The 229,787-nt window shown below is 41.5% G+C and overlaps 4 protein-coding genes and 1 pseudogene across 9 annotated transcripts in view; 2 read left to right on the forward strand and 3 right to left on the reverse strand.

Annotated features, from left to right (window-relative positions):
* Positions 1 to 9,473: 9,473 nt before the first annotated feature.
* Positions 9,474 to 43,309, reverse strand: CUNH12orf75 (chromosome unknown C12orf75 homolog). Its single transcript, XM_025882376.1, has 7 exons — positions 42,947 to 43,309; positions 30,525 to 30,549; positions 26,621 to 26,672; positions 15,249 to 15,284; positions 14,357 to 14,436; positions 13,508 to 13,542; positions 9,474 to 10,369 (listed from the first exon to the last, which is right to left on the reverse strand). The coding sequence occupies exons 1-6, from the start codon at positions 43,307 to 43,309 to the stop codon at positions 13,538 to 13,540; spliced, it is 561 nt and encodes a 186-aa protein (XP_025738161.1). The 3' UTR covers positions 9,474 to 10,369; positions 13,508 to 13,537.
* A 16,238-nt stretch (positions 43,310 to 59,547) lies between these two features.
* Positions 59,548 to 59,966, reverse strand: LOC112832043 (small ribosomal subunit protein uS15-like; annotated as a pseudogene).
* A 40,095-nt stretch (positions 59,967 to 100,061) lies between these two features.
* APPL2 (adaptor protein, phosphotyrosine interacting with PH domain and leucine zipper 2) lies at positions 100,062 to 150,916 on the forward strand. Of its 4 annotated transcripts, none has more exons than XM_073900359.1 (22): positions 100,062 to 100,262; positions 106,956 to 107,054; positions 118,659 to 118,718; positions 119,537 to 119,608; positions 122,324 to 122,411; positions 125,610 to 125,651; positions 125,768 to 125,826; positions 126,605 to 126,751; positions 130,508 to 130,590; positions 133,033 to 133,191; positions 134,574 to 134,762; positions 135,923 to 135,965; positions 136,049 to 136,105; positions 136,202 to 136,290; positions 137,063 to 137,197; positions 140,836 to 140,994; positions 141,160 to 141,212; positions 142,827 to 143,001; positions 147,401 to 147,437; positions 147,627 to 147,767; positions 148,558 to 148,605; positions 149,836 to 150,916. In XM_073900359.1, the coding sequence occupies exons 1-22, from the start codon at positions 100,209 to 100,211 to the stop codon at positions 149,968 to 149,970; spliced, it is 2,124 nt and encodes a 707-aa protein (XP_073756460.1). In that variant the 5' UTR covers positions 100,062 to 100,208; the 3' UTR covers positions 149,971 to 150,916. The 4 variants fall into 4 exon arrangements, with proteins under 4 accessions (XP_073756460.1, XP_073756461.1, XP_025738119.1 ...); XM_073900360.1 differs by having other exon boundaries at positions 150,050 to 150,916; XM_025882334.2 differs by lacking the exon at positions 137,063 to 137,197.
* On the reverse strand, positions 140,689 to 213,944 carry WASHC4 (WASH complex subunit 4). 3 transcript variants are annotated; one of them, XR_012380631.1, is made up of 35 exons: positions 213,820 to 213,944; positions 210,176 to 210,315; positions 208,638 to 208,691; positions 208,478 to 208,543; positions 207,328 to 207,373; positions 206,798 to 206,865; positions 203,829 to 203,911; positions 202,239 to 202,281; positions 201,670 to 201,773; positions 200,969 to 201,089; positions 199,083 to 199,206; positions 198,846 to 198,973; positions 197,897 to 198,057; positions 192,497 to 192,623; positions 188,149 to 188,274; positions 183,577 to 183,684; positions 182,666 to 182,812; positions 182,464 to 182,543; positions 181,182 to 181,287; positions 180,496 to 180,612; positions 178,604 to 178,772; positions 178,177 to 178,331; positions 176,595 to 176,669; positions 176,210 to 176,314; positions 173,660 to 173,794; positions 171,912 to 172,020; positions 167,530 to 167,596; positions 166,987 to 167,073; positions 162,784 to 162,931; positions 160,424 to 160,520; positions 159,722 to 159,918; positions 159,100 to 159,196; positions 156,847 to 156,922; positions 152,231 to 152,281; positions 140,689 to 146,197 (listed from the first exon to the last, which is right to left on the reverse strand). XR_012380631.1 is itself a non-coding variant. In XM_025882332.2 (34 exons), the coding sequence occupies exons 1-33, from the start codon at positions 213,878 to 213,880 to the stop codon at positions 156,855 to 156,857; spliced, it is 3,519 nt and encodes a 1,172-aa protein (XP_025738117.2). In that variant the 5' UTR covers positions 213,881 to 213,944; the 3' UTR covers positions 140,689 to 146,197; positions 156,847 to 156,854. The 3 variants fall into 3 exon arrangements, 2 of the variants coding, with proteins under 2 accessions (XP_025738117.2, XP_025738116.2); XM_025882332.2 differs by lacking the exon at positions 152,231 to 152,281; XM_025882331.2 differs by lacking the exons at positions 140,689 to 146,197; positions 152,231 to 152,281 and having other exon boundaries at positions 155,314 to 156,922.
* Positions 213,945 to 223,561: 9,617 nt separating this feature from the next.
* The window catches only part of ALDH1L2 (aldehyde dehydrogenase 1 family member L2), a 74,252-nt gene continuing 68,026 nt past the window's right edge, over positions 223,562 to 229,787 (forward strand). The window contains exon 1 of the mRNA XM_025882553.2: positions 223,562 to 223,714. Within this exon, the coding sequence (XP_025738338.1) occupies positions 223,667 to 223,714 (48 nt within the window). The 5' untranslated portion in view covers positions 223,562 to 223,666. The remainder of the gene's footprint in view (positions 223,715 to 229,787) is intronic.

Genomic DNA, 229,787 nt, shown 5'->3' on the forward strand with positions numbered 1-229,787 from the left:
CAGAAGCTTTTTATCTTGATGAAGTCCCAAAAGTTCATTTTTGCTTTTGTTTCACTAGCCTTTGGAGATGTGTCTTGAAAGAAGTTGCTGTGGCCGATGTCAAAGAGGTTACTACCTATGTTCTCCTCTAGGATTTTGATGGATTCCTGTCTCACATTGAGGTCTTTCATCCATTTTGAGTTTATCTTTGTGTATGGTGTTAGAGAATGGTCGAGTTTCATTCTTCTGCATGTGGCTGTCCAGTTTTCCCAGCACCATTTATTGAAGAGACTGTCTTTTCTCCATTGCATATTTTTTCCTGCTTTGTTGAAGATTATTTGACCATAGAGTTGAGGGTCCATATCTGGGCTCTCTATTCTGTTCCATTGGTCTATATGTCTGTTTTTGTGCCAGTACCATGCTGTCTTGGTGATCACTGTTTTGTAATAGAGCTTGAAATCGGGCAACATGATGCCCCCAGCTTTGTTTTTCTTTTTCAACATTTCCTTGGCTCTTCGGGGTCTTTTCTGATTCCATACAAATTTCACGATTGTTTGTTCCAGCACTTTGAAAAATGTCATTGGAATTCTGATCGGGATGGCATTGAAGGTATAGACTGCTCTGAGTAGCATAGACATTATAACAATGTTTATTCTTCCAATCCATGAGCATAGAATGTTTTTCCATCTTTTTGTGTCTTCTTTCATGAGTGTTCTGTAGTTTCTAGAGTATAGATTCTTTACCTCCTTGGTTAGGTTTATTCCAAGGTATCTTATGGTTTTTGTGCTATTGTAAATGGAATTGTTTCTCTAATTTCCATTTCTACAGTGGCATTGTTAGTGTATAAGAAAGCAACTGATTTCTGTGCATTGATTTTGTATCCTGCCACATTACTAAATTGCTGTATGAGTTCAGTAATTTGGGGGTGGAGCCTTTTGGGTTTTCTACATAAAGTATCATGTCATCTGCAAAAAGAGAGAGTTTGACTTCTTCTTTGCCAGTTTGAATACGTTTTATTTCTTTTTGTTGTCGATTGCTGTTGCTAGGACTTCTAGTACTATGTTGAACAATAGTGGCGAGAGTGGGCATCCTTGATGTGTTCCTGATCTTAAGGGAAAGGCTCTCAGCTTTTCCCCATTGAGGATGATATTCACTGTGGGTTTTTCATAGATGGATTTTATGAACTTGAGGAATGTTTCCTGTATCCCTATACTCTGAAGAGTTTTAATCAGGAAAGGATGCTGTATTTTGTCAAATGCTTTTTCTGCATCAATTGAGAGGACCATATGGTTCTTCTCTCTCCTCTTATTAATGTGTTCTATCACATTGATTGGTTTGCGAATGTTGAACCACTCTTGCATCCCAGGGATAAATCCCACTTGGTCGTGGTGGATGATCCTTTTAATGTATTGTTGGATCCTATTAGCTAGGATTTTGTTGAGGATTTTGGAATCCATATTCATCAGGGATATCAGTCTGAAATTCTTCTTGATGGGATCTTCGCCTGGTTTGGGGATTAAGGTAATGCTGCCTCATAGAATGAGTCTGGAAGCTTTCCTTCTGTTTCTATTTTTTGAAACAGCTTCAGTAGAAAAGGTATTATTTCTTCTTTGAATGTTTGGTAGAATTCCCCAGGGAATCCATCAGGCCCTGGACTCTTGTTTTTTGGGAGGTTTTTGATCACTGCTTCAATCTCGTTACTTGTTATTGGCCTATTCAGGTTGTCAATTTCTTCCTGTTTCAGTCTTGGCAGCTTATCGGTTTCCAAGAAGGCATCCATTTCATCCAGATTGCTCAGTTTGTTGGCATACAGTTGTTGATAATAATTCCTAATAATTGTTTCTATTTCCTTGGTGTTAGTCCTAATCTCTCCCCTTTTATTCATAATTTTATTAATTTGGGTCCTTTCTCTTTCCTTTTGGATAAGTCTGGCCAGTGGTTTATCGATCTTATTAATTCTTTCAAAGAACCAGCTTCCAGTTTTGTTGATCTGATCTACTGTGTTTCTGGTTTCTAATTCATTGATCTCTGCTCTAATCTTAATTATTTCTCTTCTAGTGTGTGGCTTAGGCATCGTTTGTTGCTTTTTCTCTAGTTCTTTAAGGTGTAGAGTTAGTTGGTGAATTCAGGATTTTTCTATTTTTTTGAGTGAGGCTTGGATGGCTATGTATTTCCCCCTTAGGACTGCCTTTGCAGTATCCCATAGGTTTTGGACCGATGTGTTTTCGTTCTCATTGGTTTCCATGAATTGTTTAATTCTTCTTTGATTTCCTGGTTGACCTAAACATTTTTGAGCAGCGTGGTCTTTAGCTTCCAAGTGTATGAATTTCTGCCAAATTTTTTCTTGTGATTGAGTTCAGTTTTAAAGCATTGTGGTCTAAGAATATGCAGGGAATAATCTCAATCTTTTGGTACCGGTTGAGACCTGATTTGTGACCCAGTGTGTGGTCTCTTCTGGAGAAAGTTCCATGTGCACTCAAGAAGAATGAGTATTCTGTTGTTTTAGGGTGGCATGTTCTGTATATATCTATGAGGCCCATCTGGTCCAGTGTGTCATTCAAAGCTCTTGTTTCTTTGTTGATTTTCTGCTTAGATGATCTGTCCGTTGCTGAGAGTGGAGTATTGAGGTCTCCTACAATTAATGTATTGTTATCAATATGACTCTTTATTTTGGTTAACAGTTGGCTTATGTAGATGTCTGCTCCCATGCTGGGGGCATAGATATTTACAACTGTTAGATCTTCTTGTTGGATAGACCCTTTAAGAATGATATAGTGTCCCTCCGTGTCTCTAACTACAGTCTTTAGCTTAAAATCTAATTTGTCTGATATAAGAATTGCTACCCCAGCTTTCTTTTGAGGTCCGCTGGTATGGAAGATGGATCTCCATCCCTTCACTTTCAGTCTGGGTGTACCTTTAGGTTCAAAATGAGTCTCTTGCAGACAGCATATGGATGGGTCCTGTCTTTTTATCCAATCTGCAACCCTGTGCCGTGTTATGGGAGCATTTAGGCCGTTCACATTGAGAGTGATTATTGAAAGATATGAATTTATTGTCATCATGTTGCCTGTGAAGACGTTGTTTTTATAGATTGTCCCTGTAAATTTCTGTTGTATATCACTCTTGGGGTCTTTCTCCTTTTGTAGAACCCCCCTTAATATTTCTTGCAGGGCCAGCTTAGTGGTCACATATTCTTTCAGTTTCTGCCAGTCTTGGAAGCTCTGCATCTCTCCATCCATTCTAAATGACAGCCTTGCCGGATAAAGTATTCTTGGCTGCATGTTCTTCTCGTTTAGTATCCTGAATATGTCTTGCCAGGTCTTTCTGGCTTGCCAGGTCTCTGTGGACAGGTCTGACGTTATTCTGATGTTCCTCCCTCTGTACATAAGGAATCTCTTCCCCCTAATTGCCCTTAAGATGGTTTCCTTGGTTCTAAGATTTGTGAGTTTTACTATTATGTGCCGGGGTGTTGGCCTGTTTCCCTTGATCTTGGGAGGGGTCCTCTCTGCCTCTAGGACACGAATGTTTGTTTCATTCCCCAGATTAGGGAAGTTCTCAGCTACAATTTGCTCAAATATATCTTCTAGTTCTTGCTCTCTCTCCACCCCCTCCGGGATTTCAATAATTCTGACATTGGAATCCTTCATGGTGTCACTTATTTCTCTGATTCTATTTTCATAGATTCTGAGTTGTTTTTCCCTGGCCTCCTCTTTTCCCGTTTTATCTATTAAATTGTCTTCCAGGTCACTAATTCATTCTTCTGCCTCACTTAACCTAGCAGTTAGATTATCTAGATCAGATTGGATCTCATTGATAACATTTTTAAGTTCTGCCAATTCAGCTTTCATTTCTGCCCTTAGAGACTCTATGTTGCCATTAATTGATTTTTCCATTCTAGCCATTGTCTTCACAATTGCTAGCCTGAATCCCATCTCCGACATCTTGGTTATGTCTGCATCCATTTGTAAATCTGTGGCATAAGTCATAATCTCTGAGTCTTTCCTATTTTGGGGGTTCCTCCTCCTAGTCATTCTGTTGATGGGTGGTTAAGGGAATGTATAGAGTCCAAATTATTGACCACAACCCAAGCAAGGTGCATCTGTTTTCTTGGGACCTTAGGGTTGCTGGCCTCTTGTTCTCCCAGCCTGTCTTCTGGGGGAGGGGCCTGCTGCACTGTTACTCAGGCAACCCTGTTTGGGCAGAGTTGCCCTGCCCCCCCGTGGTGGGGGATGGGCTCAGTGAAAACCGGGTTTTGAGGGCTTTTATTCATTGGCGGCTTTGCCTGGTGGTTTTCTGCGTCTCTTCCGAGAGTCAGAGCAGAAGAGACTGTTTCCAACCCTCTGCCTCAGAGCAGAGAGACTGCAGTCTGTTCTTCAGTGAGCTCTCCAGACCACACCATCTCCGTTTCTGTCTGTGCTGCTACAAACTGCAGCGTCCTGGGTTGTGCACCCCTCCGCAGCACTCCCAGTCCTGCCTCCAGGTCGGGGCACGTCTCCGCACTTTGTGCTTCTACAACCGCCAGCCACCCCCAGGTCGCACGTGCGACCCCGCTGCTCCAGGTTTCCATCCCGTGGGCTGCCCTAAAGTCCTTTCCCCGCCGCTACCGGTCTGTGAGTCTGTGCCCCGTCCCCAGCACGCGAGGCTATTGCTCACCAGCGGTGTAGGATCCCCACGGCCAGGCACCCTCCTGCTGCTGTTTATCCTCCGATATCTGCCCGTGGAATCACGGCTCCCTGCTTCGTATCTCAAAACCAACCGCCTGCGATATTCTGTTTGTAGAGATCCAGATCTTCTTACAACTCAGGCTGGTTTCGTGGGTGCTCAGAGTGGTCTGGTAGATATCCAGCTCAATTCTGGGGACCGGCTGGAATAGGGTCCCCTACTCCTCGGCCATCCTTTCCTCTCCTACTCTCCTTTGAAAGATCCTAATGTTAATAGTTCTCCTTCTTTAAGTCTTTCATTCAAGATTCTTGAAGTACTAAATAAAGTTTATAATCATTAGCCTTAAGACAGAGGTAAGTGGGTGGTAAGTATTATTAGCATGTAAGAATCACAAGGTTCTAAATTTAAATAATGTCTAGTTGAAGGAAAATGTTAAGACTTGTCATAATATGGAAAACACTATTCATTTATAATAAAATTTGATGAAGTTTTAGGAATATGTTTTAACTTTTGAATTGGATTTTTAATTTATAGGCCAGCTTGCTATTAAAAGTCAACCTAAGGTGGGGGTTTGGGGGGAAGCTTGGATCATGTCAAGAACCAACTTAAACAAATGACTGATGGTCAAAGCTCAAACAGTTGGAGCAACGAAATAGTGACAGTACTGGATTATAACATAAAGAACAAAATAAATATCCATGAGTCAATGCTGATATAAATAAGGGATTGAATAAATAAGTAAATTAGAGGAGAATGGATAAATCTTCCTTAGAGTAGAATTCTGAGTAATACATGTGAAGAAATGAGGGAAGCAGAAAATCACCACTGGAAAACCACAGTAATCAATGCTGCAGGCAACTCCCCAGGGTGAATGCTAAAATTTGTGGGCAAACCTTTAAGGAGAAACCGGACATTGTCAGAGTCTCCAAGTATCTCCCTCAAAATACTTGACTGTAGTGCTTTTAACAAATGTCTAAAACTTCCTTGATGTTCCTCCCTCCAGGAGGTGGAGATTTATTCTCCTTTCCTTTGAATATGTTATAAACTTAGTGACTCACTTAGGGACGCCTGGGTGGCTCAGTTGGTTAAGCGTCTGCCTTTGGCTCAGGTCATGATCCCAGGGGCCTGGGATCAACTCCTGCATCTGGCTCCCTGCTTCAGCGGGGAGTCTGCTTCTCCCTCTACTTGTGTTCCCTCTCTCGCTGTGTCTCTCTCTCAAATAAATAAAATCTTAAAAAAAAAAAAACCCTAGTGACTCACTTATAAAGGGCAGTTTGGAAAAGAAAAACTAGAAATCTTGTAGTGGAGAAACCTGACAGATGTCCCCCCTAACCTATGGGGTGATCGTGGTTAATATCACCAGCAACAAGTTATGGTGAAACTGCGAGGTAGGATATGTGATGAAGGAGTACATCGCCTCTGTGGTATCCTTCCCACAAATCTAAACCCCAGTCTAATCATAAGAAAACATTAGACAAATCCAAATTGAGGGAAATACTACAAAATATGTATCAGGAGGCTTCAGAAGTGTCAGGGTTAGGAAAAACAAGGCGAGACTGAGGGACTCTCAGGATGGGAAAAGTAAAGAGACGGGATGACCAAATACAATAGAATGCGATGAAATCTCAGATTGGGTCCTGGAACAGAAAAAGGACATTTATGGAAAAACTAAAGGAATCCAATGAAAAGCTGTAGTTTAGTTTACACTAATATTTAATTTCTTAGTTTTGACAAGTTTATGTAGGATGTTCACAGTGGGAGAAGCTGGGTGAAGGGCATACAGGAACAGTCTGTGCTAACTTTACACTCTTCTGTAAATCTAAAATTATTTCAAAATTGTAAGTTTTCGAAAAGTAATCTGCTATCCTTAATGGGAGAAACTGCCAATGTTCTACCTACATGCCATTATGGGACAGGAGTATGCGTATCATGATCATGTCTTACTGATTCTTACTTAAATATAAATTTTTTTCATGTTAAAGTTCCACAGGCTTTTATAAAATTCTAGGTTTGTGAGAGTGGAGACCAGGGTGGTGCGCAGCGTAAAAGGAAGGGTGAAACTATGTCTTGGTAGCCAGGGACAGAAACCAACATAAGCTAAAGCGAAGGCGGGAATTTATTACAGTAGCACCATGAATTTCTTTCACATAAGCCAAGTCACTCCACCTGGGCAGACTGGTGCCAGGGCTGTTGAGTCATCGGGAACTAAGGTAGCTCTCCCTCTGCACTTGCTGTGGAGTCTCGTGGCCTCTCATTAGTGCTTCTTTCCATACAACAGCTTATCCTCATGTGCAAATGTTAACATGATGTACCATATTGATTGATGTGTGGACATTGACCATCCTTGCATCTCTGAGATCAATCAACCTTGATCACGGTGTATGATCCTTTTAATGTACTGTTGAATCTGGATTGCTAGTATTTTTTTAAGATTTTATTTATTTATTTGAGAGAGAGAGAGAGCACAGAGGGAGAGAGAGAAGCAGACCCCCCAATGAGCAGGGAGCCCAACACAGGGCTCAATCCCAGGACCCTGAGATCATGACTTGAGCTGAAGGCAGATGCTTAACCGACTGAGCCACAGAGGCATCCCTGGTTTGCCAGTATTTTGTTGAGGACTTTTTACATCTATGTTCACCAGGGTTATTGGTCCGGCCTTTAATTTTCTTCTCGGCGGCGTCCTTGTCTGAAGATAGGTATTTCATCTTCTTTGAATACTCGGTTGAATTCACTAGTGAAGCCATCTGGTCCTGGACTTCTGTTTGCTGGAAGGTTTTTGATTACCAATTCAATCTCCTGGCTAGCAATTGGTTTATTCAGATTTTCTATTTCCTCAAGATTCAGTCTTAGAAGATTGTGTGTTTCTAGGAACTTACCATTTCTTCCAGATTGTCCAGTTTTTTGGCCTATAATTGCTTATAGTGAGTGGTCTGGTATGATGCTTTGTATTTCCATAGTATCAGTTGTAACTTCTCTTTCATTTTTTATTTTATTTATTTGAGCCCTGTCTTTTTTAATTGGTGGGCTGTCTTAAGGTTCATCAGTTTTATCTTTTCAAAGAACCAACTCTTCATTTCATTGATCTTTTCTGTTATCTTTTTAGTCCCTATTTCATTTATTTCCACTCTGATCTTTATTATGTCCTTCCTTCTACTAACTTTGGGCTTCATTTGTTCTTCTTCTAGTTATTTTAGGTATGGAGTAAGCCAGATCCACATGCAGCAGCTTTCAAGGTACATTAATAGAGACAGTCTCGTGGGTCTACAATCCTAAACTCTGCTGACTTCCAAACCAAGAAATCTGGAAGTGTCCCCAGGGCGACAACTGCAAAGCTCGTGGCTTAGAAGTATATAAGCTCCTTTCGGGGAGGTATCAGTGAGCTGCTTTGTGGCCAAGGGAGAGCACTAATGTGGTTATCTCCCTGCCCATCTTCCTTCGGGGTGCCTCTGTGGCCTAGGATATATGACCAACCCGAAGTCTGTCCCACAGGCTGAAGCTCCAGGACAAGAAAATATGCCTCTTTCACATGAATGCTGAGGGTGTGTTTCAGTCTGCTGTTTGTGCAGCGGCCTGGGGGTGGTAACCTGTCAAGGACTGTCTGTTTCAGGCTCAGGGGGTCCAGAAGCACAGTCCTCCTTGGCCACCAGAGCCAGGGGCTCAAGGGGTGCCCCTGGTGTGGGTGGCACATACCCTGTGGCTGGCAGGGCGGGCCGTGGGGGAAGGTACTCACCCAGGGAAGGTACTCACCCTTGGCTGTGGTGCACGGGGGCAGGAGACTTCCACCGGAGCTAGCAGGCTGTGGCGGGGAGGGCCGGGTGTACAAAAATAGTGACCACTCCCCAGTGCTAGTCCCAACAAGGCAGAAGGAGAATGCAAAAATCATGTCTGGCCAGCACCTCTGTCCCCAAGAGTCCCAACAGGTTCCTGTCTCTTTGGCAGATGCTCTAAGATTAACAAACGAGTCTCCTAAGCATATGGTCTGGGTACCTTTCAAACTTACTTTTGTGCTGGGTCCTGGGATAAGTAGGTCCATACATGAGCTCTTTAAGAGTGGATTTTCCATTCCCTAAAGCCCTATGGTTCCCCTGGCCATAAGCCCTGTGGTTTTCAAGGCCAGGTGCTTTGGGGGCTCATCCCTCTGATGCACTTCCCAAGGGCTGGGGTGTCTGATGTGGAGCAAAAACCTCTCATTCCTCAGGGACAAGCTCTGTATTAATGAGATCCCTCCCAATTGCTGGTCTCTGTGCCGAGGCTGGGGTTTCTTGCAAGACCACGCCTCTGCCCCTCCTGCCCATCTCAATATGGCCCTTTTATCCTTTGTTGTGGAGCTGCGGTTCAGCTAGCCTGCAGGTCCTTTTCAGAGGGAACTATTTCATATGCAGCTGTAGATTTTGTGTCTGTGGGAGGAGAGGAGACTAGAAGCCTTTTCTGTTGCTATCTTGAACCTCTTCCTGATAAACTGTCTTAATAAAATATTGACAACAGCTAGTAGGACCAAGCAGATCTCCTAGGTTTGCTTTACTTGCTCCTTAGAGCTGGTCCCATGCCTTGTCACACCCCAGGTACAGCCAGCAACCTCTCCAAGCAAGATCCAAGGCTCAGCTCTCACCACCTGCTCAGAAAATCACCTTTGATATTTTACCAATTTGATATCCCGCTGGCTGTCATATGGACCAGATTTATAAGATAATCTTTTCCTTCTTATGAAAAATTTTGGTTTTTCATGGTAACCTATTTATTCATTAGCTATATATACTGATATAGTAACTATATACCACAATGCCATGTGTGACTTCTTTGAAAGTGACCTTTTAAAAACCAAGAAATCCAGGTAAAGAGGGATAAAAATGTTTTAATTGTTGAAATATATTGGTAAATTGAGTAATCTACATTGCAGTACTAAATGGCTACACGTGGTCATCCTCAAATTAAGAGCTTTCCAAATACCCTTAACCATCAGTCACTAGTCCTTGAAAATAGTATAGGATTAACATGATGGGATGCTGGGATCCCACAAAGGAGAATGAGAGAATCAATGACTGCAAAGGATTTGTGGTGACATCAGCCTTCGACCAAAGAAAATGGAAAGTTAATCAAAACGTGCGTAGGGCATGCAAATTTGGGGGGCTTATTTTTCAACATTGAAAGGTCATACATTGTTCCTAAGAGAAGACATTCTCTGACACTTACAGAAAGCTGAAAACCAAAAAGTAAAAAAGGGAAACAGAGAACAGTAAGAATCAATTTAACCATTTTACAGCTAAAAATTAATGTAACGTAGAAATAGTGAAAAGTAACCCACAAATATATTACTTTAGGGAGTTCATTTATAGTGCTTTCTTAGCTGAAGTTATAAATAGAATACAGATTTCATTATATAAAAACTATCAAAAAAGTATCAGTGAAAAGACATGATTTTCATGAGCTGTGTTGAATGGCCAGGGAGAAAATGCCGCCAGATACAGCAGGCTGGCTCCAGACACTAGCGGTTTGTCCACTTGTCTTTCTCAGCAGGACCCCAGAAAGTTCCATATACCCGTGTATTGTCTACCTGATTCCTTTCTAGTACCACAACATTCAACATGTACCCATGGTTTCAACTACAGACTTGAGAATTTGGGTGGGGAGGGGAGGCGGAGCGGGCGACTAGTTAGAATTTCCTTAGAAATTTCTGTGCACGTCATGACGGCCCATGGAGTGCAATTCCTTCCAAATCTTAATGAGCAAGCTGTGAAGACAACAACAGCAAGAGGGAAAAGAGTTAGCAAGCTTAACGAGGACAACTTAGAAAAAAAAAAATGAGCTTTCAGCCTACGAATTATTTACCAATTTTCTTTTCAGTAAAACACACATTCAAGGTTCACTCAATACTTAAGCCTGAATAAGTGGCCAACACAGAGCTAAGAACTGATGACTCTTTATATAAAGAGATGAAGAGCCGTGGGGAAAGAGACTGATAAACTTAAAATTAAAATATGACGTGATAGGGACACCTGGGTGGCTCAGTCGTTTAAGCATCTGCCTTCGGCTCAAGTCATGATCCCAGGTTCCTGGGAACGAGTCCCGCATCAGACTCCTTGCTCAGCGGGGAGCCTGCTTCTCCCTCTGCCTGCCGCTTCCCCTGCTTGTACTCTCTCCCTCTCTCTGACAGATAAATAAATTTTTTAAAAAATCTTTAAAAAAATGAAAAAATAAAATAAAATATGATATGATAATGCCCAGACCAAGCTGCACGTCAACATCACCCAAATTAAAGATAGACTGCTCGGCCGTGATGTCATCCCTCCCCTACTGGGTCAGCCCCTGCTGGGAGAGGGGTAGCCATCCACCCTCTCTCCAGCTCTCCCAGGGGAACCTGCTCCGGCCAGTCCCTCCACGGGCATCTGAGAGCACCACTTCAGCTCCTCCCTGCCCAGGGATGCTCCACACATCTAGGTGGGCATAACGCTCACCCGAGAGTCATCTGTAGAAGAAATTACACATTTGTACCATGATATAAGTATTGTAAGAGATTCTGAAATCATTCCTCAATTTGTTTCAAAAAGTCACTAAAATAACTTTGAACTCCAGTCACTGAGCGAGTTCAGTGGCATTAATTCAAGAGATTTGGCACGTTAGGTCAAAAAAAGTGTCTCCAATCCTTTCCATAAAATAGCTTCCTCTGCAAAGGACAGTCTTCTCCTCGGGGTTTCTGCCCAATAACTTTTTTAAAAGATTTTATTTATCTATTTATTTGAGACAGAGAGAGCACAAGCAGGGGGAACAGCAGAGGGAGAGGGAGAAGCAGGCTCCCCGCTGAGCAGAGAGCCAGATGTGGGACTTGATCCCAGGACCCTGAGATCATGACCTGAGCCAAAGGCAGTCGCTTAACTGACTGAGCCACCCAGGCGCCTCTCTGTCCAATAACTTAAGCCCAGAGAGCCATGAGCTCAGACATGTCAAGTACCACAGTGGATACTTAGCAACTCTGGAAGAAGAACAGCGTTTCAACTTAGAACACTTTTCAGGCAATTCAAAGGGACAGGGATAGCAATAAAATAGGCTTATACTCATGAGCAATAAAGAGATATTTTAGCTGGCAGTCTCAAGTTGCAGGCTGATTTACCAGCAGGATTGCTAAATTGTTATCAGGGAATTTGAGATCCACACACAAAGTGGAACAACCATCTTGTCCAACTGTCCCATGAGAAAACCGAATTTGAGAAAGCCTGAGAGAATGTTAGGGATTCCTCTGAGGTCCTGTGTTAGTGACGGAGTTACCACACCTCCTGATACCTATCTACGTGGCACCTCTTTCCACTCTATTCTCATGCTTTTTGAAATGCAACCTATTTTCAGGAGGGTAACGTATGCTTGTTTTCAACTAGATTATCTTTCCTATTTGATGGAAATAACAAAAGTACTTCTGCACAGTGGAAAACTGGCAGGGAACCTAGAGGGTTAGAACTCTTAAAAATACTAGAAATAGAAAATCTCCAGCAAATTCCCAAAGAGAAACTCAACACTCTATAATGTGGTCATGGGCCCTAGGGAATAAAGCTCCACAATGCTTTCACCTTGAGGAGACAGTCTTCAAACAACGGCTACCCAAGATTGTGGTATCTCTTGTCAGGAAGACACTGCTTACAGTCTCTGTGTCCCTCTCCCCCAGCGGGAAAACTTATTTGTCTCCACCTGTAAGCTTATTCTGTGACCCCCTCCCCATCCCAAATGCCCAAATCCAGTAACTGGCCTTGAGCGAGAAGTGGGTATCAAGTCAGTATCAAGTCAGTTTTGCTTTGGGTCTGCCAAAGGCTGAATTCTCGATACAAAACAGAATAGTATGATGATGAAAACAGCAATCATTGGAACTGCCCTTTATTTCATATTGAACCCTAACAACACCCTTCAAGCTAAGCACTGATGCCATTTTACAGATTATAAAATGGAGGCTACAAGGGGGAAGTAACTTGCCCCACTGGTAAGTGAAAGAGCCTGAATTCAAATCCAAGGTTGTCTGACTCCCAGAAGAGAACGGGCTATCTCAGGAGATAGGGCATTCCTGATCACAGGACGTTCAAAAGAGGCCAGATGTCAGTCAGCAAGACCGAGATGCAGTGGGGATCCAAGCATCATGTGCATCCTTGGACCAGATGAACTGAGACTTTCTGCCTCTATGGAAATGCTGCACGGGATCTTTTAGAAACTGGCACACAGGGGGTTAATAAAGGAAAGCTTGTTTTCTCCTGTCCTTGTTCTTGTCTTAGGATAATTCTACCGCCAAGCTCTTCACCAGGACACCAGGTCCACGGTGCGTCATCTTTCAGACAATGGTTTCTTCTGTGCACATTGAACATGTTTTATAATACCCAACCGACTTTGGTCTATGGCTTTACTATTCCTTCCTGCATAACTACATTTCTGTACAAGGATGACTGCCCATCTCTACTGGCATTATTTGGTACAGATACATCTCCTCTCTGTATATTAACTCACCCCTGGCTATTGCCAACACTTAATATTGATCCTAATTTAATTCCCAGTCCCAGCCTCTCTGGTCTCTCCCTGTCTGTCATTTCCAAAGTCTTAGCACCTCAGTTTTTGGCAATGAAGAGTAAAACCTTCATATTTTAGGCAAACACTTAGCTTGTTCTTATTAAATGAATTAGGTTGCATTTGAAACAAAATGAAATGAAAAATAAAAATAACTGCAAAGAAAGTTGACCCCTTTACAATATAACATGCTCCATTTCATAGATTTAACCACAAGATGAGACCCCTCTTAATCTTGGAGTCCAAGATTTCTTAGAAACAGCTAGCAACAATATCTATAGTTCATTCATCATCGAGGCTAAATACATACAATTATTTAGAAAAAATACAGTACCTCTTGATTATGGAGTCACGATATTTTCTTTTAATCTTAAAGAGAAAATTAAGAAAAGTTAAATATTTGGATTATAAAGAACATATTCTAGTTTCCTATAAAATGACAAGTAGTAGTGATTTATATGTATTTGCTAGTCCAGATCAGAATGCAGAGAAACAGCAATGAGGAACAAACAGCTACAGTATGTTACAAATAAGGTAGTAGAGCCTGTGTGTAAATGAAACATATTAACAGTCCTTTAAAACTGTGCATCAGACAACTGCACAGTGGTTGGTAAACCAGCATTCTTACCACGAGCCATACATTTAAGCAAGAAGCTAGCTCTGAGGCTGTCGTTGTCCCTGTCTATTATCAAAACGACATTAGCCCCACAATTACTACTTATTGAAACAAAAAAGGGGCCTCACTTCATTTAATTATACAATACACAGTTGATTTTCCTCTAATCCTCAGACTGTTATCAGTATATTACAGGAATATGTTATAAGAATTCACCTTTATTTCTACAAAAACTCCATAAACTTACTGAAACATTTGCTTTCATTGTCATACCAATCATCACTGAAATTAACAATAAATTTAAATTATCCATGGAGAAAAATTTTTTTCATCCATGGAACATAGCCACAAATAGAAGCTAAATTTTGCTCTGGAACTACTCTCATCATGTAGGTGGCAATTTCAACAGATGATTACAGTGAACAGATAATGGTTTTTCTACATGGTTAACTGCAACTGAGTAATATGTAGGTTGAGTCAGGCAAGCTGAAATATAAATCTTATATTTTTTTTCAAAAAACAAAAAGACAAATATTTAGAGAAAGTAAATCTCATGATTTTACTTACTTTTTCGTACAGTCTTTGTTTGACTGGATACCATACTGACAGCTTCAGATGGTAGACCTACATATACCCCTCCATAGTTTCTTAATGAAAAGAAGCAGAGAGAGAGAAATCAGACCGGTATCCATGATACTCTGTATGTGCAGAAAGTGACAGAAGCAAGGAGTACTGCCAACAATTATAGAACTATTAAAGTAACTCATGACTTTTCAAAAGTAGAATTTGGAACATTCCTGCCCTTGGAAATATAATTTTTTCTATGTTAAAGAAGTTCTATATGAAAAAAGAAAGCTAAGTTGAGTGAGTAGAATTTTTAGATATTTAACTTGGAGTGAGAAAGAGGAAAACAAATTGGGATTTTTTTATAATTTAGTACAATAATAAATATCCATAGAGCAACATGTTACAGTTAGTCGGTCACTATTCATCAAGAATTCATAGCGGTCAGCGTGGTAATAGGTGCTATGGACACACAGAACACTTCCCTGGAGGTAGATACAAACATAAAAGGAGGGGAGAGAGAGCAATGAGTAATGAGAGCAGGGCGCGGTCCACCCGAGAAGGAGACGGAGGCTGAAGTGGGCGGGGAGAAGGAACAAAGTCATCCATTAGGGAGAACAGCACATCCAAAGGCCACAGGATAGAAACCAGCACAGGCCATGAGCACAGGACAAAACCCAAGCTTGCTTGAAGGCAAAGATTATGAACCCTGAGCAAGTCCTTTTTCAGATCACACGCTCCTACCCGTATTCTCTGTGCCAGAAGTTGTCCGGGTGTAATCTATGTTATTGGCAATGTACTACATACAGTGTGAAATTACATCCATTCATTAAATTAATCCATGGAAGATGGCCAAAACTATTCAAATTAAAGCCAGCTTCAATGTCAAACATACCTCCTCTTGTCATCTTCCGTTATAGATTCTTCTGTTCTAAAAGGTCAAAAATATTTGCTATAAGCCATTTGGTCACATAGTCAGACACTTCATTTTTTATTATGAGTAAAAGAGGGCTATTAACTGACAATCAATTTTGTTCATTCAAGTTCTACCATCAAATATTTTGTAACACACTATTGTTTCTATCTCAATCATTCATGCATTTACAAATTAGTCATTTTCTACTTAACAAAATGTACAAATTCAGCAAATGCCAAAAAGTCCAAGTGCTAAACAAAAGGACATATGGAGGGCAACCGAGATTGCAAAAGGCACATTAACTTGGCATCAGGAAGCCTGGGTTCTTGTCATGGGCGTGCCATCAGCACAGAGAGGCTGTGGGCAAACTGCTTGCCTGCATCTCATCTGTAAAATAAGGTGGTCAACCAGATGATTCCCAAGGTCCCCTCCGGTCCTAGGGGACTATGATTCTGTGATCCTCATGCCACTCAGTGGCACCACTCGAGGTATGAAAGATTTCTTTAGTGCAGAAGAGTTCATATCCATTTGACTTCCTCCTATCTAAAAAAAAAAAAGCCATTTTATACATGATCTGCACAGAGGAGGAAATGTTTAAAAGGAAATTTTTAGAGGGAATCACTATTTTAAAATGCACAGCCTCTGTCCTTGCATGAGAGGAATTCATATTCCACTGATATTCCTTGGCATATTTCTAAAAGGATCAGGAAACTTTCCTTCAAGCACTAGTTAGCATACATAAGTTATTTTCTTAAAGAAAAAAACCCCAAGATTCAAATGTATCTGGCTGAACCCAACATGTAATTCTAAAGGGCTTCAGCCAAGAAGAAAGAAAGAAAAAAAAAAAAACATCTAAACAGCTTCACTGAATCTTCTAATTTTAGGGATTGTCGAGTCATGGTTTCACCCATTTAAAAGCTGTGAATGTTTCCAATGTATATGTACCGGAGATTTTACTTCATTGCATCTGCCAGGAAGTCTCCAGCCTATAAAGAAGGGAGGTGTAGATTTGGAAATCATCCATTGAACACTGGCCATGCCCACAGCTAATACTCTGATAGAGTGCAAAATCCACCTTGAGATCTAATTTATACAAATTGAGCACACAACCTAAATTCACCAGATAATTGTCAACTCCCTTCATCTCCTGCTAAAGTTGGATCGTTTTTTAATTCAAAGGTGTCAAAGCCATAATGTATTAGAAATGGGGTTATGCTTATTGAAGTGGTATCACAAAGTGTTGTTCACTACTTTTAATTAAAATGGATTTATAACCCGTTAGTATAGATAACAGGAAAATGATGGTGACTAACTCGTTGGAGTATATTAGAACTGTCTACCTCAGTCCCAAATGGCTAATGCCATCATGACATTGTTTCTGAAGCTGCATGTAACTGGTAGTTTTGGACATATACAATGTCTCATTTTCTGGCACAGCTGTTCTTTTCATATCCAACTCTGTTTATTTTAATTCTTTCTCCCCTTGCCTAATTCTGCTTAATGATATACTAAAGGTTTTTAAATATATTTTAACTCCCCCAAATGTAAGAAAACAGTAAACTATTTTTACTCTACTATCTCTTATAAAGTATTCAATACCCTGAAACCCACTCTGTGTTCTCCATTATAAAATTCATCAACAACCTTGTACATCTAACTTGCAGGAAATTATAATATAGCCGCCATATGTATTGGATAATAAATTAAGCTTCGGACATATTACTAAATCATTAACAATACCATTTATGAAGACTTATTGGATGTCTATCCTTTTAAGCCTTCAAATAAGTTACAACGCTTGCCTTTGGATATATGCCCCCCACATATGAGACTGCTGCTTTACCCATTCCTTCCAAAAACAATCATTCTACAATACAAAGACCACATGGGTAAAAATAGCAGCATCACTGAGTCTCTCCTGCATGTCAGATATAGGGCAGGACACTTCATGGGCATCACTGCAATGTCTCACAACAGCTCTGAGAGTTTAGACCTGGGAAAATAGGTCCACAGAGCCATGTAATTAATAAATATGCAAGACCAATAAGTAAGACTGACATTTAGACCTCATCTGACACCAAAAACCATGCTCTACACTCCAATTCGTCACTTGCCTCTCAAATAGGAAGATGGAAAAGTAAAAACACTGCCGGTGACAAACCAGCCTGGTGGCTGCTCCTGACCTGGGGACTGCCTCCACACCGCTCCCGCAAAAGCTCTGAGCATCACCTCATCCTCACAGCCTCCTAGGGAACTGGAGAGGCAGCACACGCTAGTGCTGTTATACGGTTTCCTTCAATCCTCATCACAATCCTGCCCGGTGGGGATGAGCCACATTTTTAAGAACTTTATTTATTTGAGAGAGAGAGCTCACGTGAGCAGGGGGAGGGGCAGAAGACAATAGGGAGAGAGAGTTCCAAGCAGACTCCGCACTGAGCCTGGAGCCCGATGTGGGGCTTGATCCCAGGACCAGGAGATCATGACCTGAGCCGAAATCAAGAGTCGGACACTTAACCGACTGAGCCACGCAGGCGCCCCAGCCACATTTTAAAGATGAAAAGCTGAGGCTCCGAAAGGTTGAGTAGCATGGCCAAGGTGACATAGCTAGGTGACCAGTTTGTGTGATTCCAACTCCCGCTTCATAAACTGTGAGCCCACATTCAGGCATATCAGAGAAACACCCCATCTCCCAAGCTGGATCTCTCCAATTTTTATCACCCCACTTACGAGGGAAGCAAGACAGTAGGAAGACGGCTCTTTACAGCTTTGCTTGCTACCCTAGTCTGCATCACCGCAGCCGCTGGTTCATTTCCAGAACAAGCTGTGGATGACAAAATTCAGACGTGACAGCCCCGACCTGGCAGTGCGCTTCAGAAGTCTGGGTCCCTTCTCCTTCTCCTCCAACTCCTAGATGTTGATACCCCCATCCTCTCTCCTTTGTCACTCCAGCCTGAGGCGTGGTAGCCGCTTCCTGCTTTTACCACCCCTGATCTCTTAGTCTCCCTTCCGTACATCCACAATCCTCCCAGACCCACTTAACCAATTCCTCACAGCGAATTCTCTCTGTTAAAGTAGTTAATGTGTTTTTCTCTTCTCTGTCTGGACACTAACTGATACAGTACTTGTTAGCAAGAATGGGGTTTATCTCCCACCTCCTGGATTGAAGATGTCTCACTGAAGCATCTAAAGTACTTGTCCCTTGCTGTTTATCAGGTCAAGGTACTGGACCAGCCCACCGTGCTGAGGGATATCAGTAAGATCAGGATATTGCAGAACAAAGGATGAGAGGGAGCAGGGGGATCTATGGAACAGAGGTAAGACAGGGATGTAAACTGTCGGCCACACCAGGTAAAAGCAACCTGCTTCTGTAATCCTTGCAAAGTGGTTCAGAAAGAAAGTACCTGCCAGACCAGAGGTTGCCTAACAGGAGCTGGAGGCTATGTTGATTATTTTCAATAAAGACACACCTTGAATAGCAGCTAAAATCACCCCTTCATGAAGTTTACAATAATCAAAGTCACTCTCTGAAATAAACCTGCCTTCTGCATGGGCCACCCAGGCAAGTTAAATGGGGATGTGGGAAGTTTCTCCGTGCTTTCATTTTTTCAAGTCTTTGGTGCCGGCACTAATTTCTCCAACTCTCCCCTAGAGATGCTATATCCCTTTTTATTTATTATTCTGGTAGGGAAGAAATTCCACGGGCTTCTACTTGGCCCTTCCTACCACGACAGCCATTACTTCACAGGTCAAGGGACCAAAGGGTGGCTTCTGCCAATTGCCAAATACATCTCCTCCAATTATGAATTCAAGAACTGAGGGAATAACCAAGCATGGGTCTCCAGACTACTGGGCAGAGTATAATTTGAACAGTAGCCAAATGTCCTGCCTATCATAAGCCCACCCATGGATTGGTGGGCCACAGGAATTTTGGGTCCTTAGATATTAACATCAATTCAGAGCTAGTGTCTAGAAAGCGCTAAAAGGTTCGGGTCCTTCCTTTTGCTCTGGACACAACTGCTCTAGGAAATGGACACAAGTCCCTTTGAGGAAGATGTGGAGAAATATCTATAGTACCTACGGGAGGCAGTGTTGAAAGTTCCCTCAAGGCAACATGGCCTCAATCACTGGGAGTCTGACTTGGGTCTGGAAACTGGGTTAAGTGGCTATGCCTTTCCACTGTGGCGACTTGAGTTAGGTTTCTGGTTACGGACCGGAAGTTTTCCTCTTATAAAAATACAGAGAGGGAGAAAATGAACCTTTAGAAGGCTGTCCTTCAGGGGTGCCCGGGTGGCTCAGTGGGTTAAGCGTCTGCCTTCGGCTCAGGTCATGGTCCCAGGGTCCTGGGATGGGGCCCCACATCGGGCTCCCTGCTCAGCGGGGAACCTACTTCTCCTTCTGCTCGTGCTCACTGTCTCTCTAATAAGTAAATAAAATCTTAAAAAAAAAAAAATAGAAGGCTGTCCTTCTAATTTATCCCTAGGGAGACCGTAATCAACCAGCCATCATCAAAGTTTCTTCCAGGATGATCTGTTGTGCCCCTTCATCCCAACTCTGTCCCTGACAGCAAGCGTGCCCACTTTGTCTCAGATGGTTAGGTTCTGGGGCTCGGTAGAAATGTGATCCTGTCCTGCCCAGTGAGATAAAGAGCCCATCTCAGGCAGTGGCTCCTCTGTCACAGCCCCCTTACAGAGGACCACCTTAGAGTTTATTAAACTTCTCAAAGCCTTAGTGGAGGGGGTATTCTCTGCGGTGGGGAGCAGGTCATACTTGAGAAATTCACACCAACATCCTCTTCTCCTTAAGCCTTTGGACTCCTTCCTCTCCGACATCCCACAAAAGTTCTAGCCTACTCCGCCCCTGGTTAGAGTGTAAGCTCACTGCGTGTGAGGGTCACCAACCAGGATAATTAACCTGTTAGAGTCCCCTCCATGCACCTAAAGCACTAAATCCAGAACACTATCAATACATTCAATCTAACTCAGTATATATACTTCTTCCTATTTGGTCTCCCACCCTTAGAACCCCATTTCCACACGCATGCCTTCGGTTTCTGGTAATACAAACTACAAAATCCTGCAATTACTTTGCAGTACAGGCTCACTCCTTTCAGGTCAGACTGTATGTGTCTGTCCCACGGGAGCAAATGGAGCTCTGACTCTATCTGTGTATCTAGAGGCAGGAAGCGGTGGCTGGAGTAGGTCTGGAGCATAAGGGTCACCTACCAAAGCCACCTCCCAGGTGAGGGGACCCAACTCCACGCCTCCCCACCCAGCTGGCCCACCCCTCTCCCAAAGGCACTCCTGGGAAAACTGGAAGTTTCCGGCTGGCAAAGATGGGGAAAGTAAGTTAGCTTTGTTTCATCTCAATTCTAATTTAGGCCAGTCTTGTGCCCTCACGTGAGGAATGAGAACCAGAAGAAGCTAGAACAGCCATCTCTAGCCAAGCCAGGGACTAAAAACCTACAAAGCGCTCCCTACAGTGTGGAACAGAATCTAAAACAACTAACAGAAAAAGTTCTTCCATTTGACACAGTTTCAATGCCCCAACGCAACAAGACAAGAAAGTCACAGCCCCCCTCATTTGCTGTTTCCCCAACTCAGTAAAGAGTAATGCGAGGAAAGGAAAAATGTGAAGGGGCAGGTAGACTCTTTTTATGCAGCGGTGTAAGCAAACACTTATTTGAATAAGTTTAAGGGTCTGGAAAGGCCAAGATTTAAATACAGTTTCATTTACTGGCTCGTTATAATTTCAAGTTCTCGATTATCAGTCACATGGGCCCCAGTCTCAGTGATGGGGGAGACACAAGAGAGAGAATGGAAGGGGACCGGAGGGAAGGGGCTGGAAGTAGGAGCTGGGGTTCAGATATAAACAGGGCTCATTTCGCAGTTGTGCCCAGGACCAGTCTTAGAAGGAAGACTTACTTCTGTAGTGCCAAGAGCAAAGGAGCAAAGTAGTGCTAACAGACTCAAATTAATTTTAACAAGTATGCACTCCACCTTCTGGTTACATGTAAGCCACACTACAGAGCACAGTTACAGGATGCACTTGTTTTCTCCAGAGGGAGCAAGGCTGAAAGCCTGCTGCTAAGTGACTTTCTCTGGTATCGAGACAGTGTTTTATTTATGATCATACACAGCATATGAAAATGTGTGGAAAGTGATGTAATCTTTGAAAAAAAATATTAACAATGAAATCGTCTTAATCATAAGCTCACATCCCATCTTATGAGGAAAACCTTTTAAGCCACAAGAACCTTTCTAACCAACATGTGGCATATGTATGAACAATTTTGGATCAGGTTTAAGAAACACAGTGGGCATTTCATTAAAATTGGGTCTCCTTCTGTTGGCAAAGATTTAGCTTCTTTTATCAAAGACTAGATATTCACAGGGAAAGCATGTGTCGAGGGTAAAGCCACCCCTTGAGACTCATGATGATTTCACAGAGTAAGAGGACATGCTCACAGACTCTGACTCAGGTTCTTGGCCATGGCATCAACAACAACGTTTGCAGAGACAAGTGTTACTGAGGGTGGACCACAAGTCAACATATTTCCCCCACTCTGGAGATGGTTGAAAAGATAAATCCTCCGCTGATAGTTTAAAATGACACACCCTTGCAGAGTAGTAGACTATTTGGTGATACCTATCTCACCAAAATTGACCCGACCCATGGCCCTCTCACAGGCATGTCAGAAAAAAGAAGAAGAAAAAAAACAAAAAACCAACCGACCAACGGCAACCACCACAACTAAGCTTAACCTCAGGTTTCACAACTGCTTTCTTCTATCTCAGCATTTCCATCAAATACTGCTAGCCTACTTCCTGCGAGTTTGCTAGCACTGGCACGGCGCACTTCCAACCCTTCTCAGATGGAATGTCTACACTGATCCAGAGTCTCTAGGTAACTGCACATCCATCTGCTTCACACCAGCTATGTAGACCTTTCCTAAATGAACCAGAAAGACTGAATTTCTCTCTAAACATAAATAAGCTCTGACTTCTTTAAAGTCAAGATTCCAGAAACTGAGCTGCCTCCAAACCAGCTATGTGTCTGTGATTGCTCTTTGGGGCAGGCTGGCTCCCTTCTGCCTCTCCTTTTTGCATGAATATAGTTGTGAATGCCTGTTTAAAACCAAATACCCAAATAGAACACTTCAACCTTTTAGGTTATTCTACTGTGATTTTCATCTTATCAGTAACTATCACTTTATTGAAGAGAAACCTTATTTAGAGTTACTCTATAAAATATAAGCCACTGCTTTTTCTTCCTCAGTAATACCCAGTAGTCAAAATATTTTTGTCACTGTATTTGCTTGGTAAAATAATGGAACCATAGCACTGATACTTTATGTGCACTTTCAAGAACAAATACAGATGATAAATATTAGCCAGCCTCCGGCCACTCCAATTAGCATCTCCTGTTTCAGCCTGGCTACAGCTTGCCTTAAAATTCACAAAGTTCTCATTTCCCTGGTCTTTCAGAATGAACACGGTTATGTGGCAAAGAAATGATTTATTTTTTACTTATTTATCAAGAAAAACATTCTGAATATAGAGCTAGCCTTATTAGCGATAATCTAAGAAGTAGAAAAGCAGCATGCAGTCTTTTCTTTTTCCATATTTGCAGTATCACTAAAGAGGCCAAACTTATTCTGATTTGTAAACAATAAAACTTAATATGGAAACCTCTGGAGACCATGTGTGTAGCTCTAATTATTTTTAGCTGCCATTCACAATAATATTTTGGAATAGGCTTATTAATTCATAATGTTTATTTCCTGGACACTACAGCTCCCCGGATAAAGTATAATCATTTAATTTTCTTTATAATATGTTCTTATGATGGTTTCTGCTTTTTTAGGGTGATTTCAAACAATTCTACCACTTAATTACATCGGATTTTGGACAGGATTAATATTTTATCATTGACTATTTTGGACTCTATGTAATCTCATTCATTTCTTCAAAATTCCAAAATTCCTTTGGACAGCTGTCTTTAAATCTCTCTTCTTGTATGAGCCCCTTGGCCAGTATGGGTCCCTTTCTTTCTTCCAGAAGGTATTACTGGAAAATATGAACAACATTAACTCTTTGTCTGGAGGCAATGGATCAAGAGCCAATTTGCAATTTCCCTACCCTCCTTCTGCTCTCCTAAGAAGCACACAGTGCTCAGGATTATTTTGGCATTGGCTGTAGAAGCATCATTTTGCTAAAGACAGGAATGTTCTCTCCACCTCCTTACCTTAAGACAATTTGCTTTTCCTTCATGGTATCACTTTGTTCAAAATATCCCAGTGTCTCCAAACAGAAGATGAAGCCCGCAGGCTCCCAACCTCCCCACAAAGCTCTTTCAAATGGGACCGATTGCACCTTCACTCAAACCCTCTCCTCTGGGTATTGGAACCCTGCGACAGCAGCCCCAAACACCCTAAAGATTTTTGGCCCTGACCCAAAGGTTTTCTTCTGAACCATCATTATCTTGGATCATTTTAAATTCCGTGAAAATCACCCAATTAACATTTGCTTCACATTTTGCTGACTTACTCTCTTCCAATAACTTGTACCGCTACGCTAATAACTCACTCCCATGACTGCTCTGAGGAGCTTAGTTCCTGGAACTACTTCACCTCTGACATTTTACAGTAGACAATCTCACTCCCTAGAAGGGGGGAAAAAAATCATCCTTCCACTCTTCCCCTCCCCCGATCCATCCTAAGAAGCCTCCAGTCCAGCCTCCCTCCCGCTCTCTCCATTCCTCAGCCTTGTAGGGCTCCCCTTCTCTAGCTCGTGCCTTGCAGCCAAGCATTTTGGCAACACTTGCTGGTCACCACCCATCTCTCACTGTCCCGGAATGAATGCACCCATCTGTTTTCTCTCTTCCTGTTCCTACTGCACTGGCCCTACCTAAAGAGAATCTGACCATGTACTGATAGACCAACAATGGGACTGTGTGTTTCTTAACTTCAGCTATGCAGTGGTTCTTCTCCTGTCCTATTCATGACAGAGCCTCTGCCAAGTCTTTTCAACGACATTTAAAACATCTAATAATCCTAGCTACTATTTATGGGCAGCAGGAAAGCATAATGCTAAGTATTACCCCGGGATACTAAATATACTGTACTAATAATTACCACAACCCTTGGGCAGTTACTTAACCTCTCTGTGCCCCATATCCTCGTTTGCAAAATGAAACAGCATTACTATCTCCATCAGATTGTCGCGGGTACAGAATGAGATAATGCATAATCACTATATGGCATGCGGTCCTCAAAAAAGGGCAGCTCTAGTAACAGAATGATGATGATAAGGATGAAGATGGTTGCCCTGTACACTTATTATTATCCCAACTTTATGGCCAAGATTACTGAGGACACAATACCACACAGCTGGTAAGTGGTGGTAGGAAGTTCAAATGCAGGTCTCCCTGCTTCCAAAACACATGCTTTTTCAATGCCATTTCCGCACCATCCTCCTCAACCTCCTGCTCCTTCAGGAGGAGGAGTAAGCCCATCAGATACCCTCAGGTTTTTAAGGAGAACTAAAGAGGGCTCAGCTGACAGATGCATGGGCATGAGAAATCCATAAAGGATTCCAAAGACACTCAAGATGAAAGACTCATAATTTCATTTTATGTAAAAGGTGGTGCTTCGATGTGCTGTGTTCATTCATTCTGAGATATTCTTCTCTATAGTCACTACCTTCCATAACGACAGAATTGCTTTGTCAAGAAAGGAATCTTCATGAAATGTCACCATACGAGTTTTAAGTGAAAGACGTATTTGATTTACCTTGTTTAAACTGAGTGGCTATAATCTTTCATTTTCAACAGCAAACGTTAAATTCGTGTCAACTTATTTCATACTGTTCTTACTAAAACATGTTTGTAATAGTCCCATAAATATTGCTTAAAATTTAAATAAAGAAATTCTTTTAATAACATGAAAATCGACCTACTGCAGAACATACTTTGTTGCTGCCTGCCCAGTTTTAAGTGCCTTCCATTTGGGTAACAGCATCCAGATTTGTCTTTAGCCACTCTCCCAGACTTTGACCACCTGGTCAGGTGGAGCTAACGGTGCTGGTTGGCTCCAGTGGTGGGCATGTGACCCAGGCCTAGCCAATGAGAAACCCATGTTCCCCTGGCTCATTGGTTGATTCAGAGGGAGGCACATGACCTCATGCTGTGGCAGGGAGAGCCCTAGCCCCAGGACTTTTGATCACACTCCTGGGAAAGAAAAGCTCTTTTTCCACAGGAGTTATTAAGCTGCTAAGAGATGACCATCTCCATTACCACTTGGGGAAAGCTTCCTAAAAATGGAGCCCAAAACAATAAAGCAGAAATGAGTTTCTTCCTGTCATTTGATCACCTGGATCCAGCTGTGACTGGGGCCAAACCCCTGGAGCTTTTCCATTTCACATGCCAAGAAATTCCTTTTTGTTTGTTTGTTTAGGCCAGTTTAAGCTGGACTTCTGCCATTTCCAACCAAAAATATCCCAATGCAACTTATTTGTGCCAAATAGCTAAGATAATTCACTGAAATAAAATGGTTGATTTTTCCAGGTTTGTGAAAGCAGCCAAATGTCGTCACATTGAATTCATGTCTATTTTGTTTTGCATGTTACAGCACTGTGATTTAATTTTGAAGAGACAGAGGAAGAGAGAATAAGAAAGACTCACTTGCTGATATGCATGAGTCTGTGTTGCAGTGATTCAATTTCTATACAAGCATACCTCAGAGATAATGCAGGCTAGGTTCCAGACCACAGCCATAAAAGGAATATCACAATAAAGCGAGTCACATGAATTTTTTGGTTTCTCGGTGCATATAAAAATTATGTTTTTATAACTACACTATACTATAGTTTATTAAGTGTACAATAACATTATGTCTACAAAAACAATGTATATACCTTAATTAAAAAATACATTATTGCTAAAAAATGCAAACAATCATCTGAACTTTCAGCAAGTCATAATCACTGATCACAGATCACCATAACAAACCTAACAATGGAAAACTCTGAAATATTGTGAGAATTACCCAAACATGACAGACAGGAAGTGAGCAAAAGCTGTTGGAAAAATGGCTCCAATAGACTTGCCTGATGCAGGGTGGACAGAGAACTTCAATCTGTAAAAAATGCATTATCCACAGAGTGCAATAAAACGGGGGGTGTGCCTGTGAATCTTCACCCCTACTTCCCTCATCTCAAGTTTCTAAGGTTAACCTCATAAGTTGTTGAGCCTTCCCACCTGTTCTGGGATTCACTTCCATCACAGATCCCCCTCCTCACAGATGACCCCGTCCCCAAGCCACCCCCAACACGTCTCACTCCACTGATTCCTACCCTGGAGTCCACGGGTATGTGTGTAAGACTGATGAATCAGAGACCTCTACCCCTGAAACAAATAATACATTATATGTTAATAAAAAATAATAAATAAATAAATAAATAAATAAACAAACAGAAAAAGCGAAACAAACTTCCATACACAAGATCATCCATGCACCCAACGGGGCAGAAACAGAAGAAATGAAGAAACAGAAGAAAAGCGTGTAAAATGTTAATGGTGGCTGTCTCTGGTGGTAGATAAGAGCCGATGTTTTCTTTCTTCAAAAAAATATTTTTCAAATTTTCTAGGTATTCCTTTTCTAACAGAAATATATTTTTTAAAATGCTTCCTTTTTTAATTTTTTAAAAAGTTTTTACGTAAATTCCAGTTAGTTAACATACAGTGTAATATGAGTTTCAGGTGCACAATACAGTGATTCAGCACTTCTGTCCATCACCATCTTTAACCTGCTAACATCCTTCCCGCCCTTACTGGCAAACCCTGTAAGAAGAGAGGCGATGTACCACCTCCCCACTCCTCGCCCACTTCCACTTTCACTCAATTACTACTCACACCCCTCGATGTAAACTATAGTCCCCCAGGTGCCTAGTGGTTTTTCTTCCCCCAGTAGCCCGGCTGACCTCTTTGGATTATCGGCCATCCCTTCCCTGGGCTCAGATTTGAAATCGCAGCGTGATCCGCAGATTTTCCTCTCCTTTCCTTCCCCGTTCTGTCATTCAACAAATCTTTATCATATTCCAAGCATACTTTGAACACATCGGCTCTTCTCTCTCCCATTGCTACTGTTGGAAGTCTGCCCCCCTGGTGGCCTCACGGCCTTCCCTCCCTGTGACTCCACCCTTCCCCCACCTCACATACCGCACTGCTTTGGGACTTAGCACCCTAAAGCGCAAATATAATCATTGCCTTCCCCCCACCTTAAAATTCCTAATGGTTCTTGAATGCATACAATATCGAGTGGAATTACTGGTCTGGCACCAAAGGCCCTTCACAAGCCAGTTCCAGCCCCTTGGCCTCATCCTTCATCTCTGCAGAACACGCCCCATGGGCTCCAGAACAAATTGACAGGCTCCTTGCAGGAGAGTTGAGGTTTTCTTACACCCATGAGCCTCTTGTCATGCTCTTTCCTCTGCTCTGGGCTGCCATTCTTCCCTTCTCTGCACGAACTCTTATTCACCCCTCAAGACCCAAACCGGCATTAAGTTCTGACCGTGTCAATAATTGGCACTTGTCACACTGTACTTTGGTCCCCAGTAGACACTAACCTACTTAAGGGCAGAAGTGTCATTTTATCTGTTATTGTATCCTGGCTTCCTGCCTGTAGAAAATCGGCAAATAAACAGGAAAGAGGAGACAGTAAAAATCACAAACCTTCCCTAGAGAATGGATTTTTTTTTATATTAAGAGAGTAACTATAGTATTTCTCTCGCCTAAAAATAACCATAATTCCCACTCCCCACAAAAGACTTATGTTGCCTGTATAATGTGGTGGCTGCCCTATTTAAAATTCTGGACTTCTTAGCACCCATTATGTGATTTTGGCCACTTCTTTTGGTTTGGGATCAGTCTCTCTAGATTAGAAATGAAATTTTTAGATCTTCATAATAAAAAGTTTAAATTGTCTTAATTTCTTAGCTCCTTGTTCACTCATAATCAAGATTTATAAGTCTATACCTTCTACTTAAAAAAGGAACATATTTGAATATACTTTTGTGCAAGGAAAAATAATACACTAATATTCTTTTAACTTTTCTAGTTTACTACCTTTATTTCTAAAAGGGTCAATTATTAAATAAAATTATATCTTCCTAGGACATACAATGAGGTATATATAGTCACAGAAAATTTAAATCCAGAGAATTCAGGATTTCAAAAAGTAATTAAGTGGCATCTCCCATCGTGGAATAGTTAATTTTGTTGACAATGGCATCACTAAATTTTATTAGAAATGTCCATGCCTCTAAAAGAAAGAAGTCAAGACATCAATCTCTCCTTGAATAGAAATGATGGGATTCCTCAGCAACTGTTCATTAAACACCACGTTCAAAACACGATACTATAACTATGGGAGACATTCAGATGAGTAAGACATTTCACTTCCCTCACTGCCCAAGAGGGACAAGAAGATAAATAACTGCAATATAAGCCCCATATGATGTGTCATAAGAAAGGTCCAAAATGCTCTAAAAGTTCAGAAGAAAAAGACATTCTATCCAATTGAGAGATCCAAAAAGTTCTTCTTGCAAAGAACAAGACAGAAGCCCTGAAGAATAGCTAAGATTTTTTTACAAACAGAATTGAGAAAAAGGCCATTCCAGGCAGAGGGAATAGCAGAAACTGAGGCAGAACATGGGAGGTCAGTTTGGGCCCTGCAAGAGGTCTCAGTGCAGCAGGTCAGCTCACTTCTCATCCTCGGCCTTGCTCACTCCCACTGCAGTGCTTCCTTCCACCTCATGCAGAGTCCGTCAGAGAAAAGCTAAAAACATAAATGGCCTTCCTGTTCCCAAAGGATTCTGGGCTCAGTCCAGCGGTCAATGGAGAATAATTACAAGTTTTTGAGCAGAGGTCCTACAAGGGTAGGGGAGTGCTTGAGGAAATGAATCTGGCCATAATGTATAGAAATGGAAAGGAGAGACCAGATACTGCAATGAAAGAAACAGGGTAAGGATGCTAAACTGGTTGTTGCTACATGTTTTGGTAATAAACTCAAACAGTGCAACCAGGAGTTTGAAACAATGTATCTTGCTTCTTTGACATCCTAAAGTCCCATAGAAAATACATATTTAACTCCTGAAAAACCTTACAATCCCATTCTCATCTTCTCTGAATTCCTCTTTATAATAATAATAATAATAATAAATCTGACTCTATTTCTGATGTTTCACCACTGACAGCTTTCAAGTCCAACCACTCCCCCTTCTGCCTCACATCAGTGCAAGCTGATTAGAAAGCCAGGGAATGCCTTCCTTTGTGCTGGTGGGGAGGATAAAACCATGCAAACCTCGCCCATGCACAGAAGCCCTCGACCGGCCCCACTCCCAACGGCAATAAAAACCAAAGCCACTCTCCCCTCCCCTTCCTTCACTCAAGATGAATGGGCCAGTTGGGTGCCTACCCTGCTCCCCGAGAAAGCCTCATTTTATGTGAGTAAGAAATCTTCGTGCCCTCCTTGGTGTGTGTGTGACCATCAGTCTTAACATCCAAACCAACTGTGGGTGGGTGGGGCAGGGTCCATCCACTCTCCACGGAGTAACCACAAACACTTTTAAATAGTGAACTACTGCAATGTCCATACTGTTCTAGATGAGGTGTGGAAAGATGCAGAGAAGGAGCATGACGGAAATACTAGAAGGGCTCCTGAGCTCCAGGAACATCTCCTCGGGAGATACCTGCCCCTTGATTAAATGTCCTGTGGTTTGACTAGGTTGAACGGTCATATACATTCACTCAAATATCTAATCATCAACTTTAAAACAATTCAATGTGTGTTTGGTACATGCTTGCCCCAGCCTCTCCCCACTGACTCACTCTAACACATAGTCACAGGAGCTATGTGCTTAATTAATTCTGCCATACCTACTTGCTTTCAATTAGAAAAAAATCTCAGCACAAGTTGGGAAGGAAGCACAATTAAACATTTCCCTCTCTTAAAGTTCTGAGTTACAGTGCTAGGGCAACTGAAAGGCAGAATAAATAATAACAGAATAAGTAATAACACAATGATATTCTTCAAATAGCAGTTTAGTTATAAACTAGATGCTAATCTTGATTTTTGCATAATATAGCATGTATTCCCATATCTTTTCAGGCATACCTACATCTATCGAAAGGTCACGATCATGAAAAACAGCGTCTTCCTCAAAAAGAGTTTAGAAAATCATAATATTAACTACTTACACATCTTTAGCTGCTCCTGCAGGGCCTAGGGGGGAGAAAAGGTTTTGCATTATTGTGATAGAATTAAGACAAAAATGTGAAGCCCAATACCCATCTAAAATAAAGTTCTAGAAAAGACAAGTTGAAAATATGCCTTTTAAAAAGATCATTTCAAAAGAAAGAAAGAAAAAAGAGTAGGAAAACCATTACATTCAAATCTTACGTTTTGAATTTATTCTGCCATTTTTAACAATTTCTGTAAATTATAAGGTGTCGGTTCTGGAAGGGATTTTACAGATCACCTAATCCAGTCCCTTCATTTTACAGATAAACTGACAGAGCCGGGAAGTATTTTCATTTCGAAGTCACACACCTTCTAAGCTGGTGTCCACATGGCCTTGTTCTAAGTCACACAATACACTAGTCACAAAGCAAAGTGAAGTTACAAGACAGAGGGAGGTGATATCCTCAATTAGAAGTCTCAAGGATACCAGCCTAGCTCCAAAGGGAGTTACATGCATTTCTAACTCTGCTCCTATTTGCTACTGAGCCCCTCCCCTTGTCTCTGCTTCCCACCCACATGCCAAGAAACAACCTGTCTCTTTCAGACCCCATTCCTATCATTCATCACAGATTCTCTGCCACACATGTTCGATCCCATTTCCACACTTCCTCCTCCCACTATCCTCATCTGAGCGACAAAGACCTTGGTTCCATCTTTAGTAGGTACATAGCATTAATTGTCTTTTAACCTCTTAAAACCTCATTTCCCTCCCCTGTGTCAAATGAGGATAATAAGAGTATCTTTCTCAAAAGTCAATGTGCAACGAAACGAATAAATGAAATGACCGCTGCTAAGAGAGTTATTGAAAATGGAGCTGGGAGGACACTGATGAGGTGGGGCTCAGGCACATCTTCTGTCCCAAATTCTCAGAATTTCTTTTGCTGAACTCAGCTAAAAGCCAAGTCATCTATTTATGTCATAACAGACACAAACAGACTTTCTCTCTAACATGAGTGCTAGCAACCAATCACACGTAGCTTAATGTAATTGTACTTAAACCAGGACCAAACACCTTTTCTTCAAAACAATTTATGTAAGCCTTCTCTTTCTTCTTTAAAAACTCTATCCTCCTTTGTCTCTCCAGAGCATGTTTTCAACTTCGGTCGAATCCCCTGTCTCCTGGATTGCAATCCCTAAGACAGCAAATAAACACACATATGTAATTCTGCAGCTTGCAGTTGTGTCTTTTGTTATTTGACATTACTGTGAAGATTTGTTTTTTTAAAGATGCATGTCAACACTCAGCACAAAGTCCGGTACACAAAAATAGCTCACTAAGTTATTATTAGCAATCAATTTAATTAGAAATTAATATCTCAATTTCCGTATCTATGAAATGGGAATTAAAATAACCTCTGCCCAAGTCACAGAGATGTGAAAATAAGGGAAGATGTGCTACACAGTAAGCAAATAAGCCTGCAGGAAAGGTTACCGCCAAAACTGCAAGAACTGTACTCTGGTGATATTAATTTAAGATCTGTTCATCTGCAAAGTCAAAGCAGAGGATAAAGATAATCAACACTATGCCTCAAACAAATTCTTGTAAGGCTCTGGCCAAACCTTAACTTTGTAACAAACCTCATTCCTTTCTTTAGGGAAGATTAACATTCCTATGTCACAACTATTATTAAAATTGTATAAATAAAAACTGCTTTGGGGCGCCTACGTGGCACAACCAGTTGAGTGTCCAACTCTTGGTTTCAGCTCAGGTAGTGATCTTGGGGTCCTGGGATCCAGCCCCACATCAGGCTCTGCGCTCAGCATAGAGTCTGCTTGAGATTCTCTCCCTCTCCCTCTGCCTCTCCTGCTCATGCTCTCTCTCTCTCTCAAATAAATAAATAAATGCTTTGGAATCTGAGATCATAAAACAAAACAAAACAAAAATCCTAAAATTGAAAAGAAAAACCTTAACATAAGAACAAAGGAGCACTTTGATAGGAAAAGATAAGCAAAGGATTAGTGACACAAAAAACCCATGCAGATGCGTATTTTATTTCAGAGTCAAAACAAGCATGAGAATCTGCAAGAAAGTCTAGAAAGAAAGTAATATCCTGATTTTTGTATTTTCATGTTCATGGGGAAAATATGGAGAACATTTCGGGCTTTTGTCGTAGACAGGGGATGGGAGAGCCAGAGGGATCAGAAACTCTGATTCTGTAAAGTCTTACAGAGAGAAGAAAGCAGAGATCGTAATGAGGACAGTGAGTCCTCAGCAGAGAGATGAAGGGCCATCGAATACAATCCACAGAGAGAGCGGAGGGGACAGAAGCCATCCCACTCCAACTCAGGCGGGGCCCAGGGTGGCAGGGAAAGAACAGCAAGGAACAGGAAGGCAAAGACCCACATAGAGTCCTTGCTCAGATCATTCATCCAAAGGTCATGAAATCACTGCTTCAGTTTCTAATACTGGGCAGGTAAAGGCAGCTGAGAAGACAAAGCACAAAAACGTGTGTGGAACTAGTTTCAAAATAGCAACATGTTGTCTAATGAATACTGATTTTAATCAGCCACCAGGAACTCTCCATCCACTTCACCTGATTGCTCCGGGCTCCAGGCACCCTGAAAGCTGCTTCCCTGCTGGGATCACCACCTAGCAACCCAGTGGGCCGCGGGCAGATGCCTGGTGTTACCTTCCAAAAGGCAATCAGCACACCGTTTCTTCTGTTCTCAAATGTCCCTCCTTTAAAGGGTACCATCTATTTAATATGCACAATGGGGGTGGGCAAAGACGTCAGAAACTGCATCCAGTATACACGTGACTGTCATATGGGCTCCGTTTTTGTTTTGTTTTGTTTTTAAGGGAAGAAAATGTGCATCTTAGAAGCAAGGGAGCATGATATTAATGATAAGCTTATAACCAGGACGGTAGAACATGACTCCCGAACATAAAACTTCTCAGAGTGGGGAAAAACAAACAAACAAACAAACAAAAAAAAAACGTGTAATTGTTAGAAACCCTTGGCAAAACTATCAGAATACGTAGGTATATAAAAGGCAGAATATCTCTTTGTTCTGCAAAAGTATAAAATCATAAAATTAATAAACAGAAGAAAAATCATTATTACCCTCTCTACAGACTTGTAATCACACTTCACCTATATATGGATTGTAATTAACCAGATGGAGATCTCTACTCTAGAGAATTTATGCAAAAAAAAAAAAAACACTTTATCTAGAACAATTCAGATAGTGGCAAAATCCCATTTGCTTTAAGTTGTGTTTATGGTTGTGTGACCTACCCTTTGCTAAACAAATATTTATAATGGTATCTAATTCTTTCCAGGCCCCTGGGATAGAGCATTGATTCCTGTTAGCACCACTCCATTTCCTGCCAGAATGACTCTTTACTGTTTAAACATAGCCTTGATGTATTAATATAATGGCTTAGAAGAAGCAGAGATGGGAGAAAGGTAACAAGACTTCTTGTAGACTGAAAGCACCACAAAGTACGTAAGACTAAAGATTTGATGATTATTTTCCAAAACTGTATAAAGAATGATAATTTTAAGTATCTTCCTAAAAAAGGGGGGGGGAAGGTTTGCTCTCAGAAAAGTATTATATGCAGTTTCAGTGACACAAAAAGTAATTATAAATGGTTTGAGGTCTGTAAGGAAGAACATTTCCTTCTGAGAAGTAGGAAACAGTTAAACATTGTCGGTTACTCAAAACATCACTTCACCAAGACCGTGTATCTTTTATCTTTACGCACTTCAAAAGATTTTAATATTTTGTTCGAGTCTCAAAGTCAAAATACATAGCAAACCCAATTTATCCAAACATTCAGAAAACGTAATCTGATATTGTGGGGTTATAGAAAGATATTTGGGTTTTGTCCCCTCTTTCTGGCACAAACCTCCTAAAACCTTTGGAATTTCCTGAGTGATAAAGGTAATGGGAGCCTCTTCCATTCTAATGAAGGGACTCTGAACAGGACCCAGGATAGCTTCAGGATGGGGACGGGTCACCAGAAAAACCAAGCCTGGTTAGAAGCTTGGAACTGTTGGCCCCATCCCTGTCCCCAGGGAAGGGAGAGGAGCTGGAGATTGAGTTAATCACCAAGAGCCAATGATTCCATCAATCACACCTATGTAATGAAACTTCCATAAAAACCCCTAAACAATGAGGTTCTGAGAGCTTCTGAGTTGGTGACCACATCCCTGTGGCAGGAGGGTGGCACACCCCAACTACATGGGGACAGAGATTCCTATGCTCGGGACCCTTCCAGACATCACTCTATGTCCATTTGGCTGTTCATTTGTGTCCTTTATAAATAAACTGGTAAATTTAAATCCATAAGTAAAGTGCCTTCCTGAATTCTGAGCCATTCTAGAAAATTATCAAATCTGAGAAAGGGAGCTGTGGGACTCCAACAAATTTGTTGCCAAGTTGGACAGAAGTGGGAGTAACCTGGGGACCCAATACTTGCGACAGGTGTCAGAAGTGAGGACATCTTGTGCAACCTTGCCCTTAAACCTGTGGCAACTGACAGACTCCAGGTAGTTCGTGTCGGAAGTGAAGTGCATTGCATGACTCCCAGGGGGTGTCAGGGAATTGGAAAGTTGGATTGTATCAAGAGGGGGATAAAACCTCTCAGATAGTCTCCATGTTTTCTAACATGTTTTATAAAAATGCCGTGTCCTAAGAAGTAACTGAGGCTCTAAACAACCTCGGGGTGCTCTCTGAATCACACACCAAGACTGAATTGTATAGCACTTGCTTCAGCAAATAATGATTTGCCCTTCAGGTGTAGTTTGTAAGCTGTATTTCCTAAGTTTCTAATTACCTCCCACTCCCCAGTAACTCTAGGAAAACCTGTATTAGTTTCCTATGGGCTGCTCTAACACTTTCCCGAAGACCAGGCAGCTTAAAACAACAGAAATTAATGCTCTTGTTGTCCTGGAGGCCAGAGGCCTGAAGTCACGGTGTCAGCAGATCCAAACTGCCACGCCCCTCTTAGCATCTGGTGGCGGCGAGCGTTCATTCCTTGGCATTCTTTGGCCTGTGGCCGCCTTGTGCACGCTCTCTGCTCCACCCATGTCCCCCGTGTCACCTTCTGTTATAAGGACACTTATCAGTGGACTTAGGGCCCACCCAGACTATCTCAAAATCCTTAACTACATCTGCAAAGACCCTTTTTCCAAGTAAGAGAAGATTCACACATTCCAAGGGTTAGGACTATCTCAAAATCCTTAACTACATCTGCAAAGACCCTTTTTCCAAGTAAGAGAAGATTCACACATTCCAAGGGTTAGGACAGGGACACCTCTTTGGGGGCCACCATCCAACCCACTATACCTTCTTATCCCTGCCCTCTCCCAATCCCTCCAAAACCAGAAATTCTCTTTTGGAAAAGAAATACAGAGCAAAGTTAATATTGGAGGGAGGGATTAAATTTAATGTAACATATCTTACATCCCACAAACACAGGCAAAATTGTATTCCTAGAGCATGATAAAGCCAGTCAGCTGCAAAACCACTCCGTGGGTTCAGTAGTTTTAGGTAGATGGGTAGAACATCTTGGTTCCTACAGACAGATGTTCCTTTATAATCCAATCATTCTCACAAATTAAGAAGAGTAAACTGTAGTGCCCAGCATGTCTTCAACATTGTTCAGATTGCTACATTTACCATTTCGAGTTTCCTTCCACGTGCCAAATCCTAATATAAAGAAAAGATCTATCTCTTAAAAGAAAGGTCACATACGTTTCTACATTCGAAAAACTGGCCTACCGGCGCCTTTTTTCAGCATGGTCCTATTGCACTGTATAGAATTTACGTAATAGACCGGAAATAGTCACAGGTAAATGAATTGCTAAGTTACGTACTAAGTCATATTTCTATCTTCCAACTGAGTGGTGATAATTTAAACGCACGCACCAAAAAATAACACGATGTACGCGAGGAATTTCTAAAAAGCACTAAAGATTTTCAAATCACTCTTCTCTCAGCATAAATCATCAGAAACATAAAGGACTATGGCTCTTGTGAGAAATAATAAAAATACGCAGCAATGTCTTACTCTTTATTTGTTTTGTAAAAGAAAAGAAAACGCCCCCTGAGAACTATATAAACATAACTGCAGAAAAATAAACAAAATTCTCTTTAATTTTGACAGCTCGTGATGTCTCTTCTGACCCATAATAGTTCCAAAACTACATCATAGTCTCAGTTTGGCCAAAAGAAGTGGAACAACAGCTCTTAGTTCATCCAAAGCAATGTTATTTTTCAAGAAGCCAATAAAAGAACTAGATTCCTAAGTCATTTTTTTCAATAAAGGAGAAAAAAAAATCAGGTCAATGTGTCCTAGAAATATAAAATTCTGTTCATGAATATGGAAGCTCTTGCAGAAAATCTCTTCATTCGCAGGTTGTCCTTGTTGAGCATCTACAGTTTAGGGAGCTAAAAATTAATAAAGGCAGCCACATAAGGACAGACATAAGGTAAGGCAGTGACATCTGGCTACTATATTATAATTTAAGCCATGTCCATACTGAGCGGTAAGTGGCTTGTGGCCGAACTGACTACCTCACTGAGGTCACCTTCATGACCCCTGCACGTGGCCATGAGGTCAGTCCCAGGGAGCTGGGACGCATGAACGTCCTGATTCCATCGCACGGGTGGTAAGTGCCTGGACAGAGGTATTTCCGTCTCCCGTCATTCACCGTCACTTCCAACGTGGAACCTCCAAGAGTGTACTGATCACCTACATCTTCCTGCCTTCCCTTTAGAGGCAGCAGAACCTTCTGGTTACCCAGGCATTAGCTGGGGTTCATGTTTACTTCTCCCTCCCATTCAGCCCATCCTCAGCCTGGCTGGCCCAGGGGTCTCTGGCATCAACGCCTCCAGACCCTTCTCACTGCCCTGACCCCAGACAGCCACTGCTGTATGCCCACTCTTTCCTTCTACACCAGTTACAAAAGTCTGTCCCTATATTCATAATAAAGAGCATAGTGAGTACTCACAATGTACGAGGCACTGTTCTAAGCACTTTACTAACATTAACTCATTTCATGTTGCAGTTGGTTCTACTCTTACTCCCCCATTTTACAGTTGAGAAAACCAAGGTACAGTTTAAGCAAGTTAGCCCAAGGTCATGCAGCTGATATATGACAAAAGCTGGATTCGAACTTGGGCCTTTTGACACCAGAGCCCACCCTCAACTCCGAGGCTTGGCTTTCCTGCCTGTCTATCCTCCTCACCCTCCATTCTACCCACTCTTCCTCCCCAACACCCTATAACACACGTGAACTCCTAAAGCCAGTCAGGCCAGACTTACTGGCCCTGAAATGCATGGAGCCCATTTCCGTCCCTATGATTTCATGCAGCGCTAAGAATGCCCTCCCTTCCATTATCTGCTTATCCCAAAAATGACCTATTCTTCAGAACCAAATCAAGTGCCACTTCTTCCAAGCACGCTGCCCTGACTGCGTGAGGTTTTATTTTATTCTCTCAACTGCTGTATCGAGCACACAATTTAGGACGTCATTTTGCATCTTCTTTGTTTCCCCAATATGTTCGTTCATTCAACAACAACAACAAAATTTCTTTGTGAGCCAAAAATTCCGTTGAAAGTTTGGATCCTCGTCTAGAGGCTGAGGGTACAGCTGGGAACAAGATGCAGGAGTCTCTCGTGAGGCCTACACTTGGAGGTAGGGAACAGAAGAGGCGATATATAAATAAACAAAACAACAGCTCTCCAGCAAAGAGAGTTTCAAACAGAGAGAAAACAACAAGGGTCAGCTCAGCATGTTCAGGGAACTGAAAGAAGGATGGCGGGGCTGGGGGCTGGGGGTGGCGGCAGGGAAACAGCAGGACACATAAGTGACTTCTTGGATGCTATCAACAAAATTTTATATTATGTCCCCGATACGGCTTGGGCTCACGCTACGCACAGTGGCAACATCTCAGTCCTACCAAACCATTTATAGATGTAAATTAAGGCTGGACCACAGAGCTACATCAAGAGAAGAGAATGCAATTATCTAGCTAATTGAGGATGAAGAGAAAACTAATCTAAATAATTGGACCCAAAAGGATTGTATTAACTCCCTGGGTACACTGACAAAATAGGATAAATATTAAACTCCTCCTCTTCAGACTATTGTTATATAAATAGCAGAAGAACCATTACAGAAACTGACAATAAATTCTGACAATAAACTGCCACGGAGTTATGATCTGACAGCTGCCAGTTACAAATCTCTGACAGAAAAACTACAACTAAAAAATTCAGTCAGCTATCATGAGCAGAATACTTCTGAAATAAGTCCTCTGCAGCAAAGAATTTCTACAGCCTTAGCCTGTGCTGACACAGGCTATTGTAGATATTTGGAACCATCCAAACATTTAAGGGATTTTCTAGTTTACCTGAAAAGAGATTGCCTGGCTTACATTACAGACTTGCTCACCCATCTATATGTGTAAGTGTATAAGAGGGAATGGCTGACCTGTTCAGATCATTAGCTCAACTGCAGGGCTGCTCATTTCTCTGCCTAGTTAAAAACCATGCTCAAGGAAAAACAAGGGGACAGAGAATCTGCTGAGAGGGAGGTGGGGCTGGAGAGCATAGAGAAACAGATCAAGAGCTTCCTGCCTTATAGAAAATGTAACACTTTTAAAATGGATTATTTAATCCAGATGTTTCTCTATAGTTTAGGGGATAGACTCTATGCAGGACAAATATAGTAAATCTTCACTGGATGGAAAAGAGAAGAAGTCCTCCTAATACAGTTCTAGGTTGGGGAAATCAAATTCCTACGTTGAGAGAGTGACCTTACTAAAACATGAAAATGGAGAAAGCTCTTATGCAAATGAAATGGTTCTCAAGACCCCATCTGGACTGACAGCTCAACTCCTCCCCGAAGCCTCCTGTGATTAAACTATATTATTCAACATCTCCTGGGCACTTGGATGTTCCACGTGTATTCTATCATACTTTGCTTTGCTATTGTTCTCCAACAGTTAATCTTCCTACCTAGACTATCAGCTTCTCAAGAGCATGAAAGTTTGATTTCGTTCAACCACCCACTGCTGGATGCCCAAGCCTTGCCTTACAAGTTCCTAGTAAAGTGCAGTCCTCTGCATGGAGAGGTGGACTGGGTGTAAGCTTACAGTTAGAAATCTTTAGGAGAAATCTAACTTGTAATTATCTAGAGCCTGAGTGATCTAGAGGCTGATTTCTATGGCTGTTTGATCATTTTACTGCACATCAGTTTTTCCACCTTTTGGACATACAGAATCAAATTTACTCAAGCACACTACTAAATATCAGTTTGTCTTATTAACCAATTTCTCTAGACAAAAGCCAAGAAAGGCAGTTGTTCAGATAGCTCAGGGAGAGGGCAAACAATTATCTCGTTTTACCTGCATTACTTACAGAGTAAAACAGGGCTTATAATGGAGATTTCAGATTTAAAGGTATTATTATAATGTGCTAATGCACCCTTTGGAAGTAGATTTGCCATGTTCTTGTAGAAAAATGATCAGGGAAAGCCATTTCACCTTCGACATGGTAATATTCCACTACTCTATAATAATTACAGTTTACACAGTGTTTTTACTCTGTAACTCAGAAATGTGAAATGAAATGCCCATAGCAATGCAACCAGCATAGAGCCGAAGTCAAGCTTGAGCCTCACCCTCCAGGCTCCAAGTTCAGCACCCTTCCCACCTTCTCTCTGTACTTTGTTATTTATGTGTCTATGGCTGGCTGGATGGGTGGACTGATTGATTGCTGAAAAGCTTAAGTATACCTATTGAATTGTATGATCCTGGGACATTTCAGGAGTTGGGCATTGTAAAGTACCTCGAGGACAGAAACAACATCTGTTTTTTTTTTTAAGATTTTGTATTTATTTATGGTGGGGGGGGAGTAAGGGGAGGAGCAGAGGGAGAGGGACAAGCAGTCCCTCCACTCCACACTGAGCATGGAGCCCGATGCGGGGCTCAATCCCAGGACCCTGAGATCATGACCTGAGCCGAAACCAAAAGTCACTCGGTGATGAACTGAGTCATCCGGGGGGGGCCACCCGGGACATCTATTTAATGCATTTATTTCATGCCACTTGGGTTCGGGACCACAAGTTCGCAACTTGGTCAATAGCATATTTGATGCTGATGTCAAAGTTCACAACCAAAACATATTCAAATACCTTTGCCCTGTGGTTTATTTTTCTTCATCTAACATATTTCCTTTCTGAAACTAAAGTCCTACCACCAGCTGACAGAAAAATTTCAAAACAACAATGACCAAATCCCAAAGCTAGCCAGCTGGACTCTAGCAAGGACATGTTTGGGGAATGACTTCGCAAAGACCAGGGCAGATCCATCAAAGAGGTGATTCGGTAAGTCCCTACTCATCATGTTCCCTCCTTAATGTTTTACAGTCTGCACTCTATCTGGTGCTTCCCTGAACAAAAAGCAATTTTTAGCAAAGTGCAAGCTAGAGGAGACAACAACATGCTCTTCCGTGAACTGTCCTTCATAAACAAAACAGGCTGCTCAACAAGAAGGCATGCACTTGGAGTGGTTTTTTCAATGTACCTATACCTCCTTTTACGTAACAAGGGATGTGCACCTCGGCGGGGGGGGGGGGGGGAGAAAAGGTCAACCAAATATCTGTAAGGAGAATCAGATTTTCCCATTTTCTGACATTACCATTTCCAAATTACCTTATCATCACTCTGTTTTAGCAACGGTGCCCCTCCCTCCTATCCCTAAATCTGACAGGCACTTCATTAATAAATAAAAATGTTAATGAACTAACCTAGCTCCACTTGGAAGGAAAAGTTACAAATCCTTCCTATGATTTTTTTTTTATGTGGATAACTGTTCTTAGCCTTTTTAAAGAGAGGGTGCCCATGCAGTGGATTGCATAGGACCCCAGTGCCTATTAGATTGAGAGACACAGTGCCTGGTGCAGGATGTGGCCTGGATACTGTTCCAGGTTTCCATGCAGAGCTTTCTGGCCATTCTCAGAATCTCGTTTGCCCTTGTTGGCATAAGATGCCAACCGGATAACTAACCTGTCTCACGGTTATATGAACGGAAAAGATTTGTTCTCTGGTGGCTCCCTGCATATCCCAAGGAGGGGAATTTCATTTAAGATGGTAAAGATTATCTTTCAGAGATCAACTTTACAGTGAATCATTACCTGGGTTCATTCACGGCTCTAGGACTAGAATACCACATATTTTAGTGTCTTCTCAGGGAAAATAGAATATTCCATGTGTGGTTACAGACAAAGAGGAAACACAAACTTGGCCAATTCAGAGCAGATTTCTACATCTGATCCCACGAAGTAAACGTCAAAATAAACTTTAAAATAAATAAACGAAAAAGGCTTGAATCTTAAGCTCCATCTTCCACAGATGTCTTGGTTAAGAGAAGTGACAGGCCCAAGGTCACGAAGTTATTGAGAGGGCATGCACCCCAGTCTGCTAGGAAATACTGCAGCATCAGACAGCTGTTTCCATTTGCAGGTGGGGATGGGAGTTCTTTATCCAAAAGGATCCTAAAAGAGGCCAGCAGATACTACTCAAAACAGATCCAGATTCTTAAATCGGGAGACACGAGCTGGTTTAAAAGGGAAAATTGAGTTTTGTAATAAGTCACTTGACACAAAGCCTGGCTGACTGGGGGAATCTAGGAGATCTCGTCTGCCAATCAACAAAATGAAGTGATATAAAATAAGTTTTAATATATTTTTCTAATGAAAAATATATGAACAGATCACTGCTAATATTAAAGCTCTGTCACACTTAATCTAAAGCATCCTTAATACTGCAGGTTCTCAGAGAAATCCTACGAGCAACCCACCCGCTCTCAGGCATCAGGACAGACTCAGATGAATTTTCAGAGCCCGGCTCGCAGTTCTTCCCAACCCCACTCGCACCACCACCACCACCACCAAAAAAGTCCTCAATTGCTCTGCCGCACTTTCCCGTTGCAGCGTCAGGGTTCCGAGGGGCTAGCGGCGAGGTCTGCGGGGCGAGCGTGGGAGGGAAGGGAGCGGATGCGGGCCACCGCCAGGAATCCTCACCCCCCGGAGGGCACCGGGCTACCCGCTGCAGGGGAGCCCCGCCGCGTGTCCTCCGCGCGCACCCTCCGCAGGATCGCCCTGCAGGCTCCCCTCGTCCAGGCGTGACCGCCCCTGCTCGGGGGAAATGCCCCACTTCGGGTCCCTCCAAAAAGTGGGCGGTCTGGCCCACCCGCCCCCGCCCCGTCCCGAAAACGGGGACGAGGAGAGGGGGTTGCACGCCCTCCCTCCCCCGGGTCCCAGCCGCGCTCCGCCGCCTCTCCCCTGGCCTCTCCCGCAGCGGCCGCCCGCCCGGCAGACCTCCCCGCCGCCCCCGAGTCCCCGGCCCGCGCCTCCGCTCACCTCGGCCGGCGCCCGCGCTGGTGGCGGTGGAGTTCCCGCAGCCCATCGCGCCGCTGGCCGGGGAAGCAGCGCTCGGGAAGCTGGCGGCCGCCGGTCCTGGGGGCGGAGACGGAGGCGGAGGGCGGTGCGCCCCGAACCGGAGGCCGGCGGGGGGCGCGCGGGACCGGGGGACGCGCGGGGCCTCCCCTTCCCGCCGCCGAGGGGTGCGGGCCAGGGCGCGGCGGGCGGGCGCGGGCGGGGCGGGAAGCCGCCCGGCACCCCTTGCCCTAGCCGCGGTCGGGGTCCCCGCCGGACCCGCCCGTCACCTTGGCAACCACGGCGACGCCCAATCCCCGGCTTCCTTCGGGCTCTCCGGCCGGGCATTGGTCGTCATGAAGAGGGGGCGGGAGTTTAAAGTGGGTTTGGGAGCGAGGGCGAGGCTGGGGGCGTGGCCGGCGCGGGCAGCCGGGCGAGGCGGCAGGGCCGAGGATGCTCACCTACTCACTTCCACGCCCTATTTGCCTTTTCTTCCCCACTTCCCTTCCCTGGTTCAGGATGTGGGCAGGAGGGGAAGCGGCAGAAACACCTATTTTGCATACAGTGGGCGCCCAATAAATGTTATTGAATGATGTTATTCAGGTCTGAAGTCAACACTGAAATCCCATTTCTTCTTTAACAGAAAGCTAGTGGAGCTCTGTTCCCCAATATACTTGGACTAGGAAAGAGCATGAAGTCTTCCCTAGGCCGGTCATATCAGCCTACTTCACTTTAATTGCATTTGCTGCAATTTTGATAGCCTGCAGGACCTTCACTCACTTAATGACAGAATTGTGAATGCACTTGGCACCTTTCAACCTAACATTTGGGCAAGGGTTACTGGAGTCAGAATGAGTCACAATCCCTGCTCTGCCCCTTAATAGTTGTGTGACCTCAGCAAAGTTACTTAACCCGTTAGTGTATCAGTTGTTTTACCTGTGAGATGGCAGGAATAACTGAGGCACATGTAAACACCTAACACAGTGCCTGATCCCAAATAAATGCCAGCTATTCTTGTTCTTAAGCCCTATTAGAATTGAATAATAATTCCCTGAAGGTAAGGACTGATTTATCATAGCATCCTCCTGGCTCATAGTACAGACTCAATAAGTGTTTTGTGAGATGAATTCAAGCCAGGAATTAAATCTCCATTTTAAATCCATTTAATATTTATAGAGAGCCTAGCCTGTGCCAAGTCCTTTGTTAAAATTAAGTTCCAGTGATACAAACATGTAAGGAGCCAGTCTAACCAGGCAGACAGCTTATAAACAAATTAATTACAATATAGCAGGGATGTTAACAAAGGAATACAGGGTACCACAGGAGCCCAGAGGATGCTGGGATCCTGGTTAAAAGACTTTAGTAAAACAAAACAATCGTATTTAGAGAAAACCTTGAGCTAGAACCGAGGCCCTGGTGGACTGTTGAACATGACCTTTGAGGCGATGGAGAGCATGGGGTAATCTTCTCATTCAGGATACGCCATCTCTCCTTCAAAACTTAGATATACCTGGGCGTGCTGTGAGATGGGAATTAATTCTTGGGCAAATAAGGGTCTTTCTGAGTTGTCTGACTTCTAGAAGCCCTGCTTCTCTACCTTGGCCTGCACCATCTTGGTTCAGTGGCTCCCTCCTTACAAATCCAGAATTATGCAGGGGAGAGCAAAAGGGGAGGACTATCAAGTAACCAAAGCAAATACTCTTGCTTACTTCTGTGCTGACGCTGGACTCCAGTCGTAGGACACTTGGATGAAAGAGAAAAACAAAGCCTGACATCCAGTCAGTGGCCTGACACCGCGAGGCCTTTGGGTTCTTCTGTTAAACACAGTTACACAGAACACCAATCTCAGGGCCACTCTCTAACTCTGAGGAAGTGAGATCAAAAATAAAACCACCCAGTAATCTTATCTGAGTATGACAAAAACAGGGTCACCGGCAAACCACAAACACAGCATCACTCAATCCTGGCTAACATGAATAATCTGCTACTTTTTTACCAGTTACAGTTTTGGCCCCATCCCAGACTTCCTGCCTCATAGATGAAATTTATTAAGAATATCCCACCATAGAACTGTCCCTCCTTCCTGACAATCCCCAATCCAGAAAAAAAGAAGTCCTGCTTTCTTAAACCCCAACCATAACCACCTAACTTGAACCCAAATCCTATAGAATCTTTTCTAACGCCCCATTACTGAGATACCTCATGGTTCCTTGTGGTGTGCATTCTCTTTCATTGCAAAAGCAATAAGCCCAACTTGCCCAGCTACCAGCATGTTCCTGGTGGTCTTTGGTGGGAGGACTCTGACCCTTGTAAATGATATGTATTCTGCCTTATAAGGTTATAGAGTGTGTTATCTATTCACTCTTTCAACAAACACCATTGAGTGTTTGCTTTGTGCTAACCACTTTTCTAAATGCTTGAGATGGGGCAGTGAGCAAGGCACAGAGGAAAAATCTAGTGAGAAGACAGATCAAAATCAAACAAAAGATCCTTTTAGATACTATAAGTGTGCTGGGAACAAAATAAAGCGGGGCACTGAAATAGGGGTAGAGGGAGAGGTGCTGTTCTAGGTAGGATCATCAAGGAAGACCTCTCTAAAGAATGGATATTTTAGCTGAGGTGTGATTGATGAGAAGAAATCAAACATGTGAAGGTCAAGCAAAGAGCATCCCAGGCAGAGGAAAGGGCAAGTGCAAGGGCCCTGAGGCAGGAACATCCTGAGCATGTGTCATAAACAGAAAAAAAGGCCAGGATGGCAGGACTAGAGCAAAAATGGAGGAGGGTAGTTGGGGAGATAAGCCAGATCGCACTGGGTACGATGGGCTTTGTGAGAAGTTAAAATTTTACTCAAAGGGCAATGCAAAGTCATTTGATGAGACAATGTATGCGAAGCTCCTAATAAACTTCCTAGTAAGTGCCCTATAAATATCAGTCCTCTCCCTGATGTGAAGTGAATGAAGAAGTCTAGCATCTCCTTTTTCCCTTTTAGGAATTTATTTTATTTTTATAAACAACAGTTAATTGCATTTGGGTGTTTTCAAAAACAATGAGTCAAAAGAAAATCATTAATGCATGTTTCATTTCCTGACTGGTCAGTTTTGGCTTCTTTCTCTGTGCTAGTTAAATCACACCACTGAGCTGTTGTTTTCATTCTTCAAACAAGAACTGATGTGGTGGTGTGAGGGAGAGAGAAGATATGCATGACTGCAGTTGATCTGGCAAGGAAAAGAAAGCAAGACACAGGAGAACATGGAGCTAAATAAGTCTCAGCTTTCATGGTTTTTCTTCCATAAAGGGTTCCCCACAAAAGGTTTGGCAGCCCGAGTTTTATTTTTGTTTTTCTCCTTTTCCCTGTTGACATGCTGCAAGATGGCTGCCTCAGTTCTGGGTAGCTCATCCACACAAAACAGAACTCAGCAACAAAAGGGGGATGTTTTCTTCCCCCACTTCGGGTCCCTTTTTTAAAGCTGAGAGACACTGGGAACACTTCCTCTCCCAGTTCTTTGGCCAGGATTTGGATCATACGACTTTTCCTGATCCAACCACTGGGAAGGTAAATAGGATAGCTGTAATTGGCTCTGGTAAGTTACAATTTATCCCTGAGTCATGACAGGGAGTGCAGAATAGACACCCGAACAAAACTGGGGCTCTGCCCCGGGAGGAAAGGGGTGGTCATTAGTAGCTGCTTAAGCAGATAGTCATAGTCATAGCGCATACATGCCCCTTCGTACTCTCTCTTCTGGATGCGTTCTCTTTGGCATTAGGCTTCGTACCCCCTTGGAGATGGGCACAGACCTATGACTGGCTTTGACCTGTGAAATGTGAACAAAAGTGAAATATGACTCAGAGGCTCTGTGAGTTCCCATCTGCTGGGAGTTAGGAGATAGGTGTACAAGAGATTTGTTGTGGGTACTGCCTGCAGGATCCAGGGGAGCGGGATCGGGAGTAGGCAGGGAAAGCCTTCAGGCTGCCTTGCAGGTCTGACACCCATGGGAGAAGTAAGAAGAGGGATATATAAAGAGGACTGGGTAGGAAGAAGCTCGGACTATAATACCGCTCTGAAAAAGTCTTGGCCAAGGCCAAAGAGAACCTCAAATGCGGATTGCTTGTGGGGTAGCCCCTTGTTGGGCAGAGATGGCCAGGCCCTGGTAGCATGGCTGGGCTGTGAGCTGCCCAGAGAGAGCTTGGCCTCCCCTGGAACACAGCAGCAGACCCAAAGTGCCCACAGCTCGGGGCTGTCAGCCAACTCCACTCCTCAGAGCAGGCTCTCCTGGAGATCTGAGGCGTGCATCACCAAGCCCTCCGCACAAGAAGCAGCTCTTGACTGAAAGTTCCAGATTCTCCAGTTGCCAGGACCCTGGAAGCACATGTGGAAGAGTTGCATCTTCCATCAGCCTGGATCCCTAAGTCGCACCAGACCTAAAGCATGGGGAGAAAAGAAACCTTTGTTGGGTTAAGCCACTGAGATGTTGTTGTGTTTAAGCCACTGAGATGTGTCATCATAACATACGATAACATATAAAAGCAGAGCACAGCGTTTCATAATGGATCATAACACAGAGCTACCTGTGTCAGCAGTGACAGACATTTTTAGTGTTAATTTAATTTCAAATGCCATAAAATTGACCACAGTATTTACTCGTGGTGATTTTTATCTCTTTTTAATCTGTGGTTGTGACCTTTCTGCCTTCCTATAGTGTTTATTTGCACGTGTTCTTTCTTGATTAGCTCTGCTATAGAGTTGTCCATTTTATTGGAGTTTTGGAATCCACTTTTAATTTTTTTGACCATCTCTTTTTGTTTTGTGTTCTATTTGTTTATTTTCAGCCCTTATCTTTATGATTTTCTTCAATTTCTTTGCGATTACTCTCTTACTTGTATACTTTCTTAAGCACCAAACTCATTTAAGTCTTTTTTCTTCCTTCCTTCCTTCCTTTCTTTTCTTCTCAATACAGTTTAGGTTGCATCCAAAATTTTGATATTTCATTAATTTCACTGTTGCTCAGATATAAATTCTTTGTAACTTCTGTTACTTATTAATCCATGAATCATTGAGAACTTTTTTGTTACAAATGAATTTCTTTTTTAAAGGTATCCATATTTTTACTATTGATGTTGATTGCTCTTGGAGAGTTACCCTGAAATGCTCTGCGATGTATTGGGACTTCCCCTGCCATTCTCCATGTTTAACATTTGAACATGTTTCAACACCTTTTTTTCTGGCACGTGCTATTATTCAACCTGCAAATGACGTTTTTTAACAGACACCGTTGAATATGTGTAAGTCGTATGTCTCTGATTAAACTGTTAGCTCCTTGAGGACAGGGATGGTGTCCTACACTCTGCTTTCTTACTGCACTAGGAGAGCAAGTAAATGTCTTTGTGCGAGTATAAACAGAGAAAAGTAAGAGACAGAATCATAAAAACATTTTTTAGCTCAACAACCATTATTAATCCCAGGGCTGGTTTTTCAAGACAATTTGCATCATCTTTCTGAAAACAATAATAATGAATGTTTTGAGCTCTTCCCATGAGTCAGGCACAATGCTGACTCCTTTGATGAATTATCTCATTTAATCCTCATAAAACCTCCAGGGCGTCACTCCCTTCAGCTGAGAGAGAAGTGGGGAGCTCTGCTTCCCATCATGACTAAAACAGCAGGAGATCTCCCCAAAACTTGAGGGAGGGTTCACTTCCTGAGTTCTTTAAAGGCAGTTATCCACCGTAACATGTTTAACATTTGATTTAAGGACACCAAAACCAATGCTTTCATCCAAGAGTGAGGAAACAGAGCAGAGACCTAGCTCCCCATTCCATTATTTGTTATTAGAGTTAGAACTTAAACCCAGAGCTTTTCATTTCCTGTTCCACTCTCTCAATGATACCGTTCTGCCTCTTTCATCCTGAAAGACAGACTGAGCCAATGGCATCTCCCTGACTCTTGTCTTCCCTTGCAGGCACTCCTCCTCCTTTGGGAGAAGGAAAGATTGAGGAAGGCCAACCTTTGGGTCTCAAATAACCATCCGATTTGGGAGGTGGCTTTGGCTCTGAAAACCTAGAGAGTTGGCTGAGAAGCCCAGAGTTGCTGGCTGGGGAGGCAGTGCTGGAAGGTACTTAGCAGGGTGCTCCCATCCTGGGTGGCAGAGAAGGATGATCACATCTCTCCCTGGGCATGGCCACAGACACATCTCCCTGGAGATGAAGCTTCGCCTCAGTGGCTGCCACACCCCTCCTTTTCCATCCCGCAGCTTCCAGGGCTTTCTGACCTTTCTGGTTCCCTGGCTCCCTCCCTTTCCCCTTTACATCAGCCAGAGTAGCCCCAAGCTTCCAACAGGAACTTTACTAAGAACCTTAAAGACAAAAGTACCCTTTCCAGCACAGAGAAGGGTAAATTTACACAAACTCTCCTAACTAGATTGGAATTTCAGATAGCCAAAAATGACATCTTCCCAGGCAATGGGGCCATTTCTCTCCCGCTTCCCCTCGGATGCCACCTGTGCTTGGCAGGAGTAGTCGAATCAGGAGTTCCTGTTCTCTTGCACAGTCCTAAACCCTCAGAGGGGCATGCGCACATGGAGACTGCCGCAGATGGGCATGCGCACACGGAGACTGCTTCCATGCTCCCCTAATTGCCCGTCAGCCCTCTCAGTCTTTGGGCGTACGGTGGCAAATGCAAACCAGAAACATTGGCTCATGCAATCGAAAGTACATAAGCAAGGACAACTTCAGCCGTGCTTCGACAAGATACCGAAAGCCAGCAGGACTCAGCTTCGCACCATCCCTCAGCGTGACCTCCTTCTCAGGTCCCATTTGGCGGCCCTGGTAGCATCAGACTCTTCACATCACGGTGGCAAGACAGCTGTAGCAGCTCTTCCTGTGTGCTTGGGTTCAAGGCCAAAGAGAAAGCCCGTCGTAATCCCTGCTAAATGCCCCGTAGTCATGCTGACTGAGCCAGCTTTCCATCCCCTGTTCCTCCATGAGCCAGTCATTGAGGACAAAAGGGTTAGACAGTTTGATTGGGCAAGCCTACACCACCCCCATCTCTCTGTCCAGACTGCCGGTCTAAGAGTGAGGAAAGGGGAACCAGACCGCAGCCAGGCACCAAGGCCGGCTTCTCTTCCCTCTCCATTCCTTGCACTAGAGTCCTTTTCAGAATGTAATTCTGATCAAGCCAACCCTTCCCATCTTCCTTCGAATCTTCGAGAGTTTCCCACTACTCTCACAATAAACACAAAAAATCCTAAAGCTGGCCTACAGGGTCTCGCCTGCTCTGACCTCTCTCCACTTCTGCTTGTGTTCTCCATCCATTGTTTGTTTTCTTGTTCTCCTCCTGTACCTGCCACCACTGGGTCTTTGCACTAGCTCCTCTCACTGCCTGGAATGGTCTCTATCCTCTTTGCCTAATTAATTCTTCTTGGCTTTCAAGCTTTTCTCAAGTATTACTTCGTCAGAGAAGCCGGCCTCGCCTCCCTGACAGGGTTAAATGTCCCTATTACAGAGCCTCTAGGTCCTCCCAACAGTTGTGACAGTTGCAGCCTTAGGTTTCCATGTGATTCTTGGCTTAACATCTGTCTCTCACTAGAATTTGTTCATTAGCACAGAGACCAGGCCTGGTTTGGCTTCACTGTTGCTTCTCCAGCACCTCACTCAGTGTTTGGACCAAAGCAGGGCCCCAGGAATGTGTGTGAGCATCCATCCATACCACTGTGGAGCTGACCTTCAAGAGAAGGAGACAGACCTTAAAAAAAAAAAATCCCCAAATCAAAAAGATGCCCCCAAATCATCATTGGGGGTAAATGAAGATATTCATCCACACAACAGATCAAGATTAAAAACACAAGTAGAGAAGATGCCTAGGTGGTCATGGTGATATTTAAGGTGACACTGAGGGAAGGAAGGAACTGGACTCTTAAGCTTCCTGGCTTTGTGATTCACTCACACATGGCCATCTCAGGGCACCAAGACTTGGGGCTTGAAACCCAGGAACCTGCCGAGCCCTCAAGAGTGAAGGTGTGCTCAGCAAATTTCCTAGGATTTCAGAACAAGAATGGACCCCAGGAAATGTGGTCTGGTGCCCTACTGGTGGGACCCCATGGTAGGGCTCACACAATGTACCCACTTCCTTTTGTCTAGACTGACATCTAATTAGTTTGCTGTTTTTAAAGGAAGATGGTGGGACAGAAGCCAAAAGTAGGCGTGTGATTTCAATTTCCTTGTAAAGCACCCCTTTCCCTCACCACTCATCACTGCCTGCTCTCACAACTTGATGGCATTACATTTTTTTTAAATTATGTAAAATTCACATTGCACAAATAAACCATTTTAAACGGTTCAGTTCAGTGGCATTTAGCCTTTCCATCCCCACGATCTTGTTCCAAGCCGTTCTCCTCACCCCAAAAGGAAATCTTGCACTGGTGAGCAGTCCCTCCCTGTTCCCTACCCTCATGCCCAGCCCTGGCAACCACTAATCTGCTTCCTGTCTCTATGCACTTGCCTATTCTGGATATTTCATACAAATGGAGAGGTTACTGCATTTTAAATTTGGGCTTATTCCAGAGTATTCTTACATTATCAAAGCTTGTACATTGTTTTGTGCTCCCATGAACTTAGAGACTAACTGGTTCTAACTTGAGGTCTAGGATAAAATGCTTTATTCAGAAGTCAGTGGTTATTTACAATAATGAGGAGGAACCAGGGAAAGATTTACAGCAGGCAAGTGACAAACCTCTTGCTTGGTACCTAATCAGCACCATGATGAAAGTCTAATGTGCATGTAAAAGAAAGAATGTCATGTCCTTTTCTCCGAAGCAAACTATTGAAATATCCTCATTTCCTTGGGGCAACTGAGAGCATTTCCCTTGGATATCTGAACATTCAGAATGTGAAAGACATCTGTTGGCCTGTGTGGAGTGGATGATGAATTGATGAGAGCTCAATTGGGATTTTAAACCCTGAGCAGGAAATGATTTGCCTGAAATTGTCTTTGTTTGTGTATTTTTAAACAAGATTTTATTTATTTATTTGCAAGAGAGAACAGGAGCAGGGGGAGTGGCAGGCAGAGGGAGAAGCAGACTCCCCTCTGAGCAGGGAGCCCAACGTGGGGCTCTTTCCCAGGACCCTGAGATCATGACCTGAGCCAAAGGCAGATGTTTAACTGACTGAGCCACCCAGGAGCCCCTTTGTATTTTTTTAACTTATTATTTTTGAAGATTTGAAACATGGCCAAATAATCTTTGATGGCTTGAAAGACTCTTTCGATGTTATATATTCATTTACAAATTTAATGTTAAACTTGTAAATGCTCTTTCACTTGAATTACACTTAAGATCACATATTTTAAATTAGGAAATACAATCAAGTCTTAGGGAAAACCGGGAGTGATGGTTTAGATGTGTGTATGTGAAGTCTTCATTGCAACAGACTGTCATTTTATAAATTCAATTTTAAAAATGGGATGTTAACAATTACATATTTGTTTCTCGAAACAGGAAAATAAAAGGAAGCTTGATATTGAAATTCTGAAACCTACATCTTTCTTGAAAAGTCCTTTTCTTCAAAAGGAATTCCTCTCCCCTCTGGATTATTTTTTTCATAAGCTGCTTTCACTGAAACCAGATGAGCTACATTTTCATCCCTGTGATTGCCTTATACATATATCTGAAAGTCAAAATGCTGTATTCTCACACATCAGGGAAACTTCTTTGGTTACCACACCATCATTTCCAAGTGCATTGTCAATTCATGAAGATCAGTCAAACCCTTATTCTAGGATCTCAAAACTGTGGCCAACACAGCTGGACTGTCAATATCATGTCTAAATTTAGTTGCTAATTGGTCAGTCAAATGGCCTCATTGCCATGACTAACTAAACAATATACATGAATGGTTAAGATTAAATTGCTTGGAAAAGAGGGAGAGAACTGGAAGGTGAAAAGGAGGTATTTAATCATTAGCTAAAGCACATGAATTTGGACTCCTGTGTCTGGACTTAAAGGGATTTCTAAAGGAAGTGATTTCCAAGTTCAAGCTCTTTTAGTAGAGAAAATCTGCCAGGATTCAGAGAGATAATGAGGACATCACTTTCTGATCTTAAATGCTTCAACAGATGACCAGAAAAAGTTTGTATTAAACTAATATAAAACTAATATACTGGTTCCTAGCTTGAAGATCTTACACAGTGATTTCAGATACAGTGCCTCATGCTGGAAATTTCCTAGATCAAAATTGCATTCCCAATTTCTTACCGACTCTCCATCCACCCACCTTGAGTTTGTCCAGCCACCCCCACAACTGGTTGCTTCTAATCCCACCATGAATCAGACTTCTCCCTATGATGCTTTAATTCTGCAGACATTTAGTTTTCTGGATGTCTTAGTAATAACCCCGGTGAACACTCATATTATGTTTGCAGTGGAACAGGGCAGGGAATTGAAGCCTTAGGACTCTGGAGCCAGACAGATATGGGCTCAATTCCTGACATTTATCACTGAATAGCCTGAAGCCCCCTAACCTCTTCAAACATCTGCTATGCATGCAATCTAATCAACAGACACCACCCAGATTCTAAAGCCGGACTGCCTGGGTCCAAATCTAATTCATCCCTTACTAGCCAGTGACTTACTCACTCTCTGTCTCAGTTTCCTTATTTGTAAAAAAAAATAAAGAATAATGGTACCTGCATCAGAAGGTTGCTATGAGAATCAAATGAGTTAATATATGTAAATCAGAGCAGTATTTGGTACATGGTAAGAGCCATATGTGATTTCAGTAGTAGGAGTTGCTGTTGTTGTAGTGGTGATAGGATTAGTAGTAACAGAAATGTTATTGCCACTGTTATTGAAAAATTGTATGGGAATTGAAGGAGATCACAAAGTGCCTCACAAAGAGTAAGCATTCAATCAATGGTACCTACTAGCTATCACAGCTTCAGCAATTACAAAGGCAGGGATGCTCATTCTCCTTCATTTGACAATAAACATTTCTAGCGAGCAACTGGGAAAGGCTGGGGACTGCCGGGTGCTGACCACACAGAGAAGCAGAGGAGGGAGGCCACTTCCCAACAACGCTCAGGCAAGCAGGGAAACGAATGTGCGATTCGGTGCCCCGAGTGCTGTGATCCATGTTCCCTCCAGAGCAGGGAGATCAGGGAGGGCTTCCTACAGGAAAGGACACTGGAGCTGAATCTTTAAATATGAACAGTGCCAACCAGATGGAGACGTCCAGGGGCTTTCCAGGGGAGGAAGCAGCCACACGCACGCTGCCACCACAGGGTCCTTCTGTTCCCAACACACCTGATCACATCACTCCCTCCTTTGCATCCCATCTTGGCCCCTCACTGCCAAGAGACCAAGGCTAAGCTCTCTAGTGGGCATTCAAACAAAGCCTTTTTATCATCTAACCCTACCTGCTTTATAAACCCATCTGCAGCCACTCTTCCTGAGCACTGTGTTCTGAGCTCTCCATTCCAGCTTTCAACAGCTCACCTTGGCTCACACATCTGCCCCTGGATGGCACTCCTTCCTCTCTCTCCTCCATCCCCCATCTGCACCTTCACACCCCACCTTCAAGACCCATTAAATGTCACCTCCTTGGCAAAGCTGCTCCTGTCTTCCCGGTAAGAAATAATTTTTCCTCCCTTTATACCTTAGGCCCACTCTTCACCACATTGTATCATTATGTCTTGTTTATTCCCCCTCTCCCCATACCCCCACTAAAATAGAAATTCTGCAAGGTCAAGGTTTTATCTGACTTTACATTCCCAGAGCTTAGCCAAACACATGGTGAGCTCTTGAGAAACTTGAGCTGTTATTTCTCCAATGGATGCTGAGCAAATACTCAACTAAGTCACAGCGTTAGTATACGCAGCACTTGTTGATAAAGGAGTTAGCCTACCAGATCAGAGATTGTTCACAGCAATTTTGTGCAGGGAAGATCAAGCACCATTGCCTGACCTTCTCTCTCCTTAGTCTCCCTAGTGCTTGCTTTTGAAATATACACCCAAGAAGAAAAACGGAATTGGAAGAAATTACCCCTTGGGAGTCCCATGTCCCCATGAAATGTGCAGTACTGGTATTTGAGCCTCTCTTGCCATCCAGTGAGCTCTCATCAGCTGTTAGAGATCATGGCCTAGATTTCCCTGCACAATAAATTGGAAGTGATTTCTACCTATTCATATCCTCCATAGATTGCCAGGAACATACATGAGATCAATTCAGACTCTGCAATTAGAAGCAGGGACCTGGGGGCACCTGGGTGGATACCTTTGGCTCAGGTCATGATCCCAGGATTCTGGGATCAAGGCCCACATTGGGCTCCCTGCTCAGGAGAGCCTGCTTCTCCCTCTGCCTGCAGCTCCCCCTGCTTGTGCTCGCTCTCTCCCTCTCCTTCTCCCTCTCTCTCTCTCTCTGTGTGTCAAGTGAATAAAATCTGAAAGAAAGAAAGAAAGAAAGAAAGAAAGAAAGAAAGAAAGAAAGAAAGAAAGAGAAAGAAAGAAAGAAGGAAAGAAGGAAAGAAGGAAAGAAGGAAGGAAGGAAGGAAGGAAGGAAGGAAAGAAAGAAAGAAAGAAAGAAAGAAAGAAAGAAAGAAAGAAAGAAAGAAAGAAAGAAAGAAAGAAAGAAAGAAAGAAAGAAAGAAAGAAAGAAGCAGGGACCTGGCCCTCAGATCACACACTGCATGGTGCTGAGAGGTGCTTCACCAATGTCACCGCGAGTGAACAGCACCTAACAGAACACCACTGGTAGCAAAGTAGAATGAGGGCACTTAAAATCAGCAACGTTTTTTTCTCTCTTATTTGCCACACCACCAGGATTGGGCAGCTGGGGTGGCCACATAATGTGGCTATGCCCATGAAAAATTGAAATGGGCATTGTCAGCCCTATTATACCACTTTTTTCTGCAAGTGGGTACCCCACCACCTGGGCCTTAGACTCTACCCCACGTTGCCAGAAAAAGACATCTCACTTTTATTCCTCTCATCTCTCCCGCAAGGAACATCAGTTCTTTTCTCTTCTCTAGCTTTGAGAATGTGAAGATCTCTCCCAATTATAGAAATAAATTCTACTTTTTGATTCTCTCCCTACTGCTCCTTCTAGCTGCTCTCACTTCCCTGGTTTATGGCCTGCTTCCTGTCTTTCCACAATCTCCCTGTCCATTTCCCATGAGTATTTGTTGAGTATGTGTTGAGGATTTTCTGGGACCACCAACCTCTAGACTTCTTAGAAGGTGGTGAGACACATTATACTTGTCTCAGTCCTGCTCTACCGGTCATGACACTTAGGTCTTGCTACTTGCCACTGAACTCATCCTAACCAATACACCAGGTGACAGTGGTGAGCTATTTTGGTTTTTGTTTGCTTAGCATTTCTTCCCTCTTCTTCTTGTCATAAGAATCTGACTTTCCTTTGGGTAACTCTCTATTTCCTATTTAATGTGGTCCTGATGGGACTGTGAGCCATGAGAGCTCATCAAGCAGGAGGATTGGTTGAGGAGTGGACTGTGGTCCACGGTGGGCCAATCTAACGCTCTCTCAGAACTCTGACTCTTGAGCAGAGTGACACAAGGGTGGAAAGCAGTTGGATCTGTCACCCTAATGGCAATGCCCAAAAGAGCCTGTTCATGGAATCTCCAAAGCTCTACTGGTTACTCTTTTCCTAAGGCTTGCTATTAACTAAAATATTAACTGCTGTTAGAGCAATTCACGAGGACCCAAGTTCAAAGTGAAGATGATTTTGAAAGAAGGGAATACGTTTAGCCTTAAAAAAAAAGTTTAATTTTAATTACTCTGCCATTATTTATCTATTCATATGACAAATTCCTCCTTTGATTTTATAAAACTATACCATTTCCCTTCAATATATCCCATTTTTCTTAGGTTAACCTGACTTGGTTTGTAACTGTAACCAAAGGAATGTAACTGACATAGTGACTAATAAAAATATTAATTAATGAATGCTCAACTTAGAAGTACAAGCTCAAAGTTATAATATGCATTCAAATGCAGTTTGATTTCTTAAGGTGACAATTTCCAAAATGGGATAGTCCCATAGCTGATAAAATCCAAATTGGAATCTCTGACTTTGAAAGTGTTTAGCTTCGGGGCGCCTGGGTGGCTCAGTTGGTTGAGCATCTGACTCTCTATTTCAACTCAGGTCATGATCTCATAGTCTTGAGATCGAGCCCTGTGTCCAGGTCTGCATTCAACATGAGCCTGCGTGAGATTCTCTCCTTCTCCCTCTGCCCCTCCCCACTCACACACACTCTCTCTCTCTAAAATAAATAAATCTTTAAGAAAAAGAAAAAAAAGAAAGCATTCAACTTCTATTCTAGTTGTTCCTACATATGTGACAAATATATATATATATATATATATATATATGCTTAAAAGATCTTATGAGTTTTGTTTGATTATATTTTTCATTTGGAAAATATAATGTGGTTAAAATAAAGTTTAATCTTCATGCCTGGGGATCTCATCGTTTCTGCTACATGTCACAAGCTAGGGAGATGTTCAGGTTGGAGGGGTATGTCCTTCCTCTAAGCTAAGAAATTTAATGGACCCATAGTGTCAAGTACTCCCCCCCCACACACACACACCATTTGTAATCTTTCCTAAGGATAAAATAGACTCTAACTTATATTACTTTAATTAGTGTTCTTGGCAAGTCTTCATTTGACTGGCCAAGATTCATCCTACAGAAAAACACAGTTTACTGTTGGGGGATGATAAGCTGCTAATGCTGAGAAGCCCTAGAGAAGCTCCTTGGCAGGTTGATTGACTTGTCATTGTTTCCTAGAAGACTACTCAAAACCTCCCCCCATGGTTTTGGATAGCATTTTTCAAAAATGAAGAAAATGAAAATGAAAAACACGATGGTTAAGACAATTCACCAGGACACAAGTTCAAGGTAAAGATGATTATTTTTTATTTTTTACTGTTATGTGAATCACCATACATTACTGTGGAAGAGCCAAGATGTCCATCGACAGATGAATGGATAAAGAAGATGTGGTGTATATATACAATGGAATATTATGCAGCCGTCAAAAGGAATGAGATCTTGCCATTTGCAACGACGTGGATGGAACTGGGGGGTGTTAGGCTGAGTGAAATAAGTCAAGGTAAAGATGATTTTGACAGAAGATAAATACTTATAGCTTTAAAGGAGGGGGAGGGATATTTAATTTTAACAATGTTGCCATTATTCATCTCTTTATCTATATACATCAGGTGTTTATTCTGGGCTCTGCATGCAGACCTGTAAGTACCATGTTTAGGTGACTTCTTTCTGACACTCTCCCAGTAGAAATGTTGCCTTATTCTTATGATAAATTTCACCTCTTATCTACCATACTTGCCACCAGTTGCCAAGGAAACTTTCCTGCCTTGTGCATATAGGAGAATTTTATCATCTTAAAAAAAAAATCTTTGTGGGCAATTGTTCATTTCTTATTCTTATCAGGCAGTGGGAAGGAAAACACAGTTTCTAATCCTAATGAAGAAAAGTCTCAGCCAAACATGGAAATGTTTGCCACAAAACCATGTTTTGCCACATGAGCTAAGATAGTGGTTTCTAAATGCGAGTTCAGGGACTAGCTTACATCAGAAATAATGGAGGAGCTTCTTTAAAAAGCACAAATCTCTGGGCTTCACCTGATCCAATGAATCAGTCATTTTAATGGAAAACAGGTCCATTTGAAGGACCGAAGTATAGTTGCACTTGCTACATACAAAGGTGTCCAAGAGACTGCAGCCAGGAAAAGCAAGGGATGGAGCAGTAGGTACAAAAACGATCACATTTGAGAAAAATAGATATAAACATTCATATGATTGTACTATGTACAAAGGGATTTGGAAGACAATACACAAAATATGCGAACGGTGGGGTTATTCTAGGAAGTGCAAAGTGGAAGAGGGGATTTACTTTCCACTTTTACCCTTCAGCACACTTTTTCCAATTATTATCACACTAACCAATAGCATGAACAACTATTAAATTTGAAATTAATTAATCAACAGTGAAAATATATTAAAAGCTTTCCAGAGCATTCTGATCATCAACAGTTTCAGGGACCATTGCACCAGGCAAATGAGATAAAAGTCCATTAGTTTAATTTCTCATTAAAGGAAATGGGCGTTCCCTCAAGATGCAAGTTCTTCCAATTATCCCGTAAATACCAGACCTCCAAGCAATGTTGACACCTGCTAGCATTTAGCTACCCAGAAAGTAATAATGGAGAATAAATGATGAGGGAATAAACAACTCACATTGAAATTGGAGTGGAAACATTATAGCTCCACAAGAAAAACGTCTTATGACTGCTTTTACAGGGAAGACAGACTGAGAAACTAAATTCTTACTCACCGTCTTATATGGCCTGTGCACAGAATACTTCATCTCACTTCTTTCAGGGAAAAGATCTGTAAGTCAAGCTAAACTTTTTACTGCTTTGGTTCCCTCCTGGGAAAGTTTGATTGTCAGTGGCCAACATATTGAGTGTTATGGTTAAGAATTGTAATCACTTCAATATAGGTCTTTTTTTTTTCTAGTTAGACTTAATGACTTTATTGCTTGAGGACATAGACAAATTTATGCAACCAGGGCAGAGGCTGTGGATGACTTGTATTTCCAGTTGGAGGGGAGGACTCTTTGGTCTTATAATACCAAGTCAACGGCTAATACAGCTCTCGATCAGCATCAGTCAGATTTAGCATCCTTTCTGTTCCTCTCGAGATGCTTTCAAACAGCAACAACTTTCTTAATCCAATGGTAGAGATCCTCAGGAAGAGAGGGAGCAAGTCTTTTGGACTTAAGAATCCTCAAGATTTGATTGCCTGTCACAGAACATACTTGTGCCACACCATGTGAGTCGCTCAGAATCACATCCGTTTGTGAGGGAGTCAGGCCCTTCTTGGCCAGTTTGTAGATCTGCTTCTTCATGTCATCAGATGGTGGTAAGGTAGAGCCCCCGGCGGCAGGCCCTCCCCGGGTGCGTGCAGGCGACCCATGAAGGCACCGGTCAGGGGGCTAAAAACCATTCTGATTCAGGTCGTAATGAAATAAGCTGCATCAGCCCCAAATGTAACATTCTTCAGCATTCCTCGGTACTAATATTCCACTGCCACTAGCCCAAAAGCAAGAATCTCCTACTGCTTAGATTATCACTTTGGGATACTAGCTCTCACACATTTTTCCTCTTTCTCATCCTCCTCCATGACATTGTCTTGGCCCAACACCCTGCCATTAGCCATTTATAGATGAAAGCAACTCAACAGGCATGTAGACCAAATCTCAGGACAGAAAGTCCTGCAGGTTGGAATTCAGGGAGACACACGTGATTCTCAGCTTGGGTCCTCCATCAGAGCAGCATGCAAGGCCAGGTCAGCATGCAGCTTGCCAGGGTCGAATCTGGAAATATGGACTCAGAAAGTTAGGTACTGGGCCCAGGAATCTCAATTTTAGCCAGTGCCCCAAGTGATTTTGCTGCTCCCCATAGGAGACCCAGTACAGAGAAGATAATTTTGAACAAAGTACTTAGATTCTATAGGCTGAGGTCTGGTGCTGTCTGGGTTATTTTGAGGAAGTCACACCACCTTAATCTGCTTTCATTTTCTCCCTGTTGAACAAAGGATTACATTACAATGATCTCTGAGGTCTCTTCTCTGAATTTTTGTGATACTATAAATTAACACAGGGATCAGGCCTTTATGGAAACTCTCCATGTTACTTCCTAGCTATCCAGTTGCTTCTGTCATTTAATGCAAGAACATTTTTTTTAAAGATTTTATTCATTTATTTGACAGAGAGAGACATAGAGAGGGAACACAAGCAGGGGGAGTGGGAGAGGGAGAAGCAGGCCTCCCGCTGAGCGGGGAGCCCGAGGCGGGGCTCGAACCCAGGACCCCGGGATCATGACCTGAGCCTAAGGCAGACGCTTAACGACTGAGCTACTCAGGCGCCCAGTGCAGGAACATTCTTTATAGGCTTTCCCGGGAAGCAAAGAATCAAGGTCCTTTGCTTTGGGTATCTCCAAGTGTTATTTTCAGGGCCAGGCCAGGCTAGACCACAGCCTTGCCCCAGAGGGCTGATCAGTAATTCTCAGTGGGCCTCCCAGCCATGGATGTCTCCCTGAACTAACACCTCTCCTCAGGCCTCAGCTGGTCAGTTGGGTACGTTCCAGTTATCAACTTCTCCAACCAGGTTACTCTAACCATCTAATCACGCTTTGACAGATGGAAGTTGTTTCACAGACATTGACCCCCACCCTGGTCCTCACTAGAGGAAGCCCAATTTTATTCAGGGCAGCTGAGAATATTTGAGTTCCCAGTTTACTTTGCAGCTGGGATGGTCATATGACACGGTTCTGTCCAATGAGATACAGGCAAAAGTCCCCAGGGGCACCGTCCCTTCCTCAATAAAAAGGCAAATGCCTTTGCCTCTTTCTTCTTCATTGCCCATGCCCTACCCTTCCCTTTTTTGGCTTAGAATTTGGATGTGGGGCCTTGAGATGCAGCAATCATATTGCAACCCCAAGATGAGAGGTATGAAGATAAAGGCTTATGTGGAAGGAAAATAGGATGATGGGAAATGCTGGGCCCCTGATGGTGTTTCTGAGCCACTGCCCCAGTCCTGCACTCGTTCCCCCTGCACACGAGACAAATCAACTTCTGGGCTTAAGCTACCCAATGGAGTTTCCTGTTGCTTGTAGAAAGCACTAAAATGCACGTGTTAGCAGGCCAATGCAGTCCCTCACCTTCATTGAAGTGCCATGGCTGTTAGTCACCCGTTTCCCTAAAAAGCTTCTTTTTCTTTTTTTCCACCCTTTTTCCCAAAGACTCTTCACAACTTCACATTTTTAACTTGGGAGACCATGCCTCCCCTAGTCCAAGAAGTCTGTCCTGCCTCTTCCTGTCATTAATAGTTTCAAGATGTAAAGATGGCTAAATCCAAGATGCCTACTTAAAGACTACTTTATTATAAAACAAATTATAATTTAATTCACAGTAAATTGAAAAAGTTGACAGATAACCTCAAGACTGTCACTCTCCTAGCAGTCATTAATTCATTTATTTATTCATTCACTTGGCAAATGCTTGTTGCATATATACTATCTGCAGGCTGATATACTAAGCACTGAAGGATATTCAAAGAGAATAAAATCTACCTTCTCCCCTGGAGCTGGGGAATAAAAGATGTACAAGCCTGAAACAGCTATGTAATAATGCAAAGAAAGCTGGTGACCAAGTGGTAAAAGAGAGGTTTTGCTGAAAATTTATTATCATTTTAGAGAGGATGGAAATTGGTTGGAACAATTTTCTAGACGATTTTTTTTCTAAATAAAATGCTTGCTTCAGCGAATCAAACTGTTTTGACAATTTTTTCCCAAGGGAAAATAGTCTATTTTGGATCAAGGGGGATTATTTATAAAAAAAGAGAAAGAGTCAGAAAGTATTTCTAGAAGAAAGCAAATGTTTCCAAGTCCAGCCCTTAGTTCCAAATATCTCCTTTTAATTTTTCCCGAGAGACCCATTAAACCGTCAAGGAAATATGAAATATAAAAATGATTCCAGATCATTCCTGTGAACTAGAATTCCACAAGGGTGATGCAGATGATTTTCTTAAGCTCCCTGTTTGTGTACGGACGACAAACCCGCACCTCAGAGTCCATAATCACACCATGTGCAGACTGGTGTTTCCTCTACCGGATCCCCCTGGTGTGAGTTTGGTGCCTCCTCAAACCTGGAGTGGCAGAAAATCTTTTGATTTAAATTATGAAGAGATCATGTATGTGAAGTCATGTTAAAAGCAGAGAAATTAACATATTTGTGTAAGAGGGTAATGCAAGCTGGTGCAGCCACTCTGGAAAACAGCATGGAGGTTCCTCAGGAACTTAAAAATAGAGCTACCCTCTGACCCAGCAATTGCACTCCTGGATATTTACCCCAAAGATACAGATGTAGTGAAACAAAGGGGCACCTGCACCCCAACGTTTGTAGCAGCAATGTCCACAATAGCCAAACTGTGGAAGGAACCGAGATGCCCTTCAATAGATGAATGGATAAAGAAGATGTGGTTCATATATGTGATGGAATACTATTCAGCCATCAAAAAGGATGAATACCAGAGACGATGGACTCTGAAAAACAAACTGAGGGTTCTAGAGGGGAGGGGGGTGGGGGGATGGGTTAGCCTGGTGATGGGTATTAAAGAGGGCACATTCTGCGTGGAACACTGGGTGTTATGCACAAACAATGAATCATGGAACACTACATCAAAAACTAATGATGTAATGTATGATGATTAAATAACAATAAAAAAATTTTTAAAAAAAGGATGAATACCTACCATTTACATTGACATGGATGGAACTGGAGGGTATTATGCTAAGTGAAATAAGTCAATCAGAGAAAGACAATTATCATTGTGTATTTTTCTCACTGAATAAGAAGTCCAAAGTTCAGAGATGAGACAGGGGCTCCACAACACAACTAAATGACTGAGCCCTTTCTGTTTCCTTCCTAAGATGGCATGCTGACTTTCCTTTTCAAGCCATAAGAGAGTCGCTACACCTCTAGGATTATGTCAGCCATACAGGCGGGAAGAATGAGGAAGAGTTTCTCCTTTCAAGGATTCGTCTCCTATTTCGGATGGATTCTCCCCCTACCTCCCCCATCAGCCAATTTGCCCTGACATCTCTCTATCCATAACAAGCCTACCTTTAGACCAACTCCTGGCCAGAGGGGCAGAGATTTCTATGACGATTTTGACCAATTATTATTCATATCCTGTGACTAGAATAAGATACAGATAGGGCCACCTGAGGTCAGGAGAGATATTGACAATATCTAAACAGATCCATGTTGCATTAGCAGGGAGGAAGGAAAGGATGGCTATTGACAGGCAGTAAAATTAGTGGAACTGTAGCACAGAGAGGTTAAGTGATGAGACAAGATTCCAATCCAGGCAGCCCAGCCTGGAAGCCTGTTCTCCTAACCAAATAAACAGGAACAGCAGGCCCAGTGGCCAATAAGCCAAACTGAGTTAATGATTGCGTAGGCCTTGTTATTTTAGAAGACTGATAGAAATGGGAACATAAAGAGGTAGACATATCAGAATCTCCTGAAGGGCTTTTTCTAAACAATAGCTCTCCCCATCCATCCTGCTGTGACCTCCAAGGACATGTGGCCCACGGCCAACCCCCATTGGACTCCGTGTGTTTGTGAGCCTCTGTTCCCAATGGCTATGTAGAATTAGGGGGAAAGGTTGAAAACCACTGTGATAAGGCATATCCAAACTGTACATATGTTCAGTTTTATGCCTTTTAATTGATTTTGAGGGACTTGGCTTTTGTTTTTTTTTCGTTTTGTATTCCAATATTTCTTTTACAAAATTCTGAATCCTTCTTGAATTAAGTGAGAACAGGGAATCTGTTTAAATTTAAAGAAGCAAATTCTGAATATTAATCACTTGAAGTTATTTTTTGGAAAAAAGATAAAGAAGAAAAAAAATAAATCTGTTTCTGCACTAAAGATTAAGTTGTGATTTAGTCCGTGTAATTCATTTCCACAAATATTTACCGTGTGCCACACTGTACTATGTACAAAAAGTTGTGATTTAGTCCGTGTAATTCATTTCCACAAATATTTACTGTGTGCCACACTGTACTATGTACAAAAATGAGTAGTTCAGCAAAAAAAAAAAAAAAAAACCTTCAGGGAAGTCTGAAAACCCCTAAAATTTATTGCAAAACTTCAAGATACTTACTTAAATGATACGTACATTTAGAAACAGGTCTTTTAAACCTTCAGTGGATTCTCAAGTATATCAGCAGGTGTTTACAAGACAAAAAGTTGATTCTCCGATCAGAGTGGCCCATGCCCATAGGAGGGGCAGGGGTGGCCACAGTGGTTTTTAGGTGGCAAAGAGATGCATCTCAAGGTGGTGGCATTATTTTGTTTCTAGGAGGAATTTTACCAGGGAGGAAGGGAAATACCAGCCAGTGGACAGGAAAGAGAAGATGGTTCAGCCCCCCGGGAAAAGCTTGGCAGGAGTTCTAGTCACAGGAGTCATGAGTTAGCTCTGCCTATTAGACCAGACACACCGTGTGAGTGAAAAAGGAAGGCTGGAGGCAGTCGCTCCTGTGGTACCAGGTTCAAGAAATACCCATCCTGGGGAGCAACAGAAATTCCAATTCCTGCTTGTCGTGCAAATGGGGGCGTTTTATGTGCTTGACTAGCATTGACTCAGAATCCGAGTCTATAGGTTGGAAATCTAGGTCAAGTGTACCCTTGGCATTCATGGTTTTTTGGCGGTGATTAGCTTGCAGTGTGGAGAGATACACAGAAAATCAAATTATTCTATTACAAATAATGGCTGTATTTCCCTGGTAAGAGAAGAGATCAGATAGGCATGCAGAGAAATTTGGGGTGGAAGGCATAGGTATTGATGAACTTGGCTTTGTCAGTGAAGACTTCTTGCAGGCACTGAACCCAGCAGGTTTATGAAACTATTCAATCATCAGAGACAGCAGTGAAGCAAAGACAAGACTGTCAGCAGAGGGCAGTAGTTAAGGCAACCCAAGTATGGTAATCCCCAGCAGGTACCCGAGCAAGACCGCCTAGGTTCAAATCCTTACTCTGCCACCTACTGGCAGTTTGACCTTAGGCAAGTTATTTAACTACTCTGAACCTCAGCTCCTTGCTTGTAAAATGAGCTAAGGACGATAATAGTCCTTATAGTCCTTAGCTCATAGAATTGTTGTGATGGTTAAATGGGTTAATCATTGGACAGAGCTGAGCACCATGTCCAATGCAGAGTAAAAGTTGAAAACCATCACGGAGTCAGGGCTGAGAGCCACCAGAAGGCCAAGGAGGTCAGTGGATTTAGGGATCTGGTGAATTAATTAATGGGTCATATGGCCCAAAGTAGAAAGGGAAGAAAATAAAAATGAGGCCTTGGGTGGGGGGGGAGACAGGCTTGAAGGATAAGGGGGAATAAAGAGGGAAAGATAAAGGGAGCCTAAGGAAGGGGTAGACCGATATGATGCTTTGGTAAGAGGGAAATTTCAGAACTTTAATTTCCAGAGATGGCACATTGGGAGAAACGGCAGTGCAAAGGAAAGGGGGCAAGTAGAGGTGGCCAAATGGATTGAATAGAAATATTATTGGAGCATAATTGCTGGGGGTCCGGATCTGGGAGGACAGGGATGGTAGATGACTAATCTAAGGGTTGTCGAAGGTCCCAGAGACAGTAAAGGCAGGAAAACCAAAAGTCAGATGCCGAGGTTCTGTGGTCCAGCTTGCTTTTCCCACACACACACACACACACACACACGCCCTCTGTCCTTCCCCCATTTCTCAGGCACCCAAGCATCACACATATGGTACGCTCATAGCGTGTGGGCTTTGGAGTCAGGCTCCATCAGTCCCGACTCTGCCTGCCATTTACTTGCTGCTAACACTAATTTCTTCACATCCCTTTTTTCTCGCTTGTGAAATGGGATTCAGAAAATCTGCCTCATAGAATTCAAGGAATTAAATGAAATAATTTGTGGGAAGCACTTAGCACACAGTTAGGGCTGAGAAAGCAGGCTTTAGCATCCAGGCACTGGTCTGATGCCCTTAGCCAGTGATTCTCCTAATGAACACTCACAAACTCACAGTGCACTGACATAGACAAGGTAACTCTGAGACCATGATAATATCAAGTGAGACAAAACAAGGTTTTCTGTGCAGCCCACAAAATTCCAGACATCCCCCTCTCTCTGCAAAAGTGAATGACCACTACTTTAACATTACAGCCTTTCCTGACTCAGGTCTGTCCTCCCTAGAGGTAAGATTTATTGAGATGCCCAGTCTTGAGATTGCCCTTGCTTTCTGACGGCACCCAGTCTAGATGGACCCTTGCTTCATTAGAGCCTCCCCCAAATTACCCAACGAATGCCCAAATTCTGTAAGTTTTTTCGAACACCCTCTTACTGAGATGCTGCATGGTTCCCCATGGTGTGTGCGCTCCATAGCTGCAATGAGCAATAAACCCAGCCTGTTCAACCTTGGATGTGTTCCAGAGGTCTGAACAAGTTCCTCAGGATGAAGGACATTGACAGTGCTCAATGATGGTTATTATTTGGGGAGTTAAATTCTTCTCCTCTGTGGAGGTTGGAACATGCTCACAAAATATAAACATTGTATTTTTCCTTCCTGTTAAGGTGGAAAATCTGAGATATTCCTAGCTGTGTGGTTCTGAAAGTCTGTGATTTTAAATTTGACACTCCCCAAATGAACGGGACTGATTCACTTATTCTACATTATTTCATTTACAATTATGTAAAAAAGCAAACATCTCATTCCTATGCCCATGTGCAGCACTTTAGATTTTTCTGTAATAATACATTTCAGAAGAATGACCAAAGCCACGGGTTCTCCATTAAACTGATGACATTGTGGGTTTGTTTCATGAAAACAAGTTTTGGTGGTATTTTTAATCTCTTCTGGGATCGCTGAGTGCTAACTAAAAAGGAATCTCGAGGTATTACAGAATACTTTTCTCTTTATCTAAGATTCCTACACAGCAACTGCCAGGTTATTATTTGGCTCATAATCACTCGGCTTTTGTTAGTTTAGTACGTCCCAGATCTGAAATGATACAAAGTTTTAGCCTTGTTTATGTAAAGGCCCATTCTTGATCTAAGTACAGTAAGGCCCCACAGGAGTGTGGGGACATATTGGTCCCTTGGAACAGCGAGGAAGCCAGTGACCTTGGCATTATAAAGGGACATCAGAATGGACTGGTGATCTACTGCTACCACTCCCACTTTATTTTTCCTCTCATCATATCCGCTAGAAGATGGTTATGGTTCCTTTTAATTATAAAATTCCAGACCCTTGCTCTCTAACTGGCTGCCATTTTGTTTTTCTTCACCCTAAATATGAAGTAAATTCAGCAAACATTTTCTGAGCACCTACTATATGCAAGGCACAATTTTAGGCACTGTGAAGACTATAAAGATGAAAAAGACATGTCTTCAGTCTAAAAGAGCCAGAAAGTAGGCGGTAGGGTTGGGTGATATGAGGATACAACCGAACAGGTTCACACAGAATGTGAAAAATGAGTCTGTGAACTTCTTCTACACGGAGGTGCCTGGTTAGAAGGAACTTGAGGGAGAGAAGCTGCCCTTTAAGAATTGCCAGATCCTTTTAAAAATGGAAACAGCAAATCATCTTGGTGCAGAGTTTCTCTGTTCTGGGAAGAATTATGTAGGTGGCTTCTCTTGATACTGTAAATGGGATGAAGGTTGGTACCTATTGTCCTGGGGGAGGTCATAACAGGACTGTGATCTGACAAAGGCTATTTGTAGGAGGATCAAAAATATTAAAAGAATATTTAAAGAATATCTGTTAAAGAATACTTTTTAGAAGAAGGTATAATCATGACTCAAATGTAAAACGGACATTTGTCAAAAATTTTATTCAACTCATTAATTAATGAGGGAGCCAGAAGAGGTTGCAATCTGTTCAGAAGAATATTCAAAGTACCACACTTGCGGGGCGCCTGGGTGTCTCAGCCAGTTAAGCTGCCTTCGGCTCAGGTCGTGATCCCGGGGTCCTGGGATCAAGCCCCGTGTTGGGCTCCCTGCTCAGCGGCGAGCTTGCTTCTCCCTCTCCCTCTACAGCTCCCCCAGCTCATGCTCTCTCTCTCTCTCTCTCTCAAGTAAATAAATAAAATCTTAAAAAAAAAAAAAAAACACCAAAGTACCACAGTTGCATAGATCAGTCATGAATGCTTAAGTGAATTTAGAAATAAATGCAACACTGGCTTCTCCTGGTGAAGAGAGGGGAACAATTGTCCTTACAACAGAGAGAATTTGCATACATTGCTATCAGTTGTTGATAAGTTACAGCATTATAAAATCCCTCAAAACAATGAAAGGCACAGAGCTCCCCTAGAATCCGATAATCCTGGGGGGGAAAAAAACGAGCTAGATAACACTGTTTTTCATTAAAGACACTCAGTAGTAATCTTTTGCTTCATTTTTAAGTCTCTGACACTGGGACACTTGGGTGGCTCAGTTGGTTAAGCATCTGCCTTTGGCTCAGGTCCTGGGATCAAAGTCCCACATCGGGTTCTTTGCTCAGCAAGGAGCCTGCTTCTCTCTCTGCCTGCAGCTCCCCCTGTTTGTGCTTGCTCTCTCTCTCTCTCTCTCTGGCAAATAAATAAATAAAATATTTTTTTAAAAAGTCTGTGACAATTTTTCCTACAAACCTCTCCAGGACACTGAGATTGTTCTAATCGATTCTAACTGACAGAGCAAGGCAGCAAGGCGGCTTGGAGGAATCCTCCAGAGGGAAGCGAAAACACAGGCTCAAGAGCAGGGGCTTGGGGGCTCATCCTGGCATGTGGCCGAGGCAGTCCCTCTGCTTCAGACCCCCAAAGCACAGCTCAGATGCTGCAGGAGCTATGACAGAGGACGTGAGTGTAAGTCCTGGACTGGGAATATTGGAGGCCACGAAAGAGGCCCGTGGGGGTACTTGAGCCAGCAAGGGCATCCTCCAGAAGAGGACAAGGACCCAGTGACTGTACCAGGTGGGTTGTCAGTGGACGCACTAGTACTACTGAAAAGTGGACCCCTAGACTTCTAGTCCTTTCAGCTCCGTGAGACATTTGGAAGTAGTCCCCTGCAGTCTGAATGTTTCAGAGGAGGCAGAATTCTGAGAAGCCTCAATGTTTAAAGAGCAAATAGAGAATTGAGGTTGGCAATTTCTTAGATACAAGTTTCAGGGGAGTGACGGGTATGGATGCCGGATTGTAAATGGCTGAGAGGTAAATGGGATATTAAAAAGTAATGGTAATGAGTATAGATAATGTAAGTATAGGAAGCATAGGAAGGTTATAATAATCAGCAGATGCCATTTCTTACCTATTAAAGCAATTGAGACTGGTTATTGTGTAGTAAATTTTTAAAAACTAGATAGAGCATGGATTCATAAAAAATTCATGAATACTTTAGGCATTATTTGAATTTAAAATTTAAAACATATAATTGTATATACAGTCACCAATCAACTGATGCACTATAGCCAGACTTTTACTTGAGTAACAAAGAGGACATTGAAGCACAAAGAGGTTCAGTCATTTGTCCAAGGACTCACCAAGTCAGTAAGTGGCGGTAACAGAATTTCAACACAGAATGTCTTATTCCAAAGCTGGTGCTTTTGACGGCTTCTTTACAATATTCTCTCTTTTGAGAATTTTTGGAGTGAACCAAAGGAGAAAGGAGAGGGTAGCCTCAGAGGTATAACATATATCAATTGTTTTCCCCCTTGAGAATAGCATCTTGATTTTCCTTTGGGATAATACCCCTTCTTTGCGCTCAAGTTCACGTACATCAAACAGGATTCACTTCCTCACCCTCCAAGAGTGAGCATGTGACCCAGAAATGTCTAATGAGAGTACTTTGTCCTGCTAACCACAGTGACTGGCTGAAAGATGGGCACATGACTCGAGTATCGCTAATGAGAGTCAAGCCTAGAATGGTTCCTAGTAATATCAGGAGAATATTTTTCCACCCCTTAATCCTCTACCCCTAGGATCACTAGCTAAGGACCATGAAAGCAACAGACACCACTGCTGCTGGGAAAATCCTGCCTGAACATGAAGCCAAAGGAAAGCAGAACCTAGAGATGAAAAAAAAGAGACCAGTAACTAATTGGTGTTTGAGCTTCTGGATTCAGCCATACCTGAATTCTGCCAGACCAGCTTCTAATGATGTTCAGAGCCCAGTTCCTACCCTCAAGGAGCTAGCTGGTGGTTGAACTCAGATCTCATGGATATGTTAAACTTACATCAACAAAAAGATGTTTAAAATTGTACTCCCTTGCAGTTTTAAACATCTGTGCCTTGACTGTCTCTCTGTCTTTATTTCCCTCACTTTTTTCCTTATGCTTCTCATCATTCCTCCATTACATTTCTGAACCACTACAACTGGCTAATTCGCACTTTTTTTCCTGTTTGTAAATATATATCATGTGTAAGCCTAAGGAAAGACATGCATGTATAAAGATGCAAACATCTTAGCTGTGGAACTTCTTTGCAAATGAAATCTTACCTGCAATTCCAGGATGTAAAATTGTAGCTATTCAGGTTGAAGGTGGCCCAGGGGCCTGAGGAGACTGACTGACAAGTCCTGCTGTGACAATGCTTTTATCTGACAAGTCCTTAGATTTGTAGTATATGATGGTAGGTCTTGACAAAGTACAGGATGGAATTTTGACAAACCTAATGGTTTTTGAAAATTTTGTCAAATCTTGTCATATGTGATGAGGATCCATTAAAATGACAATCTGCACACTCTGCCAGCATCATCATTTCTTTGAAATGAAAAAAGCAGAAAACTCATTACATTAAATGAAAAAAGAAAATGTAGAAAGATATTGTCTGACATCATGTCTCTTTCCCTTTCTCTCTGTTTTAACAATTATGTGCCTTATAAAGTAGAAGATAGATAATGGAACCAACACTGTAATTTCACTGAGCAAGAGTTTCAACAAGACTATTAGAAAATAGAGAAGGGAATATCTATGGAGAGCTCAGGTCATATTTTAAGCCCCTGTGGCTACAGTAGCAGCAGCAACTTGAAAAACAAAATGAACAGCTGTGGTATTTAAGGGCAGACAATTCTAAGCAGTAAATTGGCAAAATCACCACCATCATCACCATAACCACCACCATCATCATCATCATCATCATCACCACCATCACCGTTAACACCATCATCATCATCACTGCCGTCATCACTATCATCATCACCACCATCACTATCATCACCATCACCATTATCATCACCATCACCATCATCACCATTAATACCATCATCATCATCACTACCATCATCACCACCATCACCATCATCATCATCACTACCATCATCATTATCATCATCACGACCATCACGATCATCACCATCATCACCATTACCATTATCACCACCATCACTATCACCACCATCATCACCATTACCATTTTCATCACCATCACCATCATCACCATTAATACCATCATCATCATCACCATCATCATCACCACCATCACCACCATTACCATCATCACCATCATCACCATCATCATAGCCACCATCAATCACCATCATCACCATCACCATTAATACCATCATCATCATCACTACCATCATCACCATCATCATTATCACCATCATCACCACCATCACCACCATCACCAACAGCACCATCATCATCTCACTACCATCATCACCATCATCATCACCATCATCATCACCACCATCAATCACTATCACCATTAATATCACCATCATCATCATCATCACTATTATCATCATCACCATCATCATCACCACCATCACCACCATTACCATCACCATTATCATTACCACCATCACCACCAGCACCAGCACCATCATCACTATCATTAATCACCATGCCACCATCATCATCATCATCACCACCATCATCATCATCTCTAATGTTTTGAGCACTGAGCCTGTGCTAAGTGTGCTGTGTACAATATCTCATTTCATCCTCACCGTGGCCATCTGAGGGAAATACTGCTCTTGTCCACGAGCAATTAAGTGACTTGCTCAAGGTCACATAGCTAGAAAGTGGCAGAGCTGGGATCAGATCTTGAATCAATTTGTATCCAAAGTTTCTCGATGCAACTGAAGCTTGTGAGTAAGCATGGAAATGTGAGGAACCCAATCGTTCCAGTGCAAACCCGCAGCCAATGCTGTAGCACCCTCTCTCATTTGTCCTCTTGCCCTCTTACTTGCTGAAGAAGAATGAGTATATATGTAAAGGTGCACAAGTCTGAGGTTCATGACACCTTACGTGTGGCATTGTTTTGTTCAAAGACTTTGAGCAAAGATTCCCACTTTATTTTCTCATTAGTCCTGTGATTTAAAGCGAGGCACGTTTTTGAACTTGTAGAAATAGCAGTATGGTGGTTGCCAGGGGCTGGGGTGGGGCAAATAGGAAGAGGTTGGTGAAAGGCTACAAACTTTCAATTATAAGACAAATAAGTTCTGGGGATCTAATGCGCAGCATGGTGACTATATTAACAACACTGTATTTTATACTTGAAAGTTACTAAGAGTAGATCTTAAATGTTATTACCCTTTAAAATTGGTAATTATGTGAGGTGATGGAGGTGTTAACTAACCTTATTGTGATAATCATTTCTCCATATATCCGTATATCAAGTCATTACAATATATATCTCAAACTTATACAATGTTACATGTCAATTATAGCTCAATAAAGCTGGAGGGGAAAAAAAAAAGAGAGAGAAGGTTTTATTATACTTACACCTATCCTAAGAAAGAAAAAACGGAGGCACAAAAGATTACAAAGTTTTCCAGGGTCATACAAGGAATCCTTCCTAGTGCAATCTCTCTGTTATAAACTACTGGGTATCGGGCTAGAAAGGACTTTTGGCCTGAGCCCTGATCTTTCTAGTTCCATCTTGTGTAGTCCAGGGTCTAACGGTGACCTTAGGAACGTGATCATAATAGCTAGGATTTGTTGAGCTTTTACTAGGTGCTTTACATACATTATATCATTCATACTTCCTAGCAGCCCTCTAGAGTGGGTAACTCGTATTTCCCCCACTTTAGAAAAGAGGAAATAGAGGTTCAGAGTTGTTAAGAAACTTGCTTAAAATGGCATAGCTAGCTGGAAGTAGAATCAGGATTTGAATTCGGTCCATCTTACTTCTAATCCATTCTCTTAACCTGGTAAAATCAGCCACATCCAATGTACAAAAGGATTATGTTCTAATTTGGTTTTTTTGTTTTGGTTTGGTTTGGTTTTTAGAATTAGAACATGTTTTCTCATAAAAACAATTTCTAAGGGGTAGGGCTCCCGGATCAGCCCACAGAGGCCTATTTATGACTGATTTTGCTTAAATTCTAGCTATTTGTGGGAAAAATTGTAGGAACAAGATGTTTCAATGATGATGATGAAAGTAAATATAAGAGCAAATACAATGAAATAAGGAATGTTTGCTTTTTAACCTTAAATATCCGTGCTGGTGAACTCAAAAATGACTAGAAAAGGTAAAGGAAATACATTTTAAAAAATTAAGATTATGAAAATACTTCCTAACCAATTTCAAGCACTTTAGAGGTGGTTACTGTTGGCTGTTTGTTATGAATTTCCTATTTCTTGGTCCCGATGTATCAGCGTTACTAAACACATGCTTATCAAAAAAGATAAAGATCTTTTTTTCCTTTTTCTTCCTCCCTTCCTTTCTTTCCTTTTATCTTCTTTTCTTTTTTTCAGCTTTGCACTCAACTAGGGAGGCGTGTGATATAAAAGAAAATGCATGAACTCTGAGACCAAATGGATAGGGATTTAAAAAAATCAAAGCAGGGTGCCTGGGTGGCTCAGTTGGTTGAGCGACTGCCTTCGGCTCAGGTCATGATCCTGGAGTCCCAGAATCGAGTCCCGCATCGGGCTCCCTGCTCGGCGGGGAGTCTGCTTCTCCCTCTGACCCTCCCTCCTCTCATGTGCTCTCTCTCGCTCTCTCATTCTCTCTCAAATAAATAAATAAAATCTTAAAAAAAAAAAAAGAACAACTTTCCCTTTAAAAAAAAAAAATCAAAGCAAAGCAGGTAAGAAATCTCAGTCCCAGCTTGGGATTTAAATGAGTTTGTAAGTGAAAAGCATTATACTTTGGGTTTGCTGACCATTTCTCTGAACAGAAAAGAGTGTAAAACCTTGAGTATCATATGTAATAGATAGTTCAAGTAATCGGGTGACTAAGTAAAAAGGCTGAAATTAAGAAAAGTTAAAATTTATCAGGAGACACAGTACATGAAGCCTAAGTAAGGAGAAATTAGCATGTAAACAAAACAAAACAAAATCAACAACTCTCTTACAAGGCTTGAAAGAATCAGTCTATGAACAAAATGATAATACTGAAGAATGATGAAAGGAGACCCATCAAGCCAGTAACTTTCCAAGATGTTCTTTGCTGCAGTCAGGCAGGCTAGGAAGACACTGTGGAAAGCCAACCCGCGACGTTTGCTGCTTGTGGCTCAAACTGCTCTTACCTCAAACCAGAAAGCAAATCTTGGCCCATTGCCTGAAAACATCCAAAAGAGGGGAGCCTGTGTGGCTCTATTAGTTAAGTGACCAACTCTTGATTTTGGCTCAGGTCATGATCTCAGGGTTGTGAGCTTGAGACCCACATTGGGTTCTGAGCTCAGCCAGGAGTCTGCTTGAGATACTGTAAAGCCTTTCTTGACAACAATTGCTAGAAAGTGACATTCTTTTAAAAACTCAATAATTTTCTATTTTTATTGAATAGTTTGTTTCTTTTAGCTTGTGCTCTTGCAAAGTGAGTTTTGTCAGTTGAGACACTGACTGGCTTTAAATGCAAATCAAATTCCCATCCTGGTAGTCTTGAGCCTTCCAAATGCAGGGACTCCCTTTTTTTAATATAAAAATATTTTAACTGCAGCAGGACTTTTCTCAGCATGTCAATAATATAGTAAAAAAAAAAAAAAAAAAACAAGATAAACCCGTAAAATGTCATTATCTTTTGTATGATGGGCAATTTTTAAAAAGATACTTCTTTTTCCATTTGAAAAATAAGCACACAAGTAAATCAACAATTTATATCTGCTTCCTTTCAGAGGTTTTGCAAACAATGAAGATTTTCTCTTTGACAGCATTCTTCTTTCCATAAAAGAACTATTGTCTGGGCAGATTTCATTGTTTAGGAGCAGAATGACCCATGACCAAAAATTGAGAAGAGAACACAGTGGTCTTTCAGGTATCCTGAGAGAAACGGTTCCCTTGGAAACCTGCAACACTCCTCCAGTTTCCTTATGTCTTCTGCTTAGGGGAGGAGGGTCACGCGCCCAGTGGCTGAAAGGCTTGAACTGGGGCTTGCTTCTGGGACTTAACCACAGACTGAGGGCAGAGAGAGCCATGAAGCCATCTGCCAGTCCACGAAAGTTCTCTCGTGGTACTTTTTCAAAAGTTGCTGAAAGCCCTGGGAATAACAATCTAGATCCTGTTTGTATTGTATGGGCTCAATAATGGGGCGACGACCTGGGGCACCTGGGTGGCCTAGTCAGTTAAGCGTTTGACTCTTGAATTTCAGCTCAGGTCGTGATCTTATGGGTCATGAGATGGAACCCCACATCAGGCTCCACGGTCAGCGGGGAATCTGCTGGAGATCGTCTCTCTTCCTCTCCCTCTGCCCCTCCCCCAACTCTCTCTCAGATAAATAAATAAATAAATCTTAAAAAAAAAAAAAATGGAGAGGCACCTGGGTGGCTCAGTTGTTGAGTGACTGGCTCTTGATTTCTGCTCGGGTCATGATTTCAGGGTCCTGAGATCAGGCCCCACGACAGGCCCCGCACTCAGCAGGGAGTCTCTCGGGATTCTCTCTCCTTCTCCGCCTGCCCACACGCACACTCTCGCGCATGTGTGCTCTCTCTCTCTCTCTCTCTCTCTCTCTCTCAAATAAATAAATCTTAAAAGAATAATGGGGGGACGATCTGACATACAAATGGGTCTTTCCTAGCCCAGCGTGGTCGGTAATATGTGGCACCCCCTGACCAAAGTAAGCCTTGTTAAAGCTACACTTCAATAAGAGGGCGGTCTGCCCAGTCTTGCTACCCCCAGAACTTCATAGATATATAAAATGTATTGAGCACCTGCTATGTGCCAGAGTTTACTTGATATGCATTTTCTTAATGCTTCCAGCAACCTCATAAGGGTGGTGTTAATTTTTAGGATTAAATACCAAGGCTTAAGAAAAGTGAACATTTTGCACAGATCTTACAGTTAATAATGCGAGGGCTGGGAGATAAACCAAATTAGCCTGCTTTGACAGCATGGATTGCAATGGTTAATAGAGCAGCTGCTACTGAAGTGGGGAACAAAGGCAGAAGGAAATGAAGATAAAATTAAATTTCCTTATAACCCACAGCCCATTGACAAATACTTGAGGCAGGCAGAGTATAACATTTCTCCAGGAAATTCCCAGCTGTCTTAATGTTAATGCTTTGCTAGAGGGAAAAACCACCTTAGCTTGATAATAGCTAGGACTCCAGAATCCTGTGAGTCTTCTTTAGCATATGAAAGTCCTTTTGGAAACTTCTCCTTGTCTTTACCACCCCCAACTCCATAGTATATAATCAGTTGCTCCTCACAATCTGGAGTAGCCGCTCTTTTGGCCCACAGGTCCTGTCCCTGTGCCTTAAGAAAACCACCTTCTTGCACCAAAGACATCTCAAGAACTCTCATGGCCATTGGCTCTGACTCTCCAAACCCCAACACTCCAAACCACATCAGACCAGTGTCCCGCCTACCGCCCTCACCCAGCTCTGTAGTCAGGCTGATGGAGCTCCCAGCAAGAGCATCTAGGGACCTGAAGGCTCTTTCTGGAACTGTTGAAGGCATCTTAACTGACATGTACTTGCAGCAGACCAGAAACACCAGGAAATTATTACAGCCATGTACCCAACTCCCTTGTCCCTCGTGAGCTGTTTGGTAGATTACACCAGTGAAGTCATCCTGTCCTGGGGCTTTTCTTTGTTGTGAGGTTTTTGGGGTTTTTTTTTTTTAAGTAATCTCTATGCCCAATGTGGGGCTTGAACTCACAATCCCAAGATCAAGAGTCACATGCTCTACCAACTGAGACAGCCAGATGCCCCTGTGGTGGTGTTTTTGTTTTCTGTTTCGATTTCCTTACTAGTTCCAAGTCTCTTCAGATTTTATATTTCTTCATGAGTTGGTCTTGGTAAGTTGTATGTTCCTAGGAATTTGTCCATTTCACTTAGGTTATCAAATTTTTTACTGTACAATTATTCATAGTACTCTTTTATAATCCGCTTTCTGTAAGATCTGTAGTAATGTCTGCTTTATCTGATTTTGGTTGTTTGCGCCTTCTCTTTTCTTTCTTAGTCAATCTAGCTAAAGATTTGTCTATTTTGTAGATCTTTTTGAAGAACCCACTCTTGGTTTTGTTGATTTTCCCTGACCTTTTTCTATTCTCTATTTTTTTAATCCCTGCACTAACCTTTATTATTTTCTTCCTTCCACTGGCTTCGGGTGTATGGGCTATTTATTCTTGATGTCTACCGTGCTCTTCCAGCTGAGCCCCACAACCATTTATTTTTTATTACTGAGCAAATGGCTTCTCTTTCTGTTTACTTGAGGACACACCTTTGGCATTTCCCCTTGGAGGAGAAGGAATCCAATTCCATTATGTTTGGTGGACCGTGTAACTTCTTGAATGGGATTCAGAAAAGATTCCTCTTTGGGGCCTGCTTTCATGACACTTGCAGATAATATCATCCAGTACAGCCTGGGACCATAGGAGCTATGGCTCAGGGATTTCTTCTCATTTCATTTTCAATCCCTTCCTTGCTCAATACGCCATGAAGCCAGTGGCTCTCAATCTCTTTTGTCTTTGTCAATGATTTATATTTTTGTAAAAGTTTTTCTAATCATTTACATTTTTGTTTCTAATTTTGAAAAAATTCAAGCCATCCTTCTACTAACTACATTTTCACTTGTCTTCCACAGTGTTTTCTTTTGTAAGTGAGAAAGGAATGGAATGAAAGTTAAACCCAAGACACCTAGAAATTTCTTTAGCTCAGGGAGTGTCATAGGGAGAGTTTGAGAACTGGGGCAGGCTCCAGTCTTCCTAGGCAATGCCTGGCTTTTTGGGAAGCAGACTGTGAGGTGGGAGCAGGAGGTGGGCATGGAAACAGAGGCTTGAAGTTTACCAAACATCTGCTCAGTAATAATAACTTATTATGGGTCAGTCACTATCCTAACAGCGTTGTCTGCATGATCTCACTCACAGCAACAGGTAATCTTACCATCATGCCCATTTTTTGAGAGTCTAGAGAACTTACCAGAGATCACACAGTAGCAGAGGTGGGAACTGAACTTGGCAAGTCTGACTCCTGATTCTGTGGACCTCACTACTACACCGCATCACTTTGATGTTGAGACTATTCTCAGAGTTTCTTAGTATAAATCCCTCATTCCCAAAACCACCTCTTCTGTTAATGGCATGAAATTAGAATGGAGAGAAGACAGGTTTCTGTACCTCTATCCTTATGTATTTGTTCATTTATTCATTCATTTAATTGCTAACTTTTTTTTAAAGATTTTATTTATTTGTTTGAGAGAGAGAGAGAATGAGAGATAGAGCGCACGAGAGGGAAGAGGGTCAGAGGGAGAAGCAGACCCCCCGCTGAGCAGGGAGCCCGATGTGGGACTCGATCCCGGGACTCCAGGATCATGACCTGAGCCAAAGGCAGTCACTTAACCAACTGAGCCACCCAGGCGCCCGAATTGCTAACTTTTTTATTGAGCACCAACTATGGGCCAGGTATTCTGCTCAAACTTGAGAATACAGCAGGGAACAAGACAGACAAGATCCCTTCCAGTATGTAAAGAAATAAGGAAACTGTGACAGTGATACGTACCAGGAGTAGAATAGATTTAATCAATAAAGAGAGAATGGGAGCTCCCTTAGATTCAGAGGGCAGTGGTCCTGGGCTGAGCCCTGAATAGCAAGAAGAGGCTCACGAGAAGATCTGGAGTAAGGGAACTCCAAGCAGAAGGGACAGACACCAGCTTCATGTGCTTGAAACCACACAGTAGGGCCACATTATTGGAATGAAGGGAGTGTGGGGCAGGGGTGTAGGGAAGTAGGGGCAAGATAAGGTAGAACCTTGCAGGCTATGGGAAAGACTTTGAATTTTACAGTGTGTGTGATGAGGAAACATCAGAGTTTGAACAGGTGAATAAGAAGACCTATTTCACATTTTAAAAAGATTTTCATTTCCTGATTTCTCTGCCTATAGCAGGAGTCCCCAAGTGGTTGATAGAGACCTTTCCACCAGTGTTGGTGTTTTATCCAGTTGACCCTCAAACAGGTAGATGCCACTATGTTCTTTTCCCAGCTGATTCCTGGAATTCCCAATTAGAGGGAATCTTGGTGGTACAACTCCCCAATCTGTGACTTGCCTTTAGGGGCCCAGAGATCCCACAAATGGGCCATACAACTGTCAGCCAGCCCCTGAGGTCATACCCAAACTCTGGCCTGTGAGTACATCAGTGTGTGGAGAGACCCCTCAGCATCCACCAGTTTCCCAAAAAGACCCCTAAACCATGGGAACACTAAATTCATTGCTCCTCTGTGTGAGGAAATGTGGTGTGGAACAACCTAACAAAACGCTCCACTTGAAAAACTAGTAATTGGAATGATACTAGGCACATGTAAAAGGCTTGAAGCAATCACACAGATTTTGGAGATGACTATTAAGTACTCAACAAATATTTGTTAACTGAATAATGAAAAATTAGCCAGTTCCCCATCCCCTGTGCATCCCCTGTTGAGAAAACAGAGACCCAGGAGGGCTATGTTTTGGCCAATGTCACACATTCACAAAGTGGCAATGCTGAGCTTCAAACTGAGATCTTTTGACTTCAGTGACTGGATCTTCCCCTGCAATAGACCTATAATAAAGAAAATGTTAAAGAAGCATCTTCAAGAAACACTAATATCTTGTTGGGATTTTAGAACACAAAAATAATAATAGCTAACATTTCTTTTTTAAAAAGATTTATCTATTTATTTTAGGGGGGGAGAGAGAGAGAGTGAGAGTCTGGGGGGAGGGCCAGAGGGAGAGGGAGACAGAGAATCTCAAGCAGATTTCCCTGCTGAGCATGGAGACGATCGCAGGGCTGATCCCATGACCCATGAGATCATGACCTGAGCCGAAATCATGAGTTGGACACTTAACTGACTGATCCACCCAGGCGCCCCATAGCTAACATTTCTTTAAGTACTCACTATGTGCTGGTGCTATAGATATGATACCTGTGCCAAAACTGAGCCATGTATGCTAAGCCCTACATTGCCAAACTGAAACTTAATTATAGTTTCAGCTCTCCAGGAAATGGAACGTTAAACCAGTCAATCAGGAATCACCTGACCAGCATTAGCTTGGTGATCTGCCTGATAAGACCTCTGCCATCCTCTATAAAGAAGGTAACCTTGCAATAATCAATCTGCTTTATTGTCTCGACAACTTCCTTGTTCCGGCTCCCTTCTGCCTATAACATTTCTTGCCTTGTACAGCTCTTCAGAGAGCTCCTTTCTACCTGCTAGATTGGATGCTGCCCAATTCATGAATCACTGAATAAAGCCAATAAGGTCTTTAAAATGTATTCAGTCGAATTCTGTTTTCTGTAACGGTGGGTACTCATTTAATCCTCTCAGCAACTTTGTGAGGTAGGTACTCTTACCACTCCCATTTTACAATGAGGCAACTAAGACACAGAGAGGTTATGTAAGCTGTCCAAAGTCACACAGGAGCAGTATTCAAACCAGAGACCTGCATGCTTAATATCACACAGCCTCTCTAGCTGTTTGCTACGTTGCCGACAACCTAGTCCTAATGCAGGTAGAGGAAGACCCTGGTCAGGAAGTTGATGGGTTCTTGGGAACCAAAAACAGAAGTTCCCAGAACATGAATATCCAAAAAAGTGAGAGCAAAACTCCATCGTACTCATGACAACCTTTCTCTCAAAAAATACAAAAACGGAAGAGAATCAGAAGTTTAAAAGTGGAGAAAAAGAATTAAACTCCCTAGAATACAAAGCCGCTAGGCAACAAGGAATTTTACAAGTTGAAGATGACAGGTAGTTATTGTCTGTGAAACTTTTATTGCATTTCCTGGATAATTATGTCGTGAAATTACTTCAAAATGGGCCATTCAATTTGATTAAAACTTGCTTAAAATGGGACAGAACAGCTTAAAGTTATTGCTTGCCTAAAATGGGACGGAACAGCTTAAAGTGATTGCCATTGCTTTGCCCTTATTTGTCCTGCTGAGAGTGGCATATTTTGCTCAAAGACTTCTGTCTTTCCCTTGGTTGTCCTTGGATTTCTCAAACACTCCGAACGTGACCCCAGGAAGGTCTACATCATGCCCAGGGGTGCTTGGGATGGTTAGATGTGCTTCCCCTTCTTCTAGATTCTGATGAACTCGAGTTTCTCTGTGTTCTTTTAAAAAGAAGAATCTTCACATTATTTTGAATCCACCACCATGTGGTGGCCTCTACATTTTTAATGGTGGCTTTGAAACCTCAATATCTACGCTGTTCAATTTGTTCTCTACGTGCGTGATGAAAGCCTTACCAAGACGTTTTTCATAGTCAACTGTAAATTTTTGCAGGTTGTACCTATGAGCTTGTATTAGAATGTGTCATGCTGGAGCAAAATAGAAAGCAAACTATAATTTGAAATGTTACGTGTATGCGGTGTAGAAAATAACTCGATGTCCACAAAGAGGCTTTAGTAACAGGGGATCCAAACATCACCAAGAACAAGAAAATCTGAGTTCCTCCCACAATAATGCCCCATGATTTGGGAAAGCTATTTAATAGTACCACTCCATTTCTCCACTTTCAATAATAAATTAGGTGAGATTGCTTTTACTGGAATGCTTAAAGCTTTTTTCCCAGACCTCTGATCACTCTCTCAATGAGATTATTTTCTATTATTTTAGCAGAAATTTTATATCATGCATACATACATCAGCTAATTCTATAGATGATACTTTTTTTTAAGATTTTATTCGTTTATTTGACAGAGAGAGACACAGCAAGAGAGGGAACACAAGCAGGGGGAATGGGAGAGGGAGAAGCAGGCTTCCAGCATAGCAGGGAGCCCAATACGGGGCTCGATCCCAGGACCCTGGGATCATGACCTGAGCCAAAGGCAGATGCTTAATGACTGAGACACCCAGGTGCCCCTATAACATGATACTCTTAATCTGTCTCTTAAAAGGGACTCTCTGCCCCATGCACATTATACTATATTTGTTCTTCAGCATGAAAAGTATTCAATATTTCAGGGGAAAAAACTTGGACTAAGTAATAAGTGGTCTAGCCAAGTTTCATCATTGAAAGTAAAAAATAATCATTGTATTTTATTCTTTCCTCTGGTCCCTTAGGGTGCACAGGAAGGGGAGTGAGAAAGTTCCCCATCTCTCCCTAACTCTTTGCTTGAATCCACTTATTTGAGCCAAGAATCTCTTGCCTACAGCTGAGAATGCTCCCAGCAGTTGATTTTTGGCTTGTATCTGCTCGTTTCTAGAAAGGTTCTCTTTATTTGCCAACATCCCAAACAAAAGCTCTTCTCTGTGAGGCATCCTCAGACCATCCCCTATGACCTTCTCCAGAAGCTTTAATCATTTCTTCCTCCATGTCTAGTAACACTTTGTAACAACCACAGGTATGGCCCGTGAAACATTGTACTAATTTCATGGTGGGGGTGGACTTTTTCTCATTTATCTTTGTATCCCCAGGGCCTAGATTTATGGCCTGTGTATTGGTGCCAAGTATAATGGCCTATTTATTGAATGTATTAAAAAGAATACAGGGAAGTTTTAGGGAGTTTGCTCAAAGTCCCTAAGTATATGAGGAGAAATAGAGTGCAGTTTTGTAGCAAAGACTGTTTTCAGTATTTACCTTCCCTTTTCCTCCTTTACAATAGAGCCCCTGACTTTGGGTGGGGCACATGACAATGCAGAATAAAGATTGGATTTCTCAGCCTCCTTTGCAGCTAAGTAAGTCCACATGATTCAATTCTGGCTGGAAGGATATAAGTAGAAATGTCATGTGGCAGCTTTCAGGAGTCTTCCTTAAAAGAGAACTGGCATGTACCACTTACTTTTTCTTCTTTGCCCCTCTTTACTTGCTACTGCCTGGAATTTAGATATGATGACCAGAGCCCAGCAGCCTTCTATACATCACATAAAAATGAAAGAAATCCTGCCATTTGTGATAACTTGGATGAAACTGGAGGACATTATGCTAAATGAAATAAGCCAGACAAAGACAAATACGGTATATTCCACTCATTTGTGGAATCTTTAAAAAAAAAAAAAAATCAAACTCATAGCCGAAAGAGAATAGAATGGTGTTTGCCAAGGCCTGGGAGGTGGGGGAAATGGGGAGATGTTAGTCCAACAGTACAAACCTATAAGACGAAGAAGTTCTGAGGATCTAATGTAGGACACAGTGAGTATAGTTAATAATAATGTATTATAAGGGCGCCTGGGTGGCTCGGTCATTAAGTGTCTGCCTTCTGCTCAGGTCATGATCCCAGGGTCCTGTGACCGAGCCCTGCAGTGGGCTCCCTGCTCAGCGGAGAGCCTACTTCTCCCTCTCCCACTCCCCCTGCTTGTGTTCCCTCTCTCGCTGTGTCTCTCTCTGTCAAATAAATAAATAAAATATTTTAAAAAATAAATAAATAAAAATAAAAAATAATGTATTATATACTTGAGATTTACTAAGAAAGTAGATCTCAAGTGTTCTTACCAAAAAAAAAAAAAAAGTAACTGTAAGATGATGGATGCATTAATTAACTTGATTGTGGTTTTTCACAATGTATCAATCATCAAGTTGAATACTTTAAATATATGAAATTTTATTTGTCAATTTTGCCTCATTAAAGCTAAGGAGAAAAAAAAATTACACACAGCCTGGCTCTCTGAGCACCTCATAGAGTAGAGCCTCCATACTAGCCCTAGCCTGCTGATTCTAGATTTTTATGGGAAAGACAAACATCTATGTTGTTTGAACTGTTCTTCCTTGAAGTTGCTATTACTCCCAGCTGAACCTAATCCTGATCTTGTGTTGCTTTTCCTTGTTTCTTGGTTGGCGTGTTTTGTAATAGCTCATATTAAAAAAAAAAAAAAAAAAAAAAAAACCTTGCCTGAGAGCTTTAGATGAGTCATATCTGGAATCTCTAGACCGGAAAATTAAATTTATTAATATCGTCAGTTATGCACACACACACGCACACATTTTGGGCATCAACTAGTAGCTTTTGTTATTGAGTGCTTTCTGTATGTCAGGAAGGAGGAACTATGCTATACTTTATATGCATTATTTTACTGATCCTCATAAAAACCTTATGGTGTAGGGACTTTTATTATCTTCACTTTATCAGTGAGGTAGATGCAGATCAGAGAAGCTAAGTAAATGACCAGTAGCCAGGGTGGCCCAAAAGCAGGGCAGTCTTCCCTCCAAGCCCATGTGTCAATCACTGCTGAAGACTTGTTGTAGGAGGCCTTCATCTGCCCACCAGTGAGCTTCACTTTGCAAATCTAGTGAGTGCCAGTGCTGTAAATGTCAAGTTATCCACGAGTGGAATTCTGTCATCAGCAAGGTGACCATTGGATACGCCCCAGGAAGAGTGTTCTCTGAACACTGAAAAATAAGGAACTCCTGAGCTGACTTCCCTATAGAGAGCCAGGGGCCAGAGAAACTTGCCTCTTCACGAGTCAGTTGGTGGGGGGGGGGGGGGGGTGTGAATATGGGAGTATGGAATTGAATGGGGTCTCACAGCACAGGTAGAGCTGTGAAACTGAAGTCTGAAGTCACACATCATGACACAGACACGTGGAAATCATCAAATCTGATTCATATATAAAGACCAGAGGGTCAAACTTCAGTAATTCGTATCTAGCAAGAAAAGGGTTCAGAAAAAAAAAAAAAAAGTAGTAACTTATACATTTTGCTACTCGGATCTCAATGATAACACCCCAGACATACTGAAAGGGTAATTCATTTCCTTTCATCATCCAAGGCATGCATGCTCATTTATTCAAGAAACATGCATTGAGGGACTGCTACGTGTAGGGGTTGTGTTCCTCAGGGACTGGGGCACACGGTGGAACAGGGCCCTCCAGGATGGCACAGTCAGGTGGGAAGATGCACCTGTAGACAGATCTTTACAGCACAGGGTGCCATGTGCTTTAGTCGAGGTAGGTACGCGGCTATGCGGACTTTAAACGAGAAGGATCCCACCCAAGGGAAGGTTTCCCAGGGTTTGAAGGAATTACGAGGATATAACCAAGAGAATGGGGGTGAAGCGGGGAGAGCATGTTTCTAAGAAAGGGAGGAGCAAGTGCAGAGACTCAAGAGAACCTGTCACCTTCCAGGAAGTATGTAAGGCTGGAGCCCGGAGATAAGGAAGGACGAGCGAGAAGAGAGTGGTTCTTAAAGTGGTCAGTTACATGACAAGCTATAGCAAATTGATATTTATATAAATAAACAGCCAGCATTCACAGTCCTTCTCTTGGCTTTCATGGGAGTTGAAAAAGGTAATGGTTTTAAACTCTACTCCTCCAAAGGGCGATGCGGTGAACCGTTGTCGGCTACTAGCATCCCCCTTCCCTCCTGACAGAACTCAGTTCCTAGTTCTTCACACATGTCCGCTCCCACCCCACCTGGCTCTGGAGACGCTGATTCATCTCCACAGTTGGGGGTAGATCCTTGTTAGTCCAAGTCAGAGGTCAGCCCATGGCCCTATTACCTGTTCCCGTAAATAATGTTTATTTGAAAACAACCACACCCATTATTTTCTCTGGCTGCTCTCGTGATAGGACAGCGAAGTTGAGAAGTGTGGCAAAGACTGTACGGCTCCCAAAATTTAAACCTTTCCTGCCTGGTCCTCTTTGGAGAACACTTGCTGACTTTTGATCTAGGCCCATCAGAGCAGTGAATTCCCCTGACGGATGTTAGAGGTCCAGAGGTGCGCTTGTTGCTTCAGCTGACCAATCAGATCGAAGAGAAGAACTTACCTTTCATGCCACTTACTTTTCATTACCATCATGTAGCAATGATTCTTTCCCTTTCCATTCTTTCCACATGATGCCTCCGTTGCTGCTTGCTGCTAACAGCCACCTTATAACTGTGAGCCTTCTAGAAGTGGCAGACCTAAGAGATAGAAAGATCTGGGTCTCTGATAACACTGTGCAGTCATTAAATCAAGCAACCCTGAAGCCTGCCCTATCTGGACTGAGTGTCCTATGAGATAATACATTTCTTTATTGTATTTAAGCCAGTTTGGGTAAGGCTGTCTCTTCCTTGGAAGTAAAAGCATCTATTATTGCTATATAAGTAATGACATCTTGTCCAAAGGCTGGACTCACAGCCAGCTGAAGCACCTAAAACATAGTCACAAATCCAGAATAAAACAAGGGAGGTAGTGGTAAGAATAGGCCCCATCGTAAGCCTACACGCATTGCCTGCAAGGAGATTCTAGAGGCAGCCATGCAGCCTTACCCACAGTAACTGAAGTTCTTTGAAAAATAAAGTGCCTAATTCAATAAACTCAAGAAGGCTTTCACAGAAGAGCAGATTAGATATGGTAAAATGGGAACTGGGGAGGTGCAGAGGTACGACCAGAAGAAATCCCTTTGTCATCAGAGAAAGTGACAGCTGACCGCCTAAGAGGAGGGATAAAGTCAGAAGAAACAGAAACAAAACAGAGAAAAGAAAAGAAATCTGTGCCCGTTAACACAGAGCCAAAAGCACCCCATAAGTAGCCTGCTGCAGGGATTACACTATTTGTTTTAGCCGATTGCAACTGGTGCTTATGAAAAGTGGCCTTGACACACCAAGAAGAGAATTAGTTACACCCACTCCACTCGCTTTCATGAGGAAAAGAAGAAGGAAAGTTCTTTTTTCCCAAGATTTTCTGACCTCTCCTCAAAAAAGTTTTCTCTCAATAACATACTGACAAATCAAGGTAGGAAACACCCCTGGTTCCTAAGATGCTGGATTAAAGGAATCTGCAAGAGGAGTCCCACTTCACGATGCATTTTCCTTATTCCCTGGACCAGCAGGATTGTACTTTTCTAATGTCAATTGTTAATTGTGTAGTATCCCAGAAAGCAGGACGCAGGTGTAGAAACACATTTGGGATGCAGGGAGCGGTGCAGTGTGGTGAGCAAAGCATATGTAACGGAGTCACATCCAAATCTCAATCCCACCTCGAAGCTAGCTTTGTAGGCCTCTGTTTCCTAACACATAAGACAGAAATAACAACACATATCTTGCATGGTTGTTGATATGTATATATAATCTAGCACAACATCTGGCATGTATTAGACCTCCATTTGTGTAAGATATCACTATTATAGTTATTGCTATTATTATAATCATTCTGTCCCAAGCAAAATATTGCATTTGCTAGGCCAAGTTTGCTATAGAACAATTTCAAGCTAGAAATGGACTATCCAATCCGCCTTGTTTAAATCTTCAGTGACCCTCTGTTGTTCTGCAAACTGGCCCCCATCCATGGAGGGCAGAGAGAGATGGAAGAAAGAGGCAGACCACCCCAGAGTGGTAGGGGGCAGTTTTCATAAGCAAGAGAATTTACTTATGAGGCTTGCTGGGGCAGCCTTGAGATAGCAAATCCCTGTATCTGCCCACTAGCATCTTAGCGTTTACATATAGGCCTTAACTGGGTCCAGCCACTTATACCATCCTGTGGTCTTGACAACCCCTTACTCTCTCAAGGCTACGTCCCTGGAACAGCTCCCACCTCCTCCAACACCTTCTGCAGAGTGAACCAAAATGCTGTGACTCAGAGCTAAGTTCTCCACGACAATGCTTTCTCTAGGAGCAAGAACTATGAAAACCTATTCATGTATTGGGAATGATTTCAAGCAGCCATTGCATCTAGCAACCCATTGTCACTTCCAATGTGTCAGAGCTCAGCCGGGGTCATCATTTAAATCAATGATGTGCAGTGAGTGGCTGCAGAAGTCGATGCGGTCAATCTAGCCCCTGACATGCCCTGGAGGGACTCAAACTATTCAACAGTGACTGGCACTGAACAGAGGTGTATGGAAATTATTTATGACCTCTGGAGGCTGGGAAGTCCAAGATCAAAGTGCTGGCTGATTCCGTTCCTGGTCAGAGCCTTCCTGCTTGCTTGCGGATGGACACCTTCACTGTGTCCTCACAAAGGAGAGAGATGCTCTAAGCCACTAATTCTATCTTGAGAGACCCACCCTGGAGACCCCCCTGACCCTAATTACCTCCCAAAGAACCCATCTCCAGATACCCTCACATTGCAGTTAGGGTTTCAGTGTATGAATTTGGGACAGGGGGGATGCAATTCGGTCCATAGTATGACACTTCTGCCACTTCTTCACCTGAAACATTTCCACAACTGAATTCTCTAAGTCATAAACAGTTTCTGAGATAAGTTTGCTCAGACTTTCCAAGACATTTCTTCTTTTAGCCATGATTAAGAATGAAAAATTCCATCTCAGCTGGGAGAACACGGGAACATAAGCTCTGTATGAGTAAGGGTACTTTTATGAAGAAGGCTCTCTCATAACATTCTTCTCCACAGAACAACACTCAGAAATTACAGGAGGGTAGAAGGTCGAGGGAAGGTCAGGGAGAAGGGGAGGGAGGAGGGAAAAAAGCCTATGTCAGCAAGAACTCAAGCATCCAGGCGACAGTCCTGTTCTCTCTCTCTCTAGGGTTAGCCTGAGCTGAGCTCTGGAGCCAACTGCATTCCAAATGAGACACATACTGCTTTCATGACCAGATATGGTCTGTGTTGCAAGGACATACACCTCAAATTTTCGAGAAAAACACTTAAGTGAGAGGAAGAGATTGAAGTCAGCAGTTAGGGACTTTGTTGAGCCTCAGGGGAATAACCTCTGGAATAATTTGGTGAGATGACCCCAGCTGGTGCAGGGGCTACAGGGCTGGTTTCCTGTTCATTCTACGGCAACCTCTACAGGGGTTGAAAACAAAAAACAAAACCAAACAAACTCTGGCATGATCAAGTATCCATCTCTTGGTACCCGAGAATGGCGCAGAGAAAGGGAATCCCAAGCAGAAGGTGGAAACAGAGAAAGTCTTAAAATATGTATGACTGATTTAGTTACCTCTTGGGAGGTGGAGCGGAAGGGGGAGGAGGTGAAATGGCATTTGCTGAGAGCCAAGGAGAGTGTAAGTTCTTAGAAGGAAGAAGCCCTGCCTGTCGTGCTCACCACGTGTCCCCAGCTCCTAACGTTGGCCCTGACATGCGGTAGACACTCACTATTTGTTGAAGAGAAGACAGGGCACAGAGCCCATTATATCATGGGCACTCAGTAGATATTTTTGAAAGAATCATTTTGTGAATGAATGACCACTGTACACGGGGCATTGTTTTATTCTTTCATTCCATTTGTAAGTATTCTGTTGTGTGAGCTCCTATCATTGGCCAGACACCCTGCTGGACACGGAGACCTCAAAACAGAAAAGAGACAGCTCCTGCCCCGGAAGAGCTTCTGGTCTTGACATTGGCGATGCCATCGATCATGACCACAGTCTGTATCCGAGCGCAGGGAGATGCCCGAGAAGGGCTCTGTCTTCCTGGAAGAGTCGAGGCAGTCTTTACAGAGAAGAGGGCCTTTGAACGGAGCCTTAAGATGAGCAGAGGATCTAAGACACTTCAGGCAATGAGGATGGTGGGAGAGAAAATACTAAGCCGTTCATTCTTGCAGGAGAAAACATTCTGTGGGGCAGAGAATGTAGGTGTCAGGATAAAGGAAGGAGATGAGGCTCAGGCCTAATCATAAAAGGGCTGGCATTTCCTCTGAAACAGTTGTAACCTACCCTATGGAAAATAGGAAGCAGGACCGCTTCGTGGGTGTGTGACCTTGTACAGCCCGGCAGGACTCCCTGCTCAGACGCTCCGCGCTTGGTCTAAGCCTCTGCTGGAGGCCATCTTGAAATTCGTAATGATGTTTTCTTTCTGCTAGCGCTTTGTAAGTGAAGTCCAGTGGGACAAAGGCGCAGGCACGTGAGCGGAGGAGATAGATGCGGCAGGCATGTCGGCATTGTCTTACTGCTTCGTTCACATGTAGTGTTCACGATGCTCCAAGAGCACAGAATTCCAGAGGACCTACTCTGTGTGGGAGTTTAGCCACTCAAAGCAAAGGCAAGGTAAGCGTGTTTCGGAAGCCACCACCTTCCACTGAGCACTGATAGAATGTGTCCATATTAAGAAGTGAGATTAAAAAACAGTTGGGTTAGGGGCGCCTGGGTGGCTCAGTGGGTTAAGCTTCTGACTCTTGATGTCGGCTCAGGTCGTGATCTCAGGGCTCTGGGATCAAGTCCCCTGTGGGGCTCTGCATTCATCGGGGAGTCTGCTTCAGGATTCTCCCTCTCCCTCTGCCCCTCCCCCCTCAAATAAATAAATAAATCTTAAAAAAAAAAGAAACAGTTCGGTTGGTTTTGTGCACTGGGCCACAAAATATGAATTGTATCACTTCAGTGATTCCACATATGAGTTAAAGGCTCTTATATTTGTCTTTAAAACTGGCATTGTGCAATATAAACACGAATAGTAAAGGTCATGCTAAGAATTTATAATATGAATATTTCTTCATTTAGAACAGCATTGAATGGCAAATAAAAACATGACAAATTGAGACAGAGACTACCAAAAAAAAAAAAACAAAACAAAAAAGAAAGAAAAGAAAAAGGAAAAATCTTCATATTTTAGTACATTCAGTGGCATTTTCCCCTTGTTTTCTGAACATTTTGCACCTGGCACCAGAAATTATGTAGCTGGCCTTAATGGAGAGCCATTAAAAAAAAAATTGAGCAGGGAAGACACACAGCAAGTGTCTCTTTATCACTTGCATAGTTTTGGAAAAATAACTGTCACCAGAGAGTGGAAATTAGAATGGAGGGAGGTACAACAAGGGGAAAGAAGACCCATTATCACTGCAGCACAAAGGTTGATGAATTCTACGCCAGAGCTGGGGCAGGGGGTGGAGAGAAACGGATAGAAGCTTGAGGAGTTCATGGGCACAGCATGAGGGTTGGGTGACTCATTCCAACGGGGAGGGAAGCCAGGGGGAGGAATACAGCCTGACTTCCAGATTTCCAGTTCCGGCCCCTGGGTGATACCATCCGTTGGGATGTGGAGTAGGCGGAAGAGCGAGTGTGATGGGTGAGAGACGTGGGATGGGTCGAAGGTGAAGCTGGATCTGGGACATGGGTAGACTTCTCATGCCGGCACCTGTGCCGTACGTCCCCCTCTCCCTTCTTGCAGTCACTGACTCCGCCTCCTCTGGCCTCAGGGGCTTGGCCCTGACCTAGGCGGGGGCCCACCCTTGTACGCGGTAGTATGTGCACCTCTGCATGCACGGCCACAGATAGTGGTCCGAGGAGTAGGCAGGTCGGTGTCTGTCCTCAGCCAGGATAATCAGAGTCCTTAGCTAGGATTTTTCAGACCAAAGCTGGGAATCATCCCTTTCCTTTCTAGTGCCAGATGGGAGTCTGCAAGTGCCAGCAGACATGGTTCTAGCACCCTGGAAACTCAGATCTGAGAGAATGAAGCCAACAGAGAGAGGATGAGTGGTGGAGAGAAAGCCCCAAGGGCTTTGAGGTCCCAGCTGGGGAGGTTCCAGCTCACTTTTGCCCTTCCTGGTGACACAGTCCAAGAAATCCAGCCTTCCCTCAAACTCCTCACCAATAGCTCCAGCTTTTCATGTCTTCCTTAAGCTAATTGGACTTAAGTTCCTGTCATTTGGGACTGAGAATCCTCATGAATACAGGACACATGGCGAAGTGCCCACAGAAACAGCTTGCAATAAATGTCATTCCCATATCACAGAGAGGCAAACTGAGGTTCAGAATGAATAGATAGAACATCACAGTTGGTAAACCACAATGCCAGCAGTCAGATGCAGGACCAGCTTCAAGGTCAGGGATCTTTCTATGATGTCATGATTTCCTTCAAATCTGTTCATTATTCTTAGCATTCTTTTTTTTTAAGACTTTATTTATTTGAGAGAGAGAGAGAGAGCATGAGTGGGGGGGAGGGGCAGAGGGAGAAGGAGAAGCAGACTCCCCACTGAGCAGGACCCCGATGCCAGGCTCGATCCCAGGACCCCGAGATCATGATCTGGGCTGAAGGCAGACGCTTAACCGATTGAGCCACCCAGGCGCCCCTCTTAGCATTCTTTTCTATACATTTCTATAAATTGGAAGCAGAGCTTCAAATGACAGAGTCAGTGACATTCATGCTACTGAACTTCCAAGTTTCTTGATTAATGACCAAAAGCCTCATAGGCCAGTGATTTCTCTGGAGCCATTCCCAGGCTCTGACTATTCCCACTTTAAAAGTTACTGGTAGCAGAGGGCCTAGTTGCTAATTTTGCAGGAGTCAATGAGTGAAACATTTTTTCTAAACTTCATCTTGTTTTATGAGTTCAAATGGAAAGTCAAGTCTTAATTCCCAGTGAGAGTCATAAGGAGGTGACAACAAACTGAGCCCAAGGCTTTGGAACTTGAGAACATTTCTCTGCAACCATTTCTCAAGCCTGTTTCTCTGTTTATTGTCCCATCGTCTTTTTTTTTTTTTATTTTTTTAAAAGATTTTATTTATTTATTTGACAGAGAGAGAGAGCACAAGTAGGCAGAGTGGCAGGCAGATGGAGAGGGAGAAACAGGCTCTCCGCTGAGCAGGGAGCCTGATGTGGGACTCGATCCCAGGACCTCGGGATCATGACCTGAGCCGAAGGCAGCCGCTTAACGGACTGAGCCACCCAGGCGCCCCCCATCGTCTTCTTTATAGAGCCTTCGTTTTCTACTATTCCATTAACCCAAAGGTAGTCTAAAGAGAATCTCATCTGATTAACTCCTTCTAGGGAACTGTGGCAGAGACCGTTGTCCCCAAATTGTTATTCTCCCTCTTTTCTTTCAATAATAGAATCCCTGTTTTAAAAATTATTTATTATTTTTAATTGAGATATAATTCACATATCATAGAACTCACCATTTTAAAGTGTACAATTCAATGTTGTTTTTTTTTAGCTCACTCACAAGGTTGTATGATCATCATTACTAAGTCCCGGTCATTTCATTGTCCCAAAATAAACCCCATACTCATTACCAGTTGCTCCCCATTCCCTCCTCCCTGCTGCCTCTCTGGCTACCATTCATCTACTTTCGATCTCTGTGGATTTTTCTCTTCTGGACATTTCATGTATTTGGAGTCATATAATATGTGGCCTTTTGCGTCTGGCTTCTTTTATTTAGTATAGTGTTTTCAAGATTCAACCACACTGTAGCATGTATAAGTACTTTATTCTTTTTATTGCCAAATTATAATGATAATGTTCCATTGTGGGACGCCTGGGTGGCTCAGTTGGTTAGGCGTCTGCCTTCAGCTCAGCTCATGATCCCAGGGCCCTGCGGGGAGCCTGCTTCTCCCTTGCCCTCAGCTCCCCTGACCCTGCTCTCTCGCTTGCTATCCCTCTATCTCAAATAAATAAATAAAATCTTTAAACCATATTTTGTTTATCCATCTATAGCTGATGGACGTTCAGGTTGTTTTCCATTTTTTGGCTGTTATGAATAACGCTACTATGAACATCCATGTACAAGTTTTGGTGTGGACAGATGTTTTCAATCTCTTGGGTGGACACTAGGAAGGCTTGCTGGGTCATAGGATAACTTTGTTTCCCATTTTGAAGACCTGCCTAACTATTTTCTGCAGATACATTCCCATCAGCAGACTATGAGGAGAATCCTAGTTTTTAGCTGTGCATACTGAGCCTGGGAAAAGCCGGGCTTTCCAGCTTCCCTTGTAGCTATGTTTGGCCATACTATGACCAAGTCCTGGCTTATGGGACAGGATGTAAGCAGACGTGGTATGTGCAGTTTCTGGTGGAAACACATCTGCTCCTGCTTTCTCCAGGCTGCTAGTTGGAAAGCTGATTTAGTGACGGGAGGACCAGAAGCCGTCCTGGGCCTTGGAATGACTTTGGGAAGGGAAGCCAGAACAAAGATAGGAGAAATCTGTGACTGACACTCTGGAGGCCCGTGCTAGGCCTGGACTGTCCACCTTTGGGCTCCTTACGTATGGAAGAGAAAGAAATTTCCATTGTCTTTAACACACTATTATTTTTTTCTAATTAGTTACAGGCAAATCGAACCCTAACTGAATTCCTTCACTGACTGAACACATTCTCACTGAAAGCTAATTGAAAACCAGGTTCTGAGCTTGGAGCTAAAGAAATAAAGATGCATGAAATGAACTTTGCAGCTCAGGGTCTCACACTTGAGTCACATAAATAAATAAGATGTTGGCACAAGTGCTAATATAGGTGCGTGCCAAGTCTTGTAGGCGGATGGAGGAAAGACAGGGAGAACTGGCCTAAAGAGACTCAGAGAAGGTCTCAGTTTGGCCAGCAGGCCCCCTCTCATGTTCCCAAATTCCAGAAATCAGAATCCCTGGGAAATCTCAGAGATTCCTGATATCATAAGCTAGTCTTAAAATTCTCCCAAGATTATGTACTCTTTATCCATTTTATGGCTATCTAAAATTATTTAACAAATATGAAAAATGAAGTTTTGGCATTTATAAAGAACCATCACCTCTAGTCAATATTCAAACACTGGAAACTACCAGTGAATGTTATTGGCTGATACTTGAATAATTAACATTGACCCCTTCTAACATGGCTAACGGCACTACACTGCATCTTTTTTTTTTAAGATTTACTTATTTGAGAGAATGAGAGAGAGAGAGAGAAAGAGAGAGAGAACTTGAACAGAGGGAGGGGCAGAGGGGAAGGGACAGAAACAGACTCCCTGCTCAGTGTTCAACAGGGACTCTGCTTGAGATTCTCTCTCTCTCTCTCCCCCCCACCCCCATGCTCTCTCTCTCTCTCTCTCTCTCTCTCTCATAAATAAGAAATCTTTAAAAAAATAAAAAGAATGCTCATCTCTTTACTTACCTGCCGTCATTAGACTGACGCTCTCTTGAAGGCAGGAAGTCTATGTCTTTTACATTATAGAACTTCAAATACCTTGCTTGGGGTTCAGAACCAAGTACATGCTTAATTAATATGCAGTGAATTGAATTTCATGGAAGAGAGAACTGACGTTTAAGCTGAGCTTTGGTAGGTGCATTTGTTAAGTGGTTTATGGAGGGAAGGGTTTTTGGGGCTGAGGGAAACAATCTCTGCAAAGACACAAGCATGCCAAACAGTGTATTTTCAAGGACTACAATGACCTTCCTTTGGCAGGTGTGCAAAGTAGGAGATGAACGCAGCACAGTAACCAGAGACTAGGTCATGCAGGGGCCTGGGTCCCTGTTAAGGACTACAGATGTGACCCTGTAGGCAGTGGGAGCCAGCCGTTGAAGGAGGACTCCAGAGACTTAGGCTGGAGACAGACGGCTAGAGTTTGAATCCCACCTCTGAACTTACCTACCTTCGGGCAGGTTCTTTAAACTTCCTAGACCTCAGTTTCTTCATCTTTAAAATGGAGATTATAACAGCAAATACTCAAGGAGGTTTTGGCTAAAAGGCCCCAGGAGATAATGCAGGTAAAATAGTTAACATAGTACCTGGCCCATAGTAATAGCTCAATAAAGTGACTTTTGCTATTATTATTATTGCTCTTACTATCACCAAAAGGTTTTAAATAGCAGAGTGACATGATCTGATTTGTATCTTGAGCTAAAGTCCAAGGCCAATCCCCACCATGAGATAAATACTCAGAACTGATGAGGGTCTTTCCTCTTCTTCCCCCCCTTTTTTTAGAAAAAAAAAAAGATGTATTTATTTATTTGAGAGAGAGAGAACACGAGCAGGAGGGACAGAGGGAGAGGGAGAGAGAATCTCAAGCAGACTCAGTGCTGAGTATGGAGACCGACATGGGGCTCGATCTTATGACCCTGAGATCACGACCTGAGCCGAAACCAAGATCGGTTGCTCAACCAATTGAGCCACCAGGTGCCCCTCTTTTCCCTTTTTTTTAAGTTGTTTTCCATGGTAGTCTGGTAGTCTCTCAGACCTAAAGGATCCCAATCTTCTTTGGGGTTCTTCAGTTTCCTCTCCTAGCTTCAACAGACTAGTTGTTGGAAGGCAAAGCAAATGAAAGGATGAGTGAAATACAGCCTGAGGTCATGGGAGTCTTAGGTGGAGAAAACAGGAATAGTCATTCATTCAACAACCATTTGAAAAGCATCAGGACTCTATGTAGGGACCTGGGAGGGAAGGGAAGAGGGATCCTGGGGTCAACTAGCCTTGGGCTTCCTGCCGAGCAGGCTTCCTTCTTTTTGGGGTATAGTGGGCACAGTCCTGGCCTTTAGAACCTCAGCTCCATCATGTCATTTGTTTGAGCCTCAGTTGTAGCATCTGTAAAATGGGGATACTGATACTTATGCCTCATCTTCCCATGCCCCAAGATAACTTTATCATACACTTGCTTCTCTCCTCAAACTTCCAACACCCTCCCACCATCACTGTTTTGAGCTGATGGACTTGCTTCTTATTCTACTGAGAAAATAAACGCAATCAGAACAGAGCTCCTTCACCCTCCTCCATCTAATCTACCAACCTACTGTCACATGTATCAATCTGAACACTGTCCCTCTTTCTATCCCTATCACGTGTGATTCAGATCTCACTCTTTTTTGTCTACTCAAGGACCATGATTCTACAATTGTCATATCACTTTTCATATTTTCAGTTTTCCCCCACTCTTCCAGGGCATTCTCCTCAGCAAACAAATAACCGAAGCAATATAGCCTCCTTACTTCTCAGTCTCTCCCAGACTTTTATGTTTTTGCTAAGCTAATTGGAGTTAGATTTTTGTCATTTCCAAAGGAAAAAGCCCTGATTAATACAGGAGACATAGATAGGTGCCTATGGAAACAACTTGTGTCATTTCCCCCCATTGATCTTCAATGGGTAAAAGGTTCCAGCTCCACAGAGTTCATTTTTGTTCTCCCCGGAGGACATGGAAACGCTAAATTATCCGTCTTTGTACTTCCTGTCACCAACCTCACAGCTCTCCAGGGATTTCAGACATAGTTGGGTGGATGTTTGAAATCCACCCTCACAATAGTGTAATAGGGACAGATCATTTTACATGAAACATTTAAAATTTTTCTGATGTTTGCATAAAAATTCCTCTTGCATAGTTTTTCACAGATAATCTGTTGAAGAGGAGGAAAGTTGGCTTCAGAATTTAAATGAGAGACATAATAAAGGCAGTAAAATACATGGGAGACACAGTGCTTAATATTGAGCAGTCTATATTTAATTAAATGATTAGATGAACTAATGAATGAAATGAATTAGCAATTTGCAAATGTGTTGTATTCCCAGAGTTGGTTTTGTAGCTCAGTTGTTTTGAATTTGGGATGCATTCACGCATAGAAACAATGTTATAAATGATACTTAAGTGCCAAGAAATCCCACTGAAGCCATTTACCCATAATGTAGCAATAAAATCTAGAAAACGGGGTGCCTGGGTGGCTCAGTTGGTTAAGCAACTCTCTTTGGCTCAGTTCATGATCCCAGGGTCCTGGGATTGAGCCCTACATTGGGCTCCCTGCTCAGCGGGAAGCCTGCTTCTCCCTCTCCCCTTGCTTGTGTTCCCTCTCTCGCTATCTCTCTGTCAAATAAATAAAATCTTAAAAAAAATAAAATGTAGAAAAGTAACGGCATCATGTAAGAACACTTAAACAATTTTGAATACAAGTGCTTGAGGAAAAGTGACTTTAATTAGAAGATGAGGTGGCACATGAAAAATGTGGCGATTTCCAAGGGGACCTGTGAGTACTTTCAAAGATCATGGAGGGCATTATGTCTTTTTTAACATCTATTTTCATATTAAAATGTATGCATTTTTCCCTTGGTACAATCTTAGACTATCAGCAGGATCTTTATTGTTTGTCTGGCAGGCAATTAATAACTGTTTGTTCCCAATTGGCTAGAAGATGGGAACAAAGCAAGATGGAGAGTTGGGGGGAAATTTCTCTTAAGTAATTGAAAAAAAAAGTTGTAAGAGAAGACTGTCATAAACAGAAAACAAGTATGTGTTATCACACGTCTCAGTATTCAGATAAAAGGAAAATGATGTGCTATGCTCTTGAGAGGCATTTACACAGGGAGTAAGATCAACACAAAGAAAAAGCACTACCTGGTAAGACACCTTGGATGTCAATCAAAGAGATAGCTGTTTGGAGTGGATGGTGATCTTTGGGGCCAGGGAGCAGGAAGAAGAGTTTGAGTCTGGCCTTTGGAAGAGGGTTTCAGTAAGGAGAGAGTTGGGAGAGTATATGAGGTGAAATTAACTGAATGGTACTCATGATAGAAATGACAGAAAACACAGGAAAAGGAAGAAATATGGTGTGAGCATGATTCTACCCAAGAAGAAAGAATATGGCAGGGGAAAATGATGCTGGGTGATTTCCCTATGGAGGCCATACAACGGCTTGGGAAAGGTTGGTGCTGGCTACAGCCAACTGGGAGTAATGGCCATGGAATCTCCAAGTGACCAGGCAGTCTGCCATCAGAATTTCAGGTGTTTGTAACTCAGATCGTACCTTAATATACCTCAGTGCTTCTATAGCGTTCGTGTAATTTTATCATATCCTATCTATTGATTTTGGTAACATGTTCTGTTGGACAAATCTTACTGATTCCTAAAGAAGGAACTTCTGAGACCCTTGCCTTTGGTATAAGAAGACGTCATGTTCCATTTTCAGGTACTTCCCATTGCTCCCCCCTCCCTCCTTCTCTTCTTCCTCCACCTTTCCTTGTCTGACCCTGACCAAGTCACTGACTCTCTGGGGCCCGTTTTCTAACCTCTAAACGAGAACAACTTTACTAGATTATATATTCCTTCCAATTCTAAAACCTAGATTGTGAAATTTTCCAAAATGACAAAACACAACAAACCACGAGGACGAGGTTTGATTCTACTGCTCAAATCCTATCGCTCTGGTTTCCACAATGGCTTCTGAATAACACAGATAATTCAGTTATCCATTGTTTTTAGAATTAGGTGACCTCTGCGCTCAGAGCTGTCACGGGGGCACTGGGATTTATCTAGAAAAAGGCTCTTCCCTCCTTAAAAAAGTGGCGAAGGTCACAGGGGCAAAATCTGTTCCCTCCTATCTCCTTCGATTCAAAAGTCTTCTGGGTAGGCGCAAGTAGATAAAAGCTTATCGTTCCTGGTTTGGGGCCTTGACCAGCGTAAGTATCCGGCCCTATAACCGCAGACCTCGACACTTCCGGCGAGCATCGAGCCACTGAGCCGGTTGAGGCTCTGCGGCTTCCCGCAAGGCGCGGCGTGGCGGAAGCGGGGTCGCCACACTTCCGGTGGCCCGGCCGCGCGCTCGCCACACTTCCTGTTGATCCGGCTCCGCGGAGGGCGGGCCTGGGAGGAGGGCCGGCGGGCGGGCGGCTACGGGGGAGGCGGCCACTGGCCTGGCGTGGGCGCGCGCGGGGCCGCGGCGGGCACGGAGAGTCAGCCGCGTCGCTTCAGCCCGGAGCACCCTCAGCGGCCGCGCCTCCTGCCCTCTGTCCTTCTGCCCGGCCCCGCGCCACCATGCCCGCCGTGGACAAGCTCCTGCTGGAGGAGGCGTTGCAGGACAGCCCCCAGGTACCTCCCGCCGCTCCGGTCCCCTCGCCCGGGGACGGGAGGCCCCTGGAGTCCCAGGGTGGAGGCCGGGAGCACGCAGGGGCTGGGAGGGGGCACCCCGCAGGCGGGGCTGGACAACCCGAGGAAGCCCCCCCCCCCCCCCCGCCCGCGGCCGGGGTCTTTGTGTCGTGACCCCTTTTCCAGAGTCAGCCGAAACTGACGCTGCCCGGCCTAAACTCGGGCTCCGTCGCTTTGCTGAGTGCCGCAGTTTTGACATCTGTAACCCAGGGATAATTGTCCCCGCCTCATAGAATTGTCAGAATTAAATAAGGGAATGCCTGTAAAGTTGTTAGCGGGCAAAGTCTGGTAGGGAAGAAGTAGTCAATCTTAGTTACTACTGCTACTGCTACTTACTGATGCGATGGGTCCTGGTGGATTTAGGGCCAAGATGGGAGGCAAAGAGCCTAGCTCTCTTTCCCAGCGGTACCCTTCGGCACGGTTTTCCCATTTTGTCAAGAGAAAATTACAACACCTGCCCCATTTGTCGCACAGGGAGACTTCATTAGCACGCTGGAGATGAAAGTTAAGTCCTTGGAGCTCTGCAGATGAAAGCCAATGTGTAAATAGAGCAGATGAGTGCAGAATGACAGGAGTTCATAATTCAGTGCCCTTTTTCTTCAGGGAACTTTTTTGCTCCGCATTAGCATTGCCTGGCTTCATATCTACTCTCCTGGTTCGGCATCCCTGGGTTTATTTAAATCAGTCTTTTTATCCCCAGGTGTCTCAACTCTTGAAAAATTCGAATGAGATTAACTGTTTTCCTTCTCTTTTCGGTTCCCTTCCTTATTCTTAGAAAATTGCACTCCCGGGATGATCTTTTGATGGTCTGACTTACTTACTTTTTACCTACCCACTCTGCGTCTTGCCAGTTCAGAATCAGCAGTCAAAGGGCTGTGTGCTTAGTTGCCTGTGTCCATTTCTTTGTGATCTTCCTTAGGGTAGGTGAGTAAGAAACTTGAGCAAGCTGTGGCTTTTTTTTTTTTTTTTTTTTTTTTAGTTGGCATCCGCTGGTCTGATTGACTTTTCAAAGACCCCTTTGAAGTCTCTAGACTTGTGGCATTTTAATGGGACCAAAGCCCTTTGGAGAAGTCATTTTGTCTGTCCTCACACATAATGTGAGATATGAAGAGAATAATGTAGAATTTCTAAGGATACCATTTTGAACAGGGATTTCTGTTTGTTTTGTATTCCAGAAGTGCAAAGATATATTGCTTTCCTAACTGATCATGGTGATGGCTGAGCCACGTCAGAGAGGTTGCACTAATCGATTCTCCTGTGTTGCCCTCATTGCGGAGTCACATTCTGCATTTCTGACTCTCACATAAGTGAATATGCACCATTTCTGAGTGGTTTACAGGGTTTGCTCAGCTGGGAGGAAGCAGAGAGAGGACTGGCAAACAAGACAGGAAAACTGGATCCTAATTCTTGCTCTACCACTAACATATCATGTGATTGGGGCAAGTCACTTATCCTCACCCTGTGGTTGACTCAGTCTTCTCATCTGCAGAATGAGGGATGCAGAGCAGTTGATCTTTAAGGGGCTTTAGAAGCTTAAAATTATATTGCATGGTTTATAATTTTGAGCTCGTATGTGGAAGAGGAGGTTTAGTGGCATTTGCATTCCTATATAATGTTCTTCTTCATGTAGGGAATTTGTTACTACTTTTGGGACTTGGGTGTCACCTTACCAGGATTCTTCATGAAGTTGTTCAGTGGAAGCTAACTTTCAAGAAGGGCTTTGATAATCATCGGAATATGTTTATTTAGCAGTCTTATATGGAGCGTGTGCCTAAAGTGGCCTTATTCCCAAGGAAACCCATAGATTTGGAACTGGAGAAAAGCTAATCTAATTCCTTTTATGTGTAAAGAGTAAAAACAATAGCAAACACCTATATCACACATGCATTTTAGGCGCCAGGCGTTATTCTAAATGCTTTACCTGTATTAATTCACTTAATATTCCCAACAGTCTTTTGAAGTAGGTCTCCTGTGAAAGTTACCGAGGAGTAGAGAAGTTAAATAACTTGCCCAAGATTATACACTATACAGTGGCAGAGCCAGGATTGGAACCCAGGCAGTCTAGCCTATATTGTTCAAGTTGGCCCAGCTACCTGGCACCTGGCCTTTCTATCATCGGTAACCTAAAATGTTTCACTGAAAGGAAAAGATCCTAAGAAACCATCTATTGTTTGTTTCTTCTAGTTTTATGAAGAGTAGTTATGAGGGTTGCTGCAGCAACCTGCACATGATTCATTAAGTGAACACAAAAGCTTTTGTAATTGAACTCAGTGACCCAAGAAGAGCTGAATAGCAGTTGACCGCCCTTAGACACATCTATTCATTTCGTCCTTTTTAGTGCAGCACGGTGTGTTGAAGACTAGTCTGTGCGTACATATATCATTTCTGGTTACATCTGATATGTGAGAGGCAGAATGTTTTGGGGGTGAAGCTACTTGTCTCTGTTGCCGTCCGGGAGCCTCTGCTCCTTGCCAGGCGCCACTAGATGCTGGGAATATAGTGACAAGGTAGGAGTGCCTGCCCTCCACGGGGCACAGTCTGTCCCCGGAGACAGATAAGGAAAGCAGGGCCGGGGCCATGTGCATGGGCTGCGGTAGGAACACAAACGCAGCTTTGAGCTGCTGCCGTGCAGACTTCTGCAGGGGCTTATTGGCTTTTGTGTAAGTAGTCCGTTTTTGAGATAAGGTGAAGACAAAAGCAGTATTACTTGCTGTTTTCGTGATTTTTTTGTGTATTTGTTTCCTTTGCAGTTGGCAAAACTGAAGCCCAGAGAAGTTAAAGACTTAGCTCTGAGATTATGCAGGGACTGGTCCAACTGGGAACAGCCCTCCTTGACCAAACTAGGCTTTCTTTACTCAAGCAAGAGGGCCCAAAACAACCTGGTGGTTATGTGTTCATTGTGGAGAATAATATGTATATTTTATAATCAGAGTTACTAAAATTGTGCCATTATATGATCAGATGCTATTCTGGAGAATAAAAAATGTCTAGGACTATTTTATTAGGTAACACTCAGCTTCTTTAAGATGGAGGGATGATGTGGATGCTGAGGCTGTATTCTTAGGGTGTTTGGTTTTTCTGGCTAGGCATACTCTTAAAAATGTAGGGTAGTAGAAAAAAGATGGAATTGAAATCCTGATTCGGCCATTGTTACCTTAGGCAAGTTACTCGACCTCTCTGAGCTTGTGTTTCAACATGTGTAAAATTAGAATAAAAATATTTACTTAATAGGATTCTTATGTAGATGAATAATGTGTGTAATGTGTCTTCATGCCTACATGTCATAGTAACTCCATAAACGATTGCTGTTATTATCTTTATAAGTGATAAGCATCAGGGTCTTTCTGACTTGTGAGTAGTCTTTGATGTCTGGTGTACCTTCGACTGGTCCTTGGTCTCATTCCTTACGTTTCAGATATAGGACATTCCTGTTCCAGATACGGAACTGATAATGTGGGTATCAAAACAGTGTCTAAGATGGCTGGGCAGGTTTTTCTCAGTAGTGATCATGGCCTAGTTAGAAAGACTGGATTTTTCTTGCCAGTGCTGATGGGGGTGGTCATGGTAAACCTGTCCAGAGTGTAAGGAAACAAAACACTTGTGATATATAGATTTGGCAGTTATTATAGGGGAGTGCGTGACAGGATGACCGAAGGGAAGCCAGCTACAGGCAGGACTTGGGCTGTGGACCACAGCGCATGCCCACTGATAAAGCTCGGCCAGCTGGGTGACAGGTGCAGCCTCCTGCAGGGGAGGAAGTGGGCCGTTGGTGCAGGTTGGACCTGGATTGACATCCCAGCCCTGCTGCCTCCCAGCCATGGGAGGTTGAGCAAATTTCTTGACCTTGAAGAGCCTCAGTTTTATCATCTGTAAAATAGGGTTAAGTATCCCTGGTATCTACCTCATAAAGTTGTTGGAAGGATTAAATGAAGTAACAGATATTAAGTGCTCAGCACAGTGTCTCACACGCAGGAGGTACAGAGTAAACGGGAGGGTTCGTTTTCTTTCTCTTCTCTTTGTGGAGGACATTTATATAAGCCTTTTCATCTTCTCATTTTCCATTCTGTTTCATTCCTGAGAGTTTTATTTATTTATTAAAGATTTTATTTATTTATTTGACAGAGAGAGACAAAGCGAGACAAGGAACACAAGCAGGGGGAGTGGGAGAGGGAGAAGCAGGCTTCCCGCGGAGCAGGGAGCCCGATGCAGGGGCTCGATCCCAGGACCCCGGGACCATGACCTGAGCTGAAGGCAGAGCTAAAGACTGAGCCACCCAGGCGCCCCTCAATTCCTGAGAGTTTTAAAAACAATAAGTAGGCCTCGACTAAATGGATATCAGTAGTAGTTAGAAAAATGAAGTATCCTCCATCCAGTTGTACCATTCTTTCCTTCTCATTTTCCTAGACATGTTAGTTAGTTATAGCAAAGAAAAATACCAGAATCATAATAAACGTGAGTGAGCACCTCCAGCACTGACGGCATTAATACAAAGAGACAAAAGGCCCTTTACTGTTAGATAACATTTATAATAACTGTATAGATAAGTATCGCTGTGGTGTTAAGATGAAATCATACAGAGACTCGTGCTCCTTTCCTTTCTGAGTCTCCCAGACGCTCCATCCGTATCTGCTCTCTGTCTTCAGTAAACTCTGCTCTCCCTTAGAAAAAAATGAAATCGTACATGTAAAACCCTTAGTGTGCAGCATATAATAAGCAATCAAAGTTCATTATTTTCATAATCAGTATCAGCTGCTAGCACCATACATCACACACTGGTAGGCACTTTATGTATATTCATAATCCCAGTAACCCTGCAAATTAGTGTTAGAGCCTGAATTTGGACCCAGGACTGACATGGTCCCAAGGGGATCCCAGGTGCTGTGAGAGGCAGAGCAGGCTCTAAGCTCCTGGAGCACATAGGGTCGGTTCTCATCACCTCTGAATCCCAGTTCCTAGCACGATGTTTCGGCAGATACTGGATGAAGGCAGAGAAGCATGCCTCAGTGAATGAATACAATCTCTTTTTTTTTTTTTTTCCAAAATAGAAAGTATATTTTAAAAAGATAAAATGAAGAGTTTGGAACCAGTGTTTTTCACCTATTGGTTGACATCCATGCATTGAGTACCAGAGCCAGTGGGTCACAGTCATGATTTCTGTTTACAAATGAAGGGGAACGGAATAGAGCAGAAAAAAATCGGAGTGTATATGCATACTAATGATAAACATTGTTTGGTCACATGTGTTTCATTACCACTGTTTTTAATTTTAGAAGGTTTGAAGAACTCTCCTCTGGCACACGAATTTATATGCTGTATGAACTGATATTTTGCTGTCATTTAGAGCTTTTTAAAAACCTGTCTTACATTTTCCATATTCATTTCATCTGGCCCCTCTGTTGATAAGGAGTACTGAAGAGAGTACCTTTGTTTCGGAGAAGGTATTTTTAGCCTTGAAGGCTTCAGGCAAAGCCAGGACAATTGTGTCCGGCCTGAAGTACACTGGAGTTTGGGGGACAAAATCAAGGGGAGACTGAATGATCCAAACACCCAGGTGATTGAGGGTGCTTTGAAGTCAGTCACTGCTCTCTTACCTGAGGTTAGAAAAAGAAAGAAGGAATTGAAATTTGAATGCAGGGAGATAATGAGTCTTAATAGATTGTTCTTTGTAAAGTGCTTTGATATCTTATTAAAAGCATTTCTGTAATTTTCTGTCCATCCTGTGCCTAATGGGTTATTTTTAGAGACCCCATTATCACTGACATAATATTTTAAATTCCCACTGTGCTGGACACTGAAAGTCCCTTGAGTAGATATGGTCACTTATGTGACACCTCAGTACTTATTTAGACACCATCTCCTATGTAAATATTTCTTCAGTGTTCAATATGTCAGGCTTTGTGCACAAGAACAATAGAAAATACCTTCCATCTAATGACGTTACTCAGCTGCTCTGGGGCACTGAGTAGTTAGCCTTCCTGAAGGAATGGAGCTAGCATTCTTGTTAGGTTGAGATTTCAGTTTTGTGCCCAGATCTACTGCTGGTGGACCCAGGGTATACGAAATTTCCTGGCTACGAGTTTAAAATTAGTTGAATAAAAGGTGGCGAAAGACATGGAAATTGACTGTAGTATCTTAAGGGGAAAGAATGACGCACCCACGCAAGATGTCCAAGTTTGCAGAAAACCAGACAGATGGTTAGCTGTTGGGGTGATGCACTGCTGGGCGTCCACACCACAGGTAAACACACAGGCCTGGCGTTGTGTGCAGTTTATGGGCTGGAAAGGAGAGGCTGCCTTTTTAACTTTTTTTTTTGGACTCTCCTTGTGCTTAGATAGAGACTAAGTTAAAACAGATAATAGCCCTCAAGTCTTACTCTTTAAAAAAATTCGCTTTCCTTCTTTGGCCCCAGATTGTCTTCAGTTTGCCCCTGCGTTGTAGTCTGAAGGATTAGGAAAGTAGTTCTAAATTAAAGCTCCAGAAATCAACTCTTCCTAGTATTACCGGTAAAAGAATAAAGCCGGAGAACTGGCACCTTCCTTCTCCATTTCAGAGAGGGGAGTGTGTGTGTGTTTTCTACCTCCTTTGTAACTTTTCCACTCAGAAATAAAGTCAACTTCTTTTCTTCTTTTCTCGTAGACTCGCTCTTTACTGAGTGTATTTGAGGAAGATGCTGGTACCCTCACGGATTATACCAACCAGCTGCTCCAGGCGATGCAGCGGGTCTACGGAGCCCAGGTATCCTGCTGTGCCTTCACCTGAGGAGGAGGAGAGTAGGAAGCCCCCTGCCCTCATCTGGGACTTCTCTCAAGGGGCTGAGAAATTTGAGTCAGAACAATACCATTGAAAATTTGGAAGTAGAATCAGAATTGTCTTCCTCACTTCAGTTCACCTTAAAACACTGAGGACAGTCTGTTTTCTCTGCTTAAGAAAGTGCGTAATTTTCCTGTAACTATTAAAGCCAGTAGAGAAGGACCATGTCACTGGTTTTAATTTTTTTAAAAACTCAGCCCCAGAGGGGAACATCTGAATCTCCTCTTCCTATTTGTGAATGAGCAGGGTCAGTATCCTGAGACATGCTCTTTGTCTTTCTCATAAATGGGAGTCTTAGACGTCCAGGCAGGGCGGTAGGGAGAGTTTTCCATGTGCTTCCTCTGAGAAGGCTTGAGTCACACTTCTGAAACTGTCGGGTGGCTTCTTTGTTTTGAGGAACAAATATCTCTGACTTGCAGAACAATGGAAAATAAATTGCTGAGTAGCAAAAGTGAATTTTTTTTAAGATTGAGAAGTGCCTGTTTATGTTACATTCTAAGGGAAGACTTACAAATTACTTAAAATTCATCATGTTGCACGTCAAAATATTAATGGCTTGCTGATGCATTTCATTATTGATTCCTTGCTGACTTAAATCTGTATATGTCAGTTTCTTTTTCTCATCGATGATCTCTAAAGAGTTACCACATTCAGTATATAATATATACTAATAATTGTATGTAGTCATTTCTTATATAGCTCTTGATATTCATATATGATCATTTATTATTATTGTTTTATTAGTCATTTATTCATATCGTATATGGGAAGATGACTCAGTCCTTGCCATTAGAGAGTTTATGTTTGGGGAGGGAGACAGAGAAAACATTTATCTAAGAGTGTTAGCACCACTAGGAGAGGAGGTCACCTAACCCAGAGGAATTGTGCTCAGCACCCAAACGGAGGAGGATTGTAACAGTCGAGATAATTGAATATTTTGTAGCTTCTGGGCATGATTTCAGGACTTTTACAGCAACTCTGTGAGGTGGGCATTGTTGGCATTATCCTCATTTTATAGGTTAGAAGAGATGGAGGGGGTGTGTGTGTGTGTGTGTGTGTGTGTGTGTGTGTGTGTGTGTGTGGAATGGCAGGGATACCAATCATAATTCTTTCTTGAAAGGCTGATTTTGAGGTGTCCATGGGACATCAAAGTGGAGAAAGAGCTTGTTGAAAGTTCCGATCTAGAGTTCAGGCTGGAGATAAAGATTTGCAAACTCTACTGTATTATACAAGTGTAACTTAATTGGGACTGATTTAAAACCCAAACAAATCATGTGCTCATTGTGAATCTACTTGTTGTTTTGGTAAGACATTCAGAAACTGGAGACATATTATGTTGATTTTTTAAAACCCTATTTATATTGTATGTTTTTATATCCCCTGCATATTCAAAATTTAAGAAAATAGAAATTTTTTTCCCTGGACTTGGACCTGAACTCACTTGCTGTTCAGTAATTTGAATATTGTCGTTAAATGACTTGTCTCCTGTTTAAGGTTTAGGACTTAAGGGACAGTGTCTGTGTCACTCCCAAGAGTCTCTGTTCTGCCTCTCCATGTCTGTCAGAATCATTTACTTGGAGATGTCCAGAGGCTTTCTTATGCGTTTTTTCTTTTGAGCCAGAAAACTACATTTTGCCAAAATTAAGTGGGTCGTGCATTCCAAGAGTCTGTAAACCGGCTTTTAATTCACACCACATGATCATCACATGGGTTCTCTACTGGCCAGAAACCCTTCCTCCTGCCTTGGCATTTCCTGCAGCAGAGGCCCACGGGAAGGGCTGGTTAGTGCTGCCAGACTCAGCAACAGATCCAAGCAGTGGCAAGCGGCATCCAGATCAGCTGGGTCAGGGTCAGTTGGTTTTCAGGTTTATATGAAGGCTTAAGTGTCTTCTTCTGTTTCTTTGTAATTAAAAAAAAGAAAACTTCTTTGATTCCTCTTTGTTGAATTTGTTTATATACATGTATGTATCGGTGTGTGTATATGTGTGTGTAGTAATACTTATCAGTGTTTTCACTCAACTTTTTCCCCCTAAGTTATGTTTTCTTGGTTTATTTAACATCATTCCTTAAATATTTTACTCCTAGACCTGTTGCATTAAATTAATAGGGTTTTATAATCTCATTTTTTAAAACACAGGCACTTAGCAAGATGTTTTTGCATTATTGTATTTTAAAAACCAGGTTTATGCTGCTGATAAATGATCAATGATTGACTTTGAATCAGACCACATGGTAAATTTCTGTATTCTGATAGGGCGACAGCCACTGGACCTCAGTTTTAGAAAGAGGAAGAGTGAGGAAAACTAGCGGAAAGTTCTGTGAGCAGTTTTGCTGATTGTAGCTGATTTGGGGGAAATTTTAAAATTTATTTGACTTACGTGCTAGAAGGAAGCTATGGTCCATGAGCTGTTTTCAGCATTTTACAGCGGTCCCTGAAGTCACGTCTGGTCTTTTGACTGTCAGATGTGCCTTTGTAGGCCATGGGAACTGAGTACCTTATTAGAGGTCATTTGAACGAAGGAAGCAGTACACGTTTCTCATGCACTAAGAGCAGAAATGGGTTACATAAAAAGATCTGTCTTGAAGATGACTGGCTAGGTAAGTTTAAAATCTCCCTCGTGTCTGAATAGACGCATCTGTGTCCATATTCAGTTAAATCTCAAATTTTGTGTTTCATACATTTGATACACAGAATCACATAAATAATCAAAATATCTGCCATAATTTTGTTTCTTTCTTAGAGAGGTTAAAAATTTTTAAATCTTGGGGCACCTGGTTGGCTCAGTCATCAAGCGTCTGCCTTCAGCTCAGGTCAGGATTCCAGGGTCCTGGGATCGAGCCCCTCATTGAGCTCCCTGCTCAGCAGGAAGCCTGCTTCTCCCTCTGTCCCTCCCCCTGCTCGTGTTCTTTCTCTCTCTGTGTCTCTCTCTGTCACATAAATAAAATCTTAAAAACAATTTTTTATCTTTTAAGAATAGATTTATTAGGGTCTTACAGTGAAGTTTACTTAGGTAATCTCCTTGCGAATATTGTTGTGAGAAAACGGACCAGTGAAGTGTCCCCAGCAGTATTAGCAAAACCCAGCAATTCTTGGAACCTGTCTCCTCCAACAGATAATGGACCTCTGTAGTTAGTGCCTTCAGTCTGGATAGAATTTTTTTTTCTTTAAATAAATTTTGGATGGATTTTTTTGAAGTGAGAACCATGGTTAAGGCTCTTTCATTTTCCTTCAGCGAAACTGGCTTACATTGTTCAATGTAAGCAGGAAACATTGTTCAATCTCTACAACTGTTCTTCAACCTTCTTGAATACAGAACGACAGATCCTAAAAACTAAAAGCCCAAATTGGAGATGGGAATAGTATCTTTTCAAATTGGGGTAATAGGTAGCAGTAGGAGGTGATAGGAGTAAAATATTTTGAAGAGAAGATACACAGAAATTTGGTATTACAAAGAAAAAAATTCTTCTTTAGAAATGATGGTATACAGTTGACACTTGAACAACATGAGTTTGAACGGTACAGGTCCATTTATACGTGGATTTTTTTGATAAATACAGTGCTGTAAATGTACTTTCTCTTTTTTTGGTAAAGATTTAGAGCGTGAGAGAGTGCACACATGCGCACAAGTTGGGGGAGGGGCAGAGGGAGAGGATGCCAAGCAGACTCCCTGCTCAGTGCGGAGCCCAAAGAGGCCCTGAGATCATGACCTGAACCAAAACCAAGAGTTAGATGCTTAGCCAACTGAGCCACCCAGGGGCCCCTCACTTAAGATTTTCTTAATAACATTTTATGTTCTCTGGCTTACTTTATTGTAAGAATATAGTATATAATACATATAACATACAAAATTTGTGTTGACTGTTGATGTTATCAGTGGGGCTTCTGGTCACTAGTAGGCTATTAAGTTTGGGGGCAGCTAAAAGTTATATGCAGATTTTTGGCTGCGCAAGGCAGGGCCGGCCCCTCTAACCCCTGCATTGTTCAAGGGGCCCATGTATAGAGATCTCAAGCTCAGCAAGCTAATGCACCTGTTGGGAAACAAAATGAGAGGAGTGGGCTTCTAGGAGTATGAGCTTATAGTAGGGCTGGGGAAGGATTTGGAAGGCAGATAGGGTCAGAACTGCGTATTTTAATAAGAGAAATAATGGTCTCCGTTTATTGGGCGCAGAAACATACTACAAGCTATGCTCGGCATCTCCTTTGTAGAATCTCCCTTAGCTTTCATAAGAAAGGAGAGGTATTACTACAGCATGTGTTCGCAGATCAGTAAACTAAGACTCAGGTTTTGTATTTTGCCTAATATCACAGTGACAGAACTAGAATTTGCTCTCAGGTCTTTGACTCCCAAGACCTGCACTCTCACCCTGAACCACTATGTTCTACTCTTTTGACATACTGGCCTCCAGAAGTGGCAGCAGAGGCTAAGGAAGTGGGAGCCTTCCAAGCTTGTTCTTGTCACTATAGAACGACCCCCACTATAGGATGGCCCAGCAGCAGTGTACACAGTGGTTCCCCCTTTAGCTACAGGTTCACTTTCTGCCGTTCCCGTTACCCATAGTCAACTGTGGTCTGGAAGCAGGCGCTCCTCCTTCCGACATACTGTCAGAAGGTCAATAGTAGCCTAGTGCTACATCATTCACCTCACTCCACCTCACCACATAGGCATCTTCTTGTCTCATATCATCACAAGAAGGAGGGTGAGTATAGCACAATGAGATACTTGAGAGAGAGACCACATTCATATTAGCTTTTGTTACAGTATACAGTTGGCCCTTGAACAATGCAGGGGTTGGGGTGCTGACCCCCATACAGCTGAAAATCCCCCAAAGCTTAGCTAGTAATGGCCTCCTGTTGACCAGAAGCCTTCCAATAACATAGAGTTGATTAACACATACTATGTATGTTGTATATACCATGTACTGTGCTCTTAGAATAAAGTAAGCTAGAGAAGAGGTGTTATTAAGAAAATCACGAGGAGGAGAAAAGACATTTACGGCGCTGTATGTATTTATTGAAAAAGTTTTTGAGTAAGTTGACCTGCACAGTTCAAATTCATGTCATTCAAGGGTCATCTGTATTGTTACAATTTTTCCATTTTGTTGTTACTGTGAACCTCTCACTGTGCCTAATTTATGAATTAAACTTTATCATAGGTATGTATGTGGAGGGAAAAACAGTATATATAGAGTTCAGCAGTAGCCACAATTTCAGGCATCCACTAGGGCTCTGGGAATGTGTCCCCCATGGAATCAGGGGCCCACTGTATGTGAGAGGTGGAAGCCAATTCCTTTTTGTGACTAAAGTGACTTCCCTCGTTGAATGAGTTTTTATGCATGATTGTTTTAGTGCATTTTAATAGCCCTGAAAACCAGTCAAATTGAGGTTGATATGACAGGGACTGAGGAGAAATATGTATGTAGCTTCAGTGAAGGAGCAGAGAGCCTGAGTGGTTTCTAGAAACCGCTTTGGAGACCGGGATTCCTGCACTTGTTTTGCGTGCAGGACCTACAGCTTTTCCTCAGGATGGCTTTACGGCGTTCAGATTAATATGAAAGATGATTCTGGACGAGGCTCATTCACTTAGGTACAAGGGTTAAGGGGTGGCCTTGAACTCATCAGATCTGAGTTCCAGTGCTGGCTTGGCCACTTGCTGTGTGATGTTGGGAGGGTCACTTGTTTGCCTGAATTTCCTTATCAGGTAACAGAGACCGTAATCGTGGCCACCTCATTGATTATTGTGAAGGTTAATAGAGTTTACCCTTGAAGGACTACGATCAGTTCCCGGCACGAAGGGCTCTGGGTGTTAATCATCTTCTAAGTCTTAAAATAACAGTAGTTAAGATAGCACGTTATACTGGGGCTGTCATTTGGGTTAAATAGAAGCTTGGTCCTCTGATCCTGACTTTGTTGACAGAGCAGTCTATACTTGCTCTCTTCACTTCCTCACTGGATGGTTGATGCCCGCTCCTCGGTCTGGCCTCCCTCCTCCCCTTGCTGCGGGGGCAGCCTACTGCCTAAATTGCAGCCTCTCCAGCTTTGGGCCCTGGGCAAAGACCTGATCCTTTAATGACACCCCCCCCCTTGAAGTGGTCTTGCTTTGGTTCCTGTGACAAGGTCCCTTCCGGTCTCCTCCTAGTTCTCTGCCCGTCCTTCTAGGTCTTTCCCCTTTCTTGGCATCCTGTTGCTGCCTGCCCCTTAAGTTCTGCAGAATCGCACTGGAATCCTCCTCTGCTTCGTCTCTATTTGCTTCCAGAGCTAGGATCCCTTCGGCAAGCCTGGCCATTTCAAAGTCTGTTTCTAATCCTTGTCTCTGGGTCTTTATTCAAGACATTGGCCTATTGGTGCTGTGGGGAGTGAGTGCTCCTCTCTTACCCGATGCAGCACTCTGATCCATTTTCCTGCCTTCCGGAGATGTCTTCCCCTTTCAGTCCCTCCTCCATCCAAACCTCCCTCCCTCCCTGTCTTCACGTGCTTCCCTGGCTCCCAGTGCAGTTGAGTTCGAACTCCTCAGCAAGGTGCGCAAAGCTCTTCATGAACTGAGTATCAGCCTACTCCTCTAGCCCCGTGGTTGGCTGTTCCGGAATGTGCCAGGCCCTCCACATGTCTTGAGAGTTTGCTCTGCCATTCCTGCTGCCAACAATCCCCATCAACCCCTTGCCCTGACAAACGGCCTTCCCGGCTTGAAGACATCACCTCCGAGGTGTCTGGCACCTTTCCTTCCTTCCTGCTCTCCCTCCTCAGCCGAAGCGTGCCCACGTGCCCAGATGCCCCGTGCACTCGTTGGTGCGAGCTCTTCCGGTGCAGTGAATGCGGTCTCCCAGCCCCTCTGGACTGTGAGATCCCAGAGAGCCGACTCTCTGGCTCCAGTGCCCGCACCGGGCCTGGCCCCTCGGAGTGTTGGAGCCGGTGGTGCTGCGGGTGTGGAGGAAAGGACTGAGCTGTGGACACCTGCAGCTGAGCGCCAGCACAGCTCGGCTGCGGGGCCTCCCCGCAGTCCTCCCACTGGAGGCTGGCTTTCTTTGATTTCTCCTCCTCCCTCATGCACTGCACGCTGTTGTTTTTGCCTCAGAACAATCTCCCAGGTCTCCACCACCTTCTCCACTTTCTGGAGACTGTTCTCATCCCTCGCTCGACCTCTTCGGGTGGTCTCCCGAGCCTCCTGCCATGACCCCTTCAGTGCTCCTCGACACCACAGCCACTCTTGAGTTTTCCTCTGCTCAAGTCGGATCTTGTCACTCTCCTGTGCACGTGGCTCGGGGCTTCCCTATTGACTCCAGGGTAACGTCCCCGTCCCCAGTGGGCACCCCTCATGGCCTGCCCCCCAGCACAGCGTCCTGCCTTGGTTCCTCATGCTCCTCACTACTCCTGTGCGCGGCCCAGCTCGAGGACTCCTCGACCCCGGCTTGGTGGTAAGCACGTGGTGACCGAGACTTTCCACGCCTGGGCTTAAGGCAACGTGGCTGGGATGGAAGCAAAGGCCTACATGGTGACTTTGACCCCAGGGGACTTCCTCTGCCCCTGCTCCCAACCTCACCATTGCCATCCACCATGGATGTGCCACCAGCAGGGGCCTCCGGGTGGTTTCGGGTGACAGTGACAGTTGCCGGAGCGCTCTGTGCCACCCCAAGATAAACAGTCCTTTGCTAAAAGCTTGGTTTTTCTTTCAGGTTTGCTGACCACTGGTATTTCTGCCTTGACAGGAGCCGTGGAGGTTCGATGTCATGTAGGAGATGCTGTCAGTAAACACGTCACTGGGTTATCTTTTTTAAGGATTCTTAGCAGGCATTAGATAGCATAGTGAATAGCCAAAGAGTGGTTCCAGAATGTCACAGAAATCTGACTCGTGTAACTCTATTTAGAGTCTAAATTTTAGGCCACTTCTGTTGCTGAACCACAGCTAGAAAAAAGTGTGGGATTTATGTTCCTACCCATGGGCCTAGCGAGACATGCCCACTGAGTACCAGCCAGATAACAGGTTTGCACTTTAGATTGGAAATAGCATAGTGTTAAAAACGTGGCATTTAGATTTCAAGTCCAGCAGATCTGCATTGGGTCTTTGCCTTGCCGGATATTAGTTGTGATTTTAGAAAGTTATTATCCTTTCTGAGCCTTTGTCTCCTCATTTGGTAATAGACGGTACCTGATAGGTGCACTGTAAGGATTAAATGTGGTAAAATATGAAAAGCACTTAACAGCACTGTCGGTACTTAGAAAAGACTCACTGAATGTTAGCAGCTGTCTGTGTTATTGCTATTGCTAATATTTACTCTGCACCCAAGCTCCAGTTTTGCAAGCCTTGTTGCAGAGATAATTGTGTGGGCTGACCTCACAGGGTGTGGATTAATTGGCTGATGTGGGCAAAGCATTTCGTAAAACCTCTGTGTACAGTAGATTAAGTGTAAGATTAAAGTTGGTCTAGTTCAAAAGATTGTTCATGGCATGTGCTCTGCACAGAAGTTCACTTTTCAGGGCCGTTGACAGGCTGTTTTGGACCTGTCATTTGTTCCCAGTGAGATCATACTGGCCGAGCAGAATCTTGCAGCCTGGAATCACACACATCTGAAAATACACAGCATTTTCACAAGGTGTTTCGGGGCGAGACCTGGCAGAGTCCAGTTGTACACAGTAGTTGTGGAAAGCAGCAGTTGAATGTTGTGCCCCCTTCTTGGCTTTGTGCAGGCAGCCCGGGAGCACCCCCCACACACACACACCGGTAGGTAGCCTGGGTGCAGTCTGATGCCGGCGGTGCTCTGGCAGGTTTTCCATTATTCCCTTTGGAGTGTTTGCCACTCAGTGGTAAAGAAGAATCCAAGTAGCCCGTGCTTCTTGCTTAGTTTGAAGGCAGGGAGGGTAGCTATCATATCTTTTGACCAGTCTCTAAAGGATACAGATATGGGGCATTAATATTTTAGATTTAGCTAAAATAAAGAATGACTTAAAAGAGTAGAAAATGGGGGCACCTGGGTGGCGCAGTTGGTTAAGCGTCTGCCTTTGGCTTAGGTCCTGATCCCAGGGTCCTGGGATCGAGACCCACATCAGGCTCCTTGCTCAGCAGGAGCCTGCCTCTCCCTCTGCCTCTGCCTGAGGCTCCCCCTCCTTGTGCTCTGTCTCTCTCTCTCAAATAGATAAAATCTTTTAAAAAAAAAATGGAAAATGTTCCTTGAATTTGAAATATTGTGGCCTAATGGAGAGCTTCCTGAGGGTGGGTCTCTAGAGACGTTTAATATCTAAAGCAGGATCAACAATTTACACCCTTGGGCTGGCTTCCTATTTTTGTAAATAATGTTTAAATGAAGGAAGCCACAGTCATTCCTTTCTGTCTTGTTTATGGCTGCTTTCGTGTTCCAACAGCAGAGTATGTAGTTGTGACAGAGACCATCTCCACAAGTAATGTCTATCTGGCCCCTTAGAGGAAAAGTTTGTCAACTTTAGGCTAAGGCATAGGCCGCCTCAGCTCTTAGCAGGACTTGGGATCTTGGAGAGTAGTGTTTAAGTGTGTGGATCTTAGAATGGGACAGAGGTGGGCTCACATCCCAACCCTGCTGCTAAGTAGTTGTGTGACCTTGGGCAAGTGTCTCAACCTTTCTGTGCTACCGTTTCTTCATCTGTAAAATTGAGTTAATAATCAGAACCTACCTTACAGGGTTGTCAGAATTAAATGAGGTAACACATGGAATACACTTGGTGTGGCCATCTGCCATGGACTAAATGCTCTCCGTGCTAGCTGCTGTGGTTAGGATGATTCTGTAGGTCTGCAAATCCCAGTCCACATGGTGCTGCCCCCGGGCAGATGCTAAAGTAGCTTTAAGCAAATCCACCCTAAACCCTCCGTTACTAACTCAGAGAAGAGGAGCGAGGGATTTTCTGATACAACAGGCTGTCAGCCCAGTGAGTGGGTCAAGACCCTTTCCCGTGCACTTTGACCTTCCAAACAGCTCTGCTGGAGATGATCGGCAGGCCGATTTCTTGGCTGATTGTTTCATGCTGTCCATTCTTGGTATTTTATCATGCCACCCCCTCATTGTGATGTCACCTTGTAGAGTTAGGAAGTATTTTCCCCTGACCTCTGATTCCAAGTATTGTCTTAAACCGGGAATCTAGAGGAGTCTTCTAACCTCGTTTGTGCATTCACTCATCACACATTTGTCGAGAGGCTGCTGTGTGCTGGGAGCTGTTGCACCCCCTCCCTCAGTGCGGGGCCTAGTGCTTGTGCATTTGTTCACCCGCCTTCCTCTTGGCTCCATGGTCGCCAGCTCTGTTTTGTTTTGAAAGGAGTGGCACCCTGGTAGGATGCCAAAGCCAGGAACTTAGATGTGCTCGTTTCAGGGTCAGTTGATGCCTGTTCCTTGGGGCTGATGAAGGAAGTCAGGGAACAGGTTGGCTAGTTGTCAGCAAAGAGGGTTGAAGAAAGTAGGATTGGGATTCTGATGGGTCTTGCAGAAGAAGACCACGAGAAAGAAAACAAGCCCCTGCAGAGCTCAGGCCTTGCCCCTGAAGGGACAGCGGGCCCGAGAGAATTAGAAAGTAAGCGAAGGCCAAGGCCGGCCGGCGCCCTCCCCTCCTTCTCCCCAGTCAGACCCTGTGGCCCTGCCCCTCTGTTGGGAGTGAGTCCTGAATCTGAAGAGAAGTTTTCACTGAGCTTTAGAAACGGAAGACACGTGTTCTCGGCAGAGGGCATCGATTGTGGGAGGCTTGTGGTGGAAAACTGCCCCACAGCCAGAGATGAGAGGGATAAACCAGAGAAGAGGAAGATGAACGATGTGGGCCAGTGAAAGTGGCCTGAAACAGGCCTCCCAGGGCAGTGCGGCCGTGCTTCTGTGTCCCCATCCAGCAGGACCGACCTAGCCCTCTTGGGTTTGCTGGATCTGATGATGTCACAGTGCCGCAGGAAGTCCTGTTGCCCTTAGTCGAGATGTGGACCGTGGAGGCTTGCGTGCCCTCACTGTGCCCGCACGGCCAGCCTCGTCTCACCTGCACACCTGCACCCCTTGCTCTGGCTATGCTCGTCGCTCTTCAGACAGTTGGGGCTGCTTTCCACATGCTGGTCCCTCCTTCCGGAAAGCTGGTTCCCGTGGCTGACTCCTAGTCTGTCTGCAGGGGTCCGCTTAGAACCACTCTTCCTTGGAGACCATCTGCGTCCTCCTTTTAGAGCCTCCTAACACATCCATGCTTTCCTTTGCGGTTCTCATCATGCTTGTAACTGTTTTTTGCTGTCTGCTTCCCAGTAAATTGTGTGAGGACAGGGGCGGCGTCTCTGTTGGATGTTGGGTACAGCATCATCGCTCACTACATTTTTGTACTGACTGACTAGAAGGAGCAGTAATTTGTAAATGATGGGCAGAGAAAAGCAAGCTTTAACCTTTTTAATGTGTTTTGGTCTTGTTTTCCAAATAATTCCTGAGCGAACTATTATTTTACAGACACAACACATACATTTTTTTAAGGGATTCTCTGAGGTGGCTTTTTTTTTTTTTGGTGACTTTACATGTGTTGGACACACCTTACCTGCTTTTCTCTTCTCCCTGCAGAATGAAATGTGCCTGGCCACTCAGCAGCTTTCTAAGCAGCTGCTAGCATATGAAAAACAGGTAACTGGGTATTTATGTGGCATGTGGATGCTATGCTCAGGACTCTCGTAAATGGAGTTCTTTTAAGGAATTCTCCAAGGGGGGGCGCCTGGGTGGCTCAGTCGTTAAGCATCTGCCTTCGGCTCAGGTCATGGTCCCAGGGTCCTGGGATCGAGTCCCGCATCGGGCTCCCTGCTCCGTGGGAAGCCTGCTTCTCCCTCTCCCACTCCCCCTGCTTGTGTTCCCTCTCTCACTGTCTCTCTCTCTCTGTCAAATAAATAAATAAAAATCTTTAAAAAACAAACAAAAAAAGGAATTCTCCAAGGGCATCCTTGAGAGACTTTGATTTCCTTCTTTTTGTTCATGGTCCACTCCTGTTTTTGTTTTTTGGTGTTTTTTTTGTTTTGTTTTTGTTTTTGTTTTGTCTTGCCTTTTCCTTTCCCCTGATAAATTCTAACTGGTGATTATCCCAAAGTCTTTATGATGTATTCTAATTAGCCTACAGAAGTCACCCACTGCCTTGAGGGTTCATGGTCCGAGGGGCTACAAATGAATCAAATTCCAGGAAATAACCCAGTTCCAGGAAATAAACTCAAAGATGCCGTTATGTCCAGACAGAAGAAGGGTGATGGCCAACAAAGGAATAGCCTGGGGGGGTGGCGACTGAGTGCATTGCTGGGGAGGAAGTGGCGAGTGCACTCGTTTTCTGCAGATAGACACCGTGACGCGATGTGCGCTCGGGAGCAGAGTGGGAGCTGGTTGGAGGGTGCTGGGATGGGGGTAAGGCAGCACTGACTCTCCAGGCCTTAACACCTGGGTCTTCTATTCTCTGGTCTTAGAATTTTGCTCTTGGCAAAGGCGATGAAGAAGTAATTTCTACACTCCACTATTTTTCCAAAGTGGTAGATGAGGTAAGATCGAAACACGGCAAAATTTTATTTGATTCTTTCTTGAACTTTCTTTCATCTTTGTGTTGGCCCACTTTCCATTGTATGTATCTACTCAAATATTTAAGAAGATATCTCAACTTGTTGCTCTTCCGAGGCTCATTTCACAAGACAGGTTGTATGCGATTATATTTGTTTCTGGTTTGAGGCGAAAGGCTTTGTTATACATGAATAATGGACCAAGAGAAAGATTTCTGAGAATTCATTTTCCCAAGAAGGGTGTATTGGTTTCTCCAGCTGCTTGTAACAAATTACAAGTAGGTGGCTTAAAACGATAGACACTTATTTGTTCCCAGTTCTGGAGGCCAGAAGTATGAAATCAAGTTGTTGGCAAGGCCAGGCTCCCTCCAGAGGCCTGAGGGGGAAGCCTTCTTGGCCTCTGCCGGCTTCTGGTGGCCCTGGGCGTCCCTTGGCATGTGGCTGCCTCCCTCCAGTCTCTGCCTGTGCCTTCCCATGGCCTCCTCCCCACCCCACTTCACCCCTTCCATCTGTGTCTTCTCTTCTTATAGGGACACTTATCTTTGGATTAGGGCCTACCTGGGTAACTCAGGATGATCTCATTCCGAGGTCCTTCATTACATCTGTAGAGACCTTGTTTCTAAATTCCCAGATGTTCTGGATGTACATTTCTTTGGGGGAGGAAGAGGCTGGGCATGACTCCCCCACCACAGAGGGTTTCATACAACTGTTCTTGTAGCTGTCTTGTATAACACATTTGGACCATTTGTGAAAAACAGCTATTGTTATAAGAGAGGTACATAAATCCTATTTGTAATAAACACCCCAGCTCAGAGGCTACTGGTGCTGAGCAGAACCCTCTGCAGAATTGGGTCGGTATGAAATGAGTATTTCACCTGTCAAGGAGCTTGCAGTACTTACAGTAGAAAATTATGATAAAGAAGAAGCGAAAAACAACACGCAGGTGCCATTTAACTGTTCAGTCACTGATGTAAAGGAGATACTGTCTTCAGTTTATAAAATGAGAAACTAACATTCATATAAAATTGTACTGATTGCATTGTCATTCATTCAACAAAGCAACCCAGCAAGTTGATATTCATTCAGCAAACACATTGGCCACCCACTGTGTGGTAGGTGCTGTTCTAGGCACTGGGGATATAACAGAGAACTCGTCATCCAGTTCTTTTTGAGCTTCATCCTTTCTTCCACGACTCTCTCTTCAAAATGAACGTTTAAAATGGGTGGATATCTTTTCCAGATAGGAAGATCATGAATGGAAAAAAGTAGGAGCAAAAAGTAATTTTTTTGGAAGTGAGGAGATGAATGTTTCCTAATTCACCATGAATAAGGAGCCCAGGGGGGGAAGCAGCGGGCTGCACCCGCTGAACTCAGGTCTTTTCTTGACCAGAGCCAGTTGCTAAGGAAATGTGGTTAGTCCTCAAACCCCCAGAACCTGTATCTCCAGTTTAAGATACTTACTTAACAACCCTACTTTCATGGGCAGGAATGATGATTCTTTGGTGGGGAGTGAATCATTCCCAAAGGCTGGAAGGCTGGGAATGTGATTTTATAGGTGGTATCATGGCCTCCCGGAAGCTTGGCCCCATCAGGGGTTCTCAAACAAGCCTCTTGGTGTGGAGGCCTACGCGCGTGAAAGCGAAACTTTGCCGAATGCACACTGCAAAACAGATTGGTGGGTGGTTTCCCTTTGTTCACCAACCAGGAATCCCAGAACATCTTCAGTAATATCTGTGTTTGTTGCTGATGTCTAGACCACCAAACATTTGAAGTTTGGGCAACTTTGTGAGCATAAAAGACTCTATATCCAGCACGGTGTAATAGGAAAAGCCTGGAGTTCAGATTCTAGTAGCCCAGGATGAAAAGCCGTTCTACCTCTTTGCTGTTCTGGATTTGGAGAGTTGTTTGCCTACCTGTTACGTGGGTATAATAAGTAAGACCTGACCCTCAGAGTGGGTGAGAACCAAGTGATATAAAGCATGTAACTCTGGCATGCAAAAAGGACTCAAAAATGGTAGTGCTGAGGGGCGATGACTTATTTTTTTTGCACCATTTACAACAGGATTTAGAAAGGCCTTGACAAGGTGGAAGGAGAGAAAGAATCAAAATAAAATTACTTGGTGAGGAGGATCACATTTGAATACAGTCAGCTTGCTCTTTGAAAGAACAGAGGCCTGGGATCTGAGGTTTCAGTGGGGAGCCTTCTTTCTCCAGAGTAATTCCCAGGCCCACAGCTGCTATGGTTGTCAGGTTAATGGGCTCCCAGCAGGCCAGTCTTTCAAGTGACTTTGGCCGTTCTGAGAGGGAGAGGACTTACGGTGGCCTGGTAAAGTGTGACCCGAGGTGAGTCCTCCCAGTGAGCTGTGTTCGTTGCATGCACATGAACGTGACGTTCCCTCCTCCAGCTGGTGTGGCTCAACCTGAGAACACAACCAGGGTTTGCACCGTACATAGACCGTAACCATGGGTTTAGAGACTCCTTTAGCAAACCTAACTGAGGCCAGCTCAGAACCGCGCATTTAGTTTTAAAACCTCTAGGCCTATATCATTTGCAGCTTCATGAAGGGTTGTTTATTTGCTAAGGAAGTGTAACAGAACTCTTAAACCACACAGAAGTGTTCACTGTGATCCTGTGTAGAAGTCAGTGTCCGTTATAGTGGGTATAATTTTTTTTCAGTAAGATTTCTCTCTTTTTTTCAGCTTAATGTTCTCCATACAGAGCTGGCTAAACAGTTGGCAGACACAATGGTTCTACCTATTATACAATTTCGAGAAAAGGATCTCACAGGTAAAGTTACTGAGTTCAGTGCCAATTACCTTGAAAATATCAATTCATTTCATAATTGTTCTGACTGTACTAATTTCTTTAAATATGTGCATCATTGAGAAATGCCCTTCTTTTTCTGAGCACTTCAGTTTAGCTAACTTCCATTGAATCTCCACTGTGTTCTTGGCTCGCCTAAAGGAGGTTACAGGCTAATGAGAAAACTGGCTTGAAAACAGACAGTCATAACATCATGTGTTAAGGGCAACAAGACAGAGAGGTACAAGACAGCACGCAGAAAGGTGTGATTACCTTTTTGACGTTAGGGTACCAGGGAGGGCTTCCTGGAGAAGGTGATCTTTGTGCTGGGTTTTGAGAGATGAGTAAGTGTTTACCAAGGAGACAAAGATGGCAAGGTTTATATTACTGGTTCTGAGCATTTGTAAAGGCATGCTGTTTTGGCGGAGCCATGAATGCTTTGGAATGTAAAGTAGGTGCCTTAGAGAGGGACGGAGGGGCGGGGACCATGCTTTACCTGTACTAGACCCTGGGCTGCAGCCATGAACAAGGCAGATGAGCTCCCTGGTCTCCAGGAGCTCACATTTTAGTGGGTGGGCATATCTGGGACTGGTTCAGAGAGCCTGGTTGCCCTTTTGGACTAATTTTGGTTCTTCAGCCAAAAACCAAAGCAAAATTTTAGAGTAATTTTATATCTCTTGGAAATCAAGGTAGTCAAAAAATGAATAAAAAAGAACCAAAATCTTGAAAAAAACATAGTTGATATTATAAAAGGGAACCCAAACTTTCTAGTCTTTTTGTTCTCTATGTCATCGAAAATATTCATTGCTTAGAGATTAAAGAATTGTATTTTCTGGAACACTGATGTAAAAAATAGCTGGCTAAAAAAGTCTAAACTGAGTACTAAGAGATCTGTTCAGGATACTACTTCCTCTTCAGGGGTACCTGGGTGGCTCAGTAAGTGCCTGCCTTCGGCTCAGGTCATGATCCCAGGGTCCTGGGATCAAGCCCCTCCTCCAGGCTCCCTGCTCAGCAGGGAGTCAGCTTCTCCCTCTGCCTCTTCCCCCACCCCCACCCCCCTCATGCTTGCTCTCTCACTCTCAAATAAATAAAATCTTAAAAAAAAATGTGTGTATGTGTGTGTGTGTGTATGTATATATATGTGTATATATATATATATATATATATATATATATATATATATATAAAACACCTTAAAATGTAAAATTTATTCAGGCAGAAAAGATGCAGTACATCTTAAAGATCATGTTCTTTCCCCTCCTCACTTGGAGATTCCCGGTGATCGTGTTGCCTGAGGCTTTAGGGAGCGGGGTAGACCTGGCATCAACATTTGCCAAGGGCGGTTGAACGGCACTGAAACCTGACAAAGAACAATAAATGAAATGTCAGCTTGTGTAAGGAGAAACCTCGCTTGAGCAGGGTTTTTAGTGGCTTTGAGTGTTGCTCATCTATCATTGCATGTACATCCTAAAGCTACATGAAGTCCTGCACTGATTATCCAATACGAACTGAGAGTCTGGGTGCATTTTTTCATAAAGACTTTCTCTAAATAAAATCATAGAAATGTGTGGAGATATTATTTTAAAAATAAACTCCAAGTCTTTTAGACAGAAAATAATCACCCCTCCCCCACAAGACCTACATTGTCGGATTTGTGTCTTTCAGCTTTGTGATGGGAGGCAGCCCGGGGCAGAGGGTGCGGGCAGTGGTAACGACCGGGCCTTCGTCAATCCTGAAGGGCTCAAGTGTGGATTAGTAGTATTTGCCCAGGATGGTGATTTTTTTTTTTTTAAGAGAATAAAACTATGTGGTAGTAGTAAAAAGAAAAGCCTCTTAGGTATCTATGGAAACAGTGCATCAAAGTAACCTCCTCTGACCACACCAACATGCAAGTTTGAAGGGTTTGGCCTGGGTCATACTTGAGTCAGCCTGAGAACCAGGTTAGAATCTGGCCTCCCCTCTGCTGTGATGGTTTTTATCTGACATTTCGCTGCCTTTTTCATTTATGCACCAATATAAGTACATATCTGAATGAAGAGAACACGAAAGCTGGTAGGGAAGTTATTTGACCAGGGAAGTGTAAAACCCTGAAAGTGCTCCAACAGGAAGTAAAAGGGAGAGGGGAAGAAAGGGAAAGGCAGGCCCACAGAGGCAGAAAGCCACCGACACCAAAAAGAGTAAGAATAACGGGAAGAGAGATTGAAAAGCTGGAGGCAGTTTTGAGGCAAACTGAAAAAGACATAAAAGGTATGAAATGCTTTCCTTTCTTTGATGAAGCAAAACTGGATTGTGGTAGAGTAGTAGAAAGTATCGCTTTCTTTTAAAAAAGATTTTATTTATTTATTTGACAGAGACACAGTGAGGGAGGGAACACAAGCAGGGGGAGTGGGAGAGGGAGAAGCAGGCTCCCCACTGAGCAGGGAGCCCGATCCGGGGCTCGATCCAGGACCCTGGGATCATGACCTGAGCTGAAGGCAGATGCTTAACAACTGAGCCACCCAGGCGCCCCTGTTTTTAAGTCTTTAACCTTGGACAGCTATCACCCTTGTTGACCTTGTTGTTTTTTTGGTCTTGGACTTTGTTACTCCTCATGGTGCGTGAGGGGTGCGGCATCCACAGGGGGTAATAGTGGTGTTTGTTGGCTTGTCGCAGGTACCATATGCTAGACGGCTTCAGACTTTTTCATTAAAACAAGGATCAATTATTCCTTTGTTAGTGGTGGCTTTGCCAGATGTTAAAATGGCCAGCAACAAGGCACTCTAGGTTCTAGGTGTGGTCCGGGTATGGTGAGGAAAGAGGTATTAAAACACTCTTGGGGGCCAATCTCCAGGTCTCCAGTGTACACTCCAGGGCTCCATGAAGAGTACCTGGCCACCACACATTCCAGCCCACGTCCACCCGAGTGCCCTCTGCTTCATGGACCCCCAAATGCTGTCTATAAGGAGTGGCCTGAAGGGCAGTCAGGGTCCCAAGTTTGGGATGCAGCTGAAGCCATAAACTCCAGTCAGACCAGGATTCCCAACCAGGAGGCCAGAGCCGTGTGAGGGCAGAGGCCCTGAGGAGGTGCTCACAGAGCCTTCCTCCTTCCACACATAGACTTTTCTTTTCTTGGGGAAGCACAGAGCTCTGGGTTGGCGTATTTTATTTTTCTTTGCTCTAAGATGTTTGTTTTCTCTTGTTCAGAGGTTAGCACTTTAAAGGACCTTTTTGGACTCGCCAGTAATGGTAGGTATTCTCTCCATTCTTGGCGCATGGGTTTAGTGTGCATGTGGCTGGAGATGCTGAATGAATGTCCTTGCCTTTCAACCCATCTGGGAGCTAAAATGCCTCTTTATTTTTAGAGCATGACCTCTCAATGGCAAAATATAGCAGGCTTCCTAAAAAAAAGGAGAATGAGAAGGTAGGAATACTCCCTGACATGCTGTTTTCCACCTCGTTTACTTAAGCTCCTTCTGTGCTCCCTGACATGCCGTTTTCCACCTCGTTTACTTAAGCTCCTTCTGTGCTCCTGCTGTGGATTCGTGGCATGAGGGTACCTTGATGAATTCTTTTTCTTCTTTCATATACGTAGATTTTTAATTACTTATTCTGAATCTCATAAGTAGGCTTCTACCTCCCTATTCTAGCTTTTCAAACTGGTTTATTAAACACCAGCTTGGAACCATTGTATAATTACATTTGCACAATGATTTCAACTCAGGCTTGGTACCTCGTGCTTGTCTGCCTCATACGTATTCAGGTCACTTGAATTTCTTGCCCTGGGTGTTGACTCTGCTTCTTTCACTCATGCTTTTTTGCTGCTGTAGATGATATTGACCATTTTAATGCATCTAAATTCCTACTTCTGTTGCATGATTTCCTTGAGCTAAATTATTTCCTTGGAATACAATCTTATGAGTGAACTAAAATCTGGCTTTCAGTGCATGCTACCATATTGTTCTCCTAAGGGATCTGAGAGTAATTGGCTTCACCCCAGGGCAGCCCCACAAGCACAGAGATGCTAATACTTTGGTATTTTTAATTGGGAGTTTTTAAAACATAAGGAGGAACCTTATCTGAATTTTATTGGTTGCAGAAATGGGTCTCGTGAGTAAACGCACACTGTTGAAGCTTCATGCTCTTACAGAATTGCCACATCCATCAGACAGCCTGACGTTTTCCTTCCGCCTCTCACCCAGGTGAAGACAGATGTCGTGAAAGAGGTGGCGGCCACACGGCGGAAACAGCACCTCTCTTCTCTTCAGTATTACTGCGCCCTCAACGCGCTGCAGTACAGGAAGCGTGTAGCCATGATGGAGCCCATGATAGGCTTTGCCCACGGACAGGTACGCCATGCCCTTCCCCTAAGGGCTAAGACCTGAGCCAGCTGGGGAGAACAGCTTGGCATTCCTGCTGAGCTAGCCTTTAAGAGAAACCAAAGCATCATCAGAGAAAGAAACACGAATGCACCACCTCCCTGGAACCTTCCTTAGATTCAGCACATGGAGAGCTTCCTGGTGGGCTGGCTGATCGTTAGCTGGTCTTGTCAGGTTGTACGTGCAGACAGTGATGGCCTCGGTCCCAAGCCTCCCATGGGGAGGGGCTGGTGCGGCCCTTTGCCTCTGAGCGAAGTGAGAGCCAGGCCTGATCTGATGTTCTGAGAAGCAGCTGACTGCTCAGGTTGGTGGAGCTGGGCCTACAGCTCAGGACCCCTTGCACGGTCCCATGCTGCTCTGGGTGGTGAGGGTCACCCTCAGCTGGGCTGTTCTCCTTGCTGAGGTCATGGCTGGCACCTTGGCATCCAGGGCATGGCAAAACACTGCCATGGTTTGCTCAAGTCTCTGTCCAGGATGTATGTGACTTCTTCCCCCAGTTAATGGTCTCCTGAACATCCATCTGTCAGGATGCTCCAGTGGCAGGGCAGGGCCCTGGCCCAGCAGCACCCAGCCTGGCAGGGACAGGCGTGAGTGTCCCCCCCATCCCTGCTGTGCTCTAGCCCCACTTACACGGACTCTAGCACCTCACCCCGCACTCAGGAAACACACCCAGGAATCTTCTCTCAGCTGACGACAACCTGGGAACAGAAAGGGATGTCAGGAAGCAGAATGTTGAGAAGAAAAGAAGTCAGCAACTTTTTAAAACTCCACATGTGTGAGCATCTATTCTTTTTTAACACATGTTAAAAAATACATATATTTCAAAAAACACAGCGTCAGTAGCATTCAGGGGAAAGGGGAACAAGGGAGGATCTTTAGGCATTCAAGCTCAGTGATCCGTCTTCTTAATGTGGTTATGACGTTGAATGACGAGGTAACTCGAGTCACCTGATGCCTTCAGGGGTGATATTTAAGTAGAGCGCTAGAATCTGTCTGTGTCATCTGCATAAAGCTGGGTTGAACCCACAGCTAGCCCTGTCCAGCTGCGGGCTCCGGTCCGTAGCAGACCCCTGGCAGCGTCCAGCTTCCTCATGGTGGGCACTGATACCCGCCTCTCTCCTCCCTTAGTTACTGCACCTCTGCCTGGCGGAGGGCCTGGCCATGCTGGAGATCGTCGGTCCTGCCTTTGCTCTCGTTATAATAACGCTTCCTGTCCCGTCTGCCCTCCCTGGACTGACAGTCCGGGCCTGTGGAGCAGGACTCCCCACTCTTTAGAGGCCCGGGGTCAGAGGGGGGCCTGGACTGAGCCTCAGAAAGATGAGCAGCTGTAGGCTGAGCAGTTAGTGGTTGGGGCACCCGGTTAGTTAGGGAGGGGCCTCACAGGTCTAACGGATGGACTTGTTCCTGGCTGCTTCCACTCTGTTCCACCTGAAGTACCACACTGGCTTCTCTTGGCCTGCGCTTTCTAAGTGGAGGCCGCCCCAGGGAGAGGGGGCCCAGCTGCAGGAGCACCCCCCGCACTCCCGGGCCTGGCGACACGGAGAAGAGCCGCACACTGTCACGTCATCGTTGGGTGGCCGAAGCAGCATTTTCGAGGACTGAGGATGGCATGTTTTACTTTTCATGTGGAAAGTACCCAGATTTTAAGACACAAGACCAAATAGTCCCTCCCCCTGTAGACTTCAAATCCTGCCAAGAACTATAGCTCCTTCACTTACACCAGTTGTCTAAACCCATGAATCTTTTGGATGATTCCAAAGCATTCGCTCTCCGTCTGCCTCATCAGCCCTTTGAAATCAGTGTTGACTAAGCGTCTACCTTTGTTAGCCGATGGCCGTCTGACCACTGTACTTCTGCGGCTCACGAAGGCGTGAGAATCTGGGTCTTTGGATGATGTGGCCCTGAATCAGGCTTCTCGGCACCACCCACTTAAGTGCAAGCTGCTTGACTTCATTTCTGCCTCCCCTGGCCGTTGCTAAACAGGCCCTCGCACTGAAATCACGATTCCGTCGTCATGCCTGAAACAGAGATTTTGCAAGCTGTGTACAGGTTTATGAGATCACAGAAATCAAGTCCAGGGTAGTAGTCACAGGGTAGATCTGATGAAAGGTGGCTGGAGAAGACAGGGTCTCATCCCTCCCTTCCATTCCTTCAGGTCAGTGAGGGATTGCAGGAGCCCCCCCCCCCCCCCCCAGGAACTTGCAGAATAGCAGGGGAGCTAAGACGTGGAATTCGGAGTATAAATTCCAAGGAGTTCAGGGAGGGGAAGGAGAGGAAGGCCACTGGGAGGCTGTGTCCTTAGAAATGCAGAAGGCTCCTTGAACAGACTTTGATATTTGAGGTTTCAGAGATTCAGAATGGCATTTACTGTTTTGAGCTCTGTATGATTAAAAGATCACGGGGCCAGAGCAGCTCCCTGCATGATTACCTTGCATTAGGAGAATCGTGATCATCCTGTTTTTATCCTGTGGAAACTAAGGGCATGGGAGTGCATACTTCCCCAGGATGTGAGCATGACAACACGTGCCAGCCTCATTGGGGTGCGCCGTCGAGTTCTGTGCCCACTGCACAGGGCAGGGGCCGCTTCCAGATCAGACACATGAGCTGGCTTAGAGTGTGAGAAAATACCCACGTCCAAAGCGGAGCATTTTCCCTTTTCTCATGGCTAGGGTTTGCAACTCTTATTAGTTCTCTGTGATCAGGCATGTAAGATGGAGCAGTTCACACCCAGTATTCAGATTTTTTAAAGCCTTGGCCATGGAAAGAAATGGAGACTTGAGCTTTGGGGCCAGATGGTTACAGATGTCAGTAATACACAGAGGTGGCCACTCTTCCCCTTACCCCTGCCCTTCAGGGTTTGTGAGGCAACCCAGACTTCCTGGGAAGTGAATACCCCAGAGTCACAGGAAGTAAGGACTTCCTTCTATCCCTTCCCCAAAAGCCAGCAATTGAAGTTTTATTTTCAAAGGAGACAGAGCCCTCTTAGGGCCACCCTCCCCTGGGCGGAGGGAGCCCACATCCCAGAACGTTGGAGGCTGGAAGGGAGCTCACCAGTCTGAGCACCTTTTCAGGCCCAGAGCTCTGCTGCCTCCACACCCACATTCCCCTCTGGGTTGACGTCAGGGTTGGAAGAGCCCCGTAAGGGACTTTAGCCCAGTTTCCACTGGGTAGTGTTCCAGCCGTATCCTCTGTCCGGCTCGTGTTCCGAGCCACGCACGGCTGGCTGACGGGGGTCACCGCGGCCTTTGGGTTTGCACCTCCTCCTCGTCTGGTTCTGGCCGGCGTTGTGCAGGTCAGGTGTCACACACCGATGGAGCCCCTGTAGACACAAAGGTGGAGACCTACTCCTTGCCCCTCAGAAGCTTTCTATCTAGAATTCACAGAGGAAAAGAGCTGATGACGAGACTATCAGAGATAATTGTCAGTAACTACCGACGCACCTGGTCTGGTATGTGCCAAGCAGTGAACTCACATTATCCCTGATGTTTCCATCCGGCCTGTCAGTAGGAGAGCTCCGTCCCAGCGCCCCCATTCTGCAGCACACTGGGGGCTCTGGGAGGAACTCGCTGGTGTGGGGGGCTCCGCAGGGGCCCACGGAGCGCTGTGAGCACGCGGTGGGGCCGGCCAGCCAGGGTCGCCACTCCCGCACTGTCAGTCCTGCGCTGGATGTGCTCACTGATGACCTTTCCAAGATGACCTTCAGAACATCACCATTCTGTCTTTCAGATTAACTTTTTTAAGAAGGGAGCAGAGATGTTTTCCCAAAATATGAACAGCTTTTTATCCTCAGTTGCGGACATGGTCCAAAGGTAAGGCTGCACTCCACTCTGGGTCCTGGGGGCCTTTGCCTTTCCTGCTGAATCCACCCCTCTGTGGGGGGGGGCGGCCACAGAGCCCCACCACCATGGGAACTCTGGACAGTGGGCCCCTTCTTAGCTGCCGGTATTCAGGAATACTGAAGCTGGAAAGTAATGTCTTCTGGCAACCCCCCTCCCCCAGCCCAGAGGCATGCCCACCACATGAACGGATTACATAGCTTAAAGAAAATATAAAGTGTCTGCAGGGGAACTGTCCCATCAAGTCACAGTTGCTGTGCTGAGGGAGGGCCTCCCTCAGCACTTCTGTGTGCTGACAGCCGGCCTTCACATGCTCTAGCCTGTGAGCCCGGCGTAGGCTCGCTGTGGATTTAGAAGTGGCCTCGCTTCCCCTTTGGAGCCAAGGGGTTCGCAGCCAGAAGTGGTGTGAGTCTTTAGGAAATTGGCTGTCACATCCATTTACGATAGATAACGAGGCTTTATGCCTTTTTTGAATTAAATTAACAAATCGCACTTCAGCCTTGAAAATGCTTATTTTTTAAAAAAATACACCATCCGTTCTTCAGGCTGTCCTGCCATGTTTAGTTGATGCTCGGACACCCTTTGCCTCCACTGCCAGTGTCCATGACAGTGAGCCCAAGGAGGCTTGTTTCATTCACACCACAGATGTGGCTCTGGGAGTACTCCGTGGTTTCTGGAGTGTTGGAGAGAGTAGTTGAGAAGCAGATATACAAAATGGAAGTAGGAGTGTAGGATTTTATTTTGTGTGGAAAAACGGAGGAAGGTTGTTCCTTTGAGAATGTTGCATTTCAAAATACCTTTTTAAAAAAAAGGATTTATGATTTATTTATTTATTTATTTATTTATTTATTTATTTATTTATTCATTCATTCTAGAGTGAGCGAGTAATGCAGGGAGGGGGCAGAGGGAGAGAGTAACGTGAGCAGGCTCCGCACAGAGCACAGAGCCTGACACGGGGCTCAATCTCACAACCCTGAGATCGTGGCCTAAGCCGAAACAAAGAGTCGGACACTTAACTGACTGCACTACCCAGGCGCCCATGCATTTCAAAATACCTGGAGGCCAATAGTGGACTCTGTTGAGGCAGAAGTGTACCTCAGATGCTGAAAATAAAAAATGAATCCCAAGAAAATCCAGAGCTGAGCATTCGTAGGAGCGCGCGGGAGGGCTATGGTTCTGAAGGCATCTGCGCCTTCCTGGAAGTCACAGCTGCTCGTGCCCGGCCGCAGCCGCCGCCGCCCTGGTGGGGCTGGTCTAGGAGGAGGCCGGAGAGCACTCTGAAATCCCATTGCAGTGTCCTGCCATTTCATCTGGTTGTTAGCCACTGGGGGTGTTAGAAGAAAGGAAGGCAAGGCGCCCACTGTCACTTTTCACCTCTCACCGCCTCTGTCTTACCCTGCGTTAGCTCCCAGAATCCCCTGGCTTTCTGTGTTCTGGGAGAATCTTCTGTGCGTCAGAGGTTTTTCCTGCACTAGATTTTGTTATGAACGGATGGTGGGACATTTGCGCTCGTGTTTGAGATGCTGTATCTCTCTGCAGATCTCAGAGCCTCTGTCTACAGCTCAAGCTTCCAGGTGTTCCGCACCTCAGCACACACGCACGCACGTGAGCCAGAGCCTGGCATCGGCCCTCTTACCCTTGGTGCGCAGTGTGGGCAGCCCGTGGCCGGTGGGCCCCTGCGGTCTCGGGCAGTGGTAGGGCTGCCACGAATGGAAGAGCACGGCCTTTGTCTTGTCACCGCACCTTGGTCCCACCTCCTGGTCACTTTCCTGTCTCCAGTGTCCCTTCCCACCTTAGGGGAGCTGGGGCAGGGGCAGGGAGGTGGCAGGAATGACTGCTGTCTCCTTCCTTTCTAGCTCTTCCTCAGGCAGCCTGCCCTGCAGCCCTGAGGATAGGCTCCTCAAAGCTTTTTTCCTAAGATTTGCATCAACATGGGCCGCCTGGTGGCTCAGTCAGTTAAGACTCAACTCTTGACTCTGGCCCCGGTGGTGATTTCAGGGTGGTGCAGCCAAGCCCCACATGGGCTCCACCCACCCCCCCTTTGCATGCACGGTCGCTCGCCCTCCCTCCCTCCCTCCCTCCCTCCCCCCCTCTCTAAAATGGATGAATGAGTCTTTTCAGAAAAATTGCCTCAACAGTTCTAAGCCTGGATCCCACTTTGTTGGCAGAGAATTTGGAGAAATTGTTCTGCTGGGTTCCGGCATTGTCCAGTGGTGTTCCTGCTGTTTTAAAGGAGCACTCCTATGAACGCTTTTAGCAGCGCAGACTTGAGCCCCACGACCCCCAGCTTCTGGGCCCTGAGCTCCCCCTCGTGTGGCAGGAAGCCGTGGGGACAGCTCCGGCATCTGCTGCTCAGCGGTGCTGGGTCGGCCGGCGGCGGGGGGGAGCCGCTGACCCAACACCTTCTGTCTTAAGCATTCAGGTGGAACTAGAAGCTGAAGCCGAGAAGATGCAGGTGTCCCAGCAAGAACTGGTCTCTGTTGATGAGTCTGTTTACACCCCGGACTCTGACGTGGCTGCACCACAGATCAACAGGAACCTCATCCAGAAGGCTGGTTACCTTAATCTTAGAAGGTGAGAATGCTGTTGCTTGCCTCTCTTTATGAAATCTGTTTTCCCTCAGGTGGTTACAGCGCATCCGTTCCGGGGAGGTTGGGGAAGAATTCCCACCATGGGAGCCTCCCGCCGGCCATATGGGAAGCCTCCGGGGCTCAGGGCCCAAGTCACTGAGGGTTGGGCTCGAACCAGTCTTTAAGAACCCAGTACTTGGACTCCAAGGGGTGGACCACCCCTGTCCCTCGTTACCGTGGCCATACGCAAATAGCCTGCTCTTAACCGTCGTCATCCTGGAGTGTAGGGAGTTTCTGTCCCATCCCGCCCTTGGCCCAGGCCCCTGACAGGTGCCTGAGGCCTGCCACTGAGGCCCGGGTCTGAGGGCCAGCAAGCCTCAGGGTCATCCAGGTTCTCACACACACCGAATCACAATGTAACACTCGGGGCTATTTGACTTGAAGGGAGGACAATCCGGCTTCCTTGTGTCCGAGAGCAGATGGAGGCTGTTCGGTGGGGTGAAGACTCTGACTTGGGTCCAGGCACACCTCCTGGCGGGGTTTCATGCATGAGGCTGAGCTGATAATCACACCGACTAAATAAAGTTGTTACAAGGACTGAAGGAGGTCATTTCAGATATTAGCTATTCCCAGTTTGGGGAAATAACTGTAATTATTGAGGCAGGAAGCCTAGTGCCCTGCACATAGTTGCTACTCGATAAACACTGAATCAAGTAAATGTACCTGATAGTTCACAAATGGAGGATCTACAGGGAGGACTCACCAGCTGTTTTCTTACCAAGGTGGAGCTCCTCGAAGCTCAGCTCGTTGAGATCACAAGTTAAATATCTCCCGTCAGTTTGTATGGATGGAAATCCCTACAGGGTTGGTGTTATTTGCCAGTTACTGGATATTCCTCTTGTAAGCAGCCCACAAAACATCCAGTTGGAGCAAAACTCAATGTTGTAAATGCCCGCAGGATTTTGGGTGCTGTGAGCCGAGGGGACCCTGGTGACTTTCCCTGGACTCAGAGCAGTTCAGCTCCACGTCTTAGGGGAATGACCATCTAGGTTTTCAGTTCCTAATGGGGATGGACTAATTCCGTTTCCAGATCCTGGGAGAAGCCAGTGTCTAGCTGCCGTGGAGGACGGGGAGGTGGGGGGGGACATGCTGCCTGCACACCGGAGCTGGCCCTGGGCTGCCACCTTCTAACTTCCAGGTCACTCCAGCTATATTGTGCCTCTTCTGATCCTCTGCATTTGGATTCCTTCTAAAGTAGCTTTGCTTTAATGTAAAGAAACACTATTTCTAAAATGCCACCAATACTGGTCAAGAGGCAGCCAGACCTTGAGGTGCTGCGTGGGCTTCCTCATACTGGTAGGCGTTCTAAAACCACAATTCTTACAGTAAAACAGGGCTGGTCACCACCACCTGGGAGAGGCTTTACTTCTTCACGCAAGGCGGGAACCTCATGTGTCAGCCGCGGGGCGCCGTGGCCGGAGGCCTGATCCAGGACCTGGACAACTGCTCGGTGATGGCGGTGGATTGTGAAGACCGACGATACTGCTTCCAGATCACCACGCCCAACGGGAAATCGTAGGCCACACGGGGTTTATTTGGGAGGAGAGCAAGTCTAGTGACTCCACCCCTGCCAAGGGCCTCCTAGCTCAGCCCTCTGCACTGGCCTCTGTGGGAGAGGCCCCGCTCCAGGTCCTGCTGACCTTTGGGGAGGACGTTTTTATGTACTCTTTAAGCACTCACACAGGACCCTTGTGGGATCCACTCTGCCTTATTTAAGGAGCCTCAGTCCTGGTTTGTCTGCGGTTTTAGAGGGGACATGGCCTTCATGTGCGAGGCAGCCATAGGAGGAGCTGTTTGTCAGGAGAAGGCGGTGGCTGTTCCTGCCTGCTCTGCAGAAGCCTTGTGTTTGTACGGGGGCGGGGCGGGGGGAGAGCCCCCAGACCTGCCTGTGCAGAGCTCTCTGCTCCAGCTGAAACCCGAGATGGACAGTGTACTCGGCCCTGTGCTGTCCCCGAAGACCCCCATGTGCTTCAGGGGCCCAGAAGAGGTCACTTAGGGTCATTCACAGGGATCACTCGCCCTTCAGTTGTGGCTGCTTGCATTTACTTCTGTGTGGGGTTCTGAGCTGAGCTCCTGTGTCGACAGGAGCGTGTTTGGGCAAGTTAGTACAGTGTGGACTGTCTGCTTGGTTGGCAGAGCAGTTTCAGACCTCATCCTTCCTCCTGGGTGACAGGAGCGGACTGGGATCCCAGCCCTGGTTATGTAACTCCTTGGTCTTCCGAGATGTAAAACAGGAGAAGAGCCATGCTCCCCCCTCCCGCCGCTGTGGGGTCCCTGGAAAGGGTGAAGCCCTCCCCAGAGGTAGGGCAGTGTTATTTGCATCTGATTCCCCCTCTCCCCTCCGTGGGAAGGTGTGCGGGGTCTGCTGACTCCTCTGGGCTGGACTCCTGGTGGCCCCAGTCACCCGAGAGGCCAACAGGATGTCCTCAGCCTCAAGCTAGTAGATCTGAGCCCAGCTGCTCACTTTACAGATGAGAAAGCGCAGGCCCAGGGGAAGGAAGTATCTGTCCAGGATCACACAGTGAATGAGCAGTGAGCCGGAATCCCATTTTCTTTCCTTCCTGTCATCCTGCCTTCCTGGCCCTTCCCTTTGGGACCCAGCTGAGTTCAGTGCATGTGGAGTAAACCTCAGTCAGAGGTATGGGAAGCACTGACTTGGATACACTTTATTTCAGGGGAATAATCCTCCAGGCAGAAAGCAGAAAGGAAAATGAAGAGGTAAAGGTTTTGTTCTTTCACTTTTGTCCTAGTCTAGCGGGTGACTGGGAGCCAGCAGATTTGTTAATGTCCTCTCTCCACAGTGGATAAGTGCCATAAACAACATCTCCAGACAGATCTACCTGACTGACAACCCAGAGGTAACTCACCCTGCCTTCCCGGCGTCCCCCACCCTTGCTCAGTCTGAAGGGTGAGCTCCCTCCTGGGACTGAGCCTGTCCTCCCGTGCATTTGTAGGCGGTCGCCATCAAGTTGAATCAGACGGCTCTCCAAGCAGTGACTCCTATTACAAGTTTTGGAAAAAAGCAAGAAAGCTCATGCCCCAGGTAACTAAAAGACAGTGGAAAAGTGGCTTTGTGTGTGCTTAGAGGAGTTAGGAATTTGACGGAAGTTATTTCGTCCTCACACACCACCTCGGGGTGGAGTTCAGACTGTCAGGAGAGGTGGGGTATTCGCCCACAGTCACCCCACCTGTGAGGGGCAGAGCCGGGAGCCACGGCTGCGTGACCCTGGTGCCGTCCTTCCCTTTCCTGCTGGACCACACGCCCTCAGCCCGAGCAGACAGGCCTGGCGTCAAGGGTCTCCTGGTCGGGGCCTCTCACATTTTCTGTCAGCATGAACAAAATTTTGGAGCCAAAACAACTTTTTTCAAATAAGAAACAAAATCACCTTTTCTGCATCTGTGTTACTGCCCAGGCCTTACCTGCATGGGTACAGATACTTTGGCGTGTGTGTTAATTTTTCCTTTTTCACATATATTTTTCATATTTTAACATTTCTCATATTTGTTCCTTTTAGTAACTATACATACTCTTCTGTGACTTATTATTAGCTGTTGAACATTTAGGTGGCCTCCCTTTCCTTTGTTCGCTATTATCACATATAGTGAACATTTTCACGCATTTAGCTTCGCTCTCGTTTTGAACACAGCTTTAGAGTCTATTCCGAGAATCTCACCTTCTGTCTTAGTGGGAGTTTCCATTTGGTTAACTAATAGAGCGCTGTATTATTGGCCACGCCAGAGTTAGTTATGACTGTGTGTGGTATCCATGTTTCAGTGGCATGGTAGAAAAACCCCATTAAATAAATGTTTCACAGATACTATCTCGTGAGTCCAGACAGATGTCATCAGAAAGCTAAGAGTTCAGTTCCCGGGGTCTTGATGCTGTGCGGCGGGGCGCCAGCCCTGGGTGTGCGGGAAGGAGCAGTAGAAGAGAAGGTCAGAAAGTGGCCGTGAGTCCAATGTGAATGGATTGGGGGCCCTGCTTAGGTGCTCTGGGCCGTGGAGCAGAACTGCAGGCTGAGGGGGGTGGCCTGCCACAGCCGGTGTGGAAAGGACACACACACTGGGATCTGGGGCGTGGTGGGGCGGTGGACAGGGCAGGGACGCCCGACAGGCTGCTGCTGGAGTAGCTAAGAACAGGAGAAGCTGAGCTCAGGTAATAAAAATGGGCAAGAGGCAACAGGTGACTCTTGAGTGGTGGGTTTCACAGTTTACACGGGCAGCATGTTCATGAAGGGCAGCGCTATGGAGGGCGCTTCGAGTGGAAGTGGGAATACAGATCAGGCCAGTGGGCTAGGCCGCGAGCCTCGTTGGTGAAGGCGCCGGCCTCCTCTCCGTACAGCTGCGAGCTGGGCACACTGGAGAACGCTGGCCTTAGAATTCCGAGACCTTCCAATGGCTCTGCCTTCAACACAGCCAGCTGGCCTGGCGTGGCTCATCTCTCTAGGCCTCTGTCTCCTTGACTTTGTGACACAAGAAGATGCAAAACTAGGTGACCTCCCCGGTCCCTTTGCAGTTCTAACACTGTCTAGGGTGCCCATGTGTCATGTAACTAGTGTTAGTAATTAAAGGTATGGCTGGTTTTCTAAAAAAAACAATTTGTAGCTCAGATTTAATTACTCAGTTACTGATTTTTCTCCCTGTTATAGAATAAGTAAGTCACACAGAAGAATCCTGAAACAAGAAAGACCTCTAGCCAGGCAGGTGAATCAACACAGAGACTGGAAGGGTGAAGGATGTGGCTACCAGACGGCCCAGAGCTGTGGAGCCTGGGTGGGTGGAGGGGGTGCTCCTGTCTCTCTCAGGGTCAGCTCATTAAGAATAAAGAAATGTTTTGATGACAGAGGAAAGAAGCAGAGAAACTGTTCGTGGGAACAAACTGCCACTCACTTCTAAGCAAATCTCACGGGTGGCCCTCCCCCTGCAGGTAGTGTACCTCCAGTGCTCATTCACTGGTCCAGCTGTTCAGGTATCTGTGTGTGTGTGGAGTATCTGCTCTGTGCCCCAGGCACTGGGCGAGGTGGTAAAGCTAAGTCTTGTCGGTAAATACCAGCAGGAGGTAAATAAATACTCAGTTAAAATGGAGAAAAGCACTCTGGTGTTAAAGACAAAGGCGCTGCCATGGAGAGGCCTGCCCATGGAGATAATACTTAGACTGAGAAGTGAACGATGAGAAGCAGGCACTCATGCAAAAAGCCAGATTCATGCACTCCTGGTAGCAGTTCCGGAGACTAGAAGGCAGGCGAGAGCTTAGTGTGTTTGAAGAACTGAAAGGGGGCCAGTTAACTACCGTGTGGGCCCAGGGGGGTCACGGAGCAGGGTGAGGTTGGGGAGGGAGGGAGGCAGAACAGATTATGAAGGAAGTTATGGTCAGGGACCTGGGGAGTTGTCGAAGGGTGCAGGGAGCTAGATGTGTGCATGTTGGAGAGAGATGATCCACTTTACATGATCGAAGGGCAGCTCTGGCTACAGTGGAGGACACAGAACACAGAGCTGGGCAGTAGATACCGAGTCGGGGGCCTGCGGCAGCAGTCCAGGTGACAATGAGGGAGTCTTAAACCAGGATCGCAGCAGAGACGGAACGTAGATGGCTCAGGGACTTGTTTTGGAGGCAGAATCTGTTGGACTTATGGTGTAGTGAGATGTGAGTGGAAGGAAAGGGACAAATCAAATGACGAGCACAGTCTGGGTTGAGCACCTGGGCAGATGGTGGCACATTCAGAGATGAAAAGGAGTTGGTAGTGGGTATCAAGAGTTGGTTCACATCTGGACAGAAGATTGAGGGGCCCGTGACACATCCCAGGAAGTGTCAAGTGATCAACGGATGATACCCGTCTGGAGCACAGAGGAAATCCCAGGGCTGAGTATATGAATCGGGAGCTCATGGGCACAGGCACGGCAGTGGCAGAGGTCATCGAGGGAGTGAGTGTAGAAGGAGAAGACAGGAGCCTCAGACAAAATCCTGAAGAACTCCAACATTTGTCATAGAAGGGAAGGAACCTACAAAAGCCACCAAGAAACATCAAGGAAAGTGGTGTCAGTAGGAACCAAGAAAGAAGAGTTTTAAGGAGGAGGGCTCAACTCCGTGAGCTGGTTTGACGTGCAGGTGTTTGAAGTAGGACAACGCTCACAAAGCGTGTGTCCATCAGAGTTGGTGACGTGGAGGTCACAGGTGATGCTCCATCATGTCACTCCTGTGTTAGGAGTCTTCTGTGGCTCCCGATGCTGTAGCCTCAAGTGCAGACCTCACCTGATGGGGTCACTGCCCTCCACCCGTGGCCGCCTCCTGTTGTCACTGTGTTCTCTCCCCGTAGACTCTCTGGGGAGCCAGAATCGAGGACGCCCTTTTCTCCCTTTAAGCTTCTGCTCCTACCTTCCTCCAGTGCTCACCACGTACAGGCTCCTGGCCCTCCCTCAGAGACTGGATGGGCGAGCAGATGGGACTCTGCCCTCCTGGACTGAGGCAGTGTGAGGTCGGCAAGAGCCCTGAGCTGGCAGCGAGGAGACCGCCGCCGGCAGCCTGGCTCGCGCACCTGGTCGCCGAGAGCCCTCGGGATTACTCCGCTTCCCTAGAGACCGCACTTTCCTTTTCCGGTAACGATGGAGGTGAAACAGTGGTGTCTCCTTGCAGTGTCTACACGCCCATGTTGTACCTCTAGCCACTTCCGGTTCAGTGTGCTCACCTGTCAGCAAGTCGTTTCATACAGAAGATTCAGTTATTGACAGACTCGAGAAAAATGAACAGAGATATCGAAAGCCTTCCCCAAATAGTGTAAGAAATCAAAATACTGTGACATTCTTTGTCCCTCAAAGGAGCTTACCCTGGAGCTGGGGAGAAAAGATCATAAAGACGTGAAAAGTTAAACGACAACAGCCTGACACTGAGAGAGAGGAAACATGGTGGCACGTGACTAATCGCCGTGCTGACGGTCCGTTTCTGCCCTGCCGGCCGCGTGCGCCGCGTGCACGCGCACAGAGCAGAGCTCAGGGGCACACAGACGTGCAAGACTGTCCCAGAGACTCACGGGGGCGCGGGGCTGGCTTGAAAGGCTTGGTGGAGGAACAGGAATTTGAGCTGCTGTTGGAAGTGGGGGGGGATTGGGATGGAGAAGGAAACAAGGGAAAGCATGGGGTGTGAGGGGCTAGCTCCAAGGGAGGGTGCATTACGGGAGGCGGGGAGGGAGGCTCTCAGGAGAAAGTAAAGCCAGGTTGTGAATGCTAGGCCAAGATGTATTCCCTCGTTCAGTTAACATTTTTGAGTGCCTTCTGTGTACCAAGTAATCAATAGGATTTAGCTATAGCCCCTGCTCTCAAAACCCGCCTCACGGGAAGACCTAGATCAGCAGATAACGTGCTACGTAATAGAACATAATGCAGAATGCTGTGCAGCAGAGCTAACGGGGGGAGGGGGGCCCTGAAGGAGTTTAACCAAGGACATGAATGACGTTCTGTGAAAGTTTATTTGTAGAACGAGTCGAAGGACTGACATCTTTGCCCTTGTCCATCAGCGTTCAACACGTGTTCATTTGATGGTAAAGGCCCAAGGTTAAAGGGGATTTGATTTTCCTCTCCCTTTTTTATACTCCAGCCAGAACCTGAGGAATTTAGAGCTGGAGAATGACAAGATTGTCCCCACAGCAGCGGCCCGTGTCCCTGACGCCGATGAGCTCATCGCGCCCGGAACACCTATCCAGTTCGATATCGTCCTTCCTGCCACAGAATTCCTGGACCAGAACAGAGGGAGCAGGTGCGGGCTAAGGGAGGCTGTCTCTGGGAGAAATGAAAGTAAACCTGGGGTCTCTTGTGTCGGCGCCCACCTGCCAAGACTGTTGCTGTTCTGACTTCTAGTTCAAGAGTTAGTGTCCCTTTAGCCAAAAAGGTCTTGACTGTTGGACTCTGGCCATTCCCCTAGGCGCATCAACCCTTTTGGTGAGACTGAGGATGAGACCTTTCCAGAAGCAGAAGGTGAGTGGCTGGTTTGGTGCGCTTACTCTTTCCCCTCACAGAATGACGAGAGATCATTGAAATGAGACGTGAAGTCACGGTCCAGAGAGCCAGGACTTGGGATTGTGAAGCAAAAATTATGACGCACAGGTTGGCTGTTCTCTGGGAACTCACTAGGGCATGTGCAGTTAAGGCAGGTCTTGGCTAAACACTGACGGGAAGGAGACTTTCTCCAAGCACTGCACGGTTGGCCTCGTCCACACCCTTTAGTAGCTCCTGCGCAGAAAGCTGCCGAGCCTAAGTCAGGTATCAGATTACTCCAGATCAGATGTAAGGAGGATGAAATGGCCACAACAAAATGCAGTCGGGGGGGGAGTCATAAATAGGCTATTTCATTTGAGCCAAAGACACACATCACAACTCACTCTTCAATTTGAAGAGGACAAGGGTAAATGGGATTTAATTTGGTGAAGTTCAGGTACTTGCTGCGTGGCGTGCATGCTTACAGTGGAGCTGACGTGACCTGGTGCCCCAGACAGCAGCACCTGCGCTCCCAGCCGAGGCCGTTTAGGAGCTAGAAGTGCTGGCGAGGCCTCGTGTACACCGCTTCATGACTGGAGCCGGAGATTAGCAGTAGAATAAATCGCCACTTCCGTAAATGTAAAAGTAGGACTTGAGAGTCAGTACTCCTTGCAGAATTAGGCAGAAGGGGGTGGGGGGGGAGAGAGGATGGAAGGAAGGAGGAAGGAAGCTAACAGGCTCTGCCTCAGACCTGCCCACTTGTCTCTGGCTGACCTTCTGTATAATCCACACCGGAAAGTCTGTAAAGTATAAAAACTATCTTCATGCGGGAGTAATTACTTACAATTTTACATCAGTTATATTTTCCTAATCTTTTGTTACTTACATTTAGGGGCAAAGACACTAATAGGGCAAGTGAGGAAAGAGTAGTCATCTTCGTTTAAAATGGTGGATAAGTATTTGTTCTTAAAGAGAAAACAAACCTTTAAAGCTTCGTGATTTTCCAGTTATGGTTGCCATTGGTCAGTTTTGTCAGGTTACAGGCCGTGCCATTAGCAGGAAGCCAGTCCTGGTTGTTCACTAGAATCAGATGAAGTCGTCTGGGGTGTGCATTAGCTCACGGGATGTCCTCGCAGCCCTTCAGTGACACGTGATGCGTGTGAACGTTATGAGTCCCAACATCAGGTCTTCTGTTCAGATAGGCTTTCTTCTTTAAAAGGACTTTATCAGTGGGCCAAAGTACTGAATTTTCCGTTGTCTAAGTGGAGAAGCTCCTATTGTCAAAGAGAAGATGTGTGTAGTGCCACCTACGTCAGTCACCTAGAGTTTTCGCGCTAGAAGGACGTTCATCTGGTACTGCTGTCTCATTGTGTAGATGCACAGAAAGAGGTGCTTTTCTGGTCTAGTGAAGTAGTTCCAATGAGGCAAAACATGGACAGAAGGAGACTCGGGGCTTTGGCATTGTGCGTTTGTTCAAGCACAGTGTTGAGCACTTGGGTGGAAAGCACCCTAGGAGAAGGTCTTCAGCCGGTTCTCCGACCCGCCCCGAGTGCTGGGCGGACCAGCAGCAGCAGGAAGCGAGTGTGATCCTGAGCAGCAAATGCTGTCTTGCAGATTCCCTTTTGCAACAGATGTTTATAGTTCGGTTTCTGGGATCGATGGCAGTTAAAACAGACAACACTACCAAAGTGATTTATGAAGCAATGAGACAAGTGTTGGCCGCTCGGGCTATTCACAACATCTTCCGCACGACGGAATCCCACCTGCTGGTCACCAGCCAGACTCTGAGGTATGTTGTTTCATTTCAGACTTTCTTACAGTTTATCAGATTGCCCATGAAAGGCACATTTACTCATCTAGAATGTTCATACTAGAATATTTGTTTGATCGGAGTAAGAGGAGATGCTCCTGTCGTTTCTGCCCTATTCCTTTTTACATTTTGATTTTATAAGACACGTTGGGTAGAAGGTGCCCCCCTCAGTAACTGATACCTTTAGAAATTTAGTGGTGAGTGAATCCTACTGCTCATAAAGATGCCATCACTCAGGAGTTGCTTTGTATATCTCAGAGCTTGAAAAAGAAAGGGTTTTCTCATTTCTGAATGTACTATTTATAAGATAGTGAAAACAGAACATGAACCTACCCGAGATGACGAGACCACCACTAGTAAAATCTGATTTAATATTTGTTGGGGTGAAACTAAAGACACCAAGTGATGTTACCGACACGACCTGGGGTTTCAGGCAGTAAGATGGATGGGAGAGACGGCAGAGGGTCCGCACCGGCTTCCGTGAGGGCCGTGCCGTCCAGGACCGCGCCCTCGGGCAGCACTTGAAACAGAACTGAAGTCTGAACTGAAATGTTTTAAATGTAAAAAACAACAAATCTCTAAGGTCTCATACTAACCCCCCAAAAAGAATGCAAACTATCTCACAAACTTTTATGTTAATTACATGTCTAGCTGGTAATATTTTAGATCTTATAGATTAAATAAAGTATGTTATTTCACCGGTTTCACTTTGATGTGGCTGCTAGAAAATTTTAAATTATGTATGAAGCTTACATTTTATTCCTCAGAGCTGACAGCACTGCTTTAGAGCCAGAATGTCCAGGTTTATTGCTGGCTTTGGCGTTTGTGAGTTGTATGACCTGGGCAAGTTTGAACTTCCGCGCATCGGTTTCTTCAGCTATAAGCTGAAAGTAACCATATCCATACCTCATAGTGTTGTCATGAGGAATAAATGAGTTAATACACAAAATATTTACGACCACAACTGACATTATAGAAAGTGCTCAGTAAATGTTAGCTTCAAAAAAATGGGACTTTGTTAAAAATCAGCATAGAGTTTCTTCCATTCATTAAAATCAGTCCTTTTCATTTATTATAAACCTTGTACTGAGACTAAGTTTCTTACAAATAAAACCTTGTATTTATTTAAAGCTTTTCTACAAGTATGTCCTGCACCTTTTATGGGCATTGGCTCACTGTTCTTAAGATCTCCACCAAAAAGATCAGAGTAAATGTAAAAGCATTGTGAAAAAAGATAGTACATCAAAGAACACTGTCAGAGCATTTGCAAATCATATCTTTAATAGAGGTATATGTTCAGAACATAAAGAACTTTTTTTTTTAAAGATTTTATTTATTAGAGAGTGCGCGAGAGAGGGAACACAAGCAGAGGGAGTGGGAGAGGGAGAGGGAGAAGCAGGCTTCCTGCTGAGCAGGGAGCCTGATGTGGGGCTTGATCCCAGGACCCCGGGATCATGACCTGAGCCAAAGGCAGATGCTTAACGACTGAGCCACCCAGGTGCCCCATAAAGAACTCTTATTAACAATCAACAAAAAGACCAAAAAACAAAAAATGGAGAAAGGACCTGAGTAGACATTTCTCCAGAGGAGATCTACAAATGGCCAACAAGCACATAAAAAGATGCTCAATGTCATTAGTTATTAGGGACCTGCAAATCAGGTCCACAGTGAAATACCACTTCATACTCACTAGGATGGCTGTAATTTTTTTAAAAAAGTAAAGTAACGGGTGTTAGTAAGGATGTGAAAAAATTGGGATCCGTTGGTAGGAATCATTAAAACAGTTCGGCCACTGTGGGAAATAGTCTGGCAATTCCTCCACAAGTTAAACCTAGAATTCCACTCCTGGTAGATACCCAAAAGAATTGAGAACAGGTGTTCAGATAAAAATGTATACACACGTTCATAATTCACAATAGCCAAAAAGTGGAAACAGTCCAGATGTCTGTCAACAAACTGATACACAAAATGTGGTATTTTACATATAGTGAGTGGAATATGATTCAGCCTTGAAGAGGAATGAAGTCCTGACACGTAGCACAACCTCATTGAACCCTGAAAACATTCTGCTAAGTGAAAGAAGCCAGACACGAGTGTCAGCCGTTTTGTATGAGCATTTACATGAAAGGTCCAGGGTAGGCAAATCCACAAAGAGAGAGCGAGCAGGTTAGTGGTTGCCGAAGCTCAGAAAAGGACTGGAGAGGGACTGCTTAATGGGTGTGGAGCTTCCTTGTGAGGCGATGAAGATGGTTTAGGAACGGGAGAGCGGTAATGGTTGTATGATGTGGTGCGTGTACGAAATGTCGACAGTGCTCAGTTTTATGTCAGGTATATTTTACCACGGTGTACACACACATATTCCTGAACTGGAATTCACGTTTTGAGACAATTTAGAAGTCCCACAGAAAATCAGGTATTAAGAGGCAAATCCATGTTACCTGATTTAGGTAGCAATCTCTTAAGTTACTCAAAATATGTTTTAAGTTTCTATTTATGAAAAAATTTTACAAAATACTTAAGGGAACTTAACCCAACTTGAGGGAAATTATGATGTTTTTTTTTAATTTTTTTATTTTCAATTAGCCAGCATATAGTACATCATTAGTTTTTGATGTAGTGTTCAATGATTCATTTGTTGCATGTAACACCCAGTGCTCATCACCGCACGTGCCCTCCTTAATGCCCATCACCCAGTCACCCCATCCCCCACCCCCTCCCTTCTGTGACCCTCAGTTTGTTTCCCGGAGTCCAGAGTCTCTCATGGTTTGTCTCCCTCTCTGATTTCTGCCCCTTTGGATTTCCCTCCCTTCCCCTGTGGTCTTCTGCACTATTCCTTATGTTCCACATGTGAGTGAAACCATGTAATTGTCTTTCTCTGACTGACTTATTTCACTTAGCATAAATCCCCTCCAGTTCCATCTACGTCGATGCAAATGGTGGGTATTCATCCCTTCTGATGGCTAATACATTGTATATATGAACACCTTCTTTATATGATGTATATTTTTTAAATCTTTAAATTCATATTAATAGGGACATAAAAAGTAACATTTATTTAGCTTTATAGATTACTAAAAATTCCATATACATTTTCTCCTTGTCTTTACCACCTCTTTCAAGTGGGGGTTCTTACCCCCATTTTACAGATGAAGCAGCTGAGAGAAGTCAGGGTGACCTGCACAAGATCACAGTTGAACAGCCAGGTTACAGCCCTCTGATTATAAACCCCATGTTTTCATAAGTAGAACTGTATGTATTTCAGACTGTAACCAATGGGGGAGATAACCGCTTTACTGAGCTATAACTTACCTACCATACAATTCACCCAAAGTGTTTTTTTAGTATATTTAGAATTGTGCAGCCATCACCACATCGAACATCATCATAATCCCCAAAGAAAACCCATACCCATTAGCACTCATTCCTTTTACCTTGAAACCCCCAGCCTTAGGCAGCCATTAGCCACTAATCTTCTATGTCTATAGATTTGCCTGTTTGGAACATTTCATATAAATGGAATAACCTTTTTTTTTTTAACACACAGAATACATTTTTTTGCTTTTACGCACAGAATTTATAGCATATCATCAATAAATACGTTTAGAAAATAGAAATTTCTATGTATATATGATAGCAATAGATTCTGTAATGCAGTGTTTTTTTCCCAAATACATCAACCTGATTATTAGAGGCTCCAAGTGCCATTCAAGATACATTCTAGAACACCTCCATAAATAGTACTCCCCCACACCCAAACTGACAGAATAGTTTTGTTAAAATCTGTTCACTATTCTCTCACCCCACCCCATATTTTAAAAAAAGGGAGGGGGATGTATATGAAACACTTCAAATGAAAACCTGTAGTCAGTAAATGTTGAGAAGCAGGCTGTACAGACTATGATCCATGCATATTCTATGTCAGCACCGTGGGGAATTATAATGCTGCCTTTCTGGATAAGCACTGAAATGTGGAATTCTTGGGACGCCTGGGTGGCTCAGTCATTACACATCTGCCTTCAGCTCAGGTCACGATCCCAGGGTGCTGGGATCGAGCCCTGCATCAGGCTCCCTGCTCCGCGGGAGTCTGCTTCTCCCTCTCCCACTCCCGGTGCTTGTGCTCGTGCTCTCTCTGATAATTAAACTTTTTAAAAATGTGAAGTCCTTCCATGAAGATACCCACTGAGCTTGAACTACACAGGTTCGACAGAGGCAGGAACCGTGGCACGCCCCCCCCTTTGGATAGTCCCACGGAGTCGTCACCTCGCCCTCACAGCCACACCTTCTGTTTTGTGTGATTTCATTCTGAACTTCTAGAGATGCTCCTAAGAATATAAGTTTATCCAGTATGTGTGATATAATGAATCTCTTAAAATTTCAGGTTGATAGATCCTCAGACTCAAGTAACAAGGGCAAATGTAAGTACCTACATGCACACTGACTTTAGTAGTTATTCCTTAATTCAAAGTAGACACTTTACCAATTTTGCCAAATTTAATGCCTGTCTTCTAATAGTGCAATTTTCCCATGATGTTTTCCACGGAGAATGACTTGTCTGATTTTGAATAACAGTTGTGTGATACTCAGTCTGTTCCTGTTATTTCCAGTTTGAACTCACCAGCATCACCCAGTTTGCTGCTCATCAGGAGAACAAGAGACTGGTTGGCTTCGTGGTCCGCACATCGGAATCCACGGGTGGAGAGGCTCTGAGCACATACGTTTTTGAAAGCAACTCAGAAGGCGAAAAGGTCTTACTTTTTCATCTTAACATTCCATAACCTCTGTCCAAACAGATACTTAAAGGGGTTTTTGCACCATCCCCTGGATATTTAGTTGACTATTCTTTGTTTCCCCATTGAGGAGTTTAGAGAATACCTCTAGGAAGGCCCCACTGAAAGAAAACCAACTGGAATAGTTTCTCTGTGGAAAATGCATGTCATCCTAAACAGAGTGATGAATAATGTTAATGGTGGGATACAGTTGTTTAGAAGAGGTATCAGGAAATGTTAAAAAAAAAAAAAAAAAGCAATTGCCTTCAAGTTTGTTCTTTTTTAAAAAAGTAAAGCAAAAGTTACAATGGAGAAAGTCTAGTCTCAGAGCAAACCAAGGAAGCAGACATCAGGAAACTCTTCTCATTTAGTATGAAAAATTTTGTGACTGTATTTGCTACCTAGTATTAATCAATTAACTCTTCTTTCAGCAAACACCTGTTTGCCACTGTGTGCATGAACATGTGGTAGCTGAGTGTGATTTAGAGAGAAAGGCATAAAGTATTCCGTTAAGAATTTTAAGGACTGGAATAACTTCAGTTGCTACTGAACCTGGACACTTTTTGTTATGCACAAATTGGCAACAGGAGACCAAGACAGGTGGGCGCTAATGTTCAGAGCCCCATGTGATGAATCTCCTACAGCCAGGTCCCCTGTCCCCACACTGACGTGGGCAGTGACCTCCCTGTACTTCCATAGTCACATTTTCCCCCCTAAAGTTTTTTATCCTTTTCTACCTTTGCCAAACACTACTTTCCTTGTCTTGCAGATATGTTATGCTATTAATTTGGGGAAAGAAATCATTGAAGTTCAGAAGGTAAGGTGCATTTTAGTGCTGGTTTTAACAACTCCAAATCTCTGTATATACTAAGATTTCTCTCAAAAAGAGCAAAGATGTTCATTCGGCAGTGTGGCCAAATTTGAGATTTCCTTTTAAGCATTCTAACCACCAGACTTGCTAGGGCCATGATCACTGCTAACACCTGTGGAGTTCTTCATAAATTTCACTGCTACAGTCCTGCTTTATATTATCAATTTTTTGCTTGCTGTTGTCTAGATATTCTTTCTTTCAAATTCAGGTGGTAGAAACTTTAAGTACCTACTATGTGCTCAAAGGCCTTACTGTTCAGAGCAGTCACAGACAGACCTCACCTGGAAACGTACTAGGCGTGAAGATTCCCATTCCTCCCAGTCTGTCAGCCACTATACAGTCTTTCATTCACCCAACAAATTTTTGAGAGCCAAGTTTGGACAAAAAAAACCTTGGAATTATAGCAGTGAGCAAGAGCGATCTGGTTCCTGCCCCAGGAGGCTTCTAGTTCAGCACTGTCCAGTAGAACTTCGATAATGGGAATGACCTATATCTGCACTGTTTAATATGCAGATTGAATGTAGCTAATGTGACTGAGGAACAGGATTTTTAAATTTTAATTTAAGCGGTAACATACAGCTAGTGAGTACCATATGAGCAGTTCCAGTCTGTTGGGGGAAGGTAGGAAGGCCAAAGACCAAGACCAAAATACATGAAAGAGTAGCAAGCAGTGCAAGTGAGTATTTTATGGTTATAGATCAGGGATTGACAAACTTTCTGTAAAGGGAAAGACAGTAAACCCTTTTAAGCTTACATCTGTTGCAACTAAACTCAGTGACTGTAAAACAAAAGCAGCCATATACAGTATATAAATGAATGGCTGTGTTCCAATAAAACATAAAAACAAGCAGTGAGCCCAGATGACCGAGAGAGAAAGGAGTTAAAGACCTAGAAGACAAAGGTATTGTAAAGGAAGTTCCTCTCTGGACTCCTTCTGGGAAGACAGTTATGATTTGTGTGAACAGTATTTTGGCTGAGACCAAAACCTTGCTCTAGATTCTAGCAGTAATGCAATTGAGTTTTTTCGGAGAAGCAAGGAGATTCACCTGAAGGCACATACAGATAACAGAAGGACTAAGACTAGATTACAGAACATCATGAATGCCAAGCCCAAAGGAGTTCTTAAGTGCATTTTAAGCGTTTTCTTTTCTCCTTCTTAAACTCCCCTAACTTCAGGATCCAGAAGCATTGGCTCAGTTAATGCTGTCCATACCACTAACCAATGATGGAAAATATGTACTGTTAAACGATCAACCAGATGACAATGATGGAAGTCCAAGTGAAAATAGAGGCGCAGAATCTGAAGCATAACTCTCTTGGGCCTTTGGGGGAAGAGTACCCAGGAAGGAGAGCTACCTCCTTAAGGGTTTTCAACTTCTCTGATATACAGGCCCATGACCTGGTTTCAGAATGCTGACAATCGCTTGTGGAATGTCCTCTGGATGCCTTGATACTGAGAGATGGGAGGGAAACAGTAAGAAATGGTTGACAACATTCCTACCCATCTACAAATGTTATTTTAGGTGCTTTGTGGTAAGTCTTTTTCTTAGATTTTATTGTTCAGCACTCAGAATGAAAGTTAAAGAAAAAATGCATTGTTCACTTTATTCAAATGTCATCTCTTCAGTTTCCAATACCCTTTTTTAAAAATGGTAAAAACCTAGATTTATAATTTGATAAACACTAAATATTTCCTATTAATATATTTTTGTATTTTACTTAATGAGCTTTAAGTGCCTGTCACTCTGAAAATTGTGTATTTATAATCAAGCTTGTTTTACAATTGGACTTAATAGCATTAATTTGTGCAGTTAAGTGACAGCCCTGCTTTGAGGCCTGAGCACTAGCAAAAATGCAGTTTTGATAATTCTTCCAGACATGTAATAAAAAGACTAGCAGATGAGTACCACAAAAGATGTTCAGTTTTACATTGGAACCTTAATGAACCAGCATTCAGAACTTTATGGTCCTTTAGATATTTGTAGTGGTGGATCACCATGGACAGAGTGAAGCTCTACCAGTTCCTGATTCTTGAGCCAGACCCTCCTTAAGGAAGGGACCAATTAATTTTAAAACTCACTTGAAGCACGGCTGGTTGTGGGGCTTGGTACAAAGTTCCTATTTCCACCCCTACCTATTAAAATAAGTATAATGATCTTGAATTGGCACAGTGTGTTTAATTATAACCAAGTTCAACAGAATATCATTGTCTTTGTAATAAATTAACCTAGCAATAAATGCTAGCAAATAAAAACTATCATTCTGTTTCTTTCTTTTGCTTTTTATGGTTATTTTCTAGAACATCCTTGGAAGAAAACTAAAGTCAGTTCTATAGCTTCAATGTTAATTTCCAAAAAATTAGGGCCTAATGAAATCACAGCAGAGAGGGATGTACCATCAAATCCTTCTATTCAACATAGATGGAATAATGTGATCTCAGTGCCAAGTTGTTAAAAAGTATTGCTTTTAAAATGGATTAATAGAACAATTTCTGTAATCCAGAACTGTTACAGGGTCATCAGGAATCCACTTCCATGGCGTGTGTACCATTAGAGACAAAGTGAACTGATCTAAGCCAGCAGGAGATATACCATGAAATTATTAGTTTGGTGTTAACGAATGCCTTACGAAAAGTTATATATCTAACCACATTAAATCCGTAAGTTCTCTAATAGGTGGCAAGAGCCACAATCCCCTGAATTTTTTTCTTGCTTAGCACTGTTCAGGGTGGGAGAGAAGAATCTAGTCGTGAACAATATTGTTAGAAACTAATAAAACTTTTAAAAAATTTGTGGCTTAGTTAAGCCACAAAGCTTGCAAATCATAAGAAAAAAAAAAAAAGACAAATCCAGTACATTAAAACGAACATCAAAAAACCATACAGAGGGAAAAAAAAAACACCATAGAGAATGAAAACACAAAATTAACTGAGCATATTAACCAAGCACAGACGACCAACAAAAAATCAGTACCCAGAATATATAAAATACATTAGAAACAAAACAGAAGAAATCATAAAGGCATTTCAGAGAATAAAAAAAAAAAGCGTTCTGAAATGGAAATATGTTCAATTTCCTGTAATAATCAAGGAAATGCAAAGTAAAACCACTGCAGTATTACATATTCACCAGACGGAAGAAATGTGGCTGTTGGTGGAGATGCAGTGATGGGGAGCCTCCACCACTGCTGGGGTGGGAGAAGCCTGGCATTGTATCCATTGCTCTTGTACTTGGCCCTGCTACATAGCAGATTCACTTGAGGGTACAACCGTGGAGAAACTCTTAACACATTATACCCAGAGACAGGTACAGTAACAGTTACAGTAGCCCTGTTCCTAGTACCCCAAATGTGGAAATGACCCACATGTCATTAACTGAATACCAGAGAAGTAAAACGAAATGAACTATAGCTATAATGCATCAACATGGATGGATTTCAGAAACAATACTGAAAGTCTTAGAAGCTACATAGTAAGAATCCATTTATGTTAACTAAAAAACAAACCACCACCATGTTATTTAGAAAAATACAGATAGGTTGTGACACTAGAGAATAAGCAAGGAATAGTTACCACCAAAATTCTGCATTGTGGTTTCCTCTGGATGGAAAAGGGAGCCGAGATCTGAGGAGGAACAATGGGAGCATCTGAGGCGGGAGCAACAGGTTTTGAACCTACATGGTGGCGACTGAAGTATTCTGTTTTTATTCTCCAAACAGTGTTTTTATGTGTGTGTGTGTGTGTGTGTGTGTGTGTATATATATATATATATATATATATATATATATATATACACTCTTTTGCATATGTTATATATTTTAAAATAATTTTAAAATTTAGAAACAGTAGATAACTTGCCCTTTCTTCAAATTTACCAAATGAAAGCACTATAAAAATGAGCAAGTGTCATATAAATGAAAGGTAGGGTGGAAAAATGGGACCTTTTCTTAGCCAGCTATTTGCACCAATTTTCATTTCCCAGCATTGCCTCTGGTTGGTTAGCCACCTGTCAGACTACCTTTTTTAAGAAGTGCAAGACTTCCCTTCCATTGGCTACACTTAGCTGGCCATTTAAAAAGGAATAGTTTTTATGAGACCCACTCAGAGTCACATACTGTTTATCTTCAAACTTTTCCATCTAAAAGAGTAAAAGTAGAAATAGTAAAGCTAACAGCTAGATGCCAAGTGCATTTCTGCCTATGAATAATCGTAATAGCTAGCTAGTATTTATAGCAGTTACTGTTTCCTAACCGATAAAGTGCTTTACACAAATTAACTCAATCCTCAATCTATGAGTTCTATACTATTAGGTCATTTTATGCCTGAGAAAAGGAAGCACAGAGAGGCTAAGAACCTGCTGGTAGGCACCAAATCAGGACTCGAATCAGTCTGGCTTCAAAGTCTATGCTTCTAACTGCTCTGTGACAAACCAGAGACCGCAATTAGCAAATGCTTTTCTCAAGTACGTAAACCTTTTAAGATTATTCTGATACTCAGTAATTATATCAACTTAAAGTTAGCATCTCTAATGCCTTGTTAACCTTTTGTGCCAATTCTGAAATGATTAAATACTATAAGGTCAATATAGATAGGTGTTTCTAGATACAAAAATGTTAACTTCCCCCCTCACTTTAATGATGAGGCATTACTAAAGAATGTTTCATTACACAAAGACCTTACATATACTAAATAATGTATAGCCTTTAAAGATGATCCCAGAATTATGATGACATATCTACACTGATCAGAAGATAAATTTCAACTCCTTTGCTGAGTGTGACTCCACTAATGGGAACAACTGGACTGTCAGGTAAACCGGGTTTTATAGTAAAGCGAGGCAAACAGAGTATCCATGTGTTTGCCCAAATTGACTTCGTATACACTATACATAAGAACTTTTTTGTATAAATTAAGCACTAACTTTGCCATCACCATCTCTGAGTTCACTGCATGATGTTCATTTAATCTCTAAAGATGTCCACTTATTCCGGATCCTTTTTTTTTTTTTTTTTAATCTGAAAGCTCTAATAACCTGTTAAAAGTCTTCTTAACATCTAAAAACTTGAAATTGTAGGGTTAAAGTTTCTTAAAAGGAATACCATCAGTATGAAACTTCGAATTTTAGCTGGGAAAAAAATAATTAAAATTAGTTAAAATCTATTTTTTTACATTTAGCCATCAAAAAGTAACAGGATGATGTATGTGATGGTATTATCCCACCTTTCCCCCAATCTTACAAATTTACTACCTCAGAAGAGCAAAGGAGCAGCGGTCAGACTTTACCAAGAACAATTTCTCCAGGGTAGTACAGCTGATCTTGAACAACACGGAGGTGAGGGGCACCAAGCCCTCATGCAATCAAGTACCTGTATGTAACTTTTGACTCCCCAAAAACTTAACTAAGAGCCTACTGTTGACTGGAAGCCTTACAATGATCAAATTATATATGTTATTTGTATTATACACAATGTTCTCACAATAAAGCTAGAGAAAAATGCTATTAAAATCACAAGGAAGAGCATATACATTTATCATACTATACTGTATTTATTTTTGAAAATTGCATGTACGTGGACCCACACAGTTTAAACCCATACTGTTCAAGGGTCAACTCTATTTAAAAGGCTCTCATTTATTATTACCATTTCAGTTCAACTCATGTTTGTAAATGGCACTAGTTTTTCTCACATTAAACACTGTAAACCAAGGATCCCTTCCCAAGATTAGGATTTAAAATAAAACATTCATGTGGGTTTTTTTTATTTGAAAATAGCAAGCAATGGAAAGATCAAGAATGTACAAAGTAAAGTACGAGTTCTTCACCTGGGATATATAGAGAGGAACCAATACCAATTTTATACTTGAAATTTCTGCCTATGTGCATGCAAAGATTTCTTTTAAAGATAGATTCCCTATATTTTATTAAAGGGAACTCCAAAAAGGTTAATATTAAGAAGTACTGGTTTAAGACATTCAATTTTGAACATAAACATCCAGGGGAAGTAAACTTTTGAAATTATATTTATTAATGTTTTATATATTTTCTTAGAATTGGGGGAGCCCCACTCAAGTGAAGTAATAAACTTGCCATCCTTTACAAAACTTAATGAGAACTGACAAAGTTATGGTTAGTTCTTAATTCCTGAGAATTTGAACATTATTGAATTTTTTTGTGAATTTACAACAAATGCTCACACTAATTTTAAATTACAGTATGTCTGAAAACAATATTTAACAATAATATGTTAGCAAAGAAAACCATCATCTAAATGTGTGTATTAACTGGTGTGAAACACTCAAGCCCTACTGCTCTGCACTTTAATAGCATTTAAGTATGCTTAATCTTTTCAGAGATTTTATTTCAAATATGTGTAACTTATCCAGACTGCAGTAACATTATTTTGAACTAATGGCAAAATAATAATCTATCACTCTCTTCTCAATGTACATATCCATGGAGTCAGCATATGAACTCTACATAGTATTCATAAAATCAGTAATAACTGATATGTGGGGATAATGAACAGAGACACTGGATTCTCTTCCAATGATAATTTCTATCCATATTAAAGGAGACTGTTTTAGGGAAGTCAGAGAAAAAAACAGAACAATATTGTTGCTATGAAATGGTGACGAATTTGATGCAATCAAAGCGAGATCATTAATATAACATTTATAATAATGAAAATATAAATTACTAATTATGCAGCATGCTTTAGGGCCATTTCTACAGTTAGTATGAATTACAAATATTAAATGCCTTTAATCCATCCATTGTACAGAATTCTGTAAGTCATGTTTACATAATAAAAACCATTTTCTACCTATTCTGTTTCTTCTGACTGAACAGTGAAAGTGTTTATCTTGGGCTGGGAAAGTTACCCTGCCAGTAACCAATCAATATAGATAGGGCATTGTACACCTATTCCAAAAGCTGGAAATCAAACAACGTTAGAATTCCTTGCAGGATATACCCAAAGAAATGCTTAATAGGCAAGTGCAATGGAAAAATCAAGTATTTTCCAAATGATGTTAGTATTACGTGTACAGTTTTAAACTTTGTTTTCTTTGTAAAAGTATCACTGTATCATATTAAAAGATTATATATAGGTCATGATTAACCATTTAATTATTAACTGACATAATCTTTACAAAAATAAAGCTAGTAGCCTGCCAGGAACTAAATTTATTCAAAATCTTACTGTACTTTTTAAATCAGTAAATGATTTAAGTTATTAGAACTTTATTGTCACAGTGGTAATTTTTAAAAAGCCTGCACAGTGCTTAAACTGATGTCTTAGATTATACTTGGTTTAAAGAAAAAGTCTGCCCAAACTATCACCAAGATTTCAGTTCAACCTAATGTAGAAGAAACCTGAGTTTGGATGTGGAAATAAAAATCCATGTAATTTTCTCTGATATCATACGTAGTGCCTTCAACCAAAAGTGAAGCTTCAAGCAAGGACTCTATGGCTTTCTCTGAATTTTCTTTCATTTTGAATATTAAGTAAATCTTAAAGCAGTTGTTGGAGGTTACATGTTCTCAAAGCAATGTAAACTAGTTATAAAATGTCTTATCAAAGACATTAACAGCTCTCGTGAGTCACATGAAATTAACAATGAATCAGTTTTACACTGTACATTAAAGGTATGTAACATACTTGTGCCTCACCTCTACTATCAAAACCATCTTTAAATATTCCTGTTATAAGAATATTGGTATGTATGCTTCATAAATTTCAGACTTCATTCACTTTGTTTAAACATGTATTTGCTGGCTGTACATAGCAGATGCACTGAATTTCCAATGACTGAGACAAAAATGGATCCAAGACCTACGCAGATACAAATGAAAAACCCTCACGCAGATTACAAGAGCTCTGAGGCAGCAGTTTAGGAATCTGGAGTGGCCCTTCTACGGCTTCACTTCACAAAACTCTCCACGGGCACATCTGCTAGCCTAAAGTCCAGGCAAAAATCCAATTTAAAACCTCATTCTCAACCTTTGAAAAGTAGACAGAGCCTTTGGAAGAACAGACTTCACTTTAGAGCACTGCTTTACAGAGTTGCAATATCCACCAATTACCAGAGATGTGGCCCAGGACACACTTCATCATTAGCTCATTAACCTCATTTCACCAGCAACAGTCCTGACACAATCCCGATTATCTCAGAGGGGCAACACATACCATCAATATCATTTGACCACAGGATCTGCAGACACAGTGCTGTTGGACAGGTCTCCATTGCTTGTTTTTGTCTCTTCTGGAAGCATGGATGAAAATAACAATGGACAGATTTATGTTCATTTTTTAAAAATGAATTAAAAATTGAGGACTGAATTACTAAATTTCAAATTAAGAAAATGGGCATCTACCAAATAATTCCCTAACAGTAGTTCCCTAAAGTTAGGGAGTTCCCGAGTTAGAAATTTTTAGAAATCTAAGCTAACGGGACGCCTGGATGGCTCAGTCGTTAAGTGTCTGCTGACGGCTCAGGTCATAATTCCAGGTTCCTGGGATTGAGCCCCACATCGGGCTCCCTGCTCAGTGGGAAGCCTGCTTCTCCCTCTCCCACTCCCCCTGCTTGTGTTCCCTCTCTGGCTGTGTCAGAGAGGGAATAAAATCTTTAAAAAAAAAAAAAAAAAAAAGAAATCTAAGCTAACTATTGCAAATGTAATGTTCTGGCCGGTACTTACTAGGGGTATTGAATTGTGAGAAATGAGAACTGCATCTGGGGGGTGGGGGGCAGTCTCGCTGGCACGTTTGAAGGCACGCTGCCTCTCGGCTGGTCCCCCAGCCAGGCCAACAAATCACTATTAGAGTGCACTGCTGTCACTGATAGAAACACTGCTGCAAATGCACATGTAAAACTGTCCAGAATAAATAACTTTCCATTTGTGTTTATAATTTATTTTTTAAAGCAGTTTTTTACTGTGATTATGATAAAATAAATTCCTGTTTTTTCATGCAAAATGTCACATGCGCATGTTTCATTAACGGAGGAAAACTATCTCATGTCTCCTGCAACTCTGACTACACATCTGAGCAACCTTGAACTAAGAGCCCTAAAACAGAAGAACCTGGGCATGTGGGCGATACGCATCAGCCAGAATCACAGAGTTCATTAAGAACAGTCCAAAGCAAGGAGTTCCACTGAGACAGAAAGGTTCGTCTGTTTTGCCTTAAATGCTTTAGGCCTTAAAGTAAATATCTAATCCACCTGCAGAGTCTTCCCAGTAAGCTCCGCTGGAGACAAGCTTCTGGCAGGAAACGCCTGAGCAGAACCTAAGCAATAACTGAATTTCCTCATAATTTAGATCAACCTCACTCAAATTCTTCCAATCCACCTTAGCCTTGGAAAAGGACCCAAACAGAATACATACATATTTTCATGTAATAAATACTGAACATCTTCCAGGTAATAGCCTGAAATCACTTTCAAGCACATAATTATTACTTAGTCTAGATTCCAAAAATGCCTGCATATCCTAATTATTAACATAGTATTTAATTTATGCAACATTATCTGGGAATAGATACTTGATATAAGTGGTCTGCCCAAAAGAATCACCTCTATTCAGTGTAAAAATATATATATATTTTAAAATTTAACAAAATACAAAATCATCTTATTTTATGAAATATAAGTTTTATGCCTTGATTTGTGAAATACAAATAAGAAAACAGGAAAAAGGGCAAACGTGAAAACTCAACTCAGTTGCTGTATCTAGTTTTGAGCTTCCGCGCAAAGAGGAAAACCTAAGTTACATAATTTCTGTAACAGAAAAGAGGAAACATCCATTCTTCAGGGAAGACAACTGTTCCTACATTTTAAATCTGAGAGAAATGTATCATATGAGTCCTTAAGTATGAAATAAGCAATTTACACCATTCTACAAAGAATACAATGGACACAATCCTTTCCGTATGACTCAAGTTCACGGATATGACAATCAGTTATCAGGGCTGCACTGCGCGCTGATTCTGGCTATGGTGGAGAGCAGGAGGCCTTTAACCACGACACTACACAGAGCCCCTACTGTTCTACTACCTCCTCAGCCACCTGTCCTATCTCATTCAGTCTGTGTCTAGTTATCAGCAGCTCTGCCTTCAGAAAACATTTAGTGTTCCTCCTAATCTGTTCCTTCTTGTCAGACATGAATTGAAGGGTGAAAGAAAAAACTTTTTAAATTTTATTTAAGAAAAGATGAAACTGATTAAAAAGTTACCCCAGACTGAAATGTAAAAACTATGTAAATTTCTTTTCGGTTTCACAAATGATCCATGTAGGCTGTAACTTTTTTTTTTTTAAAGGCATTTCTAGGTCTAAATTATTTTCCAAAAGGAAAAGGAAGCTGGAATTCTGACCAGATAAAATGGGGCATTAGCGGCTACTACTAAAGATTTATTGGTCTTTCCAAATTTAAGCCACTCACTGACCTTTCTCTTTCTTTTCTTGGTTTTCTTCAGCCGCAGTCTTGTCTGCTCTGAAGAAAATTCTTGCACTGCTCAGTGAGAAATAGAGCAATTCAAATTCCTAAGTAAATAAAAAAATGTAAAATAAAAGCTGAAAATATTTCTTACAGCAAAATATTAAAATTATTATAAATCTATAACTTCTAAAAAGCTCTACTGTAAATCATAAATACATAAACTGAACTAGGGGCACCTGGTTCTCTCACTTAGCACACAGATGGAAGGTTTCAGAAAAACCTCCACTGCTAAGCAGCTGCCTTCAGCTCAGATCATGGTCTCCAGGTCTGGGATGGAGCCCCGGGTTGGGTTGGGTCAGGTTGGGACGGGCTCCTTGCTCAGCGGGGAGTCTGTTTCTCCCTCTCCCCCTGCCCCACACCCTGCTCATGCTCTAATAAATAAAATCTTAAAAAAAAAAAAAATGAACTAAGTAATCCCATCCATTTTTAATACGGAATCAAATGGCTTCCAAATGCCATTCTTTTAAAATATACTTATTACCACTATTCATTTCACTTGTTTAAAAGGGGGTTTCCATAGGGTTTGTTTTTTCAGCTATCAAGCAGATTTGACTACTGTTCTCCTCCACCTGCAGACAGACATCCAACCGCTTCTGAGTGAGATTCATGGTTTGCAGTAGCTTTTCATCTTGACCGGCGGACTGTACATTCTGTTGCTTAGCAACTGCTCGTATCTCCTTCATGTACTTCTCTCTAACAGACTGGAACCAGTGAAGGGAGTCAAATTCCTGGTACTGATCCAAAAGCTTCAAAATGTAAGCCACACCTGCAGTCGTCAGCAAAACCAAAGCTAAATTACAAAGAGCACGGAAGTTGTATTCTACTCCTTTAAAAAAAGATATGAAAGTATAAAGAACGAAAAATAAACCAATCAAGAAAAAAAGAAACAACAAGGCTATGAAAATCACTTAGACCATGGATGGAAGGCTGCAGAAAAACCTCCACTGCTAAACAGCCAGCAACTAAGGAAGCTGCAGGGAAACTCAACACAAGATGCTAAAACTCTAAAACCACTACCACAACAAAGTCTAAATACTAGGTCCAACAAGAATAAGTGATTAGCAATACCAAGGGGGCATGAATGATAGTTATAAAATGATGGAAAGCAAGTACTACCCAACAGATGACCTAGTTAAAAAATAAAGAGTAACACTGCTCAGGAAAAAAACGAATCTACAAAAAGCACACAGACCTATTAAGCAAATGTTTCTAAAAATCCATTATAATAGGCGAACATAAAATTAATGGAAGAACAATTCCATTAAGCTTACCCATGGCAAAGCCATCATCAGTAAAAGCAGCTCCAATTTTATTTTTTTTATTCAATTTCTCCTTGCAGCTAATGGAATGCTCTACAAAGTTGAGAGTCTAAAAAGATATAATATATTAGAGAAACAACTGTGCTAAAATATCTTCAGAATTTAGTTCCTAAAACAGACATTTCAAAAATTATAAACAGGCTCTCTTCTAGGTTCCTGTCCTTTTGATTTGAGACATCTTCCTCATATATAATAGCCTCCTGGTGAGATCACAATCTGTACCAGTATCTTTTAATGGCTCCTCTTTCTGAGTCCTTTAACAACGAGCACTCTCTCAATCACCGATCACCACTTACCCAAGCACAGTGCCTTGTATATGGTTCCTCATAAAATATTATGGACATTTTACAGATGAGGACACTGAGGCTTGAGAGGCTAAGTAACTTGCCCAAAGTCATACTCTAAGTGAAAGCTGGAGTCAGAAAAGTAGGTATGCTTTCCTTACTCCAAAGCACAAGTGCTCTTATGGGTGGTAGTCCTTGCTTCTGCCCACCCACTTCACTTCACTAAAACACTATTTCTTATCATATGCTTGGTTAAAATGAATTAGTAGTTATTTGGATAAATGAATTCCCCCAAAAACTGCTTCCCTAAAAATTCAGCTCCTACAAAATACCTTATCATTTATTCAACGAAGATTTACTAAAGATTACTATATACCAGGCATTAATTATGATAGGAGTACTATCAAAGAGTCCACACTCTAAAGCAGCACTCTCAGCAAAAACAGAAATACTGTGTATCCTACTGTCCAGTACAGTAAGCCCCTAGCCATGTATGGCCACTGAGCACTTGAAATGTGGCTAGCAAAATGGAGGAACTAGATTTTTTTTTATTTTATAAAATTTGAATTAATTTAAATTTAAGTAGCTACTTACGGCTACATATGGATAGCACAGCTCTAGAGGGGTAAAGAGAGACATGTTAGGAATAATTGTGATACGCTGTGGAAGGTACTATAATAGCCGATGCTAGAAACAAAAATACCAAGTTTCACTTTTTTTGCCTGTAAAACTCACTGGGCAATTAATCATAGATTTGTGAAATCTCTACCAACTATTATTTAAATATTTTTTTTAGATAGCTCATTTATGTTTGTCTTTTTTCTGGAATTAGATGATAAACTCAAGCGCAAGAAGAGTGTCCTATACTTCCCTGTAGTGCTATCCATCACCCGTCACTAACTGAATTCGGACAGCTGCCCTGCAAAACTCTACTCTCCCGTAAACTCACAATCTGCTATTTACTATGGCTTCAATATACTGTCCTTCAAATTAAAAAAATATGATGAGGTCACCCTAAGTTAACTACACTGTTATCCAAGTATAACTAAGACAGATTTGCTTCCAGTCTGACACTATTTTAGGATGAAAAGATGTTTGCTACATCACAGTTACAACATATAATTATGGTAAAGCATTAACAATTATGATAGAGCATTAACAATAAACATATTAAAAACAGTAGAAAAGAACATTTACAAAGAAAAAAGCTGTCCACAGACCATCCTCTACTTCCAAAGGATTATAATGGCAATAATAGGTAAGAAGATACGTTAACAAGTCAGGCAGCAATGTGAAAATTTATTACTCTTTATCAAAGTTAGATGTAATCAAAAGCCACATTTGTCTAGTGGTATTTAGATTTTAGAGCTACCCATTTACAATTTTTTTTTTTTTAAAAAACAGTATTATTATAGAAATCTTCAGGGAAACGTAACCCTTACTGCTAGTATGCCGCTCTCTTAACTCCGTTTTCCCCACTACAACAACTGTCTGTATGATGTGATTTGGAGTAACCTGAGCTATATTTAGATGGCAACATTACAGAACTAGAGGAGTACACATGGTATATACTATGAGGAAGCACTTAAAATGTAATCTAGATGTTAGTATTTACTACTGTACAGAGAGAAGTTGTCCTTAAACAGTAATACTTTTAAGAGACGTGTGAGAAATAACTTCCTATTTTAACAGTTAGAAGTTAGTCTACCTTAATCACTTAAAATGATTATATGGTATAATCAGCCCAAAGATTATATGGTGTATATATAATGGAGTACACTCAATTTAAACACTAGATTTTTCTAGCAGTTACTAACAAATAAAAATCCATCTCAACTGTAAAATAAGTTTCATTCTGCATAACTAGTTAAGTAAAATTCCTAGGCCACCTTCACTGAGATCACATTTAGCTTTTATCTACAACCAGAAAGTAATATAGTCTACTATGTGCATTTTCTGCTACAAAGAAACTGGATCTGTTTACTAACTTTTTAAAAAAAATTCACTTTGGGTACTAAAAATACTCACCAGAGGGGGAACAATGATATAGAAATTTCGAAGATGTATATTCTTTGGCCTTCGAAATTCTGGAGCAAAAACATCTACAAGCATTTTGAAATACTCTGTGCCTTCAGCAGAATTTCGTGTGTGGTCACTGAGGACTGAATCCAAATGCCTAAAACAGAAAACATTATTTACCTGGTTCCTTTCTCGAAAGAAGGTATGGCTATCTCCTCTATCTAATCTATCTATCTATTTGAGAGAGAGACAGAGAGTGTGCACGCACGCCACATGTGTGCGAGGGTGGGGAGGTGGGAGGTGGGGCAGAGGGAGAGAGAGAATCTTAAGCAGGCTCCACGCCCAGCATGGAGCTTGAATGTGCAGCTCGATCTCATAACCCTGAGATCATGACCTGAGCTGAAATCAAGAGTCAGACCAACTGAGCCACCCAGACACCCCAAGCGTCCCAATTCTTGATTTCGGCTCAGGTCATGTTCCCAGGGTTATGAGATTGAGCTCCACCTCAGGCTCCATGGTCAGCAGGGAGTCTGCTTGAGATTCTCTTCCTCTCCCTCTGTTCTCCCCCCCCCCTACCCCGCAAAATAAATAATCTTAAAAAAAAAAAAGTCATACATTTAACCGGCTGAACCACCCAGGCACCCCAAGAAGATATGGCTTTTTAAATCCATCTCTCATCACCTTAGATGAGAGTACTCAAAGTATAAAACATTGTAAGACATTTCTAAGTCAATTTCCTTGGAGTTCAGAATGAACTCATTTCCATATGAAAAAAAAAGCTGATCACTATTGCTTAATTAACTTAGGCCCTAATATAAAATATGTACAGCATCTTAGAACTTAAAGTTTTGTATTTCTTCTTCCCACAATAAGTCCTGTAGAATTCCATTTCACTGTAAATAAATTCCTCATTTTAACTGTCTTCACTAATGCTTCTTCTGTACCTCCCTACCTCAACTGGAACCTGGCTCCTTTTCAAAAACTTAGCTTCCCACTTAACGTTCAGAAACATAAGCCGCTTTTTCTCCTTCATCCATGACTTCTACCTACCACCACTTTCAAATTATTCCCACACCACTAAAAGGTAGGAATCTCTCCTTTGAGACTCACGTGATACCACTATATCCACTACCTAACTACTCCTTCCTGAAAGCAGATTTCCTTTTAAACCACTGCCCTACCTTTATTTATCTCAGACTATAATATGTATTTTCGCTCTCTATCATTCTGGAAGACTTCATTGCTCATTTAGATAATCAATTCATTATCATAATTCCACAACTTCTTGACTTCACCTGCCATGAACTTTCCTTCACTTGATGTCAGTCATCCACTCCTTTGCACGGATCTGGACCTTGTTACTAGCAGACAGCTTTACCCTAGCGATCTTAAAAGACAATATCCCACTTCTCTGACCTCCTGGAACTGCTTCAAAAATATTTTTAAAAAATATCATCAATTTTTAAATGAATGACATCATTTAATAAGAATAACAGTCTGATTTTCTTCTTTGACATACAAGCCATAAACTAATCATTTCAGGGCACAGGACTTTAAATATATTATTAACTGTACATGGCTTCTTTAATTTGGCAAAAAACTAAGCTACCTAATAGACTATTTCAAAGCAAATCTTGTGTTGGGGCCTTATTCTCATAAACATGCACACACATTTTCCATTTCCATTTAAAAAAAATTTTTAAGCCTACTGAAGTTAAAATATAATGTACTAGACACCTATTTACCCCTTACCTAGATGCACCACTTAACATCTGCCACATTTCTTTTTCCCAAAACATTTCAAGTTGGCAGATTCCATGTCACTTAGCCCACAAATGCTTTAATATGAATCTGTTAAGAACCAAGACATTTTCTTACCAAGCCACAATATATCATTACACCCCCAAATACAGTATTATCTAATGTACATAAACTCTAATTTCCTCAATTATCCCCCAAATGTTTTTTTTTTCATCAAAGATAAATTAAGGATAACTACTGCATTTGGTCATCAGGTCTCTTTAGTTTCCTAATCTAGAAGAGTCTCTTTGCCTTTTTTGTCCTTTATGACATGTGACATTTTTTAAGAGTCTAGGCCAGGTGTTTCATAGAATGCCCCACACTCTGAATGTCTCAGATGGTTTCCACATAATAAATTCAGAGTAAACCTTTCTGGTAAGAACACAACATGCGTATTTGCCATTACACTGCATCAGGAGGTCCCATAATATCAGTGTGTCCTGTTAACTGGTGATGTTATGTTTGATCGTTTGGGGGAATACATCAATCTTTCTAAAGACAGTTTTCCCTTTTGTGGCTATTAAGCAATTTGTGGAATAATCTTCTGACAGTGAATGAATACTCTGTTCTCCAAAACTGTTTTACTGATGATTTTTGTCTGTTTTCAAGCATTAGAGTGGTGGTTGCAAAAGAGTGATTTCTCCCTAGATTTTCTCATCCATTCTGTATCGATTAGCTGGCGTTCTTCTGTAAAGAAGGAACTTCCACTCTGCTCCTTTCATACCATCACTGGGGCTCATAATTTCTTTATTCAATGTGTTATAATCAATTTCTACCATTATTAGTTTATTAATTTGAGAGAGAGAGAACACGAGAGCATGCAAGTACACAAGTGGCGGAGGGGCAGAGCGAGAGAATCTTTTTTTTTTTTTAAAGATTTTATTTATTTGACAGAGAGAGACACAGCGAGAGAGGGAGCACAAGAAAGGGGCGCGGGAGAGGGAGAAGCAGGCTTCCCGCGTAGCAGGGAGCCCGATGTGGGGCTCGATCACAGGACCCTGGGACCATGACCTGAGCCGAAGGCAGACGCCTAATGACTGAGCCACCCAGGCGCCCTGGGAGCGACAGAATCTTAAGCAGACTCCCCACTGAGCTCACAGCCCGACAAGGGGCTGGATCCCACAACCCTGAGATAACTTGAGCTGAAATCAAGAGTTGGACACTCAACTGACTAAGCCACCCAGGTACCCCCACAGCCATTATTCTTTTTGAGATTCAAACTGTCTCCACTTTGTCCAGGGGTGCCCCTTCATGCCTGAGTCAAAAAACTGTTACAATTATTAATAATAAAATTTAAAGTTTTCTAAATAATTTTTTTACCAATTCTACAGGCCTCTCTCAAGTTTTAAATTGTTTCAAATTCCTCAAGTCTGTAGGTCTGCACTGTCCAGTAAGATAGCCATCAGTTATTTAAATTTAAATGAAATAAAATTTTAAATTCAATTCCCTCCTCCCATTAGCCCTGTTTTAAGTGTTCAAGAGCCATATATGGTAATGGCTACTGTACTGGACAATGTTACTCTAGATTACATGAAATGAAGGACTGGTATTCTAGAACTGTGTTGGCAAACAAATATAAAAAAAGTTAAACGGGTGAAATTAATTTTATTAATGAGCTATTTGGCATTTTTTTACACTAAATCCTCAAAATTAGTTATATACTTTAAACTTCAGCACATTTCAATTTAGACTAGTCACATTTCAGATGCTCAACAGCCACAGTGGCTAGGGGCTACTATATTATTAGCATGTTCTAGAAGATTCCTTTCTAGTGAAGTTGGAAAAATCTCAAATTGTAGTCTTAAAAAAACTATCTCATAAACTGAGACCATAACTTGTATAATAAAAACACAAAAATATAAATGTATATATTACCCTCTAATCTTCCCTTTTTTTTTTTAGATGGAGTCTTTTTTTTTTTTTTTAAGATTTTATTTATTTATTTGACAGAGAGATAGAGAAGGAGCACAAGTAGGCAGAGCGGCAGGCACAGGGAAAGGGAGAAGCAGGCTCTCCACTGAGCAGGAAGCCGGACGTGGGGGCTCAATTCCAGGACCCTGGGATCATGACCTGAGCAGAACGCAGCCACTTAACCGACTCAGCCACCCAGGCGCCCCTCTAATCTTCCCTTTAAAATGATTTTATTATAAACATATACTTTTTTTATTTTTTAAGATTTTATTTATTTACTTGAGAGAGAGAATGAGAGAGAGAGAGCACATGAGAGGGGGGAGGGTCAGAGGGAGAAACAGACTCCCTGCCGAGCAGGGAGCCCGATGCGGGACTCGATCCTGGGACTCCAGGATCATGACCTGAGCCGAAGGCAGTCGCCCAACCAACTGAGCCACCCAGGCATCCATAAACATATACTTTTTAAGTCTCCAAATTTAGATTATTTCAAAATTAGATTACCTTGCTGCTTTTAATGTTTCTTCTGCAAGACCTTCTTCTTTTACTAGTTCTTCAAAATTTACAATATCTTCAAGATCAGGCACAAATCTAAGAATATGGGAAATAGTTTTATTAAGTTAAATATGCACAACTGACACAGATATGAAAGTGGTATTGTAAAGCTAAATTTTTCAACTATGTATTTGGAAAGAACTTTGCATTTCAGTTCTATTATTAACATAACCAATTTAATTCTAAAATTGTCTTTTAGATATGAATAATCAAATTTTAATCCTTAAAGTCATGTAATCTTTAGAACCATTCAAACTGTACTGATAAGTTAACTATAACTTTAAGAGAAAGATTTTCAAAGATCCGCTACAGTCTTAAAATTCAAGAAAAAAAATTTAACCAGTAGAATTAATGGTTTTCTTCCATATTTTATCTCAAAATATATCAGTAAGAAAAAACCTGTCTACAATATCAACTACAATAAAGATAAATTTAAATGACATAAAATTTTTAAATGGCATAAGCAAGGCAAAACAATGTGTGCATCCGTACCTGATGGCGTTGCTGCTACAGTGGAGGCCACCAGATCTTATCATCCGTATATAGCCCATAGCGTTACCTTAAAAATCACACACACACACACACACACACACACACACACACACACACACACACACATCAGATATTTATACAAATAATTCTAAACTCTAACAATCAGGAATACAGTCATATATAGCAGTCAATTACCAGGTTTCACCACTCTTAAGTACCAAAGGATTCTTTTCTGTTTTACTTTAGTTCTTGCTCCATAAAACTAAAACTTACATATTAGTGTGCCTAAAATATAAATATACACAGCTATATCAAAAAATAAATGTGACTGACATTTGATAAACAATTTCATTAAATGACTACATTTTTAAAAAACATAGTCAATAATTTCTTCATTATCACATCGAGTGCCTCCCTCTCTCTTTCCTCCCCTCGCCACCCCACACATGCAATTGGAAATGATATCAAGAAATCTTTACTTGATGCCTCCAAATTATACCTCCAGCCTGGACTACTCTTCCCGGTTTTTTAATCCAATGCCTATGCCTTCATGACTAAGGAAAAATTTTAATTTAGTATGTTCAAGTCAAACTCAAGATCCTCACTCTGTTATATTTCCTATCTCAAAGAAACTGACATTTCCATCCTGCTCAGGCAAAATGTCTTGAAGTCATCCCTGACTCCTTTCTTTCTTTCATACATCATTATCTAATCAATGGGCAAATTATACTAGCTCTACCTTCAGAATGTGGCCAGAATCCCTTTTCATGTTCACAGCTATGACCCTATACCAAACCAATACATCTCTTGCCTATACCTCTGCAATATGTAAAGACCTCCTGATTTCCCTCCTTCCACCTTCAGCATCCTGCCTCCTAATCTTATATCTACATAGCAGCAGTGCTGGTGGTTCTTTTCAAACTAAGTTGGAACATATTCTTTCCTTTTCTGAAAACTCTACAATGGTTTTCCATCTCAATAAGATCCAAATCTCTTATGTGGGCAACAAAGCCCTGTGTGATCTTGCCCCTTGCTAGTGTTCTGATATCCTGCCCTACCACTCAGGACTTTACTAACTCCTCCATTCTGGCCCCTATTTCCCAAAAATGCTAAAGAGACTCAGGACTTCGGCACTTACTATCACCTCTCTCTGATACGCTCTTTCCCTGAATATGCACATGGCTTATTCCCTGATGTTATTTAGGTCTCTGCTCAAATGTCATCTCCTTAGAGATTTCCCTGAACATCACTGAACAGCACTGCCCAAAATCATTATATCTCCTTACCCAACCACCTAACACTGACATATTCTGTATCTTTTTATTTGTGTCTTTCCCAGCTGGCATGCAAAATCCATGACACAGTTTCTGTTCTCACTGCTCCATCCCTAGAGCCAACATATCCTGGCACATAGTAGGAATTCAATAGTACAGTTGACCCTTGAACAACATGGGAGTTAGGAGCGCCGAACCCCCCCATATCCACACAGTTGAAAATCTGCATATAACTTCTGACTCCCCCAAAACTTAACTACTAATAGCTTACTATTAACCGGAAGCCTTAACTGGTGACATAAATAGTCAATTAACACATTTTTTGTATGTTACTTATATACTGTGTCCTTACAATAAAGCCAGAGAAAAGAAAATGTTAAGAAAATCATAAGAGAAAACACATTTACAATACTGTACTGTATTCACCCAAAAAAATCTGCATATAAGAGGACTTGCACAATTCAAACACATGTTCAAGAGTCACCTGTATATTGCTCAACTGAACTGAAATTAGTTGGGAGAAAGAACAGACAAAAAGTAAGAAGCAGTTAATATTTCACAATCATTACAGTAATACATGCTTTACATACACTATCTCACCTAATGTTTTTTAGCAACTCTCAAAGTAAGTAAGTATTACTGTATCTATTTTAGGCTTACCCCAATATGAGAGATACATCTTCTAAGATGCAGAAGATAATACGTATCTTAGAAAAATAAAACACCTGGTTTCATTGCTTTCCTACAACTGGCAGAACAGTATCTGGCAGATCAAAATGTGCTAGTGAGAGGCAAGTATAGAGCAACAGTCAGGAGGAACCTCTGAAGCTAGACTTCTTGGATTCAATGGACTCTGCCACTTTTTAGCAAGAAGATCTACGTCAAGTTATAAAGTTTGTGTCTCAGTCTCCTCCTCTGTTTCATTAAGCTCTACAGGGCAGAGATTTTGTTTAATGCCTGTTGTCCTCAATAAATACCTGTAGAATGAATGAGTAGTAATACCCATAGCACTGTGAGTTTTACATGAGTTAGAACCAATAAAGCACTCAGAACAGCTCTGGCACATAGTAAATGCTCAATAAATGTTAGTGGTGGTGGTGATTATGTCAGCAGGCAGGTTATTATTAGACAAAAGGACTTTTCCTTTTGCTCCCAACTCTCAGAGTTCTTACTCTTTTTCTCAAGATATTTAACACACTCAAAAACACATTATTATGCCTTATAAAGAGATTGAGAATTTATATTTTCTAAGAAGAGAATAAAGAATAAAATCCTGGAACAAAGTGAAAAGGATAATATTCACCAAATGTTGAACGCATCCTGGTGGCAACTGAGGTGACACTATTTTTTGTGTACTGGGGGAATATGTGTATTTTGATGTGTACTGGGGGGAAATGACTAGCAATAGTAAGCTCATAATTTAGGGATTATTTAATAAGACAAAATTATACCTTAAAAAATATAAAAACATTAATAGGGCAAGCAGTACTCACATGTGGGGAAAACCTCTGACACTGGTATGCAAATAAATGAAGTTTTAAGCAACAATGCTTTAGAAAAACAGCTCTTCATCTGAGGTCCATGGACTCTAACTTTAAGCACCTGAATTCTGGTATAATAACATGCAAAACTGTATGTATAGTATATGGTTCTGGAGGAAACTAATCCAGAGTTTTCATCAGATTCTCAAAAAGGGTTAAGATGTATTGCTCCAGAAGTTTACAATCTAATATGACATCAAATGTCTCTACAAAGAAAACTGTACTTGTGGGACAATACCTCATTAAATTGTTTAAAATTTAAAAAGTCAAATGTAAAATTCTCTAAGTTCTTGTACTGATACATAATAGAAATGTCTAATATGTAAACCAATTAATTTATAAAACTTAAGCTAGTGTTCAGTGACTTTACTCCAAAACTAAATCCTTCCAATATCTTCTCCACTAGTAAATTTAAAGCCCCTCGAGAATGAAGGCTATCTCTTTTCTCAGCATCTGGAAGAGTATTTGGTACAACAGATTCCTGGTAAATGTTTGATAAATGAATGAATCTCAGGAAGCGAAATTTTACCAAATTGTAGTCAATAAGAATTTACTAACTGCTTGGAGTCTACAACTGTGAAGAATATAAAATACCTTTAGACTTAAGTTAAAAAAACCCGGTTTAAGTCCGAGCAACACTACTTCTCTGAGTTTCTCTTTTCTCATCTTTAAAATGATGATTACACGCCTCTCACATAGGGTTTCTGTGAGGACATTACCAGAAATAATGTGTGTGGAAAGCTCAAATAAGTACAGCTTTGTTAATCTCTGATTACTAAATGTAGGTCTTGCTTTTAAATATAATATAACACATTTCAGAAGACAAGTTCTACCTGTGAGGCAGGACAACTCGAGAAATTATATACAAATATGGAAGGATATAACAGAGAAAATTATAATATTTAACATTTCACCTTTAATTAAACTTATTTCTAAGTAATGTAACTTATTTACTTATATTAATTAACTTTTCACATAAATTATTTTATACCTTTGCACTTAGGCTGCAACTTCAGGGAACTAGCTTCGTTTTTTTTGTTTTTGTTTTTTTTTAAGATTTTATTTATTTGACAGAGAGAGCACAAGCAGGGGGCGCACAGGCAGAAGGAGAGGGAGAAGCAGGCTCCGCGCTGAGCAGACAGCCCAACACGGGACTCAATCCCAGGACCCTGGGATCATGACCTGAGCCAAAGACAGCCACTTAACCGACTGAGCCACCCAGGCGCCCAGGGAACCAGTTTTTAAAGCCCAAAGCAGTGTCATGAACAGGGTAAGTACCTACTAGTTACCAGCTGACTATTATGAGCAGGATATCTGAGATGAGTTAAATATATTTTTAATTTAATTGAAGAGGTTTTATTCAGTACATATTAGTCCACAGTGTATCAATTATTTCTGTACCAAGAGTCTAATCATACTTGAAAAACTTTTGCTAAGAACATTACTCTAGTAGAATAAAATCGATCTCAGGCACTCAGATATTGAGTTGTTTATTTATATGAGATATTTAAGGAGAAAGATTCTTGGAATTTGTATTTTATTTCCCAACTCTTTTATAATAACTTACCAATCTGGCTGATGAGTTGCCTGAACTGATCAAGATAGCTTTGTCCCTCTGGGGTAATTCCAAGTTTTCTGATGCCACGGTTGAATTTTTCTGCTCTTTCAAAAGGATACTAAAGAGATAGTTTGAAGACTATCTTTATTAATAAAGACCCCTAAAGCATAAAATGCCTATAAAATCAACCATGCTAATACCACTTGCCTTCCTAATTTTGTCATTGTCCTTAAAAAAAACCACTCAAATCTAATGACAAAAAATTTATAGCACAAAAACTACCAATGTTCAAGGTCAATATAAATTAAATTTCTTTTTGCCACTAGCTAAGGAAAATAATTATCAAAGTCACCAAATTTAAGTTTTCCACCACCATTATTAGTCTCCCAACATCCAACTACTCTATTAGATAGACAAAAGAAAGCAATTCCTCCTAGAAACATTTCTTCAGAGATGTCCAACCAACCTCCTGTGGGTTGAATAGGTATTATATATATAAACATACTCCTTCCCAAATAATATACATTAGCTAAGCTAAAATTTCTAACTGTATCACCAATAAAAAATGATTTTTCAAGTCTTAGCTGATTAAAAGAGTTAGGAAATTACTCATTTTATATTAATAACAAATGGACACAATTCTTACAAACAACAGAATGATTATTTCTCTAAATATAAATAATTACAATAAAAAGGAGATAATTAAATTCTCTGATAACCATAATCTGTAATTTTATTAGTTATTTTACTAGGAATGTATGCTGCAAATCAAATATAAAACCCATCTAATAATTATGTTGGCTCTCTATCCACATGGCTACAGGCCTCTATACTAGTACCACTTAAGATTTCTCTTATTATAAAACTCAGTCCAATATATGGTGATTAACATAACAATAAAAAAATTAAAAAAAAAACCTCAGTCCAGAGGGTGAAAGGGAAAACAGCATTCTTAAAATTACGGATGGGAATATCAATTGGTACAGTGTTTTTAGGGTGTGCAGCAACATGTATCACAATTTTAAATATTCATATTTTATGCCCTAGGAATTTCTTTTCAAGCGATTCACCTTTCAGAATTTTAATAGTCTCCAAATACACAGAGATAAATATGTAAAGGATGTTACCTGCAGTACTGTTAATAACACTAAAAAATCAGAAAAACCTAAATATCTGTCAGCTGGAGAAGGTTAAATAAGTTATAGTATACATCTTTACTATCAACTGTTAAAAAGAATGAAGCAGATCTGTATGTAGAGAACTGTGATAAGTATACTGTAAAATAATCTGTGTAGTATTGCACCATTTTTGTTAGGAAAAAAAGCAGTACACGTAGGTGCAAACAGATGACACAGACATCTAGAAGCATCACGTCACAATGTTAACAGCACCTGCCTCCAGAGATGGAATCGGGAGGAAGAGAAATGAGGGAGATCATTTAGTTTAAGCACTCTATACTGTTTAAATGTTTCAAAGTGAGCATGTTTTGCTTCTGCGTTATTTAAAATAAAGAGAGAAAAGTTAACACCCGGCTATACTGATCCTTACACTGTGGCCTACAGAGAATGCAAGGAGCAGGGTATTATAAGGGGAAATACAAGAAACCTGGAGGCCAAATCTAGGAGACATTATTGTGAAAAATAACTAAAAAAAAAAAAATGAAAACTCCACTACAGAGTCTCATAATGAACTTCAGCATAAACATCTGTTATATACTCAACAGTTCAAACTACCTTAAAAAGAATATGTGAAAATACCTTATGATCATTTTGGTCCTTGACTTCCCTGAAAAACCGAATATCTTTAATCAATCGAGATTTGATATGTTCATCATACATAAATTGGCTGAATATATAGAACTTCTTTTTCAAAAACTGGTAGGTGAAATTAACCTATAAAATTAAAATACAAAAAATTGGACAGTTAATATAAAAAGTAATCTAAAATCAATGTGACTAACAGTTATCTATAAACTCTAATTTATGTGAGTTTTCATAAAGTCTAATATTTATAAAGTCTAATTCACACTGGACATAATAAATGAAGTTTTTTTATTGCTCAAGTTTACAGAACTTTCTATAAGCTCCCCTTAAATACTTTAACTACACAAAAGGGAAAAAAGGGAAAAGAAGGAAAATATTTTCCTAATAGAAGAGTTACAGTGAGAATCAAAAAATCAGATTCAACACTCTAGTTTTTAAGTAATAAATCACAATTATAAGTTTCTGATCCTCTATCTGCAAGACTATTTTTTACTAATCTACATGTCTGGAATGATACTGAAGTAAGAAACATGGTGCTCTTTAACTTTCCTGAAGGAAGACATTCAATTATTTATCCAGGAATATTTTGAGCACCTCTTATGTGCAAGGAACGGTCTCTCTGCTCTCATGCTAGACATGGTGCTTGTCATCATGAAGTCTATATTCTAGCAGGAGTGACAGACATTTTAAACAAGTATATGTTAAATAAATTATTAAATCTCAACTGCAATAATTCATATAATGAGAAGCGCCAGTGCTTTGAGAATGAATAATAAAAGGCCCTGACCTAGACTCAGAAAACCCTGAAAAAGTTGAATTTGAGCTGAGATTAAAGCCATAATAACTAGACGATGGAAGCCCTAGAGGATGAAAGCCCTGTACTAGTCTTCGTCTCCTCCACCCTCAAAAACTACTGTTTTGGCAAATATATGCCATTTTTTTTAATAGTCTTCATTTACCCAGTTTTAGAAATGGGTGCTTTCTCATCACTCTTCTTGTGGCTTAAACACTGCTTTTTCATTTATTTTTTTATTTAAATTCAATTAACATATAGCGTATTATTAGTTTCAGAGGCAGAGCTCAGTGATTCATCAGTCTTATATAATACCCAGAGCTCCTTACATCATGTGCCCTCCTTAATGTCCATCACCCAGTTACCCCAACCCCCCACCCCTCCCCTCCAGCAACCCTCAGTTTGTTTTCTATGGTCAAGTATCTCTGATGGTTTGTCTCCCTCTCTGATTTCATCTTGTTTCATTTTTCCCTCCCTTCCCCTATGATCCTCAAATGCTGCTTTTTCTTGATCTCCCTACTAGTAGTCGTGTTAGCAGAAATGGTCTCTTCTTTATCCTTCCCACTCTTAATAATGAGTAATGGCCAGTCTCTGATCTTGTCTCTTTTATACTCACTTAGTCATCACCAGACATCAGGAATGTACATTCACTAGTGTGATCAACTGATAAATGACTGTATCCATGCTAGAGTATAATCACCATGAGAACATGGACTGTTTTTCTCACCATAGTGCCCAGCACTGTGCCTCAGACAGGTAAAATACACACACAATTATATCTATTACATGAATGAGTATCTAACAAGATGAGGTCAAAGAAGAGTTTATTTATCCTGAAAAGTTCAGACATGACCTCTACTGGGTGACTCCTTATTTTAAATTATAAACTCTGTCTCATTTCTATATTAGTAACCACTAAAACAGAATGCCAATCACATCTCCTATCAGGTCAAATACCTTAATGGCTTCCCCACCAAATATTAAAATGATCCCTATGTAATTTCCAGTTATATAACTCCTTCTTATTCCCTTACTTTCAAATATGCTTAATAATATTTTACTATTTAAGCATTCACACTCTTCATCAAAGAGAAGTATATCCTGAAAACCAGGTAAATTCAAAGACTTCTCTTGTCCGCAGAAAAAATAGCATACAAATTCAAGTGAGTCTCTCAAGTGATAGAAAGCCCACTTCTAAAATTCAAAATATTTTTAGAAAATTTCTACTTTTATGGATATCAAATAATTATTAAGTTCCCCCCCAGAAAAACAGCATGACTGATGTTAAATGAACTGCTATCAATGATTTGCTTGCAAAAGCAACTTTCAAAGAATATCAGGCAATCCACACAGATACATATATTTATGTCAATGTGCTCAAATCTCCAGTGCTGTTTACAACGATGATCCTGAGATGGTAAGATATTCAAAAATGCCTTTTGTATCACTGAGCTTCCATCACATCCAACACAATTTTAGTGCCATTTTTTTTTTAAGATTTTAAGTAATCTCTACAGCCAACAAGGGGCTCAAACTCACAACCCCAAGACCAAGAGTCACATGCTCCAGCAACTAAGCCAGCCAGGTGCCCCCCCAACATTTTAATTACACCAACCAGAAGAATGGAAACTCAGGTATAATATAAACAAGCAGTAGTGTATGTTTACCAGATTATTCTATGAGAAAACTATTTGCCAAACTACTAAACAGGAGTCTATTACCTACCCAAACCCCCCCAAAAAAGTTCTTACTGTTGTATTCATGATTCCTGTGCCATGTGTTCGAATTGAATTAGCAATATGCCGAATATTAATAGTGTTCAAATGTTTGTTATTGCTTGTTCGTTCAATAAAAATCTGCAACGAAACAAACGTATGCTAAACAACAACACAATCCATAGCAACACTGGTCAGTTATACAAAGAAAATTTTATAATCTATTTCATTGAAGATAATTTAATTGGAAAGTCATTCAAGAAGATAACATAATCAAAGCAAAGGAATAAAAAGATGATCTCTAAACAATTATATCCCACTTTATTTCACTAGTTTTCACTAATGAGAATCAACTCTTTGCCTCTCAGACTTTCTACTATACATCCACCTGCATTTAAAAAGAATTTTAAAACCTACTCACCTGATTGTTGAGATTATAGAGGTATCGAGACACAAATATATGAATATTTCTCATAATTTCCAAAACATCCAGGCCCTACAAAACAACCCACAAAGTTCTATTATTATTGAAGACAGACTTGTATCAATATAGTGACTTACTACCAATATTTTTAAATCACTTTAAAAAACAACTATACAACAGGTATGACCAAAGGCTAAGGAGCCTTCTAACTGCTACAATCAGGACTATCTCCTTGGGGAAAAGTGGCTGCTTGTTCTCTGATCCCTTTTGTAAAGACAAGAAGAGTTACGTTTAAAATTTCAGAGATTCATGACTCAATCATTTCCCCACCATTCTTATATTTGTTTGTCTTCCCAAAGATCTTCTGTGTATGTTTTACTAAATAAACTAATGGCCAGATTCTAAAAGGTAGTCAGGATATGTGGTGATATTTATAAAATACATACTGTTTTTCAGGCACAGTGCAAGGTTCTTTATATGTAATTCTCAAAAAAAATGAGGTATTAGTCTTCTAAATTCCACAACTGAGGAAAATGAAGCTAAAGGAGTTCTCCAAGGTCAAACAGCTAGGAAAAGGCAGACCTAGGAATTTTTAGAAAATCGAATTCCAAACCCCTATGCTTCTTTAAATTACACTAGAGCACCTTTAACATACAAGTTACCTATGAAGAGTCCTTTGTTCTTCAATTATTACTCTAATGTCTAATGGCATCATATAAATTGTCCCACAGCTTTTCTAACTGGGGCTCAAAGGAGCATCACAACACCCATTAAAGTTTTTATCGTTTTTCTCATGTTTCAACCTAAAAATCTGTTTACTTACTTTTTCTCCTACTAGGTTATAAGTACATGAGCTGAAATTTTTTTTTTTTTTAACGTCCCAAAACATAGTTCAGTGCCTGGCATCTTTTCAGATTTCAGTAAATACTAAATGTATAAAAGAATGAAAGGATATACAAACTGATCCTAGAAATGCAAAAGGATGGAGGAAAAATTATGATCCTCAAATTCTGGAACTGAATAAATGTTTTTTGATAAATATTATTTTTGGTTTTTCTTATAAAAAATACATGCAAATTAACTGAAAACTTTTAACTTTTGCACTCATGAGATACTACCATATTGTAAATTAGCTCACTGAATTAGCAAAGCCAAATGCTTGTAAGCGTTCATTTTAAGAATATATTTATAATCATATACATTTAACCATTTTTTCCTAAGACATTAAAGCCTATGTTATATCTAGGTTTAAAATCCTTAACTGTGATCTTGACTAAACTTTTTACAATACTGCACAAGTCACCTCACAATCCCCATGTTTTGGAAACACTGTATCTAAATCTATGCAGATTTCAGATGTTCAACAAAAGGCAGAGGGTAAACAAGAAGTCTGTGGTAAATTATTCATAAAGCAAATTAGCACCATCTAATTTTTTATTCTTGTCAAGCATGTAGTTTTTATAGCAAATATTTTGAGATATAAACACATGCTAAATAAAGTAAAAAGAAAAAAAAAGAATGCTTAGAGAAACACTGTCATGTTATAAACACACTATGCTAAAAACACTTTATACTATACCTGTTCCAAAGTCTGACTAGGAAGATGAGCCTCGGTCATAACCAAGCCATAACGCTGGGTAGCTAAATTTCTCATTTCGCTGTAAGTGGCCCAGTCATGAAGAGCCACTGTTGTTAGATTGTAGAAGGTCTTGTCTAGGTAGTGAGTTACGTAAGCTACAAAAAAAAAATAAAAAATAAACTTTTTGATTCATGAAAAGTAGAAAAGAGAAATGAAACTTTTTGCAAACAACTTGTCTTTGAACATTAAATTTCTTCCTTTAAAATAAGGTACCAGGAAAATAAAAATGACGAAACAAAAAGGAATTAAAGAATAAATGAGTAATACAAAAATACCCTCAAAGTTTTGTTTTTATTTATTTGTTCTTTAATAGTTAAGGGCAAACAGATACAGAATATGACTTTAAGAAGGAAAGCAGAACACTCACCTCGAATGTCAATGAAACGATTGAAAAATCGAATTGGATTCAAAGAGAAAAAAAGGGCCAGGTCTTTCATGCCAACTTTGAAAGGGTTTCGGTCATCCAGTTTTAAATGAGTGTGCACAGAAAGTCGCAGATCCTTCTCTATTTCCTTGCATAATTTGTCCAGTAAATGCTATGCACAAAGAATTGGTATCTTAATTTTACCATAGCTTCTTTCTCTGCCTAAAACTCCCCCTGCTTGTGCTCTCTCTCTGACCAATAAATAAAAATCTTTAAAACAAAATAAACTAAACCGATGATTTTTTGACCAGGGAGCAGTTAAATTCTAAATCTGTATTTTCATTAATACTTAAAACCCTTGAAAAGAACTTCAAAAGCTAATGCCTGATGAGTTCATTACAAGGAACATGAATAAACAATATAAAGTATAACATTTACGGAAACCAGTAACTAAGAAGGAAAGGTCCTGAGAACTAGTAAGAAATTTTTTTTTTTAAAGATTTTATTTATTTATTTGACAGAGAGAGACACAGTGAGAGAGGGAACACAAGCAGGGGGAGTGGGAGAGGGAGAAGCAGGCTTCCCGCCAAGCAGGGAGCCCAATGCGGGACTTGATCCCAGGACCCCGGGATCATGACCTGAGCCGAAGGCAGATGCTTAATGACTGAGCCACCCAGACGCCCTAAGAAAAGAAATTTTTAAAAAGCTTCCATATAGGGGTGCCTGGGTGGCTCAGTCCGTTGGACATCTGACTCTTGATTTTGGCTTGGGTCATGATCTTGGGGTCATGGGATCAAGTGCCATGTTGGGCTCCATGCTCAGCAGGGAGTCTGCTTGGGATCCTCTCTCTCACTTTCCATCTGCCCCTCCCACCAAGCGTGATCTCTAATAAATAAATAAAATCTTTTAAAAAAAAAGCTTCATTATAATAATTTTTTTTAAAAAATCACAAAATTCATTGCACTAATGAAATTAATCATCTTCTCTGGTCTACCATTAAGTTCTAAATACTGGCCAGACATGTATGTTATTTTTAAATAAGAAAAGTTAATACAAGAAATTATATAAAATTTTTCACAATTTTATCAAACCTGAATATCATTTATATTGTGAAGTTTACTCATTTTTAATCTCTCCCTCCATATAACATTGCTAGATGAAAATTTAAAGATATCAGTGTTTATAATATGCATTCCATTAAAACAAGAAGGTATATACTACACTGCATTTGAATTATTTGTTACACAAGTAAATCTTTTAAATTTAGAAAATTTAAATAAACAGAAAATTTTAGTCAGTGACGCTCCAAATAATTCAATAAAATATCAGTAGTTAAGTTGCAATAACTGCACTACCATTAGCAGCACTCAATTTTCAAACCAATTTTGCATTTGCAGTCTTCTAATAAACAGAACTTTAAATTCAAATCTACTATTTACTAAGGTGAAAAAAATTTTCCAAATTCCTAGTCTGAATTTCTATATAAAAAATGGGAATTAGGGGCACCTAGGTGGCTGTCAGTTGAGCATCGACTCTCGATTTTGGCTCTGGTGGTGGTCTCAGGGTCTTGAGATTGAACCCTGCCTTGGGCTCCACACTCAGTGTGGAGTCTGCTTGTCCCTCTCCATCCCCTGCTTGTGCATGCTCTCTCTCTCTCAAATAAATACATAAAAAATATTTTTTAAAAAATCAGGAATTAAAAACCAATTTAGCACAATAGTGATAGTATAACTAAAAAAAAATCCTTTTTTCTAGACAGTAATTCATAAATTTATAACATATGAATATGAGTATATAACATATATGTAAATGAAAGCCTGCTTCAATCCAGAAAGTTTTTCCAAACATTGAAAAGCTTAAAACATGTATTTGGAATGCAATCTCGAATATATTACCTCATTTAAAATTTCCATAATTTCTTTGTCATAGCAATCCAGAAGTATTTCATAGGACTCTAAATGCCTTGCATGCATCATGGCAGGTACACAGTCCCGTAAAGCACTGAACATGTACTAAGAAGAAAATTAGAATGTTTATGAATTTCGAAAAACTAGAGCTCTAATTAAGAAATATCACAAAGGGGAAAAAAAAGAAAAGGATTATCACAAAGGTTAATTATCTTTTAAGACAAAATCTCAATTTGAAGAGTTTTTTTAACATGTCTGTCTTACTTTCCTAAATAAGAAGAGCCAGATTTTATTCTCTAAAGCAAATACTTTAAGTCAAAAAAAATTCACATTTACTTATCCTTTCTTGTCTTCAGCATTCAAATACTTATTTCCGTAAGGAAACAGATCTGAGTAACACAGACCTTGCTGACAAGTAAATGTCAGACTACTGTGACATAAACCAAAATCAAGTGAAATGAGAATGATCAGGAATATGAGTAAAAAAGTTAATTCATTAACATTAATATCAAATTTAAACTAACTGCTTATTAAATATGCACAGCATTATAAAAACATTAGCAGTCAATTTTAAAATGATTTATTAAGTCAAATGATTGTATTTAAAACTAATTAGAATGGTTTGTATGGTGACTAAAAATGATGGATTATTTTTTACATTATTCTTCACTTACATGTAATCTGGCTGCATCAACAGCATTTTCATATACATCATCTAAATAAATTGGGAAGACAGCTCGATGCCAGTATAAAAAACAACAGTCACATTGTGTTTGGACTCTACAATGTAAAGTAGTAATTAGTGGTAGCAAAACTGAAGTACCCCCCATCCCAAAAATAATGAAAGGAACAACATTCTATACCATAATGGTAAGAGCTCAGTCTTACCCATTTTTTATTCTCTGTATCACATAACCCAAAATTAGTACAGAAAAGCCAAAAGATAAGTATTTTTCAGATTGAACAAGGATAACAAAACACTCCAATATCTGACATTGTCAGAATTTTGCATATATACTTTAGTTCTAAAGCATACTTGAAAAATATACCTTTTAAAGTTAAAATTTTCAATATTATTTGGTATGACTGAACTTATAATACTTGTATCACAAGCACCCTTTTACCTGTCTCAAAGTTGAAAAACAGAACCTTTTAAAAAAATGTGACGAAAAAAACAAAATCAGAAACCCAGTTACACTTGACCTGTCTATAATCTTTGCCAAGTGACCATTTCACACCATTCTGTGGCTAAAAAATGATCATTAAGTATCTTATAATGAAGCAGGCTCGCTATTTCTTCCAAAGATAGAAAGTTAAATGCTACTAACTACAAAAGTCTCAAGTTCTCAGAACAAAAAATAGTAAGTTTTAAATGAGTTAAAACGTTAAAGTTTCAAACATTAAGCTTTAAATGAAAACTGTGCTGTAACCTTAATTCACCTGGGAATCAAAATTCAGAAGACCCATTTTCCCTTCAAGAAATGTATTACTTCCTCAATAAAAAGAAAATAATAAAGGCACAAGGGGCTTGCAAAAACTATTTCATTTAAGTGAATTCCAATTCATGTATCAAAATAAAATTACAGAATGTGACATTTGACATGACTCTCTAAGTCTCTCACAAATAGATGAAACCTTGTTACAAAGCAGAAATTTTAAAAGTCTACTATGCTAGTGGACAATGACAGTAATCACAATAGGCATCAGGGTCTAGCAGATGCTCTAGGGGTGGCATCACATTCTCACAGGAGTTCTTCCAGAAGCCACCCCCTTACTGTAGAAACAAAACTAAAGAAATATGATCCCTAGTCACAGTCTCATTTTGGTCATGCTAAAGGAGTGACAAGGAGGAACTAATGGTCTATCTAGGTTATATTTCTTCTCTTGCTATGCTAAACAGAAAACTGATGTTTCTATTACCTTACCTTTTGAGTATCATTACATACCCCTACTTACCTTTCTCTAAGCTCACTGATAAGATCCAGCTTTTTCATGACTACTTGCAGTGGAAAGAGTTCTTCATCTTTAAATGTTTTCTTCCAGGAAGGGGAAAGAATGACAGAGAAGTTGCAAAGTAACGACAGATTTCTTAGGTCAATAACAAGTAAAATGTGAAATCTCAGATCTCATTCTCCCTCCATAATAGCAATACACTTACCATTTGTGTGCCAACACTTAGAGCCAGAGAAACAATAAGTCGTCGTTGCCTTGTGCTTGGTCCATTTAGAGTGTTTTCAGCCAAAACTAGAGCAGAGAGTACATCAAGACGCTGTTCGCTATATTTTTTGTCAGAAATTACTCTTTTCTAAAAGATAAAAGGAGAAAAAACAAGAAATAACAGTTTTATTCTTGAATCAATAACAAAAGACTCAGAAGAAAAATTTCAGGGTAATCTTTTCCACGATTCAATTTAAGAGAACTTAGACAAATGCTTTCCCTGTTCAGCTTTTTCTGATGTTATGTGCTTTACTTCTATAACATTACCATTTAATGCTGTCAGGGACAGCAAATGTATTAAGCATGTTTTTAAATTTCCATATTAGGCTTTTTGAGAGGCAGTTCAAAATAACAGCAGAGGCCCCATTCTAAAATTTCTGTTAATTTAATAAGGAAATTATTTCTTTAAAGAAGAGGTATATTTTAAAACTACACACAATGTCATTTTTTAAAAAAGATTTTATTTATTATTTACTTGAGAGAGAGAGAGCGCAAGCAGGGTGAGCAGTAGAGGGAGAGGGAGAAGTAGACTCCCCGCTGAAGCCCAATGCAGGGCTCGATCCCAGGACCCTGGGATCATGACCTGAGCCGAAGACAAACACTTAACAGACTTGAGCCACAAAATGTCATTTTTAAATAGAGGAGTGTTAATGTATTCCATGCTATAAGTTCAGAGTTAAGATAACCCTGATCGCTCTAAATAACAATCATAAAATGCCATGGAGAAAAGGGACCAAGAATTATTATACTTGAAGATATGGAGTAAACAGACTAAACTAAAAAAACACATATAAAACAACAGAAGAGCAAACTGAAAAGATAATTATGCTGAATACATAATAAACTTCATACCTTGGCCACAGAAATAGAATTAAGAGCCTGATGTTGAAGGTGCTGTGTTATATGTGAGACTGAATCAGCCACAACCATGCTTCTTCTGTAGAACATATGCTCTATTGCCTAAAAAGAACCATAAGTAATGTTGTGAAAATCAACTTAAAACTTTTAGGCAAATTATAGACTACCTTGAGGACCTTGGGTTAGGTAAGGAATTTGTAAATGAGATCCAAAAGCACTGTGATATAGGATAAGACTGGTAAATTCAACTACATTAAAATTTAAGAATTTCTGTTCATCAAAAGCCACTATTTAAAAAAAAAAGCAAGCCAAAGTATGAGAAAATATTTGCCATACACAAGGGTTTAGTCCTCAAATAATGGAACATTTTTAATGGCAAATAATTTAATAGACAACTGAACAAAAGAAATCATTTTTCACAAAAAACAGTTAATAAACACTTAAAAAAGACACCATCAACCAACAATCAGGGAAATAAACACTACACACAAAATCATTTACCTCCCACCAAAAAAAGAAAAAGAAAGCCAGATAATACCAATGTTGGCCAGTTAGGGAACCATGGGAAGTCTAGTCCATTGGGGAGGTATGTAAAATGACTGACAGAACAATGGTAGGAAACAATTTGGCATCCTCTTGAAAAGCTGAACATGTACAGAACACACAACCCAGCAATCTACCAGTAGACACATAACACCTCAGAAAAACTCTTACGCAATTACACCAAGAAACATGCAAGAACAGCAACTTTGTTTATAATAGCAACAACTGGAAACCTCTCAAAGGTCCATCCACAGGAAAGCAACACAGCAATGAAAATGAATGAAGGACAGCTATTCATCCCAACATGGTCAAATACAAAATTCTGAGTTTAAAAAAAAAGCAAGTCAAAAATACACGAAGTATTACTTCATTAATATAAACTTCAAGAACATATATAACTAAACAATGGTTTATAGATTCATCCATATCCGGTAAACTAAAAAGAAAAATGAGGGAATGGTAAGCGTAAAATTCAAGACAATGGTTTCCTCTGAGGGAACGGGATAAGGGTGTTTGTGAAAATATTAGCACTTCTTAAATGGGATGGTGTGTTTTTAAGTGTCTATTATTTTTTAAAATTATGTTTATTAAATATGTATGCATAAATACACATATATTTTATTGATAGTTCATAAGAAATATATCTTTAAAAAAGGCTAAAAATCCCCCCAAATTTTTATTTCCTAAGCAAATCTAAAGGCATTAACAGAAATTAGCTAGAAAATTTTTAATTTCAATTTTTACAAAAGGTTAAGTGGGTTCTCCTGCCTACAAGGGGTTTTATTTATTTATATAGAGTATGCTAAGCAACATTTTATATTTCCATAAGTATTCAAATCACAACATTGCAGCACTTTCTCTGAATTACAAAATAATTAGCCTCATGTTGACTAGCCTCACGTGCATCTGAACACTATAAAATGGATCTTTTAGTATAGTTGATAACATAATGTTACATTAGTTTCAGGTGTATAACCTAGCAATTTGACAAGTTTATACATTATGCTATGTTCACCACAAGTGTAGCTACCAACTGCCCCATTACATTTCTATTTCAGTATCACTGACTGTATTCCTTACGCTGCGCCTTTCATTCCCATGACTTACTCATTCCATAACTGGAAGCCTGTACCGCCCTCACCCCTTCACCCATTTTACCCAACCCTCCATAGCCCCCACCCTGCCAGCAATCATCAGTTTCCTATATTTATAGGTCTGATTCTGATTTCTGTTTATTCATTTGTTGTTGTTTTTACATTCCACTTATGAATGGAATTATATGGTATTTATCCTTCCATCTGACTTATTTCACTTAGCATAATGCTCTCTAGGTCCATCCATGTTGTCTCAAATGGCACAATCTCATCCTGTTTTATGGCTGTGTAGTGTTCTATTACATATATAACATTTTCTTTATCCATTTGTCTACTAATGGACACTTAGGTTGTTTCCATATCTTGGCTATTGTAAATAATGCTGCAATAAACACGGGGGGGGCATATTATCTTTTCAAATTAGTGTTTTCAGTTTCTTTGGGTAAATATCCAGTTGTGGAATTACTAGATCATGTGGTATTTATATTTTTAACTTTTTGAGGAATCTCCATACTATTTTCCACAGTGGCTGTACCAATTTACATCCCCACCAACAATGCATGAGGGTTCCTTTTTCTCCACATCCTCACCAACACTTGTTATTTCTTGTCATTTTAATATTAGCCATTCTAAACGGTGTAAGGGGGTATCTCATTGTTGTTTTGATTTGCATTTTCCTGACAAGTGATGTTGAAAATCTTTTCAAGTGTCTGTTGGCCATCTGTATGTCTTCTTAGGAGAAATGTCTCCTCAGGTCCTCTGCCCATGTTTTAATTGCGGTTTTTTTTTTTTTGGTGTTGAGTTGTTTAAGTTCTTTATATATTTTGGATATTAACCCCATATTGGATGTATCATTTAAAAATATCTTCAACCATTCAGTTGTTTTTTTGTTTTGTTGATGGTTTCCTTTGTTGTACAAAAGCTTTTTATTTTGATATAGTACCAAGAGTTTATTTTTGCTTTTGTGTCCCTTGCCTTCGGAGACATATCTAGAAAAATGTTATGGTTGATGTCAGAGAAATTACTGCCTGTACTCTCTTCTAGGATTTTTATGGTTTCGGGTCTCATATTTAGGTCTTTAATACAGTTTGAGTTTATTTTTGTGTATGACATCAGAAAGTGGTCCAGTTTTGTTCTTTACATGTAGCTATCCCATTTTCCCAGCACCATTTATTAAAGAGACTGTTTCCCCACTGTATATTCTTGCCTCCTTTGTCATAATTGACCATATAATTATGAGTTTATTTCTGGGGTCCCCATTTTGTTCTACTGATTTATGTGTCAATTTTTGTGCCAGATCATACTCCTTTATAATTCAGGCAACATGCTTTCAACTTCCATGAGTAAAACTTTACTAATACTTACGCTAACCTTTTCATTTTCCTTTTTCTCTCTTTCACTATATGCTAATTTTTAAAATTTTATTTTATTATGTTATGTTAGTCACCATACAATACATCATTTGTTTTTGATGTAGTGATCCATGATTCATTGTTTTCGTATAACACCCAGTGCTCCATGCAGTACATGCCCTCCCTGATACCCATCACCGGGCTAACCCATCCCCCACCCCCCTCCCCTCTAGAACCCTCAGTTTGTTTCTCAGAGTCCAGAGTCTCTCATGGTTCATCTCTCCCTCCGATTTCCTCCCCCTTCATTTCTCCCTTCCTTCTCCTAATGTCCTCCATGCTCTTCCTTATGTTCCACAAATAAGTGAAACCGTATGATAATTGACTTTCTCTGCTTGACTTCTTTCCCTTAGCATAATCTCCTCCAGTCCCATCCATGTTGATGTAAAAGTTGGGTATTCATCCTTTCTGATGGCTGAGGAATATTCCATTGTATATATGGACCACATCTTCTTTATCCATTCATCTGTTGAAGGGCATCTCGGCTCTTTCCACAGTTTGGCTATTATGGACATTGCTGCTATGAACATTGGGGTGCATGTGGACCTTCTTTTCACTACATCTGTGTCTTTGGGGTAAATACCCAGGAGTGCAATTGCTGGGTCATAGGGTAGCTCTATCTTTAAGTTTTTGAGGCATCTCCACACTGTTTTCCAAAGTGGCTGTACCAACTTATATTCCCACCAACAGTGTAAGAGGGTTCCCCTTCTCCACAACCTCTCCAACATTTGTTGTCTCTTGCCCTGTCAATTTTTGCCATTCTAACTGGTGTAAGGTGGTATCTCAACGAGGTTTTGATTTGAATTTCCCTGATGGCTAAACTCAACCATTCTCTAACACCATACACAAAGATAAACTCAAAATGGATGAAAGACCTCAATGTGAGACAGGAATCCATCAAAATCCTAGAGGAGAACATAGGCAGTAACCTCTTCGACATCGGCCACAGCAACTTCTTTCAAGATACATCTCCAAAGGCTAGTGAAACAAAAGCAAAAATGAACTTTTGGGACTTCATCAAGATAAAAAGCTTCTGCACAGCAAAGGAAACAGTCAACAAAACAAAGAGGCAACCCACAGAATGGGAGAAGATATTCACAAATAACACTACAGACAAAGTGCTGATTTCCAAGATCTGTAAAGAACTTCTCAAACTCAACACCCAAAAAAACAAATAATCAAGTCAAAAAATGGGTAGAAGACAGGAACAGACACTTCTCAAAAGAAGACATACAAATGGCTAACAGACACATGAAAAAATGTTCATCATTAGCCATCAGGGAAATTCAAATCAAAACTATATGCTAATTTTTAACAAAGTTTAAATATATTGGCCATTCATAAAAAGTTACTCAGAAATTTCTTTCGATGGCTAGTTTCTTTAGCCAATTGAGAGAAAAGTACACTTTCTCAGAATTTTTTATTCTCATAAACAAGAAGTCAAATATTACAAGACCACCTTAATTTAAGCACAGGTCAATTCTCAATTATAATGTCAAGTAAAATAATTTTAAACCTACCTTGAGAAGTTCAACAAGCCTGCATAATGCCTTAACTGAGGTTTTGGTCATTGGCTTTTGCACCGACATGTAGAGATTCATTGTGGTTTTAATAATGGTACTAATACTGTATGCATATAAGAAGCCCTATACAAAAATAACACTGATTATAATCACAAGAAAAAGTTTCATTTCTTCAACATTTCATTCTCTATGTAACAGTAATTATTCCTCAACTTGCCAGTAACTATTGTTTGTAAAGTTCATTTTAAAGTCTGCTCTTAAGATTTTTAAATACTTTTCCTCATACAATATACACATGATGGTGAAGTTTCAATGCAACCCTGAAAAGTGTATTTAACCCATTACATGCCATAAATTTAGTGCTGTTGAAATTATGCTATATAATCACAGTTAAAGAATCTTCCCATTAAAAACAAACAAACAAACAAACAAACCCTTCAGAGAAATGATCTGAATGTCAGGAAGGTATCTATTCATCCGTATCTCACCTGCCAGACAAGAGTATAAAGACTCCTATCTGCTGCAGACAAAAGCTAAGGACTCCAAGGCACTAGGAATTGAAAAAGGAGAGCTGCTCTCTGGCCAATACACATATCGAAAAGTATTTCTCACTTCCAAGCCAATTCCCCCTTTCCTTTTCACCGAGGTCAATCACTGCTGTCCATCTGCTACCATGTGCCCTATGTTGGTCCTAATCAGACTTTTTCTCCTTCCAGCCCAATAAGAACAGATTTTCTCCTACCCTTCCATTCACAAAGGAAGCACACAGGTCTTGTGAGGTTTAAAAAATATTTTGAGTGCTAGCAAACCCAGGGAAATGGGATGGAATAAGAAAACAGGAAAAAGGATATTTATCAGATATATTTTCATTTAGATCTAAAAAAAACACATAGAAACATAGTAATAAAGATTCTTTGGGTTTATCAAAGACCAAAAAAAGATACATGCACAGTTTAGAGATGAACCTAAACTATACCATTGTGGATATATCCAAGGAGCTGGGCAGAAGCCATATGGTAGTGATTCTCAACCTTCTTTCTTTTCCTCTACCACATGTGAGAGATAAAGCACTCTCCCATCAGTGACTCAATAAAGGAGGGATGGTCAATGTGGGTGGAAGGGAAGAGTTTCTCTGAACCAATAATAGCTCTGTGATAAAGAGATGTGCTAAATTAAAGAATAACAAATGAGAGAGAAGGTAGCATCCTAAGAAAGGTGACAGACAATAAGACTAAAGCTTGGCACATACACACAGGAAAGAGCCCCAAGTCTTGTCAGCTACAGGACTATTATACCAGACTCGGCCCTAATGAAACACTTCAAAAAGTTAAAAAGCAAAAACAAGGAACAGCAGAAGTGTAACTCTAAGGCAGGGAGAAAAAGGGAGTTTCTTTTTTGAGGGGTAATGGAGGAGAAAGAACTCATGGGTTGATATCACACCATTCCCAAATGGTCATTAATTTGTGAAAGATACATACAAAGAATGTCTTTTAAAAATCTAAATGGGGAGGGGAGAGGTCTAGGGTCTGTTTCTGTTAATGGCAGAATAAACAATTTGGACCAGTCCTCCTACAAAGAATGATGAGCAAATCTGGGCAAAACATTTTTTTAAATCTCTTAGAAGGCATCAAAGAACTACCACAAAGATAAGGAAATATAAGGCCCAAATCTAGAAGACAGAAACCCAGACAGGTGAGCCTGGCACTTGTGGCTGCCTTCCCTTAAGAGGCAGCTGCCTTTTCCAAAAGAGAGTAAGACAGAAGCCAAACATTATCTTCCAACAACTCACAGAAAGGAAAGGGGGATAAAAATAGGAGTTCATGGCCCAGCAAAGAGGGATGGAGGTCCTGTAAAACCTAGGTTCTGGATTCAGATCCCGAAAAACTACCTAAAAAGTAAGGGTGAACTCAAAAAAACAGCCATCATAGGATTTAGGTCCCACTCCAAATCATCTCAATCAATGACTGGGTTGAGGTGATCTGGGTTGCTAGTTGTCCTAGACTAGCTGTGCATCAGAAGCAAAGATTATTAAATCCTCTCTGGAGAAAAAAAAAAATATCCAGATCTTTCAATTATAGCCACAGTTTTTCATATACAATGTGCCATACATTATAAAAAATAACCAGGCATACAAAGAAGACATATCCAAAAACCAGAGAAACAACAGATAACAGAAATATCCAGATATTGAAATTATTAGACATGGGTTTCAAAATAATTATGCTGAGTATGTTGAAGGAAATGAAACAAAATTTATTCAGAAGAAGAACTGGAAATTATAAGAAACAAAAAGCTAAAAAGTAAAATAAGAATTCAGTAGACAGCTTAACAGTAGATTAGACACAGCAGAAGAGAAAATTAGAAAGAGAGCAAGAGATATAAGAAAACAGAAATAGCACTTGCAAAGTTAATGCCTGAGAATTTTCCACAAATTCCAGAAGCTCTACAAATCCCAAGCAGCACTGCACAAAGGAAACTACACCTAGGTACCTCAAAATAATATTGCTAAAACCAAAAAGTAAATCTTACAGGCAGTTAGAGAAAGACTCACCAAAAAAAGCAACAAAACTGGCAGCTGACTTCTCAATAAAAATAAAAGAAGCCAGAAGATGATAAAGGGCAGAGGAAGGTAAGGGATCCTGTCAACCCAGAATTCTGTATGTAGCAAAACTGCTGTCAAAAATGAAGTTGAAATAAGATATTCAGAGAAAACGTGGTGATAATCCACCATAAGAAAGACATTTTAAATGAAATACTAACAGGTATTCCACAAATAGAAGGATGGGGAGATGCAGGAAGGACAGAACAGATAAATATGTGGATAAAGCTAAATGGACCCTGATTATAAAAACAACAGCAGCAATAACACCACCTTGTGAAGTTTAATATAGAGAATGAAAATAAACAACAGCAGCAGAGGTGAGAAGGGGATAAACAGAATTAAGGTGGCTTAAGATCCTTACACTGTCTAGAAAGAGATAAAACTACTCATTTATTCTGGAGTTGAAGGTTAAATGATGCATCTAAAAATCTCTAGAGTAACAAGAAAACAAAGAATATAGAATTAAAAACCTAATATTGGGAGAAATAAAATGATTAAACTAATTCAAAAGAAAGGAAGAAAGGAAAAGAAAAGGGACATAGAACAAGTGAGACAAAGAGAAAGCAATTAGTCAGGTGCTACTTTAAATCCAAATACACCAGCAATGACAGGAAAAATAATGAAAAGAGGTGCCTTGGTGACTCAGTTGGTTAAGCATCTGACTCTCTTGGCTTCAGCTCAGGTCATGATCTCAGGGTTGTGAGACTGAGCCCCACGTCGGGCTCTGCACTCAGTGCAGTCTGCTTGTTTCTCTCCCTCTGCTCCTTCCCCCTACTCACGCACACTATCTCTAAATAAATAAATACATAAAATCTTTAAAAAAATAATGAAAAAACAAAGACTGTAAGACTGGGGAAAAATTTATGCTGCTTCAGGAGACAAACATAAGGAGCCAAATAGGTTTCAAGTAAAAGGATCAAAAAAGACATACCATGTAGACCTTAACTAAAAGAAAACTGGTATAGTTATGTTACTATCACCCACACAAGACCTATGACAAAGAACATTACTGGAGATAAAAGGGACATTTCATGATAAAAGGTTCAATTCACCAGGAAGATATAACAATCCTGAATATTATGCACTGACTTGGTCTCGAAATATATAAAACAAAAAACTGACAAAGGATAAACAGACAAATCCACAATGCCAATGAGAGGGTCTAACCCAATTCTCTCAGTAACTGATACAATATGCAGACAAAATCATTAACAAACATGACCTACTTGACATATACAGAACACTACAACCAACAAATGCAAATTACATATTCTTTTCAAGTATACAGGAAATGTTTACCAAAGTTGACCATAGGCTGGGCCATAATGCCAATCTCAACAAATTTCAAAATACCAAAATTACCTTAGTATTTCTAGATATCGATAATAAAAAAATAGGAAATCTTATCTTTAGAAATTAAAAAATATCTTTCAAAATAACCCACAGACTGAAAAAGAAATCACAATAAAATTTCTTAAATATTTTGTACTAAAGGATAATGGAAATGCAACATATCAAAACTTATGGATACAGCAAAAAAGTCATGCTTTGAAGGGAATATAACTGCACATATTAGAATATCTAAATTAATAAATCACACAGATCCAAACATAATCAAATCGATTTGTTTTTAAAAATAAAAACATATCCTATCCTTTCCAGTTTTTGTAAAGTGTAACTTCTATACATTGGATTAACAAAGAAATGACCCCCAAAATATTCTAAGTAAGAAGATGCAACTACCTGTATAAAAACATTACATCTATTGGTGAGGTCTTCAGCAAATTTATCCATTCTCTGCTCTTTAGATAAAATAGATTCCATTTTCATCATCCATGAGCTCACAAAGACGTAGTAAGACTGTACATCTCTAACAAAGGAAAATATTGCAGTTACTCAGCACAGGAAAGAAAATTTACTTCCATTTCTTTCAACTGGTTGGGACAAAATATTTCCCTGCAGCAGCCACCTTTCCGGTTTTCAAACTATAGACATCCTACATATATATATAACGTACTCATTCAACAAATGTTTACAGAATGCCTACACAGGCTAGGCACTGTTTCTCAGTACTAAAAACAAAAGTTAGCAGTAAACAAAATGGATAAAAATCCCTGCCACAATGAAGCTTACATTCTAGAGCTGCATAATAAAGAAATCAATAATTAAAATCTGTAAGATGTTACATGGTATGCGCTATGGAAAAAATGCAGCTGGGAAGAGATAGGGACTTGAGTGGCAGATACAATTTTAAATACAGTGATCAAAGCAGGCTCATTGAAAAGATGATTTTGAGCCAAGATTTGAAGAAGATGAATGAGTAATCCATGTAAATATATGAGAACAGAATTCTAGGAAAGTAGGTAACAAATGCAGATGATCTAAGACAGGAAGTATGTCTGGCATGTTCAAGTAATAACAAAGAAGTCAGTTCGGCTGGAGGTCAGAGAGCAGGGATGAGAAAACAAAAGGAAATCAGAAGTAGAGGGGTTGGGGGGCAGTGTGGGAAAGGTGGGGAGTAGAACAGGATTTGTGTAAGAATTTATAGGGAGGATTTCAATGGAAAGCCACCAAAGGATCTGAGCAGAGTGACTTGATCTAACTTTGAAGAGGACCAGTATCACCTTGGCTGATATTTTGAAAATAAACTATAAAGGGGACAAGGGTAATAGCAGGAAAATCACTCAGGGAGCTACTGTGATAGTGCAGAAGAAAGGGGATTACAACTTGAACCAGAATGGGAGACTGGAAGTGGTCAGAATCTGGATATAAAAGCTGCATTTACTGAATGCTTACTATATGCCAGCCACTGTTCTAAGTACTTTACACAAAGTAACTCATTCAATCCTCACATTAACCTTATGAGGTAGGTATTATGATCTCCATTTTATGGAAGAGGAAACTGATACACAGAAAAGTTAAATAACAAGCACAAGATCATACAACTGGTACATAGCCGAGCCAAGATATAAGTCCAAATCTAGGAAGCTTTCCCATCAGGAAAGACTCAATCAGTAACATAATTTTCCTACGCAGGCCAATTACAAATACTGAATCACTCTATCAGTGCATCTCAAATTGCTCAAGATGGGAACTTTTAGCCCAGAAGCTGTTCAATATACACTTTAAAGATTTAGTGTGGAAAAAAAATGAGCAATTCCCCTTTGTGGGATCTGACGTTACCAACTCTTTCTAAAAACCTCCTTCAGGTACGCCTGGGTGACTTAGTTGGCTAAGCCACTGACTCTTGATTTCGGCTCAGGTCATGATCTCAGAGTCCTGGGATGGAGCCCCACATAGGGCTCCGCATCCAGTGGGGCGTCTGCTTAAGGATTCTTTCTTCCTCTCCCTCTACCCGCACCCCCACTCCAGTTTGCTCTAAAATAAATAAACCTTAAACAAACAAACAAAACAAAAAACCTCCTTCAGTCAGAGAAACATCTCATTACTGCCAGTCAGAATCAGCTAAAGGATAGGTCTCAGGGCAAGGGACTGAAGAGACTCATTTGATTGAGATCCGAATCCCACACTGAGGTTATTGCCAGTCATACTGCCAAGCAGTCTGACAATCTCAAGAACTCAGCCTGAAGAGGGATTACACCAAAATATTTCGTGACTGTCTTAAGGACGTGATACCCCAGCATTAAATCTCAAAAAAAATTCTGCTGAGCCAGGATTCCATTAAACAACACTGACAAAGCTGTACTTTTGGCTTTGCCTCCAACGGTGCTAACATTATTTGACTTGTGGGTTATTATTTGACTTGTGGATTATTCAACTTAAAAGTGTGGAACACAGAGAAAGAGTAAGGTCCTAGGGAAATGCCTCCACTTTTGAGGAGGCTGTGATCAGTATTCAGCAGGGACAGACTATACAGGCGGGAATAGAAAAATCATAAGCAAGGACAGAAGGAAGAGGCCTAGATTATGGAGTGCTCCCTGACAGTAATCACTAACATTATGAAGAAGGCTAATAACACAAACGCACTCACTCAGTTTTAGATCAGACTATGCAGAATAAAGCAGAGGTTTGCTTGTTACTCCACCCATCACTCCTACATCCAGACACCAGATGATCTTCATCTCTTGCAAATATGTAAAAATGAAACTGCTTCAAGCCTTAAAAAGCAAGTTAATTGACAAAGGGTACCCCAAAATAGCCAAAGGTCTGTCATATGGTCAGCTTCATTTCAAAGTACAAACAGGAAAAACACTAGTCAGAAAAAATTTCCTGTCCCAATATAAAACATGAAACAGTGTCAACACTTGTATGTCAACAGAGGTTTGAAATGAAGGTTCATATGAAAAGCAAAATGCAGCAACCAACCTATAAACCTTGGACCCCAGTCAAGAACGTGGCTGAGGCACTTGGCCAACTAGAGCCTAATGCATAGTGTGGGGACAGGGAAACTGTCCCCCACTGCTCCCTTCTCACTTGTATAATGAACTCTGGAACCTGACTGGGACAGCTCTTAGTAACTCCCTCAACTTTTCCTAAAACATTAGACAAAACTCATGCTGACCACACTGCTTCCCCTCTTCTGGGTTTCATTTCAGTAGAGTGAATTTTATGTTTCTTTGGGAGAACTGCAAGGAGACTGAAAAGGACACTATCCCTTTTAGCTCCCTGGAGCTCGTGACTATGTATCTTTGGAATCAAGTAATTTAGAAACATAAAATGTTATTGTGGAGGGGGAGGGTCACTGAAAGTCACCTTATTTGGTCCTGCACCTGATAAGCCTCCCTTCAGCATCTTGGACTACTAGTCATCTACAGTCTACCTACACAGCTCTAGGGAAAGAGCGCATTACCTCTCAGAGCAGCCTACATGACCGCTGCAGACGCTCTACAGGATTGGTGCAGGTCTGCATGTTCTGCCATGCACTTGGCTGTGTGACCTGGCAAAGTTCATTTCTCTAAGCCTCATCTTCCTCATCTAAAAATGGGATAAAAATACTACTACTATAGAGTAGCGGTTAACAGCTTGTGCTCTAGAGTTAGGACTGTCCGGCTCTGCCACCTACTAGTTGCTTAAATTTGGGCAAGTTTAATCTACTTCAATTATCTGACCTATAAAATGGCCATAACAACAGTATCTACCTCATAGGATTCTCTGATGATTTTTTTTTAATTTTTTTTAAAGATTTTATTTATTTATTTGAGAGAGAGAATGAGAGATAGAAAGCACAAGAAGGAAGAGGGTCAGAGGGAGAAGCAGACTCCCTGCTGAGCAGGGAGCCCGATGCGGGACTCGATCCCGGGACTCCAGGATCATGACCTGAGCCGAAGGCAGTCGCTTAACCAACTGAGCCACCCAGGCGCCCAGGATTCTCTGATGATTAAAAGAGATGATACATGTTAAGTTCCTGGAATAGTTTAGTTACTGGCTTATAGAAAGGACCAGGTTATTATTAGTTGTGACCTTTACTATTTTCCACATGAGAAGATTGTTACAGGGTTTGTGTAAGACAAAGTGTTTAAAGCCTTTAGCATAACGCCTGTTACAAAGAGCTCAATAATATTGGTGATTATTATCTGTCATCTTCATCTTTTGGTTCTAGTTCAACCTTCTGGAGCCACAGAGATCAAATCTGTTCCCTCTTCTACCTGAATGCCCTTCAAATATTTAAGGAGCTCACCATAACATTCCTCAGATTTCTCTTTTATAGGCCAAACTATATAGAGACTCTTCAAAGGGCATGGTTGTCAGGTCTTCTGACATATCCTGATCAGCTTCATTTAGGGTTGTATTTTGTGTCCCTCTTAAAATGTGACACCACCAAACACCGACTATGATGTGACCAATAAAAATTCAACAAAACTACCAATTCACATGGTGTAGATACTATAACTATCAGTTTCCATAACCCAGGAAGAGTTATTAATGTAATCCAAGTATGTATTGGCATTTTTAGCAACTACATCACACTGTTAAAGAATATTAAGCTTCTGATAATCAAAATATCCCTATCTTTTATTTACTGCTACTAAACCTGATCCCTGTCTCTCCATCTTATTGAATTCACTTCCTTAAATCCAAACTATGTCTTTTTCCCTTCTCAGGTCTGTTTTAAAATGTATGAAGAGAGCTATGAAATCTCTGCTGTGAGTAATCCTGCCTGAATTGAGTAACTGTCATTTTTTCACTGACTTTAATCACAGGACTTGGGAGTACTAAGAGATGCTTCAGGGGACTGCCTATATTCCAGACATACTCCTCCTCCCCCCACATTCTTAAGTAGTGGCCCAATTTCCCCTTGATGGTCAAGATCAAAAGAAGATAAATTTCCCTATTACCTTTTAACCATGTCACAGATAAAAACTGTGTCCAGCACAGGGCCAGTGGCACAGTCCTGGTCCTGGGTCACTTCACTTAACATCTTCATTCAGGTCAACATGTGATTTTGGTAGTGTACTCAAGAATGTGCAGTAAATTTAAATATTGAATCTAGGTGATGAGAACATGGGGGGCCTTATACTATTTTCTCTTATTTTGTGTATATTTGAAATTTTGCATAGTAAGACTTAGACAAAATATAAGAATATAACTTTGAGAAGAAACTAAAGTTAAAAGTGTTCTTTTAGGGAACAGGACTCAGGTACAGGGGGAAAGTGGGCTGGGGACAATTATTTTTCCCTTTAAACTTTTAGCACTTCTTGACTTTTTAAATATGTACATATATTACTTTCATAAAAATAAAAATTAAAAAAAAGGAGTACATCAAATTAAAATCAACTCCTCTAAAAACGATCACTGAATCATGGACACACAATATTTTTAATGTCATCAAATGACATCTACTGCAGGAACTTTACACAAAAAAGTATTTAATGTATCTGATAAAAAGTTGCGTATGCATATATGTGTGCAAATATATGTATATATGGATACATATGTACACACACATACATCTCCATAAAGTATAATTTTCCTACATCTTTAACAGAATTTAAACCTAAATCATTTAAAGCAAAACAAAACAACTCCTAAAAAATAAGTCTCCTAGAGATTGTCCAACTTTTTCTCTGGTAATAAATATATTTGTTCTTATAATCAAATGTTTTCCACATATTTAGAGTCAATATAAGATCCAGGAATATAAAGTATCTAAATATTTTCATTGTGAGTACTTCTAAAACCTACTTGGTAAGTGATTGAGCTTTCTGCTGTAGGAAAGTATCTCTGTGTATTTTAATGGCTTGAAGACTTTTTCTGTCTAGAAGTTTGGCAGCTGCTGGTATTTTCTGGATCAAAAAATTATCAGGAAACCAAATAATATTAGCAGTTAGAGTGATGGCTGGTACCTGAAACAGTAAACGTAAGGAAGGGAAATTAATAAATGCAGGCTAAACAATAAGCTATTTAATAGTTCTACAATATGCAATGGAAGACAACTTATAATCATTAATAGATTATGAAACAAATTATCTTACTGTGGCACAATTAAGGCATTCCAATATCTGATGTGGAGCATGAAAATAATTTTATTCTGCCTAAATACTAAAAATACACACACACACACTCTTACAGATTTTCAGATAAAAATATGCAAAAAGCAAACAGAAACTTGAATCCTCATGACTTTTACTTTTATTCTACATTAGTGAAAAAATAAAAGACCCAAGATGGCTGGGTGCTCATGGTCACATATCACTTGATTTTACACACAAACTAAATTTTCAGTTTTTAAATCAGATGTCACAGCATGGAAATAGCAAAGATGTAAAATCAATTTCAATTTTTTTTCTACTTCAATAATGAGAAAGAATGGCAAGAACAGGAGAACAGAAGAAAAAGAAGAGAAAAAAAGAGTAACAATAATAGGAAGTTAATTTACAGGAAAAAATCTGAAAAAACCTCCACAAAAAGGTATTTATATGATGTGGAATTATGCACTACTTCCATTTACTGTATTACTTATTTCTGGAATGCGTGGTTTTTAAAAATGAATACAATATTATTTTTATAATTATTACATTACAAAAATTACTACTTTTGTAAGCAGGAATAAAATAATTTTTGAATATCCAATTTTAACCAAAATCTTTTTCATCTATTCAAATTGAAAAAAATAAAAGTTCCAAGTTCTTACCTTCTTACAAATGTCCAACAAAGACTTATAAAACTTTTTATCAATAGTTCGAAAAATTTGAAAATGCAGTACAAAAAGTCCACAAATTCCAACATACTTGTCTCTCTGGTCAATTTCAGAAGGTTCTCCTTATAAAACAACAGCATGAGAGAAAATTGGAACAAACACACTTAAGTTCTATGGTTCAAGGAAATGCAAACTTTAGCAACAAAAAGTTTAAAATGCATTTTACATTACCAAGTTTGGCTTCTACATTTGCAAAAACTGAGCGAATACTATGTGCAAATTCTTCAGCAAAAGTGCTATTTTTTGACACAGATACTCCTCCATTGAGAGAATCAAACTGCTGTTCTATACAGGCCTAAAGAGGAAACATTTAAAGAGAAATTTAGACCCTGAATAATAAACTATTAAACAGATTTAAATAGAGTATGTGTGATAAACTTCTACGTTCATCATTTTAATTTTACTAACAAGGAGGCTCAAGTTTTTACCTTAATGTCATCTAATATCTAAATCCTTATGAATGGAAAATATGCATGTACGTACATATTTGAGTACCAGTTAGTGCAATAAAACTGAACTACAAATCCATTAATTTTTTTTTTTTTAAAGTATTCATTTGAGAGAGAGAAAGTGAGCATGAGCAGGGCAGGGTGGAGGGAGAAGGAGCAGCAGACTCCCCGCTGAGCAGGGAGCCTGACTCAGGGCTCCATCCCAGGCCTTAGAGATTATGACCTGAGCCGAAGGCAAGAGGCTTAACCATCTGAGCCACCCAGGCGCCCCACAAATCCATAATTCTACATGAAGAGATATACACGGGGTTATTCAATGATGTATATAAGACATATCTGATGAAGCACTGGAAAACATGTTTTATTATTTTATTGTGCACTTTTAAGAGCAAATTTTTTCTGACTACAATTACTTTCCTAGCATTTTATTACAGCATGTATAGAAATGTCTCCTGGAGGGGCACCTGGGTGGCTCAGTCAGCTAAGTGTCTGACTTGGGCTCAGGTCATGATCTCAGGATCCTGGGATTGAGGCCCATGTCAGGCTGCGCACCCAGCAGGGAGTCTGCCTGTTCTTCTCCCTCTGCCCCTCCCCTAATGCTTGCACTCTCAGTCTCTCAAAATAAATAAATAAGATCTTAAAAAAAAAAAAAAAAGTCTCCTGGAAAAAGAATCAAGGACAAAAAACTTACCTTCTGAATCTAATACACTAGCCATTAAATTGATATAAACAAGAGCTGGGATCGATCTGTAAAAATTGTGATCCTGAGCATAACATAATATATAGACTTGTCAAATCAGTATGTCGTACACCTGAAGTTAACGTAACGTTGTGTGTCCACTATACACCAATTTAGAAAAAGAAACAAAACTGTGATTACGTAAAATGTTAAAAATAACCCTGAAATGGATTTTAAATATATTGCAATTTCTGACGACTACTACCCAAAGCAGTGCTAGCCAACAGAACTTTCTGTGATCACAGAAATGTTCTACATTTGTGCTGTCTGATACAATAGCTAGCCACAAACTAACTGTGGCTATTTTTCCCCCAGCTTTATTAAGATATCATTAATATATAACATATATAAGTTTGAGGTGTATGGTGCAATGATTAGATTATATACAGCTAGTAAGCACTTGAAAGTGGTGGGGAAAGTGAAATTTTATTTTTTCATTTCAATTAATTAAAGCTTTAAAAAGCTACTAAGTGATAGGAAGATACCTGGCCTGCACAAACCCAAATTATATTCCCTGACCCTAGGAAGAATTAAACAGACTTTTAAAGGTAGGATAACAAACCCAAATCTAGAGGTTAACAACAAACATTAACACAACTGCTTAGATCTTAATTCTTGAATAGTTTTATCTTTTTACGTAATTAAAAAAAAAAACCCTTCACCCCCAAAAACAAGTACTATTAATTTTATTTGCTACTAGGTACTAAAATAATTATATTTTAGTACACTAACAATGTTTTAAGCCCTTTAAGCCGCAGCACTTTTAAAGAACGCATATTTCAACAGTATGCTATGAAAGCATCGTACTATAGTTCTGAGCTGGATCAACTACGGAGCCCATTTAGGATAGCCTGATACAGCTCTCATACCTGAAATATCATTCCATCAAGTAATTGCCCTTCTAGCTTCAGCAAGAACTTTTCAAATGGCTTTAGTTTTTCTTCCTGAATTCCAAATTTTGAAGGATTGTGATGGACAGATTTCAGTAACCTTATGGAAGATTAGGAGAAAGACTTTCAATTTTCCTAATAAACTTTTCAATTGAAAATTTTCCAAGAAATCAAAATTTTATATTTATATTTCTTGTTTGGCTCTACACATTTGAAAATCTGAATAAAAACAATGCTAATATATTTAATTTTCTAATCATACCTTTTTATATCATCCTAAATTCAGGTATCTGGTACTCTCTAGATTCCAGATGAACAACATTAAGATGCCTCGACTAAAAAAGTCTAAGAATATACAATGAAATAAAAACAAGTTCAGGAAAAACAACTGTCACTTGAATAGAACCCTAGAAAAATTAATCTGAGTTCTAAGGTACTCAAATTAACATTCTACCATACTTTAAGAATTAGGAGGCTTCATACAGGTATACCATACTCTCAAACAAGTTCATCTGAAATTTAAAAGTGGTTACCGTATTCATAGAAACATTTGACATGAGATCCTTCTAAATATAGATCTCCAGGTCTTTTAAAAGATCTGCACTATTTACATTTATTTCCTTTTTACTAGTACATTAACTATACAAAGTAAGAGATTTTAAACATTTTAATTGGCTCACCTTTTGTACATAGTCCAGTGCTCTTTCAATGTGACATGATTATCAATAATTTCATCCAGGGTAAGCAAAACTGTTAGCAGCTCTCCCAAGTGCTCATACATAGTCTGTCAAAAAACCTTTAATGGTTATCATTTAATCACTAGTTACAAGTTAAGCTTCCTGTGGATTTTTAAAGTTAAACACACTAGGCTAATTATTACTGAATTAAAGCACTGGATAAATCAGTTTATTAACATTCAGATGAAACTATTAATCCTCAGATGGAGTAAGCCTTAAATAGAGAAATGCTTTGCCCACTATATCATCCTTAATTGTGACTTTGCAGAATTGTTTCACGCTCCAAAGAGACCACTTAGAGAACCTGCACTGGGCCACTACTGGGAAAAACTAAGAGTTATACTGATAGTGGGTCAGTAATGCCTCATCAACTTCACAGATAAAAGAGAACAAAGGAAAAAAAAAATCATTTAAGAGTTCTGCTATAATTGTTGTACTCCCCAATCATATAAACTCCACAGCAAAATACAGGAAAAATTAGAGTTTTACAGATCAACTTAAATTACTTTTACCTGAAAATGAACTCCAGTTGTCTCTATAATTTTGGGTGCAATCCTGTAATAAAATAACATCCAATTAAAGAAACTTTTTTTTTTTTTTACCACAGTTCATTTTTATTTTGAGGAAAACACATAGCAGCAGAAGGTCCTGGGATTTTTAACACCTATGTATCTTTATTTAGGCTGTCATCACTAGAATTTCTGAGACCTTACTCCACTTTCCGAAGAAGAGAACTAACTTGTATACACAGAGTCAGGGCTATCCTTGCCTACACCTAACTCAATGGGTAGGGAAATGACAATATGTGGCCCATGAAATAATCCTAGTCATTTAAACCTAAAGGACTGAGTTTGGAATGGAGGTGGAAAAATAACAAAACTGGTATTTTTTTTTCCTAAACAGTTAGAATTTCTCAGTTTCCAACCATTTTGTTATCCTACCCAAACTGGCATTTGGAAACTAGTCAGGTTTATTTCTGAGTTCCCATTCCTACTGAAAAACAATGCATACAACCAACATTGTACTAAAGTCAAAAACCCCGAGATAATTCAATTTTATTTCCTAGACATCTTCTACTCAACAGTAAATTATTTAAAATAGTATTGTATGTCAAAGCACATATAGATATTCCACAAGATAGAATATTTTAAAAATTAAATACAAAATATAAATTTCATCTTTCTTGGGCAGGGTGTGGTGGTGGGGAGTCCTCTTTGAATTACACATCAGGTACTGCAGGGGCTAGGGGAGCTATGCTCTCATTCCCTCCTGCTATGAGAACAGCTTCAGTGAAAGAACAGAACACAAAATAAACACCTGACTGAGGAGAAAAACATGAGAATGAGAAACAGTTACACAGTCTTCCAGTTCATAAAGAGAGTTAAGATGCAGCCTGGTACAGTAAGAACAACAATGAATGGACTGGTGATCAAAGAACAGCATCTAAATTGCTATGGAATCTTATACAATTCCTCTGGGTCTCAATCACTTCTCATAATTGAGAACCCCTTGTCATATAACTAAACGACGTTACTGTAAGATTATAATTAAATAGTAAATGGGGAAAATTCTAAGTATAGAGTATTAATCAAATGTGAGATGTTACTTTGTGGTCCTAAGAACAGTAATGGCTATGAAAATGTGATCATTTTTCCTGATTTAGAACAGTGGTTCCCAAACTTGGAAGATCATTTGAATAAAACCAAAATTTTTTCAGTGTAGATTCCCTGGTCCCACTCCCCCAGATAATAAGCCAGGGAACAGTCACTATAAAGGAGAAATAAGGAGAGAGAATTTGGTACATCTTCTAATTCCATGTTAGCCTTTTCCTATATAATCAAATTTAAGTATATTCTGTCAACATTCTTATTCAGACAGATAACTCATTCACCATGGCAGAAACTGTCTTATTAACCTATGTATTACACATTAAGTAGTGTTTGAAACATCATGAGCGTTCAAAGGATGGTGAATAAATGAATGTAATAATGAGTAAACAAATGAGCAAACAAACAAAAAACTATTTCAGGTAACTGGCTAGTTTTAGAAAGCATTCCCTGCACCTCTATTATAAATGCACAAAAATTTATAAAATCCATTACTTGTTACTGATATAGAGGGCAGCCAACTGATGGACTACGTTCATCACCACTTCATAGCACCTTGTAACAAAACAAGACAGTTCCTGAAATGACAAGTTGAGTATATGTTACATAGTTGCTTCTTAAATGTCACCATTTCTCAATTTTATGGTAACAATATTAAACAAAAGCAAAACAGTTTCCAGTTAACCTGCAGCCAGACAACTTCAAGCATCCAAGAAATCCATTCTTAACTCCTCTCCTGCATCACAAGGTCATTTCTACTGCTTTGTCCCCACAGCATTTCATTCATACTTCTATTTTAAGTCTTATGTTTTAGTTACTCATGTAATTCTTAAATGACAGAGACCATCTTATTCCTTCTTTAAATAGCCACTACTTCTCAATAAATTTCTGTCCTATTAAATGAATAAATAAATGAACATCTGAATGAAAAAGCTGAAAAGCTGCCAATAGAAAGTAGGATAATGAAGAAAAAGGCTCTCCAGAAGTCACTCTGAAATAACTTCAAATGTGTATTACTTTTATCTATAAACAAGCCTGGCACACAGAAAGGGTAATATTAATTATTGCAGGAATATGTCTGTCATTAAATAATTCGATTCTACCATATCCCATACCTTCTGAAAATTTCTTTTCAGAAGCTCTCAATGCTTAAAAAAAAACAGCTTGTATCCTAAAGTATTCAAAATCTGATTAAACCTGTGGCTATTCTAAATTTTAAGTTCTACGAGGACAGGAATTTCTGTTGGTTTTGTGCACTGCTGTATCCCCAGCACCAAGAACAGTTCCTAACATATGCTAGGCTTCTAAAACATTTGTTGAAGGTTTAAAAATGAAATTTTATGCAGCTGTCGATGAGATCCAAAAACTATATAAAATGTATGAAAATGAAAATAATGCATTTCAATTTTACTTAAATACCTCTAGTTTTACCTTTCTTATTAAACTTCTAAAAGTTCAATAAAAAGCAAAGAACAGAAAATTCAGATAGAAGGCACAAAGTAAAAAAGGCAAAAACAAGTCCAGATACATAACAGACTATTTACATAAAATAGAAATAGAATTAATTAGCCAATTAAAAGAGATTTTCAGACTTTCAAACTGCATAATAAAGCAAAATCCAGACACATGGTTTTAAAAAAATACAACTAAAACATAATGATACTGAAAGGTTGAAAGAATATAAAAAAATAAATTAAAAAAATGTAAACTAAAGCAGAGCTGGGGCAGTGAGATTAGACAAAATAGTTTGTTAGCATTATCACAGTTATTATATATGACATACATTTATATAACTGCATATTATATAAAGCAGAGCTGGGGCAGTGAGAATATCAGACAAAATAAGTTTGTTAGCATTATATATGATATACGTTTACATAACTGCACATTATATACATAATTATAGTTTAACAGGGTCACCACATAATAATAAAAGATTCAATTTATAAAGAATGATTAACAATTCTAAACTTGTACGCACCAAACAGAATATCCTGAAAATAAGAAATGCGAAATTTGATAAAACTAGAGGAAGAAATTGACACATTCACTGGGACCTGCGAATTACATTTTTTAGACTCCCGCCAGTAGGCTTCCTGTTAGGTTCTGCCAACAGGTGGCACTAAAAGGACACTAAAGGCAGGAAAAGGACATCCTTACTCCTTCTTGCTGTTTTTATCAGCATAATAAGAGTTCACCCCAGCAATGGCAGTTTGCTCCACCTCCAGCTTCTTTCAGCACTCCAGAACTAACCCTGTATTGCCCTCTCACTGGTACCAGCCTGCTAGGCAGCGCTGCCTCCATAGGTATGAGCAGTAACTACACGGGGCTCTTGCTCATAGCTCCCAGAGTCTGGTAACCCCAACTCTTTCCCCCTTTTTTCCCCTTGATGTAGAGGTGGTATCTGCTTCCTCTGGATGACCTCACTATCCTCTTTTCTTTCAGCCCTCCAACTCTTATATAACCAATCCTCTATATCAAATCTCCTCTTTTGAAATACTGTGATTTGTTTTCTGAACTGGACCCTGACTGACACATACCATAATAGAGATCGAGTTCAACAAAATGCTCTCAATTACAACAAGGAGACAAAAAAAGGTAGTAAAGATATAAATGAGCTGAACAATATATTAGTATGTTTAATTAAATGAAATACATCAAATCTTGAACCTAACAATCAGGAGGTAGGCGGAATTAGGGGTATTTTTTTCCTTATCTCCAATTTTTGCTTTTGTCATATGGTACTAGCATTGCTTTATAATGGAGAGAGAAGAAAAAGGAAGTTCTTTCATTTTTTTGACAAAACTAAACCAAAGACCTCGAATAACTAAAACTGCAGTGATTAAAACATCTGATTTGATCTGACTGAAACATGTGGTTAGAAGCACTGAGTGCTATTTTTAAAAAAACCTTATCATTGCTCATGTACTAGCGTAACCATCTCCATTAACAACTTTTTCTGACATAAATTATCTTTTCCTACTTGGCACGAAGTTTAAATTATTTTTTTTAAAGATTTTTATCCATTTATTTGAGAGAGAGAATGAGATAGAGAGAGAGATCATGAGGGTCAGAGGGAGAAGCAGACTCCCTGCTGAGCAGGAAGTCCGAGGCAGGACTCAATCCCAGGACTCCAGGATCATGACCTGAGCCAAAGGCAGTCACTTAGCCAACTGAGCCACCCAGGTGCCCCTCAAATTATTTTAAAAGGCATAGTGACAAACTGTCCACAAATGAAATTATTTAAAAAAAAGAACCAAACTTACTTTGAGACCTTATTTCTGTAAAATGCTATGAAAACCTTTCAGGAATTAAGACCTCTTTAACTATAATCCAATGCCAACTAAGTGTCTTACCCTTCAAAGTACACATTCTTAGCATTTGAAGGTTTCAGAAATCTTTTTTAATTGTGTGTAATTTACCCAAACTTAAAAAAATAATAATAAAAAGTAAAAAACAGTTACCTGTAAGAATGAAATAAATCTTCCCATTTGAATTTGGCAATCACCTTCCACCATGCTGGAATCTGTAGCTTTAAAAGGTAACATGAAGAATCGTATTTCAATTTTTTAATTTGAACTTAGTCAAGACCCAAAAAGAAAAGTAATTTTTATTCATTAGTATATGTTCTAATCTGCATAGTATTGAAAACAGAATTTTTATACTGAAACATGAGACAATCATTTATCATTCAATTAAAAGTAACCATCTGTTTCATTATTTAATGAATTCAAGGAAAATCCTTATCTAGCCACAGTGCTTTGTAACTTATAAAAATACCACAAATAGATTTTAGAGAATTTGCTGCTGCTTCATCGCTCAGGCTTATTCCACCTGCTTATCAAACACGTAAACCAACAAAAAATCTGAATGCTTATTTTCTCACAGTAATACATTATATAATCATGGTAGTCCTGGAATGAAGTTTTCAATCTCAAAATCTCAACCTCAAAAAAGGTATCATGACACTACAATATAAAATTTTAAAACTTACCTCCTTCTCCATAAAACAAGAGACCATTATAGAATTTAGTTTCAGCCTGTTTAAAAAAAAATTTTTAAATAATTTTAAAGGTTGCTATCTTGTTTTTAAATTCCTAGGCTCTCTTAGTTATCCATATTTAATAATCAGAGGACTAGATCACATATACAAATTCATTTAAATTCAAAAACTGCTTACAAAACAGGTAAATTCAATCTTTAGAGTGCCAAAGATATCACTGATACTCAAAGTTATTTCTTTTTTTTAGTATATGCGCTGCCGAAGCGAGCACTCAAAGTTATTTCTTAATTTCTTTACCCCTGCCTTTGTCTTTTCTGACCACTCTAATTGTCCCACATCCTCCCACTAGTTCATGGGAGATAGAAAGCAACCACAGGGCACCTGGGTGGCTCAGATGGTTAAGGGTCTGCCTTCGGCTCAGGTCATGATCCCAGGGTCCTGGGATCGAGTCCTGCATCGGGTTCCCTGCTCAGCGGGGAGCCTGCTTCTCCCTCTGCTTCTCTGTCTCTCATGAATAAATAAATAAAATCTTTAAAAAAAAAAAAAAAGCAACCACATAGTATCAAAAAGATACAGAAAAAAGAGGAAATTTACCAACTTCTATCAGAGTTTTAATGACCCATGGCTAAGAAAATGCAAAACATATTAAAAATTCAAAGCTTTTTTTAAAAAATCAGTTATATTTATTGTATCTAGGGACGCCTGGCTGGCTCAGTCAGTAGAGCATGAGACCTGATCGTGAGTTCAAGCCCCATGTTGGATATGGAGCCTACTAAAAAGAAAAAAAAAGAAAGTAAAAAATCACTTATATCTAGAAAGCCAATATATATGGCAAATAACACAGACTTTGAAGGTAAATAGACCCAGACTTGAATAGTTACTACCAGTAAAACATTAGGCAAGAGACTCTTTAAGCCTGTTTCCTCATCTATTCCTCACGTTATCTGCCTCTCATTCTAAGTATGAACAGGGTTAGTATGGTGTCTGGCACACAGTAAGTACACTCAGTGAATGGTAATCACTATTATTAGTGTTAAATAAACAATTCATTCAGCACGCAATAAATCTTTATGTACACTATACATATAAACACATATTTGCTTTTAAATGTTTTTAACAACTTAAGAGTACAAATAATTACCTCATACTTTAATTTCTTGATTTCACAACAAAGTGCAGCATAAACAGTGATGACTTTGTTCAAGACCTAGTTTCATGAGGAAAAACATAAATAAAAAGGTAAGTTATGGCAGATAACTAAAGCATTTAAAAAACAGATTTTTAGGTTTAGAAATCTGTACCTTGTTTTCAGTCTTTATGAGTTCCAAAAGGGAAGACTGTTCATAAGGCAAAAGCTATAGAGACAAAGGGAAAGAATATTTTTTAATTTGAAAAAAAAACATTGAAATTTTAAATATTCAAACTGAGTCTAGCTCTATTCTATTTAAACTTGTGTTGGACCCTGTACTTAGCACTACCAGATGGGGATGGACTGCTGACTGGTATAGGATTTCTTTTGGGGGTGGTGAAAATGCTCTTAAATTGAGTCTGGTGGTGGCTGCACAATTCTATGAATACACTAAAAGCCAAAGAATTATATATGTGAGAATTTCAAGAATATGAGGCATGTGAATTTCAAGAAAACTGTTACTAAATAAGTCAATAGGTAACTCAGGACAGTGTCTAATACATAATAAATGTTCAGTAAATGTTAATTATTATTTAAGTGGTAACAGTCTAATTTCAAAGATAAAACAAGATAGGATGATCTCAAAATGGAACAGAGGAGTGACTTATTTTATTTTATTAAAGATTTTATTCATTTATTTGAGACAGAGCAAGAGCGAGCATGAGCAGGGGAGGAGAGGGAGAAGCAGGCCCCGCCCCGTGAGCGGGAAGCCCAACACAGGGCTTGATCCCAGGACCCTGGGACCAGGACCTGAGCCGAAGGCAGACGCTTAACGGACTGAGCCACCCAGGCTCCTCAGGAGTGACTTATTTCATACATTAAAAAATTACTCTAAATAAAATTCTACTACTGAAACTAATATTACAGTATGTTAAATAACTGGAATTTAAATAAATACTGAAAAAAAATGAAAAAAAATTACTCCCATATTGAGATACCCTAAATGGCGTAAGGGAAAATGATGGAATCTATATCTTCATTAGACTATGAGTGAGATGGATATATGTGTTTGACAAAAATTCAATGAACAGTATATTGTAAATCTATGCATTTCACTATATGTAAGATAATCTCAATAAGGAACAAAGTCTGAATATTCTATTCCAACCCTCTTCATTTTCTTGATGAAAAACAAAGGCTACCTCAAAAGTTTGCTATTCATTAAAACAAAAACAAGATAAGGAAATTAACAATTTTTCTCCAAGTTTCTTTTGGTTCTCTAGAGGCCAAATAATAAAAATATACAGTTGACCTTTGAACAACACAGGTTTGAACGGCATGGGTCCACTTACATGCAGGTTTATCTTTTTATAAATACAGTACAGTACTATAAATGTATTTTCTTTGTGATTTTCTCATAACATTTTCTTTTCTCCAGCTTACTGTAAGAATAAAGTTCATAATACATATACGAAATACGTGCTAATCAACTGTTTATGTTATTGGTAAGGCTTCTGGTCAACAGCAGGCTATTAGTTAAGTTTGGGGAGTCTAAAGTTCTATGTAGATTTTCAACTGCATGGGAAGTCAGCACTCCTAACCCCCACATTATTCAACGGTCAAATGTATATTCCATTTTTTAAAATTGTTTTCAAGATACAGTATGCCCTGAAAATGTATACATAAATTAAAAATAAAACAAAATCAAACCTTTAATGCTATTGGATCGAGATTGAAATCCCAAACATCACCAATTGAATCATCCAGTGCATCTTCAATTCTTCTCAATTGAGATGTATATTCCTCAAGAAATTTCCCGTAATTCTTAAGCTGGACCTCAGCATGAATTTCTAAATTTAAATTTTAAAACAGTATGTAAGAAGTACAAGTAATAAATTACAGGACATTTACTTCAAAAAATCTCAAAACTCACAGCAAAGTAGTTACTAAGCATTTTTAAATATATTACTCTGGAATGTCTGGACTTCTTGAAAATAAAGTTTCAAAGTTAAACAATAATTCAGCTTTTAATCTTTTCCAAATAATAAAATAATTTTAAAAGCTATAGATGTTAACCATATACAGCAATACCACATTTAAACTATAATTTTAAAGTACTATGAAAAAATTACTATCCCATTTACCCCCTAAGCTAGGGCTTTTAAACAATCTGAATAATGCCTTAGACAACTCAACATCTTGATTCTATGTTTTAGTCATAAATAACTTCTTTGGGAAAAAAAAAAAAGACCTGAATCAAGTATAAAAATCTGTGTTGTCATAGAAGCAAAATTTAAAAACATAATTCTTAAGTCTCTGTAGTGTAAACTGTCTAAAAATACATCTAAATATTGGGGTTTTTTTAGATTTTATTTATTTGACAGAGAGAGACACAGTGAAAGAGGGAACACAAGCAGGGGAGTGGGAGAGGGAGAAGCAGGCTTCCCACTGAGCAGGGAGCCCAATGCGGGGCTCGATCCCAGGGCCCCAGAATCATGACCTAAGCCGAAGGCAGACGCTTAACGACTGAGCCACCCAGGCGCTCCCATCTAAATGCTATTTTTAAAACGGGTTTTAGCCCTGCTTTATCATAATGAATGTTATTTCTGTAATGCCCAAAATTTACCAAGATATTTTAATTATTTAACTATCATAATAAGAGTTGGAAAAGCCAGTAAAGAACACTGAGTACAGAATACTGTGCTTATGGAAAGAGCCCAGATGTCCATTGACAGACGAATGGATAAGGAAGATGTGGTGTGAATGGATAAGGAACACACACACACACACACACACACACACACACACACAATGGAATATTACACAGCCATCAAAAAATGAAATCTTGCCATTTGCAACGACGTGGATGGAACTAGAGGGTATTATGCTAAGCGAAATAAGTCAATCAGAGAAAGACAAGTATCATATGATCTCACTGATATGTGGAATTTAAGAAACAAGGCCAAGGATCATAGGGGAAGAAAGGAAAAAAATGAAACAAGATGAAACCAGAGAGGGAGACAAACCATAAAAGACTCTTAATCATAGGAAACAAACTGAGGGTTGCTGGGGGTGTGGGGGGGAATGAGGTAACCGGGTGATGGACACTGGGGACGGTATGGTTGTAATGAGCACTAGGTATTATATAAGACTGATGAATCACGGACCTGTACCCCTGAAACAAATAATACATTATATGTTAATTGAATTTAAATTTTAAAAAAGAATTAAAAAAGAACACTGTGCTAATATTTACAAATTTACACATTAAATAGATGACTCTAAGGAGTCATTGGAATAAACTGGACAATAAAAGTATGTCTAGTCATCAAAGTTAATTAAAGGAAATATTCTACCATACACATAAGAATTCACTATTCCAAAGGCAGCAAATCCAGTTTCTTTTATTGATGTGAATAACTATTCAGTCATTGTTGTCTAAAAAAACTAAAATTTTTCTCTCCTCAAATCAGCAGTGCAAAGCAATTCTAAGATAAAATATGTTCTAAGGATGAAGACCTAGCTCTCCACTCTCCCTTATTTTGCAACTAATGCTCTGAATCAGGTGGATCAGTTCATTAAGGTTGCTATCTCATTATAGCAGTAACCTAAGCAATTCTGGAAGATGGTCTAGATAGGATTCATAACACAAAAATCAACGAAAACCAGACACACAGAACGGATGGGAATTCTTCTCTTCCCTAGAGCTTAAATTAAAAAACTGAAAGATTCTTGAAATCCCAAGCACATGCTTAATTCTCAATTACATGGGAAATAACCAAAGCTGCATTTTACCAGCAAATGAGTTCTTAATGACAATGCCAGAAAAGCATGCTGGCATTCGTCTGTTTGGGAAATCACAAAGTAGCAGGCAGGAGAAAATCTGCAGTACCATTAAAGGTCCTTGCTGATAAAATAATGAATAGCTGTATAATTAGTAAAAGTTACAATAAAAAGATTTGAAAATAAGGAATCCATGGTGATTCCTCAAGAGTAAAATTCCAAAAACCTATTCACAGGCTCATCTCTACATTTTTTGTTATCTTTGTATCCCTAATACTTAGTACAGTTCCTGGTATGGTCTGTTGACTGAATCGGATCATTCTACTCTCAGTTGAACCATTTTCAAACCTACCAACATATTTTCATTACAATTTTTTGAAGATACTAGAGTAGGGGACCTCTGTCCATAAAACCCCATACATGACAAGGTGCCATTCACTTTATAACAATAAATACAGAATCCTCTCCACAAAAAAGTTAAAGGACTTTGTCATTACCACCAAGATTTTTTTTAATCCTGCATAAGAGCTAATAACTTTAGGAATGTTTTATGAAAAACTGCAAATCATCATGAATTAAGCTCATGCTTCTCTGAGAGGCTACTAAAACCTAATTACATGTAAGTTTCTACACATGATTCTTTCCAAAGTTAAGCAAAATTCACGTGTAATTTTTAAAAACTGCATTCACCTTTTGGGAAAACAGCGTAAAAAAACAAATTCACAAGCAGGTCCCAATCTCTATCACTTAAACAGATTAATATCACTAGAGATAAACAGATTATCGACTTGTACTAATCTTAAGTAGAGTTTCACTAAAATAATTATTTGGTCTCTTTTGCTGCATGGAACTTAATCTTGTACGGTTTTTTGACTTCTAAGTTCAAAATGAAACAATTCGATTTTATGGAGTAAAAGTTGCTTAATTTTTGAAACCTTTCTAGGTGCAATGGAAGCTCTCTGACACCCCTGAAAAACACCACTTATCGTAAATAAAAGGCATGGAAGGAGATAAGCTGACATTCGCTTGTTTATTTTCCCCGTGTGAAGAGTGCTTTTTCCCTATCTTGTCCGTTGTATGAATATGCATAATACTCAAACTTCCAAAAGTTGATTGGAGGAAAAGTAGAAAAACAGGAAAGCGAAAACAGGAACCCGGACCTCTGCCGGTTCTAGAACTGAACGCTCCGCACAGGTGGCGAAAGCCCCGAGAGGCCAGAGGCAAGGCCGACCTCGGCTCCCGGAGCTGCTGGGCCTCTCTGGGCGCGCCCCGCCCGCCCCAGGCTGCAGACAGCGGACGCCGCGGCTCCCGGCACCACGGGCTCCAACGGAGAGCCGCCGCCCCGGACGCCGAGCCCTGCCTCGGCCGGCATGACCCACCGCCACCGGGACCCCAACCCCGAAAGTAACGTTCGAAAGCGCGTCCCTCTCGCACCCCAAGGGGCAGCAAGTGTCCCGAACCGGACGGCTGCGCAGCGACCGCGACGCAGAGCCCTTCCCGCAGGAGCGCTGCCGGAGCTGAGGCGGGCCGGGGAGCATCCACCCGCAGCCCTTGCTCTGTAGCTCTCTTACTCTGTGAGCCGTCGTCAACGCGGTCGAACTCCCAGTCCGGGGACAGAGTCTCCAACGCCATCACCCCGGCGCCTCCCCTAGTCACAGCTCCAACCAGCCTGGGCGACCAAGGCTGCCTCACCCCGGCGGTGGTCACGGCACGTGACTTCCGGCCCCGGCCCCGGCCCCGCCCCCGCTCGCGAGGGCAGGCAGGGCTCAAGGCCCCAGCGGGGCGCGGGCGCTGCTGGGAAAGCGAGTCGGCCGCGGTGGCCAGAAGCGGCCGCTGCATATGCGGCGGCACTCGCGGCGTCCTCCCGTGGCGACTTGGGCCTCGTCACCGTTCACTTCACATCTCGGGCCAACATCGATGCCTTTGACTTCGCCCTGCTGTCTCCAGGCCATTTGTGATACCTGGGGAGTTGTTCCAACAGTCTAGCCTAACAAGGGTAAAATTGATGGGGTAGTGGCTTAACAGGAGGGCGTGGTCCTTGAGTACGTCGCTGTCCAGGTGCTTCTTAGAAGCAGAAATTGCCAACCCCCTCTCTGTCACTGTCATCGGAGTTGATGCTTCTCTCCTCTTACAAGTCCTGTGCAATCATTTCTTGAGAATAAAACGGTGTGTGAGAGGTGGAGTTACTTTACGAACGCGCTAGCGAGGAATTTTACTACTTTGCTTACCTTGTGCTCATCGGTCCTCCGCCCCCTCCTCTTAAAAAGGCAGGGAGGGGAGAAGAAGCACTATTCAAGTGTATTCTAAAATGCTCCTACCTGCTAACTGGCTTTTCCGCGAATGGGGATCTGTGTTACCCAGTAACATCCATTGCTGCATGGTTTTTAATACATACTAACAGGAAATAATCTTATGTCCATCAATAGGGAATAATTACATAAAGTTTAATACATCCATATTATGAAATACGAGAAAGCTGTTTTTAAAAATGAAATACGTTTGTAGAGACAGGGGAAACTGACAGAGGGTAGTTGCAGAATAATGTGTATTTGTGCTTACATTTATACTCATGTGAACGTGTTTGTGCATATGGGCATGTAAATGCATAGAAAGAGAACTCAAATCGCACTAAATAGGATAGAGGCCAACTGGGAAAGAGTGTGTTGGAAATTAAAAAGTGGATTTTCAAGTTTTTTTATGTCCCCTTATGTATTTTTTAATCTTTAACAATGAGGTCTTATTGAAGTCTTATTTCTGTAATCTTAAAAAGGACGAAAAATAACCAAATGAAAGCAGGTAAAAAGTTTCTAGAAGAGCGTTCCCTGAGACCTGTGGATCTGCAGTAGGTAAAATATTTGAGTGCCCACTAGATACCAGGCACCAGGCTAGATATAATTATGGAAAAAAGAAAAACCACAGACAAGAAAGGTGGACCCAACCCAAGTGATGCTTGCAGTCTTCATTGGCATTTTAGAAAGGAAAAAAACAAACTTGAAAATAACAGTAACATCAGTGCCTACTGGCTGACAAACTTTTTTCCCTTTACTCTCTATATGATTGTGAGTACAACTTGCTGTACTCTTCACATTTGTATTCGTCACTGTTATTAATCTAATAGCTCATTGTAATACACTGAAATTACAGGTCAGAGCAATTTGAATACGCAAGTGCATTAATCTATTTTTTTAAAGATTTTATTTATTTATTTGAGAGAGAGAGAATGAGAGATAGAGAGCACGAGAGGGAAGAGGGTCAGAGGGAGAAGCAGACTCCCTGCCGAGCAGGGAGCCTGATGTGGGACTCGATCCCGGGACTCCAGGATCATGACCTGAGCCGAAGGCAGTCGCTTAACCAACTGAGCCACCCAGGCGCCTGCATTAATCTATTAAGGTTAATAAATCAGTGGCAAGCATCATTCTATAATCATAGTTTCTACAGCCAAATTGTGTAGGTCCAAAACATAGCTCTGTCACTTACTAGCCATGTGATTTGGGTCCAAGTAATTTAACCTCTGCCTCGATTTCCTCAGTTTTAAAATGGGAGGGATAATAGTAAACACATCATGGTATTGTTATGAGGACTAGTTTAGTTTATACATGTAAGAGGCATAGAACAATGCCAACTGCATACAATAGAAGTGTTTGCTATTTTGAATCATTGTAACTTTATTTTTTAAAGAAATCTTAGGGATTGCCTGTCTTGATTACATACCTTTAAATCAAATTCCAGGGCCTAGAATTTCAAATTTTATTAGAGAATTACAAGTTAGATGTGAAATATAAAGCACATTCACTACAAAATGAAATGTGCTCTCTCAAAGTTATTTATTACAGCAGATGTCCTATATTTCTCAGGCTTAGTCTACGGAAGGCAAGTAATCATTTTGAGGAATTAAATATCCTTCTTTCTACTTTTCCTCATTCCTATCAGGACTGTCTGAGAGCAGAGCTTGGAAATAGAAGGGGAAAATTTTTATATAGACAGCATTGAACTATTTTGAGAACTTCAAAGAATTTTAGAATAGCTGCCCATAGAAGGTTCTTGCAGAGTCCTTGCCTTTAACACTTAAACTCGCAACTCAAGTACCAGTTTATTCCATACCAAAACACGTTTTATATATTATAGAGCTAAGGTCTGGGTGAACTTGTTTCTTAATATACATTTAAAGTATGTTTCCAACAATAGAAATTCTATGGTAATAACTCCTTAAAGACATTTCACTTAATAAGTCATCACAGAGTCCTATGTGACCTGTCAAAAAGATTCCAAATGTGTTAATTCATATATTTATTTTTATTTATTTGTTTGTTTGTTTGTTTGACAGAGAGGGGGCCAGAGCGCACACAAGCAGGGGGAGCAGCAAGCAGAAGGAGAGGGAGAAGCAGGCTCCCCACGGAGCAGAGAGCCTGACATCATGGGGCTCGATCCCAGTACGTGGGGATCACAACCCGAGCCAAAGGCAGACGCCTAACCGACTGAGCCACCCAGGTGCCCCAAGTCATATATTTCTTTACAGAAGAATCCCTCACCTGGTCAATTAGTATAGATCTGTGACAGATCTTCTCTTTCCATTGTCCACACTGTTCTCCAAGTGCAGTTCTCAAAACCTATCTGATCAGGTTATGCCCCACTTTAAATCCATTGCCCTTGGTTTGAAGTTTTCACTTCATAAGATGGAACACAAGGCTTCTTTCAATCTGCCCTTTGATTATTCTCTAAATTTTCTGCCTCTTCTATGCCCTAATCTATACCTACTTTGTTCTATTGGGATGCCAAACCATTTGCAGTTTCTCAAACAGGTCCTGCTGCTTCCAGCATATGTAAAGGACTTAAAATGCTTCCTGGCATGTTGTAAATGCAAAATAAGCGCTGCTATTATCTTGACTATCACTCCTGATCCCTGCTTCACTCTCCCCGCCCCCCCCCAATTGTTCCAAACTTCTACTCCATCTCATTGGCCGGAACCCTTAATGAGATGGCCACCCCTGACCTACAGGTAGGTCTGGGAAAGGAAATCTTTGAGTTGGGTGGCCATGCATCCAGTTAAAAATTGGTTTTAGAAGTGTCTGGGTGGCTCAGTTGGTTGAGTGTCTGACTTTTGGTTTCAGCTTGGGTCATGATCTTAGAGGGTAGTAAGATGGAGCCCTGCGACAGACTCCATGCTGGGAGTGGAATTTGCTGGAATTCTCTCTCTCCCTCTCCCTCTGCCCCTCTCCCTCAAAAAAAAAAAAAAAGGGTTTTATTAGATGGAGAAAGGAATAATGTATCATGGGAAGCCATTAGTTTCTGATGTAAAAGTTAACGTCTGAACTGAATTTTGACAATATTGCCACTCCCTTGTTTAAAATACTGTCAGTGGCTAAAAACTGTGCTTGCAATAAAAATAGCATCTATGGAAAAAGGCTACATCATCTTTAGCCTCTTTCCTTTATGCTTATGATGATCCAACCATATTGGTCTCTTAGTTCTTCCAAAAGACCAAGCTCTTTTCCACATGAAGTCCTTCATACATACTGTGCCCACTTTTTGCCTGGAAAGTTCCACCCCCATTAGGTATCTACCACTTATCTTTCATATCTCAGATTAAATGTCACTTCGTAGTGAGGACATTCCTGACTACACAATCCCAAGTAGGTACCTTTTGTATTCAGTATATATACCTTTCCTTTGTAGCTCTTATCAAAATTTTTTATCATTTAATTATTAGGAGTTTACTTGTTTAAAGCCTATTTCTCCCAATAGACTGTAAGCTCTATGAACATCCAAACCGTGTCTCTTTGATACAGTTCAATGCTAAGTACAGTGATTGGTACATAGATGATAAATATGTATTTGTTAAAAGAATAAACTAATAATTTCATTTTTTCCATTGCTCTGTAATAAATATTCATTCTGCAGGACAGTTATTTCCTCTTGGTTCTTCGATGGGTGGCATTGCTTGTTAAAGAATCTATAAGAGTAAAAAAATAATTTAATAAAATATTATATATATATTTCTATGTAAGTGATGATCTACAAAGTAGACCATAATTTAAAAAGCATACCTTAGCGGATGCCTGGGTGGCTCAGTCAGTTAAGCATCTGCCTTCAGCTCAGGTCATGATCCCAGGGTCCTGGGATGGAGTCTGCATCAGGCTCCCTGCTCAAGCCTGCTTCTCCCTCTGCCTGCTGCTCACCCTGCTTGTGCTCTCATTCTCTCTCTCTCTCTCTGTCAAATAAATAAATAAAATATTTTTTAAAAAGTATACCTTTGAAAAATCTTATAATTAGCATGTTAAAGTAATTGATAAGAACACATCTAGAAATGGACAAGCATAAAGTAGTCAAGTAAATCTACTTGCAGTTAAAAACTAAGAAAAGTAGACAAAGTATAGTAATAACTTTAAAAGATTTGAAAAATAATAAAACCAGGCAGAAAAGCACAGGAAAATGACTGAGAATTCTGAATGCACTCAGAATTTACTGGTAAGAATTATGAGTCTGTGGCTTTCTGCCTGACAGTGTCCCTCACCCCTTAAAGTCAAGAAATGAAACACTGTCATACTGGCTCAGGGTGGCAGCAAACCAAGTTCAGGATTGTTGGAAGAGAAACTGGAAATTTGGGGGAGCATCCTGAAACAAGGGACTCACAGAGGGGATGAGATCCAAAACCTAAGTGTAAACATTGCCCAGATCCCTGGTTAACCACCAAACTACGTGCAGAGAGCCTGCTGAAATCATAGTCAAGAGTGCTTAAAAACACCCACACTGGGTGAGAGGTGTGCTTGCTGCGCTTTGATGCATATATTCTCCACCAGATGTGCACCTAGGGTAGGAAAGCTGAGCCCTGTGGGTTCAAGATGGCAGAGAACAGAGATTGGGCTGGCAGAGCAGCTTGAAAATTTAGAAGAGAAAACTGATAATCAAGGGAATTGCTAAGGAGATGAACCCCCAAATCTGAGCAAAAATGCTGGCCAAACCATTGTCTAAATGAATTGAACAGAAATGTAAGCTGCTGCCCCCTGCAGGATTTGAGTCCAAGCAAATTCTCTCCTTTCTAAATAAAAGCCCCTGGGGCACCTGGGTGGCACAGTTGGTTAGGTGTCTGACTCTTGGTTTCAGCTCAGGTCCTGATCTCAGGGTCATGAGAAGGAGCCCTGAGTTGGACTCTGTGTTCAGCATGGAGTCTGCTGGAGATTCTCTCTCCCTCTCCCTCTGCCCCTCCCGCTTGTTCTCTCTCCCTCTCTCTTAAATAAATAAGTAAATCTTTAAAAAAATAATAAATCAATCAAAACCCCAGTAGTTTTCTTAAGAATGTAACAGATTCCAGAATGTCTGTGAATTAACTTTTTTCCTTTTTTTTTTGTGAGCAATAAAATTTAATTAACCAAAGTCTGACAGAATAGAAACAATAGATGTAATTATAGTTATAGTTGGAAATTTTAATACTTCTCTCAGTATTTGATATGACAAATAGAATATGAGAATAAAGAATTGAACAATACTCTCAACCAACTTGTCTTAGGTGATATTTATAAAACATTCTATACAACACCACCAAAATAGACATTTTTTTCAAGTATACAAGGAATACTCAGCCAGGTAGGCCGTATGCTAGGCCATAAAACAAAACTCAATGCATTTTAATGGATTGAAATTTGGTTAGATTCTCTGACTGCAATGGAATCATATAGAAATCAATAGCAGGAGAATCTCAGAATACCTGGAAAATCCCTAAACTTGAGCACAAATCTCTAGGGCATTGTGCGGAATGAAGAAAATCTACAAAGTTATATACTATGCAATTCCATTTGTTTGATAGTCTTGAAAAGATAAAACCACAGAGACAAAGAACAGAGCAGAGATTCTCAGGGTGAGAAGGGGTGGTTGGTTAGCCATGACTGCAAAGGGACAGGGCAGTTTTGGGGTGGGGAATGGAACGGTTCTGTATCCTCACTGCAATATCACTTACGTGAATCTTTACATACGTTAAAACTCATAGAACCGTACAGCAAAAATGAAACCAATTCTACTGCATGTTACTTTTTAAAACATGTAGTGGTGGGATTGGCCTTCGCGTGCATTTGGCTTCAGGATTCAAATGATGTCAGGTCTTGGATTCTCACTATTTCATTTCTATCTCTTCCGCAATTTTTGCTACATTCTTTAGGTTCGATAGGGTAGCCCTTGGTAGCTTCAGGTTCACCTTATCACAACACCAAAAGTGATATAAAGGGTACACTTAACTGATAGCTTAAACAGAAGTCCTAGAATTAGGTCTTGCTGGCCTTCATTAGCCTTACTAGGCTCTTGTGCACAATTTGAACCAGTCATTGTAATTAAGGGGTTGGGAGAGATGCACTGATTGGCTTAGTGTAGGTCATATGCTCCACCCCTGGATCCTAGTGGGGTAAGGGGGAAAGAAAACTTTATAGGAACCACAAGGCCTAAGACAGGAGGAGAAGCAAATCCTCACATGGAAAGGGGAATACTGTTATCCTAAGAAGTGGATTTTAGATGGTAGGTCGCAAAAGCAATACCTAGTTCGTACACTAACCAGTCATTTGGTCATTTGCAGTCAAGCAGATCACACTGTTGCTATTTGCCAGGACTAGAGCAAATAATTATTTAATTATTACGATAGAATGATTTTTTTGGATTACTGTTTGGATGGGTTTTAAAAAAATCATCCTTTCTGAATCTTTATATTTTATGGCTCTCTCGTAAGAATTTTGTTTTTTAAGCAATCTGACAATCTTTGTCTTTTAATTAAAATGTTCAGTCTATTTTCATTTACTGCAATTACTGGTATATTTAGACTTAAATCTAACATTTTACTAATTTCCTTTTATTTTTTCCCTATATTTTATTTTGTTATATTTTGTTATATAATACTATATTATATTGTATTTTATTCCCTATATTTTCGTTCTCTTTTCTTGCCTTCTTTTCAATTGATTTTTAAAAATCATTCTACGTAGGGCGCCTGGGTGGCTCAGATGATTAAGCGTCTGCCTTCAGCTCAGGTCATGATCCCAGGGTCCTGGGATTGAGTCCCTCATCAGGCTCCCTGCTCCTTGGGAGCCCGCTTCTCCCTCTGCCTCTCTCTCTCTGTCTCTCATGAATAAATAAATAAAATCTTTAAAAAAATAAATAAAATAAAAATCATTCTACATATTACCTTGATAATTTTACACTCTGTTAACTCGGTAATTACATATGGTCTTTATATACAGTCATTAGGGTTTTCTGTGTATAGTATGTCATCTGCAAATAGTGACAGTTTTACTTTTTCCTTACCTATTTGGATGCCTTTTATTTTTTCTTCTTGTCTGATTACTGCACCTTGGACTTCCAGTAGTATGTTGAATGAAAGTGGGGGGGGGGGAGTGAACATCCTTGTCTTATTCCTTATCTTAGAGGAAAAGCTTAAAGTTTTCCACCATTGAGTATAATGTTAACTGTGGGTTTTTTCATATATGGCCTTTAGTGTATTGAGGTATATTTCCTCTAAACCCACTTTGTTGAAAGTTTTTATCATGAGTGGATGCTTTTTGTGCATCTATTGAGATGATCATATGGTTTTTATCTTTCCTCTTGTTAATGTGATGTATCACATTGATTTGCAAATATTGAACCACCCTTGCATCCCTTGAATAAATCCAACTTAACAATGGTGAATGATTTTTTTTAACATATTGTTGAATTTGGCTTGCTAATACTTTGTTGAGGATTTTGCATCTATGTTCATCAGAGATATTAGCCTGTAATTTTCTTTTCTTGTCATGTCTTGGTCTGGTTTTGGTATCAAGGTAAGGCTGGGCTCATAGCATGAATTTGGACATTTTCTTACCTCAGATTCTCTGAAGTTCTTGTTTGAGAGACATAAAAATGACTTTATTTCATCTTCATTCTTGCTCTGTCTAGAAGTCTGGGTTGGCAGGGCTTTTCTGTTTGCCAAACTCTGCCTCTGATCTAACCACTAGTTATCAAGAGAAAAAATATCTTTAATTCTTACATAAGAAAATCTTAGACATCATTAATATTTCATTATATGTGGATAGACAATAAAGTCTACATTTCCTAAAGTTGGGAGTTGGAGAAAATAACTATGGAACGCCTACCCAGAAAAAACCACACTCCTTGCCCACCTCTCCCAGTATACACAGATCACAACAAATAAAATGACTATCAGTATTTGGAAGTTTAAAAGAAGCCAGAAGTCACAAAATGCTGTCAGGGAAATGGGTTGAATTGGCAAAGGGCAATTCCCAGAGCAAAATTCAATGATGTCTGCTGCCATTCTCCAAGCTTTAAGGATTATTTTCCTCTCTCCTTCTTGAACACATTCATTCATCATTCATTCTCTCTTTCAACAAGTACTTTTTGAGCTCTGCTAAGTGCTAGCTATTGTAAATTCTGATAAATTAGACATGGACTCAGCCTGCAAGGAGCTTCCAGTAGAGAAGATGGCAGGTACACAAACACCAATAACAATGAAATGTCAGAAGAGACGCATAGACAAAAATCTTTCCCAATTCAGAGAAATTAAAGATTACTTTGGGGAAATAAGGGGGTTAAGGGAGGAGAGAATCAGGAAAAATGTCTTCAGGAGGCAGCATTTGAGCTGTACCTTAAAAGAAGGAATTTGGTCTTGCTGAGATGGTGACAAGTGACAGGTGATAAGCTTTTCTGGGAATCATTGTCCAGGAAAGAATCAGCACGTACTAGAGAGTTAGGCTAAATTACATGTGCAAAGAAGCAGCAAGAAAATGAGAGAAAATGCCAAATTGCAGACGGCCTTCAATGCCAGGCTAAGGAATTCTGTTTGCGACAAGTGCTTAGCTAAAGCATGTCTGAGCATTCCTTCTAGAGAGATAAGGGGAAAGGGTGGGTATCTATCTGTCTATCATCTATTGGGGACCAGTTGTGCGCCAGGCCCTTTAACAAGTGCTTTATACACCGTCTTTCTTTAAATCCTTTTATCAGTTTACAAGATAACAGGATCCCATACAGCCCTGTGTCTCCACCCATTATCTTTCGTATCTTTGCCTCCTCAGGGAGCTGTTATGGCCATGACTTGGGATGTCAGACTGACCATTAATAAGGCAAATCCCTGTCTACCTCACAGGGTTTGAATAACTGGTAGAAGATCCCCCAGCTGTTGAATACCGGGGCCAAGACTGGAGGCCGCCCCTCCCGCTAGGTACCAGCGTGGCACCGAACTGGGGCCCCGCCCAGTCGCAGGGGATTGGCCACCCGAGCCCCGCCGTCTGAGGAGGCGGGGCCGTGCCAGGCGAAGGGGCGGGCCGTGGGCGTGTCCCGGGACCGGCGGACCCAGCTAGCAGCGATTTCTGCCGCCCGGCGCTCGCAGGCTGCAGGCCGCGTCCGGACTGAGCCCCCGCTGTCGCGCAGCCCGCCCGAGCGCTCCCTTCCAGCATGCTGTGGAGGGGCAGCCAGGCGCTCCGGCGCTTCTCCACCGGCCAGGTGAGTCTGGCTCGGGCAAGCCTCCTGGCTCTCACCCGGGGCTGTTTTCCAGACCCTGCGGCGGGAGGGCCGGTCGGCGGGACTGGGGGGTGGGCACAGTGTTTAGACTTGGCTAAAAGCCAAGACAGCGTTTTTAAAACGGGGAGACTGCAGTGAAGGATCCGGAGAGGGTCTCGGGTAAGGCTTGTCAGGCGAGCCATTGTCTTGTCCAGGGAAGGGGCTGGGGATGCCGCTTTTGAACGTCTACCGTCTGGCTGGGATTGACAGGGTGGAAAGAGTCGCTTGGCAGGGGGGACAGAGTCAGCTTCCTTTCCTTTTTTCATTTCAATCATGAGGTCCCTGGTCAGGAGATGGAGCCGCAGTACAGGACCGAGACCCTCTCTGGAGGAGAGTAGTAGTCAGTCAGCTGGGTCCTCCTGGGCAGGCCTGAGAGGTATGAGCGCTCCTGACTGGCATTCAGGGCCCATTCAGAGGATGGCCCTCGGAGCTGGTGGCTGCAAGCTCATTTTTCCTGAGCTGCAGGCGGCAAGATTGCTGGGATTACTAGGCGCTGCAGAAGCAACCACGCTAGAACATTAAACTGTAGCGGCGGCCCAGCCGCGCGCCTTGGAATTGCGTCAGCTCCTCCAGAAATGGAAAGAGAGCAGACACGTTGCATATGGCCCCGGGAGAGATGCCTCCCTGCATCTAGGCAGACTCAAAGCTGTTTAAGGAAGAAAAAACAATTCATCTCATGTACCATTATCTCTTTTATAGGAAGTTCATGCTTCCTGGGCTGTGAAGGAATTTGCTTTTAGATTCCTCTTCTTTGCAAAAATCTATGTGTGTGTGTACATATCAAGATCTAAAAAAAACTTGAAGGCAGAGAGAAGTCTTGAATAGCACCAGAAACCAGCCGAGTGGTACATACATGGAAGAGCTTTTGTCTCCCAGACAACCCCAAATAATGAGGATTCATTTTACCCCATCCAGTCCTAGTTATTTGGGGAGCATTCACCTTTTAAAAAAATAAGGAAAGAGAGACCTGCTCTTGAAGAGCTTTTGCTTGCTCTGGACTCCTCCTTAGCTTTCTCCTGCCACGTGGCACCTGGGAATCTGGGTAGGATGGCACAGAGAGCAAGGGCTGGTGCTTGCCTGTTTTAATGGCCTCTTCTGTCAACACCTTTCACTGAATTGTCTTTTTTTGGAGAGCAGAGGGGATTCTTGAAGAATGCAAAGATGGCCATAGCGGGCTTTACATAAGATTTCAGTAATATTTCGGTTGAACATCCCAGGTGGCAAACGACAGAGACAAAAACATACATGTGGGGAAGCACCAAGCATGGTCAGGGGTCAGGGGTCTAAGTCTGACTGTACCCAGGAGTACATGTGGAAAAGCAGTGACATTTGACTGGGAAGAAGACAGTTTCTTCCGTGGCCAAAAGGAAGATATGGAATGACAAGTGGAGTGTTTGGGATATTTTACTCTATAGAAAATGGGGAACCATCCTTGGGATGGCATTCTATAAGAATTGTTCAAAATCAAACATGGCTGGTGGGAGCATAAAATGGTACAGCCACTTTGGAAAACTGGCCATTTTTTATAAAGTTAAACATACACCTATGATATGACCCAGCAATGGCACTCCTAGCTATTTACTCAAATACCTATTTATGAATATCTGCAGAGGCTTTATTCATTATCAGCAAAGACTGGAAACAACTTAAATGTCCTTCATCTGGTGACAGGGTAGACAGTGGACAAATCCATCCATACGAGGGAATCCTACTCAGAAACAAAAAAGGAGTGAACTACTGATAGGCACAACAGCATGGATGAAACTCAAATATGGATGCTAAGTGTAAGGAGACAGACTCAAAGGGCTATGTATTATAGGATTCCAATTACCTGACATTTTAGAAAAAGTAAAACTATAGTGATAGAAAAAAGTGGTTATCAGGAGCTGGTGCTGGAGGAAGAATTGACTACAAGAGATTGTCCCTCAAAGGACATGAAGGAATTTTGGGGGGTGATGGAACTGTTCTTTGTGTTGATTATAGAATGGTTAAGTGACTGTGTATCTGTCAAAACTCACAGAACTATACATTGAAAAGGGTGTATTTTACTGCATGTAAATTATACCTTCATCTTTAAAAAGGAAAAAAAAATCACACGGTGCTTTTGAGTTTGGTATTAAAACAGAATTAAAAAAAAAACTTAGAACCTAGAAAAATCCAATGGAAAAACTAGTTTACAACGCTTCCTGATAGAATTGATTTTTCCATTCCCTGTCTTAAAGAAATGGACTTAGAAATATTTAATGATTTTGGCTTAATGACAAGGTTGGATCTTTTTAACCACTGCAACTATAGATAACAATAAAACCCTTTGTCTATTAGTTATTATTGTGCACTTCCAATAGCTTGCCTGGTTCATTGCATCTTAACTTCTCCCCATGGTGGGGTTATTTGGCCTTCATATTTATTTGGCACTCTGTTATTCAGCTTCCTCTGCCAGTGTCTGGGACAGTCTGGTTGCTGGTTCTGGGTTCATAGCCTGGTTCCAGAACTTGAGGTTACCTTATGATCCAGTTTAAGAGTTTGGACCCTTCCCTGCTTCTTGGAACCAAGTACTGGCTTTATACCCTAGATCTAGCAACCAGGTCCTTGTTTCTGAATTACCCGACCCCCTGCTTTGGTGTTTAGTTTGTTTTTAGGACCTTCAAATTCAACTTCAAACCATATTTAATTGTGCATTATGTATTGAGTACTTGTTCTAAATCCTGAGGATATGATTAATAAATAATAATAATAATAGATAGCATTGATATAGTACTTACTTAGTATGTACCAGGCACTGATATAAATGCTTTATATATATATACTCACTTAACATCTCAATGAGGTAGGTACTATTAGTATGCCCATTTTACAGATAAAGTAACTGAGACCCAGATAAGTTAAATAACTTTTTTAGAGTCTCACAGCCAGAAAGCATAAAATAATAAACAAGAAATAAACAGTCTCTGCTTTCAGAAAAGTCCATAGATATCCCTATTTTAAAAATCTGTTATCCTTTTTATAATAAAAAAAATGTTAGCCAGTTATCCCAGAAAGTCCTCATGAGTACATTCTTTATATGATTATGCAATAGGAAAATCAAGTTGCACAAGTTTGGCCTTTACGGTGGTGTCATGAGTTTTGTTTGAATCTTACACAGATTTATATCTGTTGCCTCTGACTATTAGTCTGAGGGTTTGTTACAATAAGTAACATGGGCTTTTACACTATTGCAAGCTACAGTCTGTCAATACACTGAAGGTGGATTATTAGGTTGGCTTTTATATCCACTATGCTCAATTCTCAAACACTAGAGGGGTGCCCACTCAAAGTTAATTCATGCCTCACCTCAGTATGTGTCAACATAGAAATAAGACAGTATCATTCTCCTGCTTAAAGTTGTTCAGTGGATATCAATGTCTTCACAATAAGGTCAAACTTATTTTATATAGACAAGACTCTCCCTAATTGGTCTTTTAACTATCCCTAGAGTGTCACTTGTCATCACTCTCCAATTTCCAGTATTGAACCCACTTTGCCCACTCATTCATTTCTTTGTAAATGCTGCCCCCTCTGCCTGAAATTTCCCAAGGACCTCCCATAATCCCCACCTTTCTCTTGGCCAATCCCTAAGATGAGTGCTCTAAAATTCAGTTATGGAGGTCTCTTCTTGGGAAGTCTACCAGACTTCCACACCCACACTGTTCTCTCCTATCCTAGCACTATGATGTCAATATGTCTTTACTTGTGTGTCTTTCATGCTAACTGGTAAACTCCTGAGGACAGGGACCAGTCTTCTTTGCACTTTTACTGTAGAGATCCCAAAGAAAAACTCCCAGGGAAGCCAAACAGGTGAAACAAATGAAGGATGTGAGCCAGATGGAGGGAAAAGCCATGTCCAGCCAGAGGAATGGGGTCAGTTGCTGCTCAGCTCTAGCTGACTATTGCTACATGGAAATGTAGACCACAGTTGACAAACTTCCTGATTTCTAAAAAGAGGTCAGAAATTCAGCCCGCTAATGTGAAACCTCCTAAAAATATTATCACAGCTCTTTGATAAATGCTCGGTGGGCCAAATAAAACATTCTTGCTGGGCACCTGATTTGTAGTCCCTCCCATGCTCTGTACCCACAGCATGGTAAATACCCAAAACAAACCCAGTGAGTACCTCTTGCATACTGTCAGGCATGATTTGGGGCACCATGTGCCAAAGGCTCCACAAGGTGTTAGGCACCTCGCTGTCTCTGAAAAATTGACTTTGTTTTATTCTTTTGTGGAAAGGCCCTTCATGTAAAACTGTCAGTTCTCACAATTCCTGATGGGGATACCTTTGGCCTTATTTAACACCCCACTGTTCTATTATGGTAGCATCTGCTTCACAAAAGCACTTTGGATCAGGGCAGACTCATAGTACTGAGCCTTTAAGTTTTCTATAGAAAACTATGTGGTTTCTGTTTGTTTGCTTGTATTTTAATCGTTGGAGTATAATCAGAGCCCACTAAATTTGCTTCCTGAAGGATTCCACCAGGATGTGGAGAGCCTGGGAATGTAACATTGAATAGTTTAAAAAGCAAAAGCTCTGGGGGTGCCTGGGTGGCTCAGTCAGTAGTGTGTTGACCCTCGATCTCGGGGTTGTGAGTTCCAGCCCCATGTTGGCTGTAGAGATTACTTAAAAATACAGTCTTAAAAAAAAAAGGCAAAAGCTCTGTTGCCTGCCATAGGCTCTTCCAAGGCAGAATGTTATCAATAGAGAACTCCAAGATAATAGCACGTACCACCCAGATTTAGAAATGCTGTGGGATGGGGGGAGGAGCGAGATGGCAGGTCCCAGGTCCCAGGTCCCAATTCCTGGTCCCAGGAATTGAGCTGGATAGGGATCAGACCATTCTGAACACCTACGAACTCAATAGGAGATCAAAGAAAAGAATAGCAGCAACTCTCTGAACAGAAAAGCGACCACTTTCTGGAAGGTAGGACATGCGGAGAAGTGAATCCGAGGCGATATTCAGGAGGATAGACGGCGGGGGAGGGGGCCTCCGTTGGCCGTTTCTGGCAAGTGATAGAGCAGCGAAGCACAAAATCGGAACTTTTAGAAGTTGGTTCCGCTGAGGGGGGGTCACTCCAGTGGCTAAGAGGGGGGTGGAACCCTCTCTGGCACAGTGTGGTCTCAGGACCCTCGGGGTCATAGAAAGACCAGGGATGTCTGAGTGCAACAGAGCTCCCAGGTGTCGGAGTAGGGAAGCAGGCTGCAGAGACGGAGCCGAGGCGCGGGCTCTCAGCTCGGGGTGGCCATAAACTGAGATCCGCGGCCCAGTCGGGCCACTGCTCCTCCAGCAGGGACCCAACAAGCGACAGATCTGGGGAGACTCCCCTTCCTACCCCGGGAGGAGCGGCGCGGGACCGCACCGCAGGGATCTGCTGGGTCTGGAGACTCCACACCGAGTCGGGTGCCAGAGATAGAAATGCTCAGTCACAGGCCGGGTGAGCACAGAGTGCGGCCGGAGACCAGGGAGACGGGAGTGACTGACGGCTTTTCTCTGGGGGCGCACTGAGGAGCGGGGCCCCGAGTTCTTGGCTCCTCCGAGGCAGAGATTGGGAGGCCGCCATTTTCACTCTCATCCTCCAACGCTGTACGGAAAGCTTGCAGGGAACAAAAGCTCCCGAGAGCAAACCCGAGCAGCTTGCTTAGCCCAGACCGACAAGGGCGGGGCAATTCCGCCTCCAGCAAAGACATTTGGGAACCACAGCAACAGGCCCCTCCCCCAGAAGATCAGCAAGAACAGCCAGCCAAGACCAAGTTTACCGATCAAGGAGAATGGGAGAACTCCAGCACTAGGGGAATACTGCACATAGAATTCATGGCTTTTTTCCCATGATTCTTTAGTCTTTCAAAGTTAATTTTTTAAATTTTCTTTTTTCTTTTTCTATTTTTTTAGTTTTTCTTTTTCCCTTTTTCAGCCAACATCCTATCAATCCCTTTTTTAAAAAATCTTTTTTATTTTTCATTTTTAGAGTCATATTCTATCCCTTCATT

This window comes from Callorhinus ursinus, unplaced genomic scaffold, assembly GCF_003265705.2.
Source record: "Callorhinus ursinus isolate GAN/ISIS: 27379988/994484 unplaced genomic scaffold, GSC_fseal_2.0 scaffold14, whole genome shotgun sequence".
Lineage (NCBI taxonomy): Eukaryota > Metazoa > Chordata > Mammalia > Carnivora > Otariidae > Callorhinus > Callorhinus ursinus.

What these genes read in the sequence shown, in the direction of transcription:
- CUNH12orf75 (XM_025882376.1), bottom strand. Translation starts at nt 43,309, where the DNA reads ATGCCCGGCCGGAGAGCCCGAAGGAAGCCGGGGATTGGGCGTCGCCGT. An exon ending in CAGCGCGGGCGCCGGCCGAG is followed by an intron (nt 30,550 to 42,946) that starts GTGAGCGGAGGC and finishes TCTCCCCCCTAG; the next exon opens with GCCCTGCAGGAGCAGCTAAA. An exon ending in GCAGGAGCAGCTAAAGATGT is followed by an intron (nt 26,673 to 30,524) that starts GTAAGTAGTTAA and finishes TATTTGTTTCAG; the next exon opens with GGGTAGAGGTCTCTGATTCA.
- WASHC4 (XM_025882332.2), bottom strand. Translation starts at nt 213,880, where the DNA reads ATGGCGTTGGAGACTCTGTCCCCGGACTGGGAGTTCGACCGCGTTGAC. An exon ending in CGTTGACGACGGCTCACAGA is followed by an intron (nt 210,316 to 213,819) that starts GTAAGAGAGCTA and finishes ATTTAAATTTAG; the next exon opens with AAATTCATGCTGAGGTCCAG. An exon ending in TAAGTGTTGGCACACAAATG is followed by an intron (nt 182,544 to 182,665) that starts GTAAGTGTATTG and finishes CCTTCCTGGAAG; the next exon opens with AAAACATTTAAAGATGAAGA.
- APPL2 (XM_073900359.1), top strand. Translation starts at nt 100,209, where the DNA reads ATGCCCGCCGTGGACAAGCTCCTGCTGGAGGAGGCGTTGCAGGACAGC. An exon ending in ACCTGACTGACAACCCAGAG is followed by an intron (nt 136,106 to 136,201) that starts GTAACTCACCCT and finishes GTGCATTTGTAG; the next exon opens with GCGGTCGCCATCAAGTTGAA. An exon ending in GACCAGAACAGAGGGAGCAG is followed by an intron (nt 140,995 to 141,159) that starts GTGCGGGCTAAG and finishes CCATTCCCCTAG; the next exon opens with GCGCATCAACCCTTTTGGTG.